At 40.8% G+C, this 288,358-nt stretch overlaps 1 protein-coding gene across 5 annotated transcripts; it reads left to right on the forward strand.

Annotated features, from left to right (window-relative positions):
• Positions 1–41,960: 41,960 nt before the first annotated feature.
• On the forward strand, positions 41,961–170,543 carry NOVA1 (NOVA alternative splicing regulator 1). Of its 5 annotated transcripts, none has more exons than XM_082275570.1 (5): positions 41,961–42,801; positions 44,599–44,742; positions 151,549–151,715; positions 156,513–156,584; positions 167,345–170,543. In XM_082275570.1, exons 1-5 carry the CDS (start codon positions 42,666–42,668, stop codon positions 168,350–168,352), a joined length of 1,527 nt encoding a protein of 508 aa, XP_082131696.1. In that variant the 5' UTR covers positions 41,961–42,665; the 3' UTR covers positions 168,353–170,543. The 5 variants fall into 5 exon arrangements, with proteins under 5 accessions (XP_082131696.1, XP_082131697.1, XP_082131699.1 ...); XM_082275573.1 differs by lacking the exon at positions 41,961–42,801 and adding an exon at positions 43,324–43,613; XM_082275572.1 differs by lacking the exon at positions 41,961–42,801 and adding an exon at positions 43,622–43,769.
• The last annotated feature ends 117,815 nt before the right edge of the window (positions 170,544–288,358 follow it).

Below are 288,358 nucleotides of genomic sequence, written 5' to 3' on the forward strand. Positions count from 1 at the left end.
GCTAGCCACCTCAGCTTTCTCTGAGACCCTCTCTTGGTCTCCCAGGCTCGTGTAGCTGTCCCTACTTTCCCAGTCTTTTGGACAGAAGTCCCCCACGCAAGGGATGCCGTCTCTGATAGAAACAACCAGTTCTCATGACAGGGCTCTGTCTACACACAGCAGCAACTGCCTGGAGCTCTTTCTAGGCCATCATTATAAGGGCTTTGTGTACTGGACACACAACCTACTGGTTTTCCAAAAAACCTAGTTTGGAGATTTCTTCCCTCCAAAGACACTCCAAACAGAGCCTAATTCAGGACTGCCAAACCCCAGAGAAAGCTGTAAAAACAGTTTTCTCCACTCACAATGGGGTTCATTTACTAAAGGCAAATAAACTGTGTACTCTGCAAGTGCAGTTGCTCCAAAGTTTAGTAAATGAGGTAAATCTTCACTTTGCAAAAAATACCCAATCACATGCAAGGAAAAAAAAAAACAGCATTTTTGCTTGCACATAATGATTGGATGATGGAAGTCAGCAGAGCTTCTGCTCATTTACTAAGGTCTGGAGCAACTGCACTTGCAGAGTGCAACTGCACTTTGCAAGGTGCACAATCTACTTGCCTTTAGTCCTTTTCCTAACCATTTTCTAATCTCAAATCATGGCCTTGCACTGTTACAGTATTATATATATCGCTTGGTTCATAGCTGCACCAGCTTTAGAAATACATGTTCAGGGTTTGCTCCCCCAACTTTTTGCTTGTTTATTATGTATTCGGTCTGACCATACTTCTGCGGTTGAGCACCCCACCCCATCCCCCCACACACACCTGTACTCTATCAGTGTCCACTATCAAGTAGATATAGGAGGAGTCCCTTGTAGTGCATTAGCACATCTCTCCCAGCAAGGAGCGTTGTCTCCAAGGGTTAGAGAGGCTGGATTCATCCTTTTTTATGGATAGTGTAGGACCCACTGATAATGGGGTACTTTGACGTAGTGGTGGGCTTGAGCACGATATGGCCATATGGTGGGACCAAATCCCCATGTTTATTTATGGATTGTCTTCATATTTGATAGTCATTTTTTTTGCATGTGTGCGCTATTCTTTTTTAATATGCATGTCGCTTGGTTCATAGCTGCACCAGCTTTAGAAATACATGTTCAGGGTTTGCTCCCCCAACTTTTTGCTTGTTTATTCGGTCTGACCAGACTTCTGAGGTTGAGCACCCCACCCCATCCCCCTACACACACCTGTACTCTATCAGTGTCCACTATCAAGTAGATATAGGAGGAGTCCCTTGTAGTGCATTAGCACATCTCTCCCAGCAAGGAGTGTTGTCTCCAAGGGTTAGAGAGGCTGGATTCATCCTTTTTTATGGATAGTGTAGGACCCACTGACAATGGGGTACTTTGACGTAGTGGTGGGCTTGAGCACAATATGGCCATATGGTGGGACAAAATCCCCATTTTTATTTATGGATTGTTTTCATATTTGATAGTCATTTCTTTTGCATGTGTGCGCTATTCTTTTTATATATATATATGATATAAAGCAACAGTTTAGATACTTATAGACTTTGACAAATATAAAAATAAATTGTAGTTTATGCCATTTTGTTCCATTAACCTTACCTATCTCAGGGGAAACAGTAGCAGCCCACTGACAAATTCCAGTACAGGCAATCACTAATTACCCCTTATTTGGTGATTTCTAAGCTACATTTCAGTCAAACAAGAGTATCTTCTACCAAAAATTGTCGTATAACTGACAGGCGTCAAAAGCATTTCCCATCTTAGGGATTTTTTTCTGTATAATGTGAACTGCATCACAAACCCATATATCTTGTGGAATGCCCACAAGGCATACATTAGGGGAGTTCTCATCCAGCAAGGTGCTAGGCAAAAAAAACCTATAACTCTCGATTAAATACATTGACAGCTCAGATACATGCTCTGGACACTTTAAATAAATCAATATCCACTCTAGTGACTGGAAATTCTTTACAGCAGCTTAGAAATGAACCAAGACTTCTTTTAATCCAGAGATATGATGTGCAGTTATTATGCAAACACCAATAGAGCAGGCAAAATGCTAGCCAATAAACTTAAGGGCGTACGGAAGAAAATCAAAATACCTTATCTATTGCCTTCCACTTCTCAACATAATAAAGTAAATCCTCAAGAAATTGCTGATCAGTTTGCAGATTTATATAGTAAGTTATATAATCTCCGAGATGATCAGCACACCCCTCAAACTACTGTTGATATTATTCATTCGTTTCTGACTGACTATTTTGAATGCTCCATGTACAGCATTTGAAATTGAGAAAGTTATCAAATCACTTTCAAATGGGAAATCCCCTGGACCCGATGGCCTACTGGCTGAATACTATAAATCTTTCTGTCCATTAGTGATCTCGTACCTTATGGACATTTGTATGACAGCAGTATCGGTATCTTCCTTTTCTGCTGAGTTGCTGGGAGCATATATAGCATCGCTATCCAAACCTGGGAAAGAGCCTATTATTCCAGCAAATTTCAGGCCGATTTCTTTGTTAAACACAGACATAAAAATATATGCAAAATTTCTAGCAAATCGTCTAGCTAAGGTAATGCCACATCTTATTAAGAAAGACCAGATGGAGTTTGTGAAGGGTATTATTATTATACAGGGTTTATATAGCGCCAACAGTTTGCACAGCGCTTTACAATGTGAGGGAAGACAATACAGTTACAATACAATTCAAAACAGGAGGAACTAGAGGGCCCTGCTAGTTAGAGCTTACAATCTAGAAGGTAGGCAGCCCTCTGATGCTACAAGAAGTATACTTAATATTATGCACCATGCAGAGGCCTCTCAAACACCTTCTCTGCTTCTGTCTATTGATGTAGAGAAGGCATTTGACAGGGCCCACTGGGGATATATGCAGCAGGTGTTGGGCAGGTTTGGATTCAGGGGATCTATAGTATTTGCTATTCAAGCTCTGTACTCTTCTCCTTCGGCTAGGGTTCTTACTTTGGGTCTATTATCTAAACCATTTACTATTACTAATGGCACACGCCAAGGTTGTCCCCCATCATATTTAACCTGCTCATCGAACCATTAGAAGAGAAAAAACGCTCCCATCCTAAAATAACTGGGTTTTGATTTTTTGAACATGTTATCAGTTTGTTTGCTGATGATGTCATCTTGTCATTTACCAATCCTATAACATCTCTTCCACAGGCACATGAGGTGCTAGAGCAATTTAGTAGAGTGTCCTACTATAGGGTTAACCACTCTAAGTCCCTAATCTTAGACTTGGGCACTTCTTCGCTGGAGTACCACTGGTATTTCATTTTTGGGGCTTATATTGACTAGCCCCTTTTCTTCCTTAATTGGACCGTTTATATCCCAAATAAGCATGCAACTTGTCAATATGGCGCAAGATGAACTCACATGGTCTGGGAGGCTATCAGCCCTTGAAATGATAGTTCTTCCCCAAATACTGTATTTGTTTAGAGCACTATCTCTTCCAGTTCCTCCCTCTTATTTTAGGAAACTTACCCAACTGTTAAAAAGATTTGTTTTGGAAGGTAAAAAATCTAGATGTTCACATCTTATCCTAACAAAACATAAATCTGTGGGTGGGATGGGGTATATTGATGTACAAGACTATTATTGTGCTGCCAGGTTGGATCAATTGAAGCATTGACTCAGAAGGCCCTAAGTGGCTTGAGATGGTGACTCACCTGTCACCCACCTGGGATTTGCGTTCATTATTTTTGGGCGATGTTTGGAGACCCTGGGATATTAAATTACTTCCTTCGGTCAGGATTTCCCTCTTGGCATGGAGGAAGTTGAGGTGTCAGCCTTGTATCTATTCGGCTTCTCCATTTCCTCAAATATCTATTCAGGTATTGGAAAGCATGATTCCTATGCTGTACACTAAAGCACTTATAGAATGTGGGGATGCAACAGCTCTTGGACAACTCTGTAGTTAATACGTGGCAAACCCTACAAGCCACATTTCAGCTACCTGCATCTGTCCAATTTTACTTATATTAGGATAAAGCACTTCATCTCTAAAAACCCCTTTGCCAACCTTACCTTTCCTCCAGAGGTTTGGGCATTCTACTTTGGTCCACAACCTCAGCCTAAAGGTATATCTACCTTCTACAGGGTAAATGTATACCGTTTAAGTCTAGTAGTATGCTACTATGGGAAAAGGATTTCCAGATAGGCTACTCTATGAAACAATGGCAATCAGCCTTTGGGGCAATACACTCCTATTCCCACTATGTAAATGATTGTGAAATTATGTTTAAAATAACTCATAGGTGGTATTATACCCCTTGGAGGATTGCTAAATTCTTCCCTGGTACCTCTTCAGACTGTTGGCGAGGTTGTAGTGGACAGGGGACATTGATACATATACTGTGGGACTGTCCAAGTCTCAGTAGTTATTGGAAAAGTATTTTTTGTCTATTAGGATTCATCACTGGAGTATTAACATCTCCAAATCAGGTTTTAGCAATCCTCAATTTAGGTATAGATTTATATCCAAAGTATATGAGACTGGTAGTAACTCATATTTTGTTAGCTGCTCGTAACATTATACTCAGGTAATGGAAATCCTTTAAATTGCCCAATGTCTCAAAAATTATACACGCGGAACAAGTGAGTTATCAGTATGAACGCCTGTTAGCACTAAATAGGTCTGCTTGCATTCAATTTGATAAGAGTTGGTCAATATGGTTGACTAGACTAAATCCCTGAACCCTCTTTGTCAAATTAAACTTAGGCTACCTTTCTTTATTTCTTTGTTTCTTTATGTTTTTGTTCTTCCTTTTTTTTTGTTTTTTTGTTTTATTTTCTATTCTTTATTTTGTATGGCACATAGATTTATTAGGGTCTAAACTTAGTTGTTATGAAAGGTGGGAATTAGGAAATCAATGTATTAAGTCCTATGGGCACCCTAAATGATGATTTGATATGTACATATGGTTGCAGTATGGGTGTTCGAGGTGTACTGGAGGGCTGTTTCCCCATGGCCATGTTGAGAGATCAGGTGGCTACACCCTACCATAAATTTGTTATTTTGAGATTCTGCGACTTAGTTATATATGCCTTTTGTGACAATTTTTTATTTTTATTTTTTTTTTGGTAATTGACAAGGATGTTGTATACCCTAATAATTCATACTATGACTAAGATTTTTCTTAAAACGAATAAAAATTATTGAAACACAAAAGCATTTCCCATTGACATTCTTATTGAGATTTAGTTTTCTTAGTGTTTAGTTTGTTAAAGAATTGTGTACAATAAGCAATCGATGTGTTTTGTAATAACACATTCAAGCTTATTCAAACTTTTACGGGTTGGGGTTATATACACCTGAATGAAGTTGCATTCCTAAATGAAAAACATTGCTTTTAGACTGCATTGACAAGGGTTGTCTGTAATATAACACTACAGTGAACCACAACCATAAGACAATCCTGTTTTGAAAAAGTATTGCACAACACGTTAAAGGCTTGTTCACACCAGCCCACATGCTAAAATGTATGCGGGAGGTGCCCAGATACAGAGTGAGTAGCATGCACCTTCTAGTTCTTTGGCAGACATTGCACTATCCTACTGCTTCTTACAGCCACAGATCAACTGCAATGAGAAAGCAAAAACCCCTGAATAGTACTCAGGGCACATGACAACAAACTCTGAAACAGGTGACTCTATCAGTGAAGGATTTCTTCCCAAATATGTAGATGGAGGAACCAGCCTTCAAGACGGCACCGGACCTATGCTGATCAGCTTCCCCTATGGTTGATCTTCTGGATCCCTCCCTTAATGCTTACCTGCATCATCATCATCTTTTGGAATTGGAATCTGCTACATCCCCTGACTAGAAATTTTCCTCCCTCCTGTCAGCTATCTCTACAGTCCTTGTGCTGACCCAGATGATGCTAGAAACCCAATCACATATCACCTTGGGTCTGCTTCAACTTTCCAATATCCACAGTGGCACCCAGACCACAAGCGGAAATTGCCACAGCTGCCAGAAGCCAAGACAGCTCTCCCAGAGCCTCTGACTCTAACAAAGATGTTACCACTATGTTCCCAGCACTCACACCATGTGCTGGTAAGTGACAGCGCCCTGGTACAGGCCTGAGTCAGCTGCAGGGCCAGGTGTCCACCTGCTACCATAGCTTCTTGGAGGAACCTTCTTATCAGGTGAGTGGCTCTCCACCCCACACCAAGGCCTCTCAGGCCACTTTGAACAAACTCTATGCTCACCTTTCCTGGGCCAGATTACTCCTTCCTTGCACCAGGCACCCTTAGAATAATATCTGCCTCCTAAACCAATGTGCCCAGCATGTACAGATCCCCTCTGACCACTAACCCAGGGCATCCAACATCCATTTCTCCCACACCTGGGTCACCCAACCTGACAGAGTGGATCCAGCTGATGAAGCGGAAGTTGATGCTGATGTCATGGAGGTACAAACAAACTAATACCAATCTGAAAAGACTTCAAATTTCTGATTACTGAAGCCAGAGAGATTTGCAGGTCTGCAATTGCCATACTCTGCTCTGACTTTAAAAGCTTATCTCAACGGGCCTATTGAAATTGACCTTCGAATGACTAAACTTGATCTCCACAACATTCAGACTCTACTGATCTCTCAATGTTTGTTTGCAAGAGAACAAAAGTGCCATCTGAAAGACCTCAACAATAGGGGTTGACGGAATAACACAAGAATTCAGGATCTTCCAGAGTATTCTCATGATGAAAATCTTAAGATAACACTACAAACTTGGGTCAACAATACTCTATGCAAGCCCCCTATCCATCACATTGAACTCAATCAGGCACATTGGACCCTCATACAGAAAAAGGTTCCCTAATCCAAAGGGTAAACCCCTCAGATAGGGTGAAAAAGCAGGTAAACAATGGCAAAAGAGGCTAATATTTGGCAAAGTTATTACATTTATTGAAAAAATATAACAAAAAAAAGAAAGTAAAACCATGTATCAAAAATTACTATATTAAACACTAACAGTGCTGTCACACCACAATCTCACCACCAAGGTGTATAAAAACAATGTTCACTGTATAAACGTCTGGACATCTACTAAAAATATATGTTTCATAGATTGCCAGCATGAGCAGCCGCTGCATATAGATAAAATAAAATGGATAGTAAAGCTGGGAACTGTGACACATATTAGCCCCGGGGTCTTATAGCTACCTCATCAATAACTCATGATATTTACTACATGTTTCATTAAACTTCCATAGTATAGGATGGCAGTATTAACTAAAGCCATAGTCTCCATATGTTAACTCATTAGTTAATGAATGTACTACCCACCATAAGTGTAAAAGAGAGATACCACTGAGGGTAAACAGCAACTCAGTGGCAAGCGTATGGGTGGGTCAGCTATTGCAGTCATTCATTAGTAGCTTCCTTTAATAAAATATAAGGTGGTTCAATTGTCATGGTACAGGATGTCCAATATCACACCCTCAATATATACATCAAATATGACCAGATGTAAATGTAGCCTGCTGGACAGGCCGCTGGTGTATCATTACTCAGATCTTATGGCACTTTTCCACTGCAAGTACCGGCTCGGCTCTACTCGGCCCTGCTTGGCCCGGTTTGCTTTTCCACTGCTGGTACCGCATGGTACGGTGTTGGAACGGTTCGGTACGGTACGATATGGTTTGCTTTTCCACTAAAGTAGTACTAAAGTTAAGTGGGTGGGATAACAACGGAGTGGGTGGGATTCTCTGACCAATCAGTGGCTAGTAGTGACTGCGTGCAAAGGATTGTGGGATATGGTACTGGGTATGGTACCTCTTGGAACCACAATCGAGGTGGTACTGTTTTTGAGAGCCGTACCGTTCGGTTCCATGCAGTGGAAAAGCGCCACCGTACCGAACCGTTCCTACACCATACCATGCGGTACCAGCAGTGGAAAAGCACAAAAGCGAGCCGAACCGTTTGGTTCCATGCAGTGAAAAAGCGCCATTAGTAAGATCAGGATAAGGAGCCAATAGGGATTGTAGGTGCGTGATAAGTTAATGGCAAACATTTAGCAGATTTCAAGCAGTGTCCAGACATACAGTTCAGCCATTTACCGATCAATAATATACACCAGTGATAGCCGTGGCATGATGTAACTGCATCCTTTAGCCACCCCAGCTTGACCCAGATGTCTGAAGTCCACATGGGGAGCAGGCTAGCATGTCTTGCTAATCATTAGTTTAGTAGTAGTCCATATGCTGCAGGCAGATCTTACCCCACTCATGGAGTGAGTGGCTGGTTCTTTGGCACCTGCTGATGGAAGAATCACAAAAGTCAACAATCTTTCACTAGTGATCTAGCCAACATTAACATCACCATCCAAGCTTGATCTCTTGTTTATTGAATTCCTTGAGCTCCAAACCCCCAGTGAGTCACCTTATTCTCTCAATTCTACTGTTTACATGTTCCCCCCCACAACTTTTTTTTCCTCTACGGAGACCCACCAAGAGAAGGGTTCACAACTAGTACTTGACTACTGTGTTTATATATTTGCCAGTTATACTCTTATTTCTTACTTCCTAGTTTTCAGCTGCAACCTATTGTATAAGGTGGAATGTCCTGTATCCAAGTACAAGTGATTTTACTATACCCTCAGTACTGCTCCCTTCGCTCGAAATCGGGCACCTGATGAGTTTCCTCAGGGCTTTCTTGTGCTTTGTAGTGAAGAAGAGCATCTAAAGTGTTACATCAATTGTATTGATTGTCCTTAGTTAAGTTGCTGTTTTATTTGTTAACTTGATGTTGTTTATGTGTTTTTTCTCTCCTTAAGTCCCCGTTCACACTGGGGCGACCTGTGAGCCGACCTGGTCGCCTCACAGGTCGCCGTAGGTCGCCTTCCATAGGGAAGCGTTCTAATAGGAGCGACACAAGTCGCTCCGACTTAGAAAAAGGGTCCGGAGCTTCGACCGTCATAGACTTCAATGTTATGAAGTCCGTGCCGGGTGCTCTGAGGTCGCCCCGGGAAGTCGGATCGCCCCAGTGTGAACGGGGCCTTAACCTCATCTATCCCTTCTGTCACCCCCAACGACCCCCCCCCCCCCCACACACACACACACAGGAACAAATCTTAAGTACTGGGATTCAGCTTATATTATGCTAATTTCCTATATACACTTTTGTAATACATTTTTTTGCTCCCCTTCTTTATACACCAGCCATCCCGGATATCCTCACTGACCATATGGTGCTACCATGGAACCTAACTCCCTTTTTTCACATTGGTAACCTCCTAGACACCTGCACCAAAAATCTCCTTCCCTTTGCCACTTTACATGCACGTTACAACTTTTATTTTTAGATCCCTGTTTAGTTACCTCCAAATCTCCAAAAATCTTTCCACAATACACTGCCTAGAACATAAAGGAAATCTATGGTCACATCACAGACCTTCATTTTACAACATCAGCATTGTAAAAAGCAATACAAATAATAGTTCTTTTTGGCATTCTGATAAAATTTCCTTTCATGCCAGTGCTGCCTATCTGCTGGCCATCTCCATCCACAACTTCCTGGATTCCCTCCATGCTTTGCATCTCCTCCCCTCGGGTTTACTTTCATCTCCTGAGAACTACATCCCATGGTACCTTGCTGTCTGCAAGTAGTGACTTCTGTACTGCCTTCTGAAAATCCTCCTCTCAGCTTCTCTGTAGTTCAGAAGGCAGGCTGTGTGATTTCTATGACACAGCAGTGCAAATCAACGGGGCATAGTAAGTAAATGTCATACAATTCAAGGAAGTAAATGTGTGGGGATCTTTACAAAGTAAGTCTATAAACTTTAAGATCATTCAGATCAATATGACTTGTCTAGAAAAAATTAAAATACAATGTGGAAATTATTTTTTTATGAGATTATTTTTTTGACCATAGATATGCTTTAATCATTACAGCCCCCACGCCCTTTAAGAAACTCTGCATTATGGAGTGACTTGCAGAGGTCTGGTCTTCAACATGTATCAATTCCTTATGAACAGACTTGTATAAAGTACTCAAAATTTCTACTTGAGTAAAAGTACAAGTGCTCGATCAAAAAATTACTTGAGTAGAAGTGGAAGTGCTCGCAGAAAAAGTTACTTAAGTAGAAGTACTAAAGTATTCAACATTTTTTTTACTTAAGTATTGCAAGTAGTTTTTTCAAAAAATTTGCTACTTAAGTACTAAAAGTAAAAAGTACCAGTAGTTTTGAAAAAAAATTTCTACTCAAGTACTGAAAGTAGAAGTACAAGTACTGTGTTATGTAGTTCTTAAAGAAAGAAGTCAAAAGTATGAACATCATATTGTTTTTATTATTTCAAATGATTTATTCAAATGATTAACCTGTGTTTGTTAGTAGTTTCTTGATGCACTTTAAGCGCTGTAGCACCATTTATTTGTTTGTTTCATATTTTCTTTTTATTGGAAAGATTTGGTATAGCAGCTTTTATTATACACAGCCTTTATTTTCGTATGCGCTGATTTACAAATGACATTATACACATTTTTTTGAGCTTTATGCAACCTGCCATCTACTGTTCTGGCAGTGGTAATTTTTTTAAAAGTAACGAGTAACTATGCAGCACAAAAAAAAAATACTTGAGTAGAAGTATCGAAATCATCGAAAAAATGTAGTGAAGTAAAAGTAGAAGTAGGAGAAAAAAATTCTACTCTAGGAAAGTACAGATACCGCATTTCGGTACTTAAGTACAGTACTTAAGTAGTTCTACTTCGTTACTATACATCTCTGCTTATGAACCCTGATTCTGACCCTCCTTTAAAACACTACATGGCTAAAAGGGAGCATACTCTAGAGAGAGAATTTTCGATGGAGTAATGGACCAAAATATGGTAATCTATACATAAATCTTCCCTAAATTAGGTGGGGAACCAATTCAATATTCACTAGCACTGGTACCATATCCAAGTTATCTACACTCTCTTGACCTCAGATCTCTGCTGGAGATGTCATCAACAAACCGGGACTTTGTTCCATATTTTTTGGACTTGCCCCAAGATATCACATTTCTGGCAATGTGCAGAAAATCAAATGTATGCAAACACATAACAAACTAGATTTTGCAATTTACCTGCTGCGTCCGCTGCAGCCTAATGTGTCTGGGAATGTCATGCATATCATAACAGGCATGCAATGTCTGATTGCCATCCTATTGGTGACAAACACAGAGGCCCTCTATTTCTGACTTCTACTAAGTTAAGCTCATGGAATCCTTTAAGACAGGTTTGAATAATACTCTTTCATTCTATGGCCAGGTGTGGGACCGTTGGGCTCACTTTGATTCATGTGCTTGATTGTATTCTCCCAATGACAGCTGACCATGTGATGTATATATTTTTTCCCCTCAGGCTGACAGGGTGAGGAGAAAAATAAACCAATTGCCGGCTGTTGTCAGAGGGACATCGATCCCGAAGAGGAAAAGACACTGCTGCCTTATGTGTGCCCACCTGTGCCACTAACCAGTGCCCACCAGTGCCACCTACCAGTGCAGGCCAGTGCCCACCAGTGCCACCTACCAGTGCAGGTCAGTGCCACCTACTAGTGCCCACCAGTATCACATATCAGTGCCCACCAATGCCACCTATCAATGCTCACCATTCAGTGCCAACTAGTGCCCCATCATCAGTGCTGCCATTCAGTGTCACCTACAAGTGTGCAACAGTGCCACCTATCAGTGCCCATCAGTGCCATGTATCAGTGCCATCTATCAGTGTCCTTCAGTGCTGCCTATCGGTGCCACCCACCAATGCTACCCATCATTGCCACCCATTAGTGCCACCCATCAGTGCCGCCTTATCAGTGCCCATCAGTGCTGCCTTATCAGTGCCTATTAGTGCAGCCTATTAGTGGCCATCAGTGCCGCCTCATCAGAGCACATCAATGAAGGTGAAAAATTACCTGTTTGCAAAATGTTCGAAACAAACTATTAAAACTGTTTTTTTTTTTTTTTTCAAAACTTTCGGTCATTTTTTTGTTTGTTCAGCAAAAAATAAAAACTCCAGTGGTGACTAAATACCACCAAAAGAACGCTCTATTTGTTTGAAAAAAAGGATAAAAATTGAATTTGGGTACAGCGTTGCATGACCGCGCAATCTTCATTCAAGTTGAGACAGCGCTGAAAGCTGAAAAATGGCCTGGGCAGGAAGGGGGTTGAAGTGCCTAGTAGGCAAGTGGTTAAATCCACTTTAATTGAAGTGTCACAATATTATACCTCATTCAAGTCTATGCACTTAACATGTAGTGACGCACTTCAGGGTGCTGACATGGATTGCAATGAGTTGATCTATGCAATAACCATGAGATTGTGTGAATTCATTTTAAAGGGGGGGGGGCAGCGCAAACATTATTCCGCTTCATCAACTGAGCCTGTAGAGGAGGTTAAATATTGAAGGTTTGTTGCTCTTGCAACCCTGTGCATAAACTGTAAACACCAAATAAAAGTTAATTAGACACTGAGAAAGAAATATTAAAATGACAATAAAATATACATTGTACGCACTATTTCTTTAGTATTATTTGAAATACAAATACCAGTGTGAACATATTCTTTCTTGTCCTTGGTGCTCAGTTGACATAGTAAGGTTGATTTGCTAAAGGCAAATAGACTGTGCACTTTGCAAGTGCATTTGCTCCAGATCTTAAAGAGGAAGTAAACCCTCCTCTGCAAGTTGTACTTATAGGTAAGCCCATGATAAGGCTTACCTATAGGTACTGTAAATATCTCCTAAACATGTACGGTTTAGGAGATATTTACCTTACATGCAGCCAGTGACGTCACCGTGCATGCATGCGCAGGAGTGACGTCACCGCGGCTCCGGCCAATCAGATGGCCGGATGCCGGGATCCCGGAAGACGGGCGACTGAACATGTCGCCCGTCATAGAGGTAAGCGGGCGGCATGGCGGGGGCTTGTTCTAAGGTAAGTATTTCATAATGAGCTAGTATGCGATGCAACAGTGCATATGTAACAGTGCATATGTATAGCACTGATTATTGTAGTAATGTCACTGGTAACCCCAAAAGTGTCAAAAATGTCAGTCAAGGGTCCGATCTGTCTGCCGCAATGTCGCAGTCGCGCAAAAAAAATTGCAGATAGCCGCCATTACTCATTAAAAAAAAAAACACCAAAAATGACAAAAATCTTTCCCTTAGTTAGTAAATGCAATAACTTTTGCGCAAACCAATCAAAATATGCTTATTGCAACTTTTTTTACCAAACATATGTAGCAGAAAAAAAATTGGCCAAAAATGTTAAAAAAAAAATTAATTTTTACATTTTTTTGGGGGAATTTCATATAAATAAATGTGAAAAATATTGTTATGTTTTCAAAATTTACGCAGTTTTTTTTTTTATAGCGCAAAAAGTAAAAATCGCACACCACCAAAAGAAAGCTCTGTTTGTGGGGAAAAAAAGATGTCAATTTCATTTGGGTACAGCGTCGCACGACCGCGCAATTGTCCGTTAAAGTCACGCAGTGCCGAATCGCAAAATAGGGCCTGGTCAGGAAGGGGTAAAATCTTCCGGGGCTTAAGTGGTTAATAAATGAGGTAAAGATTCACCTCATTTACACATGGAGGGAAAATGAAAAAAAAAAATGCAATTTGCTTGCACATGATTGGTTGATCTAAGTCAGCAGATCTTCCCTTCATTTACTAAGCTCTGGAGCAACTGAAATGCAAAGAGCACAGTCTATTTGCCTTTAGAAAATCAACCCCAGTGTACCTCACATGGCTCTGGATCAGCAATGAGCCTGCACACCCAAAGGCATGCTGGGGATGTCTTCTTCTATGTAAGACTAGTCATCAGTCACTAGTTGGCAGATCACCATGGGAAATCCCGCCTCTTGTGGTTGCGTAGGGTTAGGCTGTCCATTGTTGCTAAGGCTACAGTCACCATCACAGGCCTGGCTGCAGTGTGTAGCTATAGTCTGATGACAGTCTGTCATGTACATGAGCCCTGATCCCCTGCAGCAGTCAGTTTGATAATGCAGCTGCATCCCCACAATACACCAAGGCTGCGAATGCCTCTTGTTTATGAGGGCTTTGTTCTGCTCTGCTAAGGCCCACAAAAGATACAATCTGTTTCTTTTTCTTTATCCTGATTGCCTGCATTCACACCTAGTAAGTGTTTATGTAAGCGCTTATAGGGCTTTTTTTAAGTGTTTTTGCACCCGTATACACGTTAAGAGGTGAACAGTTATTATCGGTGCTAAAATAAAATAAAATAACGACGTGAAAATGCTTATTTCAGGTGAATAAAGGCGCTTCTATTTAAGGCCAAAAACATGCAACACAGCTCTAAAAGAAAACTCATGTACCCTTTTCTAGCTTCCAGTGACTAAACATAGAGATGTGATAAGCCTGTATTAAAAAGAATGTGAGGGCCACAGAAGAAAAAACTAGAAAAGTGGCCCATGGGATTGTCACCCTTATCACCCATTTGTTTTGAAAGTAAAGTAATATTAAAGACATTTTTTTATTAAAATACTAAAAGATGTCATACTTACCTGCACAGAGCACCCCCAAACCTCCTCTTTGGCAGTCCCCTGCCCAGACATCCCAACCTGCAAAAACTCATTTCAGGGAGGTGGCAAAGTCATTTCAGGGAGGTGAGCCCCCCCCCCACACGACGCCGCCGCACCCCCCCCCACGCACGCCTGCGCCGCCGCCCCCCCCCCACGCACGCCTGCGCCGCATCCCCCCCCCCCACGCACGCCTGCACCGCACCCCCCCCCCCTTTCCAATTTAACACTACCAGAGAATAATGAAATGAAATGTAATCAGTATACCTGGTCACTGGTGCTGGTACTGGTCACTGATGCTGGTACTGTTCACTGGTGCTTGTACTGTACTGGTCTGGTAACTGGTGCGGGTACTGGTCACTGGTGCTGGTACTGGACACTGGTGCTGGACACTGATGCTGGTACTGGACACTGATGCTGGTACTGGTCACTGGTCCTGGTACCGGCCACTGGTGCTGGTACTGGTCACTGGTACTCGTACTGGCCTGGTCACTGGTGCTGGTACTGGCCTGGTCACTGGTGCTGGTACTGGTACTGGTCACTGGTGCTGGTACTGGTCACTGGTGCTGGTCACTGGTGCTGCTACTGGTCACTGGTGCTGGTCACTGGTGCTGGTACTGGCCTGGTCACTGGTGCTGGTACTGGTCACTGATGCTGGTCACTGGTGCTGGTACTGGTCACTGATGCTGGTCACTGGTGCTGGTACTGGCCTGGTCACTGGTGCTGGTACTGGTGCTGGTACTGACCTGGTCACTGGTGCTGGTACTGGTGCTGGTACTGGCCTCTTCACTGGTGCTGGTACTGGCCTCTTCACTGGTGCTGGTACTGGCCTGGTCACTGGTGCTGGTACTGGCCTGGTCACTGGTGCTGGTACTGGCCTGGTCACGGGGGCTGGTGCTGGTACTGGCCTGGTCACTGGTACTGGTGCTGGTACTGGCCTCTTCACTGGTGCTGGTACTGGCCTGGTCACTGGTGCTGGTCACTGGTGCTGGCCTGGTCACTGGTGCTGGTACTGGTCTCAGGTGCTGGCTCTCTGGTGCTGCTCTCAGGTTAGGTCACTGTGTCTGTCACAGAGTGGGGTGTCACGATGATTGGTTCCGCACGCCAAAATGCCTCCTGGAGTAGACATGTGGCTGTAGTAGAGAGCAAAGCCGCTGCTTGCTCTCTGCAGCTCCTCCCACAGGCGGAGTGCATGACTCATATCATTCCGCCTGTGAGCCGGATCTACTTCGGCTCCGACATTTCTCTGTGCAGGCTCAGCTTGCTGACAGCTGTCACTCTTCTGCCTGCATCGATGAGTCATCTCATCTGACTCACTGTGACAGACTCACACACACAGCCGGGATATTGCCCTGAGCTCGCGGGTGTCCGTGAGCTCAGGGCGGAAAGCGGGAGTCTCCCGCGACTTGCGGGAGACTTGAGATGTCTGCCTGCCGGCGCTGTCTGCTTTTCTCTTCATGTGCTAAGGGTGCATCTGTGTGTGCGTGCTCCTGAGCCTGGGCTGTGTGCGTCCATAGACAAGCACAATGCTGGGAAGCCATACCCCCATTCCTTCCTTACAGGAGTTTGACTGACAGCAGCAAGGGCCAATGTTGTCTCCTGTAAGACCAGGAAGTAAGAGGAGTGGTGCTACAGCCAAAACATACGTGCTCAGACTCTGAGTTCAAAGCTGCTGCATCAGAGCAGAGAAAGAGCATGTTAAGAGGTTTGCATCAGAGAAAGCTTTCACTCCTGTGGTGAAGGAGGTGAGCAGTAGTGACTAGGCCTCACCTAGCAATATCCTAGAACCCTCCTGGAAGTTATACAGTCAGGCTTTATGAGGTATGTAAATGGCCTACATCTATAGCAAATATATATATATATATATATATATATATATATATACATACACAGTGTCTCACAAAAGTGAGTACACCCCTCACATTTTTGTAAGTATTTTATTCTATCTTTTCATGTGACAACACTGAAGAAATGACACTTTGCTGCAATGTAAATTAGTGAGTGTACAGCTTGTATAACAGTGTAAATTTGCTGTCCCCTCAAAATAACTCAACACACAGCCATTAATGTCTAAACCGCTGGCAACAAAAGTGAGTACACCAAGTGAAAATGTCCAAATTGGGCCCTATTAGCCATTTTCCCTCCCCAGTGTCATGTGACTCTTAGTGTTACAAGAGAAAAGGGGGTTATGGTCTGTTGTCATCAGTAAGACACCTCCATCCCTCTATATACATAGAGAAAAGGGGAATGGCCCAGGGGACTTTATATGAGGTGAATACATGTGGCTGGGAATGAAAACAAAATAGGATAGATGAAAAGGTAACTTTTATTGCAAAAAGTAGACTTATTGCAATGAAAGTTACCTTTTCATCTATCCTATTTTGTTTTCATTCCCAGCCACATGTATTCACCTCATATAAAGTCCCCTGGGCCATTCCCCTTTTCTCTACGTTAGTGTTACAAGGTCTCAGGTGTGAATGGGAAGCAGGTGTGGTAAATTTGGTGTTATCACTCTCACTCTCTCATACTGGTCACTGGAAGTTCAACATGGCACCTCATGGCAAAGAACTCTCTGAGGATTAAAAAAAAGAATTGTTGCTCTACATAAAGATGGCCTAGGCTATAAGAAGATTGCCAAGACCCTGAAATTGAGCTGCAGCACAGTGGCCATGACCATACAGTGGTTTAACAGGACAGGTTCCACTCAGAACAGGCCTCATCATGGTCCACCAAAGCAGTTGAGTGCACATGCTCAGCATCATATCCAGAGGTTGTCTTTGGGAAATAGAAGTATGAGTGCTGCCAGCATTGCTGCAGAGGTTGAAGGGGCGGGGGGGGGGGGTCAGCCTGTCAGTGCTCAGAGCATACTCCGCACACTGCATCAAATTGGTCTGCATGGCTGTCGTCTCAGAAGGACGCCTCTTGTAAAGAAAGCCCTCAAACAGTTTGCTGAGCTACAGATCATTGAGGGAACCATGAAAGCCAACATGTACTGTGACATACTGAAGCAGAGCATGATTCCCCTCCTTTCTGAGACTGGGCCACAGACCAGTATTCCAACATGATAACGGCCCAAAACACACCTCCAAGATGACCACTGCCTTGTTAAAGAAGCTGAGGGTAAAGGTGATGGACTGGCCAAGCATGCCTCCAGATCTAAACCCTATTGAGCATCTGTGGGGCATCCTCAAATGGAAGGTGTAGGAGTGCAAGGTCTCTAACATCCACCAGCTCTGTGATGTCATCATGGAGGAGTGGAAGAGGACTCCAGTGGCAACCTGTGAAGCTCTGATGAACTCCATGCCCAAGAGGGTTAAGGCAGTGCTGGAAAATAATGGTGGCCACACAAAATAGTGAAACTTTGGGCCCAATTTGGACATTGTCACAGGGGTGTACTCACTTTTGTTGCCAGCGGTTTAGACATTAATGGCTGTGTGTTGAGTTATTTTGAAGGGACAACAAATTTACACTGTTATACAAGCTGTACACTCACTACTTTACATTGTAGCAAAGTGTCATTTCTTCAGTGTTGTCACATGAAAAGATATAATAAAATATTTACAAAAATGTGGGGGGGTGTACTCACTTTTGTGAGATACTGTAAATAAATAAATATATAAAGCAAGTATATATACTTTAGTCAAAGCTGCATACTTTGTTTTTATCTACAAACACTGCTTACCAGCAACCCTTTAGTCCCCATTTACACTGATGCAGTGAGGGATTCACAGCGATTCCTGTGCGTTTCCTACACCATATCACAATCGCAGTCCATTCATGCCAACCACTGGGGGTGTCAATGTTAAGTTAATGACACCCCAAATACGGTTTGCATAACGCAGTGTGATGGGCTGAATCTGATGGTATAGTTGTGAACACCCATGCAATCCGATTCCAGTGCGGCAAAAAAAGGGAATGCACCTTTTTGTGCTGGTGCGGGGCAATTTGAGTCATACAAAATGAATGGGCTCAAAACACACTGCAAAGTGATTGCAACAGGAATGTGGTGCGATTCCCCACAGTATGAATGTGCTTTGTATTAAAGTCTTGTTTAACCACTTTACCACCGGAGGATTTTGCTGTCTTATGTCTGGGCCACTTTTTGCGATTCGGCACTGTGCGACTTTAACTGACAATTGCGCAGTCATGCAACGCCGTACCCAAACAAAATTTACGTCCTTTTTTCCCATAAATAGAGCTTTCTTTTGGAGGTATTTGATCACCTGTGCGATTTTTACTTTTTGCGCTATAAACAAAATAAGAGCGAAAATTTTGAAAAAAATAACAATATTTTTCACATGGTTTTATATGAAATTCCCCCCCAAAAAAATTTAAAAATCAAAATTTTTTATCATTTTTGGCCAATTTGTTTTCTCCTACATATTTTTGGTAAAAAAAAATTGCAATAAGCGTATTTTGATTGGTTTGCGCAAAAGTTATTGCGTTTACTAACTAAGGGAAAGATTTCTGTCATTTTTGGTGTTTTTTTTTTAACGAGTAATGGCGGCGATCTGCGATTTTTTTGTGAGACTGCGACATTGCGGCGGACAGATCGGACCCTTGACTGACATTTTTGACACTTTTGGGGGTACCAGTGACATTACTACAGTAATCAGTGCTATACATATGCACTGTTACTGTAAAAATGACACCGGCAGGGAAGGGGTTAAGTTTTGTTGGAGAAGGAGGGGTTAATATATGCCTGGTGCTTACTGACGTGTGTGGGGGGAGGTGACTGAGTGACACAAGGACAGATCCAGGGTTCAGCTATGCTGAACCCTGCAATCTGCCCCTGCCTGTCACTTAGGAGATCCGCCCGCTTTGTTTACACAAGCGGGCGGATCTCCACACTCGATTCCCCGACGATCAGGGAAGAGCGGCGGTGATCACCGCCGCTCCTCCCCTGGCCCGAAGCCCGCTGTGACTGAATACAGCGGGAGCGAGCCTCCGGCGGCGCGCACGCGCCGCCCACAAGGGGAGCAGTGCAGCGACGTAGGTCTACGTCGCTGGACGGGAACGAGCCACTTTGCTGCAGTACGCTCAATGTGAGCGGTCGGCAAGTGGTTAAAAATAACAAACATATTATACTTACCTGCTCTGTGCAGTGGTTTCTTCTTGAGTCCTTTTCCAGTGCTCCTGGCCCCTCCCTCCTGCTGAGTGACACCACAGCAAGCAGCTTGCTATGGGGGCACCTGAGCTGAACCGCTGCTCCATGTGTCCATTCAGACACAGAGCCGCAGCTTGGCCCACTCCCTCTCTCTCCTCATTAGCTCACTGAATTTGATTGACACCGGTGGGAATCAATGGCGCCTGCTGCTGTCGCAGTCAATAAGGAAGGTGAGTCCCGGACAGCCAAGGCTGTTGTTCAACATCGATGGATCGGGATGGGGCTCAAGTAAGTATTAGGGGGCTGAGGAAGGGCTGCAGCACAGGAAGGTTTTTTTTCTATTTTAACCTCTTCTGGACCACACCACATGCCATACTGCAGCAGGGCAGCCCTCCTGCATGAAATCATGTACCTGTATGTGATTTCATGCAATGGGTCTGGGGCGCACGCGCCTCCCGTTGGCGACTTTAGTGCCACTGGTCCCCAAAAAAGTGTCCAAAGTATAAGGTAGTGTCTGTTTTGTCCTCTGCAATGTTGAAGTCCCGCTATAAAATGGCTGATCGCTGCCATACCAGTAAAAATAAATAAATAAATACAAATGTTATAACATTTTGTAGACGCTATAAATTTTGTGCAAACCAATGCTTATTGGGATTTTTTTTACCAAAAATATTTAGCAGATTACATATTGGCCTAAATTTATGAAGAAATTAGATTTTTGACATTTATTTACAGTATTGTGAATGTTTTATAGCACAAAGTACAAAACATTTTTTTGTTTTTTCAAAATTGTCGATATTTTTTTGTTTATAGCACAAAAAATAAAAATTGCAGAGGTAATCAAATACCACCAAAAGAAAGTTCTGTTTGTGGGAAAAAAAGGACGTCAAATTCGTTTAGGTACAGCGTCGCACAACGGCGCAATTGTCAGTTAAACTCACGCAGTGCCGAATCGCAAAATAGGCCCTGGTCAGGAAGGGGGTAAAATCTTCCGGGGCTTAAGTGGTTAAGTTAATTTGTTCTTTTAGTTTTGTCTTTCAGGTTACAAGTTGTCTGCTGTTGCTTGAGAGATTTACCTCAGTTACTGGGCAGAGCTTCAGTCAGCTGAGCACCAGATTGGTGACAAATCTTTTGGCGGGAAAACAGCTGGCCAATGAATGTAACCTTTCACCTGTATATTTATCCCTCTCTCTGGGCTTTGTTTGTAGTTTCCTCAGGTCTGTTATCTGCACTCACCTCTGGGTTATCTTCAGCCTTCCCCTGGATCGGTCTTTTGACCTGCTTCCCCGCCTTCCCTCCTCTATGCTCGTCGCTCTTCATCTTTATGAGGTAATGTCGCCCACTTTGTGGGTGGACAGTGAATGGTAAACTGTTATTTAGTTACTGCTTGAGTCTTGGTAACTAACCTCTTAACGACCGCTCGGCTCTGTCTTGTGAAACAACGTAACTGTACGTGGCTTTGCGGGGGGCGTGCGCCCATTCGCCACAGGGAAAGCCGTTCAGTGGGTCTGGCGGCCGCATTTGCCGCCGGGCACCCGCGATCGCTCCCCGTGGAGACAGAATGGTGGTCTGCCATTGTAAACATGGTAGACCGCTGTTCAGTCAGGGATGAACACAGGGATCCTGTGCTCCTCTTATTTAGGAACACAGGTCTCTGTGTTCATTCATAAAGCCCATCCCTCTCACAGTTAGAAAGCACCCCCTGGAAACATTTAACCTTTGATCACCACTGGTGTTAACCTCTTCCCTGCCAATGTCATTAGTACAGTAACAGTGCATATTTTTAGCACTGATTACTGTGGGATTGTCACCAGTCCCCCCAAATATGTAAAAAAATGTCAGTTAGGTGTCCGATCAGTCCGCCGCACTGTCGCAGTCCCGTTAAATATCGCTGATCGCCGCCATTACTAGTATAAAAATAAAATAAATAAATAAATAAATAAAAATGACATAAATCTTTCCACTAGTTTGTAGACGCGATAACTTTTGCACAAACCAATCAAAATACGTTGACTGGGATTTTTTTTACCAAAAATATGTGGCAGAATACAAATTGGCCCAAAATGATGAAAAAATTTGATTTTTTTTTTTTTTTTTATTGGGAAAGTTATATAGCAGAAAGTAAAAAATATTGTTTTTTTTTTTTTCAGAGATGTCGCTCTTTTTTTTTTACTTCATATCGCAAAAAATTAAAATTGTGGGGTGATCAAATACCACCAAAAGAAAGCTCTATTTGTGGGAGAAAAAGGACATCAGTATTATTTGGGTACAGAGTCACACTACTCTGCAATTGTCAGTTAAAGTAACGCAGTGCCGTATTGCAAAAAATGGCCTGGTCATTAAGGGGGTAAAACCTTCCGGTACAGACGTGGTTAAACCCTGCCTGATAATGGTTGTCAGCAGTTCTGTTTTGTAATAAAGGATGTTTATTTCATAATTAAAATGGATTTAACCCCAATAAAGGGAATGAGGCCTAAAGTTTTCCCACAACGTTTAGAGGGTGTTCACTTTTTATTTTGTTATTTAGGCATGTTATTATGGTATGATAGAATTCCTATTGTTGAGCGGGTAGGTGCGCAAAAACACGTGCAAAAGTGCTCAGGTGTAAACGGGAAGAGGGGTTAGGGCATACCTCCCAACTTTTTGAGATGGGAATGAAGGACACCCATTAGCAAAAGTATGAAGTCATAGGACACACCCCCTGCCACACCCCCTTAAAGGAAAATTATAGAAAAAATGATTTGTTAAACCTACACATGCTTTTTTTTACAACTACTGTTCCTTTATACATTTACAAATGCAACGATTTAGAAATTGGATGAAAGTTTTAGCACTGGGAAACACTTTTTAAAAGATAAAATATGAATTTTACATTCAACTATATCAGTGGTCTCAACACTGCGGCCCCGGGGCCAGGTGCAGTTTTCCATTTGGCTCTAGAGGCATTATCCCTGACACTGACACCAACAATGGGGCATAATTCCTTCCACTGACACCAACAATCGGGCATTATCCCTGCCACTAACACCAACAATGGGGCATAATTCCTTCCACTGACAGCAAAAAATTGGACACTATTCCTTCTTCTGACCCCAACAATCGGGCATAATTCCTGCCACTAATACCAACAAAGGGGCTCTATTCCTTCCACTGACACCAACAATGGGGCATAATTCATGCCACTGACACCAACAATAGGGTATAATTCCTGCCACTGATACCAACAAAGGGGCTCTATTCCTTCCACTGACACCAACAATGGGGCATAATTCATGCCACTGACACCAACAATAGGGTATAATTCCTGCCACTGATACCAACAATGGGGCATAATTCCTTTCACTGACTCCAACAATGGGGCATAATCCCTGCCACTGATATCAACAATCGGGCATTATCCCTGCCACTGACACCAACAAAGGGGCACTATTCCTTTCACTGACTCCAACAATGGGGCATAATTCATGCCACTGACACCAACAATAGGGTATAATTCCTGCCACTGATACCAACAATGGGGCATAATTCCTTTCACTGACTCCAACAATGGGGCATAATCCCTGCCACTGATATCAACAATCGGGCATTATCCCTGCCACTGACACCAACAAAGGGGCACTATTCCTTTCACTGACTCCAACAATGGGGCATAATTCCTGCCACTAATACCAGCAATGGGGCATAATTCATGCCACTGATACCAACAATGGGGCATACATCCTGCCACTGATACCAACAAAGGGGCACTATTCCTTCCACTGACATGAACAATGGGGCATAATTCCTGCCACTGATACCAACAAAGGGGCACTATTCCTTTCACTGACTCCAACAATGGGGCATAATTTCTGCCACTGATACCAACAATGGGGCTCTATTCCTATCACTGGCACCAACAATGGGGCATAATCCTTGCCACTGACACCAACAAAGGGGCACTATTCCTGCCACTGATACCAACAAAGGGGCACTATTCCTGCCACTGATACCAGCAATGGGGCACTATTCCTTCCACTGACATCAACAATGGGGGGTTATTCCTGCCACTGATGCCAACAATGGGGCATAATTACTTCCACTGACACCAACAATGGGGCATAATTCCTGCCACTGATACCAGCAAAGGGGCATAGATCCTACCACTGAGTCTGACAACTAAAAAGGGGCATAATTCCTGCCACTGACACCAACTATTTTTCCCCCTAAGACCAGAGATCAAGTATTGTTTACTCCCACTGGGCACAGTCCGGCCCCCCTAAAGTCTAAAGGACAGTAAACCGGCCCTTTCTTTAGAAAGTTTGAAGACCCCTGAACTATATAAATCAGACCCAAATGAGGGACAGAGGGACATTGTTCTAAATCAGAGACAGTCCCCCAAAATCAGGGACAGTAGGGAGCTATGGTACAGGGGCATACATCCTTATTTTCTATGTTTTTGTGTGTTTATTGTGACAGTGCCAATAACAGCAGTTTTGCAAAATCAAGCCCCCCCTCATAAGGGACTTTACAACAAGCTGCATTTCATTTGCTTACGGCTCATACAGACCTGCAGCATCAATAATGGATGCATTGCATTAACGTTTGCAGCTCGTGTGGGCCTCTGTGACCCATGTGGTTAGATGAATATACTGCTTTTTGTTATAAAGCCTCTATTGGAAGCGCTGACAACATGATCAACCGTAGAGCCAAGTTCCAACTACACAATCTAAATGTGAAACAATTATTGGATTGTATTTTTATTGTAATAGTCCTCTGTAAGTTATCTCTAGAGTAACAGTAATCAGTGCAGTGTTATCAGTGTATAGAGTCGTACTACATGTTAATAATGAAAATGTAAGCAATACCATTACCCTGATAGTAAATTAGGGAACAAATCCCTGTTTAAAATTCCCATGTATATAAGACAAACTTATTGTTATTATTACTCTTAAACATGCTCTCTTTAGTATACGGATATTAATGCTTTGTTTTTTATTTAATTAAACAGCGGAAAACGGACTAACGTTCATTCTTTTAACCACTTAAGGACCGGGCCTATTTCTGGCACTTGTAAAATCAGTATTTTTTGCTAGAAAATTACTTAGAACTCCCAAATATTATATATATTAATATATATATATATACATATATATATATATATATATATATATATATATATATATACATTTTTTAGCAGAGACCCTAGAGAATAAAATGGAGACCGTTGCAATACTTTATGTCACACCATATTCGCGCAGCGGTCTTACAAATGCAATTTATTTGGAAAAAATACATTTTTTGAATTAAAAAAAAAAAAAAAAAACCCAGTAAAGTTAGCCCAATTTTTTTAATGTTACGCCGAGTAAAATAGATATCCAACATGTTATGCCTCAAAATTGCACACGCTCGTGGAATGGCAACAAACATTTTTACTTAAAAATCTCCATAGGCGAAATTAAAAATTTCTACAGGTTACCAGTTCAGAATTACAGAGGGGGTCTCAGGCTAGAATTATTGCTCTCACACTAACGATTGGGGCAATACCTCACATGTGTGGTTTGAACACCTTTTACATATGTGGGCACGACTTGCGCATGCGTTCGCTTCTGCGCGCGAGCTCGGAGGGAAGGGGCACTTTACTTTTTTTTGTCTTATTTATTTTACCTTATTTTTTTTTTTTTTTTTACACTGTCACTATGAATACAATGTTTTGATCACTTTTATTCCTATTACAAGGAATGTAAACATCCCTTGTAATACAAATAAGCAGGACAGGACCTCTTTAATGTGAGATCTGGAGTCAAAAAGACCTCAGATCTCACATCTACACTTAAAAGAAAAAAATAAAATGTCTTTTTTTTTCCGCATTGTAGCACTGCCCCTGTAAGGACTGCCAGAATCACACTTTCTGGGTCCCCTGAGTTACAGTTCTTTTGTTCTCCTTCCTTGGCTCGTTTCAATAATCAGTCCAAGGGTATCTGGTTGTTTTGTGTTTTATTATAAATTAGGGATAGGAGAAGGGAATAGTGGGATACTCCAAATTAATTATGCATAATGTTGAATGATTTCTATCTTCATGTACAGCCAGGCTGTTAATTCACCCTGACACTAAAGGTGAATTAGAATTAAGTCTCTTTTCTAAGATGACTTGGTGAACTATTGATTATCTTCAGGACACTCTCCTTAGCATCCTCCCTCTCTTTACTGCTGACACCCGTCCTCTGACTATCCTACACGTGGGGTGGCCCCCCCTCAGGTCAGGCCCCTTGACACAAGTCCCTGTACTCACTATACTGTTTTTCCAGGGTCTCCAGTGTCCCCCCTCTCTCAGGAACCTCTGGGTTCAGCTCCTCTCATCCATTCCTCCAGTCCTCAGGACAACCTCCTGCGACCATGTGCCACTGCTACAGAGGAGGAGGCAGCCGCCTTCCTCCCTCCGGGACTCTGCTCCCCAGCCAAAGACCCCACAGCACATGTGCTCCTGGCTATCATACAGTATCCCAGAATGCACCGAGGTAACTTGCCACTGACAATCACCAGGACTGTATCAAAAGCCTATGCATTAATTTGTCAAGTTTCCTCCCACTGTCCAACATGCCTCCCTATTGGACCAGCGTAAAACACTCAGCCACCCCTACAAAAATTATTTTAACAAAAAATGCCATGGAATATCCCGCAAACTTGGAAAAAGGGAAAAAAGGGAAGAAACACATGTACATGGCCATGGGGCATACCCCATATGTGACCAGTAGACACAATAAATTAAGTGAAAAAATATATATCTCTGCTGTACAAATATTCACACATTTATGTACACATATCAGGTGCATTTAAACCAATGCACCCCCGGCCAAACAAAAATCTGCTTGACAGGTAAAAAGGCATCACCCTGTCTAGCTAACTAAGTGCAACATTTACATTGCATAGAGATCTGCATTTAATTAGTGGGGGGCCTAGCCAGACCCCGGAAATTCTAAGCAAGCCTGGAAAGGGAATCAAGTTAATACATTGCTACTTACTCACAGTGAGATTGCCCTCTCCTCAGAGACGACCTTCTCACCACATTTATCTCTACCTGCAACATTCTTGTAGAGATCTTCATTACTCCAGGCCCCTAAGGGCGCGCTTGACTCAACGCTCCATTGTTATTCCTGAAATAGATAACAAACAACCCTATCAAGTTGTTTATCTAACACTTCACCAATAGTTCTTTCTGAGAACCATTTTGTTGACTGAATAATAGGCACAGTCCCTCTCCATCACTAGGGCACTGACTGTCTCTTTTTATAGTCAGACCCACAAGTTCAGAATGAAGAAATGTGGAGTAACTCAGTGTCCTCCCCTTCTGTAACACGAGGCAACATAGCTTCTTCTGCGACAACCTATTTTGCTGGAGCCTGAGCAAACTTGTCCACTTATGATTTTTTTCAAATCTCTTCAAGGGGTCTTTTACTCTGGCATCCCTTTCTTCGAAGAGACAATGAGCCACTTCCTCCACTCCCAAGGTAGCAACTCACACACAGTTCTTTCATCCAGCCCACTGGCCCAACAGGATCTTCACAAAGTGTCCTTTGAGCAAAGTATCTTTGTAAAGGGGTCCTCTTCTTCTGTAATACAATTCTCCTGGCCTGTTGGCCCAAATGTCTTTGCAAAGTGTCTCTCTCTCTCTTTTTTTTCTGGTAGCAGCTAGTGATCCTGGCCCATTGGCCTAAAGAATCTTAATAGGACATCCAGTAAAAGTGACTTCTTGTAATAATCAAGCATAGAACTATGTGTCCACTGAAGTTCTCTGAACAGGAAGTCTTTGTGGGTTAGAGGGTCGGCCCCCTTTTGATGATACTACACAGGGGTAGTTGTTCCCAATCCTTCTTTCAAGGATAGAAGGGATAGGGAAATGTGGAAATAGGGCTTTTAGCCACAACAACAACTTTTTTTGGGCTCTCTAGCCCCTTTTTAACAACTTTGAGTCTAGCCAACCTTGCAACATAGCAACTTCTCTACAGGAGTGGGAACTCTACATCCTTAACAATAATAATCAGGATGAAGTATCTGGACAGACTTTCCTTTTGAGTCCTGAATGCAAACAGCCCAAGCCTGACCTGTTCCATCTGGGCGGCAAACCTCCACACGGTCCATGTGAATGGCCCACTCAAATTCCAGTTTGCCTTTACAGAGAGAAAGTTGCTCCACAATTCAGGCCTCCCCCGGTTTAGATGTGGCTTTGGAATGTACAGAAACTCCCAAATTGCCTCGTCACACCACTCTTCTCTTCTGGCCTCAACTTCCTCCATGATCTCTTGAGGAGCATAGGGGTAGTCGTACCCATACGTACCCATACTCCAGGGCCACCTTTCTCTGTATCAGGCGCTGGCACCTAGAGAACCTGGAAAGGGTCTGTCTATTTATTCTCCCAGGCGGGGCATATAGGGTCTCTTCTCTCTTGATGAGCTTAGCATAGGCCTCATTCTGATTCCAAGCCTGGGTGTAGGTGCGGGGGTGGGGAAAAATCTGGGACACTTGTAGCATAGGCCTCACAGAACCCCAAGTTGTTGGCACACTGCATGTGCACCGCAAGCCTCCTTTGCCTCCTCATCAAGTGAACTGGGACTCGCAGAGCTACTCCTCTTCTCTGTTCCCCAGTCCCATTCTTTCTCCTCTTCAGACCACCACACATCAATTCCCTCTTCCAAGTATCCAAACAGATGCTGGAAACAGGGGGCTCCAGCCTCCTCCTCACTGGACACACTAGAGGCCTTCCTCCCAGGAGTCCATTGATTCCCCTCTGCCTTTTCTAGAGTCACAGGTTCTGCTTGTGCAGGTATTGCTGACCCTTCTCCTGGCCGCGACTCTGCCTGCACCATCTGGATACATCTCACCTCCGAAATGCGAGTTTCCCTGGCCTGGCGTATGGCAGTGTAGGTCTGCACCACTGGCCCTGACTCCAGCAGTGCTCTCAGCACTCCCCTTACTCTGCCCACAGGGATCCTCATAGGCACCAGCAATTCTTGAGTGAATCCTGTCTCCCAGCTCATACTGAGCTTCCTGGGCCAACAATCACTCCACACCGCCTGCACAAACAAGTCACTGCACTGCCCACACTGACTCCATGCCTGCAGCCCCATGGACACGTTCAAGCATTGGCTACATACCAGCCTGAGATGCTCCTTGTCCCCTTTGCTGCACAGCACCAGTCTTCCGATGGGCACCAATCGAACTCCTGTATCCCACAGGACTGACTCTGGTGGTTCCGCTAACTATCCAGGTACTCCGCCAACATGTGGGATAGCCCCTGCGCTCTGGCTCACTCCGGTATCCGCCATCTTGCTCCTCCACACATGTGCCTGCTCCTCAGCTACACCCGATAACAGAAGTGATATCTCAGCACTCTTCCTCCACTCGGATTGGCAGTCCGCGGGCGGCGACTCTGCCCACGGCTCCAGACTAGCTAAATCTCTGGTGGTGGTTCCTCCTGTTAGTCAGATCTCTTTAGCACGTGCTTTCCCGCGCGGTGCAGTAACCTCTTCGCTGCTGCCATAACTCTGCTCGGCCAGCTTAAATAGTACTGCGTGGCAGACTGTGTTCATCAACACACACACATCCGCCCTCTTCATCCGTACTTGGGCCTCAGTTGCACTTCTTTCTTCCCAAGCCAACTGACCTCCCAAACTGCTACTGAAAATTGTCCCGCTGTCATCAACTGCACGGTCAACACTTTCCGTCACATTACATGTATAGACATGACCCCCAACACACCGATCCCTGCATCCCGGGTCATTATTCTCTTGATCAACACTTGCACTGATTACTGTAAAGCAGACACAGTCCTTCTGTACAAAACAGTGCATTTGTCCTCCATCAACTCTCCAGCATTTTACTTGACTGTTTCTTGGGTAAATGTACGTTCTTTGCAAACACAATTTGTCAGCACACTTTCACTGGACACTGTAGAGCAGACATTACTTTCTTCACTGACACTCCAGCACATTACTTGGGAAAAGCATGGCATTATGTAGCGGGACTACTTGGCCATTGCCGTTAGCAACCGTTGCTGTAACCCAGGGCTGTATCCCAGACGAGGCTCTCAAATGTATCACACTTTCCGGGTCCCCCTGAGTTACCAGCATACAGTTCTTTTGTTCTCCTTCCTTGGCTCATTTCAATAATCAGTCCAGGGGTAATTGGTTGCTTTGTGCTTTATTATAAATTAGGGATAGGAGAAGGGAATAGTGGGATACTCTGAATTAACTATGCACAATGTTGGAGGACTTCTATCTTCATGTACAGCCAGGCTGTTGATTCACCCTGCCACTAAAGGTGAATTAGAATTAAGTCTCTTTCCTAAGATTGGTGAACTATTGATTACCTTCAGGACACTCTCCTCAGCATCCTCTCTCTCTCTTTACTGTTGACACCCATCCTCTGACTTTCCTACACGTGGGGTGGCCCCCCTCAGGTCAGGCCTCTGACATGAGTCCTTGTACTCACAATACTGTTTTTTCAGGGTCTCCAGTGCCCCCCCCCTTCAGTCAGCTCTCCTGGACCTCTGGGTTCAGCTTCTCTCATCCATTTCTCCGGTCCTCAGGACAACCTTCTGCGATCATGTGCCACTGCTACAGAGGAGGAGGCAGTTGCCACCCTCCCTCCGGGACTCTGCTCTCCAGCCAAAGACCTGCAGCACATGTGCTCCTGGCTCTTATACAGTATCCCACAATGCACAGAGGCAACTTGCCACTGCCAAGCACCAGGACTGTATCAAAAGCCTACGCATTCATGTGTCAGGTTTCCTCCCACTGTCCAACATACCTCCCTATTGGACCAGTGTGAAACGCTCTCTAGACACAACGAATCACATACTGAGCACAATGAGCAGACCTCACTAACAGATCCTGCCCTCTGGTAAGCAAAGAGCAATATAGATTTGCCTGCATCCCCTCTAATAAGTAGATAGAGCCAAAAACTATACTCTTTCACTAGCACCTACCTAGGAGGGTGCTAGAGCATGAAAAAAAATTTGCCCTTTAGGGCGATTGGGAGGAAGCAACGTATGATGTCGCTGTGGCCCTCCAAGGCCATAGAGTCGAGTTGGGGGCCATCTTGCCCTCAATCCACCTAATGCCTGGAACATGGATGGACCAGGTAATTTTCCCCACTACCGACGGCTCCGCTAAGTGGGGAAAATGCCTGGGAAGTAGCTGGGGGGGAACACCTTTCCCGTCGCCCATAAAAATGATCCCGTGGCGAATCCACCGATGGGACCACTTTTATGAGAAAGAGGACTGCCCCCCTGTAAAAAAATACCTATTATCTGCCATCTCCTGCCATAACCCTGGTATTAACATCAACGTAAAACTGCGGTGGGAGGTCCAGAAGTGGTTAAACTAGTCACAGATCAGCTTCGGGAGATAAATGATGATTTTGGTTTGGCTGCTTTTACATACATTCAGTAAGGTTGCCACCTTTTCAGAGAAAAAATCCCGGCCTTATGTTCTCTTTAATAATAATATTGGCAGCATGCACCATTTTTCCTGGCAACCTGTTAAAATTCTGGCCACCTGGAAACTTTAAAGCACAATGGAACATTAATTTTAAGGCTAGGTTCACACTGCTGCCATCCAATTTTTATCTGACTTTAAGTGCGATTATGTAGTGCAGCTTAGATGCTACTATGATGTGGTTGGCATATACTATGGGGCCACAATTGTGCTTTAATTGCACCAAAATAGTACAGGAACCTTTTACAAAATCACACCATACTGAGTTGCATTCATGTGAGTGGGCACCATTGAAAAAAAAATGTGATTTCCATTATCATGCAATTCTGTGTGAGTCAAGTCACATCTGAAATCTCATTTGTGTGAATGCAGAGCTAAAGTGGTTGTAAAGCCCAAAGATTTTTTTACAAAGAATGTATACAGGTAGAAAACCTTCAGTGTGCAGCTCCCCACTCCCCCCCCCTCCCCTTATACTCACCTGAGCCCAATCCTGATCCATCGATTGCACGAGAGCAGAAGCTCTCCCAGGCTTCAGCCTCCTTATTGGCTTAGACAGAGCAGCGGGAGCCAGAAAGGAGGGAGCAGGGAGCAGGGCTGAGCCGGTTCAGGAGTGAGTCCCCCATGGGAAGCAGCTTCCTATGGGGTACTCTCGTAGGGTTGGAGAAGACAGAAGCACTGGCAGGGGACCTGAGAAGAGAAGGATCGTGACTACTCTGCGAAAAACCACAGCACAGTGCAGGTAAGTATAACATGTTTACTATTTAAAAAAAAAAAATCGGAACCTTTACAATCACTTTAAAGCGGAACTAAACCCTCCTATTGTTTTCAGCCAAGGAAGCTGCCATCTTGGCCTCTGCTTGATCTTCAACTGCAGTGATGCTGCACATGTTATCAGCAATGACATTTTGGCAATTCATGGTTTGACAGTTTGATTGAGAACACAACCAATGAGATTGTTTCATTCTTGGCACATGCCGAGAAGGTAACTGTTTGTTGAAACTGGTAAATCAATGGGTTTAGTTTTGCTTTAAAGCGGAGGTAAACCCATCGATTTAACAGTTTAAAAAAACAGTTACATTCCCAGCATGCTGGGAACGGGAAGGCTAACTGTCACATTGGTTGTGTTCTCAAGCAAACTGTCAAATCATCCAATGGTTGGAGTCATAACTGATCACATGTGCAAGAATCAAGGCAGTTGAAGATCAAACACAGACCAAGATGGCAGCTTCCTTGGCTGAAACAGATAGGAGGAATTTCTTCCACTTTAAAGCAGAGTTCCACCCAAAAGTGGAACTTCCGCTTTAGGGAGTCCTGACCCCCTGACATGCCACATTTGGCATGTCATTTTTTTGGGGGGGGAGCGGGTACCTAGTTTTGACAGGTACCCGCTCCCACTTCCGCTCGGAGCGCTGCAGCGCCCTGAACGGAAGTTCTCCTCTCCCCCTCCCTCCCTGCAATCTTCTGGGACACGTCAGAGTGAATTGCTGAAACTCTGCTTTAAGTTGAACTAAGGGCAGGATTTGTGAGGTTCCTCAGTGATACAGGCATGTTCTTCCCAGCTTCTACTGCGTGCTCATCTTCAGCCCTCTTGATTGGCTGGTGTGGGATGATGTCACTCCTGCACACTGGAACCATGTCGGAGATGCAAATTGAGCTGCACATGCACAGCTCAGTATACATTTTGCAGAAGATTGCAAGCTAGCAGATTATTATGTGTAGCACTGCCCCCTAGAGGACTGCTGAGAATTACGCTTTATGGATTCCACTGGGTTACCCTTAGCAACTGACAGTAGATAAAAAGCAATGAAAGTTCTTGGCTCAGTCAATAATTAATCCAGGGGATGTTGGTTTTGTGGTATTATTGAGAACTGAGATAGGAGAAGAGATGAGTGGGATACTCCAACTGACAACTATTCACAATGGTGAGGACAACTGACTTTAGAATGCAGCAAGGCCACTGCTTCACCCTGCCACTGAAGTGAAGATAGATAAAGTGTTCCTGCTTGAATTACTCTTCAGGGTTGTAACTTGGCACCCCCTTTCTCACTTGCTGTGTATGCTGACACCCTTCCACTGACTCTCCACTGGAGTGGTCCCCTTCCTGGGCAGACCCCTGGCAAGCTTCCCGGTACTCACGGACACTGTTTTTCCCAAGGTTGCTCTGCCTCCAACATCACCAGTCAGTTTTCATGGACCTCCTGGCTCAGCTACACACTCCAGATTCACCAGGCCGACTGCCTGTGACCACCATCCATAGCAGCAGAAGGAGAGACAGCCGTACCCTTCTTCTGGGACTTGGCTTCCTGCCCAAAGACCCCCTGCCACATGTGCCCTTGGCTTTTAGTGCCGGTTCACACTAGTGCGGCTGCGGCGATCGCATATAATATCTGAGCGCACTGCTCCTTCATTATATGCGATCGGGTGTGCGGTGCGAATTCAGCCATACACTTTGTATGGCTAAATTCGCACTGCACCTGCAGTAAAGTCACACAGGACCCTTTTTTTGAGCCGCATCAGGATCGGATCGCACAGTGGTTCACACTTGTGCGATCCGATCCTGTACGAACTGTAAGATCGCACTGCGATATGCGATCAAACTGGGGGTGTCGTTAAGATTACATTGACACTCCGAGCGTATCGCATATGGCATGGTGAACTGCCAAGGGTGCGTTTGCGATGCGGGAACAGGCTGCGAATTCGCAGCCTTCTCGCATCACATAAGTGTGAACCGAGCCTTATAGCCTATCCCAGAATGCACCGCTTTCTGTGCCAACCCTCTGGGATAACTACCAAAGCCTGTGTGTCACTGGCTGGGTTTCCTCCACTGTCCAACAGGCCTCCCTATTGGACACAGTGGGGACACTCCCTCAGACCAGATGTTAGCAGGCCTAACTAATAATCAGGCTCCCCTGATAAGCAGACAGAGCAAACTATATTTCACCTGCCTAGCACCTATCTAGGAGGGTGCTACATATGTTTAGGTTTATTTTATTGCAAAAGAGATATTGTGTGCCCCTTCTGCATTAAAGAGCCTGTCTCTCTGTGCTTTCTTTCAAGTAAAAATTCCATGAAAAATGCGTTAAAAAAAAAAAAAAAACATACATGAAAAATGTGATCCTAGCTTAAACCTTTATGATCAGATTCAGGTATAGGCCCCTTTAACTCCTTCTCCCACAACTCCTTGGGCTCCTGGGCACACCCAGGGAAGATAAGTTTCTCTTCTTCTCTCCCTCTGCACCTCAGAGAGACCACACCTAATGAGGCAGAGGTAAGTAGGCAACTGATCTGCAGCCTATCTGATGAGAAGCCTTCCACAGTCAAAACTAGCATGTGAGCAGCTGGAGGAGAGCTTAATAGCACACATTTATAACAAAGCAAGATACAGTTGGGAGCCCCTTCCCAACTGTTACCGGAGTACTACAGGGAGGTGGCCCTTTGTTCTTGGATCCCTCCAGCTGTTCACCTGTGTTCCAGAACCCCTTGGACTTCACCAGGGCTGCTGTTAGAAACCAGGGGGCCCCATACAGCCTACCTGGCACGGCCCCCTCAAATATATCAAGACAATATTTTCACTAAAATAACACTAAAGTCATTATTAGCGGACACAAACATAACAGTGAGCGTGTGTGACTTAGCCCTTTTTATTTGTTTTTAAAAAAATATAATTTATTTTAAAAATGTTCACAAGTATTTTATTTTACAATTTTTTTTTAATTATTTTTTTATAATGTTTAATTATTTTTGTTTTACAATTCCTTATTTTTTTTACAGGACAGGGAAGCCTGGGGTGCTGCAGGGGGACGGCACAGTGAAAGGGGGGCACACAGGGAGAGGGTGGATCAGAAGCAGGCAGAACAGGAAGAGGGATCGGTGTTGGAGAAGCAATTACAGGAATGATGCCCTGTGTCTGTGTCTCTACCCGCAGCAGCTGAAAGCTGGCAGGAGGGGGAGAAACTGGCTTTCGGCTGCATAGAGCCACACATGGCTTCCTTCTGTAATTGCCCCTCCGCCCAACCGCACTGATTCCCTGTGCTGTTGGGCCCTCTCTGTGTGCCTGGGCCCCCGGCCCCTACAGGAGGACTGGTGCCCCCCCCCCCCTCCCTATCAGCAGCCATGGACTTAACTGTGATAATTGCAAGTAGCTGTGTTTTGTACTGTTTTACTAAAGTAGTGATTTTCAGTTTGAACCTCTGTTGTTAAAGAGTCTTAGCTGGCAATATACTATTCAATCTTTGTACCACCTCTTTAAAGGGATTGTAAAGTCAGAAGGAGGGGCCAGGAGCCCCGAAGACGGGACCCGAGAAGAGGAGAAACTTGGCTGCTCTGTGCAAAACCAATTGGCAAGTATAATATGTTTTTTTATTTAATTAGAGTAGAAAAAATGAGACTTTACAATCACTTTAAAGCGGAATTCCAGCCGAAAACACTTTTTTAAACGAAAAATACCCTCTTAATACTAACAAATGGGCAATTACATTAACACTATCCTCACAGTACAGTACCGTTTTTATTGTTGATAATTTCTTACCTTTAAAATTGACTGCAGAGCGTGGCCATCTCCGGTGTGGGCGTCTGAAGCCGCTGTGTCCCCCGCTGTGTCCTTCTTCCTGATTTCTGGCTACCCAGAATGCCAATCGCAATCTCGCGCATGCGCTGTAGATTGCGATTGGCAATCAGAGGAGCGGCCGGCCATGCCCATGGCCTCCTGGGATTGATGACACACATCTCCCAGGACGCAATGCGAAACTGGAAGTGACATCCGGGGCCGCGGCCGCAGAAGGAGGAAGTCGGACAAAGATTCCCCTAAAATAAGGTAAGTGACCCCCAAAAAAATGCATATGCCTTCTCAAATCCGTTTAGTTGAAGAAGAGGGTGGAACTCTGCTTTAATCTTTAGGCCCGTTCAGATCCGCCTGTCAGTTTTTTTTGTGGATCTGAACGGTCACCAAATGCATCCCTATGGGGCATTGGATGTCAGCGGAGACATGTCGACTGATCCGTCAAATCTGGATGGATGGATGGAAACCCTATTTTCCATCTGTCCAGTGGATCAGATCGGACGGACAGACGGTCCGTTCCCATCCAATTCCCCCATAGAGATGCATGGGGACCTGACAGCTGTGTCTCCGCACACAGCGCGGAGACACAGCTGTCATCCTCCTGCTCAGCGGGGGATCGGCGGATCGATCCCCCGCTGAGAAAAACGGAGTCTGTCCGACGGACATCCTGTGTGAAAGAGCCCTTAGCAAAGCTATAAAGCATGAAGATAAACCTAAGCAATCAATTCCAATTGTGTTAATTCAGGCACACCCTTATATTACATAGTTGTTGCAAGATCTAAAGGGGACTGTGCAATAAGATTATGTATGGTCACGTTTAGGCCCCTTTCTCACTTGTGCAACTTGTCCTGCGACTTGGGACTGCAAAGTCGCATGCCATGTCATACTCCGTGCTTTCCAATGAGTACCGTTCATATCTGTGTAACTTCAAGTCACAACGACTTTAAAGTAGTCCCTGCACTACTTTGGTCCGACTTTGATGCGTTTTGATGTCCATAGACATAGGTATCGCGTCAAGTCCAGTCATAATCGCTTAAAAATTGTGCAAAAAAAAAAGTGGCAAAATTGCGCGACTTTTAGGTCGCACACGTATGAAAGGGACCTTATAGACACTATGTAATGAAGTTGCATGTCATTCTGAAGGATCCACAGAGTCAGTGCTGTGAAAGGTCCATGTTTGTGCAGCTTTCATAATTTGTTTTGTATTAATCTGCATTGTATCCATGCTCTTTTCAATCTTGAACCTGTTTGACATTATTGCTCCTAACTGCACTTGTTTAGTAAATTGCTTAGGATCATTCAGCCAATTACCTATCCTGTTAATTGTTCATGCAGTGAAGGCCCATGCACGCTGCCCGCACACTGCCCGCACACTGCGGTTTTTGGCTGCAGTAATCTGCAGTGGGGGGCTGATGCACGCTTTAGCGTATCACACTGTTTACTTTTTTGTTTCTTTTTTTTTTCAACAAAATGACTCTTTATTCATGTCTTCACAAAGCAGTGCAATACGTTGCACTTTGTGCTGCTGTTTTGGTGACAAGCGGTATCTTCCCGCGAGCTGTAGCAAAATGCTATGTGTCCGTATTTTACTGCAGCTTACCACAGGCTGCATTGCATTGAAAACAGTGCACATAGAAGACAATTGCCCCAGCAGTGACTGGCATCTGTCTAGTTCAAATCACCACACTAAATGTAAACAAACTATAAAAGTTCATCCGTTATTATTGCTGAACAACAGGGTCCCTTACATGTTACAATCTAATCATAAAATCTCTGTACAGTATACTTTAGATTAACCAAAACGACGCAATATGAGGACCTATCTACTCTATCCAATCAGTCTGTATCTAATCAGGCAGGTCCTTGCACTTCATAGTTGTTGGTAGATCTAAAGATGGTTGTACAGTACAATCAGATTGTATAGTATATGGCCAGCCTAAGCTTTTAGGGCTCATTTACACCATATTCAGTGACCAGTGTTTTTTGGCACAAAGTCAACACAGGTCACTGTAAGGTGACCTAGAAAACAATGGTTTTCTATTCCTCTCATTCATAGCACAATTTTGTGTACATTTGCATTGCAGTGCAATCTGTCTGCATTTCAATGCTGCACACATTAACACATGTAAGTGCAACACAAGTGAAAGTCAAAGAAATGTGTTGTATTTTGACCCTTTCAGGGACCTGTCCCTTTACAATGGAGGACATGATAACACATGCCAACATGCATAAAAACCAATCTGTATAAAAATATATGATAGGCTCCATGCACACTGGACTTAAAAAAATGCCAGCTCCCTTGGCAGAAAAAAACACTCATATTTTTTGTACAGAGTTTAGACGAGTTTAGAAGAGTTTTGCATTTTTTCCTGCCAGAAAGCTCCAATCAGAAACGCAAACCAGAAGGTTTTTTTCTCCTGCCTCTAAACGTTGAGCTTAACCAGTTGCCGACCGCCCGCCGCAGATATATTGCGGCAGGCTTGCTCAGCTGCCCAAACCACCATACCTGTACGGCGGTTCGTGGGAGCGCTCTTGGGGGTGTGTGTCCACCCCCATTAGGAAGCCGGGAAGCGATCCATGGGACCGGTGGCAGCGATTGCTGCTGGGCACCCCTGATCACTCCCGCTGGAGAGAATGACGGTCTGCTGTTGTAAACACAGCAGACCATTGTTCTCTCTGGAATAAATGCAGAGCGCCTGTGACCCTCTTATTTAGGATCACAGGTCTCTGTGTTGTATCCACAAGTCCCTCCCACATACAACACTCCCCTAGGCTCACTTTTAACCCTTTGATCACCCCTGGGTTAACCCCTTCCCTGGCAGTGTCATTATTCCAGTAACAGTGCATATTTTAAGCACTGAGCACTGATTACTGTAGTAATGTCATTGGTCCCCCCCAAAAGTGTCAAAAATGTCAGTTAGGGGTCCGATCTGTCCGCCGCAATGTTGCATTCCTGTTAACCACTTAAGCCCCGGAGGATTTGGCTGCTAAAGGACCAGGGGTTTTTTTGCGATTTTTTTACTGCGTGACTTTAACGGACAATTGTGCGGTCGTGCGACGCTGTACCTAAACGAATTTGACGTCCTTTTTTTCCCACAAATAGAGCTTTCTTTTGGTGGTATTTGATCACCTGTGCGATTTTTTGATCACGCGCTATAAACAAAAAAAGAGCGTAAATTTTGCAAAAATAACAATATTTTTCACATTTTTTTATATGAAATTCCCCAAAAAAAAATGTAAAAATCTAAATTTTTTAACATTTTTCGGCCAATTTGTTTTTTGCTACCTATGTTTGGTAAAAAAAATCGCAAAAAGCGTATTTCGATTGGTTTGCGCAAAAGTTATCGCGTTTACTAACAAAGGGAAAGATTTTTGTCATTTTTGGTGTTTTTTTTTTTTAACGCGTAATGGCGGCGATCTGCGTTCTTTTTTTTCGGTACTGCGACATTGCGGCGGACAGATCGGACCCTTGACTGACATTTTTGACACTTTTGGGGGTACCAGTGACATTACTGCAGTAATCAGTGCTATACATATGCACTGTTACTGCAAAAATGACACTGGCAGGGAAGGGGTTAACTTTATTGGACAGGGAGGGGTTAAGTGTGTCCTAGCAATGACCCTGCACAGTGATTTTAACTGTGCAGGGTCATTGCTATTGGTGTAAAAGCAAAGATCAACAGTTCTACATAGTAGAACGGTCAGATCTTCACTTTTACACAGGGAGAACTGACAGGCAGCTTGTTTAAACAAGCCGCTCTGTCTTTCTCCCTTCACAGGAGCGATCGTAGTGTGACTGGCGGACATCGAGTCCGCCGGTCACACGCACTGACTTGTCTGTGAACGAGCCGCGGCGGGCGCGCGCCTCGGCGGGCGCGCGCCTCGGCGGGCGCGCGCCCGCCCACAATAGGCTCGCAAGTCAGTGACAGGCGAGTGACGTATCGATACGTCACTCTGCCTGGCCGGGGCTGACCGCCGCAGTATATAGTCGTGCGGCGGTCGGCAACCGGTTAAAAATTGCTGATCGCCGCTATTACTAGTAAAAAAAGAAAAAAAAATGACATAAATCTTTCCCGTAGTTTGTAGACGGGCTTATTGAGATTTTTTTTTTTTTTTTTTACAAAAAATATGTAGGAGAATACAAATTGGCCTAAAAGGATGAAAAAATTAGATTTTTTAATTTTTTGGGGGGAGTGTTTTATAAAGAAGAAAGTGAAAAATAATGTTTTTTTTTTTTTTTCAGAATATTCGCTCTTTTTCTGTTTATAGCGCAAACATTAAAAATCACAGAGGTGATTAAATACCACCAAAAGAAAGCTCTATTTGTGGGGAAAAAAAAGGACATCAATTTTATTTTTGGTACAGCGTTGTTGGTCTTCAAGGCCTGGTCTTCAAGGGGGGCAAAACCTTCCGGTCCAGAAGTGGTTAAAATATGCTTTGAATCGTAACGTGCATGGACACATAGGATAGCACTGAGCTGCTTCTATAGGCAAAGCACAAAACTCCTGTAGAAGCAGCCATTTTTAAGCCAGTGTACATGGAGCCTTAAGGGCTCATTCACATGCAGGTCACCGTGAAAAAAAAATGTTTTCTATGTTCCCCAGTTCACAGCACAATGCTGTTGTATTGTAAGGTGCAGTGTTGAAAAATGCAGCGCACTGGATGGCCTCACATATCACAGCACTACAGCGCAATGCATCGCACTGCTGTGCGCAGACATGAAGGAAACGTTACTGCATAACACTACAAATAAATTTAAAAAATAAAAAAAAAAGTAAACAGCACAATGCGCATTTCTGAAGCTCAAACTAAAAGCAGCGCAACGTTTTTTTCGAGTGTGAACAGAGCCCTGATGCGCATCAACACACATGCGTTTTTATTGAGTGCGGTATGGTATGAAAAGACCCCTCCAATTGCCTGAGGAAGTCTTCCATGATTACAGATTCAGATTTTTAAATTAACATTTTGGTTGTTTTTTTGTTTGTTTTTGTTTTGTTTTTTGTTTTTGTTTTTTTGTTGTTTTTTTGCAATTTATATAATATAAATCTTTTTTTTTTTTTCCAGAACAATATCTACAGCTGTATCAAAAAATGTATTGCAATGTGTTGACAACTGAGACAGAAATGGCATGAAAATGTTTTCTATGTGCCCCTGTTCACAGCACAATGCTGTGGTAATGTAAGGTGCAGTGTGGAATTTGCAGCGCGCTGGATGGCCTCACATATCTCCGCACTACAGCGCAATGCACCGCACTGCTGTGCACACACATGAAGAAATCGTTACTGCTTAACACTACAAGTAAAGTTGAAAAATAAAAAAAAGTAAACGGCACAATGCGCATTTCTGAAGCTCACACTAAAATCAGCGCAACGTTTTCCGAGTGTGAACAGAGCCTTATGCACATCAACACACATGCGTTTTTTTTTTTTTTTTTTTTAGTGCGGTGTGGTATGAAAAGACCCCTCCAATCACCTGAGGAAGTCTGCCATGATTACAGATTCAGATTTTTAAATTAACATTTTGTTTTTTTGTTTTTTTTTTGTACTTTGTTTTTTTGTTGTTTTTTTGCAACTTACATAATATAAATCTTTTTTTTTTCCCAGAATAATATCTACAGCTGTTTCAAAAAAATGTATTGCAGTGTGTTAATAACTGAGACAGAAATAGCATGGAAATTCAGATTTTTAAATTAACATTTTGGTTGTTTTTTTTTTGTTTTTGCTTTTTGTTTTTTGTTTTGTTTGTTTTTTTGTTTTGTTTTTTTCTTTTTTTTTGCAATTTACACAATATAAATCTTTTTTTTCCCAGAACAATATCTACAGCTGTTTAAAAAAAAAATGATTGCAGTGTATTAATAACTGAGACAGAAATGGCATAGAAATGCAGTGTTCTAGCATGGATCTATCTGCATCAGGCTAAAGTACTTAGACATCTGGTGGTTAACCAGCTTTCAATTAATAATGTGTATTTTTTTTTTTTTTTTTTTTGTTCAGGCGGTGGTGTCAGAGGAACCATCTGGCAAGCAAGAAGTTAAAGGAGCATGTCACAGTGCTGGGGAAGGCGCACTATTTGAGTGCACTGAGCCTGTGCTCCTGCGGGCGGGCGGCTGACCTATATAGGTAGGTGTAGGTATCAGAAAGCCTTTGTGTGGGATGCTGGGCTAGGGATGTGCTAGAGCATCCTTCATATATACAGACACTTCAGACCCCAGCCAGCAGAGGACAGAACACTGTACAACTGAACACAGCAGCAGCAGCAGCAGCAGCCACAAGAGATCCAGTGTGAGCAGCAGGCAGGGGGATTATTAGGAAACAAAAGAGAGAGGAGGAGGAGGAGGAGAGAAAGCAAGGAAACAAGTCAGAGGCTGCAATCAGCACTGCTCCTCTCTCACACACATACACATCTCGCTGTAGCTCCTTTTCTTTCCTCCTCAGCCCTTCTTCATTCCCCCTTCCTCCACACACCCCTTCCCTCCCCATCACTCTGCACCCTCCCCAACCCCCCCTTCGCCGTCATTCTCCATCTCTGCCATCCTGCTTTATTTTCTGCTTGCCACCTCTCCGCTTCCCTCCCTCCTTTATATTTCTCTCATTCCCCCAATCCTTCTCTATCACCCCCTTCTTCTTTTCCCTGCACACTCTCCTTGCCACCCCCACCGTTCTGCACTCCTCCCCCCTCTTTTCTCTCCCTCTCTCTTTCTCTCTCTCTCCATCCCTTTCCTCCCCCTCCTGGCTTCTCTTTTATTTATTTATTTTTGGCTGCTCTTCTCTGTCTGTTTCCCTTCTTTCCTTGTATAGCGGTGTCTGTATTTTTTGGAGGTGCACCAGGGGGCTCCCCTTTTGCAGTGCTCGCAGTGCAGGTAGTGGGGTCCCCCCTCACTCCCCTCCTGCTCCAGCCTGTGCCCCCCTACCCCCAGAGTTTCCCCCCCCCCCACCCTGTGCTCTCAAGCCTGCTGCAGCCTACCAACATGATGGCGGCAGCACCCATCCAGCAAAACGGGACCCATAGTGGGGTACCCATAGACCTGGACCCCCCAGACTCAAGGAAGAGACCCCTAGAAGCACCCCCGGAGGCTGGAAGCACGAAGAGGACCAACACTGGAGGTGAGTGCACTGTCTGCTATTCTGCAAGGGGGTGGAATAGATGTATTGAGGGAGATTCTGGCCGTCCTGGCCCTGCATGCAACCCTGGTAGAGGCACCATGTTGGGGGTGTGTGGTACGTTGCTGGGGGCTTCTAAATCAGGCATGTTCATTGTAATCTTTGGTCAAAATGGCGTCTTCTTGTGTTATTATTGTGGATTTTTATGGCTTACGTCCTCAACCTGTGTTATGCTGCTATTGCAATATGCTTTGTATTAAGGCAACGCACGTATACACCCCTTAATGCTTCTGGGGGTGCAAAGGCAGCTTGGAAAGGGGTACCTGCCCTTCATGGGCATGTCATTGTGTGCTTACAATAGATGCTGTGCATGTAAGGGCGGCTGATTTAAGGGTTTCATTGTGAATCACTACGGCTGCTGATGTAGGGGATGCAGGCACTGGCATCACTTGCAGCCCTCCGGAAAGGAACAGGTTAAATCCCAGTGCTGGAAGATGCATGGAGGAGGCAGGGACCAGACCAGTCAGCTGCACATCAGTGACTGCACCTCTCGGTCCCTTCTCATTGTTTCTGGGCATCCTTTTATTTAGCAAGACAAACCTTCCCTTTCCCGAGTGCCCGGATTTTTGGAGTAATACTGTGTGCCTTTTTTTTTTATTCCCCCCAATCATTAATTGTGAGCTTGGGGGAGGGGGGGAAAGAGAGAGAAGCTCAGCTCACAGGAGCTGGGGGTTGCTTCTTCTGCATCCTGGTGATGTGTCCTAGCATCTTCACGTTCATTCCTATTGGAGGCATAACAATGCAACGATGCAGAGGTGAATGCATTTGCTGAGGAATTGAAGGAAGATCATTTTTTTTTTTTCCTTGGCTTGGATGTATGCTCCCAGCACAGGAATCACACATGGACCTGCACTTTTATCATAAACTGTACAGGGATATATATTTACTGGAACATGTTGAGGTTATGCAAAGTCAGTGACTTGTTTTATATTAAAAACAAATGAACAAACATTCAACATTTTCAATCATTCCATTAATCGGGGGCATTGATTTTTCCCAATTTTGCTATGTTTTACATTTTTCTATTCTGTTTTTTTCTTTAACTTTATTGGTTAAACGCGTCGCTATCCGGTGACCTGTGCGTATTTAAGATAACTGTGATTTAAGCTTTAGATCAGTTTGAAATAAGGGGGAAAATCTTCTTAAACTACTTTAATTAATAAGCTTATAGGAGGATCATGAGAGATTGAAAGACGCTAAAGAAATACATTGGGATTAGTGTGGAAGTCATTCCACATTACATTGAGTTTTTTTTTTTTTTTTTTTCTTCTTGGCAACTACCTAATGCTTACAAATTAAACATGCTGTTCAGAGGTGAGATTTTTGCATGGGTTCATTCATAGCAGATGTTGATAAAGAGTTTTGCTTGTCAGATGCCTCATCCATCCACGTATATTCATGTTCCATTGCTTTACATTTTTTTTTTATTATTATTATTTGTACATAGGGTATGGATTACGTCATTTCATCATTTCATCATTTCAATGTATTTTTTTGTCAATGAATATAGGCTGAATTTCACATAAAACAGAAAAAAAAAAAATTTGATATATTTAATTTGTGCCCACAAGCGGCGTTATAGGGGACTTATGTAAGTGTGTAACGGAAACCGCGACATGGATAAAATACTTTACATTTTGTACATCCAATTGCAAATGTCTGAAAAATTGTGTCGTATATATATCTCTGTTGTATACTAACTGTTGATTTTTTTTTGATTTTTTTTTCCCCCCTTGACAGAAGACGGCCAATTTTTCCTGAAGGTCCTAATTCCTAGTTATGCAGCCGGATCTATCATAGGAAAGGGTGGGCAGACGATTGTCCAGCTACAGAAAGAGACAGGGGCTACAATCAAGCTGTCCAAATCCAAAGACTTCTACCCAGGTAAAGACCAGACCCGTGCCAGTATGTAACAAGTCTGCTGCCGAGTAGGATTTAAATGCATCATTGAATAACTGTGTTTGGGATGATAAGAATGGAATGTACAGTTATGTTTGCTGCCTGATATTCCCCCCCCCCTTGTTTTATCATCGTAGTTGGCTAAGAGGTGATCGACCTTGCTTAGATTTGTTGAGCATTGTATGCATCTTAGTTCTAGTGGTAAACCACATTTACTGGCAGATATTTTTCAATAGAATCTGATCATTTTGGAATATGGGGAGGGTAAAGGGGCAGAAAAATAGCTGCCTGCCTATGACACACTTGCTGTGTAGGAGGATTCAGATTGGAGTCACGCAATCTTGGTGACATTTTAGTTTTATGAAAGTGAGTGGATGCCATGGCAGATGTCATGGCATATTCCACTGCGCAGTTTACAGCACCAACAAACAGAAGTCGTCACAGACAGCACATGCCCAAAATAAAATATAAAAAAAGATTACACACTTTAGTATAAACCAATCGCTCCCTAGCAGAATCTATAGCAGCTGCAGCTTGCTGCTGATTGGACTCTAAAAATATTGGTATGTTCTTTATAGACAAGCCAAGAGTATCTAAAAAGCAGATTTGATCATGGATATCGCATGCTGGATGTTCATATATAAGGACAGTTATTGCAATGAGCTGCCAATGCAATGGTGTCACCCTGTAAGAATATAGTGTGAAAGGTCAGTAAGTTAATTAGATGATCTACTCCAAAGGCTGCCACTCGTAGACCACATAAGAAGATTCCTATAAGAAACTAGGCCGAAAGTCACTTACCAAATACATAGATGTGCGATCCAAACCATTTGTAATTACATCAGCCCCTACTATACAATTAAGAGCCATTGTTTTGTGTCACGGTTTGATTTGGGAAAGTCTATTTAATATCATTTTCTAGGAAAGATCATGCAAATGAAAAGCGTGGAGGATGTCTGTTTTGCGTAATTTAGCTGCACTGTTTGCAAATAAAAATCTGAAAAATATATGCAAATGCCTAGTGTTCATCCTCTTCCAGACAAAACATTGTTTTAGGCAAGCCACCGTTGGTGCGCTGCACAGAGCATTTCTTTAATGAGATAATGTTGCCTTATTATGCTTTTATGGCAGAAGGTTTTGGGAGGCTTGTTTGGTATGTATGAGACCCTTGTGTATGCATGACTTTCTTCTTAGAATTATTTAAAACAATTGTTGATTGTCGATCATGTTCACGTTCGTCCTTTGAATTACCTTTATCCCTATTCAAATGCATAGTGTGAGCATCACCTGTAATGAAGCAATTATTGTAGCAGGTACATCAGGAAGGGGTTGTAGGATTAATGTGACAAGGCTGCATCCAGCCTTCATCAAACGGTCTGTCTTTGTAATCTAGATAGCTATACCCTTACAGTAACGTAAATAATACATGTGATTGCAATTGGACTGGATGTGGACACTATACCTATTGCCTATAGCACATACCTATGCACAGACCACACCATTCACTATTTAAATGCACACATCCTACACAAGGATTGACAGTTTATATACATACATGTAGGTATAGGTTTAATGTTTTCAGAAATGGAGATTAGCAAGGATCAGAGTTTACTGCAGCATAGTCAGATAAAAATAACATAGGGGGGGGGGGGGAGGTGGCTAATGCTCAAATTTAATAAGGTAATATATCTGGCAGACAACCGTTCAGCCAAATTGAATTTGCTGTTTAACAGCTGAAAATGAAATAGCATTTCTTGCATTATACATGAGTTTGTATTAGATGTGATGAGATATTATAGGAAAGCGGTGTTTAGAAAAGAAAGCCCAGAAATTCCAGATTAAAAGTGGCCTTGCTTTGCCAAAAATATAATTCCGCTTGAATTGGTCTTGAGTCTTGCAGTCCTGGGCCATACTTGTAGCAGAGTGTACATATGTGTCTGTCTCTGCTATTCGTGTTGTGCTTTTATTAGCTGCCTTGCTATATTTCTACATGGAAATGCTTTGTTGGGCTTTAGATGTGTGCAGGGTACCAGCATCTTTATATATATATATATATATATATATATATATATATATATATATATATATATATATTTTATGTATATTTTTACATAATTTTATGCAAGGAAGATTAAAACTGGTGCTATTTCTAAAAAGTCCATGATGTAGCACCATGAATGCATCATGTTTAAAAAAAGAAATAACAATAAAATTACAATATCATACAGACAGCAAGGAAGCACAATTATGCTTAAGCTGTAATTTCGGTGTGACAATTAAATTACTAGATAACCATCTTCTAATAAATTCAATTTTATAGATAAGGCTTTTAGGCCTGAAAGAAATTACTTCATTTCAAAGTAATCATTGACTTTTATTAGCTTTAGAAACAAACAAAAAGCTGGGTACAGACAATAGTTTAAACATGTATATGTATACGTCTATATGTGTGTATGTATGTATATGTGTGTTTGTGTGTACTAATATATCTATATCCTTCCAATGACCTGTTGATATACTATTTAGAAAACCTATTTATAAGATTAATTTCCTACACAGTTTAACAATTGGATAGGATGCATCCAGTCCTGGTTCATTGATTTTTGCTGTGCTTGAAGAAAATTTGCACCTATATGCAATTCAGAAGGTATAATATAATTGACATTCAGAGAGAGATGTTTCTGTTGCCTAAGATTCAAGTGCTGTTCTTGTGATTAGGTTGTGATTTGAGTTTACAGTAAAGGAACGTCTATACTGGTGAGTTCATGTAATATCGAAACAGAGACATATGTCTTATGCTTCTCTCTGTTGATTAAGATTGTTCAATGATGTAAGCGCTTTTAAAGGTATAAGAATAGTTCAAATAAGCAAAAGCAAAAAAAAAAGCAAAAGTAAGGCACCAATAGTTTGATACATACGTTCATTTTGTTGACTGGTGAAAATTTTCATCGTAAACTATTAATGGATGTCTACGTGTACAACGGTGTATGTTTTTTTACACGGATGTCTAGCTGCATGCTATCACTTAGGCAATGAGGAATGAAATGATGTCACTATATGTGACTCTTCATTGTGACAGCTGGTGGGGTTTCCATTTTAACCTTATCGTCCCTGGACATTTTCATGGCTTTTTTTTTGTCCAGTATTTCCAAGAAGCTTTTGTTTTTATTTTTTCATCTCTAATCTCTATGCTAATAATTAAGAAAAGCTGGTAGTGTTTTGCCCAAGGTGTAAATATATACTTTGCACACATTATGTGTACCTAAATGTACATATATGTTGATCGTTCTCCCAAGCTATCCAAAGACATAGTCATACCATTGACTATTGTGATGCTGAGACACGTCACTATCCTGCAGCAATGACTTTTATCTAGGGAAGTTTAATGTTATTCATGAATGCGGTAGTACAGTATGCTGCTATGTGTGCAATATAATTGTCAAATTTCCTTAAGAAAACGTCATTGACACTTTTCAATGCTTGGTTTATTTTGAGGTGTTTCATTGAGTTCCTATGGAAATATCTGAACATATTTTACACTCTAGTTGGCTTGCTAAACTCATAGATATGAATGTCTTGAAATCTTTTCACTATTGTATTCCATGACTAAAGTGACACCAAACCCCAATTCTAATACCAGCTATGGAAATCAGCATGTAATATTCTTTTAACAAAAGTGCAATCCAATGCACTAATACTGGATCTCCCTCTTTAAATCCGCCTATGCTGTAACGTTAATTCCAAGATATATTTTAACTGGTATGACAATTTTTTATGAATTTTAAACAATTTAAATAAAGTTTTTGGTGTGGCAATGATATTATCATTTATTTTCCTACAAATTCATTATGTAAATGGTCTTAATATCAGTGTTGAAAGGTTACTAGCGTAAAACCTTTATCTATACAGATTTGATTGTACTCTTTGTCAAACACTCCCAGCTACTCTAAATGGTATGGTTGAAACCAAAGTAAATGACTGAAAATATATATGTATAATGAACACAGATCTATACTGAATATGATCAGTGAAAAGTATTCCATAAAACATCCATGCCAAGGTATATTCTTTACAGTAAAAATTCCGCAGGTGGCAGTGCTGGAGCATTGAATCCGCATCTTACTAAACACTGTGTGTCGTCATTGCAGATAACCATCAGCAATCATAGCTCTGTGATGTTCGTAATCACCCTACTTATAATCCAAAACTAGTTCATTTTCTAGTGTCACAAAGTACTATATTATTGTCCAGAAATGATCAAATATGAACTTCATGTTGACTATTAGGCATTTTTTGTGACTCTACTGATACAGAAAATATGATGATGAAAAAAAAGGAGATAACATTCCGAGATGTACAAGAGCACACTAGCAGACCACCTATATTGAAACCACAGATATGTTTATTCCAATTGTTTGTGGAAAACCTAGTTTATAAAAGTAACTGGTGATAAGACTGGAAGCCTTCAATTGGAGAGAAAGCTGAAAGCTAAAGGAAATTTAAATTTTCAATTAAGGGTATCGGGGCATAGCAGATGAATGAACATCAAACCACATTGGAGTCCATGCTTGGATTATTAGTCAAAGTCCATTCTACTAGAACCATTTGGCCCATGTATCTATAGGCTCCAGGTCACATGAACATGTAGAATCCTATCATCTCTGTCATGGACCAAAGCAACTTGGATATATTTTTACTATTTCCAAATATGTTAAAATAGGCACAGAATATCTGCAAGGCAAATTGCATTAAGAATAATAAAAAAAAAATGATTGGCCCTTCTTTTTCTTTGCTATCTTGACCCACTCATTTTCTCAAAACATTCTTCCAATTTTAGTTGTAGTTGATACTGTGCTCCTGTCTGTAAAGCTCTGTGGTCTGAACTGACCATCCGTTATCTCAATGAAAAGCGATATCCAGAGATGTAAGAAAAGATTTACTGAAGCGTGTCACACAATTACTTTGCTCCCAAAATGTGCTACAAGCAGTTATTAGCCAAGATAAGCACACTGGTAAAGAAACTCCTCTGGCTCCTCTGCAGGTTCACACTCCCAGATTGCCATCACTACTGCTTTCATCAAGGAAAAAAAAACCCCCAAAACAACTATTTCTATCTATGCTGTTTACCTGAGATTGGTGACGCAATTTAAATGAAAGGCCACATAGTAAAATACTGTGGTCACCTTTATAAGATCAGCATGCCACTTTTCTTCATCTCTCTATTCAGCTGTGTAATGAAGTCACCACTGGCCTCAATATGGGGAATATGGAACACGTCTGTCTGTTTCAAGCTTAGCTATAGCGATGGGCGAATCTGCCCAGGTTCGGTGTTGCCAGGGGTTTGGAGAATCTTGTTAAAAATTTGATGAATCCAAACTTAGAGGTGAATTCCATTGAAGTCTATGCAGACAAATAATGTTGTGGTAAATTATTACTATTGGTAGGGCTAAAAGGCAGACTACAGTCAAAAGATGTGGAAAGCTGGGCACTGCCATGGAGCACATGTACCTGTAGCTGTAAATAGCATACAGCTGAGGAGTGGGTCTTTTCATGCAGCTTCGAGGACAATGTTATTTTCCTGGATATTCAGCTGTTTATTTTTTTAAATTAACTTTGCCTACATACAGCAGCAGAACGCCAGTCTGAAACAGAATGTGTTCAGGTAGCATTAGCAGTGACAAATGTGAAACTGCTTTGACTGGTATCTAGAATATGGCCAGTAGTTCGCTCTGGCTATTCTTGTTTATACCGTTGCAAAACTGTTCTGCCGCTGGCTAATTTCTATCAGGCTCTCATTGAAAACTTAGAGACCACACATGATACAGCAGTATAAGATTTGCCAGCAGCAGGGCATCATTTAAAAGCATGCCTAGGCCCACATTTTTTAGAGACTAAGCACATACTGGGGCTTTGCTACAAGATTTAAGATCCAATAGAGGATACAGCAGAGTAAAATTGGCCAGAAGGACAATTGTAATCAGGGATAATAGGCCTAACTAGTGTATGCCTACATTTTATTTTATCTATGGGAATATGGGGATGCATTGGATGGGAGTTATATAATGTGAGGTGGTTAGGGTGCACTTCATATTTTTTTCCTTTTCAAGTGCTGAAGCAGGATGCTGCAAACAAAGAGGCAGCTTAAAGAACAGATGGACAGTAACAATTGAATGCTCCACATTAGACACCCAAAAACAAACAAATCCCTTTACAATGTAAAACAAAACAAAAAAAAAAACTCAGAAGCAATGAAAAGCCCCAAAATACCACCCCTAGAAAAAAAAGCACCTTTTTTTTTTCAAAAAGGAAGGCTTTTAAGCAAAAAAATAAAAGAAACTCCAAAATTGTTAAAATAAACAGCAATAAACCCTCCAAATAAATGAAATCCCCAAAATAACACCACCTGAAACAAAACCCAATTTTTTTAAAAGGGAAACCTTGCAGCTCAAAAAAGTTTTCTATTGTTGGGGCAGTATACTAAAGTGACTGCTGACCTGAAAAAAAGGTCAATAAAAGGGGTTGATTTTCCAAAGAGCTAGTAGTTTCTCTAACTGACCCTAATCTCTCCCTGTGCTTTCCCTACAACAGCTTCCAATTCACTGACATTATGGCTGTCTTGTGCCCCCCCCCCATCCTTTTTTAAAGAGGGGACTGGCTTATCTAAAAGCCCCTTATTGAACCTTATAAGTCTGATGGCCATAGTTCACAGACCATGCAGTGTATTAAGGTTTCAAAAAAATTCTCCAGAGCAAATCTGCACAAAAATTAATTCTGCACAATTTGTGACTCTTGTACCTATGGTAGAGACATTCTCATCCCCACTCAGCTATTTATTTGTGTCCTGCTCTGACTATATGAATGTGTCTGGGTTTCAGCCAGCAGTAAGCAGAGAATGAGAGAGCTTTGCCACAGACAGGGTGATAAAGCAGGAGTAGCTGTCAGGACTGGCGTCCATTCAGGGCTATGACAGAGCAGCGGTGCATATTTCAATGCTCACAAGTGGAGGCATCAGCTTTGCTTATCTCTATCTTGAGTAGTATAAAGGATTTCTATCAGTAATCTTAATGTTTAAAGCCAAAACACATTTGTTTGTTACGGTCACCAAACACATCTGTTTCGTTCTCCTCAAATGCTGCATAGTGATGTGTCATCAGATTGCTTTTTTCAGTCTCTATCTCACTAAATATTTGGCTGTGAAATAACATAGACTTTTACTCATATTAAAAATGGAATGTTTCACTATCGTTTCTCTGGGTGATGCAGACAATAAAGCCATCGCTCGTCTCCTAAGCAGTTTATGGCAGAATGCCGAACAATCAAACTGTTACTATGTCCAAATACGAATGAGTATGTGTTGCTGTAGGGTGCTCACCGCTTTAGAAGAGTTCAATAGCTTAAAAATTAAAATTCCTCACCTGTCTTTAATTCGTGACCTCAAACGGACCATTCCCTGAGGTTGTGCACATGTTGTGTGCATATTGCGCTCCCATTATGTAATTTAGAAGTAGGGAAGCTGATTTAAAACCACGTCCATGTGTGCTTTACCAGGGCCTGGCTCCTTGATAAATTCTCATATTTTAACAGGAATAAGCACCATCCCCTACACGGGCAACAAGAAAAGAAAACAATCATTTGCAGGGCTTTCAACTCAGTTCACCTAAACGTCAAGCAAATGAAATAACAAGTATTCACATATAGGTCTCATACGAGTATATTATATGTTTTTTGTCCATTGAAACAAATACATAATTGTTTCAGAGGCGGCACTCGGGCATATTTGACCTAAAAGCAATAACTAAAGAAGTCCAAGGTAAAACACCTTGCAATAAAATATTTAACATTTTTACATTATATGTTACTTTTTTTTATCGATATAGGCTGCACATGGACCCTTGTACATTTAATAGTTTACACATGGCCGGATTTAAAAAATATTTGAAAATGTTAAAAGGCCTATTACATCTGGCAAATTCAATGCCATTTCATTCTGTGTGTTTTTTTTACAACCATTGACAGCTGTTTCACAAGATATTTGCAGACTCAGTATAACCATATAGGTAACTTATGATATGCAATATAAAGTAGAAAAAAAAGTTATTATGGAAATATGGCTCCTTTAACCAGAAAAGGGGGGGGGGGGAGGAGTGAGTGTTATTGACAACTGGTTGGTATTTGGTAAAAATCTTCAGCAGTATATATTTTTTGCTCACTGGGTGGTTTAATCCTGTAACCCATTGCAACAAGTTATCAAATGAAAGCAAACGCAAATATAAGCTGTGCCAAGTACCTGGGACATGGTGCTTTCCAGAAAAAAATCATCTTTCTCTGCTTTGTAGCAATGTGCCCACTATGTATTATATTACAATTAGCAATTGACCCCTGCCTTTCCCAGACTGGCCCTGGCATTCTTATTCACATTGTTTATTAGCGCTTCTTACAATTAGGTTAGGAGCAAATGCTTTCCTCTCGTATCTCCCCTATCTGTAGTTTTGGAAAATTGTAGATAATGAATTTACAAATGATAGATCCCATAACTGAAAATGCACGGCTCCCCCTCAATGTTCTATCTCCCCTATCTGTAGTTTTGGAGAATTGTAGATAATTAATTTACAAATCATAGATCCCATAACTGAAAATGCACGGCTCCCCCTCAATGTTCGAAGCAGTGCAATTTTTGCCACATTCTTGAAATTTTTGCCAAACAGGTCATTTAGTTTAAGCTTCTTTTTAAATAAACTTCCACAGCCATATACTCTTTCTTCAACTGTAATAATGGACATTTTTTTTTAACATTTATATGATTAGTTATGAGCACAGAACTTGTTAATAGCTGAATGAGGAGAGTAGTTTAAAGCATGTATTTCGTGACTGAGAAGGTAAAAAATGGTTCCCGAATTTGCACAGTGATTAAGGAAACATATTTTGTTAGATAGAAATGTGAGCACACGTGACACTTTTTGTGCAGAAAATTGTAGGAGGAGCCACTGTGGATTGTGAACTATCACTCATCAAGATTCCATATTTCAGGCTCTGTCTAGCTGGACTTTTTCAGCCTGTCTTTAGAAGAAACTAAGCACAAGTGTTTATTGAATTGTGGGAGTGGAATCCCATATTTATACAGATTTGTACAGTAACCAAGTCTGAAGTCTTGAAACTACTTGGGTTAAGAGAAAAGTTCTGATATACATTATGTGTCAGTAGAAAGCTGCAGGTAATTGGGGCCCAGCTGGTAGGAACTCAACCACAGCAGTGTCTGGTTTCACTGCAGCTGCTGTTGGGCTTAATTACCCTGACCTATGGGGCAGGAGGAGGAACGCCTTCCAACAGGGAAGCGGCCACTAAGCTCCTATTGGCACCCTATCTGACTTTGCACCCCCCCCCCCCCCCTTCTATTTGACTGGAATGATATGACACTAAAAAACTCTTCATACATAAACATGTAGCTGGAATTTTGTTGTAACAAATTAACTTTGCATTTCTGCAAGTTCAGCCTCGTTGCCTTATTAGGTATTATAAAAAATGAAAACCAGAAAAAGATCAGGGCTGTTTTGCAAATACTAAAAATTGGTGCATTGCTCCTGGCTACCAAACAGGAGCCAGGATTTATTTTCTAACCTGCTCTAGAAAATGATGATTCGATATTGGCTGGCTGCAGTATAATGAAATTGCAGCCTCAATATGCTATACAAGCTTTGCTATGGTGTGTCTTTCATTTAATACTGGGTTAGATGTTGTGGTTGTACAAGGTTGAATTTTAGATAAGTCAAAATCATATTAAATTGGCAATAATATCTCTTGATCCCGCAGCTTCCCAGCTTCAGAAACTCATAAATGTTTCTCCAATTTAAGGAAAATAGCTAACTTAATTTGCTTTTGCTGTACATTTAGTTTTTGTGATTTAAAAAATTGCATTGAAAGCATTTTTATGAGATATTACACTTGGCACATTGAATAAGTCTTAAGTCATTATTAAAGGGCTGGCAACAAATTTCTGTGCTTGACAAATCTTCTGCAGAAGAGTTTGCACACATCTACTGTCTGTATTCCTATGTACCCTTGGAGTAAAAGAGTAAGATTGTCTCATTTAGAAGTTGGGAGCCAAGCCAGCTTTTAGGACACATCAACTCCCTCCACCCTGGAAGTGAGGATATTCCTGTAATCTCGCAACCCTCGGTCAGCTGAAGGGACAGTTACGTCCTAAGCATACATTCAGTCACCTGCCAACGAGGAGAGACATTCTGTGGACATTCCCTTCATGTCTTGGCCCTGTCGCTGCAAAGACGTGAAAAAAACTGTGTTAAGGGGAAGCTTACATGATATAGATAGAAGGGAAATTGGTACTATATGACTGATTCTCAGAAGGAAATAACCAAAATAAAATTGCAGCAAATCAGCTCTATAAAATCATACATTTGCAGGTATTTTACAACAGATAGGGGTCATTTCAAACAACAAATCAGCGGCAAATTTGCAGTAAACACATCCAGAGCCTAGGGGCCCCTCAAAGCAATGCAGCATATTAACGTTCTTTTTACAAAGCAGGATGCAGGGTACCTATTCATTGAGTGAGATACAATTAAATTAAGGGACTTTTCTATGATAATAACACAAGGTAACCTTGGGCTGTAAGTATGAGAAGATGGTTCAGTTTTTTTTTTTTTGCCAAAAGAAGTACAATAGTCACCCTACATAGTCTGGAGAGGCAATATGTTGCACTGTATAGTAGAGGACATTGAATTAAAAATAAAGGTTCCGCACATGGCTAAATAATTTTAAAAACTTCCATACTTATAGCTAACTATAAGGTAGCAGTAATCCTTTTATTTTAATTTCTCTTTGCATATATCTAATGAAATTATTTACAGCTTTATGAATAAAATATGTATAGTCTTTTGGGGAAATAAAGGCTAAACTTAAAAAGTTCCCTCTACTGTCCCTGTGAAACCAAAACAAGCAGTGGATGGGAAGACAGGAAGACACATTAATAAAAACATTGTTAGAAGTACATAAATGTGGTAGTGACGCACTGCGTCCTATTATAGGTCGAAAGTAGGAAATTACAGGGTGCAGCTGCTGCAATCACCAAATGTGTTCCCACATCCGCAATAAATCAATATTAAAATGTGTGATTGCGCTGCCTCTAAAGCAAGGTAAAAATAATAGCTAGAAAGTGACAAAAAAAAGATTAAATATGTAAGTGTTTATATATATATATATATATATATATATATATATATATATATATATATATATATATATATAGTGCCAGTGCAAATAAAATCCATAAACAAACATATAAAGCAAAAAGGCCAATGCAATCAATAATAAAGCCTCTTATAGTTTGTGCAATCAAAGTCTCTATTTGATAAGGTGCTTCATAGGGATGACACCACAGCTCGTGCTCCTTTCACCTGGTGAAGTGCAAGCTCACCTCCATTATAGACCCCTAATGGTCAACAAAGCATAAACGCGGATTAATCTGATGGCCCAAACTCCTTTGTTCAGGTTCCTTTAAGAACGATGGAATTCCCTCTTCAAGATGGCTCCACACAGCTCACACATCGTGCAGTACCTGGGTTATTAAGCTCAACACACCGCACAGAATCCACTTCATAAAACACACTCACATTTATTGGGTAAAAACCAAGCATGTAATAAAATCCAGCTGCTCACGTGATCCAGTGAAAACTCCCATTGCCAGGCTCAACCTCTACGCTTTACGCCACCAACGCAAGTGGCTTCATCTGGAGGGAGTTGCCTCTAGTTGAAGCCACGTGCGTTGGTGGCTTAATGCCTATGACCTATGTGAGCTGTGTGGAGCCATCCTGAAGAGGGAATTCTATCGTTCTTAAAGGAACTTGAACACCAGAGTTTGGTCCATCAGATTGATCTGCGTTTATGCTTTGTTGACCCTTAGGGGTCCATAATGGAGGTGAGCTTGCACTTGGTGAAAGGAGCACGAGTGGAAAATTGTCGTTACACTGTGTATTGATTGCATTGGCCTTTTTTGCTTTATATGTTTGTTCATGGATTTTATTTGCACTGGCACTATATATATATTATTACCTATTTAGTAATTTTTTGTCACTTTCTAGTTATTATTTTTACCTTGATTTAGAGGCAGTGCGATCACACATTTTAATATTGTTAGAAGTACCTCTTTCCCACTCTACTAAAAATTCCCCTACCAAAAGTGCCCCTACTGAAGAGAATTTGTATCATGTTCTGTCCTGAAAGAAATCTAAAGCTGGCCATGAATGGATCAGTTTTTATTGATCAGCCAGTCAGCTGATAAAAAAAAAAAACTGAACCGATTCCCCCATCCACACATTTGAAGTAGATGGGGGAATTCCTCCCACTGCACTATTGCACTTTGACAGTGGGACTCCTTTACTGCCAGAATACACTAATCTCTGCTGCAGGCTGCAAGCACGGACCGAGTGAAAATATGACAACATACCCGTTCAATTGGAGTTGTTTACCAGATTTACTCCTCCCGAACAGGATAGGCCATACATGGATCAAAATGTGGCTGGTTCCTGCTAAACTGGCCGAATTTTGATCCATGTATCACTATCTTTACCATTTGTGATTGATAGGGCAATACAAATCTGATGACTCTTCCTAACCACATTCTAACTACTACATTTTTGCTGGAGTTGGGCATTAAGGTGCCCATACACTGGTCATTTTTACATTTTGCTTTCAGAAAACCATATGACATGGATTATTTTATCATCTGCTTTGCATCAATCAATGTTGGATGGCGGAATTGGCTAATCCTATGGCCAATCACTATGTTTCCTGATTGTTTCCTGATAACACCTCACTGCCTTAAATAGTCTTTGTTTATTTAATCCCATCCCCAAAATGACATTCATTTCTGCATTTGACAGAAATCTTTCCACCTCTCTCAGTAGCCAGGTGGGTTTTTTGCAATAATACCATAGCTCATTAGCATGTGTTATGTAGAAAAATATTGACAGATTTCCTATCCTTATGGAGTATTCCACTATATTAGGTATTTCTTTACTGAATACATTGAACAGTTTACAAGTCCTTAGCGCAATAGGATCTTACAGCCTCATGCCCCTTGCTCCTTGCTATTCAACCACATCCTAGGGATACAATTGGTCAGAAGCCAATGAAACTAAACCTAAACATTTATTTGGAGAACATAGACCCTACATGCAGATAGTATGTATCCCTGCTAGAAACTGAAACACAAACTTTAAGTCTGCAAAAGCAAGAGTACTAATCATACAGCCATCCTGCTATACAGTACATTTATAAAAAGTATAATTCAAATTAGAAAAAAATTCTAGTTGGGTCATCTTACAAATTTCAGACTAGTCAGATTTTTAATCTGGATGGATCACAGTAGGCATTGGTAATCTTGTTACATTCCCTTTCTTTGTACTCTTGTCAGTGACATTAAAAACAAACTATACATGTCACAACGATCCAAGCAGCACTTAGATCCAGAACTATTGGCCACCCACACAAGTGCTTTACACACTTTTTTCATTATCCTAGAAACCTAAAGCAGCTGTTGCCTTGAATTGACTGCTGGTTGATAGAAATTGGCAACTTGTATTTTGAATTGTAATGCTAGTCTCGCATGGAACCCTGAATTTTTTTTAAGCATATTGTACCTTTTTGTCTTTGTAATTTTGTAGAAATGGAGGAGCTATGGGCCATTTTCTACACTCTACTTCTATGTCACAGTTATTAAGAAGGCTCCTTCTATGTTACTGGTTGACAACTATAGCGTTTCCATGGTAACCAGTCCATTAACTGAACAGGCTATGCTTCTTCTATACATCATGGATACATCTTGAGGCCTGGAGTGGGGCTGTAGTGTTGTATTTTTGTTCAAATTGCCGTTAGCCTTTATACAGATCCTTAGCGCTGAGCTCTAGGAAACCTAAAAATTCTCCCGCATGCGCCCGCACTGCAAGGGTTACCTGCTTATTTCTGTTAAAAAAATGGATATATTTACCTAATCCTCCACTTCTGTAGACTCCTCTGCACTGTTAAATCAGTCCCAGTGCTCTAGCGGTTTAAGGTTCTCTGTGACATCAAGGCCAATGTAGGGTGCATTGGACGTAAAGATGCCAAGGAACAGTCATCTGCACTGCCAGAGCAAATGAGAGTGCCATCTGCTTTGGGAAGGCAAAAATGGCTGCCCCGGCACTGCCCTGACTGAACCTCACTTCCTGTCCTGGTGACTTGGTATTGCAGGTACAGGAAACGACCATAAATCTCTCCAAAAAAGACAGAGAAATTACATAAGTACCTGAGAAGATTCAGAACAGCAGTCCAGTTTTATTGCTGTGTCATCCTGTTCTGGTGACACCCATTTGCCCTCATTTCTTGTTTTGGTGTCACTAGGACAGTAATAAAGAAGAGGAAAGCACAAGCAGCAATAAATAAATCAGGTGCAATAAGACACTATGTCAATATGGCTTGAGTGCCTCTCTTAATTTGTTTATGTTTCACTATTGTTCTCCTACTCCAGGTTATGGCCTGCAAAAATGTGTATTGTTGCATTTTGTGAATTAACTCTCTAATACTCAAACAATGTCCTACAGTAAATTGACTGGAAGAAAAAAGTCGTGAAACATTAGACTAGCAGCAGATCACATTTTCCTGGAGGCCTCCTGGCAGCGGAAGGGTTACACGTGTGAGGTCTAACTTCCTCAGGAAGCCTGGAGACGGGTGGGCCTGCACCATGTGTATCAGAGCTGGGAAGGTGTGGGTTCCCTGCTTGGCTGTGAGAATAACATTTCTGACTACTCCTATGAAGGATGATGTAGGGAGGAGCAGGGGAATCGACGGGGCCAGCGAACAGCTGAAGTGACACTGAGCGCCAGCTGGGGGATCTGAAATCAAAATAAGCTGTGTGTGAGTTGTATTAACGTGCAATTATAATGCACAATAGAGATTGTGCGGATCAAGGTCAGATTGCACAGAAAAAAAAACAGCACAACAGAGCTCTGTTCAGTCTCTGCTTTCCCAACCCTGAAATCATTGTGGAAAGTCAGATTTTCCTGCAAACAGATTGAGCATTTCTTGTCTTGATGCTCAGCACTTTGTTCACGCAATATTATTTAACACTTTGGCATTCACACTAATAATATACACGGGGTTCAGAAACTTTGGAAAAGGTGACATGAACTTTACTCCAATACATATGTGTGACCTCACTGTTATTTATGAAACTGATACTGGCTTACCAACAGGAAGAAAAGACGATAGAATTGTTAGGTGATATGGTTTATTAATCTCGATATATTTATACTCAGTGGTACTTCACAAGTTAAAGAGGTTGTAATCCTAAACATAAAAAGATCCTCTTAATTTGATGCATGTTAAACTGTATAGTGCTTATGAGGCATCATTTGTCACTTTCTATGCTGTAAAATGCCTGGTTGATCCTGCTGGTTCCTGTGTCCCCCAAAGTGTGCTGCCCACAGTAATCATGGCTGCTTATCCATGATGCCATGGTCAGTTTAAGTGCATCGATCATCCTCCTCTGTTTAGAGTCTCTCCTTCTCCCCCCTCCCTTCCTGCATGTCACTTCCTAGTATGTGAGCCGATCTCCAAACCTGCCCCTCCCCTCCTGCAGCTATTCTGTGTGGCTGCAAAGTTAGTGATTACAATAACTGCCAGCCCCTCTGTTATAAAAAGATATAATACACAGTGTGTGGGGGTTTTTTTTGGCAGAGAAATACCTTTTATAGTATCTCTGATGTGCTGTCACATGACCACCCGGCTGACATCAGAGGGGAATCTCAGCCCCTCCAACTGTAGCCCTTAGGTTGGAGAAGGAGAGTGGTGGGAGGTCACATGGCCACCTGGCTGACATCAGAGGGGAATCTCAGCCCCTCCAACCGTAGCCCTTAGGTTGGAGAAGGAGAGTGGTAGGAGGTCACATGACCACCCGGGTGACGTCAGAGGGAAATCTCAGCCCCTCCAACCATAGCCCTTAGGTTGGAGAAGGAGAGTGGTAGGAGGTCACATGACCACCCGGCTGACGTCAGAGGGGAATCTCAGCCCCTCCAACTATAGCCCTTAGGTTGGAGAAGGAGAGTGGTAGGAGGTCACATGACCACCCGGCTGATGTCAGAGGGGAATCTCAGCCCCTCCAACCGTAGTCCTTAGGTTGGAGAAGGAGAGTGGTTGGAGGTCACAAAAAAATTTGAAAAAAAGGTATTTAGCTGCAGAATTAAAAAAATAAAAATAAAAAATACATTTTTATAACAGAGGGGCTAGCAGTAATTGTAATCACTGACTTTACAACCACTTTAATTAAAGCATTATTAAACCTCAAACCAAAAATAGAATAAACTGCAGCTTACCAATCATTAAATGTGATGGCTGCATTTGTTTTCTTTTTTGTAGGTATTTTTTCACTCTGTTTTTACTTGGTGGTCTGGCCAGTAACACACCTCCTATATTAGAGTGCCCCCACTCTTGATAAGGGAGTACACAGGCACCTTTGGACAGCAGCATTGTCAGTCTGGGGTGGAGTGGAGTGTCTAGATGTACTAGCAGATTTAGCTACACCAACAAATTGAAACTGAACTTCAGATCACATTTATTAGTCAGTTTATCCTTTTGGGATAAAAGCTGGCCATTGTAACCACCCCTGCCAGTGGTAAATGGTTTGTCTCTTCCCTGTAAACTGATACATCGACAAGAGAGCGTGTTCCTTTGAAAAACAACAGACTTACTGGCTGGATCACCAGACAAAAAAAGAAAGTAAAAAAAAGAAAACAAAATGCAGCCATCACATCAAATAATTGGTAAGCTGCAATATAATAAATGTTTGGTTTTGGTTTTGGTTTTAATACTGCTTTAATTTATGTAAAATAATGTTTATAACATTCATGGATGAATAGTTGAATCTCTACAGGGACATGTAAAAAAAACTCAATATTTTTAAAAAGAGGCTGTTGTTATGGGGACTGATATCTTCCAACACACATCTACTTTCCTGTAGAGAAAAACACTACCAAATGGTATCCTTTAGAGTTCAGTTACGCTGCAATGCATGCATTGTGGTGCGCTAAACACTCCATTCAAAATTAATGGGCTAAGATGCACAGCAACATGGGCAAGCATACATTGGAGAGTAGCATCTATGAAAAACCAAAGGCATTTGTTGCCAAAGATGTTCATTTGTGAAATTAGAATAATTTGTTAGTTTTCAATTGTACAAGTCACTTTTAGAAGCCCGGAAGTGTAAAATGCCTGGCCTCCCACTGGATCCATCTGCTGACCCATATGCCTCTACCGGATGCAGTAGTGATGAAGAGGTCGCTAAACCAAAGTATATTGATCAGCAGGGACTCGGTATCCGACACACCCAGAAGTGTTTTAGATGCTGAACATCACATGGCCACTGTAGCTCTTCAAGAGAGCAAAAATCTTCAGGACAGGTAAGTATTAGGTCAGGGAGACTGCTTTTTATTCTACAAGAATTACCATAATGTAATATTTTAACATAACAACTTGACCTCCGGAAGATTTACCCTCCTTCACGACCAGGCCATTTTTTGCACTGTGTTACTTTAACTGGCAACTGCGTGGTCGTGCAACGCTGTACATAAATTACATTTATGCCTTTTTTCCACAATCAGAGCTTTCCTTTGATCACCACAAGTTTTTGTCAATTTTGAAAAAAAAAATATATATATTTTTTATTATAAAACGTATTGAATAATAAAAAAAAAAAAATCAAATTTATTCATTACTTTACGCCAATAAATATTCTGCTACATATTTTTGGTAAAAAATTTTTGGCGCAAAAGTTATGGCATCTACAAACTATGAGCTATATATTGGGATTTTTATTTTTTATTTTTAATATATATTAGTAATTGCGGTGATTTGCAACTTATAGCAGAACTGCAATATTGAGGCGGACATTCTGACACTAACTGACACTTTTGACACTTTGTGGGAACCAGTGACCCAGTAATACAATGATCAGTTCTAAAGATATACACAGTCACTGTACTAATGACACCGGCTGGGAAAGGGGATAAACAGCTAGGGAGATCAAAGGATTAAATGTGTGCCTAGCCAGTGTTTGTGTGTGCAGTGTGTGGTGCTTTTTCTAAGGGAAGTGATGGATTTTATTCCCTGCTTTTCTGGGAAAGAAAATCTATTACTTCCCCCCTGTCAGGACTGAGCCCTGCCTTGTTTACATAGGCAGAGCTCCGCGCTGTGTCTTTGCTCAACGATCGGCGGGTGCTGGCAGACATCCATTGGCCAGCACCCACTGATTGACTTCTGTTGTGACAATTCACAGCAGAAGAAACATGCCCGCAGCACGCACCCCCTACCCAGAAGTGCAGACTCATGTATATTATGCACATGATTTTGCACACGGCGGCCACCCTGTACCAGTAGGTCCGCTATAGGGCAGTCAGCAAGGGAATAATATACAGATTTATTATTCATGAAAGCATCAATTTAAAATGGCCTGAGTTACTGCAGGTATGTGCTAAAATATGCATTATTGTTAGGGAAAACACCTTTTTTTTTAAATGTCACTATCACTTGATGTAGAATGGCCTTGATAAAAGAGCTGAATAAAATGTCTGAACAATTTTCCTACTTTTATACAGCAGCTAATGGGTAACTAGCAAATTAGAAAAATGCTGAGTTGGTTTGAATGAAAATAGAAACCTCTCCTTATTTTTGTCAGCTTCTCTATCTGTGATCTGTGCTTTATAAGAATTGTCTTTTTTTTTTCAAAACCCAAAGCTTAATGAATAAAAAAATAAAAACAGCAAAATACCACAAAGGCAAATGGAGAAATTGAAATGTGGAGCATTGCCATGTTCTTCCAATGCACAAAACCAGGCAGGCATTTTTATTTAAACAAAACTGCAGACAAAAGCACTTAAAAAAGGTAAAGACAGCAGTTATTCAATGCTTTATAAATCAACGCCATAGAAAAATAAATCTATATAAAATTGTGTTCAAATAGAAATAGTGAGTTTCTCATAGCAATTACTTTGGCAGGATGGAAACTCTTGCACCTTGGGTCCTCATGCAGTGACCGAATGCCAATTTTCTGCCTCGCAGTCTGCCATAATGACAGAACACAAGGCTGTGTTCAGTGAAGCAGTGCAAAGACCAATGGAGGCCTCTTGATCCCTTTTAGGGAAAGAGAGCCTTGACTGATGGGGGCATGGCCAGGGGCTTGGATTAAGCAGGAGGCTATATGAGACAAAAGGATTGGATGGAGTCTTGGGTATGGGGTTGGGCCTGAGCTCAGTTAAGAGTGCCTTTCCCAGGGAATTCTGGGTCTTTTAAGAAGAAACGGGGTTGAAGAGCTGCCCACCCCCTGCCCCGTTTTTTCGGTCGGTCTGTCACAGCTTTAGTGGCGGTTTTTGACCTTGCCAGCAGTTAAAGTTCCGGTAACGGGTTATGCCCTTGTTTGTAAAATAGGGGTTGGCTGTCTGTCCTGCACTGATGGTAAGGATAGACCCTCCACCCTTCCCCTTTTTTGGAATTTTAGTTGTTAATGACTAAGGCTAAGTTCACATGTAGGCGTTTTGGGGCATTTTTGGGGCGTTTTTCTGCTCTCGGATTAGCTCAAAAAACACCCAACAAGACAAATCCTATTCATTTCAATGGCCCCTGTTCACATCTGAGCGTTTTGACGTTTTAAGTAAAACGCCCAAACGCTCAAAGTACATGAGTTTTTATTTTTTTTCATTGGTCACTTGTCAACCTAAAAACGCCTGAACAAAAAAGCCTGTAAAATGCCTGAAAAAACGCCCAAAAAACGCCTGTAAATAGCAACGCCAAGATGTGAATGTAGCCAAATAGTGCTCACAGTAGAACTGTGACTGGCACTGGTCTAAACGTGTACTTGCTTTGGTATTGGAAACTAAATAAAAGCTGTGGCCTTGCCCTTTCCAACTTAATCGTTGTAACTGTGTTTTTTTTTATATGGGGAGGGGGCAAGGGGGGTTTGTTATGTTAACATTGTTTCTGGGCCTTTGTGCCTCAGCAGTCATGTGCAGTACCAACCAACCAGATTTCAATGAACTGTAATCAAATTAGGAAATATTCATTCTGGTTGGTTCTGTGCATTTCTGAGTTTGAAGAACTCTACATTTAACACTTACCATTAAATACAGTTCAATTTTTTATATATGTAGCTGCTGTAGAATATTTCTTCTTTCTGTTTGTAAAATCTTAACCACGTCCTTACTGCTGGACGTCATATGACGTCCTGGGCTTTAAGTGGGGATATCTGAATGATAGCTGCAGCTGCAGGCATCATTCAGAAATAATTTTTTTTTTTTTAGCCGGCAATTCCCTGCACAGTAAGAACAGTCATAGCTGCTATTCAGCCACTTGTTCGTTCTTACAGGCGGCGGGAGGGGACATCTTCCGCCGCCCTCCAGTACTTCTACTGGCTCACCTGTGCGAGCCGGAGAAGGAATCCGCCGGCGGCAGAAGTACACCATAGAGACTACTGAGGGCCAGATGGCCCCCCGCAGTCTCTATGACTCTCAGTAGGTGAATGGGTTCCTGTCTAAGTTGGCCCTAGTATGTATGTGCATGAACATGAATTAGAAACCTTAGATTGTAAGCTTCTTGAGGGCATGGACTGTTGTGAATGTATAACATAATGTATTGTAAAGTGCTGTTTAAATTGTTACCGCTATATAAATACCTGAAATAAAATAATGTACACTGATATGATACATTTTACACAAACTCCTGGACTATCAGAGTCATTCTAGCAATTCTCTATCCTGCCCACAATGATTCTTGCATCTTCTCTCCCCAGAGAGCCCTCCTGACTATTGTTTTGTTGTCTGTAAAATTCAGGAAAGGGCTGACGTGTACTCTCCTGAGAATGTTTTTGTTGCTGTAGTATATTTAGCATGTTTAAATCCTAAACGGACTGTATACGTACTAGACCACACGCACGTCAAGCTTGCACAAAAGTACCTTGATGTGGCTAGGCAACTAATATGCAAATTCTTTAAATATATAATAATTTAATTGGAAACAAGCACCTCAGCAACAAGCTGGGTAACTGTTTGCCCTGATGGTCTTCTGCCCAGAACAGTTGATCCACATAAAAGGGTTACTAAACCCACAACAGTAAAATCAGCCTGTATATGCAGTAAAGCATGCTTGCATTGTGTAAAAAAAGCTGATTGATCCTATTTTTTCTGAACCTCCCCTTCTTCAACTGTCCCCAATCCACCTTCTAATAAGACAGAGCCTTTGGAGTCACTCTGCACATGCTCACTTTGGTGTGTATTGCTAGAGAGTTTTTTTTCTTCTTGGGAGAGTGCATGTGATCAGCACAGGGCCAATCAGATTTGTCCAGACAGAGGATCGTGGGGTCCTGCAGCCTCATAGGACAGTCAGAGTAGAATTAGAACTCCTCCTAAAAGCTTTAACCAGACACTGATAGAAGTCACAAGACTGCTATATACTGCTGATGAGAAAAGGTAGCAGTTTATATTTACTAAAATAATTGTATGTCCATGTTCTGTGTACTGTGGGAGACCAGATAAAGTGAATGCAGAGTCCTGGGTTTTGTAACACTTTAATACACCTTGTATGGTGAGAGTGTCATGCATTTATTAAATATGACCTACAGTATATGTTAGTTACTGTTAGGCAGGTCAGTTATTTCGTAAGTCAAGCCTTTATCGTGAGCAAAAGTGAAAATGCTCTAGATTGGCTACCTGCACAGGTGACATAAGCACACAGACCTGATGAAGTCATTTACACAACAAAAGGGCTCCAACATGATTGCTGATTTTTGCAACATACAAAGCTGTGCTATGGGATACACTGCCCAATATCTCTCTGGGTATCTGTTTGGATCACCCTATGGCTCCTCCAGAGGTTGCTAGGGGTTCCTTGATCTGTAGCTTATTGACTTCCCATCTGAGGCCTATTTATTATAAATTGATATCTCCGTTCCTGAATTTGTTCATACGTGCCCCATTTTAGAAGTATCCCATCAACAGGTAAAGAAGGCAGGTATCGGTGTAGGAACATTAGGATTCTAAACTATACTCCTCTTTTGTGGGCTGTCCAATGTACAGTGAAGTCATGTGCCAATGGTTGAGACCAACGGTCTTCCAGGAAATCAGTGGTGAATCACTGATCAATGGTTCAATATCTAAAAGAAAATACAATACAAAATCAGTCTGAGAGAAAACGTTGCACAGTACAGGATTCAGGAAGTAGCCGACCTGTGAGGTAGTCTTTGGATATTGGTTCTCGTGGATTTTATAGATTTCAGATTGAGGTAACTTGAATAGATTGTATTATTATGATGCAGTTGCCCTGATTTCTGAGTAGCAATATTAACTTATTATTTAGTGATCTTTTCATTTGTTGCTTTTAATTGTTTTATTTTTTTGACAGTTTATTACATTTAGTTTACTAGCAAACCAAAGGTTTAAATACATGTAGTTAATTTTAAGGCAATCATGCTTGGTCCAGTGAAAACTGGAGAAGCAATCTAATAAGTCTTGGACTATGGAATTTGTTGTTCTGTCAGGATATTTTATGCATTTGGCTTCTAATCTTTTATAATTGTTATTCGTGTACAAGGCACTGATAAATTCTGTCAAGAAAGACTGTGCAGGGTTTTTATTGTTTTGCTTTTTGCCAATTGCTCTGGAATATCTTTTCTCATCTTTTTTTTTTGCAGTTTTTATTTTAACAAAGCCATTCTGTGATCTGTAAACACGCTGGCCTGTGCAAATGTAATGACGAGTGACACATATCTAGAGGAAGGACAGTGCAGGAGCGAGGCACTCTCTGCAAATGAAGCTGATTTGGAGTAGAAAACAAGAAGTGTGGTATATAACTAATGAGGCAAGCCTTGTGCAGGAGTAGGAAGGGAAGCAGCTCATCTGTCAGGGTGCCGTACAATACATGACTACCTTTCATCTGCAGGGACCGGCTACCATACACTGATCTTAGCAGGATCCAGGCCAGTTTTTTTTAAATTTTTTATACATATATTTGAAACCTGTCACCCTGTCCATGTCTGCTTACATAAGTAAAACCAACAGGTCTGAATGACATATATGCACTTGGTTTAGCATTTTTGTTGACACAATGGAAAAAATAAAGTGCATTTTTATAGACTATATTGTTAGGCCTCTAACTTTTGTCTATTTTAGTGTACCAAACCCAAAAGATTGACATGTGATATTGTTGGGTTTTGTTATAGATGCATCAACTGGTCAGCCCAAATCCATGTGGTATAGTTATGGGGTAAAGACATAGGTGTGCACAGCCTATTGCATTATGGTGTGTACTTCAAAGCATGTGTGCATGTGTATATACACTGACAGTGTCAGTAGAGCAGTGGGCTGTGTCAGTAGGGCAGAGATTGGTGTCAGTAGGGCAGTGGATGGCGTCAGTTGTTTTAATTTGTATTATTTATTTTTTACACATTTTTTGGAGCCCTATTAGGGGGCTTTGGTGAATATCAGGGGTTTAAAAGCAGGGGATATCTGTGCCACACAAAGTGATTAGGGTGTGCCTGGGCACCACAGTATCTAAATAGGGTTTGGGTCTGGAGACATGCTTGGCCAGTCCATCACCTTTACCCTCAGCTTCTTTAGCAATGCAGTGGTCCTCTTGGAGGTTTGTTTGGGCTCGTTATCATGTTGGAATACTGCCCAGTGGCCCAGTCTCCGAAGAGAGGAGACCATGCTCTTCTTCAGTATTTCACAGTAAATGTTGGCATTCATGGTTCCCTCAATGAACTGTAGCTCCCCAGTGTTGGCAGCACTCATGCAGCCCCAGACCATAAAGCTCCCACCACCATGCTTGACTGTAGGCAAGACACACCTGTCTTTGTACTCCTCACCTGGTTACCGCCACACACACTTGACACCATCTGAACCAAATAAGTTTATCTTGGGCCACAGGACATGGTTCCAGTAATCCATGTCCTTAGTCTGCTTGTCTTCTGCAAACTGTTTGCTTTCTTGTGCATCATCTTTAGAAGAGGCTTCTTTCTGGGACGACAGCCATGCAGACCAATTTGATGCAGTGCATGGCATATGGTCTGAGCACTGACAGGCTGAACCCCCACCCCTTCAACCTCTGCAGTAATGCTGGAAGCACTCATAAGTCTATTTCCCAAAGACAACCTCTGGATATGATGCTGAGCATGTGCACTCAACTTATTTGGTTGACCATGGCAAGGCCTGTTCTGAGTGGAACCTGTTCTGTTAAACCGCTGTATGGTCTTGGCCACCGTGCTGCAGCTCAGGTTCAGGGTCTTGGCAATCTTTTTATAACTTAGGCCATCTTTATGTAGAGCAACAATTCTTTTTTTCAGATCTCCAGAGAGTTCTTCGCCATGAGGTGCCATGTTGAACTTCCAGTGACCAGTATGAGAGAGTGAGAGCGATAACACCAAATTTAACACACCTGCTCCCCATTCACACCTGAGACCTTCTAACACTAAGGAGTCACATGACACCGGGGATGGAAAATGGCTAATTGGGCCCAATTTGGACATTGTCACTTAGGGGTGTACTCACTTTTGTTGCCAGTGGTTTACACATTAATGGCTGTGTGTTGAGTTATTTTGAGGGGACAGTAAATTTACACTGTTATACAAGCTGTACACTCCCTACTTTACATTGTAGCAAAATGTAATTTCTTTAGTGTTGTCACGTTAAAAGATATAATAAAATATTTACAAAAATGTGAGGGGTGTACTCACTTTTGTGGAATACTGTATATACATTTTTCTTACACAGGTTAATCAGCATACAGTAGGTGTTGGGGGGCATTTTTAAGACTAGATAACGAGGAGTTCCACCCATTTTTTAAATGTCAAATCATTGTCATGCCCATCCGGAATGCTATTATAAACGGCAATTTTTATTTTTTTTATTTGTAACTACCTAATTTGCAATTATTTTCTGCAGCACTTCTGGTTGTGGCCGCCTAGGCGATTTCTTCACTAGGTGATTCACATGGATTCCTGGGATATTGGCGTCATCTATCCCAGAAGTCCATGGGAATTGCCTAATACTGAAACAGTGGCATTACTGTGCAGGCACAAGATCTGGAGGTGCATGCTGGGTAGCCAGCTGCACCGAACCCCGGAAATGAAGACAAGAGGGCTTCAGATGCCCACAGCAGAGATGGACCCTGCCTGCTTCCGTGATCAGGTTAGTTTTGCACGAATTAAACATAAAATAAAAGGACCATATTCATGACATTTTCTTAATGTTGCAGTTGAAGTGGACACAAATATGGCAAAGTATTTAAAAAAAATGAATTGGGGGACTGGAACTCCTCTCTAAGTTTGATATGGAATTCTACTTTAACCACAGGATTCAGTCTTATAAGGCTGGGTTCACATTGGTGCGGTGTTAGACATCGCATGTGATTCACACTGCACTGCTATGCAGATCACATGTGATGTCTGTGCAATGGGATTTCAGCCATACTAACTGTATGTCTGAAATCGCATTGCTTTTGCACCAAAATGGTGCAGGACTCTTTTTTGGTTCGCACTGGAATCAGATCCCATGGGTGTTCACACCTATGCGATCTGATTCCTACACCATGTGACAGTTCGCACTGCGATCTGCGAACCGGTCTGGGGGTGTCATTAACTTTACATTGACACCCCCAGTGGTTTGCAGATCTCAGTGTGAACCAGTGTGCAATTTAGGTGTGATGCACCAGTGTGAACCAGAGCTCACTCTTCTTTGATGCTGATGCCAGGTCATGTTGTAATGCATGTTTCTTGTGCTTATGTACTTGTTTCGTTTGGTAGTGACTTTATGGCAGTGGTTCAGTTGTTTTAGAAAGTAAGAATATGTTTTGGTAAGGAACACCACCAATTCTACACAACCTGTAACAGAAGTATTTAAAGTAACAATTCAAAAAGATACATGGGCCTTTATATGCAAGGAGGGCACTGGCATTATATTATTTCAATTATAGCCACAAAAAAGTCATTGTGCCAAAATAGTGGGTGTGAAGCAATCACACAGTCTGACTTGGTTCACATATGAGCGGTCTTCTATATCATTCTAGCTACATATTATAACGGCAGGCAGCCTAGGCGCTTGTTAACACTGGAAAGTATGCAATAATGTCGTTTCTGATGCCATTTGATTGTGCTGGAAAATGTGGCACAATGCATGACAATTACCCTGGTGTGAACAAGCCTCTACAAGGTTGCCAGTTTTCCAGCAGCTTAGAGAGATGCTTGATAATATTATTAATAGAGAAACACATTGAGCTGTCCCTCAGCTTCAGATGACAGCTGTGCAGGACCACAAGTATATTAAGATTTAGAAGGGCCATTTTTCTTTGTTATGGTAGAAAGACTACCTTTTAGCATGACACCATTTGGCAATTTGGCAACCCAAGGAGGCAGTGGAGAATGGTGGCTTACTTCACTTATAAAGTGTAACCTTTTCTATGGAGGGCAGGGGAGTTTTGCCACCAGACTATAGGTCTGAGTTAAGTATATGTTATGTGTAAATTCAGAATAATTGATAATTTAAGTACATTTTTTGTTTTTAGATAGATTGGGGAACATTTAAAACCCTTATTTAGCTAAACAAAAAATGATGGCGAAATCCAAAATGCATTGTTGATACTGGAACAGCCATGAAGGGCAAAATCATCCAATGAGGATACTTTTTCCTAGTGACTCCTACCTATGAGGAGATTGGCCAACGCCTTGGAGAGATTTTTACTAACTTTCTGTGGTGTTTCTGTGACAGAAAATTAGAGGTGACCTCCCTAATGGGACACAGACAGCAATATAAAAAAAAAAAAAAAAAAAAAAAAAAAAAAAGCATACTCTGTCCAAAAAAAGTTTTGGATTTATAGTAGATAAACTTTAAGATTTTCATCAAAGTTTGTAAAAAAGAAACATTTGCAGAAACTGTCAATGCTGTCCCTTCTTTCAATAGATGTACAGGGATTGATTTGCTAAAAGTGGAGAGTGCAAATTCTGGTGCAGCTGTGCATGGAAGCCAATCAGCTTCTAACGTTGGCTTGTTCAATTAAGCTTGAACAATAAAACCTGGAAACTGCTTGGTTTCCCAGCAACGCTGCACCAGATTCTGTGTGCACCAGTTTTTGTAAATCTCCCTGTGTGTGTGTATTCATGACAGTTGGCTGCTCTTTGGGGCACTGGACAGCCTAGAAAACCTGAAATAATTTTATTACTGTCCCCTGAAATTAACAGCACATCCAATTGGCTTTGGAAGTCTATAGCCACTCCAGGCGATAGGCACAGCTGCACCAGAGTTTGAACTCTCCAGTTTTAATACATCCAACCCCACAGACTATCTATGCATTGCAGGGCATTTGAAGTGTATCTAAAACTAGTGATCGCTGATATTGTTTTTTTATTGCCGATCCCGATATTTTGGTCATCACATATCGGTATCCGCCGATATCTATGGACGTTTAAAAAATTGTTTTTTTACACAGGTACTCTTGTGGAGGGATCTGAGGGTCTAAAAGACCCCCAAACCCCTCCTCTGCACTTAAAAGCATTCAAAACACCAAGTTTAGCTGTTTTGAATGCTGTCATTTTTCTTTTATTTGGCGCAGAGTACCCGGAAGTGATGTCATGACATCACTTCTGGGTTTTTACATGGAGATCTGATCAGAGCCGAATGCGGCTTTGACCGGGTCTTTGGCGGCCGTGCAGGTAGGATGCTCGGGTCTCCCGGTAGGATGGGAGCCCAGGGCGAACAGCGGAAGGCGGTGCGAGGGAGGGGACATCCCTTCCTGCTCCTTGTATGACAGCCAAGCGGCTTCTCAGCCACATTGGTTGTCATTACAAGACAGCCAACCATCGGCTATGGACACCGGTACCGGGGTGATGCCTCTAGCTGCAGGCATCACTCCGGTACAGCACTTTCCAGAAATATCAGCAATATCGGTAACCTCAGGGGCCAATTCCGATATATCGAGTGAAAGTGCAGATCGGCCTAAGATATATCGGCTTTGCCGATAATCGGTCGATCCCTATCTAAAACCCATCTTTTTATTTTTCATTTAGATAGAGGTGACAATGGAGGTAGCAATGGTTAAGGCCCCTTACAAGTTCAGGAGAAATTTTCCTTAAATCCTGTTGTGTAAACACAACAGGAAGTGGGAGGAATGTCTCCAAAGTGAGGGAAACGCCCCCTTAGACAGTTTTTAGCAGATGTTAAGTATCCCTTTTGGAATATTTCTCAGCTATCTCTGTTATGGTCATAATGGTCACCATGAAAAATCAAATGACTCTCCCTAACAGGGGTAATGACTTTTTCAATCTTCCTTCAGAAATAAAGAAAAAAAAAACTTTTACACTTCAAAAGATTATACATTGAAGTTAATTTACTAAAGTTGGATTGTGTAAAATTTGGTGCAGCTCTGCATGAAAAGCAATCAGCTTCCAGGTCTTTGTCAAATTTAATTGAACAAGCTGAAGTTAGATTGGCTACCATGCACAGCTGCCCCAGATTTTGCACTCTTTAGTTTTAGTAAATCAACCTCAATGTATCATTGCAATGATCTCACTTATTTAGTATGTTTTGTTAGATGTTGCAATCACTGGCACAGTTCATTATTATGCATAATTCTAAACAGTTGAGTTACACTTATTTTCTGGGAATGAATAGAAAGGAAAAAACATTTTTTGGTCTGGTAACACTGCCAATGTCTCATGTGTTCCCGATCCCCCCTAAACCCCCCTTCCCTCTTCCCAAAACAAAGTGCAATGTGGCTGCAGAATAAAATATATTGATGAAAGAAAGAGACATCTGCCTCTCTATTGCATGCAAGATTAAGATGGCGGGACAGAATGGGATGTGTATTAGGATAGGACAACCCTGAACCCATTGGACTTGTAAGTATATTTCTGCAGCATAAAAAGAACAGAAGAGGTAACGGGCATATGAACTATAATTTTTGTAAAGAGTAACGTTCCTCTTTATTGTTAGTGAAGAAGAGAATTGGATTGAAAATCCAAAATTGTACACTTGTCAATGGAAACAGGAATAAAGGGGAAATCTTCCAACATGTACCCTCAGACAGTCAGGAACGGGGTCAGGATTAACATCCTACACATTTTTCTCAGCGTATTTCCTTGAAATACAACGCAGTTCAGGGGCATCAATCATAGGCTGAATATTTAATCCAATTCTGTATCCTTATAATGACTACAGTAGATTTAGTTAATCCAGGTACTAATAGAGTTATTTTCTTCTTTACCCAATGATGATAAAAGTTGTCAAAGAATTTGGCAAACTGGGAGTAGTTTCTCAATATTTCAAATATTTTTTTTTGCATTAGGTTGGTTCTTTTTACTGTGTGCACTGTATGTTTAATGCATGCCATGATTGCCTTTGTTTAAGTGCATCAAAACTCACAGGACCCCGGGGACTCTTATTCACCCAGCATTAGAAAAAAATTCTGCTGTTGTTGCAGAGGGGTTATAGAACTCATGTGTCTTGTAGCATAGTAATCAATATATCCTTTTATTTTGGGTACTTTGCAATATAGCAAATCAAAGTGGAGCTATTTTTGTAGCCCAAGCTTTGATTTACTCATAGATATGATTTTTCAGTAAAGCGCTGCCAACAGCAGAGCCTAAAGTCTTATTAAACCTATTAAACATCATTTCGAATCTATAAGTCACACTTATTCCAAGCTGCTGACTGTCTTTGTTTTCAGAACTACGTATCATTCAGAAGACAAAATTTAACATATAGACACTATGGGGTGGCTAAGTTGACTTGGGGGGACTCTCTGGAACCACTGGCATAGCCACCCCTATGTGCATGCTCCAGACTGAGATATGCACAGAGAGTATGCTCCCTCACCAGACGGCTACTCCACCTACCAGCTGGTGATTGACAGCTGGCTGCCAGATCTTGCCATGTTTTTACATGCACAGTGCATCAAGTGGTCTGCTCCTGGTCTGTGCAGTAATCCAGCATGAAAAAGTATCTGTATTTTCTCTCTGTGCAGGAGCTTCCTATAATAAAGACTGATCAGTGCTGCTCTCTCCTTGTGCTGGGTGGCTGGTCTTGTATCCACCCCCTTCTGTATTTTTCTGCAGGCAGCCTGTAGTTAGATGATATGTTGCATCCATTCCACATCTCTGCTCTTTGCACAGACCATGTTTAGCCCAGTGACTACTTTTATAAGGCCATATCTGGGTTTGCAAAGGCATCTGGTGCACACAAAGTATATTTTTATCCTTTGTGGTTTTTGAGCAATATATATAAATTAATGTTTTGTGCCCGAAGCCCAAAATAAATACTAGTATAGAAATAAGCATTTGTCTAAAAATCAGATATATGATTAAATCAGACATAAGCTCCTGCATGTCAGCACTCCTTGCCTCAGACTGCGAGAGGAAGGGCCAGCATTAGAAGCCAATCAAGCTCTGCTGTATACACATGATATGCTGACAGTAAACATGCTGACAGTTGGAGAGAGCAGAGTGATGACTCATCACTGTTCTGCTGCTCATTTACTGTTGAATAAGCCAGGCAAGAGGTGTGTTAATGGCTAAGTCATTCTGCCTCTGCTGCCAATGCCTCACATGGGCAGCCAGGGGATGGTAAAAGAGGCAGTGGAGCCATTGTTTTACTGCCTCCTGACCACCCACCTACAAGCTACCATACAACTGGAAGAGGTTATACACATTGCATTGCCAAAATGCAGTGAGTCATGGCCGCAGTAAACTTAAGCTGCTTTTTGAGCTGAGAGGAGGCACTGCCTGTTAAATGTGTCAATAAAAGTCAAAAGGGCTAAGCCGCAACTGCACAAAATCATGTTTATGCAGAGTAACCCATAATAACCAGATTTAAAGAATATTTACAGACATTGGTATGTTATCCATAGTTACATCGGTCCAGCTTGGACCAATGTAATTATGTATATACCATACTTGGCCTATGTCAGTGGAAACTGGAAATCACTGAAGTAGACACCGCTACTCCAGTGATCTCCACTTACTTTCAGGTCCTGTGCTGCACAGCTGGCTGATGCATTGTGAATACAGGGGGTTGGAAGTCAGCCACTAAGCATGGGTGCCATCAGAGAATGCTTTGCATTGGACGAGGTGGAGAGTGTGATGTCACTGCCCCGCCCCTCCACCTGATCTAATCAGAGGACCCTTTGTATTTATTCATAGAAAAATAGAAGTCTGGCACCAAAGCATCTTGAGATAAAATCATTAGGCTTTGTTTTAAATAGGCCTTACTGAGTCCCATAAAGGGGGCTGAAACGCGGCAATCTTACAGTAGGAATTGATTATTTTTACGTATTGATGGATTTTATCTCAAGGTGCTTCCGTGCCAGACTTTCACTTTTCTTCGAAGTACAGACGACATGTGTCTACTTCAGTGATTTCTAGTTTTCAGGGGCATCAGCTAGTATGTCAAAAACACATAGTTACATTGGTCATTTTTTTTTTTACAATTTGTTTTTTTCTTCTCTAAAGGACAGGGAAGCCTGCAGCGCTGTAGGAGGGGGTGGGGGGTGGGGATCGGGGTGGCACAGTGAAAGGGGAGTACAAAGGGAATGAGGAGGGATCAGAAGCAGGCAGAACAGGGAGGGGGGATCGGTGTCGGAGAAGCAATTACAGGGATGATGCCCTGTGTCTCTCCCTGCAGCATTTGAAAGCTGGCAGGAGTGGTAGGAACTCACTTTCGGCTGCTTCAGAGTGCCACACAGGCATTCCTTCTGTAATTGCCCCTCTGTCCAACCACAACGATTCCTTGTGCTGTCGGGGCCCCCCTGTGTGCCTGGGCCCCCTACAGCAGGACTGGTGATCCCCCCCTATAAGCGGCCCTGTAGCTATGTACATTATGCTGAGGTTTGGAATGATTCTTTAATTTTACTGAAGCCAAAATTTGATAGATAAATTCTAAAACGAAAGCTTGCTTCTGGTATTATTGAATAAGCCAGATTGTGTCTACTGCAAGCCAGTCATCTTACTATGAATCCCTGCTAGAAGCAGAAGAGTTAATCAGCCATTTTCCAAAACCATGTGTGAGATTAGGAAATGCTGTGGCCACAGAACTGGCTGGTTAGCCCTGTTGTTGATGGTGTGGTATATGTGGGCCCTCCTGATTACAGGGTTTCTGTTGGGTTTTGGCCGCGTAGGATTTTCTAGCTTAACAAATACAGACTATTATCGTGTTATCCAACACCCTTTTACATACAGCCAAACACACGACAACAAGCACGGCCTTGGTTTGCTCTCGAGTTCTCTGGCTGGGATGCATGTGGCTGATAAGACTGTCAACATGAATGACATATTTAAAAACCATTTCAAATGCTGATACATGGCTGTCTTCACAGTTTCAGCATTTAATGTCTACATCTCATCTTTTGGTCTCTGGCACTGCAGTCTGGCACTGTGCACGGGGCTTGTTAATTTAAGATTGCTGCCGATGTTTTAGTAATTGCTCAATTAGTGCAAAGTTTATTTATTTTTTTTCTTTGGCTCATTGGAGAGAAAAAAAAAAAAAAAACAACCTTTCACACTGTCATTAATTAGCGGTGTGTGAAACTCAAAGCTGATTTTCCTAAGGGGTTGAAATTGTGGTCTATAATGGTAACTTCTATCAGCGGCCCCCCCATACAGAATGCTCGGGTTTGCTTTTCTTTTTCATTTAGCTCTATTTCTGCTTCTCTGCATTATGGCACCGAGTTCCATTAAAAGGTGTGTGACCTGTACTTTCCCTATTCCCACTGAATTTTCATACAGCTCTCCGCTGACAGCTGCTTTCCGTTTAGGGCAAACATAATAACGAAGCGGAGATTTCGTCTTTCTTTCATACCTCAGCATTTTCAGAGCTTAAATTCCATCTGCTGTGTGACAAATCAAATGTTTGCTTTTGACACAATAATTAATAAATACACACAAACCCACAGCCCTGCCAGCAATTACAGCTTCATCAGATTCTGTGTCGGATGATTACAGCCATTTTGCTCCCTAATTAACAAACCCAATTAAAGCAGAGCTTTATATTGTGTGGGGAAACTATCATATCTTATAGACCAACTCTGCTCCAAAACATCCTTTGTTACCCTTGTTTGCACTGTGATACATACACTGATCTAACAGTTATAGTACTGAAAAGCTGCTACAGCAAATGGTCAATGCTCAAGCCTATTAAAGTTGACCTGTCTGAATAGGTATACAATACTCCAGACAAAAAATGCAGCACTGTATTCATAAATATGTCATTCCACTAAGTTTATATTAATGCAAATAGCATAATTAACTAAAATCGACTTGGTATCAACTTCTTGTGTGCCTCGGACTGGGGGAGGAAAATGCAGCAGAAGTAACCAGTCAATTATGGTGGAATTCTTATGTGCCAACAAGGTACTTGCTGACGGATTGCAAGAGCACATTGACAAAGATGAGCTCATCAGTCTGATTCTTCTTCTTTTACTATCCAATCAGAGGCAGGAGGAAGGGCAGGACCTAATGGGGTTGATTTACTAAAAATTGAGAGTACAAAATCTGGTGCAGCTCTGCATATAAACCAATCAGTGTTCTTTTTTCTTTTTACTTAATTGAACAAGCTGAAGTTAAAAGCTGATTGGCTACCATGCACCGCTGCACCGAGTTTTGCACTCCCCAGTTTTAGTAAATTAACCCCAATGTGTTATTTAACGGCAGCAGAAAAAATAATTCAGGTCTTATACTCTACCAGACAGGTAAATCCAACAAAAAGCTGTGCTTCTTCTTAAAAGATCCTTAATTGATGCACAACAGCAAATACAATGTCCATAGATGCTAACATGTTTCGGCCAAAATGTGTTAGCATCTATGGACATTGTATTTGCTGTTGTGCATTAATAAAGGATCTTTTAAGAAGAAGCACAGAGTTCCCGGCTTTTTGTTGGATTCATCTACATTGGACTGGTTGGCCTAAGCACCGGCACTCTGTCTTTACATCATTTATATGGTGGTAGAGCTTGGGTGAGTCTTATGTATATATCCTTCCAGACAGGGTTTTACTGTGTGGCAGAGCTTTGTAAATCTCAGAATTGGATGGAGAGAGATGCGCTTTGGCAGCACCATTGTATGTATTTCATCTGTGTATTTAACAGTTTACATGGAGTGCAGTGTTAAAATTCTACACTATTCTAGTGTACTTACTATAGTCATATGGTAACATTCACAAGCACACTTAGACCAATTTTGTCAAAGCTGACTGACCTATCAGTATGCTTCTGGATTTTGAAGGTAAACCATGTAAACTCAGAAAGATTATCATCTAAGCCAACTTTTCCCAACCAGGGTTCTGCGGAACCCTAGGGTTCCTTTTCGAGGTTTCCTTGAGCAATGAGTAATTTCTGTTTCTCAGATAAATTCTCACTGACACCAATGATCTTTTCAGCTATCTGTAAAAGGGTTATTCTTCCTACTGATCACAAATGTTAGCAGCGTCCTTCCCACTGACCATCACACGAATGTATTGGAAGCTGTACATATGGTAATTGTTAACAAATGTTCCCTGAAAGCAGAAAAAATATTCCAAGGGTTCCTCCTTGTTAAAAAGGTTGACAAAGGCTGATTATGGGAATATAAAAATATTTAAGAGATTTCAAACATCTCATCCATGAGTGCAGGTCATGTGCAACTATACACAATAAAGTCCTGGCTGGTATTGGATGGTTGTATACATTTCATGTATTAGTACTTATGCTGTATTACACAAGCCTGACAGATGTGAAAGTGTTCGCTTTACCAAAACAGATTGAGAATACTGCCCCAGTTGTACGCTTCCGTTTATTTTCAAGAAGTTGAAGTAAATGATTTATTTCTATTGCGGTTGCTTATTATTAGCAATAAATCAGCAAACAGGACAAGAATTCTGTGAAAGCCAACAGCCCCTGTCCTTCCAGTTTCTGTTTGCTTAACAGGTGGTTCTTTGTGTTAATGGTGGCTGCGAGATTATTCTGCCTATGCTTTGCTCACTTTTGTGTTTACAAACTGCGGACAGATGTTTTATTGCAATATATACGTCTGTTGATAAAGCAGACTCCTTTATTATTGGGGAATTTGAAGTTAAACGGATGGAGGGTGAAGAGTGCAATGAGAGAGTCAACAATGCATAATCACCTGTTCATTGCAATGGAATGGAGTCTAGGAATGCTGACACTTTTTCATTTGCACATGTGACTTTCCTGGCTGCAGCTTTTAGAACTGTAGGCAGAACAATACATCTAACAATCGAAAGGAAACCATTCAACATCAAAACGAAAAAAAAAGTCCTTGATCTTAGAAAATCAAAAGACGTGAAATTTATCAAAAAAGCCAAGCCAACACAAAGTAAGAAACTTCATGTTTTTGGTAGAAATACACTTAGAATCCCAAATGCAGTATGAATGAATCAATAAGTATATACTTTTTATTTTCTATCAAATGTTTATCCTCAAAGCTAAATTTACCACCTTTTTTGATAGCAAAATAAAAAAAGTGCTGTACTGCAAACTTTTCATTGTCTATGGACATTGATAGAGACATCCCTTTCTCTTGCCTGTGCCTAGCCAGATAAATAGGAACTGAGGTAACAGACACACAGTTGTTACATACGTTGGCTAAATCTCCCCTACTCTTGCTGAGCCACAAATATCAAATTTAGCATTTTTGAAAAGTATTAACAGTCCATAGGAAATGAGTACTTGTACCATTGCTATACCAGGTAAGAAGAGGTAGGAAATAAAAGGCCAATTGTAGTTTCACCATGAACTCTATAAATGACCAAAGTTGGGTTGGATCCAAAAGGTTCATTGTCACTGAATTTTTTTATGCTTCCTGTGCCCCAGAATAAAACATCTTTGGACAGCAGGAACATGCAGCTAAATTTACCTGTGTTCTGGGTGAGAGCAACAGTCCAACATGGCCCCTAAATCAAGGTAAAAATAATAATGAGAAAGTGATAAAAAATGACTAAATAGGTAAGCGTTTCATATACTGTATAACGTGTCAGTGCAAATTAAATCCATAAATAAACAATTAATGCAAAAAAAGGCCAATGCAATAAATAATAAAGCTTCTTATAGCTTGTGCAATCAAAAGAGTCTCTATTTGATAAGGTGCTTCATAGGGATGATACCACAGTGTAACAACAATTTTTCACTTGTACGCCTTTCACCAGGTGAAGTGCAAGCTCACTTATTATAGACCCCTAAGGGTCAACAAAGCATAAACACAGATCAATCTGATAAAGGAACCTGAACACCAGAGTTTGGTTTAAGAACAAAAGAATTCCCTCTCCAAGATGGTTCCACACAGCTCACACATAGATCATAGGCAATAAACAGAAAAAACAGCCTCCAATAATGCAGTACCTGGGTTATTAAGCTCAACACACCACACAGAACACACTTCATAAAATGTACTCACATTTATTATATAAAAAAATAAGCATATAGTAAAATTCAGCTTCTCACGTGATCCAGTGAAAACTGGATTTTATTATATGCTTGTTTTTATCTAATAAATGTGAGTACATTTTATGAAGTGTGTTCTGTGTCCTGAGTTGAGCTTAATAACCCAGGTACTGCACTATTGGAGGCTGTTTTTTTTTTGTTTGTTGCCTATGACCGATGTGTGATCTGTGTGGAACCATCTTGGAGAGAGAATTCCATCGTTCTTAGGGGAACCTGAACACCAGAGTTTGGTCCATCAGATTGATCTGGATTCATGCTTTGTTGACCTTTAGGGGTCTATAATGGAAGTGAGCTTGCACTTCACCTGGTGAAAGTAGCACGAGTGGAAATTGTCCTTGCACTTTGTTGTCATCCCTATGAAGCACCTTATCAAATAGAGATTCCTTGGATTGCACAAGTTAAAGGAGCGTTATTATTTTTTACATTGGCCTTTTTTTGCATAATTTGTTTATATATGGATTTAATTTGCACTGGCAACTTATATATATATATATATATATATATATATATATATATATATATATGTGTTAGTAAATTGTTTGTCACTTTCTAGTTATTATTTTTAAATTGATTTAGAGGCAGCACAATCACACATTTTAATATTGATTTATTGTGGATGTGGGAGCACATTTGCAACAGCTGCACCCTTTAATTTCCTAATTTCTACCAATTGGTGACAGCGCGCTACTACCACATTTATACACCAACATGGCCCCTTACTTTGCCATGATTGCAGGTCTGTAATCAGCGTGTAGCTCTTGCTTAGCAGTGAGGATTGTGAGAGCACTGTATAGAGACTACTGCTCTTGTACAGATCATCCCAGTCCTTAACTGCACGCTCCTGCTGCCATAGGAATTTGTAAGTCTATGAAAGTTTTATCTGCTAATGCACATGATCTGGTAAAATAAATATAGGACATATAGAACTATGTCAGTTATAATGAAGTTATGAGCTATACACAGCAACATAAGACTACCAATGAGAAACCAGCTTGTATTACTATATTTGCAGCAACTTGGCCAACATTAGAGGAGAGATCTGAAAAAAAGTGCTTCTTAGATTATTACTTTTGTTCCCTGAAGATAAGGTCTGCACCAGGGTTGTGTTCTTCAACACATACATTTCTAATGGTTATTCTGTCATTATCATCTTACAGAGTGATTGTGGAGGGGTGGTGCGTGTTGGATCTTCCAGTCTTCTGACAAACTAAAACTGCACAGCCTAAGCAAAATAGGAGTGCTGTTGGGCATATAGAAAGGTTGTAGAAGTGGGATCTAATTCATGCTGCCATTGCTAGGTAATGAGTAGTGTAAAATTCCCCATTTAAACATATAGCAGAAAGCTCCTCACCATTCTGTACTTGGATGCCGATGACTCAGAAAAGCCACACCCAAAGTGAATGTCGTGTTGCAGTGTAACAGTAATCCAGACATGAACGACTCAGTGAAACATGCTGCTAATTAGTGTAACGTTGTCCAAGCACTCTTTTCTTGGTGACACACTGACTTATGATGTCTTTGTATCTTGTCTCTATGACATTGGAGAACTCATATACTTACAGGATGATATGCTAAAGGGATTATGTTTTACTCTAATCCACAAAGCCTTTTCAAATATTCAGTTGTGCCCTACATTTGTTTGATTTCTACTATTCTAGTTTGCATATAATGTTGTGCTGGGTATGAAAATGTGAGCATGCTATTTTCTAATAGAAACCTGTACTGAGAGACATATGTAAGCTGCCATTCCTGACCTCTTCTTCTGAAAATGCTAATCCTCTGGCTGTCAGGTTTTGGTATTTTCTGAGTCACTCACAGTGTTGGGGTTACTGGAGAGTAAATGCTAGGGTTATGAGGATTGTTGATTGTAAATGGATCTTTAAAGTACAACTAAAGGCCTCTGTATGGAAATCTAAGAGAATCCTAAATTGAGTTACTATGTGATGCATTCGACTCATAAAGTAAACAAAAAATGTCCTTTTCCTTCTCTGACTGGCCCGTATCATCCTTTATTTGTGTCTCAAATGCTCTCCCTTCCAGACACTGCAGCTCACAGTGGGAGGGTTCGAGCAACAGTCCAGAAGGCAGTGGCCAGGACTAGGTGTGGCCAGGTGCTGATTGCTAAGCTTGTGAATCAGCAGTGACGATGCTAATAGCCACCTAAGCCACCCACCACTGCTGCAACGTATACTTATCTCACTGTAGTGCAAGCATGCACAACCTAACTGAGAGCGGCAACTCTGCTCTAAATTCAGAAGCACTACAGCATCCTCGCCACCCCATCACAGGAAGCTACATTAGCATCACATGAAGCTACAATGGACTTTATTGGTAGGATCAGCAGGTAGATATCAGGTAGTTCATTATGAACAAATTAAAGCATGATCCTGCACAGAAAACAGACACTTTGCTTAGACATTTACCAATGGTAACTTGGGTTTTAGGACTAATGACCTTTATTTATAATATAAATGCTTCTAAAAAATGTTTTGTCCTTCACCGTAAAGTACAGAGTTACATGTGCATAGAAAGCACATATTTGCCTAGTCAGGCAACTCTTTTGTACAGCAAATTGGGGTGCATTTACTAAAGATAACTAGACTGTGCATGAATGTTGCTGCTATTGTGACTGTGGGGATGGTCATAGTAAAATCTTTCCTGGGAAGAACACTGGTCACCATTGCTGACCTCTCTCTAAAATGCTAGTTGCTTGGCTATTATTATGATCCAGTGGCTTCAATGTTTGGAGCCAGAAACCTGAAACACATAAACAGATCATCAAAGTCAGAGACAAGCCAGAGGTCTCTGGGTATTTGTTTTGGGTCAGTTACACCAACTCTTAAAGCTAGAGATTCAGCTTGCCAGCCAGGCAACTCGTTTTTACAGAATGAGAAATCAATAATGGCAGGATTCATGTTTTCCTCAGAAGAGTTTTAATTTAGATTTAATCATGTTATTCAAGGGTGACTAGACTTATAGTATATTTCTAAATTAACACGAGTTTAATTAAAAGTATGTCAGCTCTATCTAGAACATGTTATATATTTCTTACATAGTGCATTGCATTTTCCCTGGGAAAGAAACTGAACGGCCTGTCGTGTATCAGGTAGATGTCTGAGAAGTATTTCTGAGTACATAAATTAATTACAGAAGCAGGATAGTTTTTTGATAAATTGTCCTTTGAGTGCTGACAGGCTGACAAAATGCAGGGAATATAGTTGCTATCTCTGGCAATAACTCACCACACAATTATGTTGATTTAATTTCATTTATTTGCTGCAGAACCCTTCCAAGGACATCTTTTTGATTAAATTGATCAAACTTCATGAATATTTATAAGTATTTTCGTAAAAGCGGTGTCATCATAGAGACCCCCTGTGAGAGTGTTGTGTGTCATTTCTAGCTCAGCTCCGGTTAGAATGAGGACAGAGAAGCAAAAGAATTACAGATAAATGTTTCCCTGATAGCTTGAAACATTATAATGTGATTTTGTACTGGACAAAACATGTACTCATTTAGTGCAAAGCTTTTATTACTGTTTGTGTTAGGAATAGTATTATTAAAATCATTATTATTATTATTATTTGGTAATATACTATTAACTCATGACAGTAAAATGATGCACCAGTTTTGGCAAGTCTACCGTAGCAGAACGCTTACTGCGTATTCTTTATGGAGAGAAGGACCAGAAGGTATGATGCCAGGCTACCATATCACCCACTGATGGTTCAAACTGATGTGTGCGTCTCAGTTTGAACCTAAGGGGATCAAATCTGCACTGTTGTCCAGCAACTGCATGATCAACCCAAAACAGGTTTACTCTACTCGGTTTTAATCTGATAGGATCAAATCTCCACTGTTGCCCAATACCTGCACAGGGATCACAGCGTCTACACAGCTTCCTGTTTTTATTTAGGTTATACTGATTCTCTGTAGAATATAGACAAAGCTTAAAGCGGATCTACACTGTACCTGAGCACCACAATACAAAAACACTATTTACATTTTTTTTTTTATTCAAAGCTTACTCTCTCATCCATCCATGTCTTCATGCTTTATTTTGCTGAGAAATCACTTTGATAAACTCTCCCTAGCATTTCTGGTCAAAGCCATCTTATATAAGGGCAGATGATTAATGTAGCACTTACTTTCTGGAATCCATCTGCCCTTGACTCGGGCTTGCAGGCAGGAAGGTGTGCTTAGCTGAGAAAGCCCCTCCTCCCCTTCTAAAGACTCCTGGGATGTATGACATTATTTGCCTAGACACAGAAACCAGGAGGTAACTGAAGAAGTGGATAAAATAAGTTTAAAACAGGTAAATATAATATACAGTACCTTCCTATTGATTTACTAATGCTAGCAGCATATTAATAGTCAATGTTAATTGAGAGAGTGAAGTTTCACTTTAACTAAAATAGGAAAGATCCTCCAATATATGAATACATTAGGTGCAGTGTGTCAGGGTCTGGACTCTGTGTCTTGTTATTATTACAGGATATTGTTGTTATACAGGGACATGTTAATACTTAGAGAAGCCTTCCTATTAATGAATGTAAAATGTGGTCATGGTAATACATGCAGCCTAGTTATGTTCTGTACATATACTATAATTATACCATTTATCAAACAGGTAGTGTTTTAACTTGAAAATTGTATATTTTTAATTTACCAAACCAGGAACTGGTAAAAAGCTAGTCATCTATAGATCTACACCAGTTGAAGATTACTATATAGTGCTACAGGACATGATTCATGAATCTAAAGAACACAATCATCATCAAACAAGCAATGTCATCCTGAAGCTCAGGTTTGGGAATAACACAAGGTTTCCACCTGCTTGCTATGGGCAACAAGAAATTTCATACAATATACTTAAAGTTTTAACACATCTGCCCTGTTGGTTAGTTTAAGAAGAAAAAATTTTCCATATGTATAAATAAATATAAATCAGATACAATAAAATAAATATACTAGTGATCAGTGCTGGAGTGAGGGAACAATAAATAGTAGAAGAACCCATATTCAATATTTTAGTCCATTTACCATATATAAAATAGAAAAACATATAAGTAAAAAGCATGGAATAAATGGAAAAATGTATATGGGAAACCTTTGATAGTGACATTGTGAAATTTAAATAAAAAAAATGTGAAAAATAATAATGATGAAAAAGTATATGCAGTGTCACGAAAAAATTCTTGATTTCTAAAAAACCGTTTTGACCGGCTGCAAAATCCGATGTGATGTATTCAAGATAGGAGCAATATGTGCATCAAAAAAACTCCAATCTGCAATTCCTGCCCAAAAATCCTATGTGAAACGATATAATTGTATATGTGAAGGAATGGAAAATTAATAGTAGTTATTTAATAGTTTTTTGATGCACATATTGCTCCTATCTTGAATACATCACATCGTTTTTTGCAGCCGGTCAAAACGTTTTTTTAGAAATCAAGAATTTTTTCGTGACACTGCATATACTTTTTCATCATTATTATTTTTCACATTTTTTTATTTAAATTTCACAATGTCACTATCAAAGGTTTCCCATACACATTTTTCCATTTATTCCATGCTTTTTACTTATATGTTTTTCTATTTTATACATGGTAAATGGACTAAAATATTGAATATGGGTTCTTCTACTCTTGATTGTTCCCTCACTCCAGCACTGATCACTAGTATATTTATTTTATTGTATCTGATTTATATTTATTTATACATATGGAAAAAAATTTCTGCACAGTGTGTTTAAATTTGGATTTCTTTGGGGTCACTCTGTCTGTGCTATCAAGCCGTAGATTCCCAACAGCTGATTAATTGGATGAACAACTAGTTTGATGATTCTAATTGTTGCCAGCTGCATGTATGGGGTGTATATATGGCCGATGCACATCCAGAGTGAACTTGGTAATGAGTAAGCGACACATCCAGTCGTGAAACGCGTCTACCATTTTTGTCCTGCACTCACAGTTTGTACCTATATTTGCCATTTGATTGATGTGGAATAAAGACACTCCTTTTTCTGAATTTCATCGGAAGTGCGGTCATTCCTTTTTTTGTTTGATGTAATACTGGATTGCGGATCCGACCAGCACCTGATCCCAGTCTCACCTGGAGCGGTCTCCCCAGCTTGAAATCTGCCTAGTTTAAGAAGAAACATTCTAAAATAATATGGTGTAATTCTGTAGATGCTCTAGATTTGATTGATGGTCATAATAGAACTAGTTCAGCCTTTCTGCCCTTTGTAAAAGCCACCTAATGCTCGCCTGCAATATGGTTTATATTATTTCATATATCCCTTGCCATGAAAACATTTTTCAAATATGTCTTATAAATACTGTGAATGGCTTGAAAATAATCCTCTTAAAACTGTTGGAGAAAATTCTTACCAACAAAAAGAAGTACCCTTAGATTTGTCAGAAACATCCCTGGGGCACATAAGCCACGGACTGAAAGCCTTTGGCCTATTTCAACTCATGTTTGCTTTAATTGAGTTCCCTGGAGATACATGAAAGTCTCTATGATTCTCCTCTAACCATACTACAGTACAACGCAATTTAGCTTGCTCAGCTAAATATGTGTTGAAGGAAGCGTGGTCGGGGCGAGGTATGAAAAATATGCTTTTACACTTCACATTTTTTTTTTAATGAAGTTTAAAAATATCCTGTTTTAAAATTACCAAATTGCACAGCATTGTACGAAGGGCATGGAGCGTCTACATTGAGAGGCTCTAATATCGCAGTACAAAGAGCAACAATGTGCCCATTAGCAGAAAGTCAGGTTTTATCCTAACCTGGTGAATAGAAACCAATCACAAAATTGTAAGGTGGCTGTAGGTCGGTTGCCATGGTGTACTGCGATCTTCCTCTTTCACATATCATAAGAGCCTCAAACATTCATGTCAAAAGAACGTTCTGTGTAGCATTAAAAAAAATCACCTTCATTACTTTCAATATCTGCATAGATTTGCTATTGATTGTCACAGTTGCCATGGAAATCCCTCGCTGCTTTTTGAATGGACCTTCTGCAGCATTATACGTTGTATTATCCACTTGAACATATTGTTATTTTTCTGAGAAACACATATTAAAAATATTATTATGGTAATGGTTACTATATGATCTGTATCATAATAACAGAGTCTAAAAGTAGGAATTTGTTTCCTATAGATGGTTTTAGTATGCATTGACACCAGATATGATGTCCTGAGAAGGTTTGGGTGGTTTAGGACAACCTATATAAAAGCCATAAGTATTACTTCCAATCATTGGAGGTGGGTGTTACTGCTCAACAGTGACCTATCTGATCGTTCCTTTTTCTCAACAAGTAGAGGGAAGAAGTCTAACAACTACAGTCTGCCGTAAGAACTTCATGAGAAACAGCAGCAGCTACCAGTTCTACAGACAATGGGTAAATACACTGCCCGGCCAAAAAAAAAGTCACCACCTGGAATTAACTAAGCAACTAACTAATTGGATAGTTACTGCATGTGCCCAAAGAATGAGGTCAGCTGACTACCTGAATATACTCTCAAATTGTGAAAGAGTCATTCAAGGAGCATGAGACATTATTTTCACACATGGATTGGCTACCACAGAGTCCAGAACTTAACCCTATTGAGAAACTTTGGGAGGGATGTGCTAGAGAAAACTTTGCACAGTGGTCCAACTCTCCCATCATTGAAAAGATAATGCAACACTGGATGAATATAAATCTTGTGACATTGCAGAAGCTTATCAAACAATGTGACAGTGAATGCATGCCATAATCAAAGCCAAAGGCAGTCCAATGAAATATTATATAACTTTTTTTTGGTGGAGACTTCTTTTTGGCCGGGCAGTGTATCTCCCTTCCATCTATGGCAAGTCCAAATCTGGACAACTATTGACAAATTCAACAGCAGGCCAGAAGGGAGTATAGTTGTATGAGTTGCTTGCTAAAAGATGATCTATAAGTAACAAGCAGCTACTTTCTGTCCATGGCCCATAAACTGCACAATGCTAAACTGTGGGAGCTCTGGATATTAACAATTTTGTTCAAATGAAGTGTTGGTGTAAAAAAAAAAAGGAAAAATCTGTATAAAAAAGGGGAATTATTCATGTGTGTTGAACACACAATGAACGACAAATTCAGCTATGCTGATGGCTAGAAGTATTTGCTACTTACAGTGTTGTGCTGAAACAAGAACATAATAAAATGTGTGGGTACTTTCACATGTCCATCATCCATTCAGTCACGCTTTTGCTAAGAAACAACGGATTCAAGTTACATCTGTTAATATCAGTTTGTACATCTGTCTTCAGTTTAGTTCAGTTTAGTTTACACCAGTTTGCACTTCAGTTCAGTTCAATTTACATCAGTTCAGTTTAATTTACATCAGTTCAGTTCCATTCGGATCAGTTTACATATGTTTTTGCATCTGCTTTTTTTTGTTGTTGTTTTAGATACCAATCATAGGTGACAAAATTAAAATAAAAATAGTTTCTTACTGAAGAGAAAGGTGAGCACATTAGCCATCTATCCACAGCATAGCCAGGGTTTAGGTGAAGGTGATAGCACAGCTCGTCTGCAAATATACAATCAAAAGATATCCGGAATTTACCTTACTTTTATTGATCCTTCATGCAAAAGACAGCACAGTGTCATTGTGGAGTATAGTAAAAGTTGGCTGGCTAGTGCTTACTCATAACCTCAAGGTATTGCAGCAATTTCTAAAAAGTGTTTCTTGCCTGAAAACAGAGATAAACAGAACAGACGTAAATGCCATCCATTTACATCTGTTTACATCCTTTCAGATCCATCTAAATTGAAAAGGACACAGCCTTTCACATGGGCTGTCAGTTTAAATTCGTCTGTCAGTTTTTCAGGCAGATCCAGATTGACCACAATGTATTTTCTAAGGGTGGGCATATGTGAACGAAAGATCATCCGTTTACATCCGTGTCTGTTCAGGTCTGTTTCTTTAAACGGAACAAGACTACGTCCTTTTCTGTTTATACAGATATGAATGATATGAATTAATGTAACTTTTTTTTTTGTCATCTATAAATGGTTTCTGCAAAGAGTAAAATAACAGATTCTAAAACGTGTTGTAGACTGATGTAAACTGAACTTAACTGAAGACGAATGATGACAAACTGATGAAACTGTTCTTTCTTAGCACAAACTTGACAAAACGGATGACACCTGTGTGAAAGGACCCGTAGACAGGTACAGATCTAGGTAGATGTAAATGGATGGTCATCCGTTTACATTCCTTTGCTCATAGACATACATTGTGGTTCAGTCTAAATCCATGTGAACAACTAACAGATGGATCCAGACTGAATGTCTGTGTGAAAGGGCCCTATTTGCCTTAATACAAACTCCTTGGGGGCAGTACTTTAATATATAAATATTAGTATTATATGGAGATCCTAACTTTTAAATAGAAATCCTACTCCCTTGTATTCTCCTTCTCATCTAAGTGGAGATGCTTAACTAGCAAATCAGCCACTACAAAAACATACAAAAACAGAATCTGATTTTTAAAAACAAAAATTAAAAAGATGATTTATTTAGTTATGGTATTTAACAGAGGTTTACAGACCTTAGTTGGGCAATCTTTCATAAATACTTCCATTATTAATGTTCTTTTTTCTTTTGGATGTTTCTTTATTTAATAAGGTTTTGATAGTCATAGGTACATACAATTTTTAATTTTAAATATTCATAGTTACCCATGGATACTGCTTATCTTTCAGCAACCATTACCTCGACCTTCAGGAACATCTTGTCATTAGACACGGTCCACATCTTCTAATTTGGTAGACCTATCTTTTAACTCTTACACAAATTCATGATGTTGTTCATATATACTGAAACTAATTGATGTGCTTCTAACACAGTATTCTTCAGGATCTATTAGGATCTATAAAAGTATATCAAGTCTATCTTATAATATACTGTGATGGCTGCTTTGCATATTTCTTTCTACTTTGAGGCCCTTTTGATACTTTTGTGATTCATACCCATGGTCATGTAATCAATGCCACTACATTCCCAGTAATCAGAAATACTAGTAAAATGGTATGCTGACAGCAATCAAACAGTAATCTAAATTCATATTAAGCCAAATCTTAATATATTTGTGTGACTTTTATATTACTGTCACTAATGTTTATGTATAGTCAGTTTTTTTTTTTTTTTTTTTTTAATTTTGGATAGAGTGAAAAAGCATTCAAGTTAGCAAGACAGCATTCCAATTAGATCATTGTTCAGAAAGTAAATACAAATATATAAATACATTGATTTTAGCAACAATACAAAATATGTGTATGGTAAAATAAAATCTATAGTTTCTAACTATAGTATCTCCCAAAAGTGAGTACAATCCTCACATTTTTGTAAATATTTTATTATATATTTTCATGTGACAACACTGAAGAAATTACACTTTGCTACAATGTAAAGTAGTGAGTGTACAGCTTGTATACCAGTGTAAATGTGCTGTCCCTTCAAAATAACTCAACACACAGCCATTATTGTCTAAACTGGTGGCAACAAAAGTGAGTAAACCCCTAAGTCAAAGTGTCCAAATTGGGCCCAAAGTGTCAATATTTCGTGTGGCCACCATTATTTTCCAGCACTACCTTAACCCTCTTGGGCATGGAGTTCACTAGAGCTTCACAGGTTGCCATTGGAGTCCTCTTCCACTCCTCCATGACGACATCACGGAGATGGTGGATGTTAGAGACCTTGCACTCCTCCACCTTCCATTTGAGGATGCCCCACACATGCTCAATAGAGTTTAGGTCTGGAGATATGCTTGGCCAGTCCATCACTTTTACTCTCAGCTTCTTTAGCAAGGCAGTGGTCATCTTGGGGTCGTTATCATGTTGGAATACTGCCCCACGGCCCAGTCTCCGAAGGGAGAGGATCGTGCTCTGTTTCAGTATGTCACAGTATATGTTGGCATTCATAGTTTCCTCAATGAACTGTAGCTCTCATGCAGCCCCAGACCATGACACTCCCACCACCATGCTTGACTATAGGCAAGACACACTTGTCTTTGTACTCCTTACCTGGTTGCCGCCACACACGCTTGACACCATCTGAACCAAATAGGTTTATGTTGGTCTCATCAAACCACAGGACATGGTTCCAGTAATCCATGTCTTTAGTCTGCTAGTCTTCAGAAAACTGTTTGAGTGCTTTCTTGTGCATCATCTTTAGAAGAGGATTCCTTCTGGGATGACAGCCATGCAGACCAATTTAATTCAGTGTGCTGCGTATGGTCTGAGGACTGACAGGCTGACCCCCCACCCCTTTAACCTCTGCAGCAATGCTGGCAGCACTCATACGTCTTATTTCCCAAAGACAACCTCTAGATATGATGCTGAGCATGTGCACTCAATTCCTTTGGTCGACCATGGTGAGGCCTGTTCTGAGCAGAACCTGTCCTGTTAAACCGCTATATGGTCTAAGCCACTGTGCTGCAGCCCAGTTTCAGGGTCTCGGCAATCTTCTTATAGCCTAGGCCATCTTTATGTAGAGCAACAATTTTTTTTTTTTTCAGATCCTCAGAGAGTTCTTTGCCATGAGGTGCCATGTTGAACTTCCAGTGACCAGTATGAGAGAGTGAGAGCGATAACCCCAAATTTAACACACCTGCTACCCATTCACACCTGAGACCTTGTAACACTAACGAGTCACATGACACCGGGGAGGGAAAATGGCTAATTGGGCCCAATTTTGACATTTTCACTTAGGGGTGTACTCACTTTTGTTGCCAGCGGTTTAGAAATTTTTGGCTGTGTGTTGAATTATTTTGAGGGGACAGCACATTTACACTGTTATACAAGCTGTGCACTCACTACTTTACATTGTAGAAAAGTGTGATTTCTTCAGTGTTGTCACATGAAAGGATATAATAAAATATTTAAAAAAATGTGAGGGGTGTACTTTTGTGAGATACTGTATATTATACCTTTGCACATCTATTTAAATTCTTTTCAATGGTGTGGTAACATTCAATAGAGCTGACATTCATTGCCCCTGTACTTCCAGTCATATTTCTTGGGTTATTATATATCTTTATTTTTCCACTTCATGAACAAGACCTTTTTTTATCACATAAATATTTTTGTTAGGAATGCAACAGACGTGGAACACCACTTCTTGCCAATGTCAAACAATGTGCTTCCATCACATTTGGCTGTTGTTGCTTTTTAATACACCCTAGTCTTTTCTATATACATACAGTATAATTATACATACAGTATATTCATACATATTACATACTTACAATGTATATACATATCTATATCTATCTATCTATCTATCTATATATATATATATATAGTATAATGCTTTTAGAACCTCATCGTATAAGTGTTCTGCATCAGCAGTATATTACATGGTTATTGGGTGTTAGACAAGGATTGGTCTAAATAATCAAGTGAGGATTGTTGCTAAAGTGTTTATATAAATTAGCACTGCTTTCTATCTGTGTTTTTTTTTTTTTGTATATTGGATTTTGCCCAATTGTAATTCTATGATACAAATCCCAAGCTTGAGGGAATGATTCTTTGTAACTAAAATTCTGTCACAAAGGAAAACTGTACTTTTAACTAGTAATTCCTTTTTCTAATAAAGAGGCTACACTGTCTCGAAACAGGTTGATTTCATATTAATACAATTTATTTTATTTTCATGAACACTTTCACTTGTATCTTCCTCAGCCAGAATGGAAGAACATTCTGAGGTTTCATTGTATTATTCGGTAATATCAGACATAAGTCGGCTATAGAAAGTTTGAATCTCGTCTGGTTTAGCATGGACCGGTCGAAATTCCAATCATGTATGGGCAGGCTGAATGTACCCAAGTTGATCGATCAATTAAACTGGATACAACCGGCCTGTCAGATTTTACATGTGATTTTTACTATAATAGCTGCTAGCAGTAATCAGTGATTTCTCCTAGCGGGGAATGGCTCCCCCCGCCAGGAGAACACAATGACTCAGTGGGAGGGATTCCCCCCATCCATACTGTCTGTGTTGATGGGGGAATCAAGCAGTTTTCTTTCCTGTAAAACTATCTAGCTAAAACTATCAGTTTTTAGTGGTAGTGAAGTAATATTGGTGATTCCCCTTTAGAGCCCATTCAGACTAGCGCGACTTGTCAGGCGACTTGTCAGCCTGACAAGTCGCGCTCGGTCGCGGTCCATTGAGTAGTACAGGACCCGTTCTAATAAGAGCGACACAAGTCGCTCCGACTTAGAAAAAGGGTCCTGTACTACTTTGGGGCAACCTCGGAGCGACTTGCATAGACTTCCATTATGTGAAGTCTCTGCAAGTCGCGCCGAAGTCGCAATGCACAACGGTGCATGCGGCTTCACAGGTTGCCCCCCAAAGTCGTGTCGCGCTAGTCTGAATGGGCTCTTAGTGTCAGTATTGCTATCTTTTTTGGAAGAAGTGATTTTTCTGCAGAGTCAGAACTAGGCCGCTCTGATTAGCAGAGGACGTTACTTTTACTGATTGTATAGTGGACAGCGGTAGTGAAATAACATTGGAGATTGCCTTCAGCATTAATTTTATTACACACAGAGGCGTTTTAGGAAGCAGTGGTGTCTCTATAGAGGTCTGAAATTTCCCTTGCTGAGTTAGAGCATGAGCTCTTTACTGATTGCAGAGCTCTAGCTGTATTTCTATGGGGGGGGGGGGGGTGTAAGATCTCTACATAGAGATATTTGCTTCCACACAGAAAGCAAGGGTCCTTCTCTACTGTAAGCTGGCTGGGGACAGACTTTACTACACAGGCCATGACTGCTCTCTAAAGAAATAAAACTGTAAGACATCAAATGCATTTTGTTGTATACTCCTGAAATGCATCTAGTTAATTTAAACTGAGACTACAGTTTAGCTTAAAAATGGTGACAAAGTCATATTGAGACAGCAGTGAAAAAATCCTCTCCAGTGGAGTCATAGATGGCAATAAATCTTGACAAAAGTTTTAACCTGTCTCCACTAAATCCCCAAAAACATTTCAGCTACAGTTCTACTGATAGCAAGACTAGAGATTGTAAAGCAAAGTGACCAGACCATTGTTTGGTTTTGCTAGACTGTGACATAGGTATTGCTTTAGTTAGGCACAAAGATATCTGACAATAGAGGGAAGGAGAGGTAGCACCATCTGTCTGTGTCAGTCTGCAGCTGAAGTGTTGGACGTTATACCCATGTCACCCTGTGTTAATGAAACAATTGTTTGTGCTTTCTGTGGCATCAGTCCAAGAAAATCCACCACTCCCAAATTTCTTTGGAGGATGAAAGTAACAACTGCTTTACGTGGCACATGGCATTCCCTCTGCAAATTAGGTGACATAGAAAACTCTTTGGGCTTTATGTGTACAGAGGAATGGAATGTAACTGTTGCACATAGCAGATACCTTCCATTATATTTTAGTGCAGGTGAGCAAATAAACTGATATTATGGTTTGCTATTGGAAATATAAACTGCTTCCTCAAGCTTTTGCAGGATATCTGTTTGAGTTGCAGAAGGATAAGGTGACAGCAGCAAACTGTCATTGAACTGCACATGTAAACCTGATTTTATTGCTAGTTACAACTAGAGCTCAAATTTCCACTCCACACGTCCGGGTCAACAAGGGTGAATCATGGGGCAAATCATCAGGGACCACTTAACAATTCATCCTCCTACTGGACCCTCAAATACTTGGTTATTTTATTAAACCGTGTGAAATACTGCTTACTTTCCATCAAGCCATTGGCAATATTGGGCAAATATATTAGATTCACTAATAAAAATCTTAGTCATAAAGTCTTCTATGGTTAAATAATTTTAATCGTTCATGTGTGTTTATTTTTTATACCCAAGCCTCAAATTACCAACTGAAATGCTTTTTAGGTTAGCTTAGCCTTTTGAATATAATCATGTGCTAGGTGGCAAGAAGGTCTTTCAATGGCTATACTTAACTGAACATCTGATGATCATCTTATGCATGTGATCAGTTCAAGTCTTACATTTCTACTGAAATGTTCACCTAGAAAGCATGTCTTCACCCACCACTTCTAGTCATTATAATGCAGCAACACAAAAAGTGCTATTAAAATAAAATTTGATAATCATGTTACTATGGCAACTGCAGTCAGTCAGCTCTAAATACAAATGTCAGGAACTCACGAGGGAAAGAATCAGCATGGATTCTTTTGAATATAGTCTGTATACCTAGCACAAAAACATGTCTTTAAAGGGAAATGCCAGGCAGGCAAAACACCCAATATCCTTAGCAGTCACAGCAAGAGAAAACATTTCCTTGCAGATAATGTTCTTTGATATACCCGGCTCAGAACTGCCAGCTCATGACCTCAAAAACCAATGCCTTCCTATCCTGGAATGTATAATATCTCTAGCCAGCCATCAGAGAATTTGGTTCTGATACTTAGTGGGTTGACCAATGTAGGACCTCTCTGAGCTCCCAGAACCCCACTCAGGCTGACTAAGTTTGATTGCCACCCCCACTGGGTGCAGGAATATAAGGAAGAGTTCCCAGGCACACTTACAAGTACACACTTACATCACCATCTCCGCTAACCAGCCCACATTGATTCCTGCTTCTGTGCATAGTCATCAATGAAGTGTTATGTGCTCTGGCATGGTTTGCACTCACACTGAAACAAACTGTTCTAGACCACATGTGAACCATGCCCACAATCACCTCCATCCAAGTGTTCCCTGATATGCCTAACCAATCCCAGGCATAGTTCAGAGCAAACACACTACACAAATAAACTGGACCAATAGGGTGAACCAGGCCTGGGATTGGTTAAAACTGCTAGTGTTAGTGCACCCTAAATTGGTGTGCCAGCATTCATTTTCCTGATGTCAGTTTTATATCCTTTATTATATATTTTATTAGGAAAATCAGACTACACAGGTACACATTTTTTAGGCCAGTCCTATATCTAATGTTGGTAATGCACAACGCACATCCTAATTAGTCCTATCTGAAAGAAGGACAGCAAGAGACACCACAGGATGAAATAATTTATTTCCATTCAATTTTTGCTTCTCAAAAGTTGTATTAAAATATACCACCTATATACCACCTGGCAATAATGAATGAAAAACAGTGAGGATCCTTTATTAAAGTAATATTGCTCCTTCAGTACGAATTAGAATATTATTATTATTATTATTATAACTTCTTATTACTACTTATATATAGGATGAGGGAATTCTTCCCCTCTTGATCCCTAAATAAAGATAGTCTCACTCCATTCTGCTTCTAAAAGGGTCTCTAAGAGGTCCTTGGCATGCCATTTTGCATAACACAGCCACAAAGGACTAAGCCTGTCCTTTGATGCTTTATTAACATTGTGTGAGCTCTACTGTATAAAAATGGGCTTTGTTTGCTAGATTTGTACCCTGAAAAGCACATTTGTATGGCTTTGCACTATTTTAGTTACCTCCTGCAGTTATTCTCTAAAAGGCGAACCTAGAAGTTCATGTGACTATGCCTAAAGCTCAGTGCTTCAGTTTCCTTCTTAAGTGACTCTATAAGAACATTACTATATCATATATAGATATTGGTAATATGGGATATTTACATTGGAACATTTCAATACACAAACTGATATAAGGTCTTTCTAGTTTTTTAAAATGTGTATGGTTTTTAGTATACATTTTCTAAAGATTATGTTTTTTTGTAAAGGTACTATGTGATAAAATTGTAATAAAATTACAATTCAATCATATCCAATTATGATGTTCTAAAACTGTCCAAAAGCAATATATGGCATGGTTTACTGATTCTCATTGTATTTCCCACAAGCCTGCACAGAACTTGAGATAAAATAGCAGACATCTCTTACCATAGCATTTCCATCTTTTGTGAGATGCATTTAGTCCGTGGCCACGAAAAAGGGATACTGGGGGCTGCAGCTGCTTTAATTTCTGTTTATGTGATTACCATAAAAGCATACCCTCCTACATTGAAGTCATAATAAGAAATGCATTGCTAAGGCCTGTATCAATGGGGTTTATTTATTAAAGGTAAGGGAACATTTACGTTGCAAGGTAATTTCCCAATCCCTAGTTTAGCAAATGTTGAGAATAAAGAGAAAACCCAATCATGTGCAAGAAAAATAAAAAATAATTGATTTTTGTTTGCACGTGATTGGATGATAGAAGTCAACTGTGCTTCACCTCATTCACTAAGCAAAAGGAAATGTGCCCTGTAAAGTGAAAAGTCCATTGCAAAGTATTTGCCTTTAGTGTATCAATCCCAATGTTTCCAGAACAAAACCAAGTGAGGATTTTCAGTAAAGTTTTCCAACATCCTTGCAACATTGACAGTTGGAAGTTCACACTGAATTTGAGGCATGGGGTTACATTTTGAGACTTGGGGCTGATTGTGATTTGATAGATGACTAAGGTGCACGTTTATGAAACTGAGAATTTTTTTCTCAGTTCACTTCTCGGCAGTTCTCAGTGGAAAATGATCTCCCCTGGCAACCTGTTTATGAAGCAGAGAACTTCACTTCTCACAATGAGAACAGAGGAGAAGTTTTTGGGGGGTCTGATCGAGGAAGAAGGAAGTTAATAATCTTCTTTCTTCCCCCTCAGTTTCCCCCCCGATTCTGTCTTCTCTCCCCGATTCTCCACCTCCAGGCTGGTGAGTCTGGGAGTGTGAATTCTGGCACCGATCACCAGGGAAGTGCAGAAATCGCAGCTTCATAAACTGGCCATTTCTGTGTTAGTCAATGACAGATTCTCAGTGTGCGGAGATTCTCCCTGATCATCTCTGTTTCATAAACCGATAATGATCCGAGATCAGCTGCGATCATCAGGATCACTGCTCATCTCAGTTTCATAAATGGACACCTAATTGAACCCCTATTTCTTCATCTACTTTCTTGTGTATCACTGCTCATCTGCCATGCAAACTGACATCTTTAGATTTTGCACCAAAGGGTCTTTAACTGCATTCTTGGTCTTCTGTTTACCCCTCCCCCAAACCCAATGCTTCCAATAGAACACTAGATAAACATGGGGTTTAAAGATAAAGTTATCCCAACACACTAATTCAAATATGATATACAGAAAACAACTAGTATACTTGGATAAAACCAGGGCAGATGTTTATCTATAATTGAATGAGCTGTACTCTTATTAAGGAGGTGCCAGTAAAGTCAAGCAAGCAGGTCTGGATAGTTTGGGATTTGACAAGGAATGCACCAATTTGTCAAGTAATGAACTGGTATCGGATTCTTCAGTTTACTTGTTTCAACTCTTACACTAAATTATAATGATGATTGACTGAGCCATGATGAATCAGAATTTGTCCCATGCTGCTGAGATTTTCCTGTTGAAAATTTTGTGCAGAACGGGTTTATAAAAGATTACTTGTATCTACTTGAAAGTCCATTTTTTTTTTTTTTTTTACATGCCTTAGACGCTATTAACTCATTATAGAATTCTTCTTAAAGATAAACTCTACAGAGGAATCCAAATACATGTATGTATGTATATATGTGACTGTTTCACCTGACAAAGAATTTGTAATCCTGTGAAGCCTGTTTTCTGATACTGACACCCATCCTTGGCCTCCAGTTAGCAACAACAAAGCTTGGTCAGGAACAGACCCCAGCCTGGTGATTTGACAATAAAGAAGCATTAGCATACAGAGGAGGCCTTAACTCTGCTCTTTCATCCTGTGGACACATATGTAATGCAGCAGAGCTTAACTGGCTCCTAGGGATGTTTCTATCTTTCCCAGAGTCCTGCTGTTCAGGGGACTGCAGCTGATATGAAAAAAAATATATACCGTAGTCGCATTTAAATATATATTTAATTATCTTAAGTGAACATTGAATTGCATTTCTTTCTTTTTTGAATATACCTTCCTTAAAATGGTAGCAGGGGCGTAACTACAGGGGTTGCAGGGGTTGCGATTGCTACCGGGCCCCATGCTCCAGGGGGCCCAGTAGCAAACCAGTGGGTGAACTTCCAGGATTGCAAAAGTCACACTTGCGACCGGGCCCTGGCATTGCACCACTGTGGGGAGGCCCCAAGATTGCAGGAAGGGGGCCCACTGCAGAACTTGTGAAAGGATCCTGCTGCGGGACCGTAATAAAAGGCCATGCAACGAGAGTAAAGAGCCCCAGGATTAGTGGGAAGAGCCCTGGGCTTGAAGGGAAGGGCCCCGGCCAGGGATCTGGGGGGGCCCTTCATGGTTTCTTGCATCGGGGCCCTGAAGGTTCTAGTTACGCCTCTGAATGGTAGTAAACTTTTTTTCTATTTTTACCTACAGGTAAGCTCTAATAAAGCTTACCTATAGGTTAAAAGAATATCTCCTAAACATGCAAAGTTTAGGAAATATTCTAGTGTGCAGCAGCCGATTATGTCACCAGCACATGCGCTCTGAAGGAACGGCATACCTGTGACTCCCATGTGCATATGTGAGAGTGACGTCATCGCTTCTCTCCCATTCAAGGGGCCGCCCACAAACCCGGAAGGCAGATTGGGTAAAGATAGAAGCCTCTGCACAAGTGGCAGCGTGCACTGGAAGACTTTATTTCAAGGCAAGTCTTTCATCTTGTGCCAGTATTTACCATTCAGGGAGAGTTTCTTTTCCCTCAATGTTTACTACCGTTTTAAGTTAATGTAAAAGTGTATGTAGTATGTGAACACATTTTCTATGAAATACAATCCGATGACATAGTATCATTAACCACTTGCCGACCGCCCACAGTATATTTACTGCGGCAGTCAGCCCCTCACAGGCAAAGCGACGTAGGACTACGTCGCTAGCCTGTGAGGCTCTAGGGAGCGAGCGCGCACCGCCGGAGGCACGCTCCCACTCTCGCTCGCTCACAGACCCCCCTGCCGGGCACTCGCAATTGTCCGTTACAGTGGGAGAAAGGCAGGTGGCTAATGTAAACAAAGCCGCCTGTCATTCTCCCCTGTGTAAGAATGGAGATCATACGGTTCTGCTATGTAGGACCATTGATCTCTGTTCTTACACCTCAAGCCACATCCAATCACAGTTAGAAACACGCCCCTAGGGACACACTTAACCCCTCCTTCTCAAATAAAGTTAACTCCTTCCCTGCCAGTGTCATTTTTATATTAACAGTGCATATGTATAGCACTGATTACTGTAGTAATGTCACTGGTAACCCCAAAAGTGTCAAAAATGTCAGTCAAGGGTCTGATCTGTCGGCCGAAATGTCGCAGTCCCGCAAAAAAAATCGCAGATCGCCGCCATTACTCGTTAAAAAAAAAACAACAAAAATGACAAAAATCTTTCCCTTAGTTAGTAAACGCGATAACTTTTGCGGAAACCAATCAAAATACGCTTTTTGCGATTTTTTTTTTACCAAACATATGTAGCATAAAACAAATTGGCCGAAAATGTTAGAAATTTTTGATTTCAAATTTTCTTTGGGAATTTCATATAAAAGAATGTGAAAAATATTGTTATTTTTGCAAAATTGACGCTGTTTTTTTGTTTATAGCGCATGATCAAAAGATTGCACAGGTAATCAAATACCAACAAAAGAAAGCTCTGTTTGTGAGAAAAAAAGGACGTCAAATTCGTTTAGGTACAGCGTTGCACGACCGCGCAATTGTCCGTTAAAGTCACGCAGTGCCAAATCGCAAAATAGGCCCTGGTCTGGAAGGGGGTAAAATCTTCCAGGGTTAAGTGGTTAAGGAGAATCATGTGTACTGGAAAATATCATTCAAACATTTTTTTTAAAACATATGGGGTCATCTTAAATTTATTTGGTCAAAAATGATTATCTATGCATAGTTAGTATTGCAAACAACATTTCAGATTATCTTTTGTGTGTGTGGGAGTGTGGGGGGGAGGCATGGGAAGCTTGGAGTTTTTCATATTTAAGAAACTGAAATATCTCAGAGAAAATGTAATTTGTGAAGCCAGTTTTAGCATATGTTTCTAGGCTCTTCCCCTACAGATTGAGTGCTATGCTGAAAATTGAGAGTACCTTGTTTGCTGTGAGTGGAGTATGTGAAGTGCCTCTACTTGTTGATGGCAGGTGCAAGCTGAGTATGCTGTGACCTCTTGCTCATTGGCCGTGGGAGTCTCTAAAGAGCGCTCCCCCCTCTGAGCTGAGGGCTCTGTAAGCTGCAGACGCTCTTATCCAGCAGATCGACTGAGCAACGATGAAAGAAAACAATCAGTGCTAATGCAGAACAGGCAGATGTTTGTGCTATTACATAAGAACTGGGCAGATGTGTGTCACTGTCGGAATATTGTAACCCCTTCATGGTTTTGTCCAAAAAGTTACAAGATTGCTGTTTTTTTCAGCTGAATTTGTGAAAGAAAAAAAAAGTACATACAAAAATAAAAATTGTAATGTATTATTTAACTAAACAGCTAAGGTGGATATGATATATACTATTTATTTTATATCCACTAAGTGGGTGAGCTACCACTAAGTACCACTTTTCCTACCTGTCTCTATTCATCCCATTCATGGCCAATCAACCCGAGGATAAAATTTACTATGAAATGCCTTCAAGCATAACTCATCCCCAGCCTATATTTCTGACTTTGCCAACAAATCCTCCTATACTGACCTTCTAATGTCTTCTCCAATATTTCCCATGAGTAGATACAATGTTTCTTTAGAGTTGTCCCTATTCTCTGAAATTCTCATCCTATTAGACTATCCTGCATCTAAAAAATGTTTAAAGAAAACCATCACAGGGTTACTCATATACTAGTCACAGCCTGTAAAAGAAGTAAATCTATACTTGTGTTTCTGATGGCCTATTTCTTCAAACACCAGCTCTTTGCAAAGGTATAGATGTTCTTACTTTACAGGATATACTTAATGTACAAGTGACCCTGTGGAGCCACTTTAATCTACATCTTCAAAATTACCTACCCATCTTTCTCTATTCTGCTAACAATCATTGTCATGTCCTCTACTCCAGTACCTTCAGCTTCTGCCACCCCCTTACCTTTTGTGTCCTCTAAGATTGTAAGCACTTGACTGCTGAGAAGCATATGCTCATACGACCAATTAACAAACCAATACCTTGCCCAAAAATGACATGGAGGCTGATTAAATTGGAAAAGGGGCAAGGCCACAGCTTTATTGAACTTTTCCAAATGTAACAAATAACCAATGCCTGTCACGGGTATACAGTGAGCACCCATAAACCATAAACTGACATAGTCTAAGAGGCCTGTCCTTACCATCAGAGCCAGACAGGCATTAGACTGACCCCAGAATTTAACTTGAGGGCATAGCCCATTACAACAATGTCATTTGCTGGCAAGGTCAAAATCGCCAATAAAGCCAATAAAGCTGTGCCGAAAAATCAGAGTGGGTAGGTGGGCAGGCAACACTTCTGTCAGTTGAATCTCCTCAGGTCAGAGGGACAGGCCTCAGCATAGTCTTTTTCCTAGAGTTCAAGCTCCACCCCATCACCTTGTGTCTTAGTAGCCAATCCTGATGGAGCCACTTAACCTCCTTGATTTGGATCAATGCCCCCTGTAATGCCATGCTTCCATCAGTCAATGCTCCATTTCCCTAAAGTGGTTCAAGGGGCCTTCATATGCGTAAGAGCCTCATTTCCTCTTGGGGTGTGTCTTTGTAGGTGTATTCAGTCTGTATTGCATTCCATTTTCCTTTTGTACATGACAACTAGGGGAGCTTATGTTTAATCAAGGGACTTTCTTGGCTTAATAATAACATTAGCTACATACAGAATACAACATTCCTGCATGTATATACAATAAGTAGAACCTTGTGGTACCATAAAAACAAATTTGCAAAGTAGTAACTTTATTTTTTATTGTACTTTTAACCTTCCTAGCGGTATTCCCGAGCGTGACTCAGGGTTAGATTTTAGAGCCAAAAGCGGGAACCCCGAGCCACACTCGGGGTAGCGCTAGGAAGATCGCTGGATCCTGGTAGAGGTTTTACTTACCTTTTCTCCGGGATCCAGCGAAGTATGCGGGCGGTATGCGGCGGCGGAGCTTCCTCCCGATCGTCTGCGAGCCCCGACTTCCGTCTCCTGCGACGTGACGTTCGCAGGGGGGTGGAACTGGCGGCAAATTCAAATGTAAAAACACACCAAAGACACTGATACAATTCAAAATAAAAAAAATTCACATTACATTGCCCCCCAGTGCCCTTTCCTGCAGTTTTACTGTACTTTTTATGTAAATATATATATATATATATATATATATATATATATATATATATATATATATGTATGTATATATATATATATATATATATATATATACACACACATATATACATATATATATATATATATATATATATATATATATACATAATTCTTGTGAATGAGCAGCCCAAACCAACTGTATACATTATATATATATATATATATATATATATATATATATATATATAATATATGTATACATAATATATGTATATATATATATATATATATATATATATATATACATATATATATATATATATAATGTATACAGTTGGTTTGGGCTGCTCATTCACAAGAATTACTTGCAAAATAATGGTACCGCTTTAAGCACCTAAAATCCAAAAGAATCATACCGCCAGGGAGGTTAAAGAGAAATAATGTTACTAGGGAATGTTATTTAATTAAACAAACATCCATTTTTTTTTTTTTTTTTTTTACTTTTTGACAGGTTGGGAAAGGATTAGAACCTCTGTCATTTTTTTATTGCTGTCTATGTCCACATTGAACACCATGACAGAACAGGAGAGGAAATTCCACAACTCTGATACATAAAACCTTCCCCACTCCACCTAAAAAAGAAAAAGTTTTTTTTTCCCGGGGTTCTACTTTAAATAAAACCTATGGTATGTATACATAACGCTGGGGTATAGGAAAAGGCAAGCATCGTTTGCCTCTGTCAGCAACGTACAACCGATAGAATTTTACTGCTGAGGAGGTACAGATGTTTTTCTCCTTAGCCTAGCAGTCTGTGGAAACCCTGTGAGTCAAGACTTGGTGGTCTAATGCCCAGTTATACAGCACTGCATGGTCAGACACACCCAGATCAAACATAACGCAGACACACATTTCTCCATATGCCAAATCCAACGCCTAACGTCATAATGAATTATACAGGCATGTATGTGAATATATGAGGGCATGCACAATTACAAACAGGCCTAGGTACCGTATCCATGCTGTGTAAACTCATGATCACATCCTTCTGGCCGGTTTGCTCTCTTACAATTCAAGCAGGGAGTGTCCTGAGTTTTTTTTCATGTGTTAGCAAAGCCTATTCTGCTTTACTTGGCTTTGACTACGCTTTTTTCCAGGCCTCTTTCCCTGATCCAACCTCCTCTACTCACAAAGGCCAAAAGCAGAGTCTTTGACCCCTTAGTATTATTTCTCCTCCTCTGGACTCCCATTTCCTTTCACTCTCTCACTTTCTTTCTCTGTCACTTTATCTTTTGTCTTGGGTTCCATTGTCTGCTTCCTTTCACTATTTATTGCTTTCTGTTTTCACTTAGTCTGTATCCCTCATTAACATCACCATGGCTGCACTGAATGAATTTCCTTGCTGTGCATTCCATCCCGAGCTCTGAAAATATCCTGCTTATTCCTGCGTTCGAGTATTAGTTTACCTCCGTATTGTATCTATTCTTAGAACTGTGCCTGAAAATATGATTTCAGGGATCAAGAGGTGGTAAAATATTCCAACAGGGTTCACGTAAGGCTATTGTGAGGAAGAAAGAGGGATGGATTGGGAATAACTGTACACTTGCATCTGACAATGTGTCAGGTAGGTAGGTTTTCACTTCCGAAGCCTCCTTGGAAACCTGATGAAACATAGGCCATGGTGAGACTAGACTTGTGGAAGAAAGTGAGAAGTAGCTGAGATAGAGGTATAAATGTAGAGTTCATTGTGCTCTGAGAAACTCCTTCAAGTGAACAGCTAACACTTCATATTCAGCTCAAATCAGAAGTAACGTCAAACCAAAGTGGGACTTTCTGTACAAAATATCATGGAACTCTTCCAGTTCACATAAAAAATAACGGGTCTCTTTAGGGTTTGTTTATACGTGGGCCATAAAAATAGGCAGTTGAGCTGTGGTTTTACTGCCCCCTGAGCTGCAAAGGCAAGCCGGACAGGGTTTTTCACATGTCACATGTGTTTAGTGGTCAGTACTGCTGCGGATTGTGACCCATTCAAGTAAATGGGCCGCCATTGCAAACACGAACCAAAACCTAGGCTCACAGTTTGCGGACTGATATTACTGATTAAAAAACCCTGTTTGGCTGTCAATAATAAAGCAGGCATTCTGGAAATGGCAGTATTACTTTCTGCATGCCTGTAAGCTGAACCTGTACTGCTCTCTGAAAAGCAGGTGCAAACTAAGCCCTAAAGAGAACCTGTCAAAAGAATTGCTAACTTTCCATTCTCCCAAATAGAAGGAGCATTTGGAGTAAAACTTTCCTGGTAGAAACAAATGTTTGCCATTGCTGATCCCTTCTGAAAATGCTAGTTGCTTGGATATTATGTTTTCCATACTTGTTCTGAGCTAGCAGCTCTTGCAACAAGAAAGCAAGTGTTGCAACATCATCTACAGCTGTGTCTCCATGATAATTTACTAAGTGAATGAATGAAAGAGTGAATGTTAATGATTAAAGCAATAGAAAAAAAAAAAAAAACCCTTGCAGTGGTGGCTGAGAATGCACACACGCATGCGCACACACGCACACATAAAGACACATCCAGACACAGAGACACACACATGCTTTGTGGGTCTAGGGATAAGATAAATAAGGTGTAATACTTACCTTATCCCTAACTTCTTCAGGCTCCCTTTTCTGTAAAGCTGGCCATACATTGATCAGAATTTGGCTGCTTCAGCAGAGACTGACTGAATTTAAATCCACGTATGGGCAAGGTGGCTGCACAGAAGTTGACCTACTGATCGACTTCTGCACAACCACCCTGTTAGATCTTTGCTGCTCCTTCAGCGCCGCAGGCTACAGCCAGCAGCGCCAATCAGTGTATCCTGAAGGTGTGGGAGTCTACCCACTCTCAGAATACAATACCTCAACAGGGATGACCCCCTCATCCACATCGAACGTGTGGATAGGGGAATCAAGTTATTTTTTTTAATGGAAAAAAATTAATTCTCTATGAGCTGCTTAAAGTGGAGTTCCACCCTAAAATTATACTTACCTCCATCTTCTCGCTCCGGGTCACCTGAAAAACAAATGGATAATCACATTTTTTTTTTTTTTTTTTACTTACCTTGTTTAGAAGAAAATATACTCACCTTACTTCCTTCTTCCTCCCCTCGGCGGCCACGGCGATTCGTCACTTCCTGGCTTTGCAATGATTCCTGGGAGCTGAACGTCATCGCTCCCAGGAATCAATGCGCCTGCACCGGCCCTGACGTCAGTTCCGGTGCAGGCGCCGTCATACCTTGCAAAACAGCTTCTGGGCATGCCCAGAAGCTGTGCAGGGATGACGCTGCAGCCCTGGAAGTGACGGCGGGGCCGGTGCAGTGCATTGTGGGACCGAAGAAGAGGGAAGAGGACGCAGAAGAGGATCGCGCTGGCTTCAAGCTGCCCACACCTGAGATGGCAGCGCTGGACAATACTTTTTCAAGGTAAGTATTTCTTCTAAAAGGTAAGTGCAACCCGGGACAGATGAGAGGCTAGCCATTGTGGAATGTACTAGCCCTGACTGTCCCAGGGGTATTTTTATTAAAAAAAGTATTCCCAGGGTGGAACTCCGCTTTAAGGCAGCCTGGGACAGCATACCCATCAAGTACAATGTAGGATCAATAGTTCTGCATTGTACAGGAGAATGCTAAGTGTCTGCCCAGAGTGCCCGAATGAAAAGATGCCAGCAGCCAGGAGAAAGAGGGGTAAGTTGAGCAATACAACCTTTTATTCTATATCCTAAACTTAATGAGCATTTAACCCCTACAGTATGGAAGGACCCACTGCAAGAGTATTTTGTATGCTTTAAGGTAAAGCTGGGTTCAGTTTAATTATCTAATCATGTGCTGCAAAAAAACTTTTATTTATTTATTTCTTTTAATTGAACACAGAGCCTCCTTAATTAATACCAGTCACTTGCACATTGATTGATTCACTCTGCTAGGTCTATTCCTTTAGTAAAGTAACCCCGTTGTGCATTAATATATTAACTCCTCCCTTTGCTTTATAGCACATTATGGGAAAGAAAAAGTTAAGGGTGGGTATAAGTTTTATACCTCTGGAGTATATATCTTGGCTATAACCTATCCAAATGTCTGGCAAAACGTCCTGCTTTTTTTCTACGTCCTCCTCCTTATCCGTGTCAGAGCTCAATGTCCAATACCCAGCATCCTCCATTCTCTTGGGTTCACAGATCTGACATCATGCTGAAAATATGTCCAAGAATAATGTTCTGTTCAGACCATAACAGAAAAACATCCTAATAGCGTAGAACGCCCATTTTGTAGTCAGCAATAATAAGGAACAGATAAAAGCACAGCTAGCTTAAAGTGAACCTGTTTCCCACACACCACTTCCCATGATTTGTATGTATCTGGATATACAGCCATAAGATCAACACGTGTTGTTGGTTAGGTATTAGCTGCAGGTCCTTCTATGTTTTTCTTTGAACAGGAATATGAAGCTGCCATCATCTTAATAATACAATATTATAATAACATTAATTAATAATAATAATACAATTAAAAATTCAGACCATTCAGAACTGATATCAAACTGATATACCCTAATGTCAATAATTAGCATCGTTTTTACTCTGTAGAAGAAACGTTAAAGCTTTACTCTAGGCAGATTAGAAACAGTTATTCACACAGTTATAAATCCATTAATAAATCATTTAATGTATTGTTGCATACAGCGATCTGACAAAGCAAGTCAAAAGGCAGCACTGGGATGCTGCATGCACAAATACTGGCAGGTAGAAATAAGTAGAACTGTGAACTACTGCTGCTTTGCTTTCTATCCAATCAATGGCTGGGGAAAGGGATCTGCATTGTTTGGCTACTTGCAGCAGAAAAAAAGTCAGGACACCCGCCTGACTGTACAGTATAGCAGAGATGTGTAAGTGCCGGTTCACACTTCTGCAATGACAGACATCGCATGTGATTCGGAGTGCACTGCTCCTGAAATCACATGCGATGTCTGTGCAATGCAAATTCAGCCATACAGATTGTATGCCTGAATTTGCATCTGAATCGCACTGAACACACGCAGGACCCTTTTTTTGGTCCTCAGCAGAATCGTATCACATGGTGGTTCACGATTTATGTGCGAACTGTCAGTTCGGACTGTGATATGCAAGCTGATCTGGGGGTGTCATTAACTTTGTATTGACACTCCCAGCAATTCGCATATGGCAGTGTGAACTGCCATGCGCATTCAATGCGATGCGGGAACCTTGCGGGATTCACAGGGTTCTCGCGTCGCAGAAGTGTGAACCAGCACTAAATCTTAGCACTGAATGGACAGAAATGCAAATTATTTTCAAAAAAAGCAGCCCCCATACTACAGGACATAGGAGTATGGACCCACAGCATGTGGCTGGGGAGTATTTGATGCACCCAGAAGTGTCTGATATCTGCTGCAGTTAGAGAACAGACACGCTGTGTAATGCACGGGCTGCCAGAAAGGTAAGTGTACATGTTCTTCTTTTCAGGCTGCACTATCTTTAGTTTTGACCTTGAAGTGACAGGGTCACTTTAAAGCTAAAATGAATGTAATGAGGGACAGGACTTTATCATCAATATTATAAAGACCAGTCATCAAAAAATGGTTTTTAATTTTATGGTAGAGTGCCCTTGGATGTGTACTGAAGGTTTGCCTAGTAGAGAAGTCTATATCATTTAAAGGTCTTTTTGAAATGTTTATTAACCGATAAATTTAACTTGGCCTATAATGTTTCACAGGTGGCACTTCCAAGCTCGCCCACTTGGGCTAATGGGACTGCGTCGCAAACACAAGCCAAATGCAGCACCATATTTTTTTTACAAAATCTCTCTAGGGATTAAATAAAAAAGACCAAAATGACACTTTCAAGGTCTCTACACGCTGGGCTTAAAAAAAAATGCCAGTTCGCTTGGAAGAAAAAAAGAGCTCATATAGAGCTTTTTTTTACATGAGCATTTAACGTTATTTTCTGCCAGAAAACTCCTCTCAAAATCAGAAACCAGAAGGGTTTGTTTTTTTCTAAACTCTGAGCTTAAAATATGCCTCTAAACGCCTTAATGTGCATGCGGCTCCTGTAGAAGTAGCGTTTTTTTTTTTGCCAGTGTGCATAGACCCTCAGGAGGCAGCATCATCACTTCCTGAATGCCCAGCAGCCGCAGCTCTACCACCATCTGAAAAGTGATCCGGATTATTTTTCAGAGAGAACTGCTCATGAAAACCCACCATTAAAGTGGAAGTTCACCCTAATACTAAAATCTCTAAATCTACTGGAATTAACAATTTAAGACCTATCTAGCCCTGCAAAGAAGAAATCGCTATACATACCTTTTCTGAAGCCGCTCCAGACTGGTCTCTGTTGAAGAGATAGCCGCTAGTGGTTGGGAAATGCCTGGGAAGTGACGTCACTTTACTACAGGGCTTCCATTGTTGGCTACCTCCTCTGCACCCGCCTACACAGAGAAGCTGCTGCTGACAGCTCAGCGTGGGACCAGCCTGGAGCAGCTTCAGAAAAGGTATATATGTATATATATATATATATATATATATAGTGATTTATTCTATACAGGGCTAGATCGGTTAGTCATAGATTGTTGATACCAGTAAATTTAGAGATTTTAGTATTAGGGTGAACTTCTACTTTAAACATAGTGGGACTCCAAAAGGGGGAACAGAACCAGGAATTAGCTAAGAGTTCTTGCTGAGTCCGCAAGAGATATAAGAAGAGAACTGGTAATACAGCCTGCTGAACTATATTTTTAATTGATAGGTGAACCCTTTAAAACACACAACCCTTTAAGGCCCCTTTCTCCCGGGATCGGCTCGGCGGACTCTGCTTGCTCAGTGGGGATCGCTCTGTTGATCCCTGCTGAACAGGCGGATGACATGTCCGCCTCTGCTCACTGTGCAGAGACGGACCTGTCAGAGTCCCACTCTCCTCTATGGGGAGATTGGATGAAAACAGGCAGCATGTCCGTTTTCATCCGATCTGACCCACTGGACGGATGGCGAATGCATCGCCAGCCATCTGTTTTAAGCCGATCTTGTTGGATCGGATGACAGACGGGTGTCAGCAGACACATCTCCACTGAACATCCGCCTCTCCATAGAGTAGAAATGGTGCCCCGATCAGGTCCGCCTGAAAACGGATAGGCAAACCTGATCGGTCCGATCATGTGAAAGGGGCCTTAGTCACATTTTTATAACCTCTCTTTAGCTGGGCACATGATATAGCAATAGTATATATAACATTTTGGAAAGTTTGTTAAAGGCAATCTTGAACAAAATGTATTACAAAAATGTTGCATTGCGCATGGAAATTGGTTTTGGTGGAAACTTTACCTTCACCTGCTGTGAGCCGGCTGTAAGATGAGAAATGGCAACTGTAAGAGTGCAGGCTAAACAATTACAGAAGATGAATGTGTAGTATGATCAGTGATATTAGAAGTAGCTGCCAAAAAACAAATAAAAACCTGACACATCAGTCTTAGAGGTACTGCAGCTCTTATGTTAAAAGCTTTTTTATGGGCCTTGTATTTTGTTTTACAGTATAAGTAATGATATTAAACGATTTATTTACATATTTGTTTTAAAATTTTAAATGTAACTATTTCCTCCAACTTAAAGTGGGATTGAGGCCTCATGCGCAATGTTCCATATAAGCTGGCAGAAGTTGGCAGAAAAAATGCCTCTAATGCCGCAGTTTTATGCACGTACATGCACATATTGTGTTTAGATGCGTATGAGTGTACCTGATAATAATCAATATTAGTTCTAGCCACTAGAATACAATTACCCGCATAAGCACATGTTTGGATGCATTTACTCACATTTAGACGTGTTTGCGCGCATATGGACGTAAATAACGCTAGAAAACTCCTCCCTGAATGCAGGTTTCGGGCTTTTTTTCTGCTATGCCCCTGATTGCTGTGAAAGACACAATGTGCATATAACCTAGATCTGCTTTCAGAGGCATAAAAAAAATACAGGTGCCCCTAGCAGTGGCATTTTTTCTCCCTGCGGGCAAGAGGCATTCATTTGTGAGTAGGCCACACAAGCCTGAACACTTTATTGCATAATTCTGGTACCTATTGAAATGACAGTCAACCTAATAAGCAGCAGTACAGATCTGTTACCATGGGGCTGCAAGAGATCAAAGGAATCCCTAAGACCTAGTGGCAGTAGTAGTTGAAAATGCAGTAGTCGTTCATTGTCCCGGCACCTAGTAGAGGTATGTCCTTAAAAAATAAACCATAAAAATATATATACAGAATCCATATTGTGAACCCACTCCACAGAAGTGTCCCGTCTTTTCCTGTCTTAGGAACGTGTGTCTAATTGCTCCTATATATAAAAAGAAAATTAAGTCAAATTCTATATAAAAAAAAAAAAAAAATCACTTTTAATAAATCTGTAGGGGCATGTTCACATTAGCTTTGAGCTCTGAAGAATGATCTGTGCTCGGATCACTCTTCAGAGCGCATATGAAAGGCTGTGAGGAGGTGTCCTATTGCCTCGTTACCAACTGCATTAACCCCTTGATCCCTTTACTAGTGCGCCATACTGCGTGTATTGCACATGATTTGCGTTTGCAGAGCAGCTCCTTTCATTTGAATGGGTTGAGTTCTGCAGGCACTACACCCACCAAAACAGGGGGCATCATTTGTTCCACTAACTTTGCAACTCAAGGGGGTAGCAGATGAGGGGCGGCAAAGGGGAGCTCAAATATGGGGTTTTGAAGACCTCCACCCGCAAGAACTGTTTACCTAAAGTATTTTTAAAAATAGAAAAGTCACATTTAAAATTACTGTCCCTCTTGAAACCAAATCCCTCTGCCCTTCTTTTCTCCTGAATTGTCCATCTTTCAGGGTCTGATCTATAGACTCCTATAATTGGTAATATTAATTGCTATATTTTACTACCAAAAATGTTATACTGCATACATCTGTTATTCAGGCTTATATTTTTGCATTTGTATGGTATGAGCTAGCAGGGAAAATGCACAAGGGAAAGGATTGTCATTCAGAAGATAACACGTCTCTCGTGTTTGACCAGATATCATAAATAGAGCAAATTTTTCCACTTTATGTAAACTGTTCATTATTATTTCAGTAGCCAGTCTGGGTGTGCATGTATATCCCAAGTAGGGTAGGTAAATATTATTTTCTTTTTGGCCTGTATAAGAATGTTTTCGGTAAGAAGCCCGTGTGTGATTTTCCTTTCTCACTCACTATCTGCCATAATAAAATACGAGACCCTCCCTTGCAGCTACAATCCTGAGCAATGCTGCACACTCGAAAATCATGGAAACCAACCAAAAAGTTATTTATAGTTCTTCCCGCCGGCTGGGGACCAGGCCAATTTAGACTCTCTGTGACAATAGTGGGTTTTTTTCTCTCTCTCTCTCCCTCTCAAATCTCCGTGCATTTCCCTGGGTATATAGAATATGTAGGCCAGAGGCAGGACATTGTTCTAATTACATAGTGTGGCTGTGCTCCTTTATCCTCCTCCTGTACAAGGCACACTATATACTGGCTATCTCAGTTATTCTTTTATTCCTGTGGACCAATATCGTTTATATAGTGAGAGTTAGAGAAAATGGATTCCTTCTACTGATGTTTAAACCAGATTGGATCCTATAATAAATCAGTATCTGTCATGGAGCTCTGAAACATTTTTACACTTATACTGAAGCCTAATTAAGAATTGTATCGGATGTTACGGTTACACATACTCTTTGTAGGAAATGTCAGCTGTAATACTCTCTCACTCTATTACATTACGTTTCATGTGACTATTCAAAGACAGCAGTGAATGAATTTACTAATAGGATGTTTACTTTGCAAGGGAATTTTCCCTTAGGCCCGTTTCACATGGGCGCCCCGCCCGACAGAGTCTGTTCTGCTCAGCGGGGGATCGATCCGCCGATCCCCGCTGAGCAGGCAGATGACCGCTCTGTCTCCGCTCTGTGTGCAGAAATGGAGCTGTCAGATCCCCGCTGTCCTCTATGGGGAGATTGGATGAGAACGCACCGCCTGTCCGTTCTCATCCGATCCGATCCTCCAGACGAATCGAAAATAGGGTTTCCATACGTCCGGATTTCACAGACAGAATCGGATGATGTCTCTGCTGACACCGGCTGCCCCATAGGGATGCATGGTGCATCCGATCAGGTCCACCGGAAAAACTGACAGGCGGTTTGGATCGCCCATGTAAAAGAAGCCTTAAGCTAATGAATGCAGAGGAAATTCACTTTGCAGAGACTATCAAATCAAGTTCAAGGAAAACCAACCCCAATGGGGGCGATTTACTAAAACTGAAGCACACAGAATCTGGTGCAGCTGTGCATGGTAGCCAGCAATCAACTTCTAACATTCGCTTGGTCAATTGAGCTTTGTCAAAAGAACCTGGAAGCCGACTGGTTTTTATGCAGAGCTGCACCAGATTTGAAACTCTCCAGTTTTAGTAAACACCCCTCCCCCATTGTGAGTCTCTGCTATGGTAGATTGCCTCTGTCTTTCCATGAGCACCCAAAATTGTATTAAACAAAAGGATGGAAATTTTAGCATGACTACTAGAGCTAACCAGCCATGAATTTGCCATGGGCTCATTAATTGTATATTTAAACATGTGTATGTTCAAACAGAACTTCAATATAAAAGGGTCAGTGGTGGAAGACCCCCATTTCTATAGCAGTCTATGTAAAATAAATGAGGAATCAATCCGACAGTAAAAAGCCCTTAAAATAGTTGCATCCGGTAGGTGGCCCTGGGTGCAGAGATGTCATTTCCCCAATATTTGAGAAGCTGGATGTAATTCTACTCATTTACATTCCAGTTCATTTTGTTTGACCTAACCCCTTATTCATTTTACCATTAATCATAGACCAAGAATCTCTGAGGGTTTTTGTCAAACACTGACTGCCTATAGTATGGAGGCCAGACAGTTTAAACGTACCAGTAATGAACGTTAGCAACTACAATCCTCCTATAAGAAGTAAAGCTGGTAGCAGCTGCATAAATAGGGAATTGTCAGCCCATCGGAGAATGATGAGGAAAGTTCTGTTGACCAGAATTTCTCATTTTGTTAAATTCTTTAGGTTAAGCTTTGCATTGTGTCCTCAAGTGTAACTAAATTATATCCTTATTCTATAAAAACAATCCATACACATTCACTACTTAATAGCCCTGTAATGTATTTTTTATGAAATAGTTTCTGACTGTGTTTTTTGCCTGACCGGAACCTCTTCCCCCCTTGATTCTGTTTATTTGGATTGAGCAGTGCATGTTAGTTGCAGTCATGTACACTGATCTATGCACACTACAAATCCCATTGTCTATCTCAGGGGGGAGCAGGAGAGGATGGCTACATTTCTACATACAGTAGTACCATGGAGTATAATGGAGCCACCCTCTAACAGGAAGTCAGTTCACAGCTGCAAAAAAAAAAAAAATATTTGGAGGAGGATGACAGCGATGGAAGGTATTTTTTATACTTCAGAATAGATACTGAAAGTGGAAGTTCAGTGAAAATCTAACTAAGGCTAAACTTGCTCCCACCTCCCATTCTAAGCCTATTATTTCTACCCTGTGAAAGAAAAGATACTTATACTTACCTTTAATGAAGGCAATCCTGTTCGGTCACATGATTTCTCATCAGCTTTTATTGGACTACAGCTTCAGTGAACAGGAGAGTTCACCAACAACGGCTGCAAATGCCGTCACCTAACTATGGGGCATCCGTTGTCAGCTGCCCCTTCTTTATGTTGAAGGCGGTGCTGAGACCTGATCATGTGACTGGACCAGAGCCGCTTTAGAAAAGGTAAGTATAAGCATCTTTTCTTTCACAGGGTAGATAAAAGAATCTTAGGATGGAGGTGGGAGTAGGTTTAGTCTTAGTTTGATTTTGACTGAACTTCCACTTTAAATATAATTTAGTGTCACTTTACCAGAGAGTCGCTGCATGTAGACTTTGCATTTCCAGAGTTGGAAGTAGGATTAAATTGCTTAGTGGAGTGAGAAGCGTATAAATAATAAAATGAACAAATTTCTAGGGGATTGTTTAGCTGCTGTGAGTTTAGTAGCTGCACTAGATACATTATGTATTAGAGTGTTGGAAAAGCCACACCATAGACAAAATATAGAATAGTGGATGCTATCAATAGCATTGTAAATTGACCAAATATGCAAACCTAACAACCCAAAGTCATTTTTATTGATATGCATTGCTCAGCTGACTTTTCTGTGCTTTTTCTTACCCCTGCTGAGCCAAACGAAGAATATGGCATACATGTCTTCCAACATTTCCAATATGAAAGTGAACCCGTGCTGATGATTTAATCCTTAATACACAATGAGTTTTCTTTCAAACATCATCACATCAGGCACTAACGAACCATCACAGAGGAGTCACCACACAGCCAATCAACAACAAAGGATTAGAACTTACCATCTGTTACCATGGCTGGCGAGTTTCATGTTGTATCATGCAAAGCGATGACACTGATATTACAACAGTCATAGGACAAGTGGCATGCACTCCAATAAAAGCTAATTTTCATTAATTTTGGTGGAGTTTTAATAATGTTTCCTTTTGACGATTTATGGATATATACAGGGATTTTTTTTTCACAGAGAATAGGAGCAGGAACTCCTCCTTTCTGAGTCAATTTTTGTCTCCACCCGCTACCCATCTCAAAGCACCGTTTCTTGATTTCGCCCCCCACCCACCTCTCAGGAACGTGGGGGGAATGTAGTTCTGGCACCTTCAGTACTAAATGGTACTGTATGTAATGGCAAGGGGTGCTGGGGTGTGCTCTACTGATTGAAAGAACAAGCCTTGTTCTAATTGGTTCAGATATATATATATATATATATATAGATATAGATATATATATATATCTATATCTATATATATATATATATATATATATATATATATATATATAAATATATATCTGAACCAATTAGAACAAGACTTGTAGGTCTAAATAGGGCGTGTTAAAGAAGCTCTTTTTTACTTTATCTCTGAAAGAGGAAAACCTCTTTAAAAAGCATTGGGTAATTTCCGGCAATATGAAGTTACAATTTTACAATGACTGAGAGCTGAGTTTCCTGATTTGTCCTCTTTGGAAGTACATCCTCTTTATATTGTTATGAAGACTCTATCAATATTCTAATGTAGAGCTGTTTGAGCATTCTTTACCATCATATGTACCTGGTTCAGTGGTGGATGACCCCTGTTTCAATAGGGTTCACGGCAAAATTTTAAAAAAAGAAAACGTATTTAGTATATCTCCCCATCTTTTACCTCTTTGAATACACAGAAAGTACAGAAAAAATAACTTGATGTGCAAGAAATATAGTGTTTTCCTTTTTTGACATAAAAACACTGCTCTGGTTTCCTAAACACGTGTTGTCAGCCCTGCCTACTTCATTTCTGATGGATTAGAAAACACAGACATCATCTTTTTGTGAACAGGCAGAAAGCACAGGAATCTCACTGAATTTCTGGCAAAGTCAAAAGGTATTTCTTGCACTTATAAAACACATAACAAATTAAATGGTATATTTAGCAGACCAAAAGGGAGCAAATAAAAGAAGTTAAAGCTGAGTTCCGGCCACAAAATTGACATAATCGATTTTGGGCCATCCACTTGCTTTTGGTCACCTGAAAAAGAAATGGATACTTACGATTTTTTTTTGTTTATTTACCTTGTTATTGAAGAAAAATATACTCACCTTTCTTCCACTTCCTCCCTCGGCGGCCGCGGCCCGCGCCGTCACTTCCTCTTTGCATTGATTCCTGGGAGATGAACGTCATCGCTCCCAGAAATCAATGCGCCTGCACCGGCCCCGCTCCTCACTTCCGGTGCGGCGCCTCATTCCCTGCTAAACAGCTTCTGGGCATGCCCAGAAGCTGTGGAGGGATGACGCGCCCGCACCGGAAGTGACGAGCGGGGTAAGTGCAGGCGCATTCTGGAAGAAGAGGACACGGAAGAGGACGCAGAAGAGGACGCGCTGGCTTCAGCTGCCCACATCCGAGATGGCAGCGCTGAAGAAGAAAGTTTCAAGGTAAGTATTTCTTCTAAAAGGTAAGTGCGACCAGGGACAGTACAGAGGCTATCCATTGTGGAATGTACTAGCCCTGACTGTCCCGGGGGTATTTTTATTGAAAAAACTTTTTCGTGGCCTGAACTCCGCTTTAATTGTTATGGCTTGCGTACATATTTAAAGGGTAAATCTGAAAGCTCAAGTCACGGACAGACCCCCCCCCCCCCCCAGTTACTTTATTATAACTGTAGGGCCAATTTAAGTTTCAATGTTTGCACCACATTTGACCATTTTAAAAACATTTTACTGTTTTCAGTTTTATTTTACTAGAGTGAGCTGCATGGTTCAGCCGCAATGCAATGAAACACCACTTTTCCTGCTCTGGCCCAAATCTAGGGATTTTGAGAAATGCAGCACTATTTTCAGGAACCGGAAATTTAGCTAGAAATGTGATATACATTTGAATGATTGTACTGCAAATATGTCCAAATATATGGTAGTAAAACCTTTGGAACCTGCTGAGATCTTCTCAGGACCTCAAGAGGAAGCCACACAGAAATGCTGCATGTTTGAATTTCCCTGCATCTCAACCACAGGGGCCCCCAAAATAGTGTTTTCACACAGATCAAACTAATGTTCCAATGTTCCTCTGAAAGCACAATGGGATTCTGTTCAGGAACATTAATATACACAGTCTTTCCTGGACTTCTTCTTTCAATACCCTTTTGGAAGATTTCACAGATTACACATTACATTACTATATGCAGTATTTGATTTACATTTGATGTTTGTTCACAGATGCACACATCTATGTCGCCAGTGTTTGGGACAATATATTTTAATTAGATAAAACCTTTTTTTATACAGTTCTAATAAGGAACACTCCTTATAAATGAAAAGTTTGCATTTCAAGTCACTTGATTTACACAAGATACCTTCTGAGCAGATCCATCTGTATATCTGTAGCACATCATTTATCTTGTGTGGATGGATTCTCTGCTTCATATCCTTATTATTTAAATGACTTAACCGGTTGCCGACCGCCGCACGACTATATACTGCGGCGGTCAGCCCCGGCCAGGCAGAGTGACGTATGGATACGTCACTCGCCTGTCACTGACTTGTGAGCCAATTGCGGGCGGGCACCCGCCGCGGCTCGTTCACAGACAAGTCAGTGCGTGTGACCGGCGGCTCCGGTGAAGGGAGAAAGGCGGAGCGGCTTATGTAAACAAGCCGCCCGTCATTCTCCCTGGTGTAAAAATGAAGATCAGACGGTTCTACTATGTAGGACCGTTGATCTTTGTTTTTACACCAATAGCCATGTCCCTATACAGTTAGAAGCACGCCCCTAGGACACACTTAACCCCTCCCTCTCCAATAAAGTTAACCCCTTCCCTGCCAGTGTCATTTTTGCAGTAACAGTGCATATGTATAGCACTGATTACTGCAGTAATGTCACTGGTAACCCCAAAAGTGTCAAAAATGTCAGTCAAGGGTCCGATCTGTCCGCCGCAATGTCGCAGTACTGCAAAAAAATCGCAGATCGCCGCCATTACGCGTTAAAAAAAAAAACCACCAAAAATGACAAAAATCTTTCCCTTTGTTAGTAAACGCGGTAACTTTTGCGCAAACCAATCAAAATATGCTTTTTGCGATTTTTTTTACCAAACATATGTAGCATAAAACAAATTGGCCGAAAATGTTAAAAAATTTTGATTTTTAATTTTTTTTTGGAGAATTTCATATAAAAAAATGTGAAAAATATTGTTATTTTTGCAAAATTGACGCTCTTTTTTTGTTTATAGCGCATGATCAAAAAATCACACAGGTGATCAAATACCACCAAAAGAAAGCTCTGTTTGTGGGAAAAAAAGGACGTCAAATTTGTTTAGGTGCAACGTCGCACGACCGCGCAATTGTCCGTTAAAGTCACACTTAAGTGGTTAAAGGGGTGGATTTACTAAAGACAAATGGACTGTGGACTTTGCAAGTGCAGTTAGTCCAGAGCTTAGTAAATGCAAAGAAAAACCAATTACATACAAAAAGAACAAAACATATTTTTTGCTTGCACATATGGATGATGGAAGTCAGCAATGCTGCATCCTATTTATTTTTTTAGGCTCTTGAAAAGTGTTTGCCTTTAGTAAATCCACCCGACTGCGTAACTAAAGGCAAAAGTTTTTTTTAATTTTAGATAGTGTGGAGTAGGATTAGATCACCTGTCCGTTTCTCTTGTTGTCTGTGCCCCCATTAGGGAGATTCTTTCTTCATTTGTCCTGTTTACCATTATCACCAAAAGGGAAAGTAAAAGAAAATTCCACATTTTAGGTTGACACCACAACAGTAATAGAGGGGAAATAATCCAATAGGGACGCTAGTTCTGGTGACCCTGGTGACACCCCAGGGTCCCCTCACTTTGGAGGAATTTCATCTCCCTTCCTGTTTTGGCTATAGGACAGGAAGTGAAGAGAAATCTCCCATATGGGACACAGATATGAGGTGTATTCCCTGGTTACAAGCACTGCATGGGATTATGTGATAAAAGGCTGCAGACCCCCCAGAAGCGCCATACACATCCAATTCTCAATCTGACTGTAATGGTCTATATAAACTCATAAAGATACATTGGGATTTATTTACTAAATGCAAATAAGTTGTTCACATTGCAATGGAATTTTCCCTTTGCTTAGCAAAAATGATGAAAATTGACTTTGCAATCATGTAAAAAACAGTAATATTTTCTTTTTTTTTTAAATATTGTTTTTATTGAAGTTTAACAACATACAGGAAAATAAACCACGAAAGTTTTGAATACAATACAAGAGTATAAATGTAACATTAGCAAATATAGGGGGGGGGGGGGGGAAAGAAGGGAAGTGGGATGGGGGAAGTAAGGGGAAAAAGAAGGGGGGGAGGAGAGGGAGTTCCGACATACTAATATCCAGATAAAGATAAAGAAACAGTTACTGGTGTACTCTGAAACAACAGCAATAGTTCAAACGACAAGCCCCTACTGCGAGGCAGTCACGAAGAGAGAGATGGGGACTACCCCCACAGCTCCCAGTGGGAACATAATTGCAGTGAAGGTGACACCCATCCCCCCTCATAATATCCAATAGCACTCAGGGAGAATATTTCCAGTATCGCCACGCTTTTCCGAACTGCGGAAAAGAGAGGGAATTTAGTGCCAGCGACTTTTTCCAAAACGTAATTGTCATTAACAGTTTTGACTACTTCAGAAAAGTTGGGTATGTCAAGAGACCGCCACCTGCGCAGGATCAGTGTTCTAGAGGCTAATAGTATATGCAGGACCATCTGTCTATATTGGACGGGGTATGTATCAATACCTATATTCAACAGGGCCGACTTTTTCCTGGGAGGACGTAGTATACCCGTACACTCCGCAATACACCTGAATATCCTGTTCCAGTAACTGGTCAACGAGGGGCATTCCCAAAGTATATGGGCAAGTGTTCCCCTATGGCCGCATTCTCTCCAGCAGAGATCGGGAGTGAGGGGAAAATCTTTGACAACCTGTGCGGGGTATAATACCACCTATTCGCAATTTTCAGCATCATTTCCCAGTGTGACGTACAGTGAAAATATTGGTAGGTAGAGGTAAGAAAAACAGTAATATTTTCTTGCACATGATCGGATGATGGAAGTCAGCAGAGCTTTACCTTATTCTCTTGCAAAGTCAACAGCATATTTGCCTTTAGTAAATCCACCTCTTTGTGTGGACTATGAAAACTTTGGTGCAATGACAGTGTTTCTGGTTAGCATTAGTGTTCATTTATTGATTTTACTTACTGCCCGATAATGTGCTTCCCCCCCACACTTTTTAGACTGGGTATATACTGTATCTGTAGAAAAATAAATCATAGATCTGGGTCCTGTACATTTAGCACAGGGCAATGTTTGGATGTAGGTGCACTGTGGCACCTGTACATACATAGAGAAACAAAATAATAATGAATTGCATGCACCCTCTGGAGATGTCACCATTTAATGTGGTTTACACACCATTAACCATTGTGAGGTCTGTAATAACCCAGATGTGCTAATCATGTAAGTAAATAGGTCAGAGAGCACTGTTCTACCCAAAGGACATGCATTTACCAACTGTTTCTAATCATGTTCTTCAACAGTCATTTATTTTGGCTGTAAAGATTGTCAGAGTTCTCTCTGAGCGCAGCACCTCAGACCTATCACTGCCTTCATTACCCAAGCCTGCAGAGTCCTTTTTTGCTAACCAAACAAAAATCTTAATTTTACTGACTTTTTTAGGGCATCATGAAAGGTTCAGTAACCATGTACAAGTTGTGTTGATGTGACTTCAGGAAACCAGAATCTGATTGTTTGATATTGGTAACTTTGTAAATTATCACTCCCTTTTGTTTTTTTAAATAAACCTGATAAAAATACAGGGAAAACTGGGCCATTCCATAAAATTAATTCTAACTATTACTTTAAGGAGTATCCAGAACCAGAAGTAACCAGAAGTGCTGTCCAGACGTGAAATAATGTTGATTCTGGCTGTCTTTGAAGGCTGGATGGATGAGATACTCTAGTATGGCAGAATGCTTGAGCTGTATTGACTACAACATATTACTATTTATTACCTTTCCTTGTAAAAATAATGTTTGGGTCTGATTAAAAACGGAATGCATTACCCACAGCAATTAAACCATAGCTGTCAATTGGTTTGTAGAATTTAGAAAATTATAACAATGCGTGGTTTCTATAAGCCAACGGTGGACAACTGACTAGTTTTTGAGGGTCTCTCAGCCCTTCTGGGATACCATTTCAATTTTGTTCATTGAACAGGGGAGTCAGAAGCATTAGGATGGAAAATATATCAACATATATGCCCAGTCATAGTTACTAATATTCCATCAGTGGCACAAATGTACTGGTAATAGTATTGCTGGGTGATAATACAGTATTAGGACTGCTGTAGGCCATTTACATTTGCCATTTGTCTTGGTTTATTCAATTTTATCCATCTAGAATTTTCAACCATAATTAATACATTATATATATATATATATATATGTATATCTAGGGATATTTGTTTGTTATGGTACAACACACCATCACATCACACATTTCATGAAAAGATTATTGACTATTTAGCTCAACCAACACCCACACATAAAATAGACAAACTTGTCTTATTTTTTCTTCCTCATTCTTATCTTAAGGGCTCATTTACGCCAGCAACTTCATTTTACCATGGCCGCTGATGTACACTGTGATCACACTGTTTACATTTTTCAACTTTATTGAAATTTCACAAAACGACATTTTGTGACACATGACAGTGTGTTTTTATGCGGTATAGTGTGTAAAAACATGTTGCGCTAAAAAAAAAGAGGAGGCATTTTTTTTTTGCAGTGGCGTGAACTAAACTTATAGAATTCAAAGCAAATTGCCCTGTCTATGCATTGGGACTGCAATGTCAAGGCTACCCAGTGCATTCCAATGCATATGATGTGAATGAAAAATTATTATAAAAATAATTTAAAAGTTGCTATGATTTTGTATGTTATATTTATTTATTTTTTTTCCATAATATTTTATTGAGTAAAAAGCAAATGTAATGGTCCAGAAAGAACATAGTAAAAACAAAGATCAAAAAAGTGCGGGGTCAAGGTGGAACAAGGTGATAGTGACAAATCCCTCTCCAAGTAGCTTGGTACAGCCTATCATATGCAACATAATAAAAGAGAAAAAAAATAAACAATATAAACATGTAACTATCTTTGCAAATGTGGGTTCCAACCAACAGTTGACCAATGACTCAATAAGGTGTCCTAGAGAGCTCTCACACAATATAGATAAGCAGAGTCCAGTCCAAAGGATGCATTGATGTAAGAAAAGGCCTGTTGGTAAGCCGAGACTATAACCTACCTATCTAACCTTACACTGGTTAAGGAAAGGTATGCCACCTATAAGCGTTACAAAAAACTTTGATTAGAGGGTAGAGACAATGGGAATAGCTTCCACTCTGATAAAAGTTGTGTTCACTTCATTGCTTATAGCATACTTATGTAGACACCATGTAGATATCCATAGATTGTGTCACTAAGAATCAACTTGCAGGTTGAATACAGCACCCGAGTTTGTAAAAAGAAAAATACAGTAGAACATTCGATACAATGGCAGGGAGGCACCATCAGCTATACACAGAGAAGGCAAAGGAGGCTTAAGATAGGGGGGAAAAAAAAGAAAAAAAAGGAGAGGAAAAGGGGGAAATTAAAGAAAAGATAAAGAGAATGGATGAGAGAGGAGACAGAGCAGAGGACGAGAAGGAAAAAAAAGGGGGGGGGGGGTTGGGGCAAAACCAAAATAGAAGAGATAATGTAGCAGAAACTATCACATAAAGTGGGAAGAAAAGAATCCTGTGCACAGAGAGCTTTGGAAGAAGCCTCTCTCCAATACTACTTTGACTTCAACAGATTGGGCAGAAGGTTGTCACGTATTTTCATTGACTCCATTTTTTATATTTTGTAATATATGCTCAGAATAATGAAATTATCTGACCAGAGAATTATGTAGTTTAAATGTATGTGGGCACCTTTACTCTCCATTACTAAACTAAAACTGTTTATATTTTCATATTCGAAATTGTTTGCCAAATGAATTGAGGTCACTTGGTTTGTGTCCCAAACTAGAAGAATAGAACAAGAGGGCCCCATACAGCTGCTGGGCCAGAAGTTCAGGCCAAAGTGCAAATTTCTTTTTTATTCCTTTGTATTGTTCATCTTCATTTGAGTTTACTGGTCCTTAGGTGACCAAACAGTCTTTTTATCATTAAGGGCTGAATCACACCTTTTAATTGTGGTAATGTGCGTTACTTGCCTTGGTGCCATGTGGTGCCATGATTTTTTTAAAGCCATTTTTAAAGGCACCCCCCAACACACCCATTACAATGCACCTGTGTTGTAGCGAGTCACAATGCATGGTAGTGCGCTGTCTTGTGGTATGTTACAAAAAATGGCATGTCCAATTTTGGACTTACTGAGGTGGGTTGGCAGTCCATTCAAGTCCTTTCAAAGGAATTGGCTTTGTTAATGCAATGCATATGCAACATATTGTGTGTGTGTTAACACAATGCACAAATATAAATGGGTCATCAAAAATGTATACCAACAATTAAGCTCAGATATTGTTTAATGATTGTTTTAATTGTGCCTTAACAGGCTACAAAAACCTCTTAGAATAATTTGATCCTTCTGGCGTCTGTTTTACCCATTGTCAGTCATTTAACTTGAAATGAACCTCTTGTATGTATTTTACTAGCAGAGGGAGTAATTTCAGATCTCCAAATCCTCTGCTGTATTCCATGTGCTACTGGGAAGTAGGGCAGAATGTAGGGCATCTTCTAATCTTAGAGGAAACACTTGCAGAGAATAGCTGAGAGCCAGAGAGAAAGCAGATGGAGGCATGGAGGCCTGAAAAGATCATCTGCTAGTGAGGCTGCCGTCATCAAAAATAAACTTTCACTCATCCACTGAGTGCAATTCAAGGTGGCCATCAGACATTAGCACCTTGCTTTGTATGGTATGTTCCCTGGGCAATGCCAGACAGGCAAGTCTGCACACTGCAATTTTTAGAAATTGCTGCATGCTGTGTTGCTAAATGCCACATTAGGTCAGCATATTTTTTAATGGGACTTGCCCTCCTTATTCCCCACAACTGGAAGAGATAGAGATCTTTTTAGAGCATGCTGCCTGAAGCATTAACTGAACAGATTAGTGATTTCTCTTTAAAAAGGATCACGGAAAAATATCTTTGGAGACAATGTTGGGCCATTTTTAGTCAGTTGAATAATTTCATGTGTTCAATGGAAGGCTGAGGTGCCCCTGTTTATTAATGTTTTAATTTAGCGCTCCATTAGCAATATAGATCATATCTAGTTATTACCAACAAAGGAGGTATGCGATTTTATGATGTATTCATTATGGTCGACATGTATGTCAGAAGTCAACATATGCAAGCCATGATACCCAATGGGGTTGATTTACCAAAACTGGAGAGTAAAAAATCTAGTGCAGTTCTGAATAGAAACCCATCAGCTTCCTGATTTTCTTTATTTTGTCAAGGCTTAGTTGAACAAGCTGAAGTTAGAAGCTGATTGGCTACCATGCACAGCTGCAGCAGATTCTGCACTCCCTAGTTTTAGTAAATCAATCCCAATGCTTCTCTACTACGAGCAGGAATTTGTATAATTACCGTAACAAAAGCCTGCAACGAGAGAAACATAGGCTTCCTTTGCTGACCCCCTTCTGAAAACATTAGCTGGGTGGTTCTCTCTGCCTTCAATACTCTCTCTGAGTCACTGGCTTTAAACAAATATGTGAGCAAGTGAAAACAGATCACCTGCTCTGTATATCTGTTACAGTTCATTGACTCAAAGGGTATTGACAGCACTGCATCAGAATGACAGCTAGGCAACTAGCATTTTCAGAAAGCGTTATTAGCATAGGCAGCCTACACATTTTTTTAGCTCAGGTTTCTAAAACTGGTTAATCAAGAGATAGCACTGAAAAAAGGAAAAATAATTTTTCAAGTGTTAAAACCTATTATCAAGCAAAAATTGATACAAATTAATAGCATGTGAGAGTATAGGACTATAAAGAGGTACAAAATTGTGCAACTTAATTTGCACTTTAAGATTTGCTTCAAGCAGGTTTTGTGTTCCCATACGCATCTACAGGAATACAGAAACCTGCTTGCAGCAGATCAAATGCAAGGCAGGAGGTCAACCGCAGGTCAGATGCACCTTTTAATAAATTCAGAATGAACTCTAAAGCCTCGTACACACGCAACGAATTTCCGCCGACCGGTCATCCGTCTTTTGTCCAGAGTGGTGTCTGTTGGTTGGAATGTGCTCTAAACTGCACACGAATTTTCCCGCACGACAGAATTCTACTTCAGAAGTGATGTCATGTGTTGGATTGATTTCTTTGTGTTCTTTCATCTCTGGGCATGCCTAGTCTTGCCCATAAGATTTTTCCCCATCAAAATCTGTACTAATGAGATGAAAATCAGACGTGTTTTGACAGGCAACAAAAATTTTATAGCCTGCACACCAGGATTTTTTCGGCCGAAAAGTCAGAGTCGGTTGTCGGAAGCATCATACTAACAAGCCCAAAATCGGCAGGTCGGTCATCGGACAAAAATTCCCGGCCGAATTTCCACTCGTGTGTACGGGCCTTAAACCTGAATACAAATTGAAGCCATTGACACAAGCACAAAACCCCAAAGTAATATTGTAATGATATTGTTCTGTTATCACATCTGCTATTCATCCATACCCAAGTCACTGTCATATATACCTATGGGTAATCCAGTACAGAATAAAGGACGTAGAATGTATTCGCCCTCTAGTGGATTCTCTATGGAAGGAGATGAACCATGGAAAAAACGATAAATGAGTTTAGCTAAAAAGGTTCACATCCATAGTCAGGGTGGGTGGGATTTTCCCTTCAAGCTCCTGGACAACAGTGAAGACCTTCTGGTAGATTGAACTATTCCAAATGACAAGAAGTTCAAGTCTCTGTTTAAATCCTTCCATTGTCTTGGATGCCAGTATTTTAACGTATATTTAAAAATGTTATATATATGCCCTGATTTGGCTCTTTATTCCTTTTAGTGTTGAAATCACACCATCAGCTTAACACACTGGGACAAATGGCAATATGATTGTCTCCAAAGCAGGGCAGAAAACCTCCTGCAGTTATGTACAGTATCTAAGTGCTAGCAGGCAGCATGGGACTGATAGTGATGAAATCCCCTTCTGTTGTAAGGGCACAGCATACAGTTTCATCCTGGCTTCTTGTCAACTGAAGGGACATGAGGGACAACAAGAGGGAGAATCTGGTGGCACATATAGTATATCTATTTTGCAGCTACAAAATTAATTTCTGCTCATCACTGTCACTCAATTAAGGTCTGACAACTGCACTTTCAATGAGGATAAATATAGTACAGATATAGTAGGTCTTGTTGCTTTAAAGGTCATACACAATAGTCATATAATAATGTGGCTAAGATAGGTCTAAATCCAGCGTGTGAATGTATGAACTTTGGCTGCACCATCTTGCCAGGAACCTGCCTGTAGCACTTTATCAAGTCATAGGACAGCCCATGCCTTCCTTCCTTCCTTTATAGGAATATTATTAGGAGGATTCATCTCATATAAAATGTCATGCGTGGCCTTTCATAGCCATTCTAGTGGGGCAGTGAAGATCGTTGTTCTTGGAAAGTGCACATTTATTTCATGACATGAAATTAGGTGAATAATTATTTTAAATGGGAAGCTTAGATCATGCTATGTAACATGTAAAGATTCCTATACACATACTCTATTGGAGTACACAGAGGACTAATCTAGCCTTATCTATCTTGCAATCATCTATTTTTAAAGCAGCAGCTTTGACAGGACAGATTGAATCGTGTTGTCAGTGTATCCCTCTCCCTCCCTCTGTTTGTACCAAGTCCACTCACTGCTGCTCTCTGTTGGAAATTCCGACTGATCAGCATGAATAGGATATCTCTGATATCAGTGGGAGTGATGTAGCGAGATAGGTCGAAGCCAAACAGCTCAGTGCAGAAACTCAGGAGCAAATAATAATGAATTGTGTTTTGTATACTATGAGTTTAAAGCAGGACATTTTACGTAAAAAGTAGAAGTCTTGGCTAGAATTATTTATGCTTCTAACTGCTCCCAATCCCCTTCTAAATCCTACTCTAACTTACCTGTAAAAAAAAAGATGCATATACTTACCTATTTTTAGAACACTCCAGTCTGATCACATGATCTCTCCAGCGGCCGGCTACAGGGGAGAGGCAAGATCGCCGACAATGTATGGAATGCCTGGGCAGTGACGTCACCCATACCCTTACTATGGGACATCCACTGTCAGTTTTCCCTCCTCTTCCCTGAAGCTGGCTGCTGGTAGCCGATCATGTGACCACACCTGAGCGCCCTGAGAATAGGTAAGTATAAGCATCTTTCTTCTATAGGTTAGTTAGTATAGGAGTTAGAAGGTGGAGCCTACACTTCCATTTTAAATGTATTTTAATTAGATGCACATAAACATACTAGGAGTACGATGGGCAGGGTTCTTAGTCAATCATGCTCCACTCCTCCAATACACAAGGCTGTCAATCTACCACAGAACGATTGTCGATTGGAGGAGAGAGCACAGAGATGACTTCTGTAATGTGCTGCTGTTTCCTCACTATGCAGTTATAGGCCAAGGCATGTAGTTTGTAGTTTCCCCTAATGTTTGCATTGGTTTTTTTTCCCCAAAGTCCAAAAAAGCATCTTGTAATCTGTATTGACTGAGAAAGGACGTGAAAACCTAAGCTTATAACTGGAAGCGTATTTCTTATTACTGGAAACTGATGTGAATAGTTCTGTGGACACGAAAGATCCGTATAATTGATCAATGTTATGGTATAATGTACAAGGAGTATATAAAGTAATAATTATCTGATGATGTATTCTTTATTAGAACTTGTGAATAGCCCGGTGCAGAGAAATCAGCTGACTACTAGCTGATCTTTTCTTTGAATCCTACTAAGCAGTGCCAGCTAGCTCATATTAGCTTGTGATGAACAGATCCCTCAGAAATATGTAATTGGTGTTTAAGAAGTGCCTGTGTACAATAACTCCAGAAGATGTACTGCGCTAAAATTATGAATGAACCGTAGTGTGGTAAATCTACGTCCAGTCCTCTTTTCTGCTTACTGTACAGTTTGTATTCAGGAATATCCATGAAATAGCAACTCTGGTCTCTGGTTTCTGGAGTTAAATGTAAGAGTTGGTTTGATTGCCATGTTTCATTAGTACAGCATTTCAGGCGCTCCAAGCTTTTGTGTTTTATTAATTGAAAAATTGATCCTTTGAAACCCAGGGGAAAGATTCAAGCACTTACCCACAAACTGATGTTCTCAACCACTGCGTGGGGCTTAACCTTTTATTTTGCACCTTCTAGTACATTTGCTCCCACTGATAAGTCCCTAGGCTGCACACTGTTCAGGGACAGAGAAGAACAGAAGGAGCTGGGGGATGAGTAACTCAAGACTTGGTCCCATGCTGTATCAAGCAAACTTACGTTATGTATTTACTTAAGACTGGCTTGATTTCTCTACAGATGTTTAAAATACATTGCAAAAGGTTTAGTCAGTAGTTGGTTCCACTGTGAGGTATATTATTATACAGGCTTTATATAGCACCAACAGTTTATGCCAGGGGTGTTCAAACTTTTTTCAAAGAGGGCCAGATTTGATTAAGTGAACATGCGTTAGGGCCGACCATTTTGCCTGACATTCTTTGGACCATTAAAATTAAATGCAAATTAACTATTTTATACAAAGTTTATTGCAAACTGCATACTTATCATTTTGTCACATGGATGACCAATCTAAACAGGTGTTAAATCACTCTGCCTTTCATATCTGAAGGCCAGATGAAAAAAAAAAAAATCCAGGAAGATGAAATATATGTTAGGAACATTGTAAAGTACATTACATATTATTGGTAATAAAGGTTGTCTGTCAACTTTTAAGTTAAAAAAAATATGAACAGGAACATAACACCAAGTATACATGCTGTGTCCAAATATATTTATAACTGATTTAGACCAACTGACATTAACTGAGATTTTACAATGTATTCATCTCAATTCGGAGCATACGAGCGTCCTAATCTGTCACACAAGGCTTAACCACATATAAACGCTATATGAACCCACCAATGATGATTTTTAATGGCAGCAATAGTCATGAATGATGCCAATGTATTTTTCCAAATTACCTGTGGGGCCATATTAAAGCGGCCTATGGGCCGCAATTGGCCCACGGGCCGGACATTGGACATGCCTGGTTTATGCAGTGCAGAGAGCTGACCCAGTAGAAATAGACCTTCCTGTCACAACTAGACAATATGGGGTTGATTTACTTAAACTGAAGAGTGCAAAATCTGGTGCAGCCCTGCATAGAAACCAATCAGCTTCCAGGCTTTTTTTTTATTAAAGCTTAATTGAACAAGCTGAAGTTAGGAGCTGATTGGTTACCATGCGCAGCTGCACCAGATTTTGCAGTTTTAGTAAATCAACCCCTATATGTTCTAGCAATGATTAAAACAAATAACTTTAGAATGAACAAAAAACATCACAAATCAAAGCATCACACAGATCACTTGTCTATGGAGTTAAATACTGAAAGTCACAGCACACACATTTTCATTTTATAACCTTAACATTGTAATAGCAAAACAAACAAAGTTTGAGTTAGCAATCCTATATAAATGTACTTGAAAAGTTTCCTTTTCCTGTTGTTAATCATGCCTGTCTGCTGGCCATCTCTTTTCACAACTTCCTGGATTCCCTGCACGGTTTGCAGCTTCTTCTCTGCTGTTTACTTTCAATTTCTAAGGACTACATATCCCATGGTACCTTACTGCCTGCAAGCAGTGATTCCTGTACTCCTGAAACTGCTCCTCTCAGCACCTCTGTAGTTTAGAATGCAGGCTGTGTGCAATGAGTGACACAGTCATTTCTAGTGAATATGTGTCACAGAATTCAAGGAAGTAAGATGTGTGGGGATCTTTACAAAGGAAGTTTACAAACTTTAACGTTGTTCTTATTAATAGAATTAGGCTAGAAATAATTGAAATTAAAAGTTAAAATTAATATATCATTTTACATTTTTGCCATAGATACACTTTAATGGATTAAATAGGGGATTTGTGTCATTTACTGCCACATAATAATTAGGATTTCTATAGTTTGAATGTTCCATCAGGATTTCCTCATCTCCATTTGGGAAGCAGAATTTGAATCAAGAATTTGTTATACAGGTAAATGGGGTACACACTATAAGAAAATTGGACAAATGATTGTTCGATTTTCCTCATTGTTTCACAGCAAATCAGAACCAATGAAAGAATTTTCTTACAAAAATTTGTACGAAAATTCTCGTACGACAACGGCATTTTTTGTTGTTTATTGTTTCTGATCATGCGCAGTCTTTCTTTTCTGATTTTTCTTGTACAAAAATTGTACGAAAACGGTACACATTAGGCGAAAGTCATTTGTTTTTTCCCATACGAGAAAAATTTTCGAGTTTGTCCCTTCGTGAATTTTCTTATGAAAATTCGGAATCGTCTGTAGAAAGTTGTGTACACACTATACGAAAATCGTACGAAAATTCTTTGGACGAAAATGTTCGCCCGATTTTCTTATAGTGTGTACTAGCCTTTAGACTTTAGATTCTTGGATCGGTTCTTATATCTTCAGATCCTACCTGATAGACAGTAGACTACTATGCTCATTGTTGTGGAATTTTGGGTTAGTTAAAGAAAATTATCTTAACAATGCCATGTCACACAAATCTTTGTAAAACCCCATCATGGGGAGTTTCAAGTAAAAATCCTTATTTGAACTGCTAGTAGGTGCTACGAAGGTTCATTCACACATATGCTCCTAAATGTCTTTTACAAAAATTCTAGGATGCAACTCAATTACAAATCAGGCAATTGAAAGCAAAAAGTAAAATAAAAGCCCAGGACCGGACCATACTGCATCTTATAAGATGGTCATGTTGAAGAATCTGGATCATGTTGTTAAACCTGCGTCTTGGGTGTATTTGATGCATAGTTCAGCCAACAGACCATATCATAATATTGAACATTTATGTTGAAGGTAACACCAAACCTCAATGCAAAATTGACAATTTATAATACAAAAAATAATTTCAAGCTTCACAAAGAAGGTATTATAATTATAGAAGTTGTTCCTTTCAGTATTTTAGAGCAGGGTTTCTCAACCAGGGTTCCTCCAGACAGAGGTTGCTAGGTATCCCTTGAACAATAAGCAGTATCTGTCTGTCAGTTGAGTAACCACTGACACCAATGATCTTTTTAGTCATCTGTAAGGGGTGTATTCTTCCCAATGGCCACAAAAATAAGGAGCATTCTTCACATTGCCCATCACACAAATGTCTTGTGAGCTATAATAATAATAATAATTAATAGCAGGGGTTCCCTGAAGCCAAAATACTATTTCAAGGGTTCCTCCAAGTTAAAAAAGTGAGAAAGGCTGTTTTAGATGTTCCTTTCTTTACAGAGGCACAATCAATATGCGCACTTTGCAGATATTATTTGTCACGCTAGTGCATGCTGCATAGAGTAAATTCTACACGAATTTCTGGGTAAAAGGTTTCAGGTAATATCTAAGTGTCATACTTTATGTGTCAGCTGGTATAAATATTGTGGTTCTACTTTGTAAGAGTTGAAGTATTTATATGTCATTGTGTCACCCGGAAAAGACGTTGCTGTGCTATGAATTAATAGGATTAATTAACGCTAAAATCGAATCGTGTCAATCCCTCTCGCTGCAGTTGTTAAAGCAGGTAGAGGTGAAGAGGCCAGAGGTCGTCAGTAAGGCAGCTCTCCCTGTCACAGATGGACTGGGAAAAGTGAATAGGACATGAAGGCAGTGTCATGAAGATAAGGAACAACCCCTCATTTTAATAGCTGTGATGATTGCTTAGAAAGGAACAGCTGTCTCCTCTCTTTCTGCAGCTTAAACTAAGGCCATGAAACTCCCTATGGTTTTACATTCCACAGCAGGCTACAGAACCCACAAATATAGGACAGTTTAGCCAGAACAACGAGAGGGTCTTTAACTCTTCCCCTCTCCTAACACTGACTGTCTTTCCATTAGATTTCTTCCCGATAAGTCTATTCATATTTATAGTCTTAACCTACCCAGTGGTGCTGTCAGATATATTGACCAAAAAGGGTCCAAAAAGTGCTTTTGGAAGAACTCGCATTTTAAAAAGTCATCATATCTAATAAACTATTTTGCATGTTTTTGTGGTAATAGTACCAAAATGTATGTGAATATTTTGGTAGAAATAATTACGTGTATGACTAGCATTGGGATCTCTGTTGCATGCATATTATGGTGGACTTTTATATTCTCTCTTGGAACTAATGACCACAAGGGTAGCCAGTCCATACTCTTCTGACTCTATGCACTGCATAGTTGACTACAATATTGTTATATCGTATATATAACTATGTTGACATGCAGTCTAGCTAGTCATTGGCTGGTTAGATCTCCCTTCATGTCCAGTTACAACTGACCTGAATGTAATCATTTAAAGTGGTTGAAGAGCCTCAATGTTTCTGAGCCCTCCTTTTTCTTACCTGAGCCAGATCCGATCCAGCAATATGCAAGAGTGCAGCAGCTCCAGCCGCTGTCTCTCTCCTCATCGGACAGACTGAGGGCAGTGGGAGCCTTTGGCTCCCGCTGCTCTAAATCAAATCCAGAGACACGGTAGCTGGGGGCAGGGGCAAGTCCCACTGTCTGTGTCAATGAACGCAGCAGCGGGACTCGGGAGCGAGCCCGGACGGGTGCCACCAGGGAAAGCAGCTTTCCTCGGGGGCACCCGATGAAGAGGAGGGGCCTGCAGCACCAGCGGGAATCCTAGAAGAAGAGGGTCAGGGCTGCTCTGTGCAAAATGATTGCACAAAAAAAAAAAAAAAGAAGAGGGTTTATAACCCTTTTAAACTGAAAATATGGTTACCCATGGATGTAATATGAACATAAGGAAAAACTTGGGGCTAAGCCAATATTTTTCTCATGCATGATTTATTATTTTTGCTTTTTTTGGGGGCAGGGGGGTTGTTCACTGTGTATTCCTGAACACGCTTATCATCAAAGGTCTACAACCTGTATCACCTTACTAGGCCAATTTATTGTATTCAATCTCAAAGTCTAAATCTATCTATCTATCTATCTATCTATCTATCTATCTATCTATCTATCTATCTATCTATCTATCTATCTATCTATCTATCTATCTATCTATCTATCTATCTATCTATCTATCTATCTATCTATCTATCTATCTATCTATCTGTCTATCTGTCTATCTGTCTATCTGTCTATGTGTCTATCTGTCTATCTGTCTTTCTGTCTGTCTGTCTGTCTGTCTGTCTGTCTGTCTGTCTATCTATCTATCTATCTATCTATCTATCTATCTATCTATCTATCTATCTATCTATCTATCTATCTATCTGTCTATCTGTCTATCTGTCTATCTGTCTATCTGTCTATCTGTCTGTCTGTCTGTCTATCTATCTATCTATCTATCTATCTATCTATCTATCTATCTATCTATCTATCTATCTATCTATCTATCTATCTATCTATCTATCTATCTATCTATCTATCTATCTATCTATCTATCTATCTATCTATCTATCTATCTATCTATCTATTTATATGAAGCGTACAGTTCAGCAGGTGTTCAGTAAGTTAGTGATTCTCTCTGGGCTATTGTAACCACAACAAAAGTTTTTTTTGTTGCTTTGCCTCCTTTCCTTCTGCTGTATTCAGCTTTCTTTGTTTAACACCAAATGATCACTGCTAGGTCTGTACAGCTAGGCTGGTGGCTCAGCTACAATGGTGAGACTTTCAGATTGTACTGACTGCGCACAGTATTTTATGGGCCAATTATATGAATGCTATTATTTACATGAATATTTTACCTGCATTCTCCATGCAATATTTTTAAATCTCTCAACCCTGGAACTTGAAAAAGAAGGACACTTTGAGATGGAGAAGTGGTAAAAAGTCTGCATTCACTGAACCCCTGCAGTGGTGTTGAGGATATCAGTAAAGCCAGTACATATTTATTACTGCTTCATTACACAGCTAAATGCGGATAGATACATAAATACATGATTCATATGTTAGCGCTGTACTCCCAGTTCTGCTATGACCTAGATGCATGATTTATTTAATACTGTAAGATACTGTTGTTGTTGTTATTATTATTAAAGTTTGATTGTAATTTCAGAATGTATAATACTAAATATATTACTGACAGAAGTCTAGATGACACCAGAAAGATGAAAGGTTTGAATAAGTGTTCACCACATTGTAGAAGGCATACTTTTCCTTCTCCTTTTATGAATAATAAATCAAGTCATCTTTATGAGATTTACAAATGGCTTTAAAATGGTTCTAAACCTAAACATTTTTACCTTAATGCATTCTTTTCATAAACATAGAAAATGTTTAGGCATTGGTATTGGCCCCTCAACACCCCCACACTTTATTCTTATCTAAGCTCTCATTTGATCCAGCCCTGGGCCCGTCTGTAGCTCTCCTCTCTCCTAACTTCCGGGTCTCACAGGCTTTGCAGAGGCAGTGGGAGCCATTAGCTCCCACTGCTGTCAATCAAAGCCAATGATGAGGGTTCGGGGGCGGGCCAAGTCCCACTGTCTGTGTCATTGGAAGCAGCAGTATGGCTCAATCTCGCACCAGTGCCCCCATGGGAAGCCGCTTCGTATTTTGGGTATTAGCCAGAGGGGGGGAGCCAGGAGCTCCAGCTGGGAACCCGAAAAGAGGAGGTTCAGGGCTGCTCTGTGCAATTCTATTGCACAGAGCAGGTAAGTAAAGACATGTTTGTTTATTAAAAAAAAAAAACCTTTTATAACCACTTTAAATATAAACTGGTCTGAACTACCATAAGCAATGCTTGCAGTGCACTTGTGTTTTTGTGTCCAGATTCTTGGGATGAGAGTGCAAAATCTGGTGTATGCATTGTAGCCATTCAGCTTGTTTAATTAAGCTTTGACAAAAAAAAAAAAAAAACTGAAATCTGATTGGTTTCTATGCACAGCTGCACCAGATTTTGCACTCTCCAGTTTTGGTAAATCAACCCCAAGCTTGTGTACATGTAATACAACCTGCTGTCACTGCTTGCTGCTCATGGGCTGTTTTGTTACATATATTGAAACCCATTCTACCCCAGTTTGTTGGATCTCAGTTCTATTAGTTTTCAGAGCAGAGTTCTCTGAACATGTGCAAAGCCTGCAGCTCATCTAAGTATCCTAAACATGAAAGTATACCTAACACTTAACCCTCCCCTGCTCAGAGTTTTAACCTTTGTCCCTAACTCAAACCCTTTACCTATGCTTTAATGCCTAACCCATAACCCCTAAAACCAAACCTAATACCTAAATTAACCTGCCTCCCATAACCATTACTCCTCAAATATTACACTTATCCCCTCTGCAAATGTTTAGCTTGACCTTCAAAGCTAATGAACCCCCAATCGCTGCCAAAAACCTAACATAACCTGTAATGTAAACCCTAACATTGCACTTGGCCTTGGTTCTGTATACTGACCCATTCCAGTAGCAGCCATGCTGAGTTTTCCTAGCTCTCCTGATCTCTGCACTACAGGTACTAAGCTTGTATGTTAGTCACAATGCAAAAAAAATGGCAAATTGCCAATACATTGTGCTTCTTCTGACACTAGAGACCCAGTCATCAAGTAAAAAATGCAGGTAAAACACAGATAATATCAAGTATGCTAAATGCTTACTTGCAGTATTTTTCCGTTCCATAAAATATTTTGTATTAATTTGCAATGTGTCTCTGAACTTGCTAGAATATGTGAATACTTCAGGAAGAGTATATTCCCTAGCTGAGCCTGCTCCCCTCTTGTACATCACAGCCCTTTCCTTCTTCTAGGAGTGTCTAATTAATCTCTGTGCTGGCCCAGCTCTTCTACACCTCCCTTCACTTCCCTACAGAAACTGTGGTGGGGGAGCAAAGGAGGATACTAAAGAGGTTAATTTGAGTAACAACTTTGAGTCTGCTGGGGCTGCTGATGTCCCATCCAAGATATTGTCACCAGAAGCAGTCTCAGGCCTTTTAGAGGCTTTTACGAGAAAAAAAGAAAACATGGATAAAATACATTAACCACACAAATAATATTTGGGAAGATTTTTGTTGAAATGAATAGTATGACATAATGTTCTTTTAATTACCTTGAGTCCCAAGGGCACCCTCTTCATGCTAACTCTGGAAAACTTTTCACAGAGGGTTCATGGTAAGTGCAAAACCTTGCACCACGTTGCCATACATCTATGGTGGTTGTATGAACTGTCTTTCCCGCTGGTAGGAGTGAGAGTTCTTCCTTGTAACCAAAGATACAATAGATTGTCTTAATGACTTCTAGATTTTACTGGCTGACTTATTATGCATAGTTTTAGTTCCAATAAATGTTTAATGAACATTTTTCCAAGCAATACAAGAACAACATGTCAAACTAAATCCCTAGACAAGGTATGTAACACGTTAATCTGCACATTCATCATCCTTGCATTTGGAGTGAGAAGGAGTGCATGTATGAAACGTTGTACTGGCACATTAGGGGTGCTATGGTCCACCAGAATAAAACCTCCGATCTGTCTACTGATATAGGCTCAGATCTGCCCTTTCAGGGGGTTAAACAAATCCTGCTGCAATTCAAAACCAAATTAAGCATTTCATATACACATTTTAGAAGGGCGGGGATTAATACAAAAGAGTAGACAAAGCCAAGAAAATGGTTAAGCAGCAGTGAAAGTCAGGAGGAGGGAAGGACCCAGTACTACATTTCCATTTAGTATGTACATTTTCAAATGAGGAGCAGTCAAACCACAGGGGAGTTTGTATACTGTCCATATAGAGCTCACAGGTAGAATCTCATTTATCAATATCCAGGCCAGGCAATACTGAAACTCAGCATAACAAAGGAATAGGGCTTTTCCAAGCGTTAGTAAGGTTTGTTTGAAAATAAATGTGAATAAAGAACTGCTCCTCCCGAAAGAATATTAGGATTTGAGCAGAGCATTGCTCATTATTTGACATGACCTTTTCCTAATGCTCTGGCCCAAAATTGAGCGTATTGTTCTGGATCAAAAACATAGGTTCTGGAAATTAGGATCATGTAAATTCACTTTATACTAAATTCTTAGGTGCCTATTCACACCATCAGTCTTGTCAGTCTTGCCCAATGCAATCCCAACACATAGACAAAGCAAAAAGCCTTGTACTCTATCATGGCAACTGAGAAAAGTACAACATGCAGAGCAGTATGGTTCCATGGAATCCACCACATTTGACTGAGCTGCAGCCAGTAGAACTGAATTAAAAGTCGCAGCGCCTTCACACCGCACACTAAGCGGCCATGTGTTAGTGCACTCTGCTGGTGTGAAGAAAAAGTCTTGAAAGAACAAACACATTGAAGCTGTCCTGGAACTAAATCAGCAATACTGAATGGAACCAGGCACCATTGCAGTCCAGATACTATGTATAAGGTGTCAATAACATGTAGTACCCTGATCACCCATATCACTTAAATTATTTCAGAAGCTTCATTTGGAGAATGAATATTTTTTTTTTCTTTACAGCTTTAGAATAGGGTTTTACAAGTGATGTAGTAGCTCACCTGTGCTAAAATGGCACCTTAAAGTCCAATTCCAGCTACCCCTATGCACTCACAAAAGTGGGTTGAGTAATGTTGGACATCATTTAACCTGGAATAGGACAAGGAGGTTAGTATTGCCCCGAGAGATCATTTTTATGTTTATAATTGCATGGCTACTGAATAAAAAATGGAATTGGACTTTACCTGTGGTAAGTAGAGATAAAGCCTCATTGGTGGGCACTTACTGATGACTATTCTAGGTTTCTGGGTATTATGTCCTCTTTGGAGTCTACCTTCCGAGGTCTCAGCATTCCACAAGGAGGTACGTTTTTCTTTTTTTTTTATACCACCCTTCTTTTATTTTATATATGGAGCTGTGAGTCTAAGGGAACACCACCGTTTTATAAATGCTCTGTCAGCTTGCAATGTGATACAGTGGCTTCTTTGTTGGTGATCATTACAAATAATCTTGTCATGAATAAACATTTCCGTACAACCTCCTCTGTAATGTGTGATCTGATACAAACAATGATTGTTCTTCACTGAGTACATCACACTAATGTAAATGCTTAATTTTGTTGGTGATATTAAATGTGTGTATACAGCATGTGTTGTTGAACTTTAAGTGGTAATATGACTGAATAAACAGGGATTTCCATAAAACTACTTTTTACTGTGTGTATGTAACATCTCTCATACATTGGGATGTTTTGTAATTCCAGTGACAGTAGAGAAGACATGTAAAAAACTGCGTTGTGCAAAGCAACCCCTTAGATTCCACCTTCAACAGAACAGAGGTTATTTAGGGCAATTTTTGCATTTTTGATGATAACTTGTAGAGTTACAGTTAGGAAATAATGCTCCTCCATCAACCAACATCAGACATACCCTGAAAGTCTGAATTTAATTGGTGTTTGTTGAGAATCAACTCCAGTTCTTAGGAAAAACATTTTCATACATGTGGGTTGATTTACTGATACTGGAAAGTGAAAAATCTGGTGCAGCTCTGCATAGAAAGCAATCAGCTTCCATTTTTTTTTTTTGTCAAAGCTTAATTGAACAAGCTAAAGTTAACAGCTGATTGGCTGCCATGCACAGCTGCACCAGATATTGCACTCTCCAGTTTTAGTAAATCAATCCCATGGTGGCTGTATAAATATTTCACACATATGCCTGCATACCAGCACTTTTTAATAGAACATTTTCCATTTTTATTTATTAATCCACATTAGGCAGGCACACTAACTTCAATGGCAGACTTACATAAATGCACACTACACGTAATGATGTGGATTTTAGAATGCTTTGCACTGTTTTGCTGTTCTTCAATATTTCTCTTCCATATTAGATAACACATGGACAAAATATGATTTAAAACATGACATTAGGGACTTTAAATGGGCACATAAAACCAAGTAAGCTACATATTATACATGTACATTACTGCATGCACATAGGTGTAAAATGGACCATAATGTGGACAGAGAAGATACTCTTCATTTCACCACTAGCTAAATATCTGTATTACTCACAGTTAAAAAAAAATGTGTATATGGGTGTATATATATTCACGTCAGTCACTACTTTGGTTTTAGGGCATGACAGCCCATTTTTATTAAAATGTACAAGGAAAGTCCATAATATATAGGGTTTTTCCTACACAGGGGTTCTTCTCCAGTCAAAATATGATAAACAAAAAATGCTAGCCCATCCGACTCTTAAGCTCTCACTCAGCTTTTCAGTTGCAGTACCTCTGCTCTTTCTGCTGGTCTGCAGACCATAAATTCTCCGAACCTGAAAGCTTCACTTGGGCCATAGTCCTCAGGTCGTCACCTGTATCTTGCAGACACACATGTACCCTGGCTGCCACCTGCAGCCTCTGACTCCTAGAGACCTCCTGTCTCTCTTGGGTGGAGCCGTCTCCAACTGGGGGTCCTGAGGTCTTCCTAAACTTTCATTATATGGGCTGTGTGCACCTGAGCACACATCCTGCTGGTCATCCACAAAACATGGACACAGGGTTGGAGATTCTGTCCCACCCAAGACACTATGGAATCTCCAAACTACAGAGCTCCATCTAGGTATACCAAAACCTGGAGAAAGCCACAAAAGCAGTTTTCTCCACTGCACATCTACACTCTGCAGTCCTGCACGGAGCCAATGTGCACACTCTGTGCCCTTTAAATGACCACTTTCACTGTGACAAAATCTCGATCTGTCACTATATATATATATATGAATGAAAAAAACAGTATGTCAGTTTACCTATTATCATTTGCAGTTACAGGCTCCTTGTGTATTTTTCTGCTTAAGACATTTTTTTTCAGTTTACTGAATAAATATTTAACCCCCATTATATATGTACATTACCCCACATGCACATAGGCTTAAAATGCACCTGAATGTGGACAGAGCAGACACTCTTCATTCCACCAGCTGCTAAATATCTTTCTTTCTCACAGTTAAAAAAAATATATATATCTATATATATATATATATATATATATATATATATATATATATATATATATATATATATTTATATATATATATCAATAAATGTTTGAATGTATGCATAATTCAGAATGTCAGTTTACCTATTATCATTTACAGTTAGTATTAAAGGCTCCTTAGAATTTATTATACTTATGACATTTTCTTTCAATGTATCAGATAAATATACTAAATGTGTTTTGCCACCCTCTAGTGGTGAAAGATATGAATGTCACACGTCTTTAAATCAAGACAATTTTCATCCTAAGAGGAAACCAAAATTAAATATTTTATTCACCAGCATATTGTATTTGCAGAGTGTAAATTTTATTTTATTTAAAAAGCAACAAGGCAGATTAGTATAAATCATCTTTATTATTTTAGGCTAAGAAATATTTACACAATTCTGTAATAAAGCACACAGAAAAAGTGTCTGCTTTTCAATGCAACTACCCATAAACTAAACAATAAGGGAATCTGGTCTTTAAAAATGCAATCTATCCTTGATCCATGATCTGTGGAGAATATGGATGCTTACTGTACATATCAGTTTGTTATTCGTGTTAATAACAAAAAAAAATGAGTAAAGACTGAAGTTATAAGAAATTGTAGAAGCAAGGTAATAGAAACCTGAGTATTATTTTCTGTGGCTGAAAGTACTAAACTTGTCCAATTAAGCCCAGCTTTATCGGTGGCCATCTGTGCTTTTTAGTAAACAAACAGTGACTCAGCCATATTTGCGCATTATTTTATAACATATAAATGTAAAAAAATGATTTCCTCCTACTGTTTGATGTGTTTTAATAGCAACCCTCTATATCAGGAAGAGAATTTATTTGCAGCCAGTAACACCATTCACCATGTTCCTTGTCTATAGAGGAAGAAACAATCTTTTATAAGTTATTAATATGTATCCCAGTGGCATCTCCTTAATCTGTGTCCCAGCATTCAAGGGTGGCATATGCTTAATCCCACAAAAAATAATGCTTGCCCCTAGATCTGGGATTAACAAGGCATTTGGCAGATTATAGCAGCAGGAATCAAAGTATGGAAAGGGGTTTAAACCAGTAGGGTTTAATGCTTTGCATCTGTAGTATGACACTTTAACCCCTTCACTTCTCTAATGATACATACTAAAAAAGTATTTACAGATACAGTTTGTTTTTCAGCTGTAGGTATATGTAACTGAACAAGTCTTTTGCCAGTGCTCCAGTAGATCACAAAGACTTTATAGCTACTATATGTATTGCAAAGCCAATCAAGACCTTTCACATGATGCTATGCAACATGTGATATGCTAGAATGCAAGCATGCACAATAATAAGTGTCCTTTAAAAGAAAAAAAAAAAAGTTATTTTCAGTTGAGCCCAATGGGATTAAACATTATTATTATTCAGGTTTTATAAAGCCCTACCAGTCTCTACAGCACTCGTTTAAGCTCACTGTTTTTGCTTTTCAGCAGAGTCGCCATCCTTATGCCAATGTCTTCAGCAACACCAAACACACACACCATCTTCATCATCATCATAAATATGGGACCTCCCAAATAAAACTGAAGCAAATGATCATGTATTTATTGTGTTGAAATATCTTTTATTATTTTAAGTTAGGTTAGTTGAAATCTAAAATGTTATTGGTTGTTGCAAGTATTTTTGCCACTTTTCCTTGCCTGCAGTATTTATGTGACTTATTCTAGTACTAAAGGAAAGGTAACTAAATTGGACGGAAGAAAAAGTCTGGCACTTAGAAAGAAAAGCTGACTCTCTATGTAACCTGCATTAGAAAACCATCAGCTGAAATGTAATTGAATGTTAGGGGCACCCATTCTTTCCTTTCATTTAGTTTTATAGCCTTTTCATTCCAATATTTCTTTATCAGTGCAAGCTACATACATATTAATGCGTATACGGTTTTTCAGATTTGTGCTTCAGGGTCTTCTTTGCACTGAAAATGTTAAAAGATCTTTATCTGGTCGTTAGATTTCGGGATCTTACAGGAAGGAGTTTATCATTTGCCCTGGAAATCTCTCCTTGTGCGGTGAGTGGTGTCTGGTGACTGGGGGTGCAGGATAAATACAGTTTTCACCCAGTGACAGTCACACACTAGCAATTAGCCACTCTGAACAATTAGCACATTCCATTTGCCTGCTAATTATTACAATTAGCCCTCAGTCTTTAAGTGATTGGGGCAACACATTAAGATTTCATTTTATTTGTCTTTAAACATTAAGAAACCGTATTGGCACCCATGAGCTCATAGGCACAGTGCAGCTAAAGGCAGTCGGCGTTGGTACTGAGGCAGCTGCTTGTCTCGCTGAGATCACATGGGGCGTTCTTGCTGCAGGATAGATTGAAAACATGTACTTAATGTCCTTTTCTTTAGGCAATAAATGGGGAGCTGGCAGCTCTGTGCAGGTTATAAAAAGTTATGTTTGTCGAAGCTTAGTGGGAAGAAGGTTGCCAGACCACAGAAATTACTAAGAACAACTTGAATTAGCTGCTTTACCAATTTCCCTTCTGCCATGAAATTTCCGGGCTGCAGTTAATTCAAAGTTTTACGCAAATATATAAATTCAGGATAATGAGCTCAATATATAATGAGCTAACCTTTATCTCCTATTTAGTGAGACGGTTTGTCACATTACTGTGTTATGCATTACACCGCTAATCCAGCATGTTGCACATTCGGGTTTTTTATTTTATCTTTTGTAAATGTATTCTGTGTCCTGAGCCAGGTCCCTAGCAGATCAGATGTTTTCTTTCTGTCTACTAGGTTCTTTTGGGATCTACTTGTCTATGGGATGCCAAAACAATAGTAAACTCTTAAAGCGGAGTTCCACCCTGGGAATACTTTTTTTAATAAAAATACCCCGGGGACAGTCAGGGCTAGTACATTCCACAATGGCTAGCCTCTGATCTGTCCTGGGTTGCACTTACCTTTTAGAAGAAATACTTACCTTGAAAAAGTATTGTCCAGCGCTGCCATCTCAGGTGTGGGCAGCTTGAAGCCAGCGCGATCCTCTTCTGCGTCCTCTTCCATCTTCTTCGGTCCACGATGCACTGCACCGGCCCCGCCGTCACTTCCGGTGCCTCAGCGTCATCCCTGCACAGCTTCTGGGCATGCCCAGAAGCTGTTTAGCAAGGTATGACGGCGCCTGCACCGGAACTGACATCGGGGCCAGTGCAGGATGACGTTCAGCTCCCAGGAATCATTGCAAAGCCAGGAAGTGGCGAATCGCCGTGGCCGCCGAGGGGAGGAAGAGGAAGTTAGGTGAGTATATTTTCTTCTAAACCAGGTAAGTAAAAAAAAAAAAAAAAAAAATTGCGATTATCCATTTGTTTTTCAGGTGACCCTGGGCATGAAGATGGAGGTAAGTTTTATTTTAGGGTGGAACTCCGCTTTAAGTTGGATCCTCACAATTTTCTTTAGATTTTTTTCCTTTAGACTTACCAAAACCATATAATATGAAGTCAGACCTAAACACTTCCAATTTGTATGCAATCATGTAGGCCCTTGCACTACATAGTTGAAGGTAAATCTAAAGGAAATCTACCAACAAAAGTTGCATAGTGTGTATCCAGTTTAAGGCCGGGTTCCAAAAAAATTGCTTTCTGACACCTGTGGTCCCTTTGTCAGCAAAAAGGTTTTGTATATTGAGCACTCTCGAGGCATCTGCAAAAAAAAGAACGGGGACAAAAACATAAGGGATAAAGTATTTCCTATTAAAGATACTTTAAAAAATAAAAACCTATTGTGAAAAGGCCCCGTCTCACTAGCACAATCATAAAGGCTAACACATGGAAAATGCATTATGCTTAAAAAAGGAGTTACTCCAATAAGATAAGATAAGAATTGTTCAAACCATTCCCAAGCTTTTAGAAGGCAAGATGGATACAGGCTGGTGATCTTCACCTGTGTTTTGAAAACTGACCTCCGAAGGGCAACCATAAAGGATGAACTACATTTAGGTAAGCTCTAACGAGCAAGGCCCTCTGATCCCTCCTGTATTGGATTGTGTTGTAACTGTAGTGTCTGCCCTCACGTTGTAAAGCGCTGCGCAAACTGTTGGCACTATATAATAGTAATCATTCTTAATCCTGTATAATAGTAATCATTCTAAATCCTTCTATTCATTTTTGTACTCATTAATGCCTTATTGCAGATCCTCAATCTCCCAGGTTCTGGTTTCTTGTATATCCCTTCCCATCTAGTAAGCATTAGCCCTTCAATACATTATGTTTTTGTGCCTAAGAGTGACAAATATCATCTATATCTATGGAAGCACCTGATTTACCCTGCTGGGAAGCCCAAGTTATATCCCCCTTTTTCTGGGGTACAAGTACCTTCGTTTTGCACAAGAAAGTGTTTTTAAATTTTTATAATGCTATTGGCAACCTGAATTTTTTCGGTTCTCTCATGAGAACTTCTTGCTGTCATGGACCTATTATCTTGTCCACAGCAGCAAGGGCAGGAAAAACAATCAAGCATACCCACATCACTACTTGTAGAGTAATATGCAGAAAAACAAAGATAATTCCCAACTGTGGAAGTGCTACTTACACACAGGTCTGTGTCCTCTTCCTATGCAGTTGCATTGCCACAAAGAGCGGTGATTAGAAATGTACTGTGGCAGAATTGTAAGGTAGGATAATTCAAAATGGCATTTATATTTGGTTACTATTTGGCACACTTACTGATTTTGAAACTTCCATTGGGCTTTAAAGCAAACATCAGCATTATCCATGGTTTGAATTAATTCATGGCTGCTTAGGCATAGACATGGTTGCCTTGGAGGTCTTCATAGTAAAATGCAACTTAGGTTGAAGAATTTCTGCAGTTTTTCCATTGTAAACCAATTGGCTTTAAACTGTCATTGACACAGGACAGAAAATATGCAAATGCAAAACATGTGATTGCTATGAGCAACACTGCCACCTGTTGTATTTTTATACTACACTGTATATAAAGCCCTGTGTCCCCAATGTTTTATTCTGGATAATGGGGTAACCATAATGACACAGTATTTAGGGGCTGAATATAGGACATATAAATAAAGGACAATAAAAACACTGGCTTAATAATGTCTCCTCGGTTTTTAAATCACAATTGGTATTTATATGGAATATGCAGTTTAGCAATAGTATATCTATTAAATGCACATTAATAATTTTCTAGACAGCTGAGGGCCATAGTGGCATCTTACAAAGCTATGGCAGAAGCTTTCCTGTAAACTTTCTTTAAGTCTTTATACCTTTACCTTACCTCTTTTGGGTTATTCTAGTAAGTACTTTGTTATGTAAATTATTATATGATCTTGGCATCAAAAAGTAAAGGGAGGGTTGTGTGTCCGCAGGAAGATGTTGTGCCTTTTTCTGATTTATACTGTGGTCCGGGAAGCACTTATCACAGCTATTTTTTTTTTCCCTTGCTTTATGTGAGCACGTCTCAGCAGCATTATAATACAGTGCTCTGTCCTGTCAGCTCAGTAACCATGATGAAGGACCCTGCTGTTTCTTTTAGACACTAATGAAGCCTGAAAGCTTTTAAACATGACAAAATTTTCCTCAAGTTTGTTGATTTACGGTTTTTATTTTTATTACCGGTGGTAACCACAGCTCTGCCAGCGTGGCGGGTGTGTGGATCACCGCTGAGAATTGCTGTGCCACTTTATGGCAACAAAAAGCACTAAAATAAAGGGAGATAATTCTTCTTCCACTCGCCGACTATTTTCCAGCAAAAGATATTGATTGTATTTGTCAGTCTAGAAATAAGAGGGCATTCATAAATTTATAATGCCTGCCCGACAGGTAGTGGAATTTTTTTTCTTTGAGAATTTTTTTTCTCTTAGATAAGTTATAATAAACAGTAGTTTTCAATGACTTGGTAGCATGTGCAGCAGAGAGAGGAACCTCAACCAGTATATTAATCTTAACGGCAGACATTTTGTTATACATGCTCTCTTCCAACTCTGTAATGTATCCATATCAGTTGCCCTCCAGTAGGATTTCCGTACTGCACAGAAATTAGTAAAGCCCAAAGAATTATTTGCTAATTTATTAAGTCCCATAATGGAAAAACCAGCTGTTGTGTGGTATCTCAATCAACCTTTGAGCAATCAGTGTCACATTAGCTCTTCTGATTGGTTACAACACCTCACTGTCCTTTGCTAAAGACACATTGGGGGGGATTTACTAAAACTGGAGAGTGCAAAATCTGGAGCAGCTCTGCATAGAAACCAATCAGCTTCCAGTGTTAATTGTCAAAGCTTAATTAAACAAACTGGAGATAAACGTTGATTGGTTGCCATGAACAGCTGCACCAGATTCTGAGTGCTCTAGTTTTAGTAATATAGGAAAATGAAGAATCCACGCACACTAATAGAAAAAGCAGCTAGCATTGATAAAGCCAACACCCATCTATAAAAAGTATATATATAGAAAATTGCAGCTGTAAATAAAATTCTTAGCTGGGCAGTACTCACACCCTAATTTAAGGGAAGTCCGCACATAGTCCAAGGTATATACGACTGACCAAATAAAGAGTCCACAGAAATAATTCCGGTGTCAACATGTGAATAAAAAAACAACAAAATCCACAATCGTGTGATAGTGCAAACTCACCAGATTAAAATCCAAAAAGGCATATCCAGTATATCATATTCCCCGTCATCATGGCTCCATCTCAGACACTCCACACGAACATTCAATGGAGGAGACACCAGTGTTAACATAAAAGCAAATCCCATTTATTGGTTAAAATAAAAATACAAAAACATGGTAACTCACATGCGTCACGCCGCTGCAAACATCACAGCGGCGCAACCAGGAATAGCCACCACACCCAACGCGTTTTCCAACAAGTGTTGATCAACAGGGGCAACCTGCCCAATTATACCCCAAAACATCTACTTGATCTCCACAGTGGAGTGCCATTCTGCCCCGTGCCACAGAATTTCATACTCCACGTAGAGGCAAAAGTCTCCTCATTTTTCTTTTTCTTGAAGGTTCCAAATAGGGTAACAGTCATAGGTAGGCAGAAGAAGGGTTTTAAGGGCAAATATTTGGTCACCACTAACCCTAGGATATATAAAGAGTATGTGTGTGTGTGTGTATGTATATGTATGTATATATATATATATATATATATATATATATTTAATGTTATCCATTAGGCATTGACCTAGTCTACCAATATGTGAGTAAAACCTTATTCAGTTATGTAATTCTTCTGTATCTGCCATAGAAAAACAAGAACTCCCCCACTGATCTTTCAGTGTCTCCAGCCAAAATTAAGTCAGAAGTCAGAATATCCACTTTAATTACCTTATTATATATTCTGTCATGTGCTGCTGGGTGGGGGAGAGCCTTTTGTCACATGATTGTGCAAACCTTACTCTTTGTATGTAAAAGACAGAAAGGAGCATCTGGTAGACCGGATTGAGCATACCTAGCCTCGAAAATTGCAGCTGTAAATAAAATTCTTAGCTGGGCAGTACTCACACCCTAATTTAAGGGAAGTCCGCACATAGTCCAAGGTATATACGACTGACCAAATAAAGAGTCCACAGAAATAATTCCGGTGTCAACATGTGAATAAAAAAACAACAAAATCCACAATCGTGTGATAGTGCAAACTCACCAGATTAAAATCCAAAAAGGCATATCCAGTATATCATATTCCCCGTCAATTAACATTTGCTAGCAGCATCAATAGTCATATATCACAATTAAGGGCACTATCTTTCTGTTAGTAACATCGATACACTACAGTGTGTCTACCTGTACATGAGGTATTGCATTTCACAAAACCTATTGATATGCGCTTTCCTTTTCATTGATACACTCAGTTATTTGAAGAATTGTTAGTCCAAGATAGTTGATGTTAGTGTTTAACACAGAATACATTTTAGTAATATAAAGTGCAGTTGAAATTCTTCTACTTAAATTTAGTTGCTTTGGGTTAGAACTCATCATGATTGCTCTTTGTGCAGGCTAAATAAGCTCAATTGCCTAAATGCTGTAATTGAATTTGCATGCTTTTCGGTGTGAAACCTGTAACTGAAAAGGTAAAGAGGAATATATGACAAAGGTCCACTATAATGATATCAGATCATGTAGTGAAACTTTGACATGTATATTTATGGACACAATTCCACAGAAACATAATGGCTGGATTATGCAGTATACTGTTTAGTCCTAATATTGCTGAAAACCTTTCCAATACTGCGTGACCATTATTTAAACCCCAGATAGGCTGTGAAATATTCAGAATGCCCTTGGGGGATATATAACCTCCTTTTCTGGTTATCATTTCGTTAAGAGACTATTTAATATTTCAACGCAACCTTTATAAAGATAGATTAATCTATTTCATGTTTCAATATGTATATCCATATTGTCATTAATTATCCGCAAAGGAAAAAAAAGAACTGATTGATATTAATTGACAGCCAGAATCTGTAAATGGGTACCATTAAACCTGGAAGTGAGGAGGGCGGGAAGAAAATAACTTAATATGCATGGACAGTAACATTTTTTTAATGGATACAACTTGTGACCAGAATTGGAATTAAAGAGTGCAGAAATCAAAAGCCCGTTCCTTTACCACTACTTAATTTATACATTTGTATTGTAATAAGTTTGCTTGCTTTGTTATATTTCAGTTCAGCTTTGTATATTTCATCCATTGCTTCTCTTTTACTGCTTAAAGTATTTAAAGCCAAAACTTTATTTTTCGTTTTGGTCATTTTAGGGTCCTATTTGCGAGAATTGCCCTTAGTTCTGGTGGCAACTCAAAATTTTGAATTGTTCCTTCCTTTCATTCTTAGTAACAAATGTTCACAGAGAGGGAGTGAATTTTTCCCAACAGGGACACGGACAGCAATAACAACTCAACAAGGGTTTTAACCTTTTCACACTTGAAAAGGCCATTTCAGCAAGGACAAAGAACAGCAGTAATAATTGGGAGGTTGGGGGCTTATTTATGAAAACTGGCAGAAGTAAAGCATTTCATCAATGGACCCAAATATATAATCTTTGGCTGATTTTATCAGTAAAACCAGCTTGTTTGCCAGTGGAAACTGCTCCACTCCAGCACCATTCATTTTGGTCCAGTTTTCAAAGGTTAGCTCCGAGGAGAGATCTGCCGTAGCACATTCAAATGTTTTTTAATACTCAATAAATGCTATTGTAATGAAATGAAAAATATATTTTTAAGGTATGTATCTTTCTATCTTTTCAGGTACCACAGAGAGGGTCTGTCTGATCCAAGGCACCGTTGAAGCTCTCAACGCCGTCCATGGGTTCATTGCAGAGAAGATACGAGAAATGCCACAAAACGTGGCCAAGACCGAGCCAGTTAGCATCCTGCAGCCACAAACAACAGTCAATCCTGATCGCATTAAACAAGTATGTGTTCTGTGCCCCTTTATTGTTATTAAGAACAGGAACTTAAGCTCTAGCGCACAGAGCGAGCTAACACAGGAATGGATGCAATCATATTTCATTTAGAAGTAAAGATGTTTTGCTTGCAGTTCAGACTACTATATTTTTCCAGTCCTGAGTTAACAGATTCATTAAAGAGCCAGTCCACACTAAATTAATATATCAGTTTTTGGTAGATGATGGAAAGTAAACCACACAATACATTTTTATTCCTGGGACATTATTGGCAAGATCATTAAATGTGAGTGTCTTGGTTTGCACAACTTTCATGGCTATTATGAGTATGAGATCTCCATGCTGGAATATCCAAGACATTTAAGAAGCTATGGAATGACTCAGCTATTCAAGCACTCCATATAATTAAAATATTACTTTTAGATGGACTGACTATTTAACAGAGTACAAATAGTGGGCTGATTGGATATGGGTGTTTATTCTGCAGTACTCCTCTGGCTGAGCCGTGGTGTTCTGTTGGCATATAATAGCAAACATTGCAAACACAATGAACCAGAAAAATAGATTTCTAGCCCTTAGGATGGCCGTACAGGCCGGTCATATGGTAATTCAGGGCATTGAATAACAAAAGCTTGCTTCTGAAGCTTTTACTTTGCATTACCCTGAATGACTGTATGCATGTCCTGTGCTGTGGTCTTAGGGTCATTGACTCTCTCCTATGTCCACTGACATTGTGAAAGTGCTAATGAACAGCAATGGAAAGCAGCAAGGCTCAGCTAGACTAAATGTCCATATTCAAAAGTCCCTCTAACTCTTCAGTCTTCAAGAGACACTTGTGTGCCACTATTTTGTCGCTGTACATCTACTTTCAACTACCAGCATTAATGGAAAAAAACATTTGTTCTGAAATAAAGCATACAGTATACTATAACACACAAAGGGAACATTGACAAAGCATACTGAACAGATCTGATCAGAGAAATGTTGAATTTATGATATCATTTTGTTAGATGATTTATGTTGGTTTGTTAGACATCCCTTTCACAACCTAACTGAGGTCACACTACTAGTTTTGTGGTTTTTGGATGTCACAGTTAGAGCTTATCACTCAGCACTGAGAATGTGCAAACGAATAATTCTGCACAGTTGTTTTGTAACTCTACAGGCTTTCCCACACTGTTAAATGGCTGGCTTTCCTAGAAGAATTAGGTTTTTTAGTAATACATAGATACACTGCTATAGCAGCAATATGAAGTCGCTTTTCTACTTAAGATATTCATAGCTGTCAGTTAAAATACTGAGGCAGCGGGCAACAAAAAGGGATTGATTTACTAAAGGCAAATAGACTGTGCATTTTGCAAGAGCAGTTGCTCCAGAGCTTAGTAAATGAGGAGAAGCTCTGCTGACTTCCATCATCCAATCATGTGCAAGCAAAAATGCTGTTTTTTAAATTTATCTTGCACGTGATTTGGTACTCTTTACAAAGTGAAGCTAAACCTTATTTTCCTAGCCCTGGAGCAACTGCACTAGTGCACAGTCCATTTGCCTTTAGTAAATCAACCCCAAAGGGTCTACTTTCTAAAAGGATATGCTTAAAGTGAATCCATATTTAGCTCATTCAGAACAAAGAAACAGGTTTACTTGATAGACCACCCCAAACCTTCCTTTCCTACTGATACCTTACTTACCTTCCCTACGTTCCCCCACAAACCTCTTCACCTACCAGAGTAAACTACTTAGTAACTTGGGGTATGCAAGAACAATTTCTGCCCAGGGGAACCTGGAGCATACATGGGGATTTTTTCACTTTCCTCCTCTGGATTTACAGGGTGGGTGTAGAGGGTGGTAAGTATCAGCAGTAATGGGCAGTTTTTTAAAGGAACGCAAATATCACTATCTGCTCTGCTCAGTGTTTGCTGCATAACACCGTAGAGAGCATTCTGTAATTGGAGGTGAGGTTGGTCACATGACTTTGACATTTAGGCCTCATGCACACTGGACATTTTTACAGCTGCTATTTTGGCTTCAGGCGTTTTTTTCTGCAGCCAGTAAACTCCCCAGCATGTTATCCTATGTCCACGCACACATAGGAAGTTATCAGCAATTTTTGGCAGAGGCGTTTTCTGGTTGTAAAAAAAAAACTCCCAGAATTAGTGGGTTTAAGGAGGAGTTTTTCAGCTGTAGAAATGCTCTAACTTTAAAAAACTGAAAAATGCGGCTATTCTGCATTTATCAGTGTTTTTGGGCCATAAGCTTTGTGTGAGTATTGTTTTGCTAAACAAAAAAAAAAAAGGAAACAACTAAAAAAAGCAAAAAAACGCTACTGTAAAAAATGCTAAAAATGCAAAACTCATTCTACAGCTACAGCTTTCTACAGCTAACACTACTGCCATTTTTATATAATGTCTAGTGTGCATGAGGCCTAATAAATTTGAATTAGAGCTTCACTTGCTTTAAAGTTCTGAACCAAGTGAAGAGGTGGACTTGTTTGGTAATCCCTATGTTTTATGTACCTTTTTAATTTTTAATGCAACATTGGGTCCAAGGTAAGGCAATACCACCATTTTATATATCGTCCTCTAAATGAACCCAAAACAGGTATTCCAGATACAGAAAATTCTGAATCCTAAATCTGTTTGATGCCAGCAGAGACATTTCCTTATCAGAGTTTCCAGCTCTCTCCCACCCGACTTGCAGCCACTGTGAATCTTATCCAATTGTCCTTTATGCTTACAGTAATGTAAGTAAATTTAGATTTCAGAAGCAAGAGAGACTCTTGGGTAATGGCGAACATAAAAAAGGGCAAAGAAACTCATATTTTGTACAAGGGCACTATGATTCTGGTGGATAATTCAGTCTTGCTTGGACTGGAAGCACTGAAAACAACACTGTTACAAATTGTGTTTGCTTTCTAATTGACATGACCATTATCGTTGATTGGAAAACTAGATTTTGCTTCTTTTCAGTTGTTATGAAGTATTAAGCATCCGTGCCAGCAGAAATATGCCAGCCAGGGTACACATTACTATGACTATATTTTCACACAAATATGAAAAGGCAAAACAACAAACCACATATGAATGTTCAATAGAAGCACCATTTTTTTCACCATTATTAAGAACAAATCTGACTAGCCAATATTACAGAAGTGTTCTGGTAGTGCAAAAAATTAAATACTTATGAGATCAAATAAAAAAACAGAAGAGAAGAGATAAAGTTACATAATAATGGCAGGCTGATGTCTCTTGATCACTGACAGTCTTTTTTATTGTCCTAAATAAAAATATTTTTCCAGTATATATGTTTTATGAAAATGCTTTGTGATTAATTATTTTGCTATATTTTTGGAGCAAGAGGTGTGTACTTGTTTAAATACATGATGTGTTAGGTTGTCTTGTATTCAGTGTATTCCATTTGCTAAAATGGTTTAAAAGACTTAAATATTGATGCATGGCTTGGCTTTTTATTCCATGTAAAATGGTTTACCTGTAATTGCTTTAAGGCATTAAACGGGCCAATGCAAAAATAAAAAAGAGAATATAAGTGCTTTAAATGCCAATTCCACTCAACATGGAGTGGGTACCAATGGGTTGATTTACCTGCTAACCTTTATATCCTTTTGTCACCCGTTACCCAGAGACAAAACTGTAACACAGGTGTTACTCTCTGGTTTAGTTTTGTAACAGGAACTGTAACTGTGTGTGGAACTGGGAATTCTGGTGGAAATACCTCACCACTAGTGTCTCTATGGAAATATAAGAAGGCAGCACGTCATTCAACTTGCCTGCAACCACACAAAGATGAGATTTTCTGTTACAGTTGACCCTATTAGAAAGACATTATACATATTACCCAATTACCTGATCATTAAATTATAATTCCCAATAGCCCAGGCTGCCTTTTAAAAAATCACAAAGAAACAGTAACAAAGTAAGTCTGGAGGCCTCAATCAAATCAATAATTCTTGAATAATTGAAAAGGTGAATTCCTATAAATACAGAGTTGTTATTGAATTGCTTAGTCTTTCACTTGTGAATTCATTGACATGCAATTGAAGGGGTTTTGTTAAGTGTAAACAGTAGCCTTTCTGCAGCTACTGTTTGAACGTAAATCCTGAAACCTGCAGAAGGTCCAAAATGGTGTGTCCTGTTTAGATGTTTGATATTATTAACCCCTGTGACTCCTGGTGTCATTGGGCAAGAACAAGTATCACCACTGCCTCCGCAACTGATCAGTTTTGTAACAAATTACAGTTTAGACTAAATACATGGGCTGCAGGAACCCTTAGTGGTTGTTGACCATTGCGCATTGCGACAATTGTTCACAACAACTATTGCAGGTCTCCAGGACTGTAGTTAGTTAAAAACCCCTGATGAACAGCGCTATCTAGAATTGCATGATTAGTATGGTCCTCACTATGTTAAACCCTCCCTTCTCACATAATAGTACACTGGTTATATCATTATAAATCTCCTGATTATGGTTCCTCGCATATAGTAGCAACAATTTAATTTGCTTAGACTTGTATATGTTGCTTGGGGTGGTATTTTTTTCCTTTCTTATCTTTCCTGTTGAAAGAGTTTTGTTTTTTGTCACTATTCCAATGTCATTCATCCTCCTCTCCACCCTTGCTCTTCCTGAGAATGCTTTTTACTTTGTTTTTATGTTTCCTCCCCCTTTGGTTAGACACCTTCAATGCCAGACAGCATGTGCCCCATAATGGCTTTCCAGCCTGTTGGCAGTGAAGGGGTCATTTTATTACTAGAGCTGACTGAATTCTGCTTCTGACCCTGCTTTGTTCTGCAGACATTGTCATCATTACCACCAGCCACCAAGTCCTCTCCATCCGACCCCATGACCATCTCCAGAGCCAGCCAGGTACAGTACCATTCTCCATGTCTCATGTTTTTCACACAGATAAGTGCAATTCCATCTACATGCCAGGGATCATCATTATCTAAATTCTCACATTGCAGATTATTAATGCTCAGTTTATGTCAAATGATAAAATACACAGGGGGCTCATTAAAACCAAGATGAAAGAAAAGATGTTGCCCACAGAAACCAATGGATTCCAGCTTTCTTTTTCTTTTTGCAGTGCATGTTAGAAAATGAAAACACAGTCAGATGGTTGATCTGGGTATCAGTTCTAGATTCTATTTGTTCAACTTGCTAAAAAAAAAAAAATAATACTGTTCATAACCAGACTCCAGCAAAATATCAGTGTGGAAATAGCTTTAAGTTAATCATCCAAGAAACTCCTGGCAATTTATATTTCATACAATTAAAGCATTGGACAAGCCTTAGCAGCTAAACTATGCATTATATTCTCATAAATGTTCTTCTAGGCAACATTATGATCTATGATTGGCATTGAGTTTATTGATACACAGCCTCTACTAGTCACTGCTACTATTATTAAAAAATATTATAGAACGATATGGACTTACTATGGGAAACAAGGTGGTTAGGAGTGTAGATAGATAGATAGATAGATAGATAGATAGATAGATAGATAGATAGATAGATAGATAGATAGATAGATAGATAGATAGATAGATAGATAGATAGATAGATAGATAGATAGATAGATAGATAGATAGATAGATAGATAGATAGATAGATAGATAGATAGATAGATAGATGCATATATACATACATAAAGATAAATTTGTCAAACATGATCTATCAAAAGCAGACTGATGAGGGCAGCTAACAACTGTGTCTAATTTCTAAGAGCTGTTTTTATTCCCAAACAGACAACAATCAAGTTACTACTTAGAATTCCAAATTTCAGTATGCTAGGGCAAAAGTAAATCTGGAGATTTTAGGGAAATAACAGCAGGCTAGCATATTGGCTTTTTAATACTTAAGCCCACTTCATTTAGCAAGAATAAAAATGGACATTGTTGCTGAATGGCAATAAAGCTGGTTGATGCTTTTATTCTTGAAGTCCAGAATTCATTAAAGCTTTTAGTGATTCACATCACACGAGAAGTACCCCATTCTCTGCTTCAATAAAGCAGATCTATAAAAAAAAGAAAAAAAAAAAAAGAGGAGGAGAAAAGGATTTTGTTTGTTACCCCTAGCAATAGTCTATAGATCACTTTCTAACCACACAGAAGTGTGACTGCTGGAATCTCACTGGCCAGGCAACAGACCCTTTAGGCTTTCAGCAATTGGCCCCAGTGTTGGAGTTTAATGCACTGTACAATTCATTAAAATTTAACACTGTTCTTGAAATACATATATAACCCTGATTGTATGCATTATAGAAATATTCATCATTTTTAATCAGCAGACATACATCAAATACATGCATGGGGATTTGAAAGAATTAATAATGACCTGATATAATATAACATCACTAGAAAAGATTCATTAATTCATATTATAAGAATTTTATGAATGATCATTTATACTATGTGGCCTATTTATATAGATCAGAAAAATTTGTCTTTTGTTTATCCACTCTGCACCATATGTCACCCCTACGTTTCCATTTTATATCATTTGCAAATGATAATACAGGAGGAAAATAGATGTAAGAAAGTAAACTGGACATGTATTTATGAATACAGTTAAAAAAAAAAATGACTCCACTTCAAGGAATATTCCTGGTCTGGATCCCCTCTATTGGAAATGATGGCTCCTAGTTTACGGTGACCTAAATTATTGGTGACAAACTGACAACATTTTTTTTTTTTTTTTCTTTAATAAATTAGCAAATCTGATTTACAAAGAGATTTTTACCTTTTTAAAGTATATTAAAGTGAGTAGAGAAAAAGCCCCGAACAGCATTAAAAGTAACAATATTGGAAAAATTGGATAATGTCGTTTTGATCTTTACAAATAGGCCGCAAAGTTTGACGAACACTAAAACTGCCATTTCTCAGATAATCCATTGACTCCATTATTCTCAGCATTGATTTCAGGAAATTTTGCTTTACTGAGTTCTGTTTATTTTTTTTATTTATTAGATTAATAACATGTACATTTGTTTTTAGAAAATTGCTACTGCATAGGTACAGTATGAGATAGAGATATGGTACAATGTATAATATTAGTGTTATGTTTTAGAAAATGCTTACATAAAATATAAAACAGTAATAAATTGCTAGAATACAAACTGTTAAGTGTTTAGTATTGCGTAATCCATACTAATGACACTAATCTATATCATTCGGGTACTTGACTGTTTAGTTTTGAAAGTGATGCTATGAATGTATACAGGCAGATCATAGTGGTTAGCAAAGGGGGGTTTAAAGGCAGCCTTGAACCTCCAGGCAGCTCCTATGCCTTCTAGTTTCAGCCCACATAGGCAAATTAAATCATTTAAAACAGCCAAGGTAAACATTCAGTTTGTCCTTGTCAATTGAGCTTAAAGGATATGTCCTTCCAGCTCCAAATTTGTTTTGCTTGAAACGGGCATAAGAGCAGCCATACACAAGCAATACACCTAATTTGGTTGCTGAGCTTCCCTTTGGGGTAGATAAAGAGTATTTCAGTTGCAATTGTTAAGGTGCACAAAGAATTTCAAATTTTTTGAATGAATGTGAGTGGGTATCAGTGGTTCCCTTTCTTGAAGGTGAATAGGAATGTCATCACATTCATACATTAATAAGGTCAGGCAGAACACTAGGATGGGCCCCAGTAGTATGACAACGCCATTAATGTGGAACTCCAGTCAAACAGTTTTTTGTAGTTTTGCACAGAGTGAGTAGGGTGCAAATGTCAGGCTTCTTTGCCATTTGTGTCCCCATTTTGGAGATTTCCCTCACTGGAAATGCCCCAAAGATCATTATCACCAGGTGCAGGAAAATCCTAAATCCTAAATCACAGTATATGAAGGAAAAACCTACTTCTCTCATTTGTAACTGCACCTGCATAAGGGCTCTTTCACACGGGCTTTCCGTGTGAAAGCTCCGCTGCGGTCCTTTTTTTTTTTTTTTTCACGGAGCGGATGACATTTCTGTATGCCCGCATATCATCCCATCCGTTTGCGGATGATATGCGGACCTAATGTAAGTCTATGGGGATTGCGGATGTCAGCGGATGACACCGTTTTTTGAACGGAGGAAAAATAGGGTTCTGTTCCGTGCGAAAAAACGGAACAGAACTGAAAGGAAGGAAATCGGATGTCAGCGGATGGTATTCCGCTGACATCCGCAATGCCATAGACTTACATTATGTCCGCAAATCATCCGCAAAAAAATAGGATGATTTGCGGACATACGGAAAGCCCGTGTGAAAGAGCCCTTAGAGTGTAAAGCTGGAAATGGGAATGCCTGTTCCAGTGACAACTGTCAAAGGTGAAAATGCCCCCCCCCCCACTTTGGGGAGATTTCCATTTACTTCCTGTTTTCCCGGAACAGAAAAGGAAAACCTATCTACCCAGGGGGGCCACAGACAGCATTAGAAAAAAAGTCAGACAAAGGTTCCAACATTTTCCCCTGCTATCCAAAGCAACAAAAAACATTTTGACTGGAGTTCTGCTTCAAAGGCTTAGTTCACCTTTACCCAACCAAAAAAACAAACAAAAAAAATGCATAAAATGCATATGCAGATAGATAAAAACTAACTGTGTAGCTTTGACCACAGCAGAATAATGTCCTTGCTATAGGTGTAGGCCATTTACATACCTCATGAAACCTGACTGGAAAACTCCTAGGATGTTGATAAGAGATGCCTAGCTGTTATTGTTCACCTTTACCATCACAGGCTTTCAAATGCTAAGCTCAGAGCTACGGCATCATGGGAGAGAAACCGCACCTGAGAGGGTTTGAATCAGAGAAAAAGCTCACTCCTGTGATGGTGAACAGTAACAGCAAGGTGTGTCTTAGAAACGTTCTTAGCAGAGTCCTAGGACTTTTCCAGTTATTCTTCATGAGGTACATAAATGGCCTACTCCGATAGAAAGTGCATCATTTAACTTGGAGAAAGCTGCACAGTTTTCTTTTTTCTACAGGCATCCCTTATCTGCATAGGCTGTAAAGGTGAACTATGTCTTTATGGATTGGCAGCTATGTCATGGCATATCTCCCTTAGTGAGACATTTGCCTCTTTGTGGCCCCACAAGTCAGACAGATGTTTCATGAATGGTTGTTTCAGCTCCCTGTTTCCTTAAAGGAGACGTCCACCTTAACACTAAAATCTGTAAATCTACAGATCCATCCATGATCTAAGACTAACCTATCTAACCCTGTAAAGAAGAAATCGCTATGCATACCTTTTTTAAGCTGCTCCAGTCTGGTCCCACGCTGAGCCCACAGCGGCGTCTTCACTGAGGAGGTGGGTGCAGAAGAGGCAGCCGACAACAAAAGCCCCATAGTAACTCTATGGGTGAGGTCACTTCCCATTAATTTCCCAGCCATTGTCGGCTGTCTCCTCTGCAGGGCTTCCACCGCTGGAGACCAGAGCGGCTTCAAAAAAGGTATGTATAGCTAATTTAGCTTTACAGGGTTAGATAGGTTAGTGTTAGATCGTGGATGTCTGTAGATTTACAGATTTTAGTGTTAGGGTGAACTTCCCCTTTAAGCAAACAGTTGTATTACGAAAAAAATGTGCACTTTCCACTGTTTTAGGTTACAACTTAGCTAGAAATAGAAATCTGCAGCTTGTCTAAGAAAAAATGCTCAGAATAGTATTTTTATTATTGTAATTTTGCTTACCTAACAGTTAATAATAAAACAACCTGTTCAAGTGCCATATGATAAACTGGGTACGGCCCTTCCATATTTAGGGTACAGAAAATGGATGAAGAAGATAAGCAGCTTATTATAGTTGTAGATAGATATATATCAGTGTGGAAGAAATATACATTATAACCAACACCAAACACTGTGGGTCTCCTTCTCAGTTCCAAGCCTTACATGCATGAAGAATGAAACTGTGACACCCACCTCATGCAGAGGGGACAACTGATAACCAGGCAGAGCTAATTAGATCAATCATTTCATTACAATGTTTCATTACAGTCAATTACACTCTGCGCTCTTTGGTCCTGCCAGCGATTTTGTAATTTACGGGTGTTCTCCTGCCTATGAGTGCCTGTCAGGAGCCGTTCTCACCCCTTTGCATCTCGCTCGGGTGGCATTGAACCTTTAACCCTTTCCAATAACTTTGATGTCTCTGCTTATGCAATGTTGCACCATCCAAAAGTCGCTGATTAGCACAACATTCTGACATCATTTCAACTCAGACGTAATACAGCCAACAAGATGAGTGTAGCATAAAGCCCTACTTCACTCCCAAATCCAAGGAATATTATTTTAAGGACATTAACAATAAACCAAAACACACTTTGTGCTACTGAAAAAATCTAACATCATAAAACTAGATAAAGAGATGCATCAAAAATAAAGTCTAATACATAAATAAATATCACAATAAATATATTGATTTCAGAAATCAGTTGCATTATGTATAAACAACATATACTCTAGGAATGATCTGTCCCCGTAGAAAATACAGTCAAGTTCATAAGTTGATCCTTCAACAACCCTATCAAACAATACTTCTTGTGTATGGCCAGCATTACAGATAACAGCAGAGGATACACAGATCATTATTTTAGAGATTGACGGATAAGGTTTGGTATCTGACCCTAGACAGAATGTTACATTTACTCAACACTCGGACAACTTTTACAGCATGGCATATCTCTGCCAGTAATGACTTGCACCTATAATGGATGCCACTTTTATGGCTTGTTACTAATATTTGTGGCTTCATTTGCCAATTCTGGGTCATGTGTGGTTAGACCTATAGCCTTATCATTTATCTACCAGTCAAACTATACAATTCTTTATTCTTTTAAAAAATTATAGAGTTTTGGACAGAAAAAAACATTTGGGTTAAGAATTCTATATAGGAATATCCCTATTTTAGACATCAGGGGTTTATTTACTAAAACCAGAGAGTGCAAAATTTGGGGCAGCTGTGCATGGTAGCCAATCAGCTTCTAAATTCAGCTTGTTTAATTATCTTTGACAAAAAAAAAAAAACTGGAAGCTTTTTTTAGTTTTGGATAGAGTGGAGAGGGATCAGAGCACCTGTCAATTTTTATTGCTGTCTGTGCTCCCGTTAAGAAGATTTGCCCTCTCTGTTTGTTCTGTTTACCATTATCATTGAAAGGTAAAATAAAACCCACATTTTGTGTTGTCCTCAAAAAAGTATTGGAGGGGAAATCTTCCAATGGGACATTAGTTCTGGTGACCTGGGGGTCCCCAAGGAATTCACTTAATTTGCAGGGTTTTCCCTCACTTCCTGTCTGGCTATGGGACAGGAAGCAAAGGGAAATCTCTGCAATGGGACACAGATCATGGAAAAAAAAAGTCTAAAAGGGATTATAACCCTCCCTTACTCTATCTAAAGTAATTGAAAAAAAAAAGAGGTTTTGCCTATAGTTCTTTTTTAAAGTGGATGTAAACCATCACATATACCCAGTGAAGTGAACAGCCTCAGGTGATACACTGAGATGAAACAAATCTCCCTACATACGTTTTACTTGTATATGTGCTATCTTTATCTTTTTTAGGCTGTTTAGAAAGTGCACGTCCTGTTAGAATTTTTTCTTCCTGATTCACTTGTGGGAGGGAAGTTTGGCCATACACTGAAAGACAGCTAATTGGAGGAAAGGCACACACCCCCTTTCCACATAGGTAGAATCATGCAGAGCTGTGCTGTAAGAGAGATAAGAAAATACTACAGATAGATATGCCCAGGTCTAATTTCATGAATGGGGTTTACATCCACTTTAAGGAAAGGAAAAGTGGAAGTGTTGCCTGTGGAAAATGTCAGTGTAGTTGGTTGTTATTGTAGATATCTGTACATTTTCTTGTCTTCAGTGTTCATACATCCTCCCAAAGATTATCAGATGGCACTGGAACTATAGCTTGAGCAGAGTTATATTTTATTATATTATATAGATAAAGTTATATTTTATTTGTCATTTGAGAATTTTTAAACTGTTTTTTTGGGGAATTTATAGTGCCAGGCCATAACATGAGCTTGGTCAACCAGTTCTCTTCCAATATTGTAAAATGCAAAACCTATTTGTGCTGGGCATGCTAAAACCTATTACTAGGTTACTACGGACTAGTACACAAACTCAATTGGATTGATAGAGAACCATTATCACCACATTCCTTGTAACCTCAAGAGCATAATACCTAGTCATATAAATGGGACTTTAATGGTACCAAAAATAACTACCAACTATGCTATACACTATATTGTCAAAAGAATTTGGACACTTGCTTTTACTCGCATATGAACTTTAATGGCATTCCAGTCTTAGTCCATAGGGTTCAATATTGTTTTAACCCACCCTTTGCAGCAATAACCGCTGGAAAAGGACCTGGGGGTACTGGTAGACAACAGGCTTGGCAGTGGCATGCAGTGCCAAGCCGCTGCAAGCAAAGCCAACAGAATACTGGGATGCATAAAAAAGGGGATTTACTCCAGAAATAAAGAGATTATTCTCCCTCTCTACAAGACTCTGGTCCAGCCACATCTGGAGTATGCTGTCCAGTTCTGGGCACCGGTCCTCAGGAAGGATGTGCTGGAACTGAAAAGAGTCCAGAGAAGGGCAACAAAAATAATTAGGGGAATGGAGGACATCAGCTATGAGAAAAGACTACAAGCACTGGACTTATTATCTCTCGAGAAGAGACGATTAAGGGGGGATATGATATCAATGTACAAAATACTGTACTGGCAACCCTAGCATAAGGAACAAACTATTCAGAGAAAGGGAATACAATAAGACACGTGGCCACTCACTAAAACTAGAGGAAAGGCGGTTTAACCTTAAAATATGTAGGGGGTTCTTCACTGTAAGAGCAATAAGGATGTGGAATTCTCTTCCACAAACAGTCGTATCAGCAGGGAGCATCGATAGTTTCAAAAAACTATTAGATGGGCACCTTAAAGACCACAACATACAGGGGTATACAATGTACGGTTAACAGCAAACACGCACACACATCATAGGTTGAACTGGATGGACGGATGTCTTTTTTCAACCTCACTAACTATGTAACTATGTAACTATGTAACAGTTTGGGGATGGTTCCAACATGACTATGGACCTTGCTTTGTGCATTGGTGTGCAAAGACATAGATGAGCGAGTTTGGGGTAGAGGAACTTGACTTGCCTGTACGGAGTCCTGACCTCAACGCAATAGAATACCATTGGGATAAAAAAAGAACGCAGATTGTGAGCCAGGCCTTCTCGCCAACATTAGTTCCTGACCTCACAAATGTGCTTCTGGAAGAATGGTAAACATTCCCATAGACACACTCCTAAACCTTGTGGACAGCCTTCCCAGAAGAGTTGAAGCTGTTATTTAGCTGCAAAGGGTGGGCCAACTCAATATTGAACCCTACAGACTAAGACTGGGAGGCCAATCAAGTTCATGTGTAAAGGCAAGTGCCCCAATACTTTGGACAATATAGTGTATATAAATCAATATGTTAATGTTATGTGTATATTAAAGTGGTGTTAAACCCAAAAATAAACATTTACTATATTGCAACTTACCAATTCTTAAAGGTTTTCGTAGTTTCCATTTTTTTAGTTTTTTGTTCCCTTTATTTTAACCTGGTGATCCAGCCGGTAACACACTTAAGGGTTGATATACTAAAACCAGGCAGTGCAAAATCTAGTGCGCCTCTGCAGAGAATCCAATCCACTTCCTGCGTTTTTTTTTTTTTTTTTGTCAAACTTAATTGAGCTAGCTGAAGTTAGAAGCTGATGGGCTACCATGTACAGCTGCACCAGATTTTGCACTCTCCAGTTTTAGTAAATCATTCCCTTACTGTCTTAGGGTTTCTCCACTATAGATGGAGGAGCAATGGATACACCTATGGACAAAATTATTGTGAGTCTGGGGAATGTAGTGTTAGATGCACTAGCAAATTTAGATGGATTTGACTAACAAATAAATCTGAACTCCAGCTAACATCTTTTAAGCCAGATAAGATAATAGGGTGTACGCAAATGAATTAAAGCACTGTTTTGCTGGACAGCTTGCTCTTGTAAAAGAAGTTAAATAACAGACTTACAGGCAGGACCGTCAGGTGAAAATAAAGGAACAGAGCCTAAAAAAAGGAAACAGTCATTACATCTAAGAATAGGTATTCTGCAATATATTACAATGGATTTTTGTTTTTTTATTCAATACTATGTTAAAAAATGAGATAATTATAAATGAGATGCCATGTAGCATTAATATAAAAGTATTGTGGCATTGATCTCTGCCAAACCGCCAACCCTTGACAATCAGCTTCATCAAGAGCTGTACGGAATGACATGTATTTCTACTTCCCTCTATACAGGGAAGACAAAAAGGCCACTTTCTATATAAGACCATGGTGTTGATTTACTAAAACTGGAGAATGCAAATTCTGGTGGTAGTCAATCAGCTTCTAACTTCAATTCTATGCTTTAGACTATAATATACACAGTAACAGTAGAGGAGGTGAAATCGATAAAGCCCTCCTATAATCTTAAACAAGATGGATAAAAAAATTGAAAGCAATTAAACTTCCAGACCTAAGTGAGACATAAGGGTATAAGTCATTCCTGTAACTTGATTTATGTATGTGATTTAAACATTGCTTTGACATACGTCTCAACTGTGGCCAATGCCCCTAAGCTTGTTGCTTTTTTACAACCTTTTTTAATTTTCATCTTATTTTAAAGGGCCGGTTCACATCTGAATTCCTACGCATTGCCATGCAATTTTTCAGCCTATTTATATAAATGGGTTGAAATTGCCCCAGAATACAGAAAAATGCATCCGCCATTTTAAAAAAAAAATGTGCGGTACTACATTTCATGGTACTGCTGTGTCATGTGATTTGGTGCCTGCACATTGCAATCTGTGGGGTGTCGTCAACATTACATTGGCACCAGCAGCAGATAGCAAAGGCATTGAGGTTGATTTACTAACGGCAAATAGACTGTGCACTTTTGCAAGTGCAGTTGCTTCAGAGCTTAGTAAATGAGGTAATGGTTCACTTTACAAAGAATACCCAATCACATGCAAGGAAAATAAAAAAAAAACTGTATTTTTACTTGCACATGATTGGATGATGGAAGTCAGCAGAGCTCTCCTTCATTTACTTAGCCCTTGGAGCAACTGCACTTGCAAAAGTGCAGTCTATTTGCCTTTAGTAAATCAACCCCAGTGTGTTTTGAATGCTGTGTGGGAAACACAGACAGAATGCACCTTTCCCACAACGCATTCTGGTGTGACCTGGCCCTTTATATTTATATAACAGTAAATGATTATTATTATTTTTACTTAATAGCTATTTTTGGCCCCCATAGAGTCCCATTTTTTACCATAGGTGTTCTTATTAGAGTTTACAATAAAAAGCTTCTCACTACCCTTAAATTGTTGTTCTCAATATTATTGATTATTTAACAGTGATTCTTAAAGGTTATTGACTAAAAATAGATACCCAATAAGATTTTGCCATGTAACAATATTACTATATTTCGTTTAGTTACTGTCCTTCATCATACACCTCATTGAGATTTATGCTTCTTTATTTTTCATGTGATTTCCATCTGTCTTTCTCTTTTTCTTTTTTATGGGCTCCTCTTCATGCTTTTTTGACCTTAGGTGAAGATCATCGTTCCAAACAGCACTGCAGGTCTGATCATCGGGAAGGGAGGTGCCACTGTGAAGGCGGTAATGGAACAGTCTGGTGCATGGGTGCAGCTTTCCCAGAAACCAGATGGCATTAATCTGCAGGAACGAGTGGTGACTGTAAGTGGCGAGCCAGAGCAAAACCGCAAGGCAGTAGAGCTGATAGTGCAGAAGATCCAAGAGGACCCACAGAGTGGTAGCTGTCTGAACATCAGCTATGCCAATGTTACAGGACCTGTAGCTAACTCAAATCCCACAGGATCCCCTTATGCCAACACTGCTGAAGTTCTACCTACTGCTGCTGCTGCTGCAGGGCTCCTAGGACATGCAAACCTTGCTGGGGTAGCAGCCTTCCCCACTGTTCTCTCTGGCTTTACTGGCAATGATCTAGTTGCTATTACATCAGCACTCAACACTTTGGCCAGTTATGGTTACAACCTTAATACATTAGGGTTGGGATTGAGTCAAGCAGCAGCCACAGGAGCATTAGCAGCTGCTGCTGCAAGCGCCAACCCAGCCGCAGCTGCAGCAGCCAATTTGCTGGCTACATACGCAAGCGAAGCAACTGGGGGTGGTGGCACTGCAGGAGGAGCGGCTGGGACGTTTGCACTAGGCAGCTTGGCTGCTGCCACAGCAGCTACCAATGGATATTTCGGGGCAGCATCCCCTCTAGCTGCTAGTGCCATTTTGGGGACTGAGAAGTCAACGGACGGCTCCAAGGACGTAGTAGAAATTGCTGTGCCAGAAAATTTGGTAGGTGCCATACTTGGCAAAGGTGGCAAGACATTGGTGGAATATCAGGAGTTGACTGGAGCCAGGATACAGATCTCTAAAAAGGGGGAGTTTGTCCCCGGCACCAGAAACCGGAAGGTAACCATAACAGGCACACCAGCCGCCACACAAGCTGCCCAGTATCTAATAACGCAACGAGTCACTTACGAGCAAGGTGTCCGGGCGGCCAACCCACAGAAAGTGGGTTAAATGACCTCCCTTTCCTTCCCTTTCCTGGATGTTAACTTAATTGTCCCCCTACCCAATCCCCTTTCTTCTTTTCATGGATGTACTGTATTTTGCAGGAGCGATTTATATTTTATTTTTTATTTGGATATTCTTTTTTTGTTTTGTTTTTGTTATTGGCAGGGGAAGTGTGTGCGTCGGGTTATTAATATATAATTATGCAAATGAACGCAACAGTGTTGACAAAGCGCATCTGTAAATAATACATGTTCTACGGATGTTTTAGAGAGGGAATTTTTTTAGTGTTTTTTATTTTTTTAAGTTTTTTAATTTTTATTTGAAGGATTTTGACAGGTTATCTCTCTCTTGTTGAGGTTTTATTGTTTACGCGTCAGAAAGTAAAAAAAAAAACAAAAAAATTTTTTGAAGCCTGCCATTTTACCAGCATTGTTGTAGTCGAAAATGAACTGAATGTAAACATGAAGTGACACATTAATTTTAATCTCTGTGAGGGCTGACGTGTCCAGTAATGCACTGCAGAGCCACGTGTTGCTGGTCCCTTCAGAATCACAAGGTAATCAGTATTAGTCCTTAGCGACGCTGTAACTGAACTACTGTTTTGCTGGAAAACAGCAGGAGGGTTGGGTGGGTGAGGAACCTAAAAAACAAAAAGGGAGTAAAGAAATCAAAAGCACTGTCCAACTTCACTCATGCGTTCTGCCCTGGGGTGGCAGTGGGTGAGGGAACACATGTTTTGGAATAAAAAAAAAAAGAAAAATAGTTTTAAATTAAAACATTAAAAGAGAGATATATATATATATATTATCTAAAAGCAATATAGTTGCAAAAAAAGCACTGTAAAATATATATTAAAATGGTTAAAACTGTGGAAAAAAATAACCTTTTTTGATAAGTTTACAGATCAGTGTCTTCATAACAACCTGTATGGCGGTGAATATTCCGGCTGGCCAGGCTCCATTTCTCTCATTTATGGCTCATGAATCTCATCAGATTTAACTACTCTGATGGGTGACGTTCAGTTTTGACAAGAGCTGTGTCTGTTTTCTTCCTTCATTGGGTTTTCCCTCCTGCCCCTTCATGCTGAAATCCTTTTAAATCCCCAGTCTCTCACCCCATCTTGTTTTAATTGCTTAATAAATCAGCCTAGCTTTCTTTCCTCCCCTAGATGACCTTGTTTCCAATCCTGCTCTGGAGAAACAACGCTGTCACCCGTTTAGTAAGATTTCATCATGGCAGTCCTAGTTAACCAATAAATTGCTATGATTGCAGGGCTGAGGTGGTACAATTGTAACTCAGAAGGCATTCCTCTTTTTTATGCACAACCTCTAGCTACATGGTTTGTTCTTCTCCAAGGTAGGATATGATCAAGACACTTAACTATTGCTTTCAATTCAGGTTAAAGGTTTACATTTGGGGTTCGTAGGACTGGGGTTTTAAGCAGACCCCCTAGTTCCTGGCCAGCCATGCACCAGTTGATCCATTAACATCCTCTCCCCTTTTAGATATAATGCTGTGCTGTGAGCGTATTGGAGTTTTTTCTAAGCCAAATCACGCACACACACAACAGAATAAAGTGCCAACTGTTAGTTGATGAGGTTTCATTATCTGCAACGACTTAGCGAGGGCGTTGCCTTTTAAAAACGCTTCTGATTGTGTATAATTTTAACACTAGCGATCTCTTAGTGTTGTCAATGTAGATTTTACTGTGAACAGTATCTGTGATTTTTAGCTGTTTTTGATCCCTCCGGGGCAAGGCTCAACCAGCCATCGCAGGCTCCGATAGTCGTTTACCTGCATGTTCTTTTTCCGTGGGGCATCTTTATGTCGGCTTCAGTCAGTACTTCCCTGCATGCTCGTTTAGCTGAGATAGTGTTCATTTCCGGCGTGTGTCTACCTGTCACAGTACAGGTTCCTCCAAGGGCCATTTTTATTGGTTTTATTTTCTAGAATAAGCCTTTTTGTTCTCCAATTTGTCACCTCCTCCATGTTTCTGAGTGCCAACTAGCCAGATCATTATGTTAACCTCTGCATTTGGGCCACCTCAAGCCACTGAAAATGTGGCCATTCATAAACCCAGCATCTTCTCATGCTATGCATGCAGTCGTAAAACAATAAAAAAAACAAAAACAAAATCAATGGACAAAGAGAGTAATTAAAATAGTAAATAATAATAATAAAAAAAGAAAAAAAAAAACTAATGCTGGCTACCTCTGGATCATCAGGCTGAGAAATTCCCAAACAACAGTTTTCCTTCCATCTCAACTTCAATTCATTGATAACGTCCATCATAACCAACTCAGTGACATTTTCCGCTGCTCCTCCTGTGCAACCGATAACTGAACAATGATTGTGATGTCCTCTCGTCTGGCTTCTCGTCCAGCATCTCTCTTTCTGAACTGTGATCTTTTGTTTTCTTTTACCCTTATGATTTTTTTTTTATTTAGTTCATTGAACTTTAAAAAATGACCTTCATCACTATTTGGTTTCATTGAGTCAACAGTGTCCCATATTCAGTGGATACTGGAATATTGATTTAAGACCTCCTTACTGTTAGTTCCCTTACCCTTAACTTTCCTGCCTTACTCCTGTACAGTTTCTGTTCACTGTTATGAGCCCCCCAACTTCCCAGAGGCCTGTGAGGAATACTGGGCTACCCACATGTTGCGTCACAGGCCTCTCAAGTTTGGGGGACACCAGCCATTCCAATCTGATGATCAAGTCAATTTCTTCTTACTTTCCTTCCATTTTCACTTTCTCTTTGATTACAGAAAGAAAAAAAAAAACATTTTCAAGAAGAGAAAACTGATATATATTAAAAAAAAAAGGAATGATATTGCTTGTTTTTAAAAATGGAAAGAGCAAAGCTGTCGTACAAACTGTGTTTTAATTGGTAATGGTTATTTATCGTTAATAGTCTCTGTAGCTCTGTAAGTTTTTATGACAATACAGTGTAACTAGTGGTTAGCCGATGATGCGAATATATTTACTCATATCATTATAAATGTGCTTTGTTCATCATGTACCATCACTGTCTCCCGTCTCATTATTTTCCTTGCATGTCACTAGTTTCAATTCATTTATAATACATTAACAGTGAATAATACCTCTCAGATTTTCTCCCCACTGTCCTGGTGTTAGCAGGTGCACCAACACAGAGCTGCAGGTCATCAGCTTTTCATGCTCAGATATCCTCCTTAAAATGAACATGCTGTATCGGATGCTACCGTGATTACAGCCGTCAGCCTCTCATGACGTGTTGTATGTGGCACTAACAATGCTCTGCTTCTGGTTAACTATGTGGCCAGACGACAGCGGCAGGGTGCATTCCACAAGGGTCATTCCTTGTCTTTAGATTGTAACCTTCTACTATCTACAGAGAAATAATGTCTGGGAAGATAGCCCCAAGTTCACAGCACCCATGCAAATTGCAGCATATTCATTTTGCAATAAAGGCAGCAGCAGAGCTATTTTATCATGGAATAGAAAGAGCTGCTTCACACTTTAAAATACAAAGAGCTGTGAGAGGCAGAGAAGTGGCTTCTGAGGGATCTTTTTATATGAACTCTTGGGGGAAAATGTTACAAACCCTTTGTCATATCTTTCTATCCCAACAGTATCTCGGAATCATACATTCCATTCACAGTGTGAGAAACCTGCACCCTCTGGTTCAGACTGTGTGTAGTGTGGGAGCTGGGCTTACTCTCAGCCCATTACATGGATGTTCCTATAGCCATCTCTGTTGACATGTTGCAGACATTTTTGACAATAAGGCACCTTTATAGCTGTAATAGCTTTTTGACCCACTTGTTTGACTATAAAGTCTCTTCCTTGACAAAACAATGATGGCAATGATGATAAGTAGCACCAACCCTTATCAACCAGCTAAAAATCAGCTTTCATCTGTTAAAAAAAGGCGCAAGAAAAAAAAAACAGTTGGCTTTTGAATGGTTGCTGGGAAGAACTGCATGTATCTGTTCCTAGCATATTGCCTTTTAAAAAAAGTCAATTGCTATTTACAGTTCTTTTTGTTCTCACATAGAAGATGTAACTTGTTCTGCTTTCGGTGAAGCCATTTTAGCCAACAGCTCAGTGATTCACTGCCACCTACATGCAGTTAATAACAGGTGACAGAACAGTACCACATATTTCCATGTTTCAGAAATGGTTACTCTTCCATAGCCGTTGAGTGCACTTTAAGTGCCTTCTTGTCAATTTAAGCAGCCTGCAACATATCAATAGCTCTTAAATCTCTGACACAGGAGGGTCTCTAAGGCATTTCATTGTAGTCCCTCTTTGGCACTGAGAGGGTTAAGTGTCCATTTCTATGTATAGCTCATGGGTGTATAAAATGGATCTATTTCCTTCCTCAGTCTTGAAAACCTGACAGAAGGAACCACAATTATAACTTCACCACGAGGGGGGTGGTTTACAAAGAAAAGGTTTCTTTGCCTGTCATTTCGAATCATAACCAGCAGCACGTCTCGAAGCGGAGGACTACACAGGAAGCTGCTTTTGTCTTGTAAAAGAATGCCCGACCCATTCATGTCTTGACAATGTGCTTCTTTACAGCATCACCATTAACTCAGCTTCACTCATAGATTCTCCTGCACCTAGCACCTCCTGTACAGTCTTACCCCTCCATCCCTCAGCACTTTAGTACAAGAAAGGTGTACAAAGCAGCACTGTCCTCCTCTCCTATAATGTAAAACGATAAAGAACCTGGCTATTTGCCAGTAGCACAAAGCAGTTGCACTTTATGGACATCGAGCAAGCTAGATTTAGCAACATTTTCTTTACTGGGAGTTGCTATACCATTGTTCTGAATAGATGTTTGCTCCTTTACGATATTGGGTCAAATTTAATAAAACAAATCCAGTGGGGAGTTGCCATGTTGTAAGCCATAATTCAGCACATAAGGACATTTTGCAGTAGTCTCTGAGTTTCTATTACTCAGATGTTGCCCCTCGCACAGTTCTTTTTTTTTTTTTTTTTTTATTCTGTAGCTCACAGTTGTGGTGTAAACCAGTCACTCAATTATGCCTTGTCACACTTTAATTCTATCCAAGCATGAGCTCCCATACATGGACCATTGGGACTGGCTCGGGATTGCCATGGATACAGAGACCCTGCCAGCCTGCTCAGCTGTACTCTGGAATGCTCAATTCATCCTTTGCAAAATGGGGGAATTTAAATGCTAATGATTATTTCAGAACATGATTGACACAGTTTTAATGCATTCAGCAGAACTGACCTCTTATCTGGTAACAGAGAGCCTCAGTTACCAGTTCCTGCAGTTTAGAAGGGCTTAGTGTTAGTTTTGCATTGCCTGTGTTTAGAGTTGTATTGATGTTATATAGTGCTTGCAGTGTTCACAGGGCTACAATTATACTGGATATACACTGCATAAGGGGTGACATTATATTGGTCAGTTGACGAGGCACTGGCAGATGAAGAGGTTTTTCTCAGTTAAGAAAAATGAGACATTGAGGCCAGAATAGAACCCAGACTTTTGTAGAAAAGAACCACAGATTACTGCATGTGCTCTAACAGGATTAACCACTACAACTTGCATGAGATGTACACTCTGCTTTTTTCACACCCCAGATATTGTATGTACCTACCACTGTGTTTGCATTCTACTTATAATAAACAGCTAGGGTTTATTTAATGACATGAGTAAAGAGCAGTGATGTGCTGTAAGCCCTGACAACTAGCCATTACCAGCAATTAATGAAAGCTGATTGTTTGTCAAGAGTTACAGCATAACTCTGATCTAAGCAAAGATTTTGAAAAAAAAAAAAAGGTTCTCCTAAAAAGAAAACATTTAAAATAAACTCTAGTTTATAAAACCTGATTTTTTATATATAAAACATGCTATTTAAGTTGAGCAGAAATACCAACACTCATCACTACTTAAAGGAAACCCATACTGAGAAAATGTGGAGGCAGACCTTTCTGGGAAAGCTAGGTACCTGCCACGATCCAGAACAATATGCAGATCCAAAGCTTTGACTTCACTTTTCTTTACCAGCATGCTTTTTTTAGGCCAGTGACTTAGAAAGCATCACAGACATTGAATCAGAATTACAACCAAACAACTACAGGGGGAAGACAGCAGTTGAAGTTTGAATATTTCTCTTAGTGTAGGTTTCCTTTAAAGGGTCATTTTAACCAGAACAGATACATCAACCTTTGGTAATGCCAGAAAGTCAAATCCACCCACTTATTGGTTATATTTCTGTGGTTGCAGAATCTCTGGTTCTAAATTCCTATCTTGACCACATACCTACTACAACCATTGTCAGTCATTATTTTTTAAAAGAACTCTCCATTTGCAGCATCATTAAGGGTCCAGACTCCATTGCTTGCTGCTAGAGACCTTCAGAGGGATAAGAAGCCAGTTGGGGAAGAATATAGTGTGCTAAAAAGAATTTGCCAGCTACCTTGAAAAAATTGCATCTCTAGTGGCCTGAACACTCTTTCTGCTGTCCTATAGAGCATCCCTAGGTAACTCAGAAAACCAGGGCATTCTACAGATGCAAAAATTACCTCTTTCTGTGGTTGCCAGCTCTATCTCACCTCTCACTCCTCAATTGGTTGGTAAAACTACTCATCACAGCCATGGGCCAATGAAGCACAGAAGGTAGGTGGGCCATTATGGTAAACCCAGGTGCTAGTCAGTTTTCCAGGATCCAGGGGTGCTCTATGGAATAGTTTAAATGACTGCACGCTCTTGGAGGGACATTCCTTACATTGTAAGTATTAGATTACAACTTATAGTCAATTCATGGGTCCACATCAATAGAAACATATCAAGTTAATAAAAATGTAAAATAAAATTGTTTTCTTATTTATACTGACATTTGAAGTCAAAACACATTACTACTTTCTTTCTGTGTGTTACAGAGAGGATGCCAATAAAAACTGAACTTCTGTGGCCAACATTTGCCTGGTTACCACATATTACTCACTAAAACAGTTTTCCAACATTATTTCTAATATCCAAACCTTGTCCATTCTGAAACCAGTCATTTTCTAGAGTAGGTCACAGATAGAAATCAAGTATCCATTTGGTTGCTCTAGATAACAGTGCCACCTCTCCTTTTTTCCTGTTCTCCAGTTTTATTTTACACAGGTTCCCACTGGGTTTTGTCACCTTACTTGTTAGTTGGTTCTAACTGCCAGTGTTTCCGATCTAAACTGTTAGGGAGAAGAGAATTTGCAATTGAGGGGAAAATACATAGCAAGCTATAAATACTTTTTCACACCTGATTTATTTGTCATACACTGAGTCCAGAACAACACATATTAATGTCCGCTTTAATTTTATAGGGGGGGTTTCAAGGTGTTAAAAAGTACCAGTAAATAAACACCCTTCTTTCTTACAGTAGTTTGAAGAAATGGTGTGTGTACTCTTTCTGTGCACCCCTGTTTGTGTATCTCTGTCATCCTGGCTGGAAAGAAGTCTAGTTTCAGACAGAGATACTCTTCACTATCCAAAAGTAATTGTTTGGAGCTTTTGATGGTTGATGGAAACCGGCACTGAGAGAATTATATAAATCTGCCATTGCTTACCTCCTAAGAATACTAGTTGCTTTGTTGTCTCTGGCTTCAATATTTTGATTCTTTGATCTGGAACAAGCATACAGACTGGAAGGTCAGAACTCCTCATCTACACACTTGTTCTGGGTTAGTGAGTAAAAACCCTCAAGCCTTTGGAACAACATGATAGCTAGGTAACTATAAAAATTAGATGGAGAGTTCCATATCCTCTTAGTAAAGGTTTCCTTTAATAACGCAGAGAAATGGGTGAGCTCCTTGTGGCTGCCAGTCACAGCTAGGCTTTGAAGCAAAGAGAATATAAATAATTTCCAATGGCCTGGCTTAGAGCTTAAAAAAAAAAAAAAAAAAAAAGGTAAAAAGTTCTCCCGATGGTCGTCAAAGCTAAATTCACTAAAGAGTGCATGTTGCCCAACCAAAGTAGTACACAGGTACCAGAATAAGACATGCTCATTCTCAGGGATTACTGCTACCATGGGATTGTAATAATATGTTAAGTTCAGCATGTAGCCGCTAAATGTCTTGCTATTGTTACATTATTGGACTAAAGGGTTTTGCTGACATTTATTTGAGTAGGGATAGCAGCTCCTACAAACTTAAACAAACAGGCTTACTCACATACACATAGTAGGTATTAATAATATACCGGTAATCCAGAGAGTATGAAAACTCTAACTCCTTCAAAGGGCCAGAATCTATAATCTTACTTAAACTCTATGAGAGGGAAACTCGGAAAAAAAGCCAACTCAGGTAAATATGAAGTCATTATATTAATGACTTGTAACGTCTCTAGTAAGAAATAGGAAAACTTATTGATAAGATGGTAGAAAACTTAGTATTCCACTGGATTGTCAATCACTTTTCAGTTTATACTAAAAAGACCCAAAAGGTGTTTGGTAGGAACCAAGAAATTCACAATTACAAAATAATTTTTAACTAGTTAATCCAATCCTGAGCAGTAGATAGGAGGACCACATGGGACTCCTAGTCCTATCAGTTGGCAGTTACACAAATAACACGTGTCATTGTGGGGTTTGTGCTTTATAGGATCCATTACATTTTTGTTTGTTTGCTGGTTGGGGTGAGTGATTTTTAGGAATAGACAGTATTATTACAATTGGGATGAAGGTAAGCTGTAGCTGACACAAGAGGTTCAGCTTACAGTAGCATTATCTCTGTCCTCACCAGCAGTATCTGCTCAGGGACAAAGGCCCAACTCCTGGGAATAATGCACTTAATTTTCATGCTTTGTTGAAGGTGGGGGGAGGGAGTTCAGAGGATGAAGAACGCCACGACTCCCGTGCCTCCTTAATGGCTTTCTCTTTTCAGGGACACTTTCAATCAATATTTCATTTACTTTGCTGTGATTGAATGGATGCTGTGCTGCACAATCTTTCCCCCCCCACATTTAACTGCTTCATTGCTGGCCATCCCACTTCACTGCTATGAAGCTGGCAGACAGGATATTTTAAGGCAGTTTGCAAAACACCAAATGAACATGGCCCACTTTACTTACACGCATTAGGTAATTTTAAGACCAAACTTTGTTAATTTTAAAATTTTTAAGAAATTCAAGGCAATAAAAAGCAAAGCTTTCTGATTTCAGTTATGACATCTAAGAAAGCACATAAATAAATGTTTACATATGAGTTTCAAAATGTATTTTTTGCAAAAGCAGATGGCTCTATGTTTGCAATTTTACTTTAAAAAACTAATTTTAATTTGCTTGGGTAAAGTTCAGTGAATTATTTCAGTTCAAAAGGCAGTTGGATGTGGAGAAGAAACAAGAAAGAATTTTCTCCCAAGAAACACTGATGTGTTTTTGAAAAGGGAACATCATGTTTGAATCTTGCCTCATTTTATATTCATAGAATAACCAGATTTAAATGACGTATATGTTGGAGCAGGTGTGCTAATCAGGGAATCAGCATTCTGGCTGACCCATGCTTAAATTAGTATGCAAAGATGTAGGAGCTAATAGAGTTAGCCTTATCCACACCGGAGGAGAAACATTAACCAAACCAGTCCCAAGGGTGTTGCATGTAATTTCTTCCCTGGTTTTGGTGAAAGGTGAGCAACTTGTTTTTATACCATAACTGAAAGCTACAACTATAAGAAATATTTGGGGGGCACATGCAACGGGTGCAAATCCCCTCTGAGTGCACAATTTAAAAGTATGGTTTGAAAATATGGTTCTTGGCTCTGCTTCTACCTCAGTCATGAGCGAGCCCTTTCTGGGCATTAGTGAATGTGTATATAGCATTTTGAATGACAGGACAGTAGAATTTGATGATAGATGTCAATGGACTATATAATACAAATAAGCAGTGTTTTAATAATAAAGTGTTTGAAGATCGACAGATAATTATTAGAGTTATTACAAAAAAGAGTTAATCAATAAATGACTGTCTGAGAATGGTTTCTGAATCCTACACTATCCACTTTCCCTTAGAACTCATTTCACATCACTCTGCTACTACCTCTCCACACCTCCTCTTCTCCTTTCACTACTTTGTCTTTCAGAGATTAATCCATTTGGGAACCCTCCTGACTGCGGTTGGTAAGAAAGCTCTTCCTTCCAAAAACATGAAAAGAAAACACAATGTTGTAAGCCAATCAAAATGCAGGTGTGCAAACATTTTCCTGCCCAGCTGTCAACCTAGTTCCTAGAATGTTCCATTCATTCACTATTCATGGGGAGCTGAATTCATATTTTAATGTCCACACATACACATTTTGTCTTTTTTACTTTATTTTGTTTTCTCAAAGGTTGCTAGGGTCAGCGGAACCTACCTCAAAAATATGATGTATCTCTGAAGACATGAGGTGAGTTCCAGTGGCCCTACCCCATGACAATATGGTAACCCATTCAGTGTCACAGGGACGTACAACACCTTGTGTTGCATGGATTCATCACAACGAAAGCGTTACAGACCCCTTTTTTTGCTCTTCCCACAAACCTGTCTATCATTACATCTGTGAACACAGTTATTAAATCCTGCCATGCCCAACTCTCCTCAGTGTACTCTAAAATATCTCATCCCATCCCAGTGGCTAACGCAATAGTCACCAAATTATCTTTTTTTTCTCTTTCTCTTTATATATTTATATATATATATATTTAAAATATATGACAATGAATATATTCTGGTCTCGCTTTCTAAGAAAGTGCTCAGGATGTTTACGTTAAGAATGTATCGATATGGTGCTATCGGATAATACGAGCGAAAATCATTGAAGAAAACTAGAAATCCCACTCATTTTCTTTTGTGTACCACTTTGAATGTATGAGAAATATTTTTCTACTTGAAAACAAAAAAATAAACAGTGTGAAAGCATTAAAAATTGGTAAATTTAAGTAATTTGGCTAAGTCTGAGCCCACCTGTGCGACGGAGTACAGTTTATGGAAGGGAACTGAAGCTTCAATTCATGCAATGTATGACTGCTATACTCTGATGTGGTTCTGATATCTCTTCCTCTGAAGGGGAGTGTAGGCATTTATGAAAATTGGTGTACTGGCTGCAATTCAGAAGCACTCTCTATTATTTTCTAAACTGCAAAGGAAGAACTAAAATAAAGAATCTGATTGGTTTCCAGTGAACCATACACCAGCTTTCATAAATGTCCCCAATGTGTATTGCAAAGCTTTGTTCTGTGGGAAGTCCAAACAGCTGGTTTCCTAATGAAGAGGATCCCATTCATATTTAATGATGTTTCTGGAAGGAGAGAATCCCATGGTAAATAAAGATCAGGTTATGCCTGAAGTTGTTCTGTCTAGATCAGTGTCTGTTGCAAATACATATTAGCCAAGATGATGTTTCTACACATTTTATAACTTCCAATAAGCACCTTGATAGTATGCAATGCAGTAGAAAATCACATAAACTCTGAAAGTAAGCATCTTCTGGTTCCTTTGAATTTATTCTTAAAGTATTTGTAAAGTCATACAATAATACGAAAAGCAACGCAAAGCTTACATGTTCCCCAAACATGTCTTGTAGGAGAAAATGTAAAAAACCCTCTGTAAATCCCTTTTTATATTTTCAATTATCTGCAGTCATGTGACACTCAGTTCCTTCCTCTCCCCCCAGCTCAGAAGGATTAGGGTGGACACCTACAAAGTTTCAGTATGTTGGAGGCAATGCAGGGTTTATTGACATTCCCCGACATTTGACATCTAAAGCAGTGTCCTAGCTGTAAAGAGCTGTGTGGTGGGTATGCTGGCATAAGTTGATTTACAGTAGTACGGGCATTCTATGTGCTGCCCCAATGTTCTATATCACTAAGGAATAAAACATGTTAACTGACTATTCTAGGATGAAGCTCTTTCCATGACCACTGTGGTAAGAAAGATAATTTCCATCAATCTCCATCTTTTTAATTTAAGGTTTACATATGTTTTAAGCACCCAAACCTGGGGTGCTCTGATGCAAATACAGTACCAACTGATTTGAAGGCTGGCAAACTCCTTCTGCCTTCCGTGCTTTACCATGGGTTTCTAAAGCCATCATCATTTTTGGAACCAATAGTAATACACAGGTGCAAGAGGGGCAGCTCATTCACCATCTTTAGCAAGAACAGTTGTATAATAAAAATACCCTGGGTTTACGAGCGTGGGAGAATACACACAAAGGTATGTGCAGATGCCAAAGAATGCCTGTATTTCAGTGGTGCTTAAATGTTACATTTATTGCCAATAGAAAAAGATATACAAGGACTAAGGATGCTGCTTTTTATTCTCATAGTAGGGACCTCACTAAATTAGATTAATTCACTGGATCAATAACTGCTCTGATGAATCCTACTGATTATAGTTGTAGAGGCTGTTTCCAGTAGGAAACACATGCAGTTCACCTTTAAATTTACTGCTACCCATCAACGCCTTCTTTGGGAGAGATTGTTTTTTCTTAGTCTGCTTACCCCTGCAAAGACCCATTTTATATGCTTCTAACAAAATGGTTTCTCTTCAAACACATTGACATTTTTACATGAAACACACATTACGTAGTTCTTTGCAATAACCTTAGTACAACCATTCTTTAAAATGGTTTAAATGTATTTGAAAAATATAGTTACATAGTAGACTTGAAAAAAGACACAAATCCATCTAGCTCAACCAATAGAAAAAATAAATACATAGAAAACCTCCTTATACACAATCTTATATCCACCCTCTGATGTTCTGTATGGTAATCTGGTAAATTAAACTGTGAAATACCTGTTTGCAGATCTGGGATCTTTAGAACTTCCTGTCCTGGAAGCGAGCTGCCTTGGGTGTCCATGTTGGTGCTGTCCGGGTATGTGTTCAGTAAACCAACTGTTTGGTTGGCTTTGCCTAAATATCATTGCTCCTGGACAGTTCATGCATAGCTAAAATAAACATTGTCAAATAGGCAGGCACCACATATTTTAAATATATTGTACATTAATCTTTGGAAATTGATTGGTTTTTCAATTACATTTTCAAAATGAAAATGCATGTACTTATTGTAATTTTATTAGCTGGGTGATATTTTTAGGGCGTGAATTTTATAAAGATATGAAGGATTGGGTACCTCCCCTACATCATTGTTATATTTGTGCTTGAACCTTTCACCACAGACTGAACAGAATTCAAAAACGGAACAGAATCACTAGCAAAAGGATCGTGTCCTCTATTTCTTCCTCTGTATGGTGCCGGAATCACAGCCATTTAGAATTGAAAGCTCCCAACCTTTAAGATCTGTTGTTGTATCTATTGAATTCAACTGTTTAAGGGTACCCCGTTTATGCCCACTCTCTGCACTCATGTTTTACTTGCAGTCAGTTACAGTCAATTCATTGGAAAAGAAACTCTAGTCTGAAGCCTAATCACTGAACTCAACATGCATGGAATCATTGATGTAGCTAGTGGTTTAAAGAAGACGGGAGGACATGTCCTAGTGCCTATTGGTTACTGACTCTGAATGCCCATCTGCACTGGTGGGCCCTCTTCATACAAGTTTTAGTGGTCCAAATAATTTATTATAAAATTTTGAGAAGGGAGATAAAAAAACACTCTTTTGCCTATTTGACAATATACTTTCGTAGGAATGGTCTTATCCTGGCATGATCATAGGCTACAGTTTTCTGAAAGGAATACCACGCACATGAAGATCCACTGGCAAACTTTCAGCAATAATGAATTTAGCAAACAATATACTAGTGGATTAAGATATTCTCTGGAAATTAAACACTACCACATTTATAAAATCTAGCTAAATAATATATGCTCATTAACATTTTCCCCATTGTGCACAGGTAGCATACTCTTGCATAGAGTTCAAATACCCCTCTACCATTATTTTTCCTCCTTATCCAGATCTAAAGCAGAACAAAGAAACCATGAAAAAAGGAAAAAAATATTTTGCACAATTGTTTCTAAGTGGTTAATCCTGTCAAAATCTTACAAAATAAAAAAAAAGTAGAAGAATCACAATAGGTCATCTGTTAAATGTGTCATACCTCTGTGGCAGCAGTAGGCTTTACACACACTCCTGCTGCTACAGCAGCCAAGAGTGCATGTAAATCTATCAAGCTGACTGTGACACTCTTCCCCCGCACATGTGCCTTCCCCCCGCTATATTTCCTGGTCTCTACTATTTTACATGCAGACCTGGGACTCACATAGTAGGTATTGTTGGGTAGAGGTGAGTGAGACCATAGAATGTCTGCTGATCTCCCCTAGCTGGTAAAAAAACAGGAGCAATGTGGATTTTGTCTCTTCTGCTTTCTAGTGTCACAAAAGCTAATGGAGCACAATCAGCTCTCCATTAGCTTCAGTGGATTTCAGGGAAAACATCAGGAGTCTGATATAATAGACCCCTGATGTCTCTTTGAAAATGCTATCACCTAGTTCCCTGTGTAATAGCAAATAGAGAAAAATACCTGTTGATCTCCTAAAAATGCGCTAAGCTTCCGAATACTGCAGTTGGGTAACAACAAACAGCATTTTTTAGACTGAGCGTTGTCAGTCCTGCCCAATTTTTTCTTGCCAAACTACTCAAGCTTTCCCATTTCCACACCAAAACAGCAATCATTATTAAGTCCCAAAATAAGAACTAGTGAGGTTAATTACTCCATCAGGATAACATAGGAAGTGAGCACAGGACAGCTCTGAATTTCTGATTTGATCAACTGTTTTTTTTGCACTTATGAGATAGATATAACCAAATGTTTTTAATCATATATTTAACAGAACATAAAGGAGCACATAAAATAAGTTTTTGTTAGAGTCTACTCACACTTCAAATATATCTTCTTTGCCTACATACATAGGGGTCGATTTCATAAAACGGGAGAGTGCAAACTCTGGTGCAGCTGTGCATGGAGGCCAATCAGCTTCTAACTTCAGTTTGTTCAATTAAGCTTTGATAAAAAAAACTGGAAGCTGAATGGTTCCTTTGCAGAGCCGCAGCAGATTTTGCACTCTGCAGTTTCAGTAAATCAACCCCATGTTTTTCATTTTGTTTCTCTGATCAAAACATTATTTTATGCCTTCAAACATGTCATGGTTGTTTTGGGGCAAACAGCTCATTAACAGGTTTGTGCTGATGCCAGACAGTATAAACAAACCCTTAAACTGAACATAAGCATTAACACACTCCCTCAATCACTAGTGAAGTTAGGACTGTTAAAGCTTTACATACCTAATGACAATAGTAGCAGAAATAATACTTTTATGCTCAAAATCATGTTCCAAAACAAGTCTATGCAAAAAAATGTTTGGCACCTATACATAGTCATCATCTCCAAAGAAACATTTGCTGAAATGTCCACGCCTGATCAAATGGTCCATTTAGTTAAACGCGTAGAATTTTCTTTACTGCTATTGAATATCTTTGTTGAACTAAAAAGTAACATTCAAACAAGTTATTAAACTTTATCTAAAGTGAAACATCTATAGAATTGTTCAACTGAAAGACAAGTTTATGTACAAGCCAATCAGTTTAGTTATCTGAAGGTAAAACCTTTGGTCAAAATTAGGTTTGGAATAGAATAATGATACAAAAGAATCTGGGCTGAGCATATTGTCTACACAAGTAAAATATATGTATAAAGTGACCTTCTGGAGAATTATAATCACATAAACAAACATTGAAATAAGGCAGTAGGTAGGAAGAGTCTAGGTAAAGAAATGCATGGAGGTGAAGGGACGACGAAGTTGCATTGATCATGGATGAGGCCCATCCTAAATTGAAAGGCAAGCATGATTTTCATATAATTTAATAAAAAGTCTATTTCTTACTGAATGCTTTTCAGAATTTCAAAGATTAAATACTTAGTAAAGTTTTTACTGCTGTCCATGACACTATTGGGTAAATTTCTTCTAATTTTCTGTCCCTGCAACAGCAGAGAAGATAAAGGGAGTAGTTGTCACTTAGACTGAAAGACACAGTCAATAAAAATTAATTGAAAGAGGTTTCTACGCCATCATATATAGTATATATACTGCCCATGGCACCTAGGCAATGATGACATCATGATACTGGTGATGTGATCTGGCACAGTGCACTGTGTTGGAGTGTTTTCTTACAAATGTAGAAGCTGGGGGCAAAGTAAATATATTTTCTATCTTTTCCCTCCTGTTTTTTTCTTTTTATGTAAATTTGTTCAAAAAAATATGTGGACTGTGCTTTTTAGTTGAGAGATTTCCCATCACTTCTTGATCCAACAGTGTTCTGCCTTAATAGAGCCAAAACCTCCTGAAATATCATAGGACACACACCATCTGTGACAACTGTCACTCTACCACATATGGCACTACAGGACATTTGCTCTAAGTATAATAAATTGACGTTAAAGCAATGACTGTTGTGAATTTGCTTTATTTCTTTTGATACAACCAAACTTTCTCATTCAGTTGGTGGGTTATTACCTTTACTGCAATTGTCTAAGAGTCGTGTAGTAGTATGATCCATACATTTTTGTTTGACCATCATCAGAACTTACAAAGCCAATGAATCACATATCTTGGTGGAACGCCTGGAATCATAAGAAAAGCAGTAACTGCAGTATAAAAGCTTTTAGTGCTGGAAGTTGAGTTCTGTACCTTTTTGGTGCAGAGCTTCTGGAGTTCTGAGAGCTACATAACTTAATATGAAATTTGGTGAAAAGTTTAGCACACCATTGCTACAATGTTGTACTTAGCTCAGCATTCATCTATCTTCCTTGTACCACCCCAATGGTTGAGTTCTAGTGCATTAAATGTATAAAGACCACAACTGGGGAGCACTATACCAAATTGTTATATATAAACATTTCCTAAATACACATTATATACATTTATCTAATAGAATATATCAGCATTTACATACAGTATCACTAAATAGTGCCTCATAATAAAATAACTAAAAGGTAATAGTAAGCTTTCAAAACACTTTGTGACATCAGTTTCCAACATTTTGTAATATTGCTTAGGAATCTAAAATATCAAAAACTGTGACTTTTTAACAGCCATTCGTGGGAGACAAAATATTATTACCCTCACAAATAAGAAACAAAGTAATGCCAAAGATTCAATAATACCCACAAAAGTTGAATTATTTCCAGCTACACCATATCGCCACTATTCATAGATCCTTGGAAATGGGTAAAACAATCATAACACATAGTCCTTCAAAAACTGAAATTTTAACTTTTAATGAAAGCTTTAGCCTCAGGATCCTGGTGGCATCTTATAAGTATCTGATTCTTCCTTAGCGGAGCCTTCGTCTACATCATGTCCATTTCTTCATGTATTCTATAGAAATGATTATCCGTCCCAGAACCACTGTTCTGTGCAGAAGCAAGCCAATGCATTTGCATTAGAGCCATGTCTTTGCTCTCTTTCAGATGTTTTAGCCCTTGGAAATAAGTTTGGTAGCAGAGTAGGAAGGATCATTTAAAATATATCTCTGTCTCAATCTAATAGAGCCCCATTAGCGCTACCCCTAAAGGAGCCACTTGGTAATTTGGATTCTCTGTTGTGTGCCTTGGATCCAAGAACAACACCAGCCATTCTGACACACTTGGTTGAATAAAAGTCACTAGAAGCACTTATAAGAACAATAATATAGATACCTTTAAATTGGCTTTGAGAACCAGGAAATAGACACAAGAACTAGAATTAGTGGAAAATGACCTCAATGTATTGGTATGGGTTAGAATGAGTGGTGATTTGAGCTTAAAGAGGCATACAGAAGGTAGCTCCAGACATAATCTGCTAGACAGTATAATCACTAGTCAAGGTAATTTATAGAGTTCTGTACCACTAGATTGGAATGAATGCATAAATTAAAAAAGATAGCAATAAGCAGTGTATATAATCATTACCCACAAAGTGCATAATAATACTGTAACTGGTTTGGCGTGCTCTCTAATAGAAAGGCTAGGGTATGGTGCAATGTCCCCTGAGAGGTACTTCTCCCAGTCATGCCTGCAGGCAGCAATAATGCTACTAGATATTTATATGCTTAGTTCCTACAGGACTCAGTCTCTCTAGAAGTAGATAGTAAATTCGAACAGCAGCAGCTCACCAGTCTCAGTGATATTGCAGCTCACCGTTCAAGCACACACAGCGATTAGTCCATTCTCTCCTATGCACCCAGGTAAATCAGTCTGTTGGCACCTTCAAACTCAGCACTCCGGATCCACAAACTCAGGCCATGGACATGTAACAATGGTGGTGCACACTGGACAGCGATGTGCACTTCCCGATCTCCCTCACAGCATAAGGATGTTATGTCCTGTACAACCTGGAAAAATTCAGCTCTTTCTCCTTCTCCCAGCAATCTCTCTCTGGGGATCGCAGTTCAAAAGCTATTACTTACGCAGCAGAGTCTCTCCTCAGGACTACAGTTCCTACAGTGCACTGCTGCCTGACTAAGTCTATCAAAATCTTCCTGCTCAGCAGCTCCCTCCTCTTTCTGAAATACTTGTTACCAGTTCTGCACTGCAGGGCAGCAGCTACAGGGAGCACCTGCAGCTAGCTTCTCTCACTCCCATTCTTAGCCAAGCAACTGGCTTCATATGTGCCCATTGGCAATAAACAAATATAGTTTAACCCATGGCAGGAGTGTCTCATTTACTGTGAGTGATGACGTGAAAACCTAAAGGAATTCCAGCTTCATCTTTTAATTATTAAAGTAGAACTATGGCTTGCCAGTGCATCTGTACTTATAGATTTGTAGTCCCCTGCAAGGCCCTACAAATACTTGTAGAGTCTGCCAATAAAGTCCACCTAATGCAGCTTTCCGTCATGGTGTGGCAATGATGCTACACTGTTCCTGAATTCAGAGCAGAGTTGCCACACTGATGTAAACTGTGCTTGCTTGTACTACAGTTGAAGGAAAAAATGTTGCAGGGAGTGTGGCTATCAGCATCGTCACTGCTGATTCAGAAGCCTGTAGCTTGTCAATCACACCTAATTCTGCCCACTGCTTTCTGGATTGGTAACATTGCCTCTCTTACCGAAACCCTCCACTATGAGCTGCAGTGTCTGGAAGATAGAGAATGTGAGACACAAATGAAGGAGGATTTGTCTCAGTTAGGAAAGGTAAAGGAAGTTTTTGGTTTAATTGAGAGTTTTGCATCACAAAACTACTTGATTTGGTACTTGTTTAGACGGTCATGGTCTAAACAAGTACAATAGTACACAGTCGGCAATTGGCAATGTCACTGTACAAATATACATATTTTAAACAAAAAAAAAAAGATAAATAACAAGATAAAGCACATTAAAATGGTATTGTTTTTCACCAGTTTGATAGATTTGAACAGTGTGAGTTTAACACTAAAGCCCATTCACTAAACTACACTACTAATCAGGAACTACAGTGCATATGTATAAATAAGAATATTCAAATATAATCAATATAGAAATTACATAAAGCAAAGGAGGTATTAAAACATATGTTATGATTAAATACATTTAGGCCCCTTTCACACTTATGCGACGCTATTTTACCGCGATTTTGACGCGAATTTGCCGCGATTTTGAAAGCAATGGCTATGGCTCAAAACGCAATCAAATCGTGGCAAAGTAGTGCAGGAACTACTTTGAAGTCGGTGCGACTTCAAAACGCACTGATATGAATGGGGCTCATTGAAAATAATGGAAAACGACTTGTCATGCGATTTTGCAGTCCAAAATCGCGGGACAAGTCGCACTAGTGTGAAAGGGGCCTTAAGGAAACTTCATAGGAGAAATACACAAGCTGCTATTGCTAATATCTTTCTAGCTAGCTTTCTCACTGTCATGCTGGTCCACAGTCTTCAATACTATTCTAAGCTGCTAACCCATGCAGCAAGTAAAGTCAAATCAATTATTCAAAAGATATGATCTCTGTTCTTATTTCAAGACATTGAGTCAGAAAGTTTCTAAAGCCAGAGGATTAACATGACAACCAAGCAGGTTAGCAATGAAACCTACACATTTTTTCAATCAAGTTTCCTTTAACGGCTTTCTGCTCTCTCCCAGTGGGGGTCTCAATGCTACGAGGTGGATGGACTTCTTGATTACATGATTGCTGTGATTGGTATTCACAGGTTTAGGCACTCATCTCGCTGACTCCTGATCATAAACAGGGGTCAGGATCTGTCCGTGACAGCTTGTTCACTTTACTAGGAGTAAGCAGTAGGCATGCTCCCAACATAGAATCCTTGGCCACTATGAATGCATTGTGTAGACATTAAGGTCCACATTCTTTGTCACCACACATAAGCTCTGTGGAAAACACTGAAGAAATGACACTTTGCTACAATGTAAAGTAGTGAGTGTACAGCTTGTATAACAGTGTAAATTTGCTGTCCCCTCAAAATAACTCAACACACAGCCATTAATGTCTAAACCGCTGGCAACAAAATTAAGTACACCTCTAAGTGAAAATGTCCAAATTGGGCCCAATTAGCCATTTCCCCTCCCTGGTGTCATGTGACTCGTTAGTGTTACAAGGTCTCAGATGTGAATGAGGAATAGGTGTGTTAAATTTGGTGTCATCGCTCTCACTCTCTCATAGTGGTCACTGGAAGCTCAACATGGCACCTCATGGCAAAGAACTCTCTGAGAATCTGAAAAAAAGAATTGTTGCTCTACATAAAGATGGCTTAGGCTATAAGAAGATTGCCAAGACTCTAAACTGAGCTGCAGCACGGTGGCCAAGACCATAGAGCGATTTAATAGGACAGGTTCCAATCAGAACAAGCCTCGCCATGGTCAACCAAAGAAGTTGGGTGCACGTGCTCAGCATCATATTCAGAGGTTGTCATAGGGAAATAGAGGTATGAGTGCTGCCAGTATTGCTGCAGAGGTTGAAGGGATGGGTGGTTAGCCTGTCAGTGCTCAGACCATATGCCGCACACTGCATCAAATTGGTCTGCATGGCTGCCTCTTCTAAAGATGATGCACAAGAAAGCCCACAAACAGTTTGCTAAAGACTAAGGACATGGATTACTGGAACCATGTCCTGTGGTCTGATGAGACCAAGATAAACTTATTTGGTTCAGATGGTGTCAAGCGTGTGTGGCGGCAACCAGGTGAGGAGTACAAAGACAAGTTTGTCTTTCCTACAGTCAAGCATGGTGTTGGGAGTGTCATGGTCTGGGGCTGCATGAGTGCTGCTGACACTGAGGAGCTACAGTTCATTGAGGGAACCATGAATGTCAACATGTACTGTGACATACTGAAACAGAGCATGATCCCCTCCCTTCGGAGACTGGGCCGCAGGGCAGTATTCCAACATAACAACCCAAACACACCTCCAAGATGATCACTGCCTTGCTAAAGAAGCTGAGGGTAAAGGTGATGGACTGGTCAAGTATGTCTCCAGACCTATACCCTCTAACATCCACCAGCTCCGTGATGTCATCATGGAGGAGTGGAAGAGGACTCCAGTGGCAACCTGTGAAGCTCTGGTGAACTCTATGCTCAAGAGGGTTAAGACAGTGTTGGGGAATAATGGTGGTCACATAAAATTTTGACACTTTGGGCCCAATTTGGACATATTAACTTGTTAAACATTTTAACACTGTTACACAAGCTGTACACTCACTACTTTTGTTTTTACTAGTAATGGCGGCGATCAGTGCTTTTTAGTGGGACTGCGACATTGCGACGGACAAATCTGACACTAAGTGAAACTTTTTGGGGACCAGTGACACTAATACAGTGATCAGTGCTAAAAAATGCACTGCTACTGTGTAAATGACAATGGCAGGAAAGGGGTTAACACTAGGGATGATCAAGGGGTTAAGTTTGCTCCTAGGGAATGCTTTCTTACTGTGTGGGGGATGGATGTACTAGAGAAAAAAAAAAGATCTGTGTTTCAGCTTAGCTGAAACACAGATCTCCATCTTCCTGTGACAGAACAGCCATCTGCCTTGTTTACAAAGGCAGACCGCCGTTCTGTCATTCTCCTGCATGATCACAGGTGACCCGCTGATTGGCTCCCACTGTGTCGCACCCCCTAGAACCCATGCACAAAATCACGCACCAGTATGTGATTTTGCGCAGCCAGGCCGCCCTGCCACATTTATGCGGTGGGCGGTCTGGAAGTGGTTAAGCTGGAAGAGTGGGTCCTGTAGTCCTTCACTAGTTGGGGGATTGGGGGTGTGTGACACATGCTGAGCCCTGAGGGGCTTATGCTGGGACCTGTAGTCCTTCACTTTTGGGGGGGGAGGTTACATCCCCAAAAGCAAAGGACTACAAGTCCCAGCATGAACCCTGGCTGAGATCTAATCATGTGACCTCCTCCTTTGCGGCCAGCTTACGCTCCCATGACACAAGGGGGAGCCCTATGGGACCTCAGGGACCCAATACCTTTAACTGGACTGTATACAGCCTGTATATTGATGTCTAGCTGCTCCTGGCTCTATATACCTGTCTCATACCTGTATAATACAGGTATGAGACAGGTATATAGTGCCAGGAACAGCTAGACATCAATATACATGTATACAGTGCTAGGGGGTAGCAGAGTACTGGGAAATATGCTCCACATGTCCACACATGACACTTTTTTTTTTTTTGGCACTCACTGCTCTTCTCTGACTGGAGTCCTGACCACCTCCTCCAGCAGGTTCACTCTGGAGACTGGAGAGGTGCTTCGGATGGTGGATCTGCTGCTGGCTGCTGCACCTGCGGAGTGTCTTCAATTCTGGATTGCAGCTTTAGTTTACCAGCCAGGCCCTCTCTTCTGCATCGGCCGGCCCCATGCTGGAAGATGGCTGGAGGGAGGAGCCAGAGGTGGGTGGGGGCCAGTAATTGACGCGGAGGATGGGAAGGAAGATCCTCCTCCGCTGACCGCTTTGCATTATTGGGTCCTCTCTGCTCTCTCCACTCGGCCTCGCTTTCATCCTCTGCTCTGGAGACCGTGACGTCACTGGTTGCTAGACGCTAAGCAGCTGGTGATCTAGCAACCAGGAGGTCTCCGGGGCAGTCGCCGGCCGTGGCCAGTCAGTGAGTGACTCCATTTCAATTTCAATGCAATGCATATTGAGAGTGAGTGAGTGACTCCTTAATGAAGAGAAACTGAACGGCCTTTTCTGGGGGGATCAGATCGGCCCGGGGGGAAATTGCCACCCTGCCCCCCGGCCCAGTCCGCCCCTGACATGCTATGACTATTTCCCATCCAATGACATGGGCTGTGTAGAGAAGAAAGACTCTAATCACCTTACCTGCAGATCTTTCACATCTGCTGAGATTTCTGCAATCTCTATTTATATGTTTAGCCACCTGCCAACACTCACAGTGAATATGCTGCAGGCGAGCGACAGTATGTAAAGGCATAGTAACTTACATGTATGTGACTGGCCTTCTTCCAGATTTGCACGCCCCGTACCGACCCATGTTGTGATTGGACACAGAACGAGTTTGGCACCTGATTTCAGCCAATGATTTCAGCTGAAACCTGCTGATTGGCTACCTCCAATCATACACAGATTTCTGTGTCTACAAACATCCAGAACTTTGTGTACATAGGAACAGTGACCTGGCTATTTCTTCTCCAGGGAGGAAAAACAACCAGGTCAAAAAGTAAAAGCAGCACACATTGCACAAATTTCACATTGTTAGGCACATAGTTAACACCTTGATTGCCCCTAGATGTTAACCCCCCTCCCAACCAGTGTCATTAGTAGTGTCAGTGTACAGTATTATCACTGATCATTGTATTAGTGTCACTCACTAGAGATTTCAGTGTCAGTTAGTGACCCTCCTAGTCAGTGTCGGTTAGTGTCAGATTGTCTGCCACCCTATCACAGTCCTACTATAAGTCACTGATCACTATCATTACAGTATAGCGTCTATAGCTGTGTAAATTCCAGTATATTTTTTTACCATAGTTTGCAGATGCTTTATCTTTTTACATAAGGTATGTTAGACAGACTGTAACCACCATCAACTACTAATGCAATTTCCATAAGCTTTAACAACAGCTGTCCACTTTAATATTTGACTCTTTGCACTTTACAAAAAATGTGATTTAGCCATAGAATTGCTTTCTAACTTCAGCACCATGGACAGAGCAGTAACTGTAAATAATCTATGCATACACACAGTACCCTATGAGTCAATATACATGTTGTACTAAGGTATATATATATATATATATATATATATATATATATATATATATATATATATACAGGCATGTGATATTACAAGTCGCAGGTTGTAGCCCTGCTGTAAGACATCTACTTATTTTTCTTAAATTGACATTAGTGCTAGGGAAAAAGTGCTGGCTTAGAAGCTATGTTCTAATACACGAAGTGCTTTACATTAAAGGATAACTGCACTTTTATGTACTTATTATTTACTGCTCCCCCCCTCTCCTAAATTTTGGTCATAGTTGATTCTGTAAGACCTACTCTGTGCAGGCCGTGCACAGCCTTTCTCCTAAACACTTCCAAATTTAGTAGAAAACTATTGGCGCATGTACACCATGGTCTCTATTCACTTTATGAGAAAGTACCTTATTAGACTAACAATGTTTTCAATTTGTTGTCTTATCTGTTACTTTTTTTAAATAAGTGTTTTTATACAGTATATACTGCATATTGACAAAAATGTTGTTAATAAATATTAAAGTGATTGTAAACAATCACCTTGTAAAACAACCAATTCAGTTTAAAATAGAAATGAAAGGCAAAAAAACATTATAAATTCCTTTTTTTCACTTTTTTTAAATGATCACATTCCCTTTGTTGTCAGCTACACAGGAGCTGGGGGAGGAGAAGCAGCAGCAGCACACTGAGCTTCCCAGTGAATGGCTGTGCAACGGAGGCGTGCCAGGACAAGTCTGATCATTGGAGGAGAGTACACTGAGTTCCCAGCATAGCTAGAGAACTGACCATGGTGTGCTCTTCTGCTTAGGGAGGTCAGTTTTTAATAGGAAAGCAAGGGGACTAGCAGGAACACGAGGAATTTCACATAAAGGAAGCAATACAAAGGGAACAAGATACTTTCTCATACAAGTACATGGTACAGCAGGCACATATCAGGAATATGAAGTGTTGAGGTAACAAATGCTTTAAAGAAATGACAACGGGTTCCTAAAGCTCTGCAGTTTACGTCATCCCAGATGAGCCCAGAAATGCCCAGAAAGAGGCCCCCAGGCCTCATGTGACAACAGCTCTGGCATGTTTTAGCCCTGGAACTGCTGATTGTTATTGACTGAACTCCAGGGCTTCTTCTCTTGGTACAAAGTGTTCCTCAGGATATATAAGCTTGGATAATGTTGGATGGGAAGTGACTTCATGAGTGACATCACATCCTATTATTATGGTAGATCACTATTAGATCTTACCACAAGTGGGGGGATCAGGCCTCCACTGACCAGATTTGAATCCCACATAGAAAAAAAAAATATGTAAAAAAACAAAATTTGTTCTGGATGAGAGTTGTATTCATTGCATATGCAAGTGCTAAGTCATTCAGAATTGTACCTAATTTGAACTATCTTGACCATCTACACACTCAACGTGATCCTATCAAGTTCCCATTCACACTATAGGTGTGATTTACTAAAGGCAAATAGTGTCTGCACTGCAAGTACAGTTGCTATAGATCTGAGGGGGACTTGCAAGGAAAACGAAAATAGCATTTTTGCTTGCACATGATTGGATGATAGAAATCAGCAGGACTTTCTCTCATTTCAGAACTTCCCCTGAGATCTAGCACAACTGCTATGCACAGTATTTTTCCCTTTAGTAAGTCAACCTCCATGTGTTGCATTACCAACACAATGCAGAATTATGCGTTAAGGTGTGTGGCAATAATGCAACCTTTTCATTTTAACAGATTGGCAGCACACCTTAACACACTAAAAATCAGTCATTACTTTTTTTAATGCAACTCAGAGGTGCAGTATGGGGGCTTTGCCTGCCACTTTATCATGTATATTAACTCAATGTAACCTATTATGCAGCAATCTGGAAATGTCAGTGCCCACCCGTGAGGCCCCCTTTATTTACTGAGTTGACCACCACTGATTTAGCTAAAGAAACAGGGGAGCAGCTTGCCATGAGGCTTCAGGTTGTTGTATTAAACACTCAGACCATGTTTTCTCATAAGAGTTGAATTGCTGTTATGATGACTCATTAGGCCCGATTTAGAAAGTTTTTGCAAGTACATCTGCCCATTGATTGAGTGCAGACAAGCAAGTCATATCACAGTATTTAATAAGTATCATATCAGTAATGCATGTGAGCATACTCTACCCTAGATATGGATAAGATGGTAACAAATAAGTGGAGTTTGCTATGTTCTGTGGAGTTTGCTGTGCCATGCCATTATTATTTTTTTTGCTGTTATCCCTCTCTGACAATGGCCAGCATGTATACCTAATTTCACTGGCATTCCTTAGTGCATCTTATTAGACCAGAAGGCACAAAAGCAGCTCTATGTGGATGTTCAATGCACATGACACACACTAGTACCCCAAACCCATCGTATGCTTTGAACATTTGAACAGCGTAAATTGATAGGCTTAGGAATCTCATGACTGCATCATGGCAATTTATCCCTGCTCTTTTCCTTTAGTAAATAAGGCTCATTAAGTTCTATAAACAACGGGCCTGTTTCAGAATAGCTCAGACTGACCCAATTTGTATAGCCTACCCTTGTAAAAGCAGCTTCTACCAGAGATCAAATTCTGAATGGAACCCAGAACACACCAATCTAAGTGAAATATGTTCTTTTTATATTGGGCTGCAACCCCCCTTTTTAAAAAGAAAAAAAAAAAAAAAAACACTCAGCAATCATCAAGCCATGCAGATGGGGACCTATTTTTAACAATAAACCTGTGTCTGAACAGGCCTGTACACTAGCTTGATACCAAATTCGTGTGGGCTAGCCACGGTGACCAAATTGAGTCGAACCTCTGAGATAGGTTTCTAAGAAAGAAAATATGTCTCTCATAGGAAATACACTTATTAAGATTGAATATCCAATCAGATATGGTCGGGGGATGCGGGGAAGTCCACTTAACCACCTTAGCGGTAATCCCGAGCGTGACTCGGGGTTGATTTTTCATTGCAGGAGCTGTAACCCCGAGTCACGCTCGGGGTGGATTGCAGAGAGCGCAGCGGTGTTCTCTTACCTTATCCTGGCGATCCAGCGATGATCTCTCATTGCTGCGACCGCCAGCCGAGAGTCCCGCCGCTCCTCCGTCCCTCCGTCGGTACGATCACTTCCTAGTTCCGTTCCCTGCAGCAGCAATGCTGCATGGGAGCGGAACTAGGGAGGGAAATTAAAAAAAAAAAAAAACGTTGCACAAAACACAAAACACACTTTATTATATATATATATATATATATGCATATATATATATATATATATATATATGTATATATATATATATATATATATATATATATATATGCATGCATATATATATATATATATATATATATATATATATATATATATGCATATATATATATATATATACATATATATATATATATGCATATATATATATATATACACCGGTATATATATATATGCGTATATATATATATATATATATATATATATATATATATATATATATATATATATATATATATATATATAAAATGCACACACACACATATATATATATATATATATATATATATATATATATAAAATGATATTATTGATTCAATTATAATTCATGCGTTATATATTATATATATATATATATATATATATATGTGTGTGTGTGTATATATATATATATATATATATATATATATATATATATATACACACACACACACACACACATATCTATATATAATATATAATGCATGAATTATAATCTAATCAATAATATAATTTTATTATATATATTATATATTAAATAATAAAATAATATTATTAATTCGATTATAATTCATGCGTTTGTGTTTCAAATTTATCACATCTGGGATGTCTACTAAAGTCTTGTTTTGGTCAGGTTTAAGTCAGTAATTACTAAGAATTGTAGACCTATAATACATAACGCCAAATTTCCATGAAAAGAATTGTACCGCTTTTGGTATGTAATTCCAGACATAATCATACCGCCAGGGAGGTTAAGGGCAATTTGTCTCCAAGACACAAACAGTACACGGATGAAAGTAATTTGCTTTGGTGGCTTAAGCAATAAACATTCAACATATACCAATAGACATGTAAGAGGATCAACTTGAAGGTTCACATCTAAGATGCCATTGAGTGTCCCCACAACCTCCACCCAATACCTCTGAAGTTCTGGACAGCGCCATAATAGGTGGTGTATTACCGCATCTAGAACAAGGTGAATCGGCTCTTATACCAATAGCGCACAGAAATTCCTATACACACTATAAAATATAAAGAACTAAGTTAGCTATGCAAAGGTGAAAGAGACACAAAGGGTAGAACCCAAATAATTTCTTCCCAGGAATTATTAGAAATAGGCCCAATATCCTGTTTCCACTATTCTCTAGAGGGCAAATGGAATTTGTGAAGAACCCTCTCTAATAGAGACAAGTAGGCAATGGAAATAAGGCCTTTGGTAGAAGTTGCTTAAACTACTCTGTCCAACATTGGCACCGGAGGAAACCAAACAAAGGAAAAAGAAAATTGGGCTTGTAGAGCATGGCGCAGCTGCAAAAATTGATACAACCACCTCCGGTTCAGAAGAAATTCCCTTAACATCTGTTAAAAGGATTTAAGTGAACCCTTCTCATATAGTTAAGAAAGAGTAAGAACCCCTACCTTTTCCCTACGCTGAAAGCTCTACAGGGTTGATAGCTCGGGGAGCCTTTTATTACCCCAAATAGGGGTATATTAAGTGAGGGAAGAAATCCCCACATTTAAAAAAACAGTACAAAGGTGGGCATGCTAGAAAAAGTAGAACACCCTGACAACCCCTCCAAGGCAAGCAACTGTGGGCGTCCCTGAAACCCAAAGGAGACTAAACGGTATGGGGAAGTGGCTGATACCTCAGAATCCACTGTGAGAGATTTCTCAGATTTGGAGCCGCTAAGCCCCCAGCCTCCTTTGAATATTGTAAGAGATCCAGTTTAATACAGAGGACCTTGTTTCTCCAAATCAAATTTCTAAATATGCCATTTACCTTGATAAAGTTCCTCAAGGGGATACAGACTGGGGAATTGTGTAAAAGTATAAAAGCTGTGGAATCCAGATCATTTTATTTATTTTTTTTGTTACAAAAATTTTTTATTGTCATAAGTACAAAGGAATAGAAGAGGGATGTGTTACAGTAACAAGACTAATGCAAAATTGAGACATATCAAAAGAACACAAACAAGTAGGCAATGAACAGTGCTATGTAATGCCAAATACAAGTACAACATTGGTGTTTCATTTAATAACATAGTAGTGAAGCCATTTTCATGAAATTAATATGTCCTTTTAATGAAAGGGGAAGTCTACTCCAGACCCTGCTTTGAATTTAAAACCTTGTCAACAAAGGGACAGCATTATCCGCTATATATGAGATGCTGTCATGGCTACACCCACATATTTAAGAGAGGAAACAATTTTAAGATATGGCAAGGTGGATGATAAATCCTTAGGTAAGAGATCTAGGGGCAAAATAATAGACTTCTTCCAGGTAAAAGCCAGCCCTGAGAATCTAGCAAATCCATCTATATAGTTCATACCAGCTGGCAGAGAAGACTGAAGATTAGATAAAAATAAAAGAACATCATCAGCATACAGTGCTACCTGTTCTTCCATATTACCTCTTACCAGGCCGGCTACATCCGAAACAGACCAAAAAAAGCATGTCAAGTGTTCAATAGCAATGAAAAAAAGCAGGAGCGAGAAAGGGCCCCCCTGCCTAGTGCCACGAAAAAGCTTAAAAGGAGAAGACTGTACGCCATTGACCCTGATGGAGGCCCGAGGGACGGAATACAATAATTGAACCCATTAACCAAACGTGGAACCAAAGTCAAATATCTCTAGAACAGCCCAAAGGTAGGGCCGTTGTACGCTATCAAAGGCCTTAAAGGCATCCAATGCCAAAAAATCTGATCTGTAGAATTGACAGCCAGAATCTGCATATTAAGAAAGGCCTGCCTAATATTACCAGCAGTAGACATATTTGGCATAAAGCCAGCTTGGCCAGGATGAATAATGTGTGTTATTACCTTTTTAAGTCTGTTAGCCAAAACCATGGCCAATATATTAATATCAGTTGACTCTGGGTATAGAGAATCCTTATCTTTTTCAGGTTAAGTATAATCACAGCCTTACACATTGAATCAGGTAGACACTCCTTCAATAAAGCTGCATTGAATATTTTAAGTAGGGCAGGCAGCAACACTTCACCAAATTTTTTATAAACTTCAATCAGAATACCGCCTACCCCTAGCGCTTTACCATTCCGAAAGCCAGTCACTGCAGCTTACAGTTCAGTTTAAATAAGGTAGGCATTGAGAACTTCCTGATCTGCCTGTGATAATATTGGAACAGTGATCGTGTTATGGTAAGTGGTCAACTTGGCTTATAATTAACCCATGATGCATTTAATTCTTGATAAAAAGAAGAAAAAATAAAGCCTGTATTAATACACACCTGCCCCTCTTGATCTTTCACAGCCGCTACAGATGAGGAATTAGATTGCGCATATGCTTTTTGAGCCAATAATTTACCAGCTACCTCCCCTTCTTCCCAGGTCAGCCATTTCTGAAAAAATAGTTTATTTTGGGCCCCGTCTGCCATCAATTAACCTAATTTGGTCGGTGAAGCCTCCCAGGCTGCTTTATTAGTTAAACTGGTGTCCAGAATCCAGAGCCTCCGCCTTGGCCTTCTTCAGCCCTCTGCGTGATGATGTTTTGATAATACTCATCTGTTGAAATAAAAGGCCTCGAAGATAAGCCTTAAGGGCATACCATACTATACTAAATTCTAGAAGAGAATCAGTTTGTGACTACACAACCCAAGACAGACCTACATTAACAATAACATCGGTAACTTCATACATCAGTTACAAACAATGAAGATTTGCTCAGGAGCAGTGTTCTTATGTGTAGTTCCACATCCCTTTAAGATACAAAAAATTGGGGGGTTCCCCTGGGTTGGGACTTTTTAGGCACAAAAACTGGAATATATAGAAAAATTGGTATTCAAAATTTTGTTGAGTAATAATGTGCAAAAATGATAAGATAGAGTTAAAAACGGCAAGCAACAATCAATAACAAGGTTTACAACCATATATGTTCCAGAACCCGAAACCCAACATGTTTCGAAGATTAAATTCTTCTTCTTCAGGGGTGGTTCTGAACAATGCTCTGTCAACACAAAGAAACATGATCATAGAATTGTACAAATGATGGTATGTACATGTTATATTTATACAACAATTGATGGTATGTACAACTTTAAGATCTTCATACAAATAGATATTTTACAGGAATATAATTGTTGGAGCACTTACAGGGTTGACCATGTATGGAATTTGTGATGCTTGCAACGAACTTTAAAATCAACAAGTTGACCGTGATTAACTTGGCAGTGTCCCACTTCTTATAAAGATCAGAGACTCATCCCTTAAATGTACTAGATGGGATAACAGATAGAGCCAGACAGGTGTCCTTCAGTGTGGGCAACCAAAGTCCAATCTAGTGGACGCCAAAGCTGCACAGGAGCTGAAAGAATACTAAAAAAGGTGCAAAGAAAAAAGGGTATGTAAGGCAAGATGCTTCAACGGCTGCATTCAGTTACAGACAATGAGATTGAGATGGCATCTTTTCATGTGACAACACTGAAGAAATTACACTTTGCTACAATGTAAAGTAGTGAGTGTACATCTTGTACAACAGTGTAAATTTGCTGTCCCCTCAATATAACTCAACACAAAGCCATTAATGTCTAAACCACTGGCAACAAAAGTGAGTACACCCCTAAGTGATAATGTCCAAATTTGGCCCAACGTGTCACTATTTTGTGTAGTCACCATTATTTTCTAGCACCGCCTTAACCCTCTTGGGCATGGAGTTCACCAGAGCTTCACAGGTTGCCACTGGAGTCCTCTTCTACTCCTCCATGATGACATCACAGAGCTGGTGGATGTTAGAGACCTTGCGCTCCTCCACCTTCCGTTTTAAGATGCCCCACAGATGCACATTCTCCTGTGCACAGGTATAGCTGTAGCGGCATCTAAGATTCCAAAGAGCCATGCTTGTGTGAATCTACAAATTTAGACAGCCAAGTTTAAAGTGTATGTAAAGTCTTACAATAAATGTATATTATTTTCTATTTTCTCCCATTTGGTGTTTCTAATTTACAGTATCAATGTGTTTTTTTTTACATTTCTGTCTGACAAGGGCCAAAAAAGCCACAGTATATCCAGCCAGAAATCTTGTGAGCTGGTAACTTCTGTGCCCTCTGCCCTGGAACTGTTATCAGTTAGCATTGTTCCCTGCTATCTCCATGGACTACAAACACCTACCCCCCTATGGAAAAGCGGTAATCCTAGCACCCTCCATGTCCTAGCGTGAGAACACTGTTCAGAATGGTTGTCAATCTAGGGCAGGAAGTGTGTTGTTGGCAGGATTCTTGGGTTAAAATAAAGGAAAAAGTGTGAAAATAATGAAATCAGCCATCTCATTTAAGGAACGGTAAACTGAAATAATGTTCCTAATCATAGGGATACTAGCCTTAATCATAACAAATAAAAAATATATACGTATGTACGCATTTCTTTTAAAGTAGAACTATAGGAAAAGTGTTTTTTTTTTTTTTCACTTTGGATAGAGCAAGCGAGTGTTTTAACCCCTGTCAGATTTTGTTTCGCAATCTGAGTGCCATTGCGGAGATTTCCCTTCACTTCCTGTCCCATAGCCAAACAGGAAGTGAGAGAAAATCCCTTCAAATTAGGGGAATTTCTTGGGGACCTCCAAGTCACCAGAAGAAGTGTCCCCATTGGAAGATTTCCCCTCTATTACTTTTCTGGGGACAACCCAAAATTTGGGATTTTCTTACCTTCACTTTCAGTGATAATGGTAAATAGGACAAATAGAGAGGGTGAATCTCCTTACCGGGGCACAGACAGCAATAAAAACTGTGACAAGGTGAGGTGACAATGCAGCAACATAAATGGAAGACAGGGACAGAGCGTGGTCGCCACATAATATGACTTTATTAGCAGAATCACCAGATATTATTTTCATGAGATTTAGAAATGAAAATGACATTTATATTTACATGATCACGTTAAGGTGTATATAAGATTTTAATAATTGAGTTCATATTTACCTCTTTAGTAGAGATGAACTGGGTTCTGATCCAAAGCTGTCACATGATTGCATTTTCGCTGACCCAATGAGCTACAGGCAGGAGATTGCCCATCCGACAGCTGCACGTAACAAAGGGGCAGGATGCCCATGACATCATTGACCTAATATGGCCATATTAGACAAATGTTATTGTCCCTATCTTCCGTATAAATGTGCATATAAACCGCGCTACCAAAAATGTGAATCAAAATTGCTAAGCTGTTTGTCATATGTAAAAGTGCACATAATGAATAAACAACTAATGTCCAATGTATTAATGTTGTTTACTCATTTTGACCACTTTTACGTGTTGAAAAAAGTTTAGCAGTTTTGATTCACATTTTTGGCAGAATGGTCTATATACACATTTATAGGGTTCTCAAATTTGGATGTTAAACTCATTTTGAAGACTGCAGCAGCCATAATCACATTCATTTGTGTTCTCTTATTTGTTTTTGTCTGTGGTGTAGAGTTTTATTGGTAATTGTCCCTATATTGCCATATTACAGAGGTCTCCAAAATGCGGCCCGGGGGGGGGGGGGGGGGGGGGCAGATGTGGCCCTTTGCTTGTCTTTATCAGACCCTTGGGACACTATTTCTCTCACTGATATGAGACACTATTCCTTCTACACAAACAATGGGGCATAATTCCCATCACTGATACCAACAATAGGGAACTATTCCTGCCATTGATCCCAACAATGGGGTCCTATTCCTTCCACTGACACCAATGATGGGACACTATTTCTCCCACTGACACCAATGATGGGACACTATTTCTCCCACTGACACCAATGATGGGACACTATTTCTCCCACTGACACCAACTACAAGGCCCTATTCTTCCCACTGACACTAATGATGGGGCACTATTCCTACCACTATGGGGTACTATTTCTTTCACTGACACCAATGATGGGATACTATTCCTCCCACTGAAACCAACTGTAGGGCCCTATTCTTCCCACTGGTACCAATGATGGGGCACTATTCTTACCACCAACCCCCAAAAATGGGGCACTATTCCTTCCACTGACACCAATGATGGGAAACTGTTTCTCCCACTGACACCAATAATGGAACACTATTTCTCCCACTGACGCCAACTACAAGGCTCTATTCTTCCCACTGAAACTAATGATGGGGCACTATTCGTACCACTGAGCCCAACAATGGAGCACTATTCCTTCCACTGACAACAATGATGGGACACTGTTTCTCCCACTGACACCAATGATGGGACACTATTTCTCCCACTGACGCCAACTACAAGGCTCTATTCTTCCCACTGAAACTAATGATGGGGCACTATTCGTACCACTGAGCCCAACAATGGAGCACTATTCCTTCCACTGACACCAATGATGGGTCGCTACTCCTCCCACTGACACCAACTGTAGGGCCCTATTCTTCCAACTGACACCAATGATGGCAAACAATTTCTTTCCCTAATGCAAACTATGGGGCAATATTTCTCCCACTAACACCAATGATGGGACATTCTTTACTCCCATTGATGCCAGGACATTTTTTACTAACACTGGCCACAGTCCGGTCCCCGCAAAATCTTTGTTCAGAAAGTTTGAAAACCCCTGCCATATTAGGTCAATGATGTCATATGCACCCCTGCAGTCCTTTAAATGTGTGCATTTGGTGTGTTGGGAATCTCTTGGCTGCAGCTCATTGGCCCAACACTAGAGCAAACTTCCAGGTTCAGACTGAACCCAAGCTCAACTGTTCTCTTTAGTACCCTTACAGTGTATTTCCACTTTTGCAGCCAGATTGGGATAACACTTACTTTATATTTCTCATATGTCTCCACACACATAGTTAACTTAAAAAATATGTAAAATTTTCAGCTTACCTTTTTAAGATGCTCTAATGTGAACCCTGCAGCAAGGAAAAATACTACACAGTTCTATTTGTTTATGAAGAGGCTGGACAGCTGTGCCATAAATAACCCTACCCTATCCTTATGATCAAATGTAACTAGATTTGACTACTGTCTTTCCTAAAAAAAAGTGGTAAATTTGTGGAGACTGGGCTTCATGCATTGTATGTTAGAAGGACAGATTTGGGACAGGCTCACTCTAACGTTCTTTAAAGAACCTTGCATTCAGCCATGACACCTACTCCTGAGAAACATCTAAAAGTAAAAATGATATATTTTTTTGAAAATGTAGACATGCTGTGTGAATAGGAACATATAACAAATATATAGTAACCAACTCATTTGACTGCAAAAATAGAAATGCGCTTTAAGCAGGAAATACACTAGTAGAATTTGTTTGAAATCTTTCATTCTAACTACTTGCCCACTGGGCGCTTTTACCCCCTTTCTGCCCAGGCCAATTTTCAGCTTTTAGCACTGTCACATTTTGAATGGCAATTACGGGGATATGCAACACTGTACCCATATGAATTTTTTATCATTTTTTCACACAAATATAGCCTTCTTTTAGTGGTATTTAATCTTTCTGTTTTTTTTATTTTTTATTTTTTGCTAAACAAAAAAAAAAAAAATTTGGGGGAAAAAAATGTTTTTTATAGTTTGTTATAAAAGTTTGCAAACAGGTCATTTTTCTCCTTCACTGATGTGTGCTGATGAGGCTGCACTGATGGGCACTAATGAGGTGGCACTGATGAGCACTGATAGGCTGCACTGATGAGGCAGCACTGGTGGGTACTGATGTGGTGGTACTGATAGGTGGCACTGATGGGCACTGCTAGGCAGTACTGATGGGCACTGATAGGCACTGGTAGGCGGCACTGATGGGCACTGATAGGCAGCAATGAGAGGTGACACTGATGAAGAGGCACTGATGGGCACAGATTGGCATCACTGATGGGCACTGGTTGGCAGCACTGGTGGGCACTGATAGTCAGCGTCGGTGGGAACTGTTGGGACTGCACTGATAATCAGTGCAGATGTCCCTTTCACATAGGCAGGTTATTGGCTCTCCTTTCCTCATGCTGTGAGTGTAGGGAAAGGAATGCTGATAAACGACATGTGTTTACATCGTGATCAGCTGTCTTGGCACAGAGCTGATCATGTGGTAAAGAGTCACTGTGATTGGCCCTTGATCCTGATCTGTGATCAGCTGTGTCCTAAGGATACAGGGATCACAGAGCATGCTGCGCGCTCGCCGAATGAGACACATGGGCAGCACGATCACAGGAGGACGTCCATGGATGTAAGCCCGATCTGTAGCCATCTTTCGGCTATAGCGTGGGCATAAAGAGGTAAGGGAATGTTTGTTTGATTTTCTAATTGTTAATGGGGTCTAATTTTTTACTGCAGTGACAAGAAGATTTGAGGAGCAGGATATAACATTTTTCTTTAACAAACAAATTTCCAACAATGTATGTCGTTTTTATTCGGGAAAGTATAACTGTTTCAAAATCAATTTTAAAAGCAAATTCAATTTTAAAGTACTTTCAAACACCATTCATGAAGTCATTGAACATACTGGAGTTTTCATACACATTTGTTCAAATATTTACAGAGGTATGACCATCTTTACTTTTACCCTATCATAAGAATACAATCACACTTAGGCAGAACTACTGGAATGCAATCACCTCACGTTTCCTTAATAAAATGAGATAAAATATGTTATCTGGTTAAAAAAGAGAAGGCTGCTAAAGGATGAAATAAACAAAAGCCATCGTGATAAATTTGGTATATTTCCTCCTACACTCTGAGGTTTGCAGTGCTTACAGATAAGTTTAGGGAGCTAGATGCCTGTGTAAATGGGGCCTTAGGAAATGATGAACCTCACGCTGCTTCCTTAGTGTACACAGCAGCAGGAAACAGCCGAGGGATTATGAGGCGAGATGAAAAACGTGTGTTATACTGAGCCCGGAGAGCCCAGCCTCAGACACAATTCTCATTTGGCTCCATGGTAGGAACGACCCTGGAATGATTATACGATGATTCAGTCAGTGTGCTGCTGACATTACCATATACAGCTGCCTTGAAAATCACTTATCTATGCATCCTGCTTGGAGCACACAGATCTAAAGACAAAATCTATGCAAAACTGATATTTATGTATTAGGCTGATGTCAGCAGGTTGAATCACTGACCAGCTTCCTAAATCTCTTGTGGAGTTATCAACAACTGAGCTCCCACTCCTGCCCACCTGCTACTTCATCAAGCTGCAGCACTATTAAAGATGCATTGCTTTTTTATTTTTTCTTCATTTTGAAGAAGACGCAACAGGAGAAGTGACACTTTCTACTAGCCACAATGCAGAAAGATATGAAATATACAGTAGGTATAGAAAAAAAATCACCCCCCTTTAAAATAATCCAATTTTGTTGCTTTGCAGCCTGAAATGAAGGCAGATACAATTTTTTTTTTTTTTTTGCCTTTGTTTTTTTTTTTTTCTCAATATCTCTTTATTGAAAGATTTTGGTTGACATACCAAAGAATAAACCATTAAAGTACAATCAAATCAAAAGTTTGTCAATAAGAGAGTAAAGAGGGGGGTAGGAAGGAAAAGAGGGAAGTAGGAAGGGAAGGAAGAGGGTGGGGGGGGAGCTGGTACGAGCATTATGAATGAGAACATTAATAGCATTGTGGAACATAGGTCTTGGAAGGAGCAAAAATGGTTGTGCGAGTATAGTTGGCCTATTGTGGAGATGCCAGCTGCTTCCCAGGAGCGTGTTGATGAGTCCAGAATGAGAATGTCCAGGAATTTTAAGCAGTGCTGTAGAGAAAATTTGTCAAGAGTGGGCCATTATGGAAGTCCATACTCTCAGGGCAGGAGTAATGGTATCCAGGAAATGTCTTTGGGGTTGAGGATGGAGAATTGCTGCTCCCAGCTTTAGGGACATGTTCTAGAGCAACAGTTTCAATTTGGATCCAAGAGAACTTAGATATAGGATTCCACCAGGATTGTAATTGTGCTAAAATGATGGCTTTTTAGTATAATGCGATGTTAGGTGCTCCTAGGCCTGCAAATTTGGTGGGTCGAAGAAGATTTGTAGCTTTTATTCGGGGGCGCTTACCACGCCAAATTAGTGTGTTTAAAATGGATTATAGTTTTATCAAGTAAGCCGAGAGGAAAGGAACAGGAAGGGCCCGAAACAAATTCAAGATATGTGAATGTAACGCTGAGCGCTCCGGTCCCTGCTTCTGGACCGGAGCGCTCGCGACGTTCGTTCCAGATCCACTCACCTGTGCCCACTCCGGCTCCCTCCTCCGCTCCCCACTCACGTGGTTCCCGGCGCGTGCGCCCCTGCACCATAGGGCGCGCGAGCGCCGGTTGTTTGAAATTTAAGGGGCCTGTGCACCAGTAATTGGTGCCTGGTCCAAACCTCCCTTCCTGTTTCCTGTTTCCTGTGACCTGTTTCCTGTTTCTTATATAAACCCAATCCCCCTTCCTGTCCTTGCCGGATCTTGTTGCCTTAGTGCTCTGAGAAAGCGATTTGTGTTTTGCCCAGCCTGTGTATCTGACCTTCTGTCGTTGCCTCTGACTTCGAACCTTTGCCGCCTGCCCTGACCTTCTGCTACGTCTGACCTTGCCTTTGCCTTGTACTACTGTACCACGCCTGTCTCAGCTGTCATTGAGGTTGAGCCGTTACCGGGGGACACAACCTGGTTGCTACCGCCACAGCAAGTCCATCCCGCCTTGCGGCGGGCTCTGGTGAAAACCGGTAGCAACTTAGAACCGGTCCTCTAGTACGGTCCACGCCAATCCCTCACTGACACAGAGGATCCACCCCAAAGTGCCTTCACCTGCCGCCAGTCCGGACCCTGACAGGCAATAAGAACATTTTAGCTAAGGCAATGTGTCCTGGCCACGATGGGGATAATGAATGTATAGAATAGCTAATTTGGGTGATCTTGGCTGTGAGGGAAGAAAAATTGTTATGAAATATTTTGCTACTAGGTGAGGTTAATTGGATTCCCAAATATTGTAGGGAGGAAAAGGGGCCCATGAGAAAGGTGCAGCAGATGTGACTTGTTCTTTAATGGAAGATTCTAAGTTAACAGGAAACACATGACATTTTGAATGGCTGATTTTATATAAGGAAAATGTGCTAAAGTCGTCTAGTAATTGACAAAGTGGGGTCAGAGAGCATAAGGGGCCCATTCAGAAGAGGATCAGGTCATCAGCGTAAAGACCTATCTTATGCTGGATGTCACCAACAGTAATTGCTGAGATAAGTGGGTTAGAGCAGATGTGTTCGGCTACCTGTTACATTATGAGGAAGAAGATAATAGGGGGCAGTGGGCAGCCCTGTCTAGTTCCATTGGTAATAATAAAAGGGGCTGAGAGTAAACCTGACGTCCAAACTTTGGCAGTAGGACAGGAATATAAAGTAGTGATAGCAGTCAGGATTCACCTGGTGAACCCAAACCTCTGAAGCACTTCAGACATATAAGTCCAATGTACACAATCAAAGGCTTTTTCAGCATCCAATGAGATCAGTAGAGAGGGTATATGGTGATATTCGGCCCACTGAATAAGGTCAATATAGCGACGAGTGCAGTCAGAGGTTTGGCACCCCGGCACAAATCCCACCTGGTCAGGATGGATCAGAGATGGTGTATATTGAGAAATGTGATTAGCTAAGAGTTTGGCATACAGTTTTGTGTCCATATTAAGGAGAAAAATAGAATGGAAATCGACAGGGTGATTTGCCTGGTTTGAGGATTGTTACTAAGATGGATTCTAGGAATTCTTTAAGATATGTACAGTACCACTATCCATAATATGGTTAAAGGATTTTGTTAGATGGGGGATCAGATGATTGTTGAACTAATATTTATATTATAAATAGTATTTGTTAATAAAACTGTCAGTGCCGGGGGATTTATGTAAAGAGAGAGAGTTAATAGCTTTGGAATCTTCTATGTTAGTAAACGGGGACTAAAGTTCTGAGAGCTGGGTATCAGATATAGAGGGAAGTATGATAGAGTCTAGGAACTGTCGAATTGCAGATTGATCTGGGGGGAGGAGTCAGGGGAGTCACGTAAATTATATAAAGACAAAATAAAGTAAAATTGCCTGAATTGTTCAGCAATTTCTGAGGGGTTATAAAGTTTGTGGTCTTGTTTATCTTTTCAAAAGGGGATTCTAAAAGCTGCCTTTTTGCGTTTATATTGATTTGCTAGGAAAGCGTCTGGTCTGTTATTTAGCGAGAAGTAGGAGAGACGAAGTCTCTTGATGTAAAAGTCATAGGAGTGTCTAAATAGTTCGCTAAGTTGGTAGTGAAGATCTTTCAGGTTGGCTGCAATGGTAGGATTCAATTTGTGCTTATTTTGGGACAGTTTTTGTTTTATTTGGCTGTATTTACTCAGTGCATCTTATTACTGCTAAGTAAAAGATATAACACCAACATGTCAAAAAAATGTATGACAAAGAGTAGTGATGGGCTTTATGTTCGAGTTGAACTGACTCGAACATTGGGTGTTTGTGTGTTCGCTGAACACACGAACACTCGGGGCTCTCAGTGGGAAAGTTTGCCCGCAGACGAGCGCCCCATAATGCACTACGCGATTACAGTCCATTAAGTGCTTGTGATTGGACAAGCATGCACCTGACCTGCATGCTTTGGCCAATCACAGCACAATGTCCTGTCAGAGCCATGATTGGTCAAAGGCAGGGTGCCTTTAGCCAATCATGGCTCAGGGGCTAAGTCCACGCCCCACACTATATAAAGCTGCTTACACAGCAGCCCTAAGTAGTGTGTTAGGAGTGGGGATTAGGCAGGTAGTTAGTGGATTGTGCTTTCAGTCAGTTTAATGCAGTCAGTGCAGTGTAGTGTAGGGTTGATTCTTGTGTAACACAGTGTAGTGCAGTCAGTGTATTGTAGTGCTGTGCTGATTCTTGTGTAGCACAGTGTAGTGCAGTCAGTGCAGTTCTGTGCTGATTCTTGTGTAATACAGTGTAGTGGTGTCAGTGAAGTGTTGGTGTATACAACATGTCTGTGTCACCCCACTGATCCCATTTTTTTTTCATTGATATATATTTTTTCTTTTCTTTTTTTTTTATTTGTTGTTGCAGCCACAGGTTCTGTTGCTATAATATTAGTACTCCCCCTTCTGTGTCACAGGTGCTATTCCTTCTGCCGCAGTGATTTTTTTTGTGGTGTAGCAGCACTAATAATATTTAAGGCATAATTGCTGTCCCCCCTTCTGCGTCGCAGGTGCTATTCCTCCTGCGTCAGAAGTGGGGTATTTTTTTTTTCATGGCACAGCAGCACCAATAATATTTAGGGCATAATTGCTGTCCCCCTTCTGCGTTGCAGGTGCTATTTCTTCTGCATCAGCAGGGTTTTTTCTTTTATTGGGCAGCACACTAATAATATTTAGGGCATAATTGCTGTCCCCCCTTCTGTGTCGCAGGTGCTATTCCTTCTGCATCAGCAGTGCATTTTTTTATTACGTGGCACAGCAGCACTAATAAAATTTAGGGCATAATTGCTGTCCCCCCCCTTCTGCATCATGAAGTTAGAACCCCCCCCAGAAAAAAAAATAAAATACTATAATACAACGGTTTATAAGGCACCAAGCACAAAAATATTGCATCCAAGCACCATATTCCCTTCCCACACTCTATAATAAAATGTTATAAAAATCCCCCCCAAAAAATAAAAAACAATAATAAAACAGTTCATAGTGCACCAAGTACAAAAGTATTGCACCCAAGCACCATATGTCCATCCCTCATCTATAATAAAAAGTTATAACCCCCCCCCCCCAAAATCCACATCATGTCCGTAAATACCGCCGCTCTTCCCCGATCATCGGTGAAAGAGTGAGGAAATCCGCCCACTTGTGTAAAGAAAGCGGGCGGATCTCCTCTGTGACAGGCAGGGACAGATCACAGGATTTAGCATAGCTGAACCTCCGATCTGTGTCTGTGTCACACAACCCCCTCCCCCCACACATGTCAGTAAGTATGAGGCACACATTTAACCCCTTGATCACCAACAGTGTTAACCCCTTCCCTGCCAGTGTCATTATTACTGTAACAGTGCATATTTATAGCACTGATTACTGTAGTAATGTCACTGCCCCCCCCCAAAAGTGTCAAAAATGTCAGTCAGGGGTCCAATCTGTCCGCCACAATGTCGCAGTCTCGCAAAAAAAATCGCAGATCGCCGCCATTACTAGTAAAAAAAAAATGACAAATCTTTCCCATAGTTGGTAAACGTCATAATCAAAATACACTTATTGTGATATTTTTTAACAAAAATATGTAGCAGAAAACAAATTGGCCTAAAATGGTAAAAAATGTTGATTTGTAAATTTTTTTGAGGGAATGTTATATATCAGAATGTGAAAAATATTGTTTTTTTTCCAAAATTGTTCTTTTTTTAAAAAATTAAAAATCGCACAGGTGATCAAATACCACCAAAAGAAAGCTCTATTTGTGGGGAAAAAAGGACATAAATGTAATTTGAGTACAGCATCGCACGACCACGCAATTGTCCATTAAAGTAACGCAGTGCCGAATCGCAAAATATGGCCTGGTCAGGAAGAGAGTAAAATCTTCCGGTCTTAAAGTAGTTAAAAATACACTCATCGAGAATTTTTTTGTCAAAGACATGTAGCTAAATACATTTTGGCCTAAATATATGACAAAAATTGAATATATTGGATATTTTTTAACTGTCAAAGTAGAAAATGTCAATTTGTTTGCAAAATTTTCGCTCTTTTTTTATTAATATCGCAAAAAAAAATGAAAAGCGCAGAGGTGATCAAATACCACCAAAAGAAAGCTCTGTTTGTGGGAAAAAAAGGATGTAAATTTCGTTTGGGTATAGGGTTGCATGACCGCGCAATTGTCAGTTAAAGTCGGGCAGTGCCAAGTTGAAAAAAGTGGCCTGGACGTTAAGCAGGAAAATCTTCCGGGGCTAAAGTGGTTAAGCATCATTAAAATCACTGCTCCTTTAAAAACGATTGTTTAAAAACATTTTTTTCCATTGATACTTGTACCCCCAGGGCAGTACCTAGATCCCAATAAACTTTTTATGGCACTAACTTGCATATAAGCCTTTAAAAAACCTTTTGATTTTTCATGTTCGTGTCCCATAGACTTTATTAGAGTTTGCATGTTCGCTAGAACTTTTTCCCTGTTCGAGATGTTCTGGTGGCAACCGAACAGGGGGTGTTTGGCCCATCACTAACAAAGAATGGTCATTATGTGCATGTGACAACAATATCACAAATTCTCCGCAAATTTGGCTTGTATGGGAGAGTTGCAAAAAAGAAGCTACTCTTTAAGAAAGGCCACATGTAGTAATGACTGAGCTTTGCCAAAACGCACCTTGAAGATTCTGAGGCCACTTGAAAAAAGTTGTTATGGTCAGATGAGACTGAAATTTAATTATTTGGCCTCAACACCAACTAATATGTCTGGTAGAAATCCAATACAGCTCACCATCCAAATAACACCTTTCCTACAGTAAACCATGGAGGTGGTAATATCCTATGATGGGACAGAACTTACTAGAGCACAAGATCGAGGGAAAAATGGATGGGGCCAAATACCATCAAATTCTTGAGGAAAAACTGCTGCCCTCTGCCAGAAAGTTGTCAATGGGAAGAAGGTTTACCTTTCAACATGACAAGGACCCAAAGTACACAGCAAAAATTACCACACAGAGATCAAAAGAGAAAAAGGTGAATGTCCTTGCAAGGCCTAGTCAGAGCCCAGACTTAAACTCCATTGAAAATCTGTGGAATGACTCGAAGATTGCAGTCCACAAATAGTCACCATCAAATTTAACTGAACTTGAGCAGTACTGCAGAGAAAAGTAGCCTTTGTGTTCCTTACTCCATCACCAATTACTATGCCCTCACCAGAACATTTGACTCAAAAAAAGGGTTTGACCAAGCTTGTGAATATTATCTCTTAGGTCAGCCCTCCCAGCCCCCAAACCTTCCGGTCCGTTGGGTGCTGTTTTCTCCCAGGATCTTAAACTCAGACCTATTCAGAGGTCCCACTCCCAATGCACTTTCCTCTTCAAGGGGTCTTATCCCGTGGCTATCTTCTCCTCAGATCCTCCAGCTCTCCTCCGCAGGTAACCATGCACTTATGGGATTACCGTTCCTCAGCATATAGATTATGGCTCAAAAACAAATATGCATAAACCATGATAGCGAATTTCAGTTTTAAAATCTAAAATCTTCAGCGTTTAATATAAATACATTAAAACACACATGTTAACATGCATTAAAATCTGTGCACATAGACATACAACTTTCCAAGGCACAATCACATCGCCCCCTTTAAGACTCCAAAATACTGAATCAGCAACACAGTATACCAGGTTACAGGGAATCACTTCTTATTTAGCATGATGACTCCGTCTGACATGTTTCATCTCCAGTCACGCGACTATCCCAAGGAAATCACTGGGGTATCCACGCAGAATAGTGTGGCTATTACAGGTGGGTGTGGACAACTTTCCATAAACCAATAGTCCAGTTTGATTTGTATAGGTTTGCATCTGGTTCTCCCTTAGCTCAGTGGGGTGCTGGTCTCTCATTGTTGCCAGTAGGGGTTGCTGCACCACTGGCTATATTATTAGGATTTCCTACCAGGTTGAGTTATGAATATATATATTTCCCCCAGCCATCCCAGTAGGAGGTTCAAGCCACTGGGGCATGATGAGAAAAAGTATAAATATTTAAGAAAGCCATGTGCTTGCTTTCTTACCTCAGGCTGGGCCCTGAGAAGGTTCTGCTGAACTGTCTATGATGCTGGGCCCAGGAGCCTGACTGGAGGCCTCGTTTGCACTGGGTGTACAACTCTACACGTCTGGCCTAGGAGGTTCACGAGACGGGAAAGCAACCATGTCTGAAGGCCTTGCTCCTGATCTGTTTGCTGTTCATCCGGGTGATGGCTATGACAGAGCCTGGGGGCCCAGACTTTCAACGTCAGAGACACCCTAGAAACTTGACCCTTCAGGATCCAGTCTACTATTACTTCAGGCAACAGGAAGGTAAGTCAGCTATTCTCTGTCCTCCTGAGTAAAAGACTAGTTGCTTATCCGGGTGATGTTAGGTGCTGGAAGAATATAAGAGGCAGTGTAGCGTTATAGGGTGCAGTTCACACGGTGTCCCCTAATCTGGCCTTTCCTTCTAATCTCAGGGGTCAAGGAGTGTTACTTTCAACACCGGGAAGTTGATGTTTTCTTATTTGAAACTCATAATTACCAGAGTATCCCATGCCATATAGCCCTCCCTAGTTTCAAATTTTTTCAGTATTAAATCCAAAAATGCATCCCTTAGACTGGCTACTGGGTCAGTATGCATGGAGTCGCTAATGAGTGTGTTCTGTTAGCCTCTGCACAGAAGAAGGACTCAGGTCCTCATCATCATCTGCATGACTGAATTTTCATTACATTCTGTCATCATCAATCATTGGCCCCTACAGGGGGGTACCACTACATAAGGAAAGAAGGGAAAATCCTCAGACCCTTGCGCCAATCGTGTGGCCAGTAAATGCTAATCATCCATATAAGTAAGTGCAGCAGGGAACGGGGGGTGGGGAGTGTATAGTGTGTTAGTTCACCTTTTTATTTTTTGTGAAAAGGTGAACTTACACTTTAGGCAGCTGTTCAAGCCATGCCTGTTGCTTTATAGGGATCACTGAACTCTACTGAACCTGCAAAGTGCACAGAGTATTAAATCTATATAGAGCTTGTTCCAGTTGATTTGATTTGCTTTGCACCACACTTTTCAAAATAACCGAACACATCTGACCACTGATCAGTGTACAATTATTTTAAAGGCAGTGGTAGCTGCATTGAGCTTAGCCCAATATGGATGGGGCTCAGAGAATGGCCATCAATACATGCCCTTAGTCATTGGCTAATATGACCTAAACATTACTAGACTATAATGAATGATTAATTTTGTGTAAAATACCCTTGAATTAATAGCTTGACGTAGATTGGTCCATTCTGGGACACCTGATGTGATAAGAATGTGAAAAATTGTACAAAAATTCCCGGGACATTAAAATGTTTTTAGTAAGATTTTGTTTGCTTTTAACATTTGATTTTGGATTAAATGGACTTTACTGAATGAAACCATATACTGTACACTTTTAGAAATGTGTTCATTTCAGAAAAACCCATATACTGGCAAATAAGTTGGACTGTTTTTCTCTTTATAGAAACAGTTATCTCTCCGCAGAGGTCTGACACACACCCTGCTAAATCAGAACTAGAGGACCCCAATCAGCAGGGAAGGTAAGTTTTGCTGATTGCAGATGTAGCTAGGAGCTGGCTAAATTGCCTGTGCTATCATAGACCACTGTACATCATCTGCGACAGTGGTGCTGTTCCCTCTAGTACTCAGCCTGAGATCTGCCTTGTCACTTCATGAATGCAGAGTAAGTGAGAATTTACAGAAGAGTGGAGGATCTAGGGACATGTAGTCCAAAGAGCTTAAATCTACACTGGGGACTGATCGTTATGGACTACAAGTTCCAGGCGGTTGGAGGAAGAGAACAGAATGCTGGGAAAGGCGATAAATAGCCTGTGTTTGGGGGGGAGTTGGTCTCTTGGGACCACTGCCTTCATCTAAGAGGAGTGACTTGGACGGTCGGGGAGAGCTTCCAGACAGCATGTGTGGACACACCAGTTGTCGGCAGGGTCTGATCATTGGGTAGCAGCCGGGAGATCACCCACGTCACCTGCATCACAGATCCAGCTGAGCTGCGGCGCTGGGAGGTGCAGGGTCGTGCATCGCTCCTTGAACACAATATTTGCAGAGGCCTGCTGCAAGATCTTCACACCATCCCTCATGAGCTTGGTATCACTTGGACCGGTAAACAGACATATGCCCACACTCTTTGCACCCAAGAACACTGCAGGCTGACACCTTTACTTTGCCCTCCTTATTAGAGCTCTTGAAGGAGACATCTACAACACATATTGTACTGCTGAATGTCATTATCTCACAAGTACTTGGGGCTTCTTCATTTGAGCTAGCTGAAGATTCAAGACAACTGCATCAATGAATGGACTCCCCCCCCACAAGGGACAGGAACATTGGGGTGTCTATCTGGCCCCATGTCACCAAGAAACTCATTTTATTTAGAAACTTGGGTCATAGACTTTGGATTCAACTTGCTAAGCTGTGTAGAGTGTTTGTGTTAACTAGGTTGTGGCGTCAGGAGGTTAAAGGGAGTAGTCCGACACATGCTTTGTGATATGCCTTTAACTGTTATATGTATTCTCCTGCTCCTGGTTCCTCCCCCTCCCCTTAGTTCAGTTTATCCTGTACAGATAGCTACACAATGTACAAAAGATAAATGACTCCTGCGCTTGAGGGGTTACCTTAGAACAGGTGTCCTGGATCGAGTCACTGTCTGCTAGCTAATTCAGCTAAGATTGTGGGTTATCGCTACCTCATCACAACTGTAAGTTACAGAGATTACACTTTCAATGCTTAGACTGGAGAGGCGGAACAGTCAAAAGATCAGTGAAATGTCTTTCATAGGATCCTTGCTAGCTTTGGATACACAGTGAGATATAATATGGACACTGGAAATAGCATCTAACAGACAGTGCAGCCATTACTACACAAGCCTGCAAGAACATCTAAGCATAGCACCCATCAGTGTCAGGACGATATTACTGCTGTGAATGTTCATACAACTGTGCCATACAAACAATTTATACACTGCCTCTGTATGCATTAGCACATGGCTTTTTGTCTGTGAAATTTTATAAGAAAGTCAAAGTAAACCTTTCTGCAACTGCTGCCTAGGAAACCTGAGCTCAGGCACAGCAATTCATACATTTCTCTGCTGCTGGAAGAACTTTACTATTAACCATTTGCTTGTTAGCCACAATGTTTCAAAGCAATATACAATCTGGGGAAACTAATACACAACCAGAATCAGAACTCCTTCCAGATCAGGAATTAAACCCTGAACCAAACAAAAGAGAAAAACGCTTAACAAAACCAACCTGGAAAGTGCAAGACAATTTTGAAGCTGACAAGAAAGAATTGCTGTCTAATATCAATGATTTATGGTCTAATACTGTTAAATGCATGTCTGCTCTCTCCCATCAATCTCATGAGCCATTACAACTAGAGGGCGCTATCAAGCAATTGAATCTTGCTTATGAGAGTTAGCAAAGACTGTGTGTTCAATTTCTTGATCTCCTTAAGCGGTACAACACCCAAAGGTTGGAAGAATTAAAGATATCTGAGGAGCTCAATCTTGAAAGAGATAATTTAGGGGTGCAAAGACAAAGGCAGAAGTGAGAATAACACAGCTCCATGAATCCAGATCTTATCGCTCTACATCTACTAGACGCTCCACAAGATCTTCCAAATCCCTACAATCAAGATCTTCTACACTCAGTCAGCAACTCATAAAAGCCGTGCTGATGCTGAAGCTTCTAAAATTCAGGCAGCTTTGGCCCAAAAAAAGGCAGAAATGGAAGCTGAAGCTGCACGCCAGGAAGCAGAGAGCAGAGAGGGAAGCTGAAGCTGCACGTCAGAAAGTAGAGATGGAAGCTGAAGCCGCATGTCAGAAAGCAGAAATTGAAGTTTTGGAAAAACAATGTGAGCATGCCACAGGCATGGCAAGGTTAAGGGTCTTAGAACAAGCCACTAGTGAAAGTGAAAGAGACAACAGTTGCAGATTCTTCACATACCTCTCCAGAACATCAACTTTCTGTCACAGACCCCGAAGCACTCAATCAAAGTCTCTTTTCTGCACCTACTGTACCTCAAGACAAATTGCCTTTAAATCTTCCAATACATCAGACTGCAGCATCTCAGCAAGCAGCAGACATTGGTATGTACTGTATATAATAGACTGTCTTCCTTACTTTTGGCACTAACCAAGTACATCCTAGCAGGCGAACTATTCCCCAGCTACAAACCAACATGTCAATGAACTTTAAGCCAGTTACAGCATTGAATGCCTTAGCACCAACATATGTTCCCAAGTCACTCAACTTCAATCCACCAGCCATCACAACTAACTCTGTTTCACCTGCAGTCATGCACCCAAAGTCTGAAAACACGGACATGTCACAGTTTGCTAAATACATGCTCCACAGAGAACTCAATAAAACAGGCCTCACCAAGTTTGATGACAAGCCTGACAATTACAGAGGCTGGAAATCCACTTTTAAGGCCACAATGAGTGACCTAGACATAAATGCCACAGAGGAATTAGATCTGCTCATCAGATGGCTAGGTCCCCAGTCTACTGAACGCATCAAGAGGCTCAAAGCAATTCATATTGGCAACCCTGCTGCAAGCTTTAACGCTGCTTGGGACCTTACCTTTGGCAACCTAGAGGTCATTGAAGATGCCTTATTTAAAAGGTTGCAAAGCTTCCCAAAGATTTCTTCTAGATATTACCTAAAGTTTAAAGAACCCAGCAATGTTCGATTTGAGCTTCAACTTGCTAAGGCTGACATCAACCTACCTGGTCTCAGTTACCTCGACACCCCTCGTGGCATCAACCCTATTGTTCTCAAGCTACCATATGGCATTCAAGAAAAATGGGCAGTGCTTGGATCAAAGTATAAGGAAAAACATCAAGTTGCCTTTCCTCCTTTTTCCTACTTCTGCGAGTTCATCAAAAGAATTGCAGACACTAAGAATGACCCAATTGTCTCCTAATGTGACTGTAACCCTCACCCACTCCAAGACATACGAACACACACATAATACACAGACACCATAGAGGTCCAGTGTCAGTGAAAAGGACTAGTGTTCTACCTGCCCCTGCTACAGTTCCTAAAAAGACTGATCAAAAGAAGAAAATTTGAGAACACAAATCGCCAATGTCAGATACAGAATAAACCACATCGACTTAAGAAATGTATCGGCTTCAGAAAGAAAACCCTACAAGAACATGAAGAACTTTTGAAGAAATTTGGGGTTTGCTACAAATGCTGTGCCTCCACAGAACACTTTGCAAAGGACTGTAAAGCTATAATCAAATGTATAGAGTGTGACAGTGATGACTACGTGCAAGCTCTTCATCAATATCCACACAACTCTACTACGCTCACAAACAATCTTCCTGAGGCAAAGCAAGGCGAGGAGTGCACAGATCAAACAGCACATTCCACCTCAGTGTATTCTACATGTACAGAAATCTGTGGAGAAGGACTCTGTGACAAATCCTGCTCAAAGATATGCTTGGTTCATGTATACCCCAAAGGTCAACCTGAAAAGGCCATAAGACTGTATACTATTTTGGATGATCAGAGTAACAGATCTCTTGCAAGAACACAGTTTTTGAGCTGTTGAACATAACAGGAGATGCTCTACCTTATAATTATTATATAGAAAAGCAGCTCTAAGGGGCGCTAAATTGCGCTAAATTAAATCAATACAACAACATATGAATAGTGAATAACAAATAATACTGAATTCAGTGTAAAACAGTTGTTTGCAAAAAAGTGCAAAAAAAGTCCAATACAGTGATGTATCAAATCTTCAATAAAAAGTGCAGTGCAAACGGAGACCAGAAAAAGGATCATCACCACCAACACCCTCCAACACACGTCTCTTACCAGATCAACAGGACCATAAATTATAATGGTCAAATAATCTTGAGCAGGCAGATGGACATTGGTGATCATCACAGGTGGAAAAAGTCAATAAAAGGAATTGGATACCATATGGACTTGAGAATAAATAAATAAAAAAGCTCCCATAGTGAATCCATCAAACTCAATATACTGTTTATTGTAAAAATTACCTTTTGAAGGTCAAAATAAGGCATATACAATGTATCGTTCTAGCAAGCTGTCGGCTAACAAACACTGCTTGCTCATTCGCCGCTCTGCATGCATAATGACTTCACCTCAAAGCCACTCCCTACGTGCTTCATCACCCATGACATCTATGTGGGGCAGACATATGGGATATAAGATGTGTAGCATGTAAGACTGTTAATGATTGAATTAGGAAAGCTACACACTTCACATTACAAGTTAAAGGGAGAACATATAGGATAGATAAGTTAATTTCGTGTGAGAGTACGCATGTAAATTAACTCCTTGAATGTCCATGCAAGCTTCAGTATGTTGGAAGGACCACCAGAAAACTTGGATATAGGCTGTGAGAGCACATTAACAATATTAGAAAGGGCTTTAAGAACTACAGCCTATCCATGCATTTTAGATTGGCTCATATTCAGGTTCCAATATTGCTAAAGTTCTGTGGCATAGATAGGATAATGCCCAATTGGAGGGGAAGCAATATGAAAAAAGGTATATCCTAAAATGAAATTAAGTGGATATATTTGGTAAATACTATGAGCCCCAAGGGGCTGAATATAGAACTGGACCTCAATTGCTTCCTTTAAAATTGATAATTTTTTTAAAGTTTTTTTTTTATAAAGGTATATTGAAAGATTTTTCTGACATCATTAACTTCCATTCTAATTTCAATCATTATTATTTTTCCAATTGTTTCATTTTTTTATTACAATGTATTCATTTTTTTAATTAAAAAAAAATAAATTGTATTTTTTATTACTATTATTAATATATATTTTCTTTATCTATTGTTTTTTATGTCTGGAATACAAACATTCAAATGTAATATGTTTTATTGTATAAGTGGTATGTCATTAGGGTCCTCGGCTGATTGGCAACAAGAGAATGTCATTAAATAGGAGCCTACATGGTGATTACGGACAGGAAGTGGGCCACATGTTGACTATGAAGCCGAGTACACCCTAATAGACATTACATTTGGGTCATGTGAACAGAAGTTTTCCACGCATGGCTATTTAACTTGCTGAGCAACCAATAATCTTTGTCTTTGATAACGCCCTGTGGGAGTGGTGAAATGCGTCGACGTAGATTTTCCGGTTCCTCAGTGACGTCATGTCCTGCAAAGCGGTAGAATGCATGCCGAGGTTTGCATTCCATGCCCGAATCGCAGAACAGACTCAGACTGAGTGCTTGACTGCCCTGCTATTTCTTGCTTTACCCAATGCGAAACTTTGTCTGCAAAACTGTAAGTGTAATTGTAATTATTTCTACTAATAAACAAGGCTTTATTACACTATTGGGGTTCTCTCTTCTCCATTTATGAGTACCAAGCCACAAGATACATGAGATGTGATATCCTCCTACTTACCATATACAGCTCAATAGACCCACATGCAATATTGCTAAGGGGTCCACATCTTTTGGTAAGTGAAAGCACAAGAGGGTGATAAGCACAGTTCCCTCCATTAGTTTGAAGTTGTGAGGCACTTCAGCACTTTATCTGGACCAACATTGGAATTTTTTTCTATGGACTTTCACTGAGCACTTGCTTGTAGCAATCATTTGTATTGAAATTTCACCTGTCACATTTGTTATTTTTGTTTATTTGCGCTGTAATTTATGATGGATTATGTAGTATTTTTTGAACAGCAGCAATGGTGATTGGGTTTAAAGATTTAATTTAGCGCAGGTTTTTTGAGTCTAGTTAAGACTCAAATCTCTGCCTATGGAAGAAGAAGCTATTGACCTTCTCACTAGAACCCAGAACAAGCTTGCCACTGCAAACCTCAGACTTCACAAAATCATCTCCGACATCGGCAAGGTCATGAGAGCCTTTCCTTCTGATGACTATGCTGTCAGTGTAAAGAAATCCCAACTAGGATCTGACCTTTTCGTTACGCAAAGTAGTCTTGGATTGCTTTGCAATGTTAAGCAAGACACATTCACATTTCAAGCATCAGCCTGTGACAAGCCCTTCACAAAGTTTTGTCTACAATGAGCAGCATTTATGATCCATTGGGTTTTGTAGCAGCTCTCACCATTCAGGGTAAGATACTGCAGAGACAACTTACTTCTAAAAGCTTAGACTGGGATAGCCCCTTACCCAAGGAGAAACAAAAAGTTGTGAATCCTGGAAACAGTCTCTAAAAAGCACAACTCCAGATACCACACTCCTACACCCTAGCATCCATAAAGAATGCCTTCAGAAGATTTGCTTCTGTGTGAGGACCTGTAAAGTTACTTATATCTGACCATGGGACTAATTTCACAGAAGCAGATATGATAGTGAACTTCTTGAATGACAACAAGTGTAAATAGGAATTCAACCCACCTCATTCCTTTCACATAGGAGGCTCTTGGGAACGCATGATTGGAGTTGCAAGAAAAATCCGGGACTCGCTGCTACTGGACCAGAAAACTTCCCAGCTTACCCATGAAATCTTAGTCACTCTACTTGCAGAGGTGTCTGTTTTAATCAATGTAAAGCCACTGGTCATTGTGTCCTCAGATGCAGGGTCTCCAGTATTGCTCACTCCAGCCATTCTTCTTACCCAAAAAATTGGGAAAGCTACTATTCCCACAGAGGAACTTGATTACCCAAACATTTACAAGCATCAATGGAAACTGGTTTAACATTTTGCTAATGTGTTTTGGAACCGCTGGAAGATGGAGTACCTTTCTAACCTTCAAAGTAGCAGTAAATGGCAAACTAGCAAGCCCAACCTACAAGTGGGATACAAGCAGGATAGGAGTTGGCACATCACACATACCTATAAAGCATCAAAGGGTATGCAGTTCATGTATAGTCATTAGTCTGGTGTAGTTAATGGCTGAAATAGATAACACTCAGGGCCAGCTGAGCTGCAGAGTGAAGTCAGCTCTGAAAGTGGAATTAAAAACAAAAAGCAGAGCGCCTCTAAGTGTTATCAGTTTAATTAAAAGGGTAAGGCAGGTACAGGAAAACTGCTCACATTTAAAACAGTAAAAAATAGCTCATCTGTTAGGTGGTCTGCAGGAACACAGGGGTCCACGGCTGGATGTTGTGGCTCCATGAGGTGGTGCAGGGGATGGTGAAGGAGGGAGATGCCTGGAGGGCCAAGAGACCAGATAGTAGGATGGCCAGCGGATTCAGGAAGGTGTTCTGTTCCTCAGGGAGACACCTGGTGAGCCGAGAGACCATTTGGTAGGATGGCCGGCGGCTTCAGAAGGGCGCCATGCTCATCAGTACATCCGGCGCTGACAGATAGGGGAGCCCAGCATGACAGATCCAGCAGCCAATCGCACAATGCGTTTTCCGATCCTGCGCAGTAGCCTCACAGGGCGTGCACGCTCCTTTCTCAAGTCAAGTGGTGCAGAAGTGCAGAAGTATCTGCCTTACCCTTTTAATTAAACTGATAACACTTAGAGGCGCTCTGCTTTTTGTTTTTATTTACAAGTGGGATACATAGTTCTCTTGAAAGAGACAGATTCCTGTCACAATCATTGACCTATGGGTCTTATTACAAAGACTATGCCAAGTAAAGATGGAAAAGTACGGAAAACAGAAGTTAAAATAATGAAAAAAGGTTCTGCACACCTTTACTTCAGGCCTATAAAGGAATTAGTACTTCTTTTGCCCAAAGAGGAAGACAAGTCTCACAGGTCATCACCTTGAATCATAGAGAGGTAAGAAGGATTGGTAAGAAGGATTGGTGCATGTTGCTGCCTTCCCCTCTGAAGATGGATTTTCCTTGTCACAGCCTGAACCTTCGAGATGAGCATCTGCAAGTTCTGTGTTAATGTTTGCATTGTTTTCCCTTGTTTTTCCCTTCCCTCTTGTTTTGCAGATGTTCCTGGATAGGAATCTTCATTTGCTTAGATTTGGACTTGGACTAAAGTTTGTTAATAATAGAAATAATAGATTTAGACAGGGATTGTCATGTTTCACATGCTTTGTGATATGCCTTTAAATGTTATATGTATTCTCCTGCCCCTGATTCCTCCCCTCCCCTTTGCTCAGTTTTCCAGTAATGCATCTCAGCCTCATGTCTCATGGAGTGGATCACATTGTGATCTTTTGACCTATCTGATGTTCATTGTTGTAAGATCCTCACAGTTTATTGATTAAGCTTCACAAGATCTTCAAGGTGTTGTCTGGATCGAGTCACTGTCTGGTAATTCAGCTAAGATTGTGGGTTATCACTATCTCATCACAACTGTAAGGCTCCTTTCAGACCGTATGGGGTATGTCCGCTGACATCTGATCCGATCATCCGATACGATCCGTCAAATCTGGACAGATAGAAACCCTATTTTCCATCCGTCCAGTGGATCGGATCGGATCAGATGAGAACGGACAGGCGGTCCGTTCTCATCCGATTCCCCCATAGAGAACAGCGGGGCCTGACAGCTCTGTCTCCGCACACAGCGCGGAGACAGAGCTGCCATCTGCCTGCTCAGTGGGGGATTGGCGGATCGATCCCCGCTGAGAAAAACGGAGTCCGCCGACAGACTCCCATGTGTGAAAGGGGCATAAGTTACAGAGATCACACTTTCAATGCTTAGACTGGAGAGGCAGAACAGTCATTCTCCTACACTTTTCTGACCTTCAGCCATAAACCTTGTTTGGTTGCTGATTTATCGCTCCCCAAAGAGACTTCAGTTGACTATTCATTTGCTGGTTCATTTAAAGAGTATAACAGTAACCTTATTTCTCTTATCTGATCCATTTGCTGTTGATTCTGTTTACTGCAAAACCCTAAGTAATACTTATCTGATTTACTGTGAACTATTCTATGCCCAAATATATATCGCTTTGTCTGAACCCAGGATGTCAGAAGACTTGCAAGGTCAGGGCAACTATTAGGGTACAGTATCTTTAAACAGCCCTCATGGTGTTGTGCTACACAAAGCTATAGGTCTGATACAGAAGGGAGCACGTTGGACTTCTGAAGAGAGACTATTCTTTGCAACATGCATCCTAATCTGTAGCATACTGACAAGTTACAAGCTTTTCTATCCTCTGGCTGCTTTCCATAGATAACTGTAAGACATTGCACACCTTTTGGTTTGATGCACATGGAATGTAATTAGGCTAAAAGTTCAATTGGGTTTTAAGTCATGCAATAGCATTTCAAGGTCAAATAGAGAGAAATGTTACAGCTCCCATTGCTATGCCATTACTATCTTTCACCAATCACCCTGAGGAGCACAGAACTGAAGATTTCAGCCAAACAGAGCAGTCACTAGCACATGGGACTTTCAAGCTGAAGTAAAACCATCCATTTAACAGTTTCAAAAAACAGTTACATTTTTCGGCACGTGCCGGAAATGTACCAATCGAATTGGTTGTGCTCTCAACCAAACTGTCAAACCATCCAATGGCCGATGTCATTACTGATCACATGTGCAGCATCATGGCAGTTGTAGATTAAACAGAGGCCAAGATGGCAGCTTCCTTGGCTGAAAACGATAGGAGGGTTTACTTCCACTTTCATTTATAGTAAGTACTGTCCCTGATGCTGAAATAAACTCACTAAACTTCAGCTTTAAAGATCCTTCACATAGGCAGCCAAGGGCGGTAAAAACACACCACTGTTTTTCTGCCCACCCACCCAAATGCTCATATTACTGCCTGACAGAGCTGTACACATGCCATGGCACCATGCTTTGCTTGATAGCCACAGCATTTTTAATTCTGGCAGCAGAATTTGACAGCGGCACTGTTTGTCACACTTGGCCACTGAGTCCAATGGAAGCGCACAGCAACTACAAGCCAAACACTTGTCTCACAGTTGTGGTGCAGTTTTTAGTACACAATCCCCTTTGAGATTGAAAAAAACAGCAGATGTTCAGGAGGCGGCAGGATCCTCTCATTCACACCGGTGCAACTTGTCATGCAATCTAACAGTTATAAATCGCATGTTAAGTTGCCAATTAAGTTTCCAATTGCGGACAATGGAACTGTTCATATCAACACAACTTGTGTCACAGAGATTAGGAAAAAGGTTCCCGCACTACTTTTTTTCGATTTCCCTGCAATTTGCATAGACATCTGTTAAATGAAATTGCAATCCGCAATGAAATCGGTAGTGCAAATAGCACTGATGTGCGGCTTTGAAATTGTGGTGAAGTAGCGCAATTTTAAAGCTACACAGGTGTGAACCAGGGCTAAACACCTGCCAACCTCTGCTATACCACCCTTTGAAAAGTGATCCACCACAGCCTTAAAGTGAATCTTTTTTGAAACATGTAAACACGGTAGTTTCTTCCAAATCAGTGCCTATCTAAAAAACATGTAGACTAAGCTGCACAGTTACTGATATTAAAATTTGGACTTTTTAGCAAAGGTCAATAGCTAAGCCCTCATCCCCATCTCTAGCCACTACACCTGGTTGCTGACTATGCAGAGCAGTAACGTGTTGGATCTTAATGTACACTTGATGCGCAAGTAACTCCGTTGCGCTAATAAGTACACTTTTGGATATTAATATACGCCAAGCACAATTAATCCTGCTGTGCTTAAAAGCACAGTTCTCAGCTCTTTTGTATAAGGTAATGGAGTGCGCTCAGCAGTACCCAGTAATACAGACACACAGGCTGTTATCATATTGGATGCTCGATAGCATGTCCTGCCTAAAGCATTGAGCTCCTTTTATTTATGGGACAACAAAGGGATAACAGCAGGAAGTGATGGCTATACAACATCAGCCAATCAGTTCCAAATGTACAGTCACATGACACAAGTTACTCACATATAATCAGCCAATGACACACCTGTATACATCCAAATATACAATAGAGAGGGGGAGTACAGGATCGTGAACGAGCAGAACAGCGTGCACGGCTTCCCAGCGTTGGTGTATGGAAATCTGCACACCGTAGAAACCCACGTGTAGCGGAACTCACTCCTAACACTACACAATGAAAACAGTGTATAGAACCGTGAACCTTCTCTGATCAAACTTGTGCATGCATTCCCTCCACTTCTACTGGCATGAATCCAACTCAGCAAGGATCAGAGAACAATGCCTAATATGATTATACCACTGTTTCCATAGACGTGAGGCTATATGCAGGGAAAGAGCCATGCTGTTTCCACTATAGTGATCAGGCACAGTAGAAAGACATGAGTGTGTATCTCTTCATAAAGGTAGATAGATATCAAAAGGATATTGACTTCACAGAGCAAACATATTCCTGCCAAGTAAACAAATCTGCACATTATACAGGGCCCCCCCGCTGGTGGTCATATTATTGCTGCTTGATCCTTGAACTCCGCACCGTAATACACATAGATCTCTACCAGCAAACACACCCGCACATAGCGCATGGAGTGTTCACCGGCAGAGATGTCTATGTAGAGCGAATGCATCTACACATCTAAGGGAAGGTTTTCACTGCCAGTAGTCTTTTCTCAATACTGGTTCACCCACACACGCTCTAATGAGTGTATTGTAAGCAAACCGACAATAAGAGCTATAATAATAAACTAAATAAAACACATCCTGAAAAATGTCCACACAAGTCCTAATAAAATGTCCACCACATTAACACATGACTGTCATTGGAAAGGCAGAGGCTGTGATGAATGGTCATGCTTAACCTTCTGTATGCTGAATGAGGGCCAATATGGTGGTACCAATTAGGGAATGACTGGATCATTGACAGACTTAATTGTTACTGATTATGCATCACAAGTTATTTGTATGCTGAATGGCTCATACCTGTAAACAGAAAAGGAAAGGGCTGCTATGGCATTTATACCACCCTCTGAATTCCGGTACCCAGCTAAATGCATAGCTGAAAAACACACATGTGAAATATCTTATCTGGCAAAGGGTTCGTAATTCAGTTCAGCCCCATTTTTATTATTTATACACCTCCTGCAGACAGCATAGTTCAGAAGGTAACAACACTTTCTGTATTGGGACTTTTGTTAGTTGTAAAAACTAAAATTAAATCTTTTTATAAAAATACATACCGGTAATTGTATTTAAATTATTATTTTTTTTAATATGTGAACTGCACACCAATCCGCTCTTCCAAACATTTTTTATCCAGCCATTAGTAATATACCTACATCTATGTTGTCCTTGCGCGTCCATGATGGGTAGTTTCACCGCTATTTGCTTGATTGAAATAAAACGCATGGTGAAAGGAGGGCGTTCCATGACAGAGGCAGCACGAATGCAGCTGTATTACTGATGGCCCAAAAAAGGTTTTTGGAAGAGCGAATTGGTGTGCGGCTTCCATTCATCAGTGTTTTTCGGTGGTAAATGGCAACAGGGTCCTTGAGAAGGCACCCTGGGCATCCACAGTGAGTGAGAGAGGTGCTGGTCTGGAGTGGTGCTCTATCCTTGGGGTGTTTGAACTAAGTTTTTATATGTGTCTGAAGTTCAGCTTTAAAGTGGCATTAAATCTAAAAACAAAAATATAAAATATTGCAGCTTACCAATTTTTAAAGTGGTTGTAAGGGCTCAAGGTTTTTTACCTTTATACATTCAATGCATGAAGTTAAAAACTATGTTTTGTGCAGCAGCCCCTCTTTATAGTTACCTGCATCCAATCTCGATCCAGCAATGTGAACAAGAGCATCAGCTCTCCCAGGTCTCTTCCTCCTCATTGGCTGAAACATTGCCAATCACAGCCAGTGAGCCAATGAAAAGAGAGTGGAGGCAGAGACAAGCCATGCTCCGTGTGTGAATGGACACATAAAGTAACATCTTTGGAGCGAGCCTGCTCGAGTGTCTCGAGCACCATTGGGGGATCCAGGAAGAGGAGGATCAGGCGTGCTCTGTGCAAAACCACCACACAGAGCAGAAAAGTTTGGCATGTTTTTTTTTTTTTTTAATCTTCCTTTATTATCCTTTTAAATGTTGTGGCTACCTTAGTCCTCTTACTGTAGCCTTGTTTTCCTTTATTTCACCTGGTGATCCGACCAGTAATAAACTTCCAGTCTTAGGGTGTCTTCACTCTGGATGGAGGAACAATGGAGACACCTTTAGATGTTTGGATGTGCTTGCATATGTTTACACGCATTGCACCCAAAAAAAAATAGGGATGGTGCATATTAGCACAACACACTGGTTGCAGAGCTGTCTTATTGAGCAGGCACCACTGGGCACTGCCCAGGGGCCCCATCAGAGCAGGCTCAGTCGCAATGAATCATAGGGGATGCCACAGGCCGGCAGTGCTGAGGTCAGGTGGAAGGAAGGATGGTAACTGCAGTCTCTACACACAGACATCATAGCACTAGCAGTGGGGCTTGGACCAAGCAGGCTCTGGTCTGGCATCTTCTGGTCTGCTGATCTGAGTCTCTGACTGCAAGAGACTGCCACCCCTCTGAAAAGCAATCTGCACGCAGGTTGCTTTTCAGAGGTATTTGACAAGCGGTGGGGAGGCAATATATCGCCTGTTTACAACCTGTTTTAAGCTCCTAAATGATGCATCACCTCAACCATAACCACGTGCATTGCATGCCATTGTGGGAAAGCTGCAGCACCGACCCTTTTATTTGATTGGGTTGCATTTGGTGAGCAGTAGGGCCAGCTGCTGCCTTGTCAGCTCAGGGTTTTTTACACCCAGCTGCTGGGTTACAACAGGCTGTGCGTCTTTCTTTTTGAAACAAACTTTATTGAAATGTCACATCGATATTGGCCACAGTGCTGTGAATGCAGCGGTGTGAACTGGACATACAAGAGACAAGGCATGCTGCCTTGTCATGCAATGGGACTGTGCTGGAATAGCCACCTAATGCAGTCCCACCACATCTGGTGTGAATATAGCTTAACCACTTGTCACCCACCCGCAGTAGTTTTATTGAGGCAGGCAGGCCAGACAACATACTCATACGTCGCCACCTGTCTTCCACAAACGCATGCTCCCTGCCAACCCGTGCTGTGATTGGACACAGCATGAGTTAGTCAACAGGCTTCAGCCAATGATTTTGGAAGAAGCCTTCTGATGAGCTGTGTCCAATCACAGCACAGAGTTCTGTTTACACAGAACAGCAATTTGGCTGTTTCTACTCCCTGCAAATCAGGGAGAAAAAACAGCCAGATCTGTAAGTAGAAGCAGAACACATTACACAGTTAACCACTTAATGTTAACCCCTTCCCAGCCAGTGTCATTAGAATAGTGACAGTGTACAGTATTATACGTATTTATACTGATCACTGTATTAGTGTCACTAGTGATGTCAGGGTCAGTTAGTGTACCTCCCTGCAAGGGTCTATTAGTGCCAAATTGTCTGCCACACTGTCACAGTCCCACTAGAAGTCACTGATCACTGCCATTATCAGTATAGTGTCATAGCTGTCACAGAAACCAATTAGCACTTATTGGGATTTTTTTTTTTCACCAAAACATGTAGCAGAACACATTTTGGCCTAAATTTATGAAGAAATTCGATTTTTTTTAAATTGGTATGTTTTATAACAAAAAGTGCTAATAAATATATGTTCAAATCTATCAACTATTTATACTTTTATTCTTGAGAGTAGGTACAGTGTATTACCAAAAGTATTGGGGCGCCTGTCTTTACATTCACATGAACTTTAATGGCATCCCAGTCTTAGCCCGTAGGGTTCAATGTTGAGTTGGCCCACCCTTTGCAGATATAACAGCTTCAACTCTTCTGAGAAGACTGTCCACAAGGTTTAGGAGTGTGCCTATGGGAATGGAGGTCAGGACTCTGTGCAGGCCAGTTAAGTTTCTCCACCCCAAACTCGCTCATCCATGTCTTTATGGGCCTTGCTTTTTGCACTGGTCCAAATCATTTGGTGGAGGGGGATTATGGTGTTGGGTTGTTTTTAAGGGGTTGGGCTTGGCCCCTTAGTTCCAGTGAAGGGAACTCTTAAGGCATCAAAAAACCAAGACATTTTGGACTATTTCATGCTCCCAACTTTGTGGGAACAGTTTGGGGATTCGCCTTCCTGTTCCTACATGACTGGACACCAGGGCACAAAGCAAGGTCCATAAAGACATGGATGAGCGAGTTTTGGGTGAAGGAACTTGACTGACCTCAACCCAATGGAACACCTTTTGGAATAAATTAAAGAAGAGACTGCAAACCAGGCCTTCTCGTCTACATCAATGCCTGACCTCACAAATGCGCTTCTGGAAGAATGGTCAAGCATTCCCATAGACACACTCCTAAACCTTGTGGGCAGCCTTCCCAGAAGAGTTGAAGCTGTTATAGATGCAAAGGGTGGGTCAACTCAATATTGATCCCTACAGACTAAGACTGTGATGCCATTAAAGTTCATGTGCGTGTAAAGGCAGGTGTTCCAATACATTTGGTAATATAGTGTATGTAAACTGGGCAAGCTTGTAGAGGCCCAAGTGCATTTCTTTGCCCAGAGGCCCATGATGCTATTAAGATGGTCCCGCTGATGTGAACTGCTCCTATTGAAATATGTTGCTTTTAGAATGTCTGCATTGATCAGCACATGCCAGCACATCTGATAGGAAAGGATCCTAAAATAATTTTTTCTCCATATTAGATTGGTAGAATTACATTTTTCTAAGGTTTCATTTACAACTTTACCTGTTTGTTACAAGCTAGCAATTTCTTAGTGCCAAAATATACCTTTTTTTGTTATGACTTGACGACCTGAGTTCCCAGAAAATCTTTCTCGAGATCTCATCTCATTGTCAAGTAAAGGGAGCTGCTGTGACAAAAAGAAAACAGGTCCACAAGAAGACAACAATCAAATGGAAGATAGCAATCCGAGACAAAGATAAAAAGGAAATCCATCTGAAATGAATAGTGACTGTAGTGAAACCGCTAGAGTCAGATTGTTATTGCTGTATTAAATTACAGTTAATTTCATTTCACAAGAGTTTCATTAGTAATGTGCAGCTCAATACAGCTCAGCAAATCTCTTTCATAAAGATTTTCTGTTTGCAGAGCCTTCATTTACAGAGTGCACTGCTTCGAGTAAGCGTGCAGACGATGCGCATATTTAAGTACCCGAAACTTGGGATGATCAAATCAGGAGAATCGCCGATTTAGCACTTTTTGATTTGCATATTTCCGTGTAGATCTGTCTGATCTGCAGAGAATCACACAATCTAGGAATCCAGGCAATCCTCATTAATGAATTATAGGAGTCTCTGCAGGCTTGAAAAATTTGCATGTAGAGCAATATTATTGCAGATTTTGGTTTTCAAACCAATTCAGTAATCACTACCTCCGATGTTTTTTCTTATTAATTATAGACTAGCTGAAAGCAGCCAGAATAGAGAAACACATTCTGACATCTATATGCAACTTTAGACATCAAGAACAGATAATTTGTTTAAATTTCATTATAATGCAGTTTACCAATTCTTAGATGTGATGGCTGCATATTTTTCTATGCTCTCTTTTATTTCTCCCTGCTGATCTAGCCAGTAAGTCTGTTGTATTTCAAAAGAATAAGCTGTTCTACAAATGTATGTGTGGGGGTGGTTGTGACAAACCATTTACCATCGACAGGGGTGTTTACAATGACTCATTTTTATTTATTAATGTAAAACCTTTAGAGTCCATTCACACTGCCGCGACTTGTGAGGCGACTTGTGTGTCCTCAAGTCGCCCCAAGTTGCTTGACATAACAAATCCCATGTAAATGAATGAGAGCCGTCTTAATATGCACTACTGAAGTCGCTCCAACTTGTGCACATAGACTTCAATGGGAGTCACCTCCAAGTTGGATCCTTATCTTATTTGAAGCGACTTGTTATCAGACTTTCCAGGAAGAAGAAAGAGATTAGCCAGGCATTCCCCACATTGCAGCCATGCCTACAGTTCCTATATAGTTACACATCCCATGAGGCATTGTAAAACTCTGACATTCACTGTCTGATTCACACTGATTCCTTGCACTGATCCGTGGCACTGATCCGTGGCACTGATATGTGGCACTGGTGGATACTGATTCGTGGCACTGATACGTGGCACTGATACGTGGCACTGGTGGACACTGATTCCTGGCACTGATACGTGGCACTGATATGTGGCACTGGTGGACACTGATTCGTGGCGCTGATACGTGGCACTGATAAGTGGCACTGGCGGACACTGATTCGTGGCACTGATATGTGGCACTGATACGTGGCACTGGTGGACACTGATTCCTGGCACTGATATGTGGCACTGGTGGACACAGATTCGTGGCACTGATACGTGGCACTGGTAGACACTGACACGTGGCACTGGTGGGCAATGAGCAAATTAGTAAAAAAAAAACAGAAAAGGGGAATTAGGTCACAACACATCATATTCTGATTGGCCAAATACAAAGTCGTCTTTCATATAAGTCACGCAAAATAATTCACAAGTCGCGCTGAAGTCACGGTAAAGTCGCGGTAAAACATCGCTCCGACATGGGGCGACTTATGGACGTGGCAGTGTGAACCAGCTCTTATCCTAAAAAAAAATGTTGCTGTAACTGTTCATGTAACTGCAGTGTGAGCTGGAGTTTAGCTTCAATGTGTTAGTGTATCTAAATCTGCTATTCTCTCTAACACCCCCCCCCCCCCCAACTGACAATGCTGCTGACTGCTGTGCCCCCTGTGCTCCTTTATCCAGAGTAGGGGAATTCTAATATGAGCAGTTGTGTTACTGGCCAGATCATCAGGGAAATGCACAGGGAAAAAAAGCCTAAAAAAGAAAACTAATGGAGCCACCACATCTAATGATTGGTAAGCTGCATTATATTACATGTTTGGTTTTATGTTTAATACTGCTTTGAAGGTGAACTACGACAAATAGAAAAATAAGACAGTTAAAATTCTATCAGATGAAATGGTTTATGTTCAAAAAATGATTGTGCTTAGCTAGTCTTGTGTTGCAGGCATCACTGGCAGACAGCATGGCTAGACCAGTGCCTTTGCCTTTCCTTACTATAGTTAATGTATGACTAAAGGCAAATTTTTTTCTTATTATTTAATTGGATAATGTGGAGAGGGTTTAGAACACCTATCAGGTTTTTATTGCTGCCGGTGCCCCCATTTGGGAGATTTACCCCCTCTATCTGTCATGTTTACCATTATTACAGAGTAAAAGTGAAAGCATTCTCAACTTTTGGGTTATTACCAGAGCAGGAATAGAGGGAAAATGTTAGAGTGTAGACTTTAGTTTCGGTAAATCTGGTGAAAACAAGGGATCCTCTCACTTTCGGTTTTGGCTACGGGACAGGAAATGAATAAAAATTTCCCCAACTGGGCACAAATGGCAAGAAAAATAAAAACAAAAACGAAGAATGGACTAGGGTTATAATCCTCCCTTACTCTATCAAAAATGAAAGAAAACAGTTTTGCCTTTAGTTCTATTTTAATCAATACAGCTTTGTTACCAATTTGCCTTCAGTCTGTCATTGGATAATAAAGGAGAAGCAGCACACAGATGAGATCCTCAGTCTGCTCTCTTCACCAGTAATAGTATTCAGACTGTTAACTGACACAACTTTACAAAGCAATAGAGCCCTAACTGGCTCAAAATTCTCCATTCTGAGTGCTGCTATACAAGATGCTACAAGAGACTGACATCAGGATAGACTTGAATATTTATGCTAATTCTACGTAGAAGTGCATTTAATTATTACTATTATTATTATTCTTTTACTAAATCTATATTTAGAGTAAATTATGTTTTATTGTCTGCATGCAATTCATTTTTAATGGGTTCTATAAATCAAAGTGTGTGCATGTGTGTGTATTGGTACATTTGCTTCGTTTTTAACAGACATACAAAAAAGTTAACTATTATAAAAAATAAAAAAAAAACACCTATGTGCTATAGGATTTATGTACTTACCATAAAACCAGTTTCTTGGTGTTCATTACAAAACAGGGGATCAGAATTAAATCAGAAATAGTTTTATTATACTGCCTACTGGAGGAATTGGACATTGGCAAACATACAGTAATGATATAATCCCTCCCACTCCCATGTTGCGTCAAAGGGAGAAAGGCTGGTGCAATGGAAGTCAACTAAACAACTTGCCGACCATCCACAGTATATATACATTATTACTTTGACATTTAATATGCCATAACCACGCTATCATTTCTTTCTGTGGGCATTTCAAAATCTGATAAATGTTTTCCCAGTGGCGGATTTGCCACGGGATCACTTTTAGAGGGAGCGGGAGAGACGCCCCCGTCCCGCCGCTTTCCGGTCATTTTCAAGTTTACTGGAGTCGTCAATATGATCTGGCTGATGGCTAGGCAGGAAGTCTAGTTGAGGGCACTATGCCCATAGAGGTCTAGTGCTACCTCTAAGGTCACTTATGGTTCTCGGGCAGAAAAAAATGATTCATTTATTTTTCGTTAATCTAAGTGTTAATTTTTATTTTTTTTATTTTGCTTTTAAGAGTAAATAAGAGAACTGGAGTCTTTTTTACCCAAGATCTCTCAATAAAGAGGACCTGTCATGCCTATTTCTATCACAAGGGACATTTACATTCCTTGTAATAGAAATACAAGTGATAAAAAAATAAATAAATAAATGGATAATGTAAAAATAAAAAGTAAAACAAATAAGAAAAAAAATTGAAAGCGTCCTATACCTCCATGCTCGCACACAGAAGCAAACCTATACGTAAGTCACGACTGCTTATGTAAACAGTGTTTACACATGTAAGGTAGCGCCATGATTGTTAAAGCAAGAGCAATAATTCTAGTACTAGACCTCTTCTATACCTCTAAGCAGGTGCACAATTTAAAGCATGACATGTTAGGTATCTATTTACTCAGCGTAACATCATCTTTCACATTATACAAATGTAACTATTGTGTTTTTTTTTTTTTTTGTTTAATGAATTCAACTGTAGTTTTTCCCCAAAAAAAATTTAATTTGAAAGACCGCTGCAAAAATACAGTATCTGTATAAAAGTGAGTACACCCCTCACATTTTTGTAAATATTTTATTATATCTTTTCATGTGACAACACCAAAGAAAAGACTGTTTAAACAAGAGTAGTGAGTGTGCATCTTGTATAACAGTGTAAATTTGCTTTCTCCTCAAAAAAAACTTAGCACGCAGCTATTAATGTCTAAACCGCTGTCAACAAAAGTGAGTACACCCCTAAGTGAAAATGTCCAAATTGGGCCCAAAGTGTCAATATTTTGTGTAGCCTATTTTCCAGCACTGCCTTAACCCTCTTGGTCATGGAGTTCACCAGAGCTTCACAGGTTGCCACAGGATGACATCATGGAGCTGGTGGATGTTAGAGACCTGGCGCTCCTTTACCTTCCATTTGAGGATGCCCCACAGATGCTCAATAGGGTTTAGGTATGGAGAAATGCTTGGCCAGTCCATCACCTTTACCATCAGCTTCTTTAGCAAGACAGTAGTCATCTTGGAGATGTGCTTGGAGTCGTTATCATGTTGAAAAACTGTCCTGCGGCCCAGTCTCCGAAGGGAGGGGATCATGTTCTGCTTCAGTATGTCACAGTACATGTTGGCATTCATGGTTCCCTCAATGAACTGTAGCTCCCCAGTGTAGGCAGTACTCATGCAGCCCCAGACCATGACAATCCCACCACCATGCTTGACTGTAGGCAAGACACACTTGTCTTTATACTCCTCACCTGGTTGGCGCCATTCACGCTTGAAACCACCTGAACCAAATACATTTATCTTGGTCTCATCAGGCAACAAGCCATGGTTCCAGTAATCCATGTTCTTAGTCTGCTTGTCTTCAGAAAACTGTTTGTGGGCTTTCTTGTGTATCATCTTTAGAAGAGGCTTGCTTCTGCAATTTGATGCAGTGTGCAGCGTATGGCCTGAGCACTGACAGGCTGACCGCCCACCCCTTCAACCTCTGCAGCAATGCTGGCAGCACTCATACGTCTATTTTCCAAAGACAACCTCCGGATTTGACACTGAGCACATGCACTCAACTCCTTTGGTCGACCACGGCAAAGCCTGTTCTGAGTGGAGCCTGGCCTTTCAAACCACTGTATGGTCTTCTTGGCCACTGTGCTGCAGCTCATTTTCAGGGCCTTGGCAATCTTATTATAGCCTAGGCCATCTTTATGTAGAGCAACAAATCTTTTTTTCAGATCCTCAGAGAGTTCTTTGCCATGAGGTGCCATGTTGAACTTCCAGTGACTGGGTATGAGAGAGTGAGAGCGATAACACCAAATTTAACACACCTGCTCCCAATTCACACCTGAGACCTTGTAACACTAACGAGTCACATGACACCAGGGAGACAAAATGGCTAATTGGGCCCATTTTAGACATTTTCACTTATGGGTGTACTCACTTTTGTTGCCAGCGCTTTAGACATTAATGTCTGTGTGTTGAGTTATTTTGAAGGGACAGCAAATTTACACTGTTATACAACCTGTACAGTCACTACTTTACATTGTAGCAAAGTATAATTTCTTCAGTGTTGTCACATGAAAATATTTAAAAGAAAACATTACGAAATGTGAAGGGGTGTACTCACTTTTGTGAGATACTGTGTATATGTATATATATATATATTTATATATATATATATATATATATATATATATATATATATATATATATATATATATAATGTTTGGGGGTTCTAAGTAATTTTCTAGCAAAAATAATACTAATTTAAACTTGTAAACAAAAAGTTCCAGAAAAGGCCTGGCCAGCAAATGGTTAATGCAAGTGAACAACAGTCAAAAAGCCAACGGGTTTCGGCCATCAGACCATAATCATGGCTAACAAATAAGTGTCACAAAGTAGCTTAAATAGTTTGGACTGAATCACATGCTCATCCCCAAGGGTCATATGACCCAGAAAATGGGGGGCGCAAATATCAAAACATACAAAAAAAATACAAAAAAGAGCACTTTAAGCACACAATAGTACAAAATGTATATAAAAATATGTATCACAAAAATAAAAAAGGAACAGCATCAAAAATACTGTAAGTATATACAAATTGGTCTTGTGTCACCGACTGTCATTCCTATTTGTGTTACCTGATCACTTATTGAATTATTTGTGCTCGCTATTCATCTTTTATGTATTCAATATTGGTTTCATGCACTTGTTTTAGGTTTATTCATTATTTTTGCTATAAAAATATAGCTAAGTATAATCCCTCCCACTTCCATCTGGCTTCAGTTTTTTAGAAAAATAATATGAGGAGTCCCCTTCATGGATCACTGCCTTGCCATGGCGAAGGGGCTTGCGTAATTCAGTGAAGCTATGAGCTATGCCGTGTAGGCTCAGCCAAGATGGACAGGTCATAGCGGAGAATTCTGACAAAACATGATCCACTGGAGAAGAAATTGGCAACCCACTCCAGTATCCTTGCCATGAAAACCTCATGAACAGAAACAAAAGGCTAACCAATATGACACCGGAATATGAGTCCCCCAGACTGGAATGTGCCCAATGTGCTACTGAGGAAGAATGGAGGGCAATTTCAGGTTGCTCCAGAACTAATGAAATGGCTGGGCCAAAGCCGTAAGGACTCTCAGCTGTGGCTAGTAGGAGTGAATGTCAGATCAATGAATCAGGGTAAGCTGGATGTGGTCAAACAGGGATTGTGTCAGGGCTGGGCTCGCAGCAGCTCTCCCAGGCTGCTCAGGTGTCGGTTAATTGTCAGCACTTATCATTATCTCCTCATCAATCCCCCTACAGCCAGCCCCTTCCGGCTATTTAAGCTGCCTTATTCATTCCGTTCCTGCCTTCGCCTGGTCAACATATCTGGAGTTTCTCTGCTGTTCCTGTGAAAGACTTTGCCTGGCTGATATCCCTTCTGGTTCTTGATCCTGTTTCTCTGTCTCTGACTACACTGATTTCTGGTTTCCTGATCACTGGCTTCTCTGACTTCCTGTTTTGGCTTCTGACCCCTGGCTTATGTTTTGACTATGTTTATGGTTTTGTACCATTTTTTACCATTACATTACATTACAAGGTGTGATTTTACTGCATTTTCTGTCTCAGTCTGATTCATGGTTTCTGACAGGATGGCACGATTAAACATTGATATATTGGGAATTAGTGAACTAAAATGGACTGGAATGGGCTAATTTAGCTCAGATGGTAACTATATATAATACTACTGTGGACAGGAATCTCTCAGAAGAAATGGTATAGCCCTTATAGGCAACACAAGAGTGAGAAAAGCAGTACAAGGGTACAATTCCAAAAACAACAGGATGATCTCAGTCCATCTCCAAGGGAAACCACTCAACATCACAATAATCCAAGTTTTTGCACCAACCTCTGATGCTGTAGAAGCTGACGTTGACCACTTTTATGAGGATCTACAAAACTTTTAGAACTAACTCAAAAAAATATTTCCTTCTCATACTGTCTGGGAGATTGGAATACTAAAGTAGGAAGTCAAAGCATATCCGGAAAAACAGGCAAATATGGCCTTGGAGTACAACATGAAGCAGGACAAAGGCTAATAGAGTTTTGTCAAGAAAACACACTGGTAATAACAAACACTCCAAAGAGGTTATTCTGCACATGGACATCACCAGATGGTCAATACAGAAATCAGAAAGATTATATTCTCTGCAGCCAAAGATGGAGAAGCTCTATACAGTTAGTCAAAACAAGACTTGGAGCAGATTGTGGCTCAGACCATGAACTTTTTATGGCAAAATTCAGGCTTAAATTGAAGAAAGTGGGAAACACCACTAGAAATTTCAGATATGATCTAAATCGTATCCCTTGTGAATACTCAGTGGAGGTGATGAACAGATTTAAAGGAATAAATCTGATAGACAGAGTGGCAATGGAGAAAGGGGAAAATTTACCCAACTGAATGCAGACTTCCAGAGGATAGCAAGAAGAGAGAAAATACATTCTTAAACAATCAATGCAAAGAATAAGAGGAAAACAACAGAATGGGAAAGACTAGAGGGCTTTTGAAGAAAATTGGAGATATCAAGGGAAAGTTTTGTGCAAAGATGGGCATGATAATAGACGAAAATGGCAAGGACCTGACAGAAGCAGAAGAGATATCAAAAGAGATGGCAAGAATACACAGAAGAACTATACAAGAAAGATCTGAATGTCCCATATAACCACGATGATGCAGTCACTGACCTTGAACTAGGTATCCTGGAAAGTGAAGTCAAGTGGGCCTTAGAAATCATTGCTAATAACAAAGCTAATGGAAGTGATGGTATCCCAGCTGAGTTATTTAAAATCCTAAAAGACGATGCTGTTATAGTGCTGCACTCAATATGCCAACAAATTTGGAAAACTCAACAATGGCCACAGGACTGGAAAAGGTCAGTTTACATTCTGATACCAAAGAAGGGCAGCGCCAAAGCATGTTCAAACTACCGTACAATCGCACTCATCTCACACGCTAGCAAGGGTGTGCTGAAAATTCTACAAGCTAGTCTTCAGCAGCATGTTAACCGAGAGCTATCACAAGTACAAGCTTCCCCCTGAGGAATACATGTGACCCTGTGTCAACATGCATAGGGGAGGGGCAAAGACAATAGACAGTGACGACACCTGGCAGCTCTGTGGAGTCATTAGCCCAGAGTGTGTGCTAGCGACTTATACATACAAATGATACCATCAGTGAGGAGTCTTTTGCGTGTACAGACTGGTGCGCTGGAAGCACCAGAAATCTAGTGGGGCGACGTACAAGGAGTAATCATTGACAGATTATTGGCAACTTCTGCTCTAACCCAGGAGAGGATAAAAGGCGTATTCTGAACAAGCTTAGTTGCAAGGTCCCATTTCTGAAGGTGAGAGTTCAACTGAAGGGGGGGGGGGGGGCTGGTTTGTGGTGATACACGGATTTGTATATTGGAACACCCACAAAGGGAGAAGGATTGAGTACTTTGATTAAAGAAGGAGACTGGTGGCTGGGAAAAGTTTCAAAGCTTGAATAAACTACACTGTTGTGGACTATATTCTTGTTTTTTATTTTTATTATTCATTTTCAATTTATCATATTTGCTTTCTGGATACAATTGATGACTGCATGTATTTATTAACCTCCCTGGCGGTATGATTCTGTCAGGAATTACATACCAAAAGCGGTACAATTCTTTTCATGGAAATTTGGCGTTATGTATTATAGGCCTACAATTCTTAGTAATTACTGACTTAACCCTGACCAAAATAAGACTCTAGTAGACATCCCAGATGTGATAAATTTGAAACACAAACGCATGAATTATAATCGAATCAATAATATAATTTTATTATATAATATATAATATATATAATAAAATTATAGTATTGATTAGATTATAATTCATGCGTTATATATTATATATATATATGTGTGTGTGTATATATATATATATATATATATATATATATATATATATATATATATATATATATATATATATATATATAACGCATGAATTATGATCAAATCAATAATATAATTTAATATATATATATATATATATATATATATATATATATATATATAGGTATTTATATATATATATGTGTGTGTGTGCATATATATATATATATACATATATACACATATATACATATATATATATATATATATATATATATATATATATATACATATATGCATATATATATATATAATATAAAATGTGTAATGTGTTTGTGTTTTGTGCAACTTTTTTTTTTTTTTTTAATTTCCCTCCCTAGTTCCGCTCCCATGCAGCATTGCTGCTGCAGGGAACGGAACTAGGAAGTGATCACACCGACGGAGACCGACGGAGACCGACGGAGAGCGGCGGGGATCTCGGCTGGCGGTCACAGCAATGAGAGATAATCGCTGGATCGCCAGGAGAAGGTAAGAGAACAACGCTGCGCTCTCTGCACATCCACCCCGAGCGTGACTCGGGGTTACGGATCCTGGTATGAAAAATCAACCCCGAGTCACGCTCGGGGTTACCGCCAGGGAGGTTAAGCACCGGTTAAGCGTGAGGTTTGTATGATTTACACCAATTAGGATTGCAGTCAGCCCTAATGCAAAAGTCTGACTTTAATTACACTTTAATTCTTTTTTAATGTTTTATGTTTCAGTTTCTGTTTGAAGCGCAGCACAATTGTAGTTTGGTATTTGCACAGCACTTTTATATGAGATGGTGATTAGTGCCTGCAGCTTCATATTGTTATTTAACTATTCATAGTAGCTCGCAGGACCCTTTGTTGTTTTGTACAAGTACAAGCTGGATTTCGAAAGAGGCAGAAGAAGTAGAGATCAATTTGCCAACATTCGCTGGATCATGGAGAAAGCAAGGGAGCTCCAGAAGAATGTCTACTTCTGCTTTATTGGCCACAGTAAAGCCTTTGATTGTGCGGCTCACAACAAGATGTGGCAAATACTGAAAGAAATGGGAATGCCAGACCAACTCACCTGTCTTCTGAAAAACCAGAATGCAAGTCAAGAAGCAACAGTTCGAACAGGACATGGAACAACTGACAGGTTCAAAATTGAGAAAGGAGTATGGCAAGGATGTATATTATCACCCTACTTATTTAACCTAAATGTGGGGTACGTTATGCAAAATACCAGGATCGATGAATCACAAGGCAGTAATAAGATTGCAAGGAGAAATATCAACAACCTGAGATGCAGACGATACCACACTAATAGCAGAAAGTGAAGAAGGACTAAAGAGTCTCTTAATGAAGGTGAAAGAGGAGAGAGCAAAATCTGGCCTGAAATTGAACATTAAGAAAACTAAGATCATGGCAACCATTTCCATCATTCCTTGGCAAACAGAAGGAGAAGAAATGGAAACAGTGACAGATTTTATCTTCCTAGACTCCAAGATTACAGCAGACGGTGACTGTAGCCATGCAATTAAGAAACGCTTGCTTCTTGGGAGGAAAGCAATGGCAAACCAAGACAACATTATAAAAAGCAGAGACACCCTACTGACAAAGTGCAATATAGTCAAAGCTATGGTATTCACAGTAATAACCTATGGCTGTGAAAGTTGGACCATAAGGAAGGCTGAATGCCAAAGAATTGATGCATTTGAACTATGGTTTTGGAGAAGACTCTTTAACCACTTCTGGACCGAGCCCATTTCTGACAAGTTTACAAGTTAAAATCTGTACTTTTTGCTAGAAAATTACTTAAAATCCCCAAATATTATATATATTTTTTTAGCAAAGACTCTGGAGAATAAAATGGCAGTCGTTGCAATATTTTTTGTTACACGGTATTTGCGCAGTGGTCTTTCAAACCCCATTTTTAGGGAAAAAATAAATTTCACTGCATTTTAAAAAAACTAAACAGTAAAGTTAGCCCATTTTTTTGCATATTGGGAAAGATGATGTCATGCTGAGTAAATTGGTACCTAACATGTTATGGTTAAAAATTGCGCACACCCGCTCAATGGCGACAAACTACGGTCAATAAAAATCTCCATAGGCGACGCTTTAGACATTTTTAACAGTTACCAGTTTAGAGTTACAGAGTAGCTCTTTTTTGAATTATTGTTCTTGCTCTGGTGATCGCGGTGATATCTCACATGTGTGGTTTGAACAGCGCTTTCATTTGCAGGCGTGACTTCCGTATACGTTTTCTTTTGTGCGCGAGCTCACAGCGGCGGGGGCGCTTTAAAATTTTTTTTTCTATTTATTTTATTTCATTTCTTAATTTTAATAAGAAATTTAAAAAAATAAAATAAAATAAAAAATCTGATCGCTTTTATTGCTGTCACAAACAATGTAAACATCGCTTGTGACAGCAATAGGCAGTAACAGGTATTCTTTATGGAGGGATTGGGGGTCTAAAAGTCGCTTTAGTAAATCCAGGGACTGTACCTTCTTATCCCACACAGTGAATGTTAAGGCGCAATGGTTTGGAATGGAATTGCGCAAATGAGACTGCCTCAGATTAGGCTACTATCAAGCCCAGAACTCTAATGCAAAAGCAAAGAGTTGGATGGCTCCTGAACTGTAGAGTTTGAAACTGGGAGCTCTGCAGGGAAAAAAGTCCTGGACTGAGCATTAAGCAGAATGATAATCAACATAAAACAGTACTTCTATCAAAGTAAATTAAATAACAAATCAATATAAAACATATAAAAAATGTCATCCACTATAAAAATAAAATCACATTCAAATGCATTCATATATTATTCAGTTAAGTCTAATGTTTAAATATTTCCAAAGGGTACAGTATCTTTAAAAAAGTGACCAGTGCAACAAAGTACTGTACACTGCTAAAAGGTTTTCCTTATACACATGCAACAGATCGTTGCAGGATGTCATTAAGACAAAATTCACAGGGAGGGGCTATTGGACGTGACATCATCCCCTTCAGCAGTGCATGCTCGCAGCCAGAATGTAAAGTTAAAAATACCCATTTTCTGGGCTAATAAACAAGTGAGTGTAAAAAAAAGTCGGAGCGGTGATTTTAAAAATACTTTAACCACTTGCCGACTGCCTAACACCGATTTAAGTCGGCAGTCAGCCCCTCACAGGCAAAGCGACGTAGGTCTACGTCGCTAGCCTGTGAGGCTATAGGGAGCGCGCGAGCGCCGCCGGAGGCGCGCTCCCGCTCCTGCTCGCTCACGGACCCCCCCCCGCGTGTGTGCCTGGCGGGTAATGTAAACAAAGCCGCCTGTCATTCTTCCCTGTGTAAGAATACTGTTCTGCTATGTAGGACCGTTGATTTCTGTTCTTACACCAGTAGCCATGTCCAATCACAGTTAGAAGCACGCCCCTAGGGACACACTTAACCCCTCCTTCTCAAATAAAGTTAACTCCTTCCCTGCCAGTGTCATTTTTACAGTAACAGTGCATATGTATAGCACTGCAGTGTTGCCAACCGTCCGTATATTCACGGACAGCCCGTAAAATCAGGGCACTTTTCTCCTGCCCGTAAATGCTCGTAGCAGGAGAAAAGTGCCCGTTAAAATGATGGCTGCGGCGAGACAATGTGACTGCGCATGCGCGGCGTGCGCCTCGGTCATCTCCGGACACTTCTGAACTAGTGAACTCACTTGTCATCTCGAGTCCTGCTCCGACTGTCTCCGAGTCCTCCCCGCCTGACGTGACCGCCTCCGGCTCCGCCTGTGTGTGCCCTCTGCCCTGCCCATAGCCCAGCGGGCCCGCCCAGAATCTTGAATCTCGATCTTCCCGCCACTGCCGCCGCGGCTGCTACCTACCTCCCCCAGCCTGAGGAGCCTGTTGCTGGACCGGGGTCGGGGACCGTGTGTGGAGAGACCCGACCAGCCCAGGACAGGACAGGACTGTCTGCAGCAGCGCCACCAGCCAGCTGAGCTCCAGCCTCCAGTCCCACCACCCCGGCGTTCCCCCACCACGACGAGGACAAGCCAAGGATCCATCCATCTCTGCCTGGGCTTGGGCTGGCCTGGCACAAACACCACCACCATCGGCCATCCACTGTCTCCACTCAGTCTCCAGTGAGATCTTCTTCACTTCTCCAGAGACCGTGAGTAGTACTCCTCCTAGGGCTAGGCTCCTACTTGTCTCTTCACTCCCAGACCCAGTCCCCCCCAGCCTCAGGCCCCACCTGCAACCTCTCTGACCCCCAGGCCCCAGCCCTGGATTGAGCCCTGGGCAGGGCCAGGGCGGCTGCTGAGTGCTGAAGCAGGATCCATCCATGAGGAATTGAGGATTCCATCCATCCATGGCCTCTCCTCGACCTCGCTCCCAGTCCCAGTCCCCCCCCAGGCCCCACCACCTGCTGCCACCTCTGACCCCCTCAGCCCTGGCCCTGGCCTGAGCCCAGGGCAGGGCTGCTGAAGGATCCATCCATCCAGGAAACAGGATTCAATTTCCATCCATGGCCTCTCCTCGCTCCCAGTCCCCCCCTAGGCCCCACCTGCCATCTCTGACTCACCCCGGTCACCCCCTGGCCTGAGCCTAGGGCAGGGCTGCTGAAGAATCCATCCATCCATCCAGGATTCCATCCATGGCCTCTCCTTGCTCCCAGTCCCCCCAGACCCCACATGCCACCTCTGACCACCTCCTGTACCATGCCCGCAGTCTCTGACCACCTCCTGTACCATGTCTGCAGTCTCTGACCACCTCCTGTACCATGTCCGCAGTCTCTGACCACCTCCTGTACCATGTCTGCAGTCTCTGACCACCTCCTGTACCATGTCCGCAGTCTCTGACCACCTCCTGTACCATGTCTGCAGTCTCTGACCACCTCCTGTACCATGTCCGCAGTCTCTGACCATCTCCTGTATCATGTCCGCAGTGTCTGACCATCTCTTGTATCATGTCCGCAGTGTCTGACCATCTCTTGTATCATGTCCGCAGTGTCTGACCATCTCTTGTATCATGTCCGCAGTCTCTGACCATCTCTTGTAGCATGTCCGCAGTCCCTGACCACCTCCTGTACCATGTCCGCAGTCTCTGACCACCTCCTGTACCATGTCCGCAGTCTTTGACCACCTCCTGTACCATGTCCGCAGTCTCTGACCACCTCCTGTACCATGTCCGCAGTCTCTGACCATCTCTTGTCTTTTATCATGTCTGCAGGGGAGTCTGGACTCTGGAGAGGAGTCAAGAGTGAGAGCGCCGCCGGGATGGGGGTCACAGGAGAAGTCAGATGTGTGGGGCCTGCGGAGTGGAGACCAGAGCCGTCTGACTGAGCCCTGCACAGTGCACCTGAGAGGACACAGTGACAGTGCCGCCAGACCAGTCTGATGGGGGGGGGGGGTCACTGATGTAAGGGCCAGGGGGCACTGATATAAAGATCCCTCTATATTAGTAACCCCCCCCCCCATATCTTAATGTATTCACTGTGGAAGGTGGTCTCTGGTCACCAGATTGCCCCCCACATCAGAGTTCCTGGCGTTCCCCTTTACATCAGAGTCTGCAGGATTCTCCCCTTACAGTGCGAAGGGGGAACTCTGCGGACCCTGATGTAAAAGGGAACTCTGATGTAAAGGGGAATGCAGTGGACTCTGATATAAGGTGTTTTCTGGTCACCAGAGCACCCGCTTAAATCAGAGTTCCCCCTTAAATCAAGATCTGCAGCATTCCTCTTTTTGTCAGAGTTACACTGTAAGGGGGAATCCTGCACACTGATATATGGGGGAACTCTGTGCTGGCTGGGTTATATTAATCTGACCTTCATGTAAATGGAGAAATATGTTTTTTGACTTTTGTTTAACCTAAACACATTGCTAATAGCACTATCTACATGTTTATAGTTTAAGTATTGATATTTGCACGGTTTAGCACTGAAAACAGCCTGTTTATGTGCATTTTTGCAATGCCAGTAAAAAATTGGTGCCGTCCGTAAATTTTGGACGTTCTGCCAGTAAATTTCGCTCCGGGGGGTTACATAGTTACATAGTTAGTGAGGTTGAAAAAAGACATCAGTCCATCCAGTTCAACCTATGATGCGTGTGTGTGTTTGCTTTTAACCGTACATTGTATACCCCTGTATGTTGTGGTCTTTAAGGTGTCCATCTAATAGTTTTTTGAAACTATCAATGCTCCCTGCTGATATGACTGCTTGTGGAAGAGAATTCCACATCCTTACCGTTCTTACAGTGAAGAACCCCTTACGCACTTTAAGGTTAAACCGCCTTTCCTCTAGTTTTAGTGAGTGGCCACGTGTCTTATTGTATCTCCTTTCTCTGAATAGTTTGTTCCTTATGCTCGGGTCACCAGTACAGTATTTGTACATTGATATCATATCCCCCCTCAATCGTCTTTTCTCCAGAGAGAAAAGGTTCAGGGCTTGTAGTCTTTCCTCATAGCTGATGTCCTCCATTCCCCTAATTATTTTTGTTGCCCTTCTCTGGACTTTCTCCAGTTCCAGCACATCCTTCCTGAGGACCGGTGCCCAGAACTGGACAGCATACTCCAGATGTGGCCGGACCAGAGTCTTGTAGAGTGGGAGAATAATCTCTTTATTTCTGGAGTGAATCCCCTTTTTTATACATCCCAGTATTCTGTTGGCTTTGCTTGCGGCGGCTTGGCATTGCATGCCACTGCCAAGCTTGTTGTCTACCAGTACCCCCAAGTCCTTTTCCATCCTAGACTCACCCAGAGGTTCCCCCCCTAGTGAGTAGCTTGCTTTCTGGTTTCTGGCCCCCAAGTGCATTACTTTACATTTATCAACATTAAACCTCATCTGCCATGTAGTTGCCCACCCCGTTATTTTGTTCAGGTCTGCTTGCAAGGTTTCCACATCCTGCATAGAAGATATTGGCATGCCTAGTTTAGTATCATCTGCAAATACTGAGATTGTGCTAGATATCCCCTCCTCTAGATCATTTATGAACAAATTAAACAGGATTGGTCCCAGGACAGAACCCTGGGGGACCCCACTTTCCACACCCGCCCAATCCGAGTACTTCCCATTAATCACCACCCTCTGTACTCTCCCCTGGAGCCAGTTCTCTATCCAGTTACTCACCTTCTGATCCATACCTACCTTCCTTAGTTTGTACAGTAATCGTTTGTGGGGAACGGTGTCAAAGGCCTTTGCAAAGTCCAGATACACCACATCCACAGGCTTACCTTTATCTAGGTGGCTGCTCACTTCATCGTAGAAGGTTAATAGATTGGTTTGGCACGAACGATTTTTCATGAATCCATGCTGATTACTACTTATAATACCGTTTTCATTACTAAAGTCTTGTATGTGGTCCCTTAACATCCCCTCCAAAATTTTGCAGACTACAGATGTTAGGCTGACCGGCCTATAGTTACCCGGGATATATCTCGGCCCCTTCTTAAATATTGGTACCACGTTGGCTTTTTTCCAATCAGCTGGCACCATACCCGTCTGTAAACTATCCTTAAAGATCAAGAATAATGGTCTGGCGATCACCTGGCTGAGCTCATTAAGAACCCTCGGGTGCAAGCCATCCGGTCCCGGGGATTTATTTATGTTAAGTTTCTCTAGTTTCTCTAGTTTGGCTCTAAGTCTATCTTCTGTTAGCCATGGTGGCACCATGGTTGGCAACACTGTAGCACTGATTACTGTAGTAATGTCACTGGTAACCCCAAAAGTGTCAGAAATGTCAGTCAAGGGTCTGATCTGTCTGCCGCAATGTCGCAGTCCCGCAAAAAAAAATCGCAGATCACCGCCATTACTAAACAACAAAAATGACAAAAATCTTTCCCTTAGTTAGTAAATGCAATAACTTTTGCGCAAACCAATCAAAATACGCTTTTTGCAATTTTTTTACCAAACATATGTAGCAGAAAACAAATTGGCATAAAATGTTAAAAAATTTCGATTTTTACTTTTTTCGGGGGGAATTTCATATAAAAAAAATTTGAAAAATGTTGTTATTTTTGAAAAATTGACGCTCTTTTCTTGTTTATAGTGCATGATCAAAAAATCGCACAGGTGATCAAATACCACCAAAAGAAAGCTCTGTTTGTGGGGGAAAAAGGACGTCAAATATGTTTAGGTACAGCGTCGCACGACTGCGCAATTGTCCGTTAAAGTAACGCAGTGCTGAATCGCAAAGTAGGCCCTGGTCAGGAAGGGGGTAAAATCTTCCGGGGCTTAAGTGGTTAATAACGCCCAATTCCTTTAACAATCATGCCAGAGAAGGGGTTCATCGCTGCAATGTACAGAAAGTGCTACAGCAACACTGGCATTTATGAAGGAAAAAGTGTTTAAAATTGCTGCCAAATGACATTTCATTGACAGCCTATTTTAAAAAGATAAATAAATAAATAAACCACACGTAATTCAGGGGACCTTTAGAGAGATCTGTGTGCTATTTTTTTTTTTTTTTGTGTGTGCTTTTTTATAAAAAAGAAATAAGGAGCTGGCAATGAATGTCATTTGCCGAGAATTTAGACAGTATAAATTTTTTCTTTGTAAATGTCACTTTTGCTGTAGCATATTCTTCAGCACATTCTGGTGTTGCACTTGCAATAAAGTGGGGCTACAATGCTCAGCGCAAGGAACATGGGAAGCTTCCCAAAAAGCAGATATCAAGTAACCCCAGACGATAACGTAGTAAAAACGTAACAATTTTATCAACCCTCCATCTTTCACCAAATAACAACATTGCTATTTACTTAAAATTAGTGTTGAGCGAACACGGACTGTATTATTCGTGTTCGTACCGAATAATTGGATTTTTTGTACCCGAACACGGACACGGACACTTTACTGTATGTTCGGGTAAAAATCCGTGTTCGGTCGTTTTATTTCCGGGTTTTGCATGCTTTGGCGCTCTTTTCATGGCGGGCTTTCAACAGCCAATCAACAATCGTTTAACTGGTGTGCCTTAAGCCATCCCAGCCATGCCTGCAAATGTCTCAGTAGCTGTGATTGGCCGTCTGAAGCATGTGACCAAGTCTTTATAAGTTCGAGGCAGCCGCAGCGGCGTCATTATGCTGCTTAGATTCAGGGACAGAGCACACATCAACGTGCTGGCTGCTGATAAGGGAAAGATAGGCAGGAAAAAAACATTTGTGTCCGGATAGAATTGAGGGACAGGTCGGAGTGTTTAGGCAGGGCGAGTTGTAGGCATTTTAGGGATAGAGTCTGCTGAATTATAGGGTCAGTGTCTTCTACAAACTACAATCGATATTGCTGTGTGGGGGGTGGGGTCTGCACTCAATCCTGATCTACGATCTCTTCTCAATCCTGTTAGGGACAGAGTCTGCTGAATTTTAGGGAAACTGTGTTCTACAAACTACAATCGATATTGCTGTGTGGTGTGGGATTGGAGATAGGCAGGTGTCAGTGATCCACATCCATTTTTCTGTGTGTGAGCTGCAGTGAACACAATCTTTTTGGGCTGCAGTGAACACAATCTTTTTGGGCTGCAGTGAACACAATCTTTTTGGGCTGCAGTGAACACAATCTTTTTGGGCTGCAGTGAACACAATCTTTTTGGGGTGCAGTGAACAAAATCTTTTTGGGGTGCAGTGAACACAATCCTTTTTGGTGTGCAGTGAACACAATCTTTGTGGGGTGCAGTGAACAAAATCCTTTGTGGGGTGCAGTGAACACAATCTTTTTGGGGTGCAGTGAACAAAATCCTTTTTGGGGTGCAGTGAACAACATCCTTTTTGGGGTGCAGTGAACACAATCTTTTTGGGGTGCAGTGAACAAAATCCTTTGTGGGGTGCAGTGAACACAATCTTTTTGGGGTGCAGTGAACACAATCTTTTTGGGGTGGAGTGAACAACATCCTTTTTGGGGTGCAGTGAACAAAATCCTTTTTGGGGTGCAGTGAACAAAATCATTTTTGGGGTGCAGTGAACACAATCTTTTTGGGGTGCAGTGAACACAATCTTTGTGGGGTGCAGTGAACACAATCTTTTTGGGGTGGAGTGAACAACATCCTTTTTGGGGTGCAGTGAACAACATCCTTTTTGGGGTGCAGTGAACACAATCTTTTTGGGGTGCAGTGAACACAATCTTTGTGGGGTGCAGTGAACACAATCTTTTTGGGGTGCAGTGAACACAATCTTTGTGGGGTACAGTGAACAGAATCTTTGTGGGGTGCAGTGAACACAATCTTTGGGGGGTACAGTGAACACAATCTTTGTGAGGTGCAGTGAACACAATCTTTGTGGGGTGCAGTGAACACAATCATTGTGGGGTGCAGTGAACTCAATCTTTGTGGGGTACAGTGAACACAATCTCATACTTCTGAAGGTTTGAGGGTGCTGCCTGTTCCATACTCCCCCTACTCCTCATCTAGCCTTTTAGGGGTACAAACAATAGTAATTGGGGCCTAGTGTGGTTGTGTACGTGTGATATACATACACTTTTTTGGGATCATATTTTCTATTCCGCTATTTAATCAAAAACCTTTGGGGATCAGTTAAATTGGGGGATAGTCTGTGTTGGTACGTGTGAGAGAGATCCACCTTTCCAAGTTGTTGGGGTTCATCTCATACTTCTGAAGGTTTGAGGGTGCTGCCTGTTCCATACTCCCCCTACTCCTAGCCTTTTAGGGGTACAAACAATAGTAATTGGGGCCTAGTGTGGTTGTGTTCGTGTGATATACATACACTTTTTTGGGATCATATTTTCTATTCCGCTATTTAATCAAAAACCTTTGGGGATCAGTTAAATTGGGGGATAGTCTGTGTTGGTACGTGTGAGAGAGATCCACCTTTCCAAGTTGTTGGGGTTCATCTCATACTTCTGAAGGTTTGAGGGTGCTGCCTGTTCCATACTCCCCCTACTCCTAGCCTTTTAGGGGTACAAACAATAGTAATTGGGGCCTAGTGTGGTTGTGTACGTGTGATATACATACACTTTTTTGGGATCATATTTTCTATTCCGCTATTTAATCAAAAACCTTTGGGGATCAGTTAAATTGGGGGATAGTCTGTGTTGGTACGTGTGAGAGAGATCCACCTTTCCAAGTTGTTGGGGTTCATCTCATACTTCTGAAGGTTTGAGGGTGCTGCCTGTTCCATACTCCCCCTACTCCTAGCCTTTTAGGGGTACAAACAATAGTAATTGGGGCCTAGTGTGGTTGTGTACGTGTGATATACATACACTTTTTTGGGATCATATTTTCTATTCCGCTATTTAATCAAAAACCTTTGGGGATCAGTTAAATTGGGGGATAGTCTGTGTTGGTACGTGTGAGAGAGATCCACCTTTCCAAGTTGTTGGGGTTCATCTCATACTTCTGAAGGTTTGAGGGTGCTGCCTGTTCCATACTCCCCCTACTCCTAGCCTTTTAGGGGTACAAACAATAGTAATTGGGGCCTAGTGTGGTTGTGTACGTGTGATATACATACACTTTTTTGGGATCATATTTTCTATTCCGCTATTTAATCAAAAACCTTTGGGGATCAGTTAAATTGGGGGATAGTCTGTGTTGGTACGTGTGAGAGAGATCCACCTTTCCAAGTTGTTGGGGTTCATCTCATACTTCTGAAGGTTTGAGGGTGCTGCCTGTTCCATACTCCCCCTACTCCTAGCCTTTTAGGGGTACAAACAATAGTAATTGGGGCCTAGTGTGGTTGTGTACGTGTGATATACATACACTTTTTTGGGATCATATTTTCTATTCCGCTATTTAATCAAAAACCTTTGGGGATCAGTTAAATTGGGGGATAGTCTGTGTTGGTACGTGTGAGAGAGATCCACCTTTCCAAGTTGTTGGGGTTCATCTCATACTTCTGAAGGTTTGAGGGTGCTGCCTGTTCCATACCCCCCCTACTCCTCATCTAGCCTTTTAGGGGTACAAACAATAGTAATTGGGGCCTAGTGTGGTTGTGTACGTGTGATATACATACACTTTTTTTGGATCATATTTTCTATTCCGCTATTTAATCAAAAACCTTTGGGGATCAGTTAAATTGGGGGATAGTCTGTGTCGGTACGTGTGAGAGAGATCCACCTTTCCAAGTTGTTGGGGTTCATCTCATACTTCTGAAGGTTTGAGGGTGCTGCCTGTTCCATACCCCCCCTACTCCTCATCTAGCCTTTTAGGGGTACAAACAATAGTAATTGGGGCCTAGTGTGGTTGTGTACGTGCGAGATACATACACTTTTTTTGATCATATTTCCTATTCCGCTATTCAATAAAAACCTTTGAGGATCAATTGAATTGCGGGATAGTCTGTGTCGGTACGTGTGAGAGAGATCCACCTTTCCAAGTTGTTGGGGTTCATCTCATACTTCTGAAGGTTTGAGGGTGCTGCCTGTTCCATACTCCCCCTACTCCTAGCCTTTTAGGGGTACAAACAATAGTAATTGGGGCCTAGTGTGGTTGTGTACGTGTGATATACATACACTTTTTTGGGATCATATTTTCTATTCCGCTATTTAATCAAAAACCTTTGGGGATCAGTTAAATTGGGGGATAGTCTGTGTCGGTACGTGTGAGAGAGATCCACCTTTCCAAGTTGTTGGGGTTCATCTCATACTTCTGAAGGTTTGAGGGTGCTGCCTGTTCCATACCCCCCCTACTCCTCATCTAGCCTTTTAGGGGTACAAACAATAGTAATTGGGGCCTAGTGTGGTTGTGTACGTGCGAGATACATACACTTTTTTTGATCATATTTCCTATTCCGCTATTCAATAAAAACCTTTGAGGATCAATTGAATTGCGGGATAGTCTGTGTCGGTACGTGTGAGAGAGATCCACCTTTCCAAGTTGTTGGGGTTCATCTCATACTTCTGAAGGTTTGAGGGTGCTGCCTGTTCCATACTCCCCCTACTCCTAGCCTTTTAGGGGTACAAACAATAGTAATTGGGGCCTAGTGTGGTTGTGTACGTGTGATATACATACACTTTTTTGGGATCATATTTTCTATTCCGCTATTTAATCAAAAACCTTTGGGGATCAGTTAAATTGGGGGATAGTCTGTGTTGGTACGTGTGAGAGAGATCCACCTTTCCAAGTTGTTGGGGTTCATCTCATACTTCTGAAGGTTTGAGGGTGCTGCCTGTTCCATACTCCCCCTACTCCTAGCCTTTTAGGGGTACAAACAATAGTAATTGGGGCCTAGTGTGGTTGTGTACGTGTGATATACATACACTTTTTTGGGATCATATTTTCTATTCCGCTATTTAATCAAAAACCTTTGGGGATCAGTTAAATTGGGGGATAGTCTGTGTTGGTACGTGTGAGAGAGATCCACCTTTCCAAGTTGTTGGGGTTCATCTCATACTTCTGAAGGTTTGAGGGTGCTGCCTGTTCCATACCCCCCCTACTCCTCATCTAGCCTTTTAGGGGTACAAACAATAGTAATTGGGGCCTAGTGTGGTTGTGTACGTGTGATATACATACACTTTTTTTGGATCATATTTTCTATTCCGCTATTTAATCAAAAACCTTTGGGGATCAGTTAAATTGGGGGATAGTCTGTGTCGGTACGTGTGAGAGAGATCCACCTTTCCAAGTTGTTGGGGTTCATCTCATACTTCTGAAGGTTTGAGGGTGCTGCCTGTTCCATACCCCCCCTACTCCTCATCTAGCCTTTTAGGGGTACAAACAATAGTAATTGGGGCCTAGTGTGGTTGTGTACGTGCGAGATACATACACTTTTTTTGATCATATTTCCTATTCCGCTATTCAATAAAAACCTTTGAGGATCAATTGAATTGCGGGATAGTCTGTGTCGGTACGTGTGAGAGAGATCCACCTTTCCAAGTTGTTGGGGTTCATCTCATACTTCTGAAGGTTTGAGGGTGCTGCCTGTTCCATACTCCCCCTACTCCTCATCTAGCCTTTTAGGGGTACAAACAATAGTAATTGGGGCCCAGTGTGGTTGTGTACGTGTGATATACATACACTTTTTTGGGATCATATTTTCTATTCCGCTATTTAATCAAAAACCTTTGGGGATCAGTTAAATTGGGGGATAGTCTGTGTCGGTACGTGTGAGAGAGATCCACCTTTCCAAGTTGTTGGGGTTCATCTCATACTTCTGAAGGTTTGAGGGTGCTGCCTGTTCCATACTCCCCCTACTCCTCATCTAGCCTTTTAGGGGTACAAACAATAGTAATTGGGGCCTAGTGTGGTTGTGTACGTGTGATATACATACACTTTTTTTGGATCATATTTTCTATTCCGCTATTTAATCAAAAACCTTTGGGGATCAGTTAAATTGGGGGATAGTCTGTGTTGGTACGTGTGAGAGAGATCCACCTTTCCAAGTTGTTGGGGTTCATCTCATACTTCTGAAGGTTTGAGGGTGCTGCCTGTTCCATACTCCCCCTACTCCTAGCCTTTTAGGGGTACAAACAATAGTAATTGGGGCCTAGTGTGGTTGTGTACGTGTGATATACATACACTTTTTTTGGATCATATTTTCTATTCCGCTATTTAATCAAAAACCTTTGGGGATCAGTTAAATTGGGGGATAGTCTGTGTCGGTACGTGTGAGAGAGATCCACCTTTCCAAGTTGTTGGGGTTCATCTCATACTTCTGAAGGTTTGAGGGTGCTGCCTGTTCCATACCCCCCCTACTCCTCATCTAGCCTTTTAGGGGTACAAACAATAGTAATTGGGGCCTAGTGTGGTTGTGTACGTGCGAGATACATACACTTTTTTTGATCATATTTCCTATTCCGCTATTCAATAAAAACCTTTGAGGATCAATTGAATTGCGGGATAGTCTGTGTCGGTACGTGTGAGAGAGATCCACCTTTCCAAGTTGTTGGGGTTCATCTCATACTTCTGAAGGTTTGAGGGTGCTGCCTGTTCCATACTCCCCCTACTCCTCATCTAGCCTTTTAGGGGTACAAACAATAGTAATTGGGGCCCAGTGTGGTTGTGTACGTGTGATATACATACACTTTTTTTGGATCATATTTTCTATTCCGCTATTTAATTTAACTGGGCCTCCATGCGAGACCTGTGTGCCTTGTTGCGCTGTTTTGAGTACTCCACCAACATGGCCAGTGGCAATGACGCCGTTCTCAGCTTAACTATCCCACTTCTATGCCTCCTTGAAAAAACAATTCGGGCGATGATGGAAGAGGATGTGGCACAGGATGAGGAGGAGGAGGAGGATGAAGAGGTAACATTTCCAAGGCTTTCAGGGCAGTCATTCGCAAGGGGCTCCGAGGGTGGGTTCCTGCACACGCAAACGCCAGGGACGCAATTGTCCAGCAGGGGCACAGTTCTGGAGGATGAGGAGGATGAGGAGGAGGAGGAGCTGGAGGAGGAGATGGAACCATGTTCACAGCAGGGTGGCACCCAGGCCAGCTCATGGCCATCACTGGTGCGTGGCTGGGGGGATACAGAGGACACGGACGATACACCTCCCACAGAGGACAGCCTTTCGTTGCCTCTGGGCAGCCTGGCACACATGAGCGATTACATGCTGCAGTGTCTCCACAACGACCGCCGAGTTGCCCACATTCTAACTTGTGCTGATTACTGGGTGGCCACGCTGCTGGATCCCCGTTACAAGGACAACGTACCGTCCTTAATTCACTCACTGGAGCGCGATCGCAAGATGCGCGAGTACAAGCGCACGCTGGTAGACGCCATGCTGCTGGCATTCCCATCTGACAGCGGGGCCACAGTGGAAGCACAAGGCAGAGGAGGAGGAGGAGGAGGTCGCCAACGCAACCAGGGCACCGCCAGCACCTCAGAAGGCAGGGTTAGCATGGCCGAAATGTGGAAAAGCTTTGTCAGCACGCCACAACAAACAGCAGCACCAGCAGCTCAGATGGAACGTCTTAGCAGGAGGCAGCATTTTACCAACATGGTGGAGCAGTATGTGTGCACACGCCTACATGTAGTGAATGACGGGTCTGCCCCCTTCAACTTCTGGGTCTCCAAATTGGGCACATGGCTTGAGCTTGCCCTTTACGCCTTGGAGGTGCTGGCGTGCCCTGCAGCCAGTGTATTATCTGAACGGGTATTTAGCACGGCTGGGGGCGTTATAACAGACAAGCGCAGCCGCCTGTCCAGAGACAATGTGGACAAGCTCACGTTCATTAAAATGAACCAGGCATGGATCCCACGGGACTTTTCCGTACCTTATGCAGAATAGCAATGGATACCGACCTTACCCACCCATTGTTCCATTTTTGCTCTTTCTCACTCTTTTGGGGTGTACCCTCATTTAAAATTTTTGAAAAGAAGCAGTGTTGGCTACCTCGTCCTCCTCCTCAGGGCCAGATTAATGTAGGGGCTATTGGAGCTGCAGCTCCAGGCCCCTACCTTTTATATAGGCCCCGGGTTGGCCATATTCACTGTTACCGCTCTTCTGTCACTTGTAAACACAGAAGTCTGGCTTCTATGCTCGCTTCCCCAGGCAGCACCCTCAGAACCTCCCCACACAGCGTGAAGGCCGGACAAGGAGGGACAGTTGGCGATGCATGGATGTGTTTATGGGCTTCAGAGACAGCATCCCATGTTGAATTAGGCATGCATGGCTGCACCCTTCCTCCTCTGGGTGCATGGCAAGGCACGGCCCTTAAGGCCCTTCAAAATCCTCAGCACCAAGCCCATGATGCTGTTAATCCGGCCCTGGTCCTCCTCCACCGCCGCTTCCACCTACACCGCCCATAGGTGTGCGCAGCCTATTGCATTAAGGTGTGCACCCCAAAGTTGAAATACACATGCATGTGTTTGCCAGCAGGGAGAGTAATGTATCGGGGCCATGTACCTGTAGGCAAGGAGAAATAGAGCAGAGCAGGTCCGTGGGAAATCTTTCCCATCTCCTCACTGGCAATGCTATGTGCCCTAGGTGATTAGGGTGTGCCCAGGCACACCCAGCACACCCTGTGCGCACGCCTATGTCACCGCCACATCCACCACCACCTCAACCTCCCTCCTACTCCATATGGGCCTCGTCCTTCAGAGATGAAGAAGAACATTGTTTTATTTTTCTGTTTTTTTTTTGTTGTTTTAAGTTATTTCCCTATCCACATTTGTTTGCAGAGCACTTGCCATGCTCTTAATTACGTTTTGCTGCCATTTGCAGCACTCTAGCCCTTTCCTTTGGTGTTTTAGAGCCATTTTAGTGCCTTAAAGTTCGGGTCCCCATTGACTTCAATGGGGTTCGGTGTCCGGGAAAAGTTCGGTAAAAGTCCGGGACACGGACCCGGACTTTTTTTTAAAGTTCGGCCGAACCCGTCGAACACGGACATCTAGGTGTTCGCTCAACCCTACTTAAAATCACACACACACTGGGCCCAGAAGCACTTCAAAGCAGGCTTGAGTTCAAGCTGGCTACTGTACATCAGGGGAAGTAAGTCAAGTGATGAGCTCACGTGAGCAATATCAGTTTAAGCTCCACTGTGTCTGCTATCTGTGTTCCGTTCCTGTGGAGATCATTCTTAGTTCAAGAATATTGGGTGGGGGGGGGGGCACTTGAATGATAAATCCTGGCACAATCCCCTGTTTAGATAGGAAAACACAAAATGTTCCAGGTCTCCCCTTAAGGGAAGAGTAAAAGAAGGGGAAAGAGGAAAGGGAAAAAGGGAAGGCACTGGAGAATGGAGATTTTTAGTATGCCCAAAAGTCAAACATTACGTATCATAACTAAAAGCAATGTATTTTTATTGTTACATACAAAAAATGTTAAAATAGCAAAACATATGTTTTACATAAGAGTATGTCATTTTATACATATTACCATGTAGTACAATGTTCTAAGTATTGGGTAATCCCCCAGGGTTTGGATTGACACGTTTCACCCGGAATACAGGCTTCTTCAGGATCCGATTTTCAATATCTGTAAACCTTTAAAGCATCGTCCACAAAAAATGTACAATAAGGTGTATTGTCAACATTTATCCTAAAGGATATAAAAGCTTCTGATCTAAGATCGAACATCAATCTATAGTATTGAATCAGAGATTGTAGGTGAAGTCCTCATCAACAAAATGGACATCAAATCAAAAAAGTGCACACCACGAGGATAGGGTGAGTGAGATCTCACAACCCTCTCATAGGAGAGCATCAAAAATCAGATATACAGAGTCATAAAAAATATCCGTAGTGATACACATCAGCTATATTCCATAAGGTCCAAGAAATCACCCTTGTCCCAGAAACAATAAAGGCAATCACCTTTAGTGGATCTGGTACAAGGGTGATAAAGACAGGCGTCCCAATACTTTTGGTAATATAGTGTGTGTGTGTATATATATATATATATATATATATGTATATGTATATATGTACATCCTAGGTAGGTGCTAGTGAGAGAGTATCGTTTTCGGCTCTGACTGCCTATCAGAGGAGCAGCAGGCAAATCTATATTGCTCTCTGCTTATTGGAGAGCAGGATCTGTTAGTGAGGTCTGCTCATTGTGCTCAGTATGCGATTCATTATGTCTAGAGAGTGTTTCACAGTGATCCAATAGGGAGGCATGTTGGGCAACAACATGCCTCCCTATTGGATCAGGACCCTTGGTCCTGAGGAGGCAGCAAGACCACCTTATCTGTGCTAAAAAAACATCCAGACCATTCACCTTCCCGCATACCACTTGAGCGCAGGAGAGATACTGTTTTTGGAGGCATGTTGGTCAGTGGGAGGAAACCTGACAAATGGATGCATAGGCTCTAGTACAGTCCTGGTGATTGGCAGGGGCAGGTCGCCTCAGTGAATTCTGGGATACTGTATAAAAGCCAGGAGCACATGTGCTGCGGGGTCTTTGGCTGGAGAGCAGAGTCCTGGAGGGAGGGTGGCGGCTGCCTCCTTCTCTGTTGCAGTGGCACGTGGCCTCAGGAAATCGTCCTGAGGGCCAGAGGAATCTGAACCCAGAGGTCCAGGAGAGCTGACTGAGAGGGAGACACCGGAGACCCTGGAAAAACAGTATTGAGAGTACAGGGGATCGTGTCATGGGCCTGACCTGAGGGGGACCACCCCAGAAGTAGGCAAGGTGTCAGCAAGCAAGAAGGAGGATACTAAGGAGAGTGTCCTGAAGATAAAAATCAGTTCATCAAGTCATCTGGGAAAGAGACTTAAAACTAAATTCACCTCAGTGGCAAGGTGGATCAACAGCCTTGCTGTCCCAAGCGATAGAAATCCTCAAATCTTGTGCATAGTTAATTCGGATTATCCCATTGTTCCCTTCTCCCATCCCTAATTTATGAACAAAACACAAAAACAACTACATACCCCTGGATTGTTTATTGAATGAGCCAAGAACAAAAGTGAGAGGTTGCCAATGGTAACTTAGGGGTATCCATAAGTCTGAAATCCAGCAGTCCATAAGGGGGTAGTGCTACATATACATATATAGAAACCCTCCTAGGTAGGCGCTAGGAAAAGGCATATATTGGCCCTGTCTGCTTATCAGGGGGCATGGATCTGTTAGCTGTTCTGTCACATGCCTCCAGGTGTGGCCTATTGAGTCTGGGGAGTCTCCCCACTGTACCTGATGAGGGATCTTGTTGGACAGGGGGGGAAACCTAGCCTATAGCACACCAGGGTTTATGACTGTCCCAGTGGGTGGGGTTTGCCGCAATGCATCCTGGGATTGAAAACAAATCTGTGGGGAGCAGGTGACAGAGTGACTTTTGGCGGGAGCATCAGTCCCAGGAGGAGGTGACAGCTGTTTTTCCTCCTGTAAAAGTGAGAAGGTGGTCCAGGCAGTCGGCCTAGGGACTGGAGGTTGAGCTGGGCTGCAAGGGGTCCAGAGTTGCTGACCAAGTGGAGCTGCTGGGCAGAGATCTTCAGGAAAAACAGTATCGTGAGTACTCAAGGTCCACCCGGGGGTCTGCCTAGGAGAGGGGACCACTCCAGAGAGGTCAAAGGGGATCCATCAGCCAGCTAACCAGGAGTATACAGTAAAGGGGGTGCCAAGTAGTAAAGCCCTGAAGTTTGGGGAGTAAAGGGGGAGCCAGGAAGGGCCCTGAAGTGTTCAGCAATACAGTTTGCATTGAAGTCAGCTACCTGAGGAAGGAGTACTTTGGGGAGCTCAAAGGGACTTTTTCACAGTCAGAGGTAGTCAGCATTAACCAGCATAAGTAAAGCGTTAACCAGCGTCAGTGAAGCGCTAATCAGCGTCAAGCAGCATTTTTCAGTGTCCCTGCCTAATTGTGCATAGTTCAGTTGTTGGAGTATCCCACTTCTCCCTTCTCCCATCCAAGTTCTCAAATAAACCCTAAAAACCAAAGAAACTGGACTGGTTCTTGTCAGAGGTGCTCACACTTGAAAAACATACTTAAAGGTACTGTTGTTGCTAGCTGTAACCCAGGGGGACTCACACTCAGAAGCTCCCTTGGGAGTAGTGCTACACATAAATAATATATATATATATATATATATATATATATATATATATATATATATATATATGTATATATATATATATATATACAGTCAGGTCCATAAATATTGGGACATCTACACAATTCTAATCTTTTTGGCTCTATACACCACCACAATGGATTTGAAATGAAACAAACAAGATGTGTTTTAACTGCAGGCTTTCAGCTTTAATTTGAGGGTATTTACATCCAAATCAGATGAACAGTATAGGAATTACAACAGTTTGTTTCTGTGCCTCACACTTTTTAAGGGACCAAAAGTAATGTGACAGATTAACAATCATAAATCAAACTTTTTAATCAAACACTTTTTAATACTTGATTGCAAATCCCTTGCAGTCAATTACAGCCTGAAGTCTGGAATGCATAGACATCACCAGACGCTGGGTTTCATCCCTGGTGATGCTCTGCCAGGCCTCTACTGCAACTATCATCAGTTCCTGCTTGTTCTTGGGGCATTTTCCCTTCAGTTTTGTCTTCAGCAAGTGAAATGCATGCTCAATCGGATTCAGGTCAGGTGATTGACTTGGCCATTGCATAACATTCCACTTATTTCCCTTAAAAAACTCTTTGGTTGCTTTCACAGTATTCTTCGGGTCATTTTCCATCTGCACTGTGAAGCGCCGCCCAATGAGTTCTGAAGCATTTGGCTGAATATGAGCAGATAATATTGCCTGAAACACTTCAGAATTCATCCTGCTGCTTTTGTCAGCAGTCACATTATCAATAAATACAAGAGAACCAGTTGGCAGCCATACATGCCCACACCATGACACTACCACCATGCTTCACTGATGTGGTGGTATGCTTTGGATCATGAGCAGTTTCTTTCTTTCTTCATACTCTTCTCTTCCCATCACTCTGGTACAAGTTGATCTTGGTCTCATCTGTCCATAGGATGTTGTTCCAGAACTGTGAAGGCTTTTTTAGATGTTGTTTGGCAAACTCTAATCTGGCCTTCCTGTTTTTGAGGCTCACCAATGGTTTACATCTTGTGGTGAACCCTCTGTATTCACTCTGGTGAAGTCTTCTCTTGATTGTTGACTTTGACACACTTACACCTACCTCCTGGAGAGTGTTCTTGATCTGGCCAACTGTTGTGAAGGGTGTTTTCTTCTCAAGGGAAACTGCTCACCACAGTTGTTTTCCATGGTCTTCTGGGTCTTTTGGTGTTGCTGAGCTCACCGGTGCGTTCTTTCTTTTTAAGGATGTTCCAAACAGTTGATTTGGCATCACCTAAGGTTTTTGCTATCTCTCTGATGGGTTTGTTATGTTTATTCAGCCTAATGATGGCTTGCTTCACTGGTAGTGACAGCTCTTTGGATCTCATATTGAGAGTTGACAGCAACAGATTCCAAATGCAAATAGCACACTTGAAATTAACTCTGTACCTTTTATCTGCTCCTTGTAAATGGGATAATGAGAGAATAACACACACCTGGAACAGCCGAGCAGCCAATTGTCCCATTACTTTTGGTCCCTTAAAAAGTGGGAGGCACAGATACAAACTGTTGCAATTCCTACACCGTTCACCTGATTTGGATGTAAATACCCTCAAATTAAAGCTGAAAGTCTGCAGTTAAAGCACATCTTGTTATTTCATTTCAAATCCATTTCGGTGGTGTATAGAGCCAAAAAGATTAGAATTGTGTCGATGTCCCAATATAAATAGACCTGACTTTATATATATATACTGTATATATATATATATATATATATATATATATATATATATATATATACATATACACATACACTATATATATATATATACAGTATCTCACAAAAGTGAGTACACCCCTCCCATTTTTGTAAATATTTTATTATATCTTTTCATGTGACAACACTGAAGAAATGTCACTTTGCTACAATGTAAAGTAGTGAGTGTACAGCTTGTATATAAGTATAAAAGTATAAATTTGCATTTGCTGTCCCCTCAAAATAACTCAATATACAGCCATTAATGTCTAAACCGCTGGCAACAAAAGTGAGTACACCCCTAAGTCAAAATGTCCAAGTTGGGCCCAAAGTGTCAATATTTTGTGTGGCCACCATTATTTTCCAGCACTGCCTTAACCCTCTTGGACATGGAGTTCACCAGAGATTCACAGGTTGCCACTGGAGTCCTCTTCCACTCCTCAATGATGACATCACAGAGCTGGTGGATGTTAGAGACCTTGCGCTCCTCCACCTTCCATTTGAGGATGCCCCACAGATGCTCAATAGGGTTTAGGTCTGGAGACCATCTGCACCAAAAGAGTTTATCTTGGTCTCATCAGACCACATGACAGGGTTCCAGTAATCCATGTCCTTAGTCTGTTTGTCTTCAGCAAACTGTTTGCGGGCTTTCTTGTGCATCATCTTTAGAAGAGGCTTCCCTTCTGGAAAGCCATGCAGACCAATTTCGATGCAGTGTGTGGCATATTGTGTGAGCACTGACAGGCTGACCCCCTCCCCCCCTTCAACCTCTGCAACAATGCTGGCAGGACTCATACATCTATTTCCCAAAGACAACCTCTGGATATGACGCTGAGCATGTGCACTCAACTTCTTTAGTCGACCATGGCGAGGCCTGTTCTGAGTGGAATCTGTCCTGTTTAATGGCTGTATGGTTTTGGCCACCGTGCTGCAGTTCAGTTTCAGGGTCTTGGCAATCTTCTTATAGCCTAGGCCATCTTTATGTAGAGCAATATTTCTTTTTTTCCAGATCCTCAAGGAGTCCTTTGCCATGAGGTGCCATGTTGAACTTCCAGTGACCAATATCAGAGCGATAACACAAAATTTAACACACCTGCACCCCATTCACACCTCAGACCTTGTAATACTAATAAGTCACATGACACTGGGGATGCAAAATGGCTATATGGTCCCAATTTGGACATTTTCACTTAGGGGTGTACTCACTTTTGTTACCAGTGGTTTAGACATTAATGGCTGTGTGTTGAGTTATTTTGAGGGGACAGCAAACTTACACTGTTATACAAGCTGTACACTCATTGTAGAAAAGTGTCAATTCTTCAGTGTTGTCACATGAAAAGATATAATAAAATATTCAAAAAATGTGAGGGGTGTACTCACTTTTGTCAGATACTGCATATATATATATATATATATATATATATATTATATATATATATATAATATAACCTCCTTGGTAGTATTCTCGAGTGTGGCTCAGGGTGGAATTTCAGTGCCATTAGCGGTAACCCCAAGCAACACTCGGGGTACCACCAGGGAGCATCGCCGGATCCTGGAAGAGGTTACTTACCTTGTCCCGGGATCCCGCAATGTATTCCACCAGCATACGTCGGCCGGATCTTCCGCCTGATGCTCTGTGCCCCGGCTTCCGTTCCCTGCGAGCGTCATGCCGCAGGGGGGGTGGAACCGGTGGCAAATTTGAAAAGTAAAACACACAAACACACTAATATATTGTAATATAAAGTATATATATATATATACTTTAACTTTTTTATAGTTATTGATTATATTAGAATTTATGGTTTTGTGTTTCAAACTTTATCATACCCGAGATGTTATAAAGAAGAATGCACAGTAAAAAAAAAATCATATGTAAATAGTTAGTTTGGGCTGCTCGTCCTTAAGAATTACTAGCAAAATAATGGTACCGCTTTCAGCACCTAAAATCGGAAACAATCAAACCGCCAGCGAGGTTAATAAACTACACCCTGCAACTATAAATTATTTTTTTTTGCAGAATATGGAAGTCACTATCCATCTTTTTTGTTCCGGTTATTATTCCTGTTACAGACCAGTCTTTTGTAGGTCATAGCCTACATTTGGTACAAATATAGCTAGATTTATACATACTTTTTACATATACTTTTGTAAATGACAATAAACATTACTTAACGTAAATGTAGTTGGAATTGCAGGCTTTCTGCCCCTTTAAATTTTGCAACACTTATTCAATCTGATTTTCTTTGTTGTGACAGCTGACCTTTAAAGCCTCCGTGATGCTATCCAAGGTAAAGCAGAAACATCTTTTATCGCTTCTATCTGACAACAGCCTTATAATAAGAATCTTTCTGAGGACACTAACTAGAGTAAAAATAAAGCAGCGTATTACAGATGACATGTATACATATGTCATAGGATGAATTTGAATTTGGTATTAAGCATCCATAATTCAACTGCCAAGATACTCAATAAGTATGTTACTTTAATTTTACATTTATCATTTCGTATAATAAGTACAACATAATTACAACCATTGGCTAATACAATTAGCTTTATTTAAAGAACTTTGGCAATTGAAGGCAATTATTATCTGTAAATGTAATTTTTAAAGCAGCACTAATAATAAAATGAAATCCTTACTGGAAAGGAAATGAGTTTTAACAGGGTTAGATAAGTAGACAAAATGCTAAGTGCTCACACGTGTAAAAAAATAAAAATTGTAGTTCCTGGGTGTGGCAAGGGTTACTCTCAGAGGTTGATTTATTAAAGGAAAATAAACTGTACAGTAAAGTTGCACTTTGCAGGGAAATGTGCCCCAGAGCTTAGTGAATGGGGTGATGTTTCACATTGCAACGATAGTACAATCATGTGCAAGGAACATTAAAAAAACATCATTTTTGCTTGCACATAATTAGAAGTTAGTAGAGCTTCATCTCACTTACTAGGCATGGGGACGAATTCCATTGCAAACAGCAACTTTCCTTTCAACGTGGACAGACTATTTGTCTTTATTAAATCAACCCTTCTTTCTTTCTCTCTACAATGACCCATAGCTGAGTTGGTTTTGATGGTTAAATAATGGAAAATCTCCCATTATACAATCAGAGCTTTCAACTATTCTGCTCTGGGCAAGAATTGTGATATAAAAGAGGAAGACGGGGGGGATAGACACATAGAAGTTAATTTACTAAAAGCAGGCTGTTTACATTGCAAGGGAATTTTCCCAAGAACTTAGTGAATGTGGAGAAATTTCATATTACAAAGAATATCCAATCTTAAGCAAGAAAAAAACAATGTAAAAATACAGCATTGTTGCTAGCTTGCAGTTGGATGATGGCTGTCAACTGAGCTTCACCACATTTACTAAGTAAAATAGTAAATTACTAAAATTCCCTTGCAAAGTGCAACTTCCCTTGCAAAGTAAACAGTCTTTTTGCCTTCATCCATTACAGGTAAATCAAATAGAAGCGTTTATTGGTTTTATCTAATGATTTTGATAAATAACAATAAAATAGTAAAAAATCAAAAATGTCCAGCCACCTGAATCCACCAGGCACACATTAGGCTTCATTACTCCAATCAGAGCTCCCGACACTAATAGCATGTGTTGTACATCAATCCCCTTTGCACAATGAAATATTTCATGTCTGCAGAGTAAAACTCAGTTTGATAATTGTGCTTTCTTTCCTGCTTTAATACTTCAATACAAACCAATGCTTCTTTTTAGTTAAAACTAAAGGCATCATACTGAAAGCTAATTCATTTTTTTTCTTGTACCACGTGGCTCAGATGATGTCATTCCGCAGTTCTGCGCACCCTCTTTCTCTAATCTCTGCAGCATCCTTTGTCTGAGTGAGCTGGCTGTGAGTTCTGCTGAGATCCCTCCAGGCAGCCAACAGTATTACAACTGCTGCTACGATTCGCTGATCAAACAGAATTGATTTCTCGTCATAAGAAGCATGGCTTACTTGCAATTTATCACTATTCCATTAGCTTCTGCTGGAAGCCCCTCCTGTGGAAAGCCAAGCTCTAATAAAGCTCCAAATTAATAGCTTTCGCAGAAAGTCAACACCCTTTCCGAGACGGCATTTCAATGACATTCTGTAAAATGCAGACATTCTATACATATCCACAATATACTAGTTTCAGAAGATAGTTTACCATAAAACACATATGACTTTTATAATCTAGATTATGTCTAAAACAGCACACCTTTTCCCCAATATTTTTCTGATTAGGCAAAAAACTGACAGGGTTAATAACCTTCTGAGCAATGTATACAATTACACTATTCCTTCCAAAGTTACATGAGCTGGAACATTGGCTTGTTCATCTTATATCTGGGATGTGTCACATTCGGATCTGTACATGATCAAAGTACTGTACCCAATATTGGTACTTTCGATTGGAATTGCAAAATGCATATACTATATTTTTACAAATAGAAATAATAACCATAGGCTTGAAAAAGTATTGATAGGATAAGGAAAATGTATTATCATTTTGAAAGCTGGTAATAGCAAAACTCTTGATGGACCTAAGGCTCAGAACACAGTGTACATAGTGGTAATGGTGGTGACTGCCAATCCCATCTATATGCAACCCTAGATGTAGCCAATATGATCATAATATATTTAAAAAACCAATCTTCTGGAATTCCTAGAACTCATTACAATGCAACAAAGTTCTCATTAGTGCAAAGGCTTTTGAATAGGCATGTGATCATTTTATTGTTTGTTGTGGATACTCAGGCTTGGGATCCATAGACACAGGGCACGTTTCCTAACCTACTTTGCTGAACATCCAATAGAAAGGAACATTTGTGGTTAAGCCATACTGTACAACACCCCAGTTGCAACATAATAATGTTCAAATTAACCTATTCAGTGTCACCTAGGGGTTGATTTACTAAAACTGGAGAGTGCAAAATCTGGTGCAGCTCTCCATAGAAACCAGACAGCTTCCAGTTTTTCTTTTTAACAAGCTGAAGTTAGAAGCTGATTAGTTACATGCTCAGCTGCACCAGATTTTGCATTCTCCAGTTTTAGTAAATCAACCCCTTAGGCCCCTTTCACACATACGCTCTGTTTGTCCTTTTTTATCTATCTGTTGATGGATTAAAAACGGACATCAATGCATCTCTATGTAAAAACGGATGACAACAGATGATCATCCGTTAACATCCGTTTTCATCCGTTTCCGTCAATGTCCGTTTTTTGGAACGGATAAATGCCCTATTTTTAATCCATCAAAAAAACAGATCGGACGAAAAACAGATGTAAATGGACAAATGGTCTGTTTTTCATCCATGGTAGTGGATATAAAAAAAAAACGGTGAAAAACGGATGAAAAAAGGATGAAAAGCGGATAAAAACGGACAAAAAACAGATGAAAAATGAATGAAAAATGAATGAAAAATGGATGGAAAACTGATACATTTTGACGTGACTGAACTGATGAACTGAATGGACCCTATGTGTGAAAGGGGCCCTAGTGTCCACCACAGTATGTTATGCCCTTCTTCCTTAAAGAAGAAAAAATTATGGAAATAAAATGGGTCAAATAGATAATGACATTTTAAAACATAACTATTAGAGTTGGTTCACACTAAGGCGACACGACTCCTTACTACTTCGGGGGCGACTTATGCATTACCATGCACCACGACTTCAGAGCGACTTGCAGGGACTTCACATAATGGAAGTCTATGCAAGTCGCTCCGAGGTCACCCCAAAGTAGTACAGGACCCTTTTTCTAAGTCGGAGCGACTTGTGTCGCTCCTATTAGAACAGGTCCTGTAGCAGTCAATGGACCGCGAGGGAGCGCGACTTGTCAGGCTGACAAGTCGCCTGACAAGTCGTGCTAGTGTGGACCGGCTCTTAACCATAATTATTTTAGTATTTGTGAGAAATAACAACATTGAGGTGGATTCATTTTTTGGTCAGATTTTCTAGTAGTAAATTCTGTTTAATTTATTTATAAATTCTATAGAAGTTGGCCTAAATAGCTCAATCTCTGTGTTTGCTAACAATACAAAGCTAAGCAGGGTGATAACTTCACGACATGATGTGGAAACCTTACAGGAGGACCTTAATCAAATATCGGGATGGACAATTACAGGACAAACGAGGTGTAATGTTGAAAATGCAAAGTAATGCATTTGGGTGCTAAAAATACGAATGCAAGTTACTTGCTAGGAGGAAAACCTCTGGGGGAATCCAGGATGGAAAAAGATTTGGGGGTCCTAGTAGGTGGCAGGCTCAGCAATGGCATGCAATGCAAAGTTGCTGCAAGTAAAGCCAGCACAATATTAGCATGCAATAAAAAGGGGATTTACTCAAGGGATAAATCGATAATTCTGCCACTCTACAAGACTCAGGTTTGGCCGCATCTTGAGTATTTCCTCCAAGGAGGGAAGTGCTGGAACTGGAGAGAGGGCAGAGAAGGGCAAGAAAGCTAATAAAGGGACTGGAGGACCTCAGTTATGGGGAAACACTAAAAGCATTAAACTTATTCTCTCTGGAGAAGAGATGTTTGAGAAAAGATATGATAGCAATATACAAATGCCTTACTGGTGACCCTAGCAAAGGGAAAAAACTTTTCAGTGGGAGGAGTTTGAAAAGAAACGTGGCCATTCAATGAAACTAGAAGGTTTAACATTAAACTGTGTAGAGGGTTTATTACTGTAAGAGCGGTGAGGATTTGGAACCCCCTTCCACAAGCAGTGCTATCAGCAGGGAGTGTCGCTAGTTTCAAAAAACTTTTAGATAGGCATCTTAATGATTGCAACATACAGGGATATGGGATTTAATATTGACATAAGCACACACACGCCAGAGGGTGAACTAGATGCACTGGTGTCCTAATTTAGCCTAACAACTATGTAACTATGTAGTATATTTATTGCTGTTTTGAAGAAAAATGGCTTTAATATTTGCAGTATCAATCAGTGATCCCCAAGAACACACTTATGAATCTGGTGTTTCCACAAGGGGTCTCCCCTGAATCTTCCCACCCACCCGTCCATACCCATTTACACAAGTTTTGAAAAACAGCTAACACCTATGTTTTGCTTACAGACATTTTTGAAGAATAAAGTATTATTATTATTATTATTATTATTATTATTATTATTATACAGGATTTATATAGCGCCAACAGTTTTTGCAGCGCTTTACAATATGAGGGAAGACAATACAGTTACAATGCATTTCAATACAGGAGGAATTAGAGGGCCCGGCTGGTTAGAGCTTACAATCTAGAAGGGAGGGTCAAGTGAAACAAAAGGCAATAACTGTAGGGGGTGGGCTGATGGAGAAAATGGAAGTATAGTTGTTAGGTGTGGGTAGGATAGGCTTCTCTGAAGAGGAGGGTTTTCAGGGATCGTCTAAAAGCTAATAGAGTAAGAGATAATCGGACAGATTGGGGTAAGGAGTTCCATAGGATTGGAGAGGCTCTGGAAAAGTATGTCTAAAACTCTTGATACCCTTAGCTCATAATACAGCAAACAAAGGAGAGTGCCTTGTTGGATGTGTTAAATACAATCAGGAGACCTCCAATCCTAATTAGAAAATAAATAAAATTAGAGGGCACAGGTCTGGACACCAGGAGGTGGCAAGGTACTGGCTCCTCTTGATAAAGGAAATGGATTTGTTGAGGAGGGCTCCTGACAGGTGAGCATCAATTAAACAATCAACCACATATTAACAAAATACACATAGCTTTATTAAGTTGTTTAAAACAGGATAAAAAGAGAAAAGGATCTCATAATAGAATATACAACATATCCATGGTAGTCTCAACCAAAAAGGGGGACGGTCCGACGCGTTTCGCCCTTGGGCGGGCTTTTTCAAAGACCACGTTGAGTCCCAGGTAGACTATTACAAAAGAAGAGATATGTCATTAGTTTACAATACATACATTTTCATTAACATTTTCAACAGCATTTCAAACTTTCTTATAGATGATTGTTACATTCATATTGAAAAATGAGATTTCCAGAGTTGAGTTATACTCACCACATTCTAGATAATGCGTATGGCGTGGGTGTCTATGGCGCCGTACGCATGATCAGTAACCGGACCTCTTGGTTCTCCATCATCATTATTCAACATTATCTAGAATGTGGTGAGCATAATTATATATAATTTATAATTTATGAAACATGTCAGTCATATTCCTCCAGGTCTCAGCATCACGACCTGATCTCTGCCCTGTAAAACATTTTTCAGGCCAAGTGCAGCTGTACTGCTGATCCTGTGCCTATAGGCGTAGATGTAGGTGTATAACTATATTCCTGTACAGCAGTGTATGGATCTACTGCCATTTACCTTGCCTTCTGGACCAAATGTTTAATGGTTTGGAAAGCCCAGGGGAAGTATCATTGTCTGATTGAAGCTTTTATGGAATTCAGTGTCTACAGTATTGGTCTGTCTTTTCAATTACAGTGAATGTCAATAAGTGTGTTTTAATGGTTCCCTTAAAAAATCTTTCTTTAAAAGTTCTTCTAGAGAAGATAAAACATCAACTAAACATTGAGTAAATTTTATAATATGACAGCTTAAATGCCCAACGAAAACCAAATAAAGGTATAAGCTATCCCAAGCGCTTCAAATGAGGACCACTCACCAATAAATAAATTGGCTATGCAGCTACTTAACTAAAACATATGGAGAAAGATATATAATAAATAGATACTCAGCAATATCCCTATATATATATAGTAGCGCAAACTTGTCAAGAAGCAAGTGCCAAAAAAATACTGTGCCCACTGCACAAAAGTCCGAAATGCAATAGATGTCACATAGGCAGCAGGAAAAAGTTCAGAAATGACTCAAACAGTCCATAATCCTTCACTCTATCTCCTGGGATGATAATGTACGAAGACGTGTTTCTCAAAAGGATCACCACCACCACCGTGCTCCAAGGGGGGAGGAGAATTGCCCACTCACCAGATGCTGTGGCCCAACCCACTTTCGTGTTTGAGCATTCAGGCTTATAATGATGGTCACTGGTCCAGAGTATCCACAACAGGAATCGCACCAGCGCAGTCAAAAAAAGCTCAGCAGCATATGGGGAGGAGAGAACATAATCCCAATAGCGTGATACCGTTTGAAAGGGTTTTATTAAATAAAATAAAACATAAGGTAACACACTCACATGTCTTGTATGTCATCCAACGCAAAAAAACAGTCACGAATAGGGGAGGGATACCCTTCGGGAGATGATGTCCAGGCTCCACGCCGTGGACGCCGCGCCTTCTGGGTAATCCGAACTCCTCTTACACAGCCTGGTTACATCGCCTGGTCACGCCCCGACGCGTTTCGTGATTTCCACTTCTTCCCCGGGAGCGTGACCACGGCGGCTTGGCGGTAACCTTAAATACCCATGCCCATCAACCCACAGGGCGGGGCCAGGGTTGACATCATCGGCCATTGGTGGTTGCTCAGGTGTGTCGACCAATCACAGACTAGATTTACAGGATCACTTCCTCTCAATTCACTAATCTCTATGGTACATTACCCTATAACCCGGAAGTAGGGTGGTGCCGAGGTTCACACCATCGGTTATTGGTGGATGCCTGTAGAATACTGGCCAATAGCAGGCTAAGACAGCACAGTAACCCTCCATCTCGCCACTATTCACTACAATGGGCCATCCTACGACCCGGAAGTATAGCACACAGGAAGTTAATTGCACCCTTATGCTGAAAGCAAAAAGACACCAACCACTCAACCACCAATAGACCGATAGTATCCATACAAAATCGCTAGTGTATATACATACTTAAAACGCTGTAAATTACATCACTTTCCATTGGTAGTGACGATCGTGTTCTGACCAATCATAGTGATTCAGCTTTACGCCCAATCAGCTAAAACTTCCTCCTTAATTAACATATGACCCGGAACAATAAGCTGATTGGGCGTAAAGCTGAATCACTATGATTGGTCAGAACACGATCGTCACTACCAATGGAAAGTGATGTAATTTACAGCGTTTTAAGTATGTATATACACTAGCGATTTTGTATGGATACTATCGGTCTATTGGTGGTTGAGTGGTTGGTGTCTTTTTGCTTTCAGCATAAGGGTGCAATTAACTTCCTGTGTGCTATACTTCCGGGTCGTAGGATGGCCCATTGTAGTGAATAGTGGCGAGATGGAGGGTTACTGTGCTGTCTTAGCCTGCTATTGGCCAGTATTCTACAGGCATCCACCAATAACCGATGGTGTGAACCTCGGCACCACCCTACTTCCGGGTTATAGGGTAATGTACCATAGAGATTAGTGAATTGAGAGGAAGTGATCCTGTAAATCTAGTCTGTGATTGGTCGACACACCTGAGCAACCACCAATGGCCGATGATGTCAACCCTGGCCCCGCCCTGTGGGTTGATGGGCATGGGTATTTAAGGTTACCGCCAAGCCGCCGTGGTCACGCTCCCGGGGAAGAAGTGGAAATCACGAAACGCGTCGGGGCGTGACCAGGCGATGTAACCAGGCTGTGTAAGAGGAGTTCGGATTACCCAGAAGGCGCGGCGTCCACGGCGTGGAGCCTGGACATCATCTCCCGAAGGGTATCCCTCCCCTATTCGTGACTGTTTTTTTGCGTTGGATGACATACAAGACATGTGAGTGTGTTACCTTATGTTTTATTTTATTTAATAAAACCCTTTCAAACGGTATCACGCTATTGGGATTATGTTCTCTCCTCCCCATATGCTGCTGAGCTTTTTTTGACTGCGCTGGTGCGATTCCTGTTGTGGATACTCTGGACCAGTGACCATCATTATAAGCCTGAATGCTCAAACACGAAAGTGGGTTGGGCCACAGCATCTGGTGAGTGGGCAATTCTCCTCCCCCCTTGGAGCACGGTGGTGGTGGTGATCCTTTTGAGAAACACGTCTTCGTACATTATCATCCCAGGAGATAGAGTGAAGGATTATGGACTGTTTGAGTCATTTCTGAACTTTTTCCTGCTGCCTATGTGACATCTATTGCATTTCGGACTTTTGTGCAGTGGGCACAGTATTTTTTTGGCACTTGCTTCTTGACAAGTTTGCGCTACTATATATATATAGGGATATTGCTGAGTATCTATTTATTATATATCTTTCTCCATTGAGTAAATTTTACCTGGCCATTCAAAGAACTGTTTCCAGCAACGTTCATAGAACTTTTTTTGACTTTTCAGGTGTTGTCATGTAAGAAACTACATTAATTTCTTATACAAAGGTTGACAAAAGAAATCCACTGAGTTCAACTCCCCCCCAAAAAAATGCTGATTGCCTTCTTACATCCAAAGACACCTATTGTAAGCTCACAGATGGTCCAGGGGAAAGCAAAAAAAAAAAGAAATCCATATAAAGGTGGGTTTAATTTGTTCTAATTGGAAAAAACATCCTCCTAAACCCCAAAGGCAATTGGATTACTCCCTGGATCAGCATTCTACAATATTACTTTTTTAAAAGTATTGGTAGCCATTTATATCTTGTGCATTCAGAAAATATTCAACCTCTTTACGAAGAAATGTATTGAGTCAGCAGGAACTGTCTCCTATAGAAAACTATTCTACATTTTCACAGCTTTTTATATATTTTTTTTATCTGCTTCTGGTTAGGCTTTCCAATGATAAATGTGTCCATAACTTTTGATATAGCAAACTCTTAGTATATTCTCCCTATTGAATTTAACTTCCTGTTCTTTGGGTCTTTCAAATATAGCTTTCAAATTGGAATCATATTCTTCAATAGTGCTGACAAATATGAAGAGATCATCCACATAACAGACCATATTTTTGAACCCTATATATGCTTCATTTTCATTTCTTAGAAACACTTCATGAGGAGGCTGAATTTTTTTTACATGCAACTGCATTCTATATAGTCACAAAGCTTCTGAATGGTGGCTGTAGCAAACTCTGAAAGCTTTTTCTGTTTAAAAACATTCAAAAGTGTCAAAAACATGCCCTTTTCAAGCTTGAATATGATGTGGTTTCCACTATTACTTACTTTACCTAAATAAAGTACTTTTTGAATGCATTTACAAGAGTACATTAATCACAAACTGTGGTAATAATTATAGCATGTCGCATCAAAATCCTTCATAGTTTAGTTAACCACTTCAGCTCCGGAAGGTTTTACCATCTTAATGACCAAGCCATTTTTCTGCGATTTGGCACTACATTACTTTAAATTGCACGGTCGTGCAACGCTGTACCCAAATACAATTAATGTCCTTTTTTTCCCCACAAATAGAGCTTTCTTTTGTTGGTATTTGATCACCTCTGCGGTTTTTAAATTTGGCTCTATAAACAAAAAAATAACGACAATTTTGCAAAAAAAAACACAATATTTTTGACTTTCTGCTAAAAAATATTCCGAATAAAAAAATGTAACAAATCACATTTTTTTTATCAGTTTAGGCCAAGTTGTATTCTGCTACATATTTTTGGTAAAAAAAATCCCAAAAAGTGTATTTTTAATTGGTTTGCACAAAAGTTATCGCGTTTACAAACTATGGGATTTTTGGACTTTTTATTTATTTTGTTTTTATTAGTAATGGCGGCGATCAACAATTTTTAGCGGGACTGCGACATTGTGGCGGACAGATCGGACCCATAACTGACATTTTTGACACTTTTTGGTTACCAGTAACATTAATACAGTAATCAGTGCTAAATAATATACATTGTTACAGTATAAATTACACTGGCAGGGAAGGGGTTAATACTGGGGGTGATCAAAGGGTTAAATGTATGCCTAAATGTGCTTACTAACTGTTGGGGGGGGCTTTGTGACAGGAACACAGAGATCGGTGTGTCAGCTTGGCTGAAACACACAATCTCAGTGTGCCTGTCTGACAGAAGAGCTGCCTGCTTTGTTTACATAAGCAGGCAGCTCTCCTGTCAGTTTTTGTGAAGATTACGGGAGGCCAGCGGCGATCGAGCCCGCTCCTCCCGCTGTCTGGCTCCTGCTGTGTCTAATTACAGCGGTAGCATTACTCCGGCGGCGTGCGCTCGCCGCCAAGATCGGTTGCCCATAATCACGTAGATCTATGTGATTATGCGCAGCCAAGCCACCCTGCTGCAATAAATCTGCGTTGGGCAGTCGGCAAGTGGTTAATGACACTTCTTAGCACAGTGATTGATAGTTTTGCCATTTGTGTGATTTACAACAGCTGGTAAGTAGGGATGATCGAACGGTTCGGTTCGACCATCTGTTCAACCCGAACATTGACTGTTCGAGGTTCGGCCGAATTCCGAACTTTTTGCTGAAAAAGTTCGGAATTCGGCAACCAGAACCGACCAAAATGCAATGGGACAGAAACTGGGCTTTAAAAGCCCGTGATTGGACCAGAACCATCAGTAAAAGCCAATTGAGGGGGCAGGAGAATGCTAGGAATGTGATTGGAGTGACTAGGGGGTCCAGAGGCCAATCATTAGTGAATAGGCCCCCCAGTATATAAGATAGCCCCGCCAAATCTCTACCATTTTAATACAGGGCTGTGGAAGAGAGTGGAAGCAGTTCTGTTACTTCTGCTCTCAAAGTGTGAGGAAAGGGATATCTAGTGTAATTAGGGTACTATTTTCCACTATAGTTAGATTTAATAATCTAGTTTCTGTAGGGAAAGTGTTAAGTGTAAGGGGACCGTAGTGTAGTGTAGGGTTAACTGACTTTGACTGCTATGGCAGGGTGACAAAACCCTTCCATGTCAGGGTGACCGCTATAGAGAAAAGATTGTTTCTCTTAGAACACTTATAGAACCGGATAGTGGCTTCGCCCCTGTCACCCTGCTTTTTGTTGCAGGCGTTTATAGGGCTTTTTTGAGGACATGTTTGGAGTCAGGCATGACATCTGAACTTCTGTGTAGGGGTATATATACACACACACACACACACATGTATGTATATATACACATACACATATATAGGTGTGAAAGTAGCAGAAACCTATGCTTGTGCTAATGAAATAATTAACACCCATATGGCTTCTCTGCTTTAACACCTATATATGTGTATGTGTATAAATACATATAAGTGTGTGTGTATATATACCCCTATACAGAAATTCAGATGTCTTGCCTGCCTCCAAAGACCCCCAAAAAATGCCCCAAAAAAACGCCTGCAACAACACACCTGGGCTTCTTTTTTTTTGGCACAGGCATTTTTTGGGGGTCTTTGGAGGCAGGCAAAACATCTGAAATTCTGTATAGGGGTATATATACACACACACTTATATGTATTTATACACATACACATATATAGGTGTTATAGCAGAGAAGCCATATGGGTGTTAATTATTTCATTAGCACAAGCATAGGTTTCTGCTACTTTCACACCTCTATATGTGTATGTGTATATATACATACATGTGTGTGTGTATATATACCTCTACACAGAAGTACAGATGTTATGCCTGCCTCCAAAGACGCCCAAAAAATGCCCAAAAAAACGCCAGCTACAAAAACGCCCAGGTGTGTTTTTGCAGCAGGCGTTTTTTTTGGGCATTTTTTGGGAGTCTTTGGAGGCAGGCAAAACATCTGAAATTCTGTATAGGGGTATATATACACACACACTTATATGTATTTATACACATACACACATATAGGTGTGAAAGGAGAGAAGCCATATGGGTGTTAATTATTTCATTAGCGCAAGCATAGTGTTCTGCTACTTTCACACCTATATATGTGTATGTGTATATATACATACATGTGTGTGTGTATATATACCCCTACACAGAAGTTCTGATGTTATGCCTGCCTCCAAAGACCCCCAAAAAATGCCCAAAAAAACGCCTGCTACAAAACCGGCAATGAGTGAAAATAGCGGAGCCACTATCCTGTTCTATTGCAATTCTAATACAAACAAACTTTTTTTTTTCTGGTTCTGGGCATGCTACAGAGCTGAAACATCACAGGTACACTTTTTAGACCCCCCAGACACTAAATCCAAATACATCTCATTTTTTTTTTTTCAATTATTTTTTCAATAATTGGCTCTCTATCAAAAATTACAATTTTAAAGAACTTTTTTTGTGTGATTAATAGTCCCTGGGGCATAACCCAGAACCCTAGGCACTTATTAGGGGCATTTATTGGGTTTTAGGGCTTCAAAATGGTGTTTTTTGATTACCGAAGTTCGGGTCCCATTGATTTCAATGGGGTTCTGAAATCCGGGCCGAACTTTCAGGGAGTTCGGGTGTTCTGGTCGAACTGAACTTTTGAAAAGTTCGATCATCCCTACTGGTAAGTCTTTCATCCCTCGTTCACATTAACGCGGCTTTAAAATTGTGCAACTTCATCTGAAGTTGCATGATTTCAAAGCCACATTTCAGTCCGACCTTGGGGGGGGGCAACTTGATATCTATTGAAGTCGCCCCCGAAGTCACCAAAAGTAATGCAGGAACTTCTTTTGGAAATCGGTGCGGTGCCGCAAAGTCCTCCTCGCACCGATTGGGACGGTGCCATTGCTGGCAATAGGCTGCAGTTTGACCTGTTGGGGGCTTTTTTTTTTTTTTTACATGTGTACGGGGGCTTTTTTTAAATTATTTTAAATAGACATTATCTGCTTCTTTTTTTTTTTTCCAATAAATTTTACATTTTTTACAGTTGCACATACAGCAAATGGTTAATCAAGCTGGGTGTACAAGAGAACAATACATAAGATTTAGATCTATACATGTACCGCATGGGATTCTGTTCAAGAGGGAAGGAAGGAAGGAGGGAGGGTAGATTGTGGAAGGAGGGGAGGGGGAAGGAAGGAAGAAGGGATTTCCAGGGGAAAAGAAGGAGGGAAAAACAGATAATGTAGGAGAATAAGTAAGGACAGGGTGGGTGAGGAGGGAGGAGGGGTAAAGAAAGTAAACCCCAGACAAAACATGCCAACAATCGAGCTTTCATAAGTACATAAAAAGTAGAACATGAAGACATCTAAGAGGAGCCCCCAAAAGATATATACTAAGTTAGAGTAATGAATTATTAAGGAATATTTATTAAGGAATGTATTTAGGTGCGGATAGAGGTATCTGTACTTTGAAGAAACTAGATCTGGCCTAATTGAGGTTGTGTCCAGCCATATGAATTGCAACTACAGAAGGTCCAAACTTGGGGAGAGTGAAAATTCAAGATGGAGAGATAGGAAGATGGCAAGAGATCTTAGCATTGATTGAATATGGACTGCAGGGAGACTTCGGAGAGGTTCTTTACTTGGTATGTGTCACAGTCCAAGAGAGACTCAGTGCCAAAAGAAGCTAGAGGTTATGGCATGGTTCGTAGGTTTGTAGCATGGAGGAATTTATCCAAGAATGGAGACCATTCATGCTGGAATCTAAGACGTTTACGCTGGTCAGAGAAGAGCAAGTCCAGTTTCTCCAATCCAAGGAGGTTTGTGAGATCCAATGTAACATCGTGTATGAAGGCACATGGCAGTGATTGATGAATACGTTCGTCATAAGGGATTTTTTAAATCACGCGCTATATGAAATGAAGAGGAGTCAGTGAGGGAGTTGGTTGCACATACCCATCTGATTGTGTCTAAAACTGATTGAAGCGCTTTGAGCCTTTTCCATGAGAGTGGATAGGCATGGAAGTCTGGTGAGTGCTTTATCTACCCAGAGTGATCCTGACACAGCGGTGGTGGAGTGTGAGGTGTTCCTATAAATTACACATCTGATCTTCCCTGGATTGACCCGGATTTGTAAGCATATATGCTGTACATGTAGTGCTAATGAAGTTATACGGACTTTTATGAGGACTACAATACAATTTTATCTATATATACATTTATTTATTTCATATACTTATGTATTGTAGGTTTGTAGTACTTTGTTGTATGATTTTGCGCTACTGTTTTTCTTTAATGTGGGGCTTATGGATCTGGGGTACACATGAGAATTCTCTAAAACATTGTGTATGTTAGGAGGGTCCTTGGAGATCCATTTCTTGAGAATGGCCCTTCTGGCAGACATGTAACATGTAACAAGCCATGCTTTGTGGTGACAGAGAATTCTGAGCTGTGGGCCTGCAAGGTTGTGATCCACTGTGTCGAAGGAACCGAATAGAAGAAGATAGACGTCATCTTGAGGATCAAGGTCAATTACGGACTTGACAAAAAGTTCTTCTTGTTTCCTATAGTTTTGTATGTACGAGCAAGACCAAAGTTTATGCAGGAGAGACGGTTTGGGAATTCCACACAACTGACAAAGGGATCATTTAGGGACTTCTTTAGAGCGCAGATAAGGTATATAAATTCAATGTAGGATTTTGAACTACTGCTCTCGCCAGAATCCTTTGGATACAAAAGTGCAGGTGGTGTTGTAACCCAAGAGGATGAGCTTGTGGGTATCTGGCAATTGTAGCACTTTAATCCAAGTGGAAGGAAAAGTAAAGTCACTGGCAGATAATAAGGTGTTGGATAAGGATTTGTAAAGGTCTGAGATTTTATGGAAGTCTCTGTTCACAAAGGTGTCCAAAATTGAACCTTTAAAGCGCAGGTCTCTGGGTGGACACATAGTTGGCGCAAAACCTGTTGCCTAAAGAATGTAGAGTAGGTGTGAACTAGATATTCTGAACTTGGAAAGAGACTGTGTGAGGGGGGAAAGGTTTCCCTGTTAAAGTATCAAAAAGCTGGGCCGAATCTTGAGAGGCCTTGTTGTGCCCATGTGGCAAAAGGCGGGTATTGTTGGGCTTGCGGGAACAGAGGATGACCGCAAATTAAAAGATGGTTAAACATGTGAGAGGAAATCCTCAGCAATTTCTCAATTTTTCTCCAAGCTAAGATGGTGTCTCGGATAATGAGGTTGTGTTTCAGGTGCGGAGGTACTGATCCAGCAATGCAACAATGCCAATATAGCAAAAGGACTAGACAACTGGGATTCAATGTCGTAGTTTGAGTGTCTAGAGGTTTTGTTAATCCAGTCCAACCTCGCTCCCAAAAGGCAAGCTAGATTATATAGTCCTATGTTGGGTAAATTGACCCCTCCTGCATGTTTGGGTAATTCTAATTTTTGTAGGGCTATATGGGGTTTGCGACCTTTCCACAGGAAGGTCGACAGGGCCCTGTGTAACTTCTGTATGTCTTTGTGTTTCAACAGAAGAGGGATAGTTTGGAGGGGATATAAACATTTTGGGAAACTAACCATTTTATAAATATGACTCCTGCTGAATAGAGATAGGGGGAGCGCTGACCATTTTTCCAATTCTGAGGCAATTTTGTGTATGACGGGAAGGAAATTCAGTTGATATAGGGAGGAGGGAGATTTTCCTACTTTTATTCCCAGGTATGAGATATACTGTTTGGCAACAGAGAAAACCGACGTCGCAGCCCACCCTGGGGTACGAGATCGAAAAAAGCGGGAGAATTTCCCTTTTGGCGTAGTTCATTTTTAAGCCCGAGCATTGGCGAAAAGTGTCAAAAATATTTTGGATATGCAACATGTTTGCAGAGAGATTGGATGTAAAAATCCATATGTCATCTGCAAATAGTGCAGTGCGAAGTTCTTGAGAACCCACACTGATGCCATGAAGGTCAGGGTTGGAGAGTAAGAATCTAGAGAGGGGCTCTATGGCCAGATTGAATAGAAAGGGGGAGAGGGGGCAGCCTTTGTACAATCATATCATGTTGGAAATGTGACCAGTTGCCACTATCCTAGATGACGGGGCAGAATACATTGTTTGAACAAGGTGGATGAAAGGACCTGAAAAGCCAAACTTCGATAAGACCAGGTCAAGTCACTGAAAGCTGATGCTGTTGAAGGCTTTCTCGGCGTCTAAAGAGATGATCGCTATATCGCTGGTTGAATTCGCCCTAGCCATTTCAAGAACAGTTAATACTTTTCTGATATTGGAAGACACAGCTCTGCCCTGCGTGAATCCCGCTTGAGTTGGGTGAATAAGAGAGGGCATGATGGGTGCTAGTCTGTTTGCAATGATTTTAGAGAGCAGTTTGGAATCCAGATTAAGGAGGGAGATAGGTCGGTAGGACCCTGGATCTGTTGGGCCTTTGCCCTGCTTGGGGATAAGTTTGATGTGTGCTTGTACCAGTAGGTAGGTAAGGGCAGCCATCCAGAATATGTGGAAAAAAATATCCAGAAAAAAGGTGGAGAGTAGTGGGATTCCAAAACAACTTATCAACGGGGAGCATTGTTGCGGCCTAAGGAGTTGGAGAGATGTAGCTTTTTGGCTGGATCTTTTCTTGGACTGTGTTGGTCTCACGGGTTACCAGGGCTTGATGGAGTGGTTGGGCTCGAGGTATCCATCAGAATGTGGAGGTATGTTTCCAAGTAGTGCATGGCTTCTTCCGGATGGGAGAAAGACTTTGGGTCTCCTGAGGGGTCCGAGAAGCGCAAGGTTGCCGGATATGCCAAGGTGAATTTCAGGTCTTTTTGAAATAGAGCGTTGCATATGGGCTGGAATGCTTTGCGTTTCTTAGAGTAAGAGAACTCTTGGGAGTAATCAGCGAACAGGAGCAGTTTGAAACCATCCAGTTGTAGAGATTTGGAATTCCTGAACGATTTTAAAATGTTAATTCTGTCAGAATAGTTCCAATAATGAACAATGACAGGGCGAGGGGTGCGTCTTTCGTTGGAGGGTGCTCCCAAACGATGGGCCCTTTGCAGGGGGAAGAAATTCCCAGGATTCTGGGTATGCGTACAGCGCAAATATTCATTAGGGAATCAGCACTGAACAATTCCGGGAGGCCTATTACTCGCAGATTATTACGCCTCGACCGATTTTCCAAGTCGTCCAACTTATCCAACTTATACTGTTGCGTCTGTTTAGTCTGTCTTTCTGTACTAAAGGAGTTTTGCACCTCGTCCCCTATCTCTGAGATTCTATGCTCCAGGTCCAAGAGCTGCATAGCGTGCTCACCCAGTTCCTTCCTCAGCTTCGTGATCCCTGCTGCTATGGCCCTGTCCACCGCAGATGTTATGGTGGGGGACAGGAGAGCTGCTACTGCCTGAGCAATGCCTGCATATTGGTCTTCGGGAAGTGTTGCTGGCATGGCTGCTGGGTCTGGTGGGGCTGCATGGCCGAGTGAGGAGTCTGCCCCATCTGCCATGATGGCTGGAGTTGGGCCCTGTGAGGAGCGGTCTGTGAGGGTGTTCATAGTGACGGCAGGGGGGCAATGGAGCACAAATTTGTCCATCTGCCAGCAGCCCCAGGCTAGTGTGTGGCAGTTGGGGATGAATCGAGCCTCACTCACCGCCCGAGGGTCAGTTATGCCAACTTTGTAAGCTGGGCGAACCGGAGCTGTTGCTTCACGCTCCCTCACATGTGACGCCAGAACTGAAAGTATGTACGGGGGCCTAAGCAGGTTTTATGTTGTTCTAATTCCAGTTTTGACTGTATGGGAGAAGAGGATGTATATGATAGTTAATGCATTTTAATTCAGCCATAAATCTTATTTTTACCTGAGTTATTTGATGAGTTCTTGCAATATACAGTAAGTTGCTTTATTTTGACTTAAACCAGCACCTCAAATTTAAACTTAGTTTACTTACACTTTGTACTCTGTAAAATTATATATGGCAAAAAAATGCATTTGTTTTTAGGATTGTGCAATGATTGTATTTTTTCAAGCTCTGAGGTCCTTACTCTTCACTGCAGACATATTTCCATGCATGCTGTCTATGCCTGTCTTTCTGTAAAACCGATATTAGCAAAAATACAAATTTATCTTCCTTTTCTTTTGCTTTCATATGACATTTGAAGATAAAATCAGTATCACTGAAAGGTTTATTTTGTCTCAGCTCACATTTTTATTGTTTTTCTAAAAATACAGTTGGCTTTACCTTGAGTTTGCATTTCTTTTTTTGGCAAAGATCTAAAGTACCTGGCACTATGTATTTTTTGTGTGTGTTTCTGTGCTTGGCATTTGGAGACAGACAATGTAAAATTCATATTCTTCCTTATCTTCTATGTTTCTGACCATCAAGATACAATCCATATTCTTCCTTATCTACTATGTTTCTGAACGTCCAACATGAACTGACATGGATTATGGATTTAGCCACACCTTAATCCACAATTCCTAAAATAACATTATAGCCCTTCTGGGTGAATTGACTCACTTGGTTGAGGGTCTGTAAGTAAGTAATGGTGGGAGCGTGTTGGGAGAGTTCGCTTCCAGCCCACCTTGGTGGAAAGGTGGCGGTGAACCCTTTTGACTGACTAGGGCTGCTACCAGTACAGCCTTAAGGTAGTTTTGGCATGTACCAAACAATAGTACACCTATACCACTAAGTCCTGGTTCACACTGATGCGATCACAGAGATCACATGTAATTCAGAGCGCACTGCTCCTAAAAGTACATGCGATGTCTGTGCGGTGCAAATTCAGCAATACAGTTTGTATGGCTGAATTCGCACCACAATCGCAGTGAACACGCACGGGACCCTTTTTTTGGTCCGCAGCAAAATCGTATCATATGGTGGTTCACACCAGTGCGATCGATTCTATGCGAACTGTCAGATCGCACTGCAATATTCGATCTGAGCTGGGGGTGTCGTTAACTTGGAATTGACACCCCCAGCGCATCGCATATGGCAGTGTGAACTGCCTGTGCTTTGGATGCGATGCGTGAACGCGCAGATATATTTGCAGTGTTCCCGCATCGCATCAGTGTGAACCGGCACTGAGTAACACAAATTGCTCGATAATATGTCCACAAAAGTCCTTTAAAGGACTGGTATAGGTGTACTATTGTTTGGTGTGCAGTATATGGGGGTGGAATACACTTATAATATACTTTCTAATATAGAAAGCATATTATATTGTATTTGGGTACTGCAGAATCTTTGCCTCTTTCGTTGCGTTAACTCTGCAGTGACAAAAGTTACTAGAAAATATTTTTCATGACTGGTGTGATAAACCAGTGGCCCCCCCAAAACAACAGATTGAAGCGGGATGTTATATACCTTCTTCCACATATACTGCGCTTCTCTAGAGACGTTTTGTCACAGGGTCATTCAAAAAACGACAGTCAGAGGAAGAGGCAGGCCCTTCCTCAGGGGTGGTAGGGGTAGGGCAGGAACAACAGGCCGGAGCCAAAGTGGGAAGTTGCAGAAGGTGCGTTCGATTACGTCAAAGGACGCACCAGACTTGGTTGAGTGGTTCACTCAGCTGTCCTCTTCTGCACCCTCCTCATCCTCTCAATCTGCACCCTCTTTACTCACTGCTGTGTGCTCCCCCAAATACACCATCACCAACACCACCATCTACCCTCCGCTTGAGTCACAGGAATTATTTTCCGATCCATCACAAGACATTTACGATATGCAGCCATTCTTGGCATCAGATCAGGAAGAGGAGGTAGCAACAGCCGCCACTCAGCACTCTGACGACAGTACCCAGATCAGCCGAAGGAGGTTGGTCCCCGCTGTTGCTGCCTACTCTGAGATCTCTAATGTTAGTGGTGGGGAAGGTGACATCAATGATGCAGAGGCAAAATTTCTGCAGTACCCAAATACACTATTATGAAAGTATATTGTTATATAACACCCCCGCTTCAATCTGTCGTTTTGGGGGGCCACTGGTCTATCACTTCAGCTATAATACTTTTTTCTAATTGCGCTTTTCACTCTTTGTAGTTGTAGTATCGCTGCAGAACCGCTCACCAGTCACAATGCTGCACAATACAAATCCACTGTAATATGCTTTCTATATTCATCCAGCATTGCGACTTCCTCATCTTCCTTCACCTGCTCCTTGACGGCTTGATCAATGACACGTTGCAATGCACGCTCCAGAAAGAAGGCGCAAGGTACGATGTCACTGATGGCGCCCTGGCTGCGACTGACCAGTTTGGTGATCTCATCAAATGGCCGCAAAAGGCTGCATGCGTCGCGCATGAGCAACCACTGGCGCGGTGAACAAAGCCCAAGCTCCCCAGAACCTGTCCTGCCTCAGAGTTCGTACAGGTAGTTGTTAACTGCACGTTTCTGCTGGAGCAGCCTATCAAGCATATACAAGGTTGAGTTCCATCGCATCGGGCAGTCACAAATAAGACGCCTGATGGGCAGGTTGTGTCCCTGCTGAATGTCAGCAAGGCGAGCCATGGCTGTGTAAGATCTTCTGAAATGGGCTGAGATTTTCCTAGCCTGCCGTAAGACGTCCTGGACCCCAGGGTATTTGACAACAAATCACTGCACGACCAAGTTCAGGACGTGTGCCATGCATGGCACGTGTGTAATTTTGCCCTATTTCAGCGCGCTTAGCAGATTGGCACCGTTTTTGCACACCACTTTACCAACTGTCATATTGAGCGCTGTTAGCCACTGATCTGCCTGTGAACACAAAGCTGAAAGGAGTGCAGGACCAGTGTGGCTCTTGGCTTCTAGGCACAACAGACGCAGCACAGCATGGCAACGTCTCACCTGGCATGCCGAATAGGTTCTGGGGATCTTGGGCGGCGCAGCGGAAGAGACGGTAGCAGTGGAAAAGGAGGGGTCAGCTGAGGAGGAGAGGGAAGATGGAGTAGGAGGAGATCTAAATCTACACGGGTGCCACGGGTTACATGCTTGACGGCCGTCAGAAGTTTCACCCATTGGGCAGTAAAAGCTATATACCTTCCCTGCCCGTGTTTGCTAGACCATGTGTCTGTGGTCAGATGTATCTTGGCACCGACACTGTGTGCCAGGGATACATTCACTTGCCGCTGAACATGGCCATATAGCTCTGGGATGCTCTTCTGCGAGAAATATTTCCTAACTGGGACCTTCCATAGTGGTGTTCCAATGGCCACAAAATTTTGAAAGGCCTCCGAGTCCACCAGTTTATATGGCAGTAGTTGGCGGGATATCAGTTTCAACAAGCCAGCGATCAACCATTGGGCAAGAGGGTTATCCGGCGTCATCATTTTTTACACTCGAACATTTGGCCAATGGAAGCCTGCCATTTTCTAGAAAAACGTGAGGATGGCATGATGGAAGGTGGAGTGGAGGACAATTGTGAGGAGAGAGGAGAAGGAGAAGAGGCTGGATGGTGAGAGCCTGGAGTGTGGCTTTGTGGGTTCTGATGGCGTTGCTCCCACTGGGCTCGGTGATGGAAGCCCAGGTGCCTTCTTAGGCCCCTTTCACACAGGCGGACTGTTGAGATCTGCCTGTCCGCTTTTTTTTTGGCAGATCTGAACAGTCCCCCCATGCATGTCTATGGGGCATTGGATGTCAGCAGAGACATGTCCGCTGACATCCAATCCCTCAAATCTGGACAGATGGAAACCCTATTTTCCATCTGTCCAGCGGATCGTCCCTAGGTGAGTGTTGGGCTTACCGCGACTTATGCATTGACTGCAAAGGCTCCGGCATCAGGGAATGCATAGACCGACAGGTGTCCAACTACATTGGGTTAACGGCCGATGTGGACGCTATGAGAAGTGATGAACCCCTGGACTACTGGGGGGCAGGCTTGACCTCTGGCCAGAGCTTGCACAATTTGCAATGGAACTGTTGGCTTGCCCCTCGTCCAGTGTCCTGTCTGAAAGGACGCTCAGTGCAGCAGGGGGGATCGTGACCGGTAAGCTCACTCGCCTAGCTCACGACAGTGTTGAGTACCTCACATTTCTAAAAATGAGGATTGAATCCCGGAGGATTTCAACACATGTGACCAGTAGACCATGTTTGATTCAAATTCCTCATGACAGGGCACAAATATCCGCCACCACCAATAACAATTCATGGTCCCTGTCTTAGGTAAATACAGCGGCATAAAAAGACTTTTATGTCCGTTGAATGCCTAATTGCAACAGTCTGTCCCACCTCCACACAACAACCTCTCCCTACACTGACAAAAGACTCTTGTGGACCTATTAGCTAGCGACTTGTGTCACTATACAGTCTGTCCCTGCTCCACACAGCAACTTCCAGCCACAGAATACAACGCCTGTGGGCTAATTTTTGGGGCCTGTAATGGCAGACACTTACTTCTGTATTCTGTGAATGCCTAATGTACCTCCAGCCACAGAATACAAAGTTCTTTGCTGTCAAGTGAAAGCCTTTTGGCTTATTTTTGGGGCCTGTACTGGCCGACACTTACTTCTGTATCCTGTGAATGCCTAATGTACCTCCAGCCACAGAATACAAAGTTCTTTGCTGTCAGGTGACGCCTGTGGGCTAATTTTTTGGGGCCTGTACTGGCCGACACTTACTTCTGTATCCTGTGAATGCCTAATGTACCTCCAGCCACGGAATACAAAGTTCTTTGCTGTCAGGTGATGCCTGTGGGCTAATTTTTTGGGGCCTGTAATGGCCGACACTTACTTCTGTATCCTGTGAATGCCTAATGTACCTCCAGCCACAGAATACAACGTTCTTTGCTGTCAGGTGAATGCCTGTTGGCTCATTTTTGGGGCCTGTAATGGCCGACACTTACTTCTGTATCCTGTGAATGCCTAATGTACCTCCAGCCACGGAATACAAAGTTCTTTGCTGTCAGGTGACGCCTTTTGGCTTATTTTTGGGGCCTGTACTGGCCAACACTTACTTCTGTATCCTGTCAATGCCTAATGTACCTCCAGCCACAGAATACAAAGTTCTTTGCTGTCAGGTGATGCCTGTGGGCTAATTTTTTGGGGCCTGTAATGGCCGACACTTACTTCTGTATCCTGTGAATACCTAATGTACCTCCAGCCACAGAATACTACGTTCTTTGCTGTCAGGTGAATG

This window comes from Pelophylax lessonae (assembly GCF_965119305.1).
Source record: "Pelophylax lessonae genome assembly, chromosome: 13".
NCBI classification, from domain to species: domain Eukaryota; kingdom Metazoa; phylum Chordata; class Amphibia; order Anura; family Ranidae; genus Pelophylax; species Pelophylax lessonae.

Coding starts and splice junctions, on each gene's coding strand:
- NOVA1 (XM_082275570.1), top strand. CDS start 42,666: ATGATGGCGGCAGCACCCATCCAGCAAAACGGGACCCATAGTGGGGTA. Junction 42,802..44,598: donor GAAGAGGACCAACACTGGAG/GTGAGTGCACTG, acceptor CCCCCTTGACAG/AAGACGGCCAATTTTTCCTG. Junction 44,743..151,548: donor ATCCAAAGACTTCTACCCAG/GTAAAGACCAGA, acceptor CTATCTTTTCAG/GTACCACAGAGAGGGTCTGT.